At 39.8% G+C, this 288,358-nt stretch overlaps 9 protein-coding genes and 1 non-coding gene across 22 annotated transcripts in view; 6 read left to right on the forward strand and 4 right to left on the reverse strand.

Annotated features, from left to right (window-relative positions):
* The first annotated feature begins 12,261 nt into the window (after window positions 1–12,261).
* map4k3b (mitogen-activated protein kinase kinase kinase kinase 3b) lies at window positions 12,262–131,970 on the forward strand. Of its 9 annotated transcripts, XM_007894389.2 has the most exons (36): window positions 12,262–12,395; window positions 33,260–33,317; window positions 49,975–50,065; window positions 55,833–55,897; window positions 57,827–57,882; window positions 60,268–60,315; window positions 65,847–65,889; window positions 66,924–66,996; window positions 67,838–67,969; window positions 68,760–68,822; window positions 68,909–68,990; window positions 69,074–69,184; window positions 78,841–78,915; window positions 83,848–83,926; window positions 86,707–86,765; window positions 87,452–87,514; window positions 91,547–91,605; window positions 97,401–97,439; window positions 97,724–97,777; window positions 99,767–99,809; window positions 104,967–105,138; window positions 107,296–107,420; window positions 108,686–108,727; window positions 113,654–113,738; window positions 113,826–113,905; window positions 114,720–114,780; window positions 115,450–115,567; window positions 116,519–116,577; window positions 117,495–117,598; window positions 119,736–119,786; window positions 120,214–120,385; window positions 124,694–124,762; window positions 126,818–126,910; window positions 128,056–128,126; window positions 128,573–128,628; window positions 130,147–131,970. In XM_007894389.2, the coding sequence occupies exons 1-36, from the start codon at window positions 12,288–12,290 to the stop codon at window positions 130,232–130,234; spliced, it is 2,847 nt and encodes a 948-aa protein (XP_007892580.1). In that variant the 5' UTR covers window positions 12,262–12,287; the 3' UTR covers window positions 130,235–131,970. The 9 variants fall into 9 exon arrangements, with proteins under 9 accessions (XP_007892580.1, XP_042189711.1, XP_007892581.1 ...); XM_042333777.1 differs by lacking the exon at window positions 119,736–119,786 and having other exon boundaries at window positions 104,967–105,237; XM_007894390.2 differs by lacking the exon at window positions 119,736–119,786.
* A 2,683-nt stretch (window positions 131,971–134,653) lies between these two features.
* LOC103179225 (cyclin-dependent kinase-like 4) lies at window positions 134,654–142,943 on the forward strand. 2 transcript variants are annotated; one of them, XM_007894387.2, is made up of 10 exons: window positions 134,654–134,744; window positions 135,247–135,419; window positions 137,754–137,875; window positions 138,421–138,493; window positions 139,258–139,348; window positions 139,937–140,137; window positions 140,237–140,325; window positions 141,122–141,178; window positions 141,289–141,423; window positions 142,750–142,943. In XM_007894387.2, exons 2-10 carry the CDS (start codon window positions 135,252–135,254, stop codon window positions 142,849–142,851), a joined length of 1,038 nt encoding a protein of 345 aa, XP_007892578.1. In that variant the 5' UTR covers window positions 134,654–134,744; window positions 135,247–135,251; the 3' UTR covers window positions 142,852–142,943. The 2 variants fall into 2 exon arrangements, with proteins under 2 accessions (XP_007892578.1, XP_042189187.1); XM_042333253.1 differs by lacking the exon at window positions 141,122–141,178.
* Window positions 142,944–144,358: 1,415 nt separating this feature from the next.
* LOC121848601 lies at window positions 144,359–144,475 on the reverse strand. The gene has a single exon (XR_006084979.1). It is a non-coding gene; the product is annotated as a U5 spliceosomal RNA (small nuclear RNA).
* A 2,152-nt stretch (window positions 144,476–146,627) lies between these two features.
* On the reverse strand, window positions 146,628–157,444 carry LOC103179224 (retinol dehydrogenase 13). Of its 2 annotated transcripts, none has more exons than XM_007894386.1 (7): window positions 157,419–157,444; window positions 152,339–152,457; window positions 151,425–151,580; window positions 149,787–149,891; window positions 148,442–148,654; window positions 147,765–147,866; window positions 146,628–147,080 (listed from the first exon to the last, which is right to left on the reverse strand). In XM_007894386.1, the coding sequence occupies exons 3-7, from the start codon at window positions 151,564–151,566 to the stop codon at window positions 146,800–146,802; spliced, it is 843 nt and encodes a 280-aa protein (XP_007892577.1). In that variant the 5' UTR covers window positions 151,567–151,580; window positions 152,339–152,457; window positions 157,419–157,444; the 3' UTR covers window positions 146,628–146,799. The 2 variants fall into 2 exon arrangements, with proteins under 2 accessions (XP_007892577.1, XP_007892576.2); XM_007894385.2 differs by having other exon boundaries at window positions 157,295–157,443.
* Window positions 157,445–159,051: 1,607 nt separating this feature from the next.
* LOC103179222 (son of sevenless homolog 1) lies at window positions 159,052–221,816 on the forward strand. The gene is given in 21 exon segments (XM_007894384.2): window positions 159,052–159,200; window positions 187,950–188,075; window positions 189,744–189,875; window positions 191,628–191,792; window positions 194,879–195,088; window positions 196,456–196,599; window positions 196,895–197,005; window positions 197,102–197,200; window positions 200,963–201,090; window positions 202,173–202,828; window positions 210,741–210,822; window positions 211,303–211,425; window positions 212,369–212,472; window positions 212,575–212,797; window positions 213,481–213,600; window positions 214,246–214,408; window positions 216,043–216,160; window positions 217,447–217,619; window positions 218,350–218,466; window positions 221,490–221,670; window positions 221,673–221,816. Coding segments are annotated over 21 exon segments (3,345 nt in total). The 5' UTR covers window positions 159,052–159,113; the 3' UTR covers window positions 221,756–221,816.
* A 9,236-nt stretch (window positions 221,817–231,052) lies between these two features.
* On the forward strand, window positions 231,053–246,267 carry galm (galactose mutarotase). The gene is made up of 6 exons (XM_042333131.1): window positions 231,053–231,076; window positions 231,323–231,529; window positions 234,079–234,160; window positions 244,028–244,169; window positions 244,949–245,123; window positions 245,474–246,267. Exons 1-6 carry the CDS (start codon window positions 231,053–231,055, stop codon window positions 245,549–245,551), a joined length of 708 nt encoding a protein of 235 aa, XP_042189065.1. The 3' UTR covers window positions 245,552–246,267.
* A 3,578-nt stretch (window positions 246,268–249,845) lies between these two features.
* On the reverse strand, window positions 249,846–268,581 carry LOC103179216 (serine/arginine-rich splicing factor 7). The gene is made up of 10 exons (XM_042333132.1): window positions 268,531–268,581; window positions 268,131–268,260; window positions 261,293–261,473; window positions 258,315–258,491; window positions 257,322–257,396; window positions 257,158–257,235; window positions 255,206–255,247; window positions 251,986–252,063; window positions 251,378–251,416; window positions 249,846–250,227 (listed from the first exon to the last, which is right to left on the reverse strand). Exons 1-10 carry the CDS (start codon window positions 268,579–268,581, stop codon window positions 250,173–250,175), a joined length of 906 nt encoding a protein of 301 aa, XP_042189066.1. The 3' UTR covers window positions 249,846–250,172.
* LOC103179218 (ADP-ribosylation factor 6) lies at window positions 268,504–272,260 on the forward strand. Its single transcript, XM_007894371.2, has 2 exons — window positions 268,504–268,704; window positions 270,729–272,260. Exon 2 carries the CDS (start codon window positions 271,261–271,263, stop codon window positions 271,789–271,791), a length of 531 nt encoding a protein of 176 aa, XP_007892562.1. The 5' UTR covers window positions 268,504–268,704; window positions 270,729–271,260; the 3' UTR covers window positions 271,792–272,260.
* Window positions 272,261–273,199: 939 nt separating this feature from the next.
* gemin6 (gem (nuclear organelle) associated protein 6) lies at window positions 273,200–278,685 on the forward strand. 3 transcript variants are annotated; one of them, XM_007894374.1, is made up of 3 exons: window positions 273,200–273,391; window positions 277,354–277,507; window positions 278,271–278,683. In XM_007894374.1, the coding sequence occupies exons 2-3, from the start codon at window positions 277,380–277,382 to the stop codon at window positions 278,653–278,655; spliced, it is 513 nt and encodes a 170-aa protein (XP_007892565.1). In that variant the 5' UTR covers window positions 273,200–273,391; window positions 277,354–277,379; the 3' UTR covers window positions 278,656–278,683.
* A 2,827-nt stretch (window positions 278,686–281,512) lies between these two features.
* The window catches only part of dhx57 (DEAH (Asp-Glu-Ala-Asp/His) box polypeptide 57), a 32,779-nt gene continuing 25,933 nt past the window's right edge, over window positions 281,513–288,358 (reverse strand). The window contains 6 exon segments of the mRNA XM_042332702.1: window positions 281,513–281,934; window positions 282,810–283,010; window positions 283,904–284,038; window positions 285,286–285,360; window positions 287,105–287,242; window positions 288,079–288,162. Coding sequence (XP_042188636.1) covers window positions 281,791–281,934; window positions 282,810–283,010; window positions 283,904–284,038; window positions 285,286–285,360; window positions 287,105–287,242; window positions 288,079–288,162 — 777 coding nt within the window. The 3' untranslated portion in view covers window positions 281,513–281,790.

Genomic DNA, 288,358 nt, shown 5'->3' on the forward strand with positions numbered 1-288,358 from the left:
CTGTAACCTCTGTGATGGGAAGCCAGTGGGTCGGGCAAGAATGGGGGTGATAGGGTCGTGCAACCTGGTGCTGGAGAGGACATGGGCTGCAGACTTCTAGATGATCTGCAGCCCATGGAGACAGGAGTTGAGGAGGCCGACAAGCAGGGAGTTTGAGTAGTCGAACTTGGATGTTATGAATGCGTGTATGCAGGAAATAGTTGGTGAAAAAAATCAATCTGGGTGTAGATTTACTCTATTTATTAGGATTTAGGTGCATCCAGGATTTGGCTAATTCTTAAATGTAGACTTAATTCTGAAGCCATTTTTCTCTAAATCTCTAAACTACAAATCAACTTCAAATGTTACATTGAATACAACAATTTGCCATATTCTGGATAAATTGCTTATTACCTAATGTTTCCAGTTTCTTTTTGCAAATTTTGTAATTACATTACATAGTTGTTTTTTTCTTATAGAAACAAAACTTCTGCCTTATTTGTAATTCAAGTTATTGATATTTTGTTGTAAAAAAAATTGGAGTTGATATTGAAAATTCAACAGAGTTTCTTTGTTTGGATCAAAGTACCTGATGATAATCCTTGTTTGAAGAAACTATAGAAAGGAGCAATAAGATTACTTTGAGATATACCTTTCCATGTTAATTCCACGTTAATTCCATGTTGAGACTGGATTCTCTGCACAATTGCAATGGATTTGACTCTACAAACATCTTTGCAAAGCTGAATATTTTAAAAATTATTTCAAGCAGCTTTCAAGCCACTGAAATGTTGTCATTGACCTGCTTTATAAACTTTATACCCTATCACAAAGTGATCATCATAAGGTGATCCTTTTCATCTCTTTGTTGTTGTGTATCACAAAAGATCACCTCAAATCAAGCTTCATTTTTCTCAAGTTGTTTGTTTTTTGCAAAGAAAGCTTACTCTTTACATTCTCTCTATTAATATGAGTACTGTTATTTATAACTTATTGTCTATTGCTCAGTATATTGTTCAAACCCCCAAGTATCATTCAAACCTTAAATCCAGGTTCTCATCAGCATTGCTATCCCTCACCTCTGCCACTACCTCTGCGAAATGCTGGGCAAGTTTCCTTACTCCACATGCCTCTGTTTACCCAGCAGGAAGTAGGAACCCAGTTGTTAGTCGATTGTCAGATTGCTTTTCCAGTGGTAATAATCACTCCAAACAAAACATTTAGTCGACTGTTTGTGGGACATTGTTGTACGCAATTGGCCCACAAAATATACAGTCAACTTAATTTACAGTATATTCTGTGAAGTGCTTTGAGTCACCTCGAAGACATGATAAGGAGCTATATCAAATGCAAGGATTATTATTATTACCTGTCCCACCAAGCTTTGAGACCCTTACATACGCCTACATCAAGTCTAGGCTCAAACCATTTAAATGAGACTTAGTCTTTCCTTGTGTACAGCTTACAGAAATTCAGTATTCCTTAGATTCTTGGTCTTATAGTTCAGCAGAATTTAACACTCGAATTGAAGTCACAGTTTGTATAGTTGAAGAATCACTGAAGATTTCTCTCGCTTCTTTGGCCAAATCATTTATGTCCGCTTGGTGTGATTTCCCTGATGAAGTTGAAATGATCTGTTGTTTGAATAAGCATCATCACAGAAGGCTCTGAGCTCTTGCGCTGTCACCACAGAGCATTCTAAACTCATGCCCAAACAACCCTTGATCAGACAGTCAGTAGAGGGATTAATCGGATTGATAATCCTGACAGTGGATGGACTAATAACCTTGCCAGAACTGCCCTGAAAACTGTGCTATTAAACCGCTTGCCTAACAACCAGTTCTGTATTCTGAACCAATAGATTACTGAGCAAACATACATCAGTAAATGAAAATACATAGCATTTTCCCTTTTTTAAAATGAAAGCGCTTATTAATTCTATGACAGCAACTTTCCTAATCGTATCATTGCTAGGCTGAATGAGGCAATTGAAGGCAGCAAACTATTTAAGGAAGAACTGTTTTCAGTGTGTTTAGTTGTGTGTGTTTGAACAGTCTGAAGTCTCTCTGTGTAACTATAATCTATAATCAGCATTGTAAATAGCCAGTGTACTCACTGTGATATGTTTTAAGCTAAACACAGTAACATAACCAAAGTTGTAAACAACACGTTTCCCCCAGTGCTAATGGAAAGAAATAAAAACTTACAACTGTACCTGTACAAACATATGAATCTTTCCCCTATAAAGTAATAGAGAGCGTATACTCCCATCTCACATTCCAGAGTAGATGATTTAATTGAATTCTCATGCACTAAATTGTGGTCCTAATTAATATGCACAATTCCAATGTCCTTTTTTGTAAGAGAAAAAACCCCAAACCCATAAAACTGTTAATTAAACCATTTTAACTGATGAGTTACCACTGACCATTAGTTTACTCATTGATTTCCATATTTTTCAACACTTTTAACACTATTGTTTCAAAAATGTGGTTACAAGCTTATTTACAAGTGTTAGACATATCGGTTAAGAATTAAGTACAATTGTGAATAGCCGGTTTTATTTCAAATGTACTGCTGCTCCTCATACATATAAGTTCAAATCTGCAGCTGTAAAATCAATTGTAACTTTTTATCTATTCTTCATGTCATCCAAACAATTAAGCCAATTGAATGTTAATTATTAAAATCTAGCTGTAAAACTACCATATAGTGTGGACCCCTCTTATAATGTGGTGTTTGGGATTTATAAAATGCCGTGCTATCGTGGGTATTGCTGCACATCCACAGTCAGCTAACTCGCTTCCTACATACAGCCCTTGCTCTAAAAAAAATGAAAAATAATTATAACTCCTGATTCATTGGGTTGGCAGCCAATATCATTTCCTGTTTTCTGCGCATACTCAATGCAGGAAGTTAGGTTCCTTCATTGGGTTCCTTCCAAATTTATTACTTGCCTTGCACATGTGCAACAAAGTAGGAGGTAATGTCAGAGGCATCCTATATTAGTCCTGGATGAGAGCTAACTTTCTTCAGTTGAACGTCAACAAGGCCGAGGCCCTCCTGATTGGCTCCTGTCAACACCTCCTCACCTCAGGCGCTGACAGTATCACCATCCGTGGTTGCACACTCCACCTTACTAAGCCAGTCCGGAACTTTGGGGTATTGTTTGACCCTCAACTATCCTTTCTACCCCATATCTGCGCAATGACCCGCTCTGCCTTCCCCCATCTCTGCAATGTTGCACGGCTCTGACACTGTCTCACACTGCAGGGCGCCGAAACCCTCATACACGCCTTCATTACATCGAGACTCGACTATGCAAACTCAATGCTTGTTGGCCTCCCCAACCCTTCCCTCCACAGGCTGCAGATCATCCAGAACTCTGCAGCCCATATCCTCTCCCTCACTAGGCTCCATGACCCTATCACCTCCATCCTTGCCCAACTCCACTGGCTTCCCGTTACACAGAGGATACAGTTCAAGATCCTGGTCCTTACCTTCAAAGCCCTCCATGGTCTTGTCTCCCTACCTCTCCGACCTCCTAACCCCCTACCATCCTGTTTTCTCCCTCCGCTCAGTGGGCTCTTGCCTGCTTCATGTCCCCCGCCTTGCTCGCCCCACTATCGGGGCCATTCTGCCTCCACCCTCTGGAACTCCATCCTGCAGTCTCACCGTCTTGCCCCCTCCCTCGCCACCTTCAAGACCTCACTTCAAGACCCTCCTCTTCGATCGTACTTTTGATCTCCCTGCTTCCCCCTCTGCCTTCTGCCATCCCCCATCCCGACCTTCAGTTCAGGTCTGAAACTCTGTCTGTCCAGCGCCTTGGGACGTCCTCCCGATGTGAAAGGCGCTATACAAATGTAATTTTGTTGTTGTTGTTGTTATTGACTTGGACATTGGACATTTTAACAAAAACCTAGCCAGCTCACAGGAAGCAAGCAGGCCCATTGCATGCGTGCACAATGAACAGAGTCCACAGTCCAACCGTGTTATAAGTCAATATGCACAATAGTGAAGCAAGTTATAACTGAGCTGTGCTGCATATACTTCAGTCTTTCTCTTTGTCACATGTTGATAATTTCTGGTATGTTTTGATTTTTTTTAAAAATTAACCTTGGTATGAATTCTTTTAAAGATGATATGTGAGTTTACATGCTGTTCGAGCATTGAACCAATGTCCCTGCTTCACTAAGTTTTAAGGACCTTTTAGTTATTAGCTTTGAATGCATTCACTTTCCATCTATCACTGTCAGCTATCCTTAGCAGACTAGCTCTCCAGTATTCTTCAGCTGAAAGAGAGGCTTTTAAATAAGGTTGAATACTCCTTTAGGAGTAAATTGACAATTAACAAAAGGGCCAATAAGAAAAAGGTTAGGAAGTACAAAAGGTCGTTGGGAGTGGGTTAAAGCGTGTGGTTTACAGTGGTGGATTTATCAGTAAAGAATTTTATAGACACACCCTTGATTTGGATTGAGTAATATTGCCTTGTCTATACTGTTGACTGTTTTTACAAATGAAAGCCAAAGCTGAAACTTAATTTATATCATTGGGAGTTTGATTTGTACCTTCAAGTCTTCCAACTGACATTCCTCACTTGGTGATAAAGACAGGCATTAATTAGCGTCCAAATCGACAGAAAAAGAATCATTAATGCAAATTGCATGTTGGTACCATTTTGGTATCTTTAACTTTTGCAATACCTCTGCTCATTTGAGTTCCTTATGTTGCACTTGTCTTACTTGCAACAATAATGCATGGATGAACTTTCAAAGTAATACCCTGTGTTTTGTAGCATTGAAAGTAATCTAAGTTTTAGATCTTAATGAATGATGCAATGCTATGTTCTCAGTGAAGCAGGAGTACGTGCCTTTATAGCTTAGAATTCCTGAATAGTGATTTGTTTTGTATTTTAGTGTTATTAATCACGTATTGACTCACGTAATTCCAATGTCTTGACTTCAATTTGTCATAATAGACAATGTCAAAGTTTGGAAGGAGCTGAGCATGTGAGTGCAAAGTCATCCTGCTAAGTTTCTCACAATTTGATCATTTTTAGCTGTCTTCCTCGTTGTGAGATTGGGAGAGGGAAGATTTTCCTTTGTTCTTCCATATATGAATGTTATAGCATAGAGCACACTGGATGGGCACATGAGTCAGCATAAATGAGAAAGTGGCCATAGCTTGCCTCATTTCCTTAACTGAACAAGCCCTTGATATGCTAAAATAGCCAAGGAAAGAAGTGCTTGGCAGGACTGCTTAAGCCACTTCCCTGTGCTGGAACTCCACAGGGCAATTTTGGTGGCTTAAGTAATGTGCTCTTCAGCCCACAACTTTTCTTATCCTCCGAACGTAGCTGAACTTTAATCCAGGAATTTTCCACCATACAACATTCTGTGTTAAAAAGGCAATAGTATACAATACAATCCAAAATTACATTTGTGTAACGCCTTTCATGTCGGGCGTATATCCCGTATTTCTAACCTGGTAAGTAGTATACTATCCTCTTCCTGCATTAACATGGGGGGAAGTGAAGCCATTTACTTTATTTTATGAGAGTCTATTTTAAACCTTGGATATTTGATTTGCCTGATTGTTTTCAAATCTGTTCACAAGATGACTTGGTGTCTTGTCAGACAGTCATTGTTCAACCTTGTTACCTCCTGGGTAATTTTCCATCATTTCGTACTGGCAGCATGAACTGAACCGGTCTAGAAGACCTTACCTTTCAGCTCCCATAATAATTTTTACATTTGATACAGTGCTTTATCACATTGTCAAAGCGCTTCACAGAATTTTACTCCAGTGCAGTGACTTTATAGGCAAACGCAAAAGTCAATTTGGCGCAGCAATGTCCCACAAACAAACATGAAGTGGGTAACTAATTTTTTTTATTTTGGGAGATTGTTGGTCAGGATACTAGGGAAAACTCCCATCTCTTTTTGAGTAGTACCATGGAATCTTTGGCATCCACCTAAACATTTAGATGGTTCCCCAGTTTAATGTCTTGTCTGAATATGCAGTCAGATCATATCTCATGCTCAGATCAATTTAGTGAAAATAATTGTTGGATTCACTGTGGCACCCACTGCATGCTGCATACACTGTCTTCAGCCCACCACCAGCATCATCATTATAATAATAATCCTTGCATTTGATAAAGCACCTTATTACGTTGTCATCACAAACTTCTTCAAGGGTTTACCATAAAGTGGTGCAACTGTGTATTTTATGGACAATAAACTAAGCTGTTAACACTAAACGGAAAACAGTAAAAGTGTTCAAATACACACATGCAAAGGATCTGAAATACAATAATCCAACAGAAGCCTGATTTCTGTAAGCCAAACAAAAATAAACAGTAGCCCTGGATATGCCCTGCTGAGGGTCAGGAAGCCTTCACTCAATCTGTCAGTGCAGGTTGCATTGTTGGAGCACTGAGATATAATTCATATTGGACTTCACAAATGATCGTGTTTACTATCTACGGCGCAACATTTGAATAGGTAAAAGCATGATGAAGATCAAAGAACATTTATTGAGTACATTCAAAATAAAAAGTCAGTATATTGGAATGAAAGTATATTTTTGTGGAAGTTGAAAATATACATCATGCTCTTTCATCAGTATTCAATGCACTTGGTTCAATTTCTACTTAACAACAACAAGAACAAGTTGGATTTATGTAGCGCCCTCCATGCCGGATGGCGTCTCAGAGCGCTTCACAGGAACGGAACCCGGGGCTGAGCCAGAGGGAGGGGGAGGAAGGTGACCAAAGGCGCGGTCGAAAAGAAAGGTCTTCAGCAGAGACCTGAAGATGGGAAGGGAGGGAGCGAGGCGAAGGGAGTGAGGAAGGCAGTTCCAGAGCCTCAGGGCATAATGGCTGAAGGCACGGCCGCCGAGGGTGGAGCGGAGGACTCGGGGGACGAGGAGGAAGCCAGACCCGGAGAAACGAAGGCAACGAGTACTGTTTTGAGGAGAGAGGTCAGAGAGCATAAGCATATTAGTTGAATTCATTTCTCAGATTCTAGTACCATTACTGTGGTATTGGTAAGGCTCACTGTGAATAATGCAACTTGTCTTTGCCTAGCCAATCTGTGATTTAATTTGAACTGGCCTTTCCTTTGAATAGAATCAGAATCCACAGGCTCCACTGAAGCAGGCATCATCCCCATCATCTCCTGTTTAATCCAAACCTAGTCCTGAAATAAAATGGATATTGGCTGGTCAAATGCAGTGAGTACATTGTTTCATACTCAAAGTATATCAGATGGAATGTTCACCTGTTTGTAAATTCCCCACATTGTTTCAACAGTATATTGGACACAATTCTTGGTTTTGGTCAAACGTGAATCATTTTGCATTGTTCATTCAATGTGAAACTGAAGCAAAGCAAACATGTCTGAGCAATCACAAAATCCACTACTTAACCCAATCATTGTGGCACAGATCCGTTCTATTTTAGACTTTGACCAATCATCCATTATAACAACAGCCTTTCCACATGTGTGGAGTTTAAACCAAATAAAACATGGAAAAAGAGCAGTGAAATATTTTGCTCTCATATACAATATGCATTATGCAGCTTCAGCTGGTTAAACCCCCCCTCCCCAACACACACTCTGGGGTCTCTGAGCCTCAAATTGCGGCATCCCCAATTGATTGGTCACTCACTCCACAACTGTTTCTGGGACACTGCTGTGTGCAATTCGTCCACATAATGCACAGTCAATCCATTTTACAGTATTTTTCTGTGAAGCGCTTTGATGTTTCGAAGACGTGATAAGGCACTGTATCAAATGCAAGGATTATTATTATTATTATTGTTATTCATATCTCAGTGAACACAAGAACCACAAGAGACTCCAGGTTATTCCTAAAACTATAAAGTGTGTTATTTTCTGCCATTTGCCTGCATTGATTTCATATTCTGCTTGTGGCTGCCCGTTGAGGGGATATGTTCAGCCATCTCTGCCCCGTCCACAGCCACCCCCACATCACCTCTCCCTCATGACCCACCCCCCACCCATACCCCCCTATACTCCTTCGACCCTATCTCTCCCTCCTCCTTCACCACGACTGTCCGAAAACTCAAACCCACCACCTGCTCCCTCTCCCATCCCCACCTCTCTCCTCATCTCCCAGCTCCACCTTCTGGCCCCTCTCCTGTCCGACGTCATAAACCTCTTCTTGTCCACCGGTTCAGTTCCCACACCCCTTCCCACAGCCTTCATCACCGCCATCTTGAAAAAACCTTCCCTGGACCCATCTCTTCTCTCCAGCTACCACCAGATCTCTAACCTCCCATTCCTCTCCAAGGTCCTGGAACGAGTCGTCGGGTCCCAGCTCTACTCCTTTCTCTCTCGCTATTCCCTCTTTGAACCCCTCCAATCCGGCTTCCACGCTGCCCACAGCACAGAAACAGCCCTGGTGAAAATCACTAATGACATTCTGAACATCTGTGATCAGGGCTCCCTCTGCCTCCTTGACCTCCTTGACTTCTCTGCCGCCTTCGACACTGTCGATCACTCCATCCCCATACACTGCCTCTCTTCTTTACTTAATCTTCGCAGACCTGCCCTTGCCTGGTTCGATTCCTATCTCTCTCACCGTCTCCACTTTGTTGCCTCTAACGGTTTCTCCTCCAGCCTCCGCACTGTCATGTCTGGCGTTTCCCAGGGCTCTGTCCTTGGTCCTCTCCTCCTTAATATCTACATGCTCCCCCTTGGTGACATCATCCACAGACATGGGGTCAACTTCCATATGTACGGATGACACCCAGCTCTTTTTCTGCTTCCACCCTCAACTCCAGGACCACTGCTGTCCTGACAGACTGCTGTCGGACATCAAGTCCTGGATGAGAGCAAATTTCCTACAGTTGAATGTGAACAAGACTGAGGCCCTCCCGATTGGCTCACGCCAGCGCCTCAGCACCTCAGGCTCTGACAGCATCAACCTCCATGGTTGCACACTACAACTCACCGAGCCAGTCAGGAACCTGGGTGTCTTGTTCGACCCTCAACTGTCTTTTCTTCCCCACATCCAAGCCATGACCCGCTCTGCCTTCCCTCACCTCCGTAACATCGCCCGACTCTGCCATTACCTCACCCCTCAGGCCGCTGAAACTTTTGTTCATGCCTTCATCACCTCCAGGCTCGACTATGCAAACGCCCTGCTTGTCAGCCTTCCCAACTCCTCCCTCCACAGGCTGCAGATAATGCAGAACTCTGCAGCCCGTGTCCTCTCCCGCACCAAACTCCGTGACCCCATCTCCCCCATTCTCGCCCGACTCCATTGGCTCCCTATCCTTCAGAGGATCCAGTTCAAGATCCTGGTCTTCACATACAAAGCCCTCCATGGCCTCGCCCCACTCTACCTCTGCGACCTCCTGACCCCCTATCAACCCGCCCACTCCCTCCACTCAGCCGGCTCTGGCCTGCTCCACGTCCCCCGACCCACCCACCTCACCATTGGCGTTAGTGCCTTCAGCCACTCTGCCCCCAACCTCTGGAAATCCATCCCCCAATCACTCCGCCTCACCCCCTCCTTAGCCTCCTTCAAGTCCCGCCTCAAGACCTTCCTCTTTGACCATGCCATCGGGCACCCCGCTTCCCTCTCCTCCCTTCTCTGCCCCTGACCCCTGCTCGGGTCTGAAATGCTGTACACTGTCCAGCACCTTGGGAAGTCCTCCCGACATGAAAGGTGCCATACAAATGTAATCTTGTTGTTATTGTTGTTGTTGGAGAGCACATAATATATTTTTGAACAAGGAGCACACTTCTGAGAATAAAAAAATAATAATCCATATATTTGACAAAGCACTCTTCATGTTCTGGAGATAATTATTAGTATTATTAAAGCCGATATCTTATTTTAGCACATAATCATCAATATGCATGACTGAAAACAGCAAAGGAATGGAGAAATCCCAGATTCTAGAAATCCCAGATCCTAGCATAATGCTGAGATTGGCATAAGCAGATGACATCTACTTTTTTCTGTGGCTCTCATTTGGATTAAGTCCCCCTTAATTTTCAACTAAATTCAAATTAAGATCTGTGAGTTTAGAACTCTGTTTTCTGGAATCATTCTGTTGCTTGTCTCTGACCATCTCCAACACCCAAAACGACACATATATTTCTCGAAATGTAGCCCCGCTAGTGATCTATAAAATAAAATTTCAACTATTAGTTAAATATCCTCCAGACGCAACTTAACTTTGGGGTCAGCAGCTCTACATTAGAAAAATTCACTGAATGATCAATAATCAGAACAATATCCTTCCCTTTCTTTATGTCTGTGACCGGTTATGGCCTCTTGAATTGCAGATGTTAACTGTTTCTATAGAACCATAGAAATTCTACTGCACAGAAGTAGAATTCAGCTGGTTGTGCCTGTTGCACTCTGCATTTCCTTGCATTTGATTACAATAAAATCCATCTGCCACTCCTTGGCCCATCTGTTGAATTGGTCCAGATCTTTCTTACATGCTATTTATCTTCCTTAGATCATTCATCGACTTACTTAGCTTGGTGTCATCAGCAAATTGCTTGAATGGCATAAAAATTGTTGAAATCCTAAAAACATTCCTTCTGTAATTAAGGAATGTTGTCAAAACATGTTTGCAAATACCTCTCACTCACTCTAACTTCTGAACAACAGCAGTGACCAAACTACTGGATGCGTGGAATATTCTAACTTGATGCAATAGTTTGGCAAACAGGCCTTATAAAAGCAGTACCTCAGACAGGCACGGCATATAAAGATAGTAGTAGCAGATTACAAAAAGTGGCTGGTTCTTGAAGTTGTTTAGTACCTGTTATTTAAGTTCTGGATCACAAACTGTGACCTTTCAACACCATTTTACAAGATAAAATGGTTTAGCCAAATTACTAAATTGCTCTGAACACAATGGAACCTCTGGGTGGGAATCCAAGATAGGGACTTGCTCTCATAATTCGGAAGCCATGTGAGGGGAGAGGGCAAGATTTCAGAACACATTTTACATCCATTTCTTAATTAAGCGCCCCTCATGCAGGGTAAAGCCCCATAATAATAATAATAATAATAATGATTTGGTCACTTCAATCCACCACTTTTTTGTGGCACAAGACGGTGCGCAATTGCCTGCCACGTTCCGCCCCACCAAATACACCAGTCAATTCACAAACGCGAGGATTATTGTTCTTCCTGATGGGATTCGTCCGTTACGAAACATCCTATTGCCTCAACCCTGCACCCCACCGCCGGCGGCCGCCGCCGCGGTTGCAATATTAATTGATCGGCAACCGTCCCGTTTTTTCCGGCCCCTCACCACCGGCAGCTATTCGTTCGCGGCGTTATTTATCATGGAACATCCCACGAGTTTGAGAAACAAATTGCCCTGACCACCACCAGCAGCAACGATTGCCCACACTGCAATATTATTTATTGGTAAACATCCTATAGTGGAGTCCTGTAGCTCAGTGGTTAGAGCACTCGCTTTGCAAGCGAGAGACCTGAGTTCAATTCCAGGCAGAGGGCGATACCTTGGGCAAGTTTCCTTACTCCACACAGAGCCTAATAATAATCCCTCCAAAACCAAAAACAATAATAAATTGGTCATTTTCAATCTACGACTGTTTGTGGGACATTGCTGTGCGCAATTGGCTGCCGCGTTCGCCCACAAATATACAGTCAATTCACTTTACAGTGTGTTCTGTGAAGCGCTTTGGGACGTCCTCCCGACGTGAAAAGCGCTATATCAAATGCGAGGATTATTATTATTATTATTATGATTATGTGGCCCTGTTCCTCTCCAGCCCCTCCCCCCCTCCTTATCCCCTCCCCCTTTCTCCTCCTCCTCTCCGCGGAGAGCTCGGGAATGGGCGGCAGTGCGCGTGCGCAGCTCTCAACCCCTCCCCCCCACCACCACCACCAACCGCCACAGCGGAAGCCATGTTTGGTGGTAGTGTCGGGTCGTGATTTTTTTTTTGGACGACGGCGGCGGCGGCGAGAAAAGAAAAAGGAGCGAGAAAAAGAAAGAGAAGGAGAGAGAGAGAGAAGGAGAGAGAGAGAGAAGGAGAGAGACTCCCGTCCGTCTGTCTGTGTGTGTGTGTGGGGGGGGTCTGACTGACCGAAGGGAAGGAGAGAGAGAGAGAGAGGGAAAGGCTGACTGTGTATATGTGTTGTTCGGGGGTTGAGTTGAGTGAGTGAGTGTGAGTGAGTGAGTGAGTGAAGCTTTTGCAGGAAGCTGTCCCCACATCCCCTCCTCCTCCCTCCCCCTCCTCTCCCCCCGCCCCCCTCTCCTCTCCCTCCCTCCCGGGAAGATGACTTCTCACGGCCACGGCAGCTTCGACCTGTCCCGCAGGAACCCGCAGGAGGATTTCGAGCTGATCCAGCGGATAGGAAGCGGCACGTACGGCGATGTGTACAAGGTGGGTGTGTGGGTGGGGGGGTGTGTGTGTGTGGGGTGTGTGTGTGGGGGGGGTGGAGGTGGGGGCTGGGGGTGCAGGCCCGGCCGGGCTTTGGCCTCTGAAAACATCGGATCAGTTATTATTTGTAATTCACCGGCCCTGGAGCAGAGCGATAGGCTTTTATCGTGCGATCTCCTCTCGTGAGTGAGTGAGTGGGTGGGTGGGTGTGTGTGGGGGTGACTTGTTTATCTTTGCTCAGCTCCCATCGTGGGAGAGAGACGTGCACAGGTCTGAGCGCCGCGTCACACACTGGTGGTGGTGGAGCACTGACTGACTGACTGACTGACTGGTGGTGGTGGTTTATCCATATGATTAATAGCTCTTATAGTTATTAATGCCGAGTGCTGCAATAACACCGACCCACTGATCAGACCGCAGTATTGGTGGCACGGTGGCTGGCACAGAGAGGAGGGGAGGGGAGGGGAGGGAGGGTTCGTCATGTTATGGTTTGCCCATGTTATGGCCTAAAGCACATTTCATTGTGTTGTTTTTCTTTCTTTTGGTGTCGCCAGGAGTCCTGCAATCGGTTGTCAATTTGCAACGGTTGTAACTTTTCGAGTGGAATGACATACCTTATGGGTGTGTGTGTGTCTTTTTTTTCCCCCCCAAAAAAAACGTTCCCTTGCACACTTTTTGAGGATTTTTTGTTGTTGTTGTTTTAGGCCAAGGACAACAAAGGCAATTGTTCCGACTTGTTATTTTTGTGCAGTGAAACTTTGTGGAGGAGAATGTACTCCAGCCAGTGGTGGCTATAAAGCCACAAAGGCATTTGGCAGATTCTTGTGGTTCGTTTGCTGGTTTCCTGTGAGCAACGGTACATACGGGATAATGCAGATCAGTTTATCCTAGACAAGTTGCACAATGATCATTCTGTAACTACATAGAATTTTAGGATTAATACTTAAGAGGTTATTTTAGCATTTTGGGACTTCAAAGCTTAGGCTGCAAATTGGTGTGATATGCATCTCGATTTTGTTATCCTCAGGTAATCTTAGATCTTTGCCTTTGATAAGTCTTCATTGCTGTTTTGATTAGGTTTTTTTCCAAGACTTAAACCCATACAAAAAATAGTGTGAAGAGAAGAAGGGGGAGGAAGGTTCATCCTAGTGTTGTGGCACATTTCAACGTGTTGACAGTTTTTCTCTGTCAGGCTTTGTTGACATACAGTATTTGATAATTTAGGAGTGATTATCTGCACAATTGTTCAATAGTTTTCAAAGGATGGCACTATGCACTAGGCTGTAAGAGTGACATTCATGTGACTTGTAAGTTACCTCTTCATTATGATTTTTTTGTATATAAAGAAAAATCACTGATGTCTTTTATTAATAGGAAATACTTCTTTTAATGCATTTTCTAATTGTGAAGGCCATTTTGTGGACCCGAAGGTTATAGGAAAGAATAGTTTGGATCCTAGGTTGTTCTACTGATTTTAACAGGAGTTAACTCTGAATCTAATAGAGAGCCACCTGACTTCCCAATCTACATCTTTGGTAAAGGTTTGGGAGGGGAGTGGAAACCTGAAAAGACTAACTTACATGAAGCTAAACACAAGATATTAAATTGAATATTGTACTTCTAAAAAGGAGAAGATGCAATGGTATTTTATTAGCTGTAGAATGGGAAGAACTTAACCAGTAATGCTTGGCAAGCTATTGCAATTGAATCATAATTTTTAACAGGCAGTGGTGATCAAGTTTATCCAAGTGATACAGGCGAGGAAAGCTTGTTTGTGTATACAGTCTGTAAACTGCAGGGGAAAAGTAAACGGACGTGCAACTGAATTTGAACAAATACAATTAAGTATTCTTGAGTAACAGATAAATAAGTATGGGAATAGGCCATTTTGCCCATCAAAACTTTTCTCTTCCTAGGCCGTGCAAATTGAACTATAATAAGAACTTCATCCATTTTTCTCTTCTATAGAAAAGTTCTACATACATTCTTGCTTATTGAAACCCAAAGATAAGTCTGCACATACACTTCTTGATCTCACAATGTCCAGAATATTCAGTCATCCCACATCTACAGTATTAAAATCGGGCCTCCTTTCCTTCAGCAACATTGTGTCTGATTGAGACATTTATTCATTCAGTTCGGATATTACATATTTTGGATATTACATATTCATATTACATATTACATATTTCTTATGCTGTATCCTCCAATATTGTTTTCAAGCTTAATTTTTTCTTTTGAAGGAGTAATGTACCAACAACTTACATATATCAACTGCTTTCTTCGGGATCTTTTTAGTATATACACTGTTGTTCTGTGTTTTTTGTGGTAGAGAAACCTTCCCATCTCTTGTGGCTTTTTAATTCAGGCAGGCAGACTTTCAGCCCTTCTGCTCCATCTCTCTCTGGAACTCAATCTTGGAAGGCCCTCTGACTTGCTCCCTTCCTCATATTGTTCAAGATCCATCTCATGGTGTGCCACTGGTTCTGGCTTTGATTATTTTCCCCTCCACACCCCGAGTTTGGATAGCAAACCATTTGTTAAGCACTTTGAGATGTCCTCCTGACGTGAAAAGCGCTATATAAATGTTAATCATATTGTATTTTTAATTCAATGCCCTCCAGTCCTGTTCTCATGGTTTTTAAGTCAAATGCTTGCTTTAATTATTTGTACCTTATTTTAAAACCCGGGGTCATTGTCTTTTCCTCCCCACATCTTTTTCCAATGAAGATAGGTTCAGCTATTCAAGCTACACTCATAACTTACAATGCTAAGTCTTGCAATTATCATCATTTCTCTATGTACTGCCTTTACTATTTAATATCAAGCACTCTGGGACGCTGCCCTGCTTGAGGGATGCTATATAAATGCAAGTTGTTGTTGTAGTTCAGTAGGACCCCATTGCAGGTCAAGCTTGAAGCAAATAAAAACTATGTGCAAACAGTCCTTCTTTATGGATCTGAGCTCTGATGGGGGTGGGGGCTTTTCTGGTGCATTTGCAAAGTTCAGAATCAAGTATTGAGGTGGATTTGTATCAAACACGGGAAAAAGTTGAAGGGAGAGAGCTCTCTGGCTTATACTGACCGTTCAGCGCCTTGGGACGTCCTCCCGACGTGAAAGGCGCTCAATAAATGGAATCTTGTTGTTGTTGTTGTAAGCGCTCCCTGGAGACAGAGTTGGTTTCACAGAGGTCACATCTCTTTCCCAGGCCCCTCACATGAGGACCTGTATGAAGCAGCTAGTGCTGAGGAAGCCTGGTATCTGCCATTGGACTTGGACCTTGAGAACGCCAAATGTCGTGAGCTGTCATGTAAAGATTATCCCATCACAGATGACGATGTCCACCTGATAGCTGATGAGGAAACTCTGAGGCTCGGGGTGACAGTTGCTGGAAGGCGTTACCTGGAGCCAAGTTTGTGAACATGCATTTGTATATGTAGTGCTTGGAACCCATCTCTGTTGGTTTGCACAGAGGTAAACAGCTGCTGCTGAAGTTCCCCACCTCCAATTGGTGAAACCATTGCTCAGTGGGGAAGGATGTATGTCCAAGCTGTGGATAGGAAGATGGCGGCAATGTTCTCATGCATTTCATGCTGATCTGTGTTACCCACAGGGGGTCTTATCAGCGCCTTGGGACGTCCTCCCTACGTGAAATGCGCTATACAAATGTAATGTTGTTGTTGTAGTAGTCTAGTTCCTGAGCTTGGCGGGTTCATAGTACTCCAGGGCACTGCTGATGACAGCACAGCCAGGCCGGCTCATTGGCAGGTCTTGGAAAGGCAGGCCAGTTATTAGGAGCAGGTACTATTCACACTCAGCAACCAGTCAGTGCCGGAAATGTACTGCACTTTCAATATAGTGTGAGTCTATAGTAAAGCTGTGCTATAAGGAGACGTGCAAAACCAGGCCAGAATATAATGGGGTTATCCTTAATATGATTAACTTCACATTGCCTGAACATTTCAATGAATGATTAATAGTCTCATCCAAATTCTTTACTTGTGCTACCCCAGCTAATGCCCACGTTTTCATTTTGTACATGTTTGTTGCTTCTTGTTGCAACATTCATAACTTTGCTCTAATCGACAATGACATCCAACTGCCAGAAGTCTCATTTGCATAACTGGTCCACAATTATGCTCTTTCATCTGTATTATTCACCTGCCCCCACGTATCATCAATAAATATTATAATAATGCACGCTAGGGATTATAGGATTAGACGCATTAATTCAAAACAATGGAATTTTTTTTGAGGGATTTGTAACTTTTCCAAAGACAAAAAAGATGTGGGGCATGACTGCATTTAGGAAATTTGGATTCCCGTACCATTCATAGGATCATCAAATTAGTAATGTGAGCCAAAATCCAAAATGTATTATTCTCAATCAGAGTAAAAATTTGTTTGATAATGCTATTGAAATCAAACCAAAACAGAGTCATTATATGACCTTTCAACAAAAAGATAGGATCATGTATGTGATGACAGAATCAGATTAAAGCTATTCCAGAAATAATTAAACTGATAGCATCAACACAGAATTTGTAAGTTTAATGTTTTTGCTATTAGGAATGATATCACTAAACGTGAAATTGTTCAATACTGAATAAATTGCCCAAGAAAAAATGTTTTAACTTTGGTCTGTCAGTTATTTATTTTAATTGAAGATAACAAAAGTCTAGGTTCAAATTTTATCCAAGGTGTTGCCTTGTGACGTGGTGTTGCAGGAGTATAGAGTTCATTCAGCAATTCCACATAATTGTACTAGACTGCATCAGTGTTCGTGTGGAACAAAATTATCTATCCATTTCATATGGAAATGATCTTCTGCTATGGAATGTTTTCAATATTCCAGGTTGCTATATTCCAGGTTGATATAACCTTTGTATCCTAGATGAAGCCTCGCCTCTGAAACTCAGTTTACGAACAGTATTTGAATCCAGAGAACTTTGTTTTACTTTATATTACAACTTTCTGGAATTGTACACTGGAATTTACTCTTACACTGAAAGTCCCTTTTTTGGCTGAGTCGTTTTGATTGTTCTGTTCACTTTTTCTTACAGTAATAATAATAATAATAATCCTTGCATTTGATATAGCGCTTTTCACGTCGGGAGGACGTCCCAAAGCGCTTCACAGAATAGACTGTAAAGTGAATTGACTGTATATTTGTGGGCGAACGCGGCAGCCAATTGCGCACAGCAATGTCCCACAAACAGTAGGTTGCTAGAAGGTCTTTGACATTATTCTTAAAGGATTATTACAAAGCAATTTGTTTACAAGGAAATGTCATAAGCCACTGTAACAGGATACATTGTAACCAGATATATAACAAACAATAGCTGTTACTCAGTGGGATCTGATTTGAGTTTACTAAATACTCAGCCTGACTCTTGAACATTTATTTTTTCAAGTGAAGGTGTCTACTCATGATTTGAATTTTGGAGTTTATATATTAGTATTTTTCTATTAGGTGTTGGATTTTCTGTTACTACATTAAAAACAACAAATTGCATTTATATAGGGCCTTTCAAGTCGGAAGGACTTCCCAAGGGACTGGACAATGAGAGTTTTGCACCCGAGCTGGGATTGAGATCAGAGAGGGGTAGAGTAGGGAAAATGCCTGAAGGCATGGTTGAAAGGAAAGGTCTTGAGATGGGCCTTGAAGGAGGTTGAGAGGCAGAGGGGCTCTGGGATGGAGTTCCATTAGGTGGAGGTAGAAAAGCTGAAGGCCTGACTGCGAACAGTGGAGCAGGCAGGGTGGGGACATGGAACAAGCTGATGCCTGCAGAGCAGACGGTGCAGATAGATTGTTGAAGCTTGAATATGTCACAGCGGTAGGGTGGAGCAAGACCATGGAGGGCTTTAAAGGTGAGAACAAGGATCTTAAACTCGCTCTTCTGGGGAATGGGGAGCCAGTGAAGCCAGGCAAGGACGGGGGTGATCGGCTCACGAAGCTTAGTACTAGCACTGATAATGCCATCTTTTTCAATGCAGCTTTATTAGAAAAAAGTGGTGGTTTGCAATTTTGATCCTAATCCAGAGAGAGAATTGGGACAGGAGTATTTTACTGAAAAAAATACTTAATTTTCCAGAAGTGGAATAGTCTTACATATTTTTAAATCTGAGGGAAGGATTTATAAGAACAGCACACTGTTAGTTTTTGAATGTGCTTGATATGTTGAGTGATTGAAACTCTCAAGACCTTTCTCTTTGACTGTGCCTTTGGCCATCGCTCTCCTCGGCTCCCACCCCCAGCTTAGCTAACAAGGGGTGGTCATGAAGTGATTCTAAACAGTGGTTGTGCACTTGAAATTTAAATAGATCAAAATGGAAGTATAAAATATATAGTGAAGACATGATATGTGATTGCCCGAACATTCATACAAATATTTACCAAACAATTTTCAAATTATCAACACAAATTTAAAAACATTAGTTAACTTTAACTAATATGTTGTTTAATCACAATTGATGTATTAACAATTGCATAACTCTGTTAGTTCTGGTTGTTGATTTTTGAAGCTTACAATTTAATTATGAAATTTAAATTAAGTATGAAAATCTGTTCCTGAAGTTCAATTATCACTCAAAATGTTGTATTATTTAATAGAACAACAGGGCAATAACCCAGGTTTTTATGACTGTTGCCATAATTACATTGTTGATTTCTGTCAGCTCATCTCGAATCCAACAATTTAGCAAAGTGAGGTATGGGCTTAAAGTGTTTTATACGGTTTCTGAGGTTGCTTGTTAAAAGATTTTTTTAACACTATAAACTCCATTTTATTGGATGGCAACATGGTGCAGTTTTATTTGGATGCTCCAGTGGTCTGCACCGGGGTGGAAGGACGTGAAGTATTGCTTGTTTGTCCACATGATGAGTTCACAAATCGTCAACGTGCTACTCAAGAAGTGCAGACCTTGGGTCGGACGAGGGCAATTGTAGAGAATGTTCATGTAAAATTTGTGCATTTTTTTGTGGCAAAAAGATTCATGCTTGCTTCAACAGAAAATATGTGTTCTGGGCAAGGCAGATCATTAATCTAAACAAACAGCTTGGAAAGGGTGTGACAAGAGAGTTGAAAGAGAGAAGCAACCAAAGCCAAATTGTTTAACCTTTTCTTAAGTTTAGATGATGCCAAAGCTGAGTTGCTCTTGTCCATAAATAATGTAAATACAATTAAATATAAAGCCATTGTAAATAAATCGAACTTTCAGTCCAAGGATAAATTTGCTGAGTCATTGGAGGAACTTTTAATATGGGCTACTTGCTACTATTCCAATTAATAAATCGGACCTTGTTGTGAAGGGCAGAGATGATGAGGTCACTTATAACGTCTTTACTGGCATCCCCGGCTCAGATTAATCATCTAAGACCTAAGATGAAACCTGGGTCCTTTTTTTGTTCTTAATTTTGTTTATATAAATTTTGTGTGTTAGGTTATTTTTCTGCTTTTCTCCCTGCTGGCATATGCCTCTCTGCTCCTGATCCTCAGACTCCTTGTTCTGGTATTTCCACCCTAGTGACCAATGTCTATCTGTGAGCTGTGGCAGTGAATGCCATCAGGTTACCTGTCTAGATTACCACACATAAATGCAATTAATAGAGGGTGCTTCAGAGGGACCAGAAGCAGTTTTTCCCTCCCCTAACTCCCTATCCTGGGGAGACTAATTTACCCTCCCTAAGCAACCCGAGCTGAGGTCAGCAAACTCAGCACAGACCAGAAAAATGAACCAGCTAGCTCCTTAAGCAGCAGCTCTCAACTTCAGAACTGTCCCTGGTGTTAAAATGAGCTACGTCTTGTATTCTGGATTTGTCTATCATAGCAGAGTTTCGCGAAAGGGTGGGTTGCCAAAGTTATTGGAATTGACGTTCCTTTGGATCTAGTATATTATGTTTAGGGTGAATGTTCTGAAGTGATCGGCTTTGGTGAAGGAATCTGTTCTGATAGTATTTGTAGCATGGTTATTCCACTTAGAATCCCTTTCTTTTGAACAAAGTATTACTATCTAATAGGGATTTCTGGTTACAGTCTGCCTTCTGCTCTAGCAGCCCTAAATGCTTGTATATTCCAAATATAAAAGTGTATATTTTGAAGTGGCATTGTAGCACATTCTCTGTATCCAGTTTTACCAAACATTAAAAAGTACATGAAGATGACCATGGATAGGATTGCACTTGTACTAGCTACTGTCACATGAAAGCGGGCAGCTTTCCGGTAAATCCGCCTCCGCTAAATCGTCATTCTACACCAAGGACAACCCCAGGCTCCTCTTCTCTATCACCAATCGGCTCCTCCGCCCACCCTCTCATGCCTCGCCCATCCTCACCTCCAGTGCCAACTGCGAGGCAATGCTAGACTTCCTCGAATCCAAAGTCAAGGGGATCCGCTCAACTGACTCTGCCCTTCCGTCTGCTACACCCTCCCCATCTCCTGTCCCACCCCAGCCCCTACCCAACCCTCCCTCCACACCTTCAAATCTGTCTCTCCCTCCTCTGTTATCACCACTATAACCTGCATGAAACCTGCTCCCTCCACCCCATCCCTACCCCTCTCCTTATCTTCCAGCTCCACCTCCTTGCCCCTCTACTCACAGACATCATAAACCTCTCCCTATTCACTGGTACTACTCCTACCCCATTAAAAACTCCTATCCTTAAAAAAACCCTCCCTGGACTCATCTCTACTCTCAAACTACTGCCCCTTTCCTCTCCAATGTCCTGGAATGAGTTGTTGCTTCCCAGCTTTGCTCCTTCCTCTCTCATCACTTTCTTCATGAACCCCTCCAATCGGGTTTCATTGCCGCCCACAGCACAGAAACAGCCCTGGTCAAAGTGACAAATGACATTCTGCCCATCTGATACCAGGGCTCCCTCTGCCTCCTCGTCCTCCTTGACCTCTCTGCTGCTTTCAACACCGTCGACCACTCTATCCTCACCGTCTCTCCTCACCTCAATCTTCACGGCTCTGTCCTTGACTGGTTCAGATCATGCCTCTCACACCGCCTCCACTTCACCTCCACAAATGGTTTCTCCTCAAGACCCCACACCATCTCGTGCGACGTTCCTCAGGGCTCTGTCCTTGATCCCCCTCCTCTTCAATATCTATATGGTCCCTCGTGGTGACATCATCCGCAGTATTAGACATGTCAACAAAAAGAAGTCCTGTAACCCAATTAAAAATATCCAATTAAAAATATCTGCAACACACTCCAAGATCATCTGCATTGCCAATGTCCAACATGTTGTTGATGGAGATTAAAAACGAAATGGGAGACATCAACCTTTCCTCCCTCATCTTGTGAGTTGGATAGGTTTGAAATATTCTTGTGAGTGGAATATTCCCTATTGACCTTACACAAGAACTTTAGTACACATTCTGGAACAAGATCAAGGATTCGACCTTTGGCTTCCAGTTTCTTTAAGAGGACCGCATGAGATTGAAAGCCTTCGTGAAATCCATGAAAGCAGCACAGATTTCCCTTAGGCCTTATGGCATTCTCTGATGTGTAAAGCCACATTTTCCTCTTTTTTTTCTGACCAGACCAAGGGACTCTGTGCATCTTACAGATATGCTGCAGTGACCCTTAAAACCACTTAAATCAATGAGGTTCCTAAGCCATTTTCGATCTCACTGTGGGATCACCATCATCCTCCTTTTGCAAAGATTCTATCCAATGTGATTCTATTAAGGACATTCCCAAGCTTCATTTATTGGGCTAGTTGCATGAAACAAGTACTGAAAAGGGAATGTGTTTCTCCTCCAATGGACTTAATATAAGTCCTTCAGTTGACATGCATTTATTAAGGTTCACATAAACATTCAATTGATGTAATAAATATATCTTAAGTGGAGTTGCCTTGAATAGGTCCTTTGCAAGTAGAGATATTTATTACAACCCTGCATTGTCTTTTTTTTGCAACTTATAGGTTTTCAATGTTGTTGTCATTATTAGAAATAATTCCAGTGGATTTCTTTTTTGTAGCTTTTTTAAAAAAAATCTTTATTGCAGTTCACTTACAATCATTTGTCAGATTTAGATCTGATTCAGAGGGAGTCTTGAAGAGAGCTTGTGGATAACCTTGATGATTGGTTTTAGGGCATGTTGTCCATAATGGTTTCCCACATTACATTCACTTAATTTTGAATATATGCAGGGTGACCAAAAAGTCTTATTTTTTTAGCTACCCAGTATCTAAAAAAATCATCATTTCTTAAGACTTATTAGACATTATAATGGTATCACAACTTTTTTTTGTGTGTGTGCGTATATATAATCTGGTTTTCAGGAAAAAAAATTTACAGAATTGAAATTGCAGCCGGGATAGCAACATAGGAATTAGGAGCAGGAGTAGGACCCTCGAGCCTGCCCCACCATTCAATAAGATCATGGCTGATCTTCTAACCTAACTCCAACTGCCCGCCTTATCCCCACGTCCCTTAATCCCTCTATCCTTTAGAAATTTATCAGTCTCAGTCTTGAATATGTTCAAGGACTAAGCATCTACAGCCTTCTGGAATAGAGAATTCCATAAATTCGTTACCCTCTGAGTGAAGAAGTTTCCTCAACTCTGGATGTACTCTAGCTTAACAATCATTTCTATTATAAGAAAAAATTGAAATGTAAACACTTATTCTGGGCACAGTACTGCATCTACAAGAATAAGCAAACAAGAAATTAATTGTAACACATGTTGGAAGGTTTAGATTTCGTGATGAGTTCCTATTTGCCATTTCCATTATTCCATTGTTAGACTTTGCTGCTATACAATTATTCTATATGGAGTCCTGTAGCTCAGTGATTAGAGCAGTTGCCTCGCAAGCGGGAGACCTGGGTTTGATTCCCGGCAGGGTGAAACGCTGGGCAGGGTTTCTTCCTTACTCCACACACCTTTGTTTATCTAGCAGTAAGTAGGAACCTGGTTGTCAGTTGATTGGCGGATCGCTTTTCCTGGGGTAATAATTCCTTCAAATAATAATAATAAATTGGTCACTCAATCTATGACTTTGTGGCACACTGCTGTACGCAATTGGCTGCTGTATTTCATCCACAAAATATACAGTCAATTCACTTTACAGTATATTCTGTGAAGTGCTTTGAGACGTCTTGAAGACGTGATAAGGCGCTGCATCAAGTGCAATGATTATTATTTATATTTATTACTCATAAAATTTTCCTCTTATGTATTTAGTGCCCTTTTCTTGGAAGTATGAGTTGTTGCTTATGTACTGGTTTCATATTTCATACAGGATGTTGGAAGTACAGTACTGCATTTTTAGACATCATGTTTTTAAGATTTTTTTTAAGATGTGCTGTGATGATTTTCCAACCTCATTTAGAGGAATGTTGGAATGAAATGTTTCACCATAGTTGTTTTTTATGGCTTTGAATAGCAATGTGCTCATTTTCTAGGAGAGTGGGTTTTCTTCCAGCTTTTTATCTTGAATCTTCGTCTTCTGCCCCCATCTTTTAAAGCAAAAGAATTACATCTGAATGCGGTTTTTGTAAGTAGAATATAGATATGGATTATTTACAATTTGTGTGTTTTGATGGGATTTTGCTAAGCTTTGATAAGTAGCTTTTCGCAGTAACCCTTTTTTTGTTGTACTGTGTTTAGTTCTGCAAGCCTGTGGGATTTCATGTGATAATATCGATGGATCTCAGACTAGGAGCCGTTTAATTCATATAGTGACACAGCGTGGAAATAGGCCATTCGGCTCAACTTGTTTACCCATTCCTTTTGTTCCACAAAATACCCTTTTAATATAAAATATATAATATATGTACTATAAATTTTATATATTATATACTTTATATAAAAAAGACTTATAATATATACATATTCTGAAGCTCTTTGAGGCATCCTCCTGAACCAAAAGGCATATATCAAATGTAAGTATTATTATTATTTAATATTATTATTAGTGGCTGTTATTGACCAGATCAGTGATATGGTGCTAATAGTTCTGGGCATGTCCTGACATTTCAGGCTAGGAAGGGGCAAATCAGACCAGATATCAACTGCTGATTGAAGTTCAGTGATATCTGCTTAAAGATGTGGATAACAGATGAGAACAGGATTGGACTTGATTGCATTCACTATATCTATTGAATAGTTTGCACACTGTCCAGGCACACTTGATCAGCCACTTGGAAAATATATTGGAGGTTCCTGGCATCCAACTGTATCATAACATAAGAACACCTGGGCCAGATGCCAGGTAGACTTTATTCAGTCCTTGTCTTAAAAGAGTGCATCCTACTGCATCCATGTAAATGTTTATATTTCCTGCAAATACCATTTTTGTGGCTTTGGGTGCAATTGACAGTATTTGTCAAATTAGGAACTTGTGGGATAAAGTCTGGAAAACAAAAAGCCTGGTATTTTACTTGCAAAACTTTTTTGGCCTTTGCCATATTGGAATTTGTGATTCACAAGCTGAGACATTCATATTCTGCTATGGGAAATAGTTAATGTAATTAATCCTGTTGGTGAATATTGTGTTTTAGATCCTCAATGTACTTTTAATTTCTCAAAACAAATTCACTTATGATTTTACAATATTTGTTTTCATTATTATTGTAATATAATAATATTGGAAGATTGGTTTACATTAACAACCTACATTTATATAGCGCCCCTCACTCAGAGTAGCCCCTCCCAGAGCGTTTAACCACCATTACAAGTGGATGTTCCTTTCTCTTTCAGCTCCCTAACGTCTAATTTAGAAAGTGTGGAAATTAGTCACTCAGCATCAGAAGAGTTCTAATATAAGCAGCAATAGATCTACTGTGTTCTTCCTCTGCATTACCATAATCTCATGCATAGCTCACTGTCATTTGGTGTTGGAGTGCCCTTTTGGAAATCAAAGTCAAATCATAAATCCGAGCTGCTCAGGGTTGCTTATTATTGAGGGAAGTTATGGGGCTGATCACTGTATTTTGATTCCAAGCAATGAAGATTATACTATTACTCCAATTTTAATGTCAATCTGAGGATTAGAGGGCAGAAAATAGTGACTTCCTATACAGGAGTTTGGAAGAGCTGTATTTCCTGCTGTGGAGTATACTGCTGCTGCAAAGTATACGTATTGATTGTGAGGCATAGCTCAGGTGTAGTTTTTCCCATGATTGAATAGCTTGCTGAAACTTACTGCTGACTCTGCTTTATCCAAGATACATTGTGTGAATTGAAAGCCATGTAGATTTATCTCTGCTGCCTGCAATCCTCAAATCAGGAGGAGACCAAGGTAGATGATCTGCTGATTTCCTTTTGGTGCCTGGTTCAGAGTAATGTTTGAGCGTGTTGTCCACTCGCTTTCTCTGATTGGTAATGCTTGGCACGAGTGAAAAGGCAATGGGGTGAGTGGAGCAACATCAAAGATAGTTTGTCTGAATGAGATGGTTGAAATGGTGGTAGCAGCAGAAGCTATCTATTGAATGTATAATTAATGAAACACGCTGCTTAATTATAATTTTTCACAATAAGTATATTTCTGCAGTTGTGCAGTGTATAAATGAGAAATTAAATCAGCTTTATTTAATTATTTATGTGCTTGGCTTCTTGTCTTAAAGAAAACTTCCCCTTCTGGTTAAAGATAGCAATCTGATATCAGATACAAATACACATTTATCGAACCCTTGTCGTTATTGCTTTTGAACAGGTGGAAAAGAACTATAGCAGTTCTTTGAAGACATTCTTGAAATTGGCAACTTGATGGGGTTTATTAAATCTTCAACATACCAGCCTGGCTGTGTGATTGTACTTGCATGCACTTGTTTCCATCAAATGTTTTAAATATCAGCATACCATTTTTAAAGAAAAAAATGTACCAAGGGTATTTGAAGAAGCACAGTCTGCTAATGAGAACAAAAGCTGTTATTTTCAGGTTTGCCATCCTAGGTCAGTAAAACTAGCTTTAAACTGCTGCGGGTGTTGCAACAGAAGGTTGAAATGTCTTATTGGGAAATTGAAAAATTAGGACAGACATAAACACACAGTATACAGGAATGGAGCTTCAAAGATTAATTTATAAGAGAGCTAAAAGGATGGAGCTTGGAAGGTCTGAAACTGAAGTGTTATTGTACAGGGTTACTCCACACCCCTATTGTATGGCAAGCAGCTTGATGCCAGTAATGAAGTCATTAACTCAAGAAAGGAAGCAAATCACTGGGCAGTACGGTGCAGCTGGCCCATCTGTCAGCTTAGTTGTTTGAGGATTCATGCAGTTTACCCTTCTGTGTTTAACAGTTTTTCCAGGCATTGTAGGAAACTGAATTCAAAGATTGCAGTAGTAGGCGGCTCAGTTTAAAGTATGCTGTGTTTATTAATAAAGAAGTGCTTGCGGGATTTTCTGAGATCCTGGTTCTGTAAATTTTGCTGAACAACTGTGCAGCACATTCCACAACTTGAAAAGACATGAATGTGCACAAGCTTGCGCGTGCAAATTTGTTTCAAAGCCAAGTTCAGAGTTACTTTCTGACTGCCAATGCTTTCTTGAGGTCTGGGAAAGCTCTGCACTGGTCAGCCATTGAAAACTTTGTCTTCTCTGGCCACCTGTGAAAGCCTGCTGAAAGCCTGACCACCAATGGTGGGATGGGTAGGGCAGGGAACATGAAGCAGGATGATCCTAGCAAATGAAAATTGTAATTTGAGCATGGGGGATATTTTAGCCATATTAATAATATTTTTGTCCCTCTGCATTTTGTAGTACATGGTTAAAACAGCAAATGTTTACGCACAAGTGAACTATGAATGGCAAATAGAAAATGGATCCTATTTTTTAATATTGTAAATCTTTAGTTCCATAATGTGATTACCACTATTAAGTATCTGATGTTACTGGTTTCAATTTAACTTCATCTTTGAATGTGCTTTCGACCACCCTCCCACCCCCATCAGCCCTTACCCTCCACCCGTCTTGATTCCAACTCCCAGCTCGGGTGCAAATCCTTAACTGTCCAGTGCCTTAGATGTGAAAGGAGCTATATAGATGTAATTTGTTGTTGTTACAATTTGCAATATAAAATGAGTAAATACATCTTCTTTCTGATTGTTTACAAAGCAGTGTATTCTTCTACTATTGCAGTTCAATAGGTGTAACAAGTGTCAAACATTTAATGATACAGTATTTCAAGGTACATGATACATTGTTCTTAGGAGATACTTTGGCAATGTTTGCAGTTTTCTCAAAGTAGAGAAGGTAAATTTGTTTGAGGTTACACAATCAAGTTAGTTTCGCCATAAATGTATTGATGGTAACCCTGAAGATGAAAGTGGTACATATAATAGAAAACTTCAGAAATACTGTATCACAAGTTTTGAACTTATAATACAGTACCTGTTCCAACAATACCCTTTCCTCTTAATCTCTCCCCCTCCCCAAGACAGTTTTCAAACAACTTGGGCAGGAGAGTTAAACTGAACAGCTGAGGAGGTGGTGACATACTGGCATACTGGTTGATGACCAATGTGGTGAGTGGATGACTGAGCCAACTTGCTCTTCCAGCTGTGCCCAGCCAAATTACATAGTGATCCGATTGTCTTGTCACTTTATATTTGGATAAAACCAAACTGTTGATGGATTTCAAGCCTTTTTGAGTGTCCTGAGGTAACTACAGTTGTTAATGCCTTTCTCTTGTGTATGGGTATATAGTGGGGTGATGAAGGGAACAGCACATGTACCCCTTAGCTTATTGTGTTTTCATTTTTAATCCAATTTATTTGAAAGGAAAAGTGAATTCCTAGAGGGAATATTTTCTGAGCAAAGTATTTCCTCAAGATATGGGGAGAAATAAATCAATATAAAATAGTGCTTATAGCAATGATTCCTGGCTTTGATAAAGTACACTGAGAATGTGAGTGTGTTTGGATAGAGAGGATCATGGAAATATTACCAAAAATAGTACTTTGCATAAAGCCTGAGTCCAGCAAAAAGTTCAGAACTGCTGAATGTGTAGATTTTCTAGGGTTAAATATTTCCCAGGTCAGTTGAAAGTCGTGCCCCACAAATTGGAACCAGTCCAAGAATTTGGCTTCTCCCTGTAACAAATATCCCTGGGGTGGGAGGAGTCTGAATTTTTACTATACTTTATCGTAGAAATGCATCATAGCAACATAGGTGAAGAAACCGGAAATTGTAACTGTTAGCTTCAGTGGGTGAGTGAGCTGGCTGTAGTTTATGCTTACTGGGCTGTGAGCCACTTCCTCTACTGTAAGCTCTATAAACTTAAATTCTGAAAGCATAATTGCATGATACTGGGATAACCATTATCTCCAGTAATGGTATTCCTGTTCCCCATTTTCTCTTTGGAGAGCAAGAGCAAGACACTGAGCCACATTGACCCATCTGCCTCCACTTCTTCTCAGCAAATAGTTTCTCCTCCTATCCCCACCCTGTAACCTGCGCGGTACCCCAGAGCTCCAACCTTAGCCCTCTTCTTTTCCTCATCTATATATGCTCCTTCTTGACCATGTCATCCGCAGACACAGGGTAAACTTCCGTATGTATGCGGATGACACACAAATCTACTTTACCAACTCCAGCTCCATTGATTTTCTATCAGCTTATCTGGATGAGTGCAAACTTCCTGCAGCTGAATGTGGACAAGATGGAAGCCATACTCATTGGCTCCCGTCAACGTCTTCACTCCTGCGGATCTGAACTCCTCAATCTCCCTGGGCTCTCCCTCAGACTCACCAAACCAGTGCGCAATCCAGGCATCCGTTCAACCCCCAGCTGTCCTTCCTCCCCCGCATTTGGTCCCTGACCAGGACCGACTTCCTTCACCTCTGCCACATTGCCTACCTCCGATCGTACGTTACCCCAAATGCAGCCGAAACCCTCGTGCATGCATTTGTCACCTCCCGCCTGGATTACTCAAACACACTCCTCGTCGGTCTCCCCAACTCCACCATTCAAAAACATTTGCCCATATACTTACCCGGATCAAACTCCGCACCCTCATCTCACCAGATTTGGCCAGGCTCCACTGGCTCACCATCACCGAATGGATTGACTGCAAGATCCTCACATTCGTGTTCAAAGCCATTCACTCCTGACACCTCCCTACCTCTCTGGCCTCCTCACTCTCCAATCCACTACCCGGCGCTTCCGCTTGACTGGCACCGGCCTCCTATCTGGCCTCCTCTGGACCTCAGGTCAGAGGTTGCGCTTTCAGCCACCACGCTCCGAAACTGTGGAACACTCTCCCTCAATCCCTCCTCCTTGCCCCCTCCACTTTTTCAAGTCCTGCTTGAAAACCTTCTATCTCGACCGTGCTTACTGCCACCTCCCCACCCCCGGTTCGGAGTCAGGCTCTGCCACTGTTAAGTGCTCTGAGATGCTACCCTGCGTGGAGGGTGCTATATAAGTGCAAGTTGTTGTTGAATTCAGGCCATGAATGGAAGCCCAAAGATGAGTGGATCAGTAGATATGCTGAAGGCCACAGGTCTTTAAGCTGTAATAAGACAACAGTTTTCATTACAAATATCGTTGCTTTAAACTCATAAGTGTGGGTGCAACTAAATAAACTCAATGCAATTTAAATATTTTAAAATATTTTTAGAAGTCAGTCATGCAATTTAAATTTTAATGACTTACCTCCAAGAAATCTGTAAAAACAATTCTCTCCGCTAAACTGCCCGTGCAAAATGCTAAATCATGAGCAGTGTGCTCATAGCAAATTAAACAAAGACTGAGTGACTGAATGATCACATGAGGATTCTTCTTGTTTGCTGGAAGCTGACTCATTCCAATATCTTACACTATCAAGATTGTCCACCTGTTTTTGTAACCGCTGTAGTTTTTCACAGTGAAATTATCAAAACTGGGAGGTGTACAAGAACAGCAACAATTTACACTTATATGAGCCTTTCACGTTAATAAAATATCCTTGCATTTTATATAGTGCCTTTCACGTTGGAAGGATACTTCACAGGATTTTACTGTGAAACGGAATGACTGCATTTGTAGGCAAATATGGCAGCCCAATTGTGCATAGCAATGTCCCACAAACAGCCATAAAATGAATGAACAATTTTATTGGGGGGGGGGATTGTTGGCCCGAATACCAGGGAGAAATTTCTTTCTCTTTTCGGATTGTGCCATGGGATCTTTAACATCCACCTGAACAGGCAGCCGGGACCTTGATTTAATATCTCATCTGAGGGACGGCACATTCAACAATGCAACATATTGCAGCATTACATTGTTGTGTCCAGCTTAGATGTTGTGAGTTTAAGTCCTGTCGTGGGGCTTGAACCCACAACCTTCTGACTCATAGATGAGAGAGCTTCCAACTGAGCCAGGCTGACATGCTGGGAGCAGGTGGTTGGTTTCAAAACTTATCTGAGCAGAAGTTCCAAATTGAGACTGAGCTAGGGTGGTAGTGGTGGGGAAGAAATGTTTGAAAGTGCAGTCAAAGAGGAGGTTTGTCAGGTGGGATTAGAAAACTAACAAATTGCATTTATATTGTTCCTTTCCCATCAGGAAAACATCCCAAGACATTGGACAGCTGAAGGTTTGCACCCAAGCTGAGGGTTGGCTTTAGGAGGGTGATGGTCAAGAGGGAGAGGGGGAATATGACTGAAGGTGTAGTCAAAGAGGAAGGTTTTGAGACCAATTTCGAAGGAGGAGAGGGAAGTAGGGAGACAGAGGTACTCTGGGATATAGTTCTTTGGGCCAGATAGGCTGAAGCCTGACCTCTGATGGTGGGGTGGGTAGGGCGGGGACTTGAGGTAGGCCAGTACCTGTGAGCAGCGAGAGTAGGTAGGTTGGTAGGATTTGAGCAGGGAAGGAAGAGGAAAGGCAGAGGGATTTTGAGGGAGAATTCCCGAGCGATGGGGCAAACAAAAAAAAATTACATTTGTATAGCGTCTTTCACGTCGGGAGGAAGTCCCAAGGCGCTGGACACCACGGCGAGTGTTTCAGAACCGAGTTGGAGGTCGGGATTGGGAAGGATGGAATGCAGGGGTGGGGGGAAAGGAGGGGAAACGAAGGCACGGTTGAAGAGGAAGATCTTGAAGGAGGGAAGGGGCAAGGCTGAGGGACTGCGGGATGGAGTTCCTGATGGTGGAGGCAAAGTGGCAGAAGGCCCGTCCACCGATGTTGGGGAGTGAGGTGAGGTGGGGGACTTGAAGCAGGCTGGATCCTACTGAGCGGAGGGAGCGGGCAGATTGGTTGGGGGTTAGGAGGTCGCAGAGGTAGCGCGGAGCAAGGAATGGTGGAGCCGGGCAGTGTTGCGGAGGTGGGGGAAGGCAGAGCAGGTCATGGCACCAATGAGGAGTAGAAAGGATAGTTGAGGGTCAAACAAGATGCCAAGGTTCCTGACTGTCTTAAAAGTACTCGAAGGTTGACAGCCAATGGTGGGGCTGGCCAGGGGACATCAAGTAGCCAGAGTTGGTGGAGTAGAAGGGGGTGGCATTGCAGAGAGAGGGTAGAGATAGATATAGAGCGTTTTAAAGCTGTGAAAGCGTTCTGTTTTTCTCTGTTGCTCTTAGGTTTTAGTTTGAATCCTTGAATAATCCCTTGAATAATCAAAACAAATGATTTTGCAATCAACACTAAAAATTAGCACAGAATTGCAAAAGCCTTTGCAGTAGTTTCAAGTAACGGCACTCATATCCTATAAACAAAAACATTTTTAGTATAAAACTACAGTTATCTAGATTCTTATATGTTAAGGAATGTTAAACCACTCATTTTGATGAATGGATCACTCTCATTGCCTTTATTGTCAACAACTGGATAGGGCAACAAGTATAATATGGGTTAAATGTTGAAGTTTGCTTTGCAACTGTTGAAAATTAATTGAAAGATTATTACCTCCACATAATTTGAATAATCATCTAGAGACCTGGCATTTTGCAGGCTGAAGTAGGATATGCTTGGAGAGGCCTTAAACTTGTGTACTATTCCAATCACTCAGGCCCTCAAAAAATCCCAAATACTGGATACTGATGTGACGTCCCTTTGGTTTTTAAGTACCTAGGTTTTCAGCTGCTGCTTTTAAAATGTTGCTGATCCTTGAGTAATGCAGTAGAATTGTGACCGATTCTCATTAATGTAAATCTGCAGTCTGCAGAATACATAATTTTTTTTCACTCTTGCCAACATAGAATGAAGTCGTAGCAAGTTATGTAGGAAGATGAACTGTATTATTGTGTAAGGCGTTGCGTACTTTGTTAATCTTCATTCCTTGTTCAAATTATTGAGGGTTCTTCTACGTCAATTTTGAAGCAGTAAAGCTGTGTACATTTTAACTTAATCATATTGATAGTGAACCATTACTGGTATGAGGAGAAGCTCCCTTCTCTTTTTGAATAATGTCATGGGATCATCAAGGTCCATCTGAAACAGACAGATGAGTTCTTCATTCAACATCTTATATGAAGGATGGCAATTCAGCGCTTCACCAGTACTGCAATGGAGGCTCAGGCTGGACTGTGAGCTCAAAGTCCTGACATTGGGCTTGAATTCACAACCTTCTGACTCTAGTGCTACCAACTGAGCCAGGCTGATACCAAGTGAATGATATTGCGTTTGAAAATTCAAACATTACATAAACGTCCTTGCTTGTGACATTTTTAAGAGTCATACGGAAGGTACATAAAGGTGTGTGGTTGGTGAAAAGTTGTTTTTAAATTGCCCTCAACAAAGGTTCCCTATTAAGTATGGTTTTCAAGCTAAGACTTGAAGAGAGTGTTACCATATTTCTTTGGGTGGGAGGGGTTGCTGGGGAACACAAGTGAACAATGTGCCAATTACAGAACCTCACTATTGTAATATTGCAACTAGTAGATAATGTTTGTGCAATTGAAAATTCTGAATATTTAAGTTTTCTTTCTCTTTTTGCTGCAGGCTCGAAATGTCAACACTGGTGAGCTGGCAGCTATTAAAGTCATTAAGCTGGAACCTGGTAAGTAATTGTATTAGGTCTAATAAGACTAGTTCTACACAGGATTTGTGTTGCAACATTTAGATTATCTCTAAAGCATGAAATTGATGTTGAAATGTATAAAATTCATTTTTTCCCCAAGGATATAGAAGTTGTATAGTGTTTTAACACTAAGCAAATTCAATTTAAGATTTTTTTTCTTTTTTTTTATCTCCAATGTTGAAATTAACCATACATCCCTTAGTCACAAGGGATCGTTTAAAGTATAAACGTCATCAAAATATCTTCACAGGAATTGAAGGGAAGAAGGATAGGTGTAGAGGTAGATGATCAAATCTGGAATTACTATTGGGATAATAGAAATGTTGTTTGAAGAAGGTAGCTGAATGATGCAATAATGTACACTATAATGTAAATTGGATCAGTAGATCTAATTCAAATCTAATTGGAATTTTTACTCAGTTGCTGAGTGATGTACTGAAAGCATTTCATACCAATAAAACTAAGTGAGTCCAAGTGATGACCGGGCTCAGATTTGTACCACTTTCCTGCTGGGAATCAACCCGAATGCTGCTCAGAAAACTGTTTTGCAGGCATACTGGCCAAGAACTTGGCAATGCCAAAACTTTCAAATCCTATTCATGTCAAATTGGCATCATTTTAATAATAATAATAATAATAATTTGGTCACTTCAATCCACAACTGATTGTGGGACACTGCTATGCGCAATTGGCTGCTCATTTCTCCCACAAAATATATAGTCACTCACGACACTTTACAGTATATTCTGTGAAGTGTTTTGAGACGTCTTGAAGATATGAGGCGCTATATCAAATGCAAGGATTATTATTATAATGTGTTACAAAGAAGAAGGCATTGATAGATTTTAAAGTTGGAAATGAGTAGAAGAAAAACTTAAGCAATAACACAGAGAGAAAATAAAACAGATAGAAAATAAAACAACTTAACGACAGAATGAATGTGGAAGGAGGGAATGGCTGTAGAAAGTGTGAAGATTTTTTAAAAAGTTAAAATATTTTAGTATATTGGGTTTAATATTGCAGTAACAAAGGCATGTTGATGTTTCAGTAGCTTGATTGCTGTTGTACAGTTTGTTTTCACTGCCACTGGATGAGCTAAAATGTACAGAACCTCTTGGCCCAGTGAGATGGGACTTACAAGATCACAAGAAGGTCCTTTGGCCCATTTGATCTCATTCTACCAAAGTATCTAACCAACTGTGTTATTACCATATTGTAGCATCACTGTTAAAAAAAACAGTCGAGCATCCTGGCCTCCTGGCTACCTTTCATGGTAGCCTGTTTCAGTTGTTAATTACCCTCTGAATAAAAAAAAACTTCTGGGCTTTCAACTCAGACCCACAAACAGTCTAGGGTTAAAGTCAAGTTCTTAAACTGTAGTATAATTAGTTATTTATTAGGTACTTTGTTTGGCTTGTGTTGATACTAACGTGTACAAAAACAAATTTTAACAAATAATGAATTTTTGCGTTTGATATAGCGCATTATCACATCTCAAAGTGCTTTACAGGATATACTGAAAAGTAGATTGTGTATTGTGTGGGCGAAACGCAGCAGCTAGTTACTCACAGCAAAAAGCAGACATAAGCCTAATAAAACTTGTTTTTTTTATATGGGCCAGATTATTAATTCAGTTTTCCTTTCTAAATTACTTTTGTGATGAGTGAGGTGGAATTAGTAAACACATCACTGCATGTGAACCCTTTGACAAGTATGGAGGTGTGAGATGACAGGAAATGTTCAACTTCCTTGGGAGAATTTGACTTTTAATTATACTTGTGCTCCCATTATTTTTAACAAGTGTGAAATGTAAGTCCCTTCTGTCAGCACTTCATCGTAAAGACAAAAGTTAATTTTGTACCTGAAAAATACTCTTTTCAAGTGATGATATAAATTAAACCTTTTAGTACTTCTTGTGACTTCCTTAATGAATCTTGCACTGATCCTGTGCTTGCTATAAAATGTTAAATTTACCAAGCTGGAGTGGAGAAAGGCATTATTTCAAGGGAAGTATTGAATGACGGATAGTGAAAATTAAAATTATGGATTCTCAGAAAGATGTGTGCAACGTATGGAGAGACGGCAAGGACTTAAAAAAAAAGTAGACTTTTCATTTTAAAAAGTCAGAGATGGAAAAAACATTATCTGAAGTGTGTAGTCATTTGATTGGATGATGGACGCAAATGACAAAAAACGTACTTAGAAGAAAATGCCAGTAATGCTTCAAAATCAAAATTTTGAACTATTGGATTACCGTACTAAAAAATTAAACTTAATTACATAAGAACAATGAACAGGCTTGATTATTTCAAGAACAAATTAGATAGATTTCTGTTAGAAAATAATCTTGGGATATAGCATATAGTTTTGGACACAACATATCAAGCGACTGCCAGAATGGTGGAAGGTGAAATAGATGGATCTTGGTCTTCTTTCGCTTAGCAAATTCTTTTGTTAACTTAATTTGCTTGAGATTGTAAAAATGGGACATGTGAAGATTAAAATAGGTGAAATAAGATAATAAACTGCAATATTAGCAAGTATTGGTATGATGATAGAATGCAAAGAAATCATTGCAAAATACTAAATCTTGAATACACAGTATAAAGAAAGGGATATTACAAATCAGAAATAAAAATGTGAAAGGCAGAAAAAGGCAGCACCTGAGAGAGAAAACTGGTTAATGGCTATATTCAACAAAGTAGTTTTCATGGAGAGGAGGGCAGTTGTGGGATTTATCAAAGCCCTGAATTGCCTTTGATTTATGAAGTGGAATGAATAACAAAAAAAATTCTGCTCAACTTGACCTTATGTCTCTGTCCAGAATACTGTATGTACAACATTGCAGATTACATATTTGAACAACCAACTCAGGAATTAATTTTAGCATTTTTTCTTAAATAGGCCGTAGAGAGGAGGGAATGCTTTGGATGGTGTTATGTTATTCTTTACTTTTCTGAAGTATAAACATTGCTGTAATAACTGTATGTGAAATCTGTTTAGTACCAGATGGCTTTTGAAGCTGAGTCTTAAAACAGCATTTAAGAGGGAATTGAAGCAGTGTGTGGAGAGCAGAGGCTATGCGTGAAGTGATTAGAGCAGATAGCTTCAGTGGGACAGCTAGCATAGATGTGATGGATTGAAAGGCCTCCTTTGGTGTAAGCATTCCATTAATTTAAAATTGGATAAGCAGAGAGAGCTAGGAGTTGACATACATAAATTTTTAAATAGTGGAAAGGCAGGTGGACAAAGCTGTGAAGAAAGCTCATGGGATCCTAGGTTTCTAAATCGAGGTATGGTGTATAAAACTAAGAGGTGATGTTTACTTAACTGGTCAAAATCATTGCACTACAGTTAGAGCATTTTTACTTTTTTTGAAGAACTCACTTTAGAAAGGATGTAGGTTTCATAAATAGATGCAAACAGCTTATTTGGATCAACTAGTTTGTTCCATTGTTTATCCTCCTCGCGAGCCCTTGTCTCTCTTCTATATGCCTCGAATTTTCAAATTTGCATCCAATTTCCTCTTAAAATACTTGATGCTTTCTTCTACTGAAGTGAATTCCACTTTCACGAGATCACAAGCTCGGTTCGGATGAAGAAAAGATTTACCAGGATGATACATGGGATGTGTGGTTTGAATTACGAACGTGCGGAAGGAACCGGGCCTATTTTCATTGGAACAAAAAGGTTGAGGGGATACAGGTCTTGAAAGTCATAGTTTTTAATAAGTAGAAGGTAGGAAGAAATTATTTCCACTGGTCAGAGATTAGAGAGCATCAATTTAAGAAAATTAGCAAGGGAGTAAAGAGATTTTTGGAGAGTTTTTTTTTACATGGATTTGTGGGGAGGTGGAATACCCTGGAGGTGCAGTGGTCCAGATAAGGTATATACAGTGTTAGCTTTCTAAAGTTCTATGGTACCATAACCCTATGGAAGTTTGGTTGCAGTGCAGTGTGACCCACATGTAAATAGTAATGATACTACATTAACTGTCATTATTTGTTGAGAGAGTTTCCCATTTCCCACTCCTGGCTGCGGCCTCTTGAGATCCATAACATCCCAAGCCATTTTATAATGAACCTGCAATAGCTGGTTCCACTGCTCATGCGCACAGCCAGCCGGCGTGCTCAGTGCACACCCAAGCTGGATTGGGAAAAGGACAGCTTCTGGGTCATCAAGTCGCTGCCAATGTCGCTTCCTGTGTGATGTGCAAAGAGGAAAATGACTGGTGACCCTTATGATCCAAATGTTATCCGGATGAGCAGAAAAAAAGCACTCTGAAAACCCACTCTTATTCACTATGTGTGAAGAACGTTGAAATGACTTCACTTGAACCCAACATTGGATTAAAACCTTGTGATCGGTCCCTGGTTTGTTATTTTATATAATATATATGGTTAGAAATGAAAATGTTCTCTTCTGACTTTCCAGTCAGTGCGACTTCCTCGATGCCGTGCAATACATTGCTCATAGCAGTCTGTCAGACATTCCAGTAAATGCCTAAGTCAGTGATTCTGTTCGTCAGGTGCAGAAGAAAATATTCCTATTGCTTCTGACACGTGCATGCTTAGAATGAGATTAACATGGCAGAAAAACAAATCTGCAATTTTTAAAAATAAACATTTAAAGGGATACTTTCGAATATTGGTTGTATAAGTGTTTTATGTCCCTAACCATTTCTGTGATAAATATTATATTTAATCAACCCCATAATTAAATTTATTTAATTTTAAATAAAGTCTTATATGAGGAGAAAGTTGGTGTTTGGGGAGGGCTTGAGTTGCACCTGGAAGCAGTGGTTTAATACGCAAATTGTCCCTTTTCTGTTCTTGTATACCAGCATTAAGGTGTCAATTTTCCTGTGTAGATTATTTGTGTAGTTAAATATTTTTGCTTTCAGAGAAGGTTTTTTTTGGTGTAAAAATATATAGTTCAAACCTTTTATTCACCTTGTAACCCAGCAATTGAGCTAATCGTGGCGAATGGTCATGAAGTATCACTAAACTTTGGTTTTAGTCTGCAGCTTTCATGTCTTTTTCATAAGCATTAATTGGACAAAGTCAAATTAATTGTCTGTCTGTACAGGTTCTTGGCTTTAAAATTTTGCATTGGCTGCGAGGATCGTTTCACTTGACTTGAAATACTCTTCTGCACTTTCCTTGATTATCTTTCCAACTTCTCATTATGAAACCTGTGCTAAATCAGTAGGAGGTGTTGATGTGGTTTACCAATCTGTTGGCAGGAGAATTGTTCCCAGAATGTTAAAGATGGGGTGGGATACAGTATCCGCAGAAAGGAAAGTTCGATTAATTAATACATTACCCTTTTGTGTAGATACTACACTGAAGCTTCCTGTGACTCGGCAATTATTCTTTGCATTTGAAAGCAAATCCATTACTAAACTAACAAGTTAAGGCACTGCTTCCTGATGGGATTGTAATTCACTTTTCAGTCGACTTGTGAATTGGTTACAAGGCGAATAAATGATACTCTAGGCGAGAGGTCGCAACCTTTTTGCTTGGCCAACAAAATAAATTTTCTTGTTTGAATATTTCTTGAATTTTGCCATAAATCAAGAAATATTGAATTAAGAAACTGGAAACAAAACATTGATTTGAAACAGACTTACCTTGACTTGTGCAAATTTTCGTCAGGCCACTTCCAGCCCACAGACCACGGGTTAGCCACCACTGCTCGAGGCCCTAAATAGCTGTTTGTAACTACCTTGCAAATGAATGAGAGTCCAGGGGTTTATTTGCAAAGCAACTACCAGGCAGCTTTTTCTTGATTTGACTATTCAGGATGATGAGAATTTTGGCACTACATTGCACCACGTTATCGAAACACCATAAATCCCTCTCCAATCTGCATGGTATTTTCAACAGAGACAACTTGGATTTATATAGCGCCCTCCTCGCCGGACGGCGTTTCAGAGCGCTTCACAGTAATGGATCCCATGTAGAGATACAACAAATGGGAAATAAGTTTATATTTATGCTATGTTCATCGTTTGAATTGCTTTGATTTGACGATCTCCCTTTGACCAGAGTAACTGGATCTGGTTGTGTTGCACTTTGCTCCGGCTTCGTGCTGGCTTGTTTGCAATGTCTCAATAATTTGCCTACATCCTACCTATGTGAAAACTGAATTTAAAAAAATAAGGAAACCAATACCGAAAGCAAGTTATTAACATTTTATCTTTAGAAGCAACAAAGCAGTTGAGACTTTTCCAGTTAAGACCATTCACATTATGAATGCTTGTGGGACCTTGCACAAATACTGTGTTCAAAGTGGCTACCTTGTTTTCCTATGAAAAGTTACTTGACAACCATTCACTATGAAGCTCTCTTAAGATATTTTCAGTGTCACATATGCAATATCAAATGCAAAGATAACTACTGTTAACAACATGAGCTTAGAATGTGCAAAAGCCATTGCACCAAGTAGGCTGTCTCCTGGGTAAAGCACTGCACAGCTACTCCCCATTCCCAAAAGGCAGTCAAAAACTTCTGAAAATTCTTCCCCCCCCCCCTTACCAATATCCTCCGCTCAACTGTGGCCTGACAATTGTTCTTGAAAGAAAGTGACTTAACTTGCAGAATTGTGTAGTGCTGCTGTAATCATAAGAGTTCATGCTGGTTTTGCCTCTTGGCTAAAGTGAGTCTGTAAACCTCTTATGACATTTCACATAATCTGTCACTTAATATATATCACGGGGAAAATGAAATTCAAAGATAGTACTTGATGACTTCTTATCTGACTAGTTCAATGAGAATAAAAGGGCTTCAGGGCATTGAACGTAATTGATTTTTGTTTGCTATCAAATACAAGAATGTACAGGCATAAGGGGACTTGAATTCACCTGTTGATGTTTAATACATTTTCACATGCTTGTGTCCATCTTCTGAGAGAAAAATGTGACTTGTTCCAACATTATGAAAAGTTCAGAAACCTGATTTTGAAGTTTTTAGAAGTTCAACCCATCTGTTTGTTGTACTCTCTGCGAGAGATGGGGAAAATTGTTTCCACATTTTTATTGATTTGACTTGTGAGCAGTGTAATATTCTCTGTTGAGTAGACAGCAAATGAAAGTTTTCAAGCACCATGCATGTATGCTACTCAGTGACACTTGTGAGATTGGAATATTATTTTACTATATCTTAAGAATTATAACATTTAATGAATGAGAAAGGCAATACTGAAGCTGCATGTAATGTCCATCATGATTTTCCTCTAATAATAATCCTTATATTTGACATAGCCCCTTATCACATAGTTGAGACATCTCAAAGCGCTTCAAAGGATATACTGTAGAGTGGTGTGTTTGTGTATTTGTGTTGGTGACATGTTCTTTTCAGTGAAATTGATTAAGATGTGTACTCTTGTCAGAAAGCTTGTTATAATTGACAATCTTCTTTCAGCAATACTCCACATGTCATACTGATCGATGGGCAAGACCATTTCAACTACAGATTGTATTAAGTTTGTCAGGAAAGCCTGAATTCAATAACAAATAAAGAACAAAAAATGCATAATTGTAGCTATGTGCTAAAGTAGTTGATTGTGATAAATGTGGGTATATACAGTATATAGCTTTTCTCAGTTTAAGTTCTGTTTGAGATCTAATTTACAGAAACAGTGCTATATAGCAACATATTAAAATGTTAATAGATTTTATCAAAATTGTAGGGCACACAGTGCTATGTATAATGTATGGAGAATAAAAGGCCTGTGTAGAGGATTGTGGCCAAACTGGTTGTCATTGCAAGGATGCCACTCCTCTGTACTATTACCTACCCACTAAGCATATACTTTGAGAAGGTTGTTCACATGTTCTATCTTGTCCTGCCCAATTTTGCACTTCCCTACAGAATGGACTTGCTATACTATTGGCATACTTGCCCATTTAAAATGTATTTAGCAGCTCATACATGTTTTAAAATTTCTGTATATGCACAACATCGCATATTGGATATATTGTATACATTTTAAAAAGTGGAGGGAGAAATCTTTGGATATGATTATTGTTCCACATCTCTTATGTTTACACTAGGGAATAAGAGATTTACAGGCTTACAGGCAAGTCTGAAGTTGTATTGATCTTTTGCTACCAGCTTAAATTGTTATTGACATTTTTTGGGAGAGGTCTACATTTGCCATGTTGCTGGTATTGGTTCAATCTTAAACAAGTTTAAACAAAGTACAAGTGAATCATGGTAATGTTTTGAGGTAAGAAACAGCAGCTTGTTTTTCAATTGTAGGTTGTTGTTTAAATTACTTGTATCCAGTTCTTTATTTCATTAGTGTATCAGTTATCAAAGTGGATCCTACAACATCATACTTTGAAAAATGTCACTGAAAAGTTACCAGATACCTGGTACATAATGAACCTGTTTTGACTGTTGTTTACAGCAACTAACTGTTGAAGAATCAAATGCTAACATGAGTATTTTTGTTACAATTTTGCAAGCAATTGTAACTCCATCATTCAAACATTTTCTCTTCTATATCCTTTTTATGGATTTATCTGTAATGGATTTATTTTAATGTAATCTCTGCTTCCTGCCCCATACATTATACAATTTATTCTTTTGCTTTGTTGCAACACCATCATTATATGTTCTTTTAGCAAATTAGATGATTTTTCTTGCTGAATAGTTTGTTTCTTGTATTAGTTTGCATTTGAGAACTTATCTGTATTGTTCTCGGATGAAATGTAAGCCATTGCTCTTTCCCTTATCTTAAATTCCTGGCCTACATTCTTCCCATAAAATACAACAGTGGATTATGACATTTTTTGGAGTGGATGGATTGATTTTCAAAACATGTGAAATACATTCATTAGGGAAAAGTGTGTTTTAGATCTATATGTATTTGATGTTTGGGTTAAGTCTACAAGGTGTGTACGTATGGTTTAGTGAATGGTAAGCAGAGCAGGCAAGTCTTCGCTGTGCTGCTTTTCGACAGAGACCTCTAGAAGTCAAAACAATTGAAGTTGCACTTCACGAGTAAACACTAAAGAAATGGCAAATGGTAGTGCCAAAGTTGTTTGGGTTTGCGATGAAAATTGCTGCAGCTTCCACAAATTATGTGTTCCTTTTAACTCTTAACTAGACTCTTTAGTGTAGCTGCACTTTTTGTTTCAGTATTATAAAATACTGTGAATGAGGTGCAGCATCTTATTGGTGTGGTGTATTGCAGGTGGTACGAGGGAGGTACACAATCCAATTAGCCACTCCAAGAGCAAGTTCCTACTCGTTCGTCATCAGTCCATCCCTTGCTGGAGCGATGGGAAATTAGTGGGTGACTCAATATAGGCCATACTTGTGGACTGATATTTAAAGGGTGTAAATTGGATGAGTTAAAATGTATTACATTATGTCAAAACCTCATTGGATACACAGTGGTGTCTAAAAGTTAATTTTAGTAATTGTCTGCATTGTGTACAAGACGATAATAAATAATAATAATAATCCTTGCATTTGATATAGCACTTGTCACGTCTTCTAGGCGTCTCAAAGCGCTTCACAGAATATGCTGTAAAGTTTATTGACTGTATATTCGTGGACGCATAGGTAATCCCATTAACACAGTCGATTAGTGACAAAGATGATCACTTTGCCCCTGAGATACATTGCAGCTTGTAACACAAGACAGCTTCAAGCTCTGCATAAAATGTATTGCAGATTTTTTTTGTTGCTGGTGGAAGCATCACAGTCGATTGTGATAGATTTGAACAAACTATCAGGATTTATTATACTGTTGTATATGTTGTGTATACAATAAGAGACAAACCTTTATTTTCAGTGATGTTCTAATTTTAAAGTGCAGTATATGCAAAACCCATAATTAGTGCAACCAAGTATTGTTTGCATGTTTGTATTTTTCATGACATCAATTTCTAAATTGTTCTTGTAACTTTCTCCATTGCCATTTTGTTGGGATAATTGCTTTTTGCATTCCTCATTTTTTNGTGTTTTTATCAATGTCTTTTCAGCTTTGGTACATTTCTGGTGTTGATGATCAAATGAAAAGACACAAATTGGATGCTTGAAAATCGAGGAAAAAAAACAAAAAGGAATAAAGTAAATGAACAGGAAAATATTTAAAAGCCATGCAGAATTTGAATTTGGATATTTTTATTCTGGTCAGCCTAGTGTCTGTCACACGTGGAAACTTATCAGTATCCAAATGAGACTGAGAGTTCCATAGTTTTTTGGCATAGTGGGATATTGGACTAAACAAATATACCCCAATATATAAATATATCTATAAATAAAAACTTCCTAAGAAATTGTGATTAAATCATTTTTGGAATTCATTAAAAATTGTGTTTGTAACAGAGGTCTGCTGTGTTATAGACCTCATAACAGAGCAGAGCAATTCATGTCAATTCAAATTGCGTTTGGGATATGGTTGTGGACATTTCCCAGGTGTTTTTTTATCCTTATATTGGAAGTTTGAACTCCTGTGTCAGAAAACCATGGTTTCTACCTCCAGAGGTAGAGAGAAAACTGAACTTGTTGTTAATAATTAACTAATTAGTTCCCTTGGAAATGGTGCTTCCATTGGTTTGGATTCAGTTCAATGACAGAAACCTAGGCTCTTTTAAAGGAATAGAATTAAAGTTGCGATGGCTTAACGATAAAGCTTGATTAAATGAATTTGATTTATTTATATCACAGGGTTTCTGAAAACATTAAAAATAGCTGCCAGTCTTTTTGTTGAAATTTTGAGACTCATTTCTGAGTCTTCTGGAGCAGAGTAATGTGGTCGGCCAGTGAAATCTCGGTTTCCTGGGTATGGCTAATTCTAACTGGAAAAATGGAGGTATTGAAAGAAATGTGCTAATACCTAACAAGTTAAGCTTTTAACTTGTATGCTACTGTAAGTGTAAATTCCTGTTATTCTAGAGGTTAACAGCTCAACACAAGGTGTTAGATGTTGATATATGGTAGAATAGTATTTTTTGACTATTGGAACTGGTGGCTACAAGCTTTGACAGTGAAGCGTAAAATACAGTCTGGAACATTTCAGTAGTACTTCAATGTTTGTTCCATTATTTTGTTGCTCATGCTATACGTATTAATGGAAGCCTGTATTTAGGAAAACATTCCATCATGTCATGTTCCTTGTATATACTCTACATTTGTACCCCTTGGATTTTGTTTCAATATATCCATATAGGTCCATATATTACACAGATGTACTGTGGACTTGCAGTTTACCAGAAGTACTCTTTCAGCAGCTGACTGTCTGGCTTCTTGCGCATAGCACTCAGGCGCAGAAGGCTTCCAAGTGAGAGTAGGTACTATCGACTGGCCAGTTTTCTGCATGCACGTACAGCTTAATGACGTCTTTGCAAAAATACAATTATAGGCTTTACATTAGGGAGGCTGCCCATCCTTCTTACTTCCCACCTGGAGATGGAGTTCCTGAGCAGGGGCAGAATGTCTGAAATCTCGCTCACCAATGGTGGGGTAGATAAGGTAAAGGTACATGAAGCAGCTTATGTTTGCTGAGTAGAGGGAGTGGCCTTGCGCATAGCATAGAGAGTAGATTGAGTGGCCAGGGCAGTTAGGTTGCAGAAGTTTGGAGAGAACATGGGTGAGGCTCTGGAGGGATTGGAAAATGCGGACGAGGATCTTGAAATTGATCTGCTGGGGATGGATGTTGGAGCCATGTGAGGATGAGGTGAAGGGCTAGTGGAGCCTGGTACAGGAGAGGATGCTGGCTGCAGAATTCTGAATGGTCTGCAGTGGTCAGAGAAGCTGGGAAGTCTGGTGAGCAGGTTGTTGGAATAATTGAGCTTGGATGTAGTGAAGTCCTGGAGGAGCATCCAGCAATCTGGAGAGTAGTTATGGAGGCAGGTGATGGCGCTCCACTTTCAGTGGCCAAGCATTCAATAATCTAAAGACTTTCCGTCTTTAAAAAATTCTTAAAAATACATATTTTTCATTGTGACTTTGGTTCAACATTTTTGTGGTGGAAATCTGTTATTTTACCACTATATTTGTCAGGAATATAAAGCATTCTGTAACAAAAAATGTGCTACATGAACGTAATTTGTTTTGCTGTGATTCCATGGACATGATCCACAGCGACTCCAATCAAGGAAATTGAAGTGCAGAACCTTCTGACTTTGCTTTGGTCAGAGTTGTACTGACTTGACTATGCTGCTGAGCCCCAATTCTTGGTTAAATGCTTTTTTTGTGGAGGATAAACTAAATCCAAATATAATTGGCCATGTTGCTGTCAGATACACTTTTGAGTTCTTGATTTTGTTTTTCCTAAATGTTTTTTCTTTATCCTTTTCATTCTTTCCCTCAGACTCGGTGAGTTATAAGTGGGAAATGTGTTGGACTCCTTGCGGCACATTGCGATGGACTCAATGGCACGTCACAAAGTTCTGTCGATACCAAGCAGAAACATTTACAATCAAATATTGAGCAGTGTTTGTAGTTGGGTTGGTACAGCATTTGATTGTTCTTGAGAAGCTGACCTTTTGTGGTCTGTCTAAGGAATGACTTGGTGCGCTTGATTATGATGATGGTTTGCTCAATGGAAGAGGCCACAGATTTGAACTTTGAAGTGCTGCACCTTGGCTGTCAGTATGAGTAGCATGTTGGGATGTGACGTGAAAGGCGCTATATCAATGCAATTTATTGTTTTTGAGTGGATCAGTACTGACAGACCAAATCAGATGTATGTATGTCATCAAGTCATCATCGGGTTTGGTGGCGCACATTTAATTGGTACCTGTTGCCCATATCAACAGCAGATCCCATTGAAATACTGTGCGGTGAAGTACGTTGGTACTTGTTTAGCTGCAACCATGCGGTTTGCAATAAAAGTTAGCTTTGCTTGGAGTTTTAGCAAGACCGGGATATCAAGACTCTGGAATTGCAATAAAGCTTACACAGAATATTTTACTTACAACTCCAGTATGGGTAATATTCACAGACTATGGCGAGTGCTAGCAGCTACAGCAGTGAGTGCTGCATTGGGTTATCTTTCTGTCCTTGGTGTTCATTTTCGCAAGTGCCTCTCATTATGTAAATGAGTTCCATTTATATAACAAATGTTAGAACCAAAGGCAAAATTTGTTAGCTGTCGCCTGCTTTGAAATCACAACTGATGGAAATAGTTTCTGATATGAAGGCAGAATATGATTTAAAACCAAAACATTTCAAAGGAGAAAATATTGTGGTTTGCCATGAAGTACTCTGAAGTATTTTGATTCAACTGAGTCATAAGTTACCAACAGCAAATGCCATTTTATAAATCCCTATAAAATAATCAGAATGCCGTTTACTATCCTTTCCTCACCTTTACAAAAATAACCTACCAGATTAAAACTACTGCACTATGACCTTACAGCTTTCTGATTAAACTCATTGATGTTTAATTTTTTTTAAAACTTAATTTCTTAAATTAAGCTAAAATTTCAGTGTAAATTTCTTGTCACTTGCACTGAACCGTGCATGCTAGAACTGGCATGATTATTTGGAATCTAAAACTAGTACAAGAAAATGTTACTTTCAGATTTACCTTTATTTGATTGTGGGAATATGGCGATTTAAACCGTTAAATTTTGAAACCAACCTGTAGCTTAAATGATTACAATCCTCCGTTAGTACATTAAAGGCAAAGATGACCTTGGAAATTGAATTTTTTTGTGTTAGTACATTGATAGTAAAGATGACCTTGGAAATTGAATTTTTTGTGGTAGATTTGTGCTGAAATATTAATGTATAAAATTGTGATCCAGGTTTACACTGTTGTGAATTAATTAACCTTAAGAGTATTTGTTTTTCAGATTGATTTAGATTCTGCCTTCAGTGCTGTTAAAATTAAGGTGTATAAAGATAGTTTTTATTATCCTTTAGCTGTAAAGCTAATTATCCCTTTATACTCAAGTGTGCATTGTCCATAAATTACAATTCCTGAAACACAGTTGTCCTTAAGACATGTAAGGCTGGGATAATGGACAGTCATATACAATTCATTGTGCCAAGTCTGTCCTTTTCCATCTTTCCATTTCCAGAGTATTTTCTGCTTACACCGTAAACAGAAGGTACTATTCAAGTGCAGTTGTTACAAGTGAATTTTACTTTAAATCATTGTCAAACTGGAGCCTAAATGAAGTTTTCCCTTCTTAACATGTTAATGTTAACACTTTCCTCTTCTGTTAGGCCTGCTGTGGTAAACTCATTCACGTACCTGATTCTGGGGTGGGTGATATCAGGGGATCTGACAGCAATTTTAAGATGTTAATAACTTCATCTCAGTGCCTGAAGCAGTCTGTGTTTGGGTTTCAATAATGCTAATCTAATTGTCCATTCCAATCTCTTGCTACATAATGTCATTCCTATAATTTATGAAGTTATAGATTGGAATTTTCATGACTGTTTTTATTATAAATGTGACTTATAATAACCGTTGCTTTTGATATAGTGCCTTTCACATCAGGAGGACATATCAAAGCACTTCAAAGGATACACTGTAGTGTAGTGACTATGTATTCTGTAAGCAAATGTGACAGCCAATTTGTGCGTGGGTAATGTCCGCAAGCCATGAAGTGGATGGCAGTTTTATCTGGAGGATTGTTGGCCAGAAACTGGAAGAAACGTATTCATTCTAAAGGTTTTGACTGTTATTTTGAGTGCTTCTGAGTTATGTGTGGTTTTCACCTTGGTTTTTGTTGTGAACTCTGCTGCATGTATAGGGTAACCAAAAAGTTGTGATACCATCACAATGTCTAAGAAGTCTGAAAGAAATTATGATTTTTTTGATGTTAGGGTAGTTATCACGACTTTTTGGTCACCCTGTACATCCAATCTAATTGTCTATCCCACCAATGCATTGGAGAACATGCATTATTAAGCTTTAGATAAATCTGAATGAGAAGTCCTGTAATGTTGAAATTCCCAGATGGCAGGCCCAGTGAAAACAAAGCAGCAATCTTTAATCATGTGAAAACGTTAAGAGTAGTAAGTACATTTTAAAAAAAATCTACTGTTCAATGTATTAAATACTAATTAACAATTAACCATTATCACATGATCAATTTGTTTATTTTTGGTACTGACTATCACATATTTAAAAAGCCCCTTTGGTTTAAACTGTGCAAGCTGTGTACAGCCCTAGACATTAAATGTGCATGCTCATGGATTTTTGGCAGAAACAGTTGCCAAATTCTTAAGCTATCTATGGAATTTATAGTAATGTTGCGATTTGAAGACTGGTCAACTAATTGATTGAACTAACCCTGCGCGAACTTTCAAAGTAGGTAGTAGGCAGATATTTGTCACGCCTTCATGGCAAGTTAGATTTTATTTCAATGCAGTATTTTTATAATCGCATTATGTGATACATTTAATTCCTGTTGCTCCACAATAAGCATGGGAAATAAAACAACATTAGATTTTGAGCCCAGTAAATTCTATCCATATACAGAGGGATAAGGAAGTGGAGGAAACTTATACCAAACAGAACAATGCAGTTTAGCCATAGGTTCTACTTCACTTGATAATGTTAGACAGCTTTCAGAAGAGCTTATTGTCTCTTACCTATAATCTAGACTTTTAAGTTCAGCATACAGACCATCACTGTGATCACTGTTGATTTGAATCTTCTTGTTCATTTCCTAGGTTTTAAGGCGAAGATACTTCTTGATCCTGAAATTTTTTTTACTTTAAATGGCTCCAAAAACTGTTTTTAAAGTGGGAAAAACTCAAGGGAGTACTTTTCTGTGCAAAGTCATCTTTTTTAAATATGAAGGAAATTAAGTTATGCATTTTTACCAGCAGCAAGAATCTTCATTTCTACATTACTTGGGACCAACTACCTCATTCCTAGGCAGATGTTGTCACATTGGACACGGGTCCCATTCAGTTTAATTAAACACAGCTTTGGACTGGGCTAAGCTGCTGTGGAGCTGCAGGACTCTGGAACATTCGTTCAGTCCTGACTGTGTACTGCTGCTTTCTTGTTGGTACTGAATGTTCCAAGGGCAATGAAACTTGTAACCTGTTACAAACTGTAACCTCCATTTAATTGCATAGGACTGCCCTCTGCATAGGACTGCAAAGCTGCAGCTAATCCTCATAATGTACATTGTTGATTGACCCAGTGGAGAAGATGGGACCCTGTAGAGTTAATAAAAAAAGTGATTTCTTCTGAAAATAAACTGCAATTGTATCACTGTTTTCCTCAATATCTTGAAGTATTTGAATGGAGAATATTCCTCCCAGACATTCCTTTTAAATTATAAGTTCTTACCAATCCTATGTGTATTATTCATGGTTTGTGTTCTGGTAAGTGCAGTATGTTTTTAATTCCACAGTGTTTTAATACTTCAGTTTCTGCTATTTAAGCCTGACAGCTGTAATAGATAAGGAAAGCAAGGTTCCAGTCATACAGTAAACCCCTATTAACTTGACCCTGGCTTAACTTGTCATAACTGCTTAAGTCAGAATGTTGTCAATATCCGGGCTGCATTTATTTATGTGTTTATACATATGCGTAACTCACCACTCCGAATAATTTATCACTGAGCTTTCCTGTGGAATGACGAATTGTCAGTTTACTTTTATTCATCATTTAAATCCAATTTTCTTTTCCTCCTAAGGTGAAGACTTTGCAGTTGTACAGCAGGAGATTATTATGATGAAAGACTGTAAGCACTCAAACATCGTTGCATATTTTGGCAGTTATCTCAGGTATGTGTGTTGCTCTACATATTAAATGCTCTCAGTTCTTGACTGCATTTTGTGAACATATTGTGCAGGTTGTAGCACGTTCTCATTTATATTTGCAGCTCATGGAATAGATGTTTGTGAAGCAAATTAAACCCCTTCAGTCAAGAGTATGCCTTATTTGTGGGGGCATGTCTTAATCAGCAGAGGCTTGTTTCCGTGTGTTGACTTTTTTAAAAACGCAAATATATTTGGTATTTTAACATTTTTGCTGTGATTCCATGGACATAATCCACAGCGACTCCAATCAAGGAAACTGAAGTGCAGAATATTCTGACTTTTCTTTGGTCAGAGTTCTACTGATTTGACTGTACACTGCTGAGCCCTAATTCTTGGTTAAATACTTTTTTTTGTGGAAGATAAGCTAAATCCAAATATAATTGGACATGTTGCATTAAAATTTGTATATATTTGTAGTACATTTTATAAATTTGAATTCATGATTTGAGAAAAAAAGTTCCCTTGCTTAATAGAGTACCTTGGTTCGTTACATCCCCATTGCAGAATGACCAAAATTAAATTCAGGATTGAGGAAACAATGTCACGTATTAATGCACCACCTTGTAACACTACATTTTTATTCTCTACAGTGAAAACTAGTTTAAGAATGCAATGAGTTTGCATTTCATCTTATGAGAATAAATATTTTTTCCTAGCCTCTGAATTGGTACTGCTGTATGGTCTATTCAGCTGACATGGTTGTATGGGTTAATTGCTTCTAGGGATTTTTAATATGGCAACAAAAGAGCTGCCGGGGCATAAATAAGGTTTCACATTGTTATAGTAAATTGTTTTGATTGCACCCGTGTTACACAAGAAAAATGCATCTAGTTGTTATTCAAAGTTCTAAAATTATCTCATGGGAATTAATTGATGTAAATTGCTTGAAATAACCTTTTAAGCTTATTTCCATTTTACAAATTAACATACTGCAAAAATGTATGTTGGTATGTCACTGGCATTGATCTCATACCGTTTGTACACTTATACGAATTCAGTGACTCCCACTTCTAATTTGGTTGTGCTCATTTACCCTGATTTCTGTGAACAGTCAATGTCAATTTGCTCATTTAAACTAGCGACCTTTAGAAAGCTGGAGCTTGATTTTGAATCGCTTCGTTTCATATTTTTTACAGTTTTTTTTAATATTCCATTATGTCTGATTCTCACATGAAACAATAAAAAATATATAATTACATTCAGCATGCTACCTTGCAGTGGAACATTTAGTTTCTGTGAAGTGTCATTAATCATCCTTGCATTTGGTGTATAGCACCTTATCACGTCTTCAAGACATCTCAAAACGCTTCACAGAATATTCTGCGAAGTGAATTGACTGTATATTTTGTGAGCGAAATGTCATTGCTAAGTATCATTGCTAAACTTCCAGGACACTAATTTGTACACTCACAGTGTCCTTGGTTTTCTTGACCTACCTAGTTGTCTTGATCTATCAGTTTCTTACATGTCAAAAATAGCTAGGTAATTATACACTTAGGTGGAAGTGTTGAGTTCCTTGGTTTATAAATGGCAAATAAATATATTTTTAAAAAGCTTTAGATCAATGTTTGAAAGGGCAATGAAGGAAAAGACCAGACTTGATTTATTTTCAGCAATGTGTTGATTATTAAACCGTACAGTAAATTACTACATTAATTTAAAGGGTACTGAAGTGTCATTTTCAGTTCAGGTTCTCACCTTGGAGATGGGTAGAGATTTCCGTATTTTCTTTCTCTTTCAGGCTCTTTACTTCCCTCCCTTTCCTGAACAATTGGCACTGTACTGACAGAGCAGGTTGAATCCATCACTTGTGCTATTCTAAACTCGTCAGGTGTATAGAAATGTGCAGTGTGGCATCAGGTTAATAAACTGCTATATTTCATGCATTTTCACTTATTTTCAGCATTCTCCTGTTCTCCTGCAGGATTTTTTGACTTTCAATTATTCGAGTACCTGTTTTAAAATCGTTGAAATTGTTGGCAAGCTTTTCATGTTACTGAAAGCCATAGCTGGCCTTATATGGTTTTCCCTCAGTTTTGACTTAAATTCTCTGAATTCTTTCTGAAATTGGAAAAGATGTTAAAACGTTACCACATGAAACTGAATTTTAAGGAATGTATGTGTGATGGCTAAGTGGTTAGAAACAATTATGGTCAATCAACCAAATGCTTAATTTATCTTTCATTTTCCTCTTGTTGTTAGCCTATTAAGAGGGTTCTAAGAATTTTTAGGACCAGAAAAGGGCATTTGAAACCCAACCAATGCATCACCCTTTCAGTATTTCTCTGCCCTACACACCTGTCTTATCTTGATGTTTCTCAATTGCCTTTTCTTTTCAGCAACTCATCTAGCTCCCTGTTGAACCTGTTTTTCCGATATGCTTCAATGGCTTTCCTTGGCAATTTATTTCACAAGTCTAATACCCTTTATGTTTAAAAATGGTTTCATCTGATTTTTAACTTGTACGTCCTGGTGTTTCAAACCTTCAGTATATTGAATAATTTTAGCCAGATCAGCAGCATAACTTCAGTTCACTAACTTGAAGCATTAGGAGCTTCACCAATGGCTAAACCAAATTATTCATTGAAGAGCAGAGAAATATATAGAGGTCCAGGATTTGATCCCCAATCTGTACTGAGCAAATGGATCTTAGCCTTTAATCAATAGTAGACTCTGCAGTTTTCTTGTTTCATGGAGGGTTCCCTTTCCTGATAACCATTCAGTGATATTTGCTGTACTTGGCAATCTGTTGACACTAGATGAAGTTCAACTGCAGGGCACCCTTTGGTCAAGTAGATCCACTTGTACTCACTGTCAAGGCTTCCACATGAATAATAGCCATTTGGGCAAGGTACTGGAGGTGGAAAAGGGGACCACAGTAAAATGTTCCTTCATGATTATCCTGATTATTCAGGTAATGCTGCTGGAAAGTGTTTGTGCGTGAATGAGGACTTACTTGATCATGCTCAATTTTATTTTCTCAGAGTGTCTTTTTTCTGTGATTAAATGTGTTTACATGTGGACTTGTTTGCAATGGCTATGCTTTGCATTTTACTATCATGGCGATGCAAGCAAATCTCATGTGGCAAGTGACTAATTTCTGGTTATTAGTTGACATTAAAGTTTATCTCTAACTCTAAAAGATAGCTTAAAATTACAAGTTTGCAGTCCATTTACTTAATTGGTCTTTGGACTCTGTTTACACTGACTACAATGAATCATTTGTGTTTAATGACCATCGTTTATAGTGGGAATGAAAACGATTGCTCTAAAATTTACATTTTTTTCTTTGTTAGGCAGAAATATTTTTACATTTATAATTTTTTATAAATTGCCTATTTAAATAAAATTGTCATATTCTTTGCCCAAAAATGTGAACTTGATTGACACCCGAAGCTTTCTTCATTCTGTGCCTCCTAACTCCAATCTATGACTCATTCCTTAGCTTGTCTATCGTACCATTGGTGGCCAAGCATTGTGCTCCCAGTCTCTGGAACCCTGCAAAAATTCCTTCACCTTGGTGTTTCTCTTGCTGCTTTTAAAGTCCTCTTAGCGTATCATAGGGATTGTATATTGCTGAGCATGCTCCTGCTCCTTTTTCAATACAGCTAAAAGCCTTAGAGACCAATCGACTCTTAAGGATGGTCCTACTGTGTATCAGAGTGCACCTTCTACAAATCTAGAAAAATGTGACTGAGCTATAAATTCCTCAAGATTGACTTCAAGCAAGTCAAATACAAGCTTTCATTGAAGCTGCAAAAAGTGACTGGTATGGCTGAATGGAACAAGAATTGTAAATGCTTAAAACAGACCTTCGCAGACATGGGGTAAATTTCCACATGTATGTGAATGACACCCAACTCTACTTCTCTGCCTCCATCCTGAACTCCAGGACTACTCGGGTCCTGCCCGATTGCCTGTCCGACATCAAGTCCTGGACGAGGGCCAACTTTCTCCAACTCAACGTCAGCAAGACCGAGGCCCTCCTGATTGGCTCGCGCCAGTGCCTCCGCACCTCAGGCGCTGGCAGCATCAGCCTCCACGGCTGCACACGCAACCTCACTAAGCCAGTCAGGAACCTGGGTATCTTGTTTGACCCTGAACTGTCCTTTCTCCCCCACATCTGCGCAATGACTGGCATTGCCTACCATCACCTCCGCAACATTGCCAGACTCCGCCACTGCATCACCCCTCAGGCTGCCCAAACCCTCCTCATCGGCCTTCGCAACTCTTCCCTTCACAAGCTGCAGGTCATCCCAAACTCTGCAGCTCGTGTACTCTCACGCACCAGGCTCCACGACCATCACTCCCACCCTCACCCGACTCCACTGGCTCCCCATCCCCCAGAGGATTGAGTTCAAGATCCTCGTCCTCACCTTTAAGGCCATCCATGGCCTTGCTCCCTCCTACCTCTGACCTGTTGACTCCCTACCAACCTGCCCGCTCCCTCCGTTCATCGGGCTCCGATCTGCTCCATGTCTCCCGCCTGACCCGCCCTACCATCGGTGGCCGAGCTTTCAGCCTCTCTGCCCCCACACTCTGGAACTCCATCCCACAGTCCCTTCGCCTCGTTTCCTCCCTCGCATTCTTCAAGGCCGGTCTCAAGACCCTTCTCTTCAACCGTGCCTTTAGTCGCCCTCCCACCTCTCTGCCTTCCCTCACCCCTACACCGCCCCCTCCCCCATGCTCGAGCCCCGACATCTGACTGTTCAGCGCTTTAGGACGTGAAAGGTGCTCTGTAAATGTAATTTTGTTGTTGTTTGGTTGCTTGGCAATCTACTGTAGTCTGCACAGGATGCCAGCAATGAAGTTTGCAACACTTGTCCTAAAAACAGAATTCTCATCTGATGTTGCTCCTGTGGTGCTAATTGTATCGAGAAGATTAGATGCAGAATTGATACAGTAATCAATTCCTGTACCAAGCTCTTGGACATATTGTTCTGACCCAACACAATTTCTAGGTTTGCTCTGTACTCAGTAATCACCAAGGTTACAAATTTGGAGACCTCTGACTTCACAGTTGGATCTGGTTGTTCTATGATATGCTACCACATACGTGGCTTCAATTACAATTTAAAATATTTGGGACTGGAGTCTTGTTTTTTTTAAAACTTAATTTCATGATTGGTTTCAGTCCACTACAGAAAACATGTATCTTGTCTCACTGTCTGAAGAAAAGGAGCTAAAAGTACTCAACAATATTTTGCCAATTGTTGCTGCAATTTTAGGAATGTAGCATCTTTGTTGAAAGTTGAAATGAAAAACTACCATAATTCTCTTTGAACAGAAGCTCTACTTCTCCCCAGTGCTGCTTGTGTGTGCATTATTTGTTTGACAAAGATAAAGAAAGCATTTTGGATAAGATTTTTTTTTTTGTCTGAGCAGGAATATTTCAATGTTCTTTAAAGCAACTCTTGCCTCAGACTCATATATACAAACCTCAACTAAAATTTAAATAATACATTGTTTTAAAGAGATTCATACCTAATTCCTCGCTATTGTAGTATTGTGAATTGATAATTGTATTTGTATGAAAAGTATTTGGAGGTATAAGTTCAACAGATATGTTGTGATGAGCCACTTCTCTGAATACTTTTTGCTGTTCAGAATTTTTTTTTGGAAAATTAGATTAGTGTATGGCAATAGAATTGTGTGGTAGTTGAATTTTCCTTTGGGATATGAATGCTTTTGCAATTGAAATAAATGAAACTACTATTACTTTGTTTTATAGACGTGACAAATTATGGATTTGTATGGAATTTTGTGGAGGTGGGTCATTGCAAGATATTTATCATGGTAAGTATTTTACTTTTTAATGGACTGAGACAAAACCGTTATTGCTTTAAAATATTAGAAATATTTTCTGGTTTCCAAATGTTGCACTCTTCAGTGAATATTTTATTTAATGTTTTATTTTCCTCCTTCGTTCTTTCTCCTATTTTATTTCCTTTTGGGTTTTATTCAGGTTAATTTTTTTCCCCCTTGTTATATAATTTGTCTTACACAGTGTAGTTTTAAAAGTGTTCAATTTTTCTACTACAACATTATCCATCATCAATACATCAAGCTTTTATTTCATAAAATTTGAACTTTTACCCTTAGACCGAAAGGGAAATGACTAATATCTGAAAGAGTTTTAAAATGGTGAATCAGAATTTTCCGTTGAGAGCATCCTAAAATGTAAAATTAGGATGCAATCATCCATGGTGCCTCAAATGCTCCCACAATAGATGACGTGTTTATTGTTAACTTTACAACAATTAACTTGCATTTATATAGCGCCCCTCACCCAGGGTAGCGTCCCACAGCACTTGACAGTGGCGGAGCACAATGCCGAGCTGGGGGGAGGGGGAGGTTTCCGTAAGCACGATTGAAGAGGACAGTCTTCAGGTGCGACCTGAAGATCGGGAAGGAAGGGGCAAGGCGGGGGATAGAGAAAGAATGTTCCAGAGTTTTGGGATGTAGTGGCTGAAAAGGCGGCTGCCAATGGTGGAACAGAGGGTACGAGGGATATGCAGAAGGCCAGAATCAGTTGAGTGGATGCAGTTGGTTGGGGGGTAGAGAGGTGCCAGGGCATGAAGGCATTTGAAAACATGTGTGAGGAGCTTCTAAGTGAAACACCATCATTTTGAGAGCAAGGCCTCCAATTTGTTTAATTGACCTATACCCTGAAATTGTCTCATACTTTTCAGTGAAATCCAGTAAAGGTAACATTGAAGATCCAGGCTTTCAAAATAATATGAATATGTCGTCCACATTTAGGCAGAGCTTTTTCTCCATGTGCCTTGCACTCAAACCCTGGAGGCAGGAATCTGCCTTCACAACTATGACTAAAAGGTTCCAATGAATAGTGGAGAAAAAAGGCAGTCCTGCTAAATCCTTCACCCTAATTTAAAGAAGAGTGAGATAATACTGTTTGACAAATTGTCATTCAATTAAGGAAACTAAGCAAAATAGAATCAAAATTGTTCTCATCTTTGCCCGGTTCTAATGTGTTTGTGCCCACTATATGGAAGAAAGGTACTTTTGTGGTTTTTACTGAGCTGGTCAGTGCATAGAACTAAATTTTGACAACTAATTGTGAAACTATGATTTGATAACGAATCAATTAAAATTAGCTAGCCGTCCTTTGCAATATATGTTTGGTAAGTTTAACTTAAGTCCTGTTGAGGATGATTTTAATTTTTCCAAGTTTGAAGAGCAGACTCCTGTAGTGGGAGGTATTCGAAAGCATTGAAGGCTGCTTTTCTCATAATATTAAAATAGGCAGAAAATGAAATTTGAATGCAAAATTTACTTTTTGGCAAGCCCCAAATATAAAAGCAGTAATTGGGCAATATACTACAATAATAATCCTTGTATTTGATATCGAGCCTTATCACGTCTTTGCGACATCTCAAAGTGCTTCACAGAATATACTGTAAAGCGAATTGACTGCATATTTTGTGGGCGAAACGCGGCAGCCAATTGCGCGCAACAGTGTCCCGCGAAAGTCGTGGATTGAAGTGAATTCAATCACTTCCATTTATTATTTTTTTTGAAGGAATTATTACCCCCGGAAATGCTATTCACCAATTGAGGGCGTTTGTGGTCAGTCACCAACCTGAAATGTATGAATGTGTAGTAGTTAAGGCTTTCTAATTGTTCGACAGGGTGAAAAAATTAAATTGCTGACTTGAACTATAATTATAATTCAGTAACTTAATGCAGATTTTATTCCTTTAGTGACTGGACCTTTATCAGAACTGCAGATAGCATATGTATGCCGAGAGACACTACAAGTATGTAATTTCAATTTCTTACTCAATATTTTTTGAAATAACTGTAGCTACACAGCTTATTTGATGTTTCATTTGGCCTTAAATAATTGTGAGGATAATTTGGAGGGACTCGGTTCTAGGGTGGGTTATACCACTGCATATTCATCCTGTGATTGAATGCTGCCCAATCTATTTAGTTGAAAATTTGCTGGCTGTACAGGTCCGACCTGAAATACATTTGGGCAGTTGCAGCTTAGCCTCTTGTCACTGCTGGACCACGGAAGAAAGTTTCCTATTGGTGATTATACTGGCTACAGAAATGGCTTGTGAAGAAAATTGAAAACTCAGTACAGTGGAGAGTTGATAATACGCATTAACTGGAACTAAGCCATTGCAGATAGGCAGACAATAAAGATAATTGGACGTTGCATAAAATACAGATTGGCTACAGTGCTAACGTATTTCCTGATGGAACAATTTTTTATTTTGTCACTGCAGTACCACAGTGTATCAGCCCTTTTGTCTATTTCCCTCTGACTCTCTTTCTTTTGTTTTGTGTATTCGTGTCTCTCTCTCTCTCTCTCTCTCTCTGACTCTCACTCTTTAAGTCTTAACCTTTTATATCACACGTGTGTGTGTATATTATTTATATCTATATATATTATATATGTGAGTATAGTATACATATATGATATAAAATATATCTATCTCTTGTTTTACATTACATAAAAATAAACTATAGACTGAAAAAAATCCAGTTATGGATTTTAAGCTGGATCGAGAATACGTCTATGTGGAAATCTCATCCAACCTTCTACATGTGCAGAACAGATTTGTTTTTAATAGTTTCACAGTTCTGTTTTCACTTCTGCAGATAATAGATATGCCAATAATCAGTGTGTGCGTAATAGGCATTTCACTGTTATAGAATGGGAAATGCGCCCTCGAAGTTCAGAAAAAAAAACAGATTAAAGCATTTTTTGGGAGAATCTTAAGGAACTTTACACTGTTTGATCCTTCTGTATCTGACATAATAATAATCCTTGCATTTCATATAGTGCCTTATCATGATTTCTGACACGTCTCAAAGACATGGTAGTATTCTGGAATTACCATATGTTGCAATTAATGCTCTTCTTTACATATTAAAATGTCTTTTTTTAATGTACAGCAATGTGAAGATGTGTTTGATGGCTTGTGCATTTCTAACCTGATTTAGGACAGATGAATGGATCTTTATTTGAGGTTTTACTAAGCAATGTAATAATGTGGGCTAAGTTATTGATGCAATTACAGTTGTATTTAATAAGTCTACCAAAAAAAATCAACCTTTTTATATGATGTTAGAGAGTGAAAATTGATTTATCTTTTTCCCAAGTGACTTGTTTTCATAACACAATCAATTTTGCTTTATTGCTGGCCTGTAAGAGACATGCCCAAGGTGATGACTCCTTCAGTTTCCTTTACATGTGGAGAAGCATTTGCTTTGCTTGATTCTGCTTCACAGCAGCAGTGTTGTAATCAGAAAATCAGCTGTTGAAAACATTCTGAGTGAGAATTTCTGCTGTTTAACTTGTTGGCCACAGTACACTGGAATTGCAATTTTTTAAAAAAAAGTTGATAATGTTTCAGGAAGATTCTAGCATAATCTGTTGAACCAAACTCAACAATCTAATAAGATATAAGAAGACCATTCAACCTGGTACCATGAGTCCTTGAACACTTGACTGTTGAGCCTCTGCTTGTATTTCTGTGTAGTACAGATTGATACTAGGGCTTAAAGATTTAAATTTATGAGGACAGGTTGCATAAACTTTGTCTATATTCCCTTGAGGTTAGAAGGTTGAGAGGCGATCCAATTGAGGTTTTTTTTTAAAAAAAGGATTCGATAGGATAAATGCAGAGAAACTATTTCCTCTGGTCGGGGAATCCAGAAGAAGGGGCATAATCTTAATTAAAGCTAGGCCATTTACGAGTGAAATTAGGAGGCAGTTTACACCCAAAGGGAATTGCAAATCTGGAACTCTCTCCCCTCCAAAGGCTGTGGATGCTGGATCCATTCACATTTTCAAGCCTGAGGTGGATGGATATTTATTAGGTCAGGGTATCAAGGGATATGGGGTAAGGGCACGTAATTGGAGTTGAGGTATAGATCAGCCATGATCTTATAGCATGGCGGAACTGGCTTGAGGGGCTGAATTGCCTACTCCTGTTCCTATGTACAGTTAAGATCCTCAAGAATAGGGATTTCAAACCTGGAAATCTGAATCCTAGCATCCTGTATGCTAATTGTGCTCTCAATCATGGGATTCATTGAAGAGATTCTGAAAAAGCACTCAGGAACACTTTCAAGGTAAGTCATTCAGGGGTCAATATACACTTAACCAATTGTTTTTTTTTATATAGGGTTTATATTATCTTCACAGCAAAGGAAAGATGCATAGAGACATAAAGGTAAATATTTTAATTACTCTTTTTCTCAATCTTATTTACCTTATTTTATTCTTTATTATAAAATGTATTGTTCAAGCTATCGGTAACTGTCTTCATTTCAAGCTTTCTTCCTATCGTTAGGAGGGCCAAATAATTGAGGGGGGGATCTGCTGGATCAACATTAATTTAAAATGTCTGACATTAGGAGTTATTCATTAATCATGAGATCCTCCGTTAGCACTTGATATAAATATAACCCTTGCTGTGGCACATTTCCATAGATATTTATCACCTTCCGGTACAATTCCCACGCAGCTGTTCTCAAAGCCTACAGGGCAAGTTTTTAGCAATTATTCTACCATGGGGACATCGCAGTCGTGCGCAAGCCTGGTCTCACCGAGTAGTCACATATTGTCAGTTTCAGTATAAGTCACTAGCTTGGGATCAGCAGCAGGAATCCTCGCTAAAACTGCTGTTTTAGTATCTTCATAGCTGGTAAGCAATCCTGCAACATGACATTACCCGAAGGAGTTGGCCCAGGTTACAAAGTAGATTCAGCAGTTTCGTAAGATTATTCTGGTCCAATCACCTCACCTGATAGTCATCTGGATACTTTGCCATTGTTCTAGGAATCAGGGGGTATTCATAAAAGGAGCCAAGACAAAATGGGTGGGGGGTATTACGTGCGGTGCTTTAGTAGTCTGTACTGGGACCTTTTCTTGTACAGTAGAACACATACATTTTCTATTAATGACTCTATTGATGACCTGGATTTGCAGGCTGATTGCAGGGCAAATCAAGTTACCTTTATGAATGACAATCTGAAGAGGGATTGTGAGATCAAGAGAAGGCAGACAAGATCTTACATAAGAGTATACATTTATGCGATCACTGTTGAGTTATAAAACAGGTAATGCAAGGTACTCCAAAAAGAAGTAAAACAATATGGATTACCATTAAGAGTGGTTGAGACAAGGGTCTTGAAACATTTGAAACAAAGAGATGGTAAGGTTGGCTTTCCTAAATAACATTAAATGGGTTAAAGGGCTTTTTCATCTTAACCTCTCTTGTGAAAGTTTTAAGCAAGGGTCCCAGCCAGTTTGCATCATGCATAATTCTGTGCTGCATATTGCCTTGGATCTGACTTAATGATTGTGGAGTAATTGGGACTGGTTACTGGAACACATATGTTATCATTACTGAGCAATTCTAGTGTGTTGAAATGCTATGACCCCAGTAAAACATAATTGTTCATTTGGCACCATCATTTCTGTTCCAAATCTTAGTACTGTTTATCAACCTTCCTATTATTGGCCGTAAGACTTGAGGACATATGCCTCTCTGTTTCTATCTCGGACATTCAGGACCCCCATCTGCACGTTATCTTTGCAACTTAACGGAAGACATAAATTGGTGTGGAGGAGCTTGTTCCTGTCTTCTACATGATTCTTGGTGCTGAGCTATGTAGCAACATTGAACAGAAACTGATAATGCTTTCATCTACTTCCCTTGCTGCAAGTTTGAGCATTCCCAACATTGACCTTTGTCTAGTCATTCAGGTCATAAACTTTCCTTACACCTGTGACTTATCTGGAAGTATACTTGTTTGCAGCTTCCTTTAGTAGTTGATTTCACAATTCCTAATTCAGGGTCCATGGATTGGTGTTCTGTATCTTTTCCCTCAGTTTTCTTCCCCATCAATAAATCAGAAATAGATGGCGGAAGCAACAAAATGCACCTCACACTTGCTGAATGAGAAAAGCAATGATTCTTGAAAATCTGGTAAATATACACCTTTAAACTGATCTCATTACCATGCTAGAAGGATGTCTCACAACTGGAAAGTCAATTTAATCTTGTGTTACAGATTGCTTAGCTCTTCAGTGTGACAGGATACTTAGCTCATCAGTGTCTACTACCAAAGATATCTAGCAATATTTCCAAACATACAGAGATGCCACTGGGGGAAAAAGGCTTCAAATGTAGGCAGTAATTGAGCTGAATGTTTAATTTAGCTATTGTCTATTTCATGTACATTTAGCAAAAATATTTTTGTGTGAAGTGAATACACTATCTCTTATAAACGTAGAAACAGGAGTAGGCTGTTCAGCCACTCGAGCCTGTTCTGCCATTCATATAAAATCATGGCTGATCTACACCTCAACTCCAATTACCTGCCCTTGCCCCATATCCCTTGATACCCTGACCTAACAAATACCTATCCATCTCAGTCTTGAAAATGTGAATGGATCCAGCATCCACAACAACAACTTGCACTTATATAGCGCCCTCCACGTTAGGTGGCTTGTCAGAGCACTTAGCAATGGCGGAGCCCGAGGCCGAGCCAGGAGCAGGGGGAAGGTGACCGTAGACCCGGACAAAGAGTAAGGTCTTCAGGCATGACCTGAAGATGGGGAAGAAGGGGGTGAGGTGAACAGGTTCAGGGTGGGAATTCCAAAGTTTCTGGGCATAGTGGCTGAAGGCACGGCCGCCGATGGTGGAGTGGAGGATTCGGGGGACGCGGAGGAGGCCGGACCTAGTAGAGCGGAGGTTAGAGAGATTGGGGGGAGCCAAGGAATAGAGAGATTCAAACACTAGAGTGAGGATCTTGAAGTCTGTCCGCTCTGTGACAGGAAGCCAGTGGAGTTTGACAAGGACTGGAGTAATCGGGGTGCGGAGTTTGGTGCGGGTGAGAATGCGGGCAGCGGAGTTTTGAATGAGCTGAATTTTGTGAATAGTGGACAGGAGACCGGCGAGGAGGGCATTAGAGTAGTTCAGCCGAGAGGTGATGAAGGCATGGACAAGGGTTTCGACAGCTTTTGGGGTGAGGTATTGTCGGAAATGGGCAACATGGCGGAGGTGGAAGAAAGCGGTGCTGGTCAGGGATTGGATGCAGGGAGGAAAGATACCTGGGGATTGAACCTGATGCCTAAGTTGCGCATAGGTTCGGAGAGTTTTAAGGACAGGTCGGGTAGGTTGAGAAGGTCGGAACCGTGGGATGGAAAATGTTGATGGGAGCCGAAGAGTATGGCTTCTATCTTGTTGACGTTTAACTGCAGAAAATTTGCGCTCATCCAGCTCCTGATGTCCGACAGACAAGCTGACAGAACATCAGGGGCCTGGGGGTCGCAGCTGGAGGTGGAAAAATAGAATTGAGTGTCATCCGCATACATGTGGAAGTTAACCCCGTGTCTGCGGATGACATCACTGAGAGGGAGCATATAGATAATAATAAGAGAAGGGGGCCAAGGATGGATCCTTTCAGTACTCCGCACATGACCAGGTGGAAGAGAGAAGTAAAGCCATTTGCAGAAATGTAGTGCTGGCGGTTTGAAAGGTAGGACTCGAACCAAGTGAGTGCGATCCCACTGAGGTGGGTGATGAAGGAGAGGTGGTAGAGGAGGATGGTGTGATCGACTGTGTCTAACGCAGCGGAGAGATCCAGAAGGACGAGGAGGCAGAGGAAGCCCCGGTCACAGATAGAGAGGACATTGTTTGTAACCTTCACGAGTGCAGTCTCTGTACTGTGGGCAGGACGGAAACCGGACTGGAGAGGTTCGAGTAGGGTATGGAGGGAGAGGTGTGCACGAAGTTGGTTGGTAACAACGTGTTCCAGAGCTTTGGCAAGAAGGGCAGGTTTAAGGTAGGGCGAGAGTGGCCGAGGTAGGAGGGATCGAGGGTAGATTTTTTAAGGAATGGGGAGATGACCGCGGTTTTATTTCTCACCAACATAAACTGTATAACTTTGTCAGTGTTTCAGCTTTCTAAAGTAAAACACTGCAGTTTTCCTTCGAGAACTATTTCTTCTAAACAATACTTGCAGTAGAAAATATTTCCATGTTAAACATACTATAGCATTATACATAGCAGGAACCAAACCTCTTTGTAAGGCTTCAGTTTCTGACAGATATAACAAAGACTAGTAGAATTATTTTTTTATTATTATTTTATAGTATTATTGTTTGACTGCCTTGGTTATGTCATATAGCCCGTTTGACAACCATGTCGGAACTCATGAATGGAAAAACCCTACACGAGTTGTACACACACCTTCCTAACCCCATTCTGTCCCTTTCAATCAGAGCAATGCAGCATTAACGTAATGTTCATTGGACTGTTTTTTGATCATATTTTTCATCCACCTTATGTTTTTGTTGAGATTTTCTCTGGGAAAAGAATTGAACCATATCCAAAAGGTCATGCTTGTATTACACAATTCAAGGGAAGGTCACGCAAACAGTGTCATGATGCTGGTTCAAATGCATCTTGAAGAGGCGTTGAAGTAATGTTTCTCCTTGGTAGTTAGCTGAACTTGGCCTTAATGGTACATGAAGGATGTTTCCATTCTAAAACTGAAAATGGTACAAGATTGGTATCTTAACGCTAATACCTAAAATATTTCTTTCTTGAATTTGAATTAATTTTCCCCAACCATCTATTTCAGTTACTGGGGACGAATGGTGTACAACTGTATCCATTTCAATTATTTTGAGGGATCAAATTTGCCTTAATAAGGAAGGCATGTGTAGATGATTTAAACGAAGAGCAGTATATAGATGGACCATTCTTGAAGTTGATTCAATGCATCTCTGATCTTTAAAGTGCAAATATGGTTCTAATGTGGTTGCATTGTGAACCCCATTCACCAAGCATGCACACAGCAGCCCACCTGCTTCTCATAGCTTTCAAACTTTCACTCAGACTGACTTCTGGGTCATTGGGGTGACAGTGGTGAGCCGATGACCCTGAAGTTGGCCACTTTAGTTTCTGGCATTTTTATTTTTAAAAGGGCTGACTTCTGGGTCATCAGGTTGCCGGCCTTCATTTCTTCTTTTCAAATGCGTAAGAAATAGGAAGTGATGGGGGCAGTGACCTGATGCTCCAAAAGTTGACTTTTTTTACTGTGGAAATCAACTGGGTACATTTACAATATGCCAGGAATGGGCCAGTTATAAATAGTTCACTTCATGACTGACTGTGGGACATTGCTTTGCACAAGTTGGCTACCATGTTCACAGTCACCAAACTTTACACTATATCCAGTGAAGTGCTTTGATAAGTCTTACTGACACGAAGGTGCTAAATCATATCCAAGGATTCTTTTGCTTGCATTTTTGACAATGTCCTTCTCTTGGAGGTAAAAAAAAATTAATTTTGTCTGGAATTCGTTGTTTACTGTTTATTAAGTTTGTCAGTAGCCTTATCTTAACTTGACAATGTATTGGTGTTACATATAGCAAATGCTTTCATATTTTTTGCATTCATACTGAAACATTCTGCTTTACAAAACCAAAGTTGTTTCAAATAACTTTGATGGAGCTAACTAATAATGACCCAGAATATTTTGGGAATACTTTAAAGTCTTGTGTAATAACTGACTTCCAGAAATAACTATTGAAATTAATATTCTTAGCATTACAAATGTGACCATTTTGACATCCGCAGCTCACAAAGCTGCTAACTTCACTGTAGGTTGAATTAAATGTGTTATATTAGTAAGAAAGTTGTTAAATTATAATCAAGCTGAACTCTTGTTTTTTTTATATTTAAAGGGAGCAAATATTCTTCTAACAGATAATGGCCATGTAAAACTAGGTAAGGAGAACTATCCTTTTCCTCCCATTGCTATTCTGCTGTTTTTATGGTATGTTAACCCGATACCAGTAAACTGATGCTTTACTTGAGTCACTTAAATTGATTTGTAAAATGTTAATGTAAATTGTAGACATTTGCCATGGAAAGTTGAAGACTCAAGAGACGTATCTCAGTGTGTTACTTTTCTCAAATCTTTTCTGATTTTGAATGGAACAGCATCACTGTCGCTTCAGTTGAGTGTTTGCCTCCTCCTGTGGCTACTATTTCTAGAAAGCTATTCTCATCTTGGATCTCTTGTCAATGTCAGCTAGGGGCAGGGAAAAATTTCTGTTGACACTGGCATCTATGATTCCTACATTTGATGGCAGCCCACTAAATTTGCTTTTTGTAAACAAGATTTTAAAGAACGCAAGATATATCAGAACAACGCTGATCCAGTGTTGTCTATGTTAGCATGCATTGTTGGATGTTTTAGTGTTAAAGTACACTTCCCCAAAGCTTAATCTGTTAAAATACTTTGCTTTGTCTTAAGAGTTGTCTAGGCTTTATCAGGATTAATTCTTAAAAATATGTACTGACAATTTTGTTGTACAAATGAAGTGTTGATTGGCAGCATTCAGTTGAGCTTTTCCCCAGAATTCCTGGGCATGGCTGCTGCTTTAACTTGTGAATGGTTGATCTCGTTTTGGACTAATGTAAACAAACCTGTATCAAAGCAAATGTTGTCCATTAACGCTTAAATGTCGTGCTTGCCCAGGCTCCTACGTCCTTAATGACTGGGTGAGGTGACACACATTGTGCAGTGCTTATCTTACACTGACACAGCACTGACATCAGATCAGTGCAGAGCTGGGCTTTTCCTGTTTTAAGATCTAGATCTGGACCAATGAGCCCGTATTGAAGAGTTTTAGAAATCTGTATGAGCTAACAACAGTGCTGTGTATAAAAAATATGTATAACTCTATTGGTATCATTTAATAATAATAATCCTTGCATTTGATACAGTGCCTAATAAAATCCTATTTACATTTCAGCTGACTTTGGAGTTTCTGCACAGATTACTGCTACCATCGCAAAAAGAAAATCGTTTATTGGTACTCCATATTGGTAATATCAACTTTTAAAAATTATCTTGTCTATTTATAGAAGCAATTATGTTTTTGATGCTTCATAATTTAGATGGATAAGCCACATGGATATTAGTGCAGTTCTGTTATAACTGCTTCACTGTAGTACAAATCTTCTGAAAAATTGGCTGCACGGTGCCTCTTGTTCATTTTACATGTATGAGCTGGCTGGCTTTTCTCTTCTAAGTAGCTGCCTTCTGGGTCATTAAGTTGCCTTCAATGTTACTTTCTGCTTTGCTTTGTGTGCATAAAGCTGGAAGTAATGATATAAGGGATCAAATGACCTGGAAGTCGACCATTTCTAGCTTTCCATGCTTTTTTTAAAAAAGACAAACTTCCAGTTCACTGGTTCACTGTCCATGCACTTCCTGCTTTGCATATGCGTAGAAAACAGCAATGATATCTATTGTAACCAGATGAACCCAAAGTCAGCCATCCGCGCGTACATATTTTGAATGTCTCCAGAAATTTAGAGTTTCTGCTCAACCCTGAATCTGTTCAGGACTATTCAGTCTATGGCAGGCTATTCAGGAAATTTTTCAAGAAAGAAAAATGCAATATGTTTTGACTGGCTCAATCAGTTACTCAGTTTTACCAGAAGAAAAACTTGCCACAACACAGTTCTGATTCAACATGTACTTTCACATAGCCATTACTCCATGTCACAGAAAAGGTCTCTGGGTTATACTTGGGGATAGATCAGTACAAAGTCCTTCCCATCAGTCTTTCTTCAGCTTCTGTGCTGTTTATGTAATGCTTATCTATCAATGCAGCCCAGCTACTTGCATAAGTTTACTTTAAATTAACTCTTTGTTCTCAAGGATGGCCCCAGAGGTTGCAGCTGTGGAGAGGAAAGGTGGATATAATCAACTGTGTGACATTTGGGCAGTTGGTATAACTGGCATAGAGTTAGCCGAACTTCAGCCTCCAATGTTTGACTTGCATCCAATGAGGTAAACACTGTCGTAAAAAAAAAACTCTGTTGAAAAAAAATTACATTTGTATAGCACCTTTCACATCGGTAGGACATCCCAAGCACTGTAAGTATGTAAGTTAAATACACCTTGTGTATTAAGTATGTTAAATACACCTTGTATGTTAAATATACCTTGCTCATGTCTCAGAGCTCACAATACATATATTGGAAGTTGTGCAGCATTGTTAATTAATCCAGAGCTGTGAGAAGCTAGTCTGTTTACTCTGGGTGCAGAGTTTTGCTCTTTAAGATGTGACTAGATTGAGGTCACGATTCCCGAAAGTTCTACATTTAACACTACCTTAAAAATATTTGCCACCTGTCCTAGTAGTATATATTGTATTAAAAGTGATGGATGCAACACTTTAGCAATTATTAGCATCTAGCCAATCCCTATTTCAGAAAAAGGTACTGACCATAAAGAAGGGGCCAATATGAATATAAAACAGTGAAAATATCAAGAGACATTATTTGCCGAATCAATTTTTAAAGAAAGTATTCATTGTTCATCTATTCCCGAGCAGTCCCACAAATTCTTCAGAGACAACATTTCCAAGTTGCTTGAAAGAGTAGCTGTTTAGAGATAATCCTGCGTAATGTATGGTTCAGTTTTCTGTCATGGTGTCATTGAGGTAGAAATGGAAAATGGTCAGTCAGTTTCTGAAACCAGGCCCTGACGGGTTGAACAGCCAGATTTACGTATAAGTATATGAACATTTGTGACATTACTGTTCAGTCATGCTCTAAAACTGACTGATTTTATTTAGGGCTTTGTTTTTGATGACAAAAAGCAATTTTCAGCCACCAAAGCTGAAGGACAAGATAAAATGGTAAGAAATATTCATGCATTATTCGAGTTTTTAAAGTTGTTTCAAATGCAAATTGCGATTTCAATATCAAATGTTCTCTTTTTAAGGTCAACTAATTTTCATCACTTTGTAAAACTGGCACTTACGAAAAATCCCAAAAAGAGACCTACTGCTGAGAAGTTATTACAGGCAAGTGTAATACATTTGTATAGTGGTGTTAATGTGTATTAATATTCAAGCAATTACTTTCATGTTTTCTTCTTTTATTTTAGCATCAATTTGTGGCACAGCCATTGAATCGTGCACTTGCCATTGAATTACTTGATAAAGTGAACAACCCAGATCATTCCAGTTTTCATGATTTTGACGATGATGATCCCGAGGTAAAATTTATTTTTTTGATCATGTAATATTTAAGGTTTTACACTGACCATTTGAAATGACCTAAACAATTTGCTTTTCAGTTTTGAATCTAGTTTTTTAAATAAAGTTAAATAATTGTCACAATAGAAAGGAGAATTATAATGGAAGTTTTAAACCGAAGATAATTCTTTTTGTCTAATTCCTGTTTGTGATATTCTCAGTGGACACAGGTCGATTCAGGTATTCATCCAAAAATAATTTGAAGTTAGTGTAAAATATGCCTATATTGAAGAATAGAACTTAGTCTGAAGTAACATTACCTCTGAAATTCGCTCTGTCTATAAAGACATACATCAAAAAATTTAATAGTCTTAAATTTATATACAATGTACTCCACAGATTGTTGGAGGTTGAAATAATATTCAGATGAGACTTTAAACTAAGGCCCCATGTGCCTGTTCAGGTGGATGTTAAAAATCCCATGGCACTTGTCAAAGAGAAGGGAGCTTCTCTCAGTGGCCTGGCCAACAATTCCCCAAATAAAATAAAATTGTCATTCACTCCATGGCTGTCTGTGCGACGAAGCTGCATGCAAACTGGCTGCAGTGGTTTGCCCACAGCGCTTTGGGACATCTTGATGATATGGTAAGGCGCTATAATGAAATGGTTGTTACTTTATGATTATTATTAATATTCAACTTTTACAGTAAAATATGAATACATTTTTCTTAAAAGGCACTACATAGTAAAAATTATTTTGTGTAAAAATAAGTTGTTCTTAGCTTCCAAAATGGCCAATGGAAGCTGGATAAGTAAGGAAGGATAAGTAAGTGAAAGCTTTAATAATAGGAACCTTGGCGGGGGAAGATATTAGACTTGGTCGAAAGATATACCACTTTTTTTTTGAAAAAGTCTTGCAAGTTCCCATTCCACACGAGAATAACTGAATTGGGAGTTTGTCAGTGTTGCAAGGAACAAATTCGATGGTCTGAGCTTTTCTTTGTTTTGTTCCTTGTCTGTCTCAGTCTGGATTGTTTCTGTTATGTGAGCCGAACCATGCTACATACATTTCATACTTGTCAGAAAATTAGCATTCAGCTGAACGACTGTAGGTGGTTAATGACATGCACAAATGAGGAAGTTCTGGGAAGGGTCACTATTCTTCCTACTGCCACTTCAACGTCCTAGTTTCCATTCGGTCTCGCCTTTGCTCGTGCACTTAGGTAATGTTGCCCCGTGGTGGTAGTTTCATGTATGCTACATGAACATTCTATGCTGAAAACAACCGGGCACTGAACAGCAAGACAAAGGCGCTCGGCTTGCCTATTTTGTTGCTGAATTTTAGTAAATTCATTAACTGGTTATGCTGTGGCTGTAATGGAATTTTTTTTCTGTCAAATTGAATATTCTGCATACATGCAGCTGCAACTGTTTTTAAAAATAGAGTATCACAGTTATTAATCTGCAGAAGAACAATATCAGTCATACAAAGATTGGACACAGGAAGTATAAAATGTCTAAACTATATGAAAATTAATAACCAACATAAATGACAATCCTCTGAGTTAGCTCTGAAGAAACAAACTGACCTACTCAGGAAGTGAGTGAGAATGGCTCAAATGAAAAAAATAATTACTAAGAAATCAAAAAACACCAGAGCTGCTTCATGATTGAAGAAGTTGCAGACAATTACAAAATAACAAAAGGAAATTGCTGTTTTATTGAACATTTTTGCCAAAGGTATGACCTACTTTCTATGATTGATGGTGAGAGATACAACAACAACAAAATTACATTTGTGTAGCGCCTTTCATGTCAGGAGGATGTCCCAAGGTGTGGGACAGTGTACAGCATTTCAGGCCCAAGCTGGGGTCAGGGGGGGAGAAGGGAGGCGAGGGGAAGGGGGGCTGACCGATGGCATGGTCGAAGAGGAGGGTTTTGAGGCAGGACTTGAAGGAGGCTAAGGAGGGGGTGAGGCGGAGTGATTGGGGGATGGAGTTCCAGAGGTTGGGGTCAGAATGGCTGAAGGATCTCCCGCCAATGGTGGGGCGGGTGTGTCGGGGGACGTGGAGCAGGCCAGAGCCTGCTGAGCGGAGGGAGGGGGCCGGTTGGTAGGGGGTTAGGAGGTCGCAGAGGTAGGGTGGGGCGAGACCACGGAGGGCTTTGTAGGTGAAGACCAGGATCTTGAACTGGATCCTCTGAAGGATAGGGAGCCAATAGAGTCAGGTGAGAATGGGGGAGATGGGGTCACGGAGTTTGGTGCGGGAGAGGACACGGGCTGCAGAGTTCTGGATTATCTGCAGTCTGTGGAGGGAGGAGTTGGGAAGGCCGACAAGCAGGGCGTTTGCATAGTCGAGCCTGGAGGTGATGAATGCATGAACAAGTGTTTCAGCGGCCTGAGGGGTGAGGTAGTGGCAGAGTCGGGCGATGTTACGGAGGTGAGGGAAGGCAGAGCGGGTCATGGCTTGGATGTGGGGAAGAAAAGACAGTTGAGGGTTGAACAAGACACCCAGGTTCCTGACTGGGTTGGTGAGTTGTAGTGTGCAACCATGGAGGTTGATGCTGCCAGAGCCTGAGGTGCTGAGGCGCTGGTGTGAGCCAATCAGGAGCGCCTCAGTCTTGTTCACATTCAACTGTAGGAAATTTGCCCTCATCCAGGACTTGATGTCTGACAGACAGTCTGTCAGGACAGCAGTGGTCCTGGAGTTGAGTGGAGTTACACAACACAGATTTTCTTTCTGGTACCAGGTTTCGAAATGCAATCAAAGTAGTACAGTGTCAACAAACTACATTGAATGAGTTACACAATAAAATACAAAATTGAGACTTATAAATTTACTCACTGACTAAAAAAAAACATTAAATGAATATTGCTGGTAACTTTATGAATTGTAGCTGAAACCTACAATTGAAACCTGCAGTTAAGAGGGAGTCGGCCTTGCCAGCAAAATCCATTTCTAAATTCAAATGGTTAGCAAGAGTTGCAAAATGTAAATAACATTATTTGTTTTATTTCTATTTTTTGTTTGATCAATGAGTTCTTTAATGACGTATAATTGGACATGTTGGCATTGAAGGAATTGCTGAAGAAACCAACCATGTGAAAGAGTTGTATTAACATGCGTAGTGAGACTGCCGTATATCCCAGGGATACAGAAATCAGGATCATCTGTATGCTCTAATCCCTCACATTTTTTGATGTCTTTCTTTCAAGCCATTTCCATTTATTTATGTTAAAAGGAATCCTAATCTGAACTATTGTGTGAAATGTAAAGTCACTTTACACCATCTTAAAGCTATTGGTGCCCTTTAGTGAGAACAGAGATGAACAAGCAAGGATGATTCTAGATAACCAGAAATCTACGCTGAGGAAGTTGCCTTTTTTTCTTCTCAGAAACAGTAAGACAGACATCCAGGTGACCCAATGGGAAGTTCTCAAGCTAATTAATTAAGGTGAACTTCATCAAGATGAATTTTTCATCTTAGTAAGGGTTCAAATATCAGGCCATATAGTTACCAGGGCTATAATCCTCATAGAATTGTACAGAGGCTTCAAGAGACTAAGAGAAAATTGACAAAATAAACCCACCAACTCCTATTTCTGTCGCATTTTATTTTCCCAGGATACAAAGCATCCTTGTAATGCTAACTAAAAACTGTTATAGCCAATATAATAAATCCAGCTGTCCAGGGATTGAATCTGTTTTATGTGCTTTCAATAAATAATGATTCAGAATTGTTGCCAACCAGAATATGCTACTATACTTTATTTACAAAGGGCTAGCAAATTATACATGTGGTAACAATTACAGTTGGTAGTGCTCTGTTACTTAAGGAAGCGTGGGTGAGAAAACCCGATTTAGCCTCACCCTATCGTGAGGCCCATTCCTTCTGTAGATCATGCAATACTTATATAGTGGACTACACCTAACCACTCTGCTTTCCTCGGGAAATTTTCTGCCCAGATGATTCCCAAGGAGCAAAATGCTAGAATTATCATCTGGCCTCACGTAACCATTATTTAAATGTGACCATCTTCCTTCCAAGATCTTTCCCCAGTCCTAGCAACACAGAAACCATTGTATTCCTTGGAACATTTCTTTGCCTCATTCTTGCATTCCCCCACTATTGTAACAAAGCAGATATGTAACCAGTTCTATTTTGAAAGAGTTATTTGACATAATTGCTTTTGTTCCAAATGTTCACCACTCCTGGAGGAAGGGTAAATTATTCAAATCAGTTTTGCTTAGAGATTTGTCATTTTAAACTTATGCACACTTCTTCTGCTCTTACTACACTTAATCAGCTTATGTCCACTTTAAGCCTCATTGTTTTAAAAGATCTGGATGTAACCCTTCCATATTCTTAAACAATGAAAACAATATTAGATCTGTCTTCTCTTAACTAAGAATTTGCAAATCATCCTTTTGCTTTTATCCAAATCCTCTCCCAACACTTCAATTTCCTTTTGAAGGTAGGGCACCTAAACGTATTTTAATATTCCAAATATTAATCAGTAGTGATTTGTCCAAATTATAATAGATTCTTTGACCAAATGTCCTTGCGATCCAGCCTAATGTTTGATTTCACCTTCCTATTGACTATACAATTTACACTGAAGATAAATCACATCCAAGTCCTTCTCTATCACTGCTAATGGATATACCTTTGTGAGCCGACATTTACAGTTGCTTATTCAATATAGATTTCCTTATATTGAAATGCATTTCCCATTGCTAAGCCTGTTTGTGTGATTGCGCCAGATCTTGTTAAATGCTCTATTATTGGATCTATCCACATAGTTTGGTATCAGCAACACATTTAGTAGCTTTACACAAAGTCCTCGCTTCCATTAATTTTATAAATAAAGTAGATCCCAGTTATAAAACACTTTGTTATAACGCAGGTTTGCTTGTTACCCAGTTGCAGTGTGAATCATGATATCTACATGATATATCCTTTTTGAAGAATTAATTATCCAATTAATTCAAAACTCTGCTGCCTGGATATTCTCCCGCACAAAACTCCGTACCCCCATCACACCAGTCCTTGCCAAGCTCCACTGGCTTCCAATCACTGAACGGATTGACTTCAAGATCCTCTCACTCATTTTCAAATCACTTCATTCCCTCGCATCTCCCTACCCACCACTCACTGCCTCGGCTCGCCTGGCTCCGGCCTCTTATTTGTCCCTTGCCCCCTCTGCTTCATCATCGGTGGCCGTGCCTTTAGTACCATATCTTTGGAACTCTCTCCCTCAATCCCTCCGCCTTGCCCCCTCTCTTCCCATGTTCAAATCCCACATAAAGACCGTTCTTTTTGATTGTGCTTACGGTCACCTCACCCCTCCTCTCCCCTTGGCTCATTATCAGACTCTGCCACTGTGAAGCGCTACCCTGTGTGAAGAGCGCTATATAAATACAAGTTTTTGTTGTTATCTACTTGCTCAGGGCCAACTCCTTTGCCGCTTCAAAACACCAGCCGAGATGGGGAAGCCAAAATGATTGCCTTTTGGGTCAGCAGGCTGCCATCAGCATCCTTTCTTCAACATTCTACCTGCACAGCATGCAGGAAGTAACATCAATGACCAGTTTGGCTTTCTCCAAAATTAGTGAATGCTTCTGCATGCATACGCAGTGAATATAGAAGTACTAACTATCAATTGCATCCTATTATAGCGCTGGTAGGATTTTATGGATCCCAACTACTGCGTTGTCATGGGGCTCCAATGTAATACCAGAACTGAATCTTAACAGACCCTCTCTGAGCTTCACTCGTGCCTACCCGACGAAGAATCCTATTTTCTTTCAACATAACTGCTTGCTTCCTATCACTAATGCTTTTTATGATCCACCCACCTACAATATAACATTATTTTTAATACTCTTCATTATAGTGCTGATGCAGTTATAATTCATTTGAGGTTTGCACTCCCATTTAGTGCGCATGAGCTGCAGGAAGTTACATAGGCAGCGACCTAATCACCATTTTTAGTGTGGGAACCAGCCACCGTGCAAGTGCACGTGCCGAAGGAAACTGCAATCACAATCGTGTTATAAAGCAGTTAGGAATTTATGGACCCCAATGACTACTATAACTAGACTCCACTGTAATTTGCAAATAATTCTATAATCTTAAACCTTCTTTAAGTCTTGTCTGTAAAGATTCAATCAAATTCCATCTGCAAATCTTTCTCATTCACTAGATGAATGATTTACTCAGATTGCAGTAGGTGGATGAGGCATGATGACCTACTGCTCCTCAATCATGTTTACAATATTATGGATGAGAATTGGTAAAATGCCGATAATGTTCTCGAGCATTTTCTCGACTGGAGATATTAAGGCTAGTCTATAATTTCCAGATCATGCCTCACTGCTTTTTACACATGTTAAACTACATAATTTGTCAGTTTGCAAATGTTCTCAAACATACTTTCACACAGCATTATTGTCTTAATGTAGCCATTCCAGATAAGCTAATATGCTGAAATCGTCCAAACTTGCATTTAAATTTAAGTCCTAAAATACTCTACCTCGATTTTCTGCCCTAATTTAATATAGCAGTTTGCATTTCACTGGAATAAGGAAACCTGTTGATTAAGTCCTGTGCTTATTGTTTTTTCATGATGTAAATGAGTATATATGTACATTCATACAAGCTATGGACAAAGAACCCAACATTTTTTCTATTCCTTGCTTTTCATTCTGATCTTTTGCAATGTTACGCTTCCTATTCTTACATATGTTTAATCCTTGTATCACCTTTGTCGCTTTGCTGTCTGGTTTCAAATGAGCTGAGCTGCATTTTGGAAGGAGACCTTGCGGATCCAATGGATGTGGAAGAAGACCATGTAATGACTGCTATGCAGAGCCAAACCATTATGCTTATTTTATACTGGATTTTTTTTATTGTGCAAAAAAAACCTAAAATCTTTTGGGAGTACACTGAAATAGAAATACTGAGACAACCTTAAGGAGGTGGTTTAGAAAGTTCAGAGCAGGCAGTGCAAATCAACCGACCTTATACATTTTTCAGAAATATTTTTAAACTCGGGTTTATTAGATGAGGTTGATTTGTCAAATAATCTTTTGGATAGTGTAGGATATGTTGGCTAAATGGATCAATAGTTAGCTGATCTCTACAGACAGTTGCAAATGTGCAGCCTTCTGTTGACCCTTAGCAAAAGTGATTGAGACCAGAAAAATAGCTAGTATTCATGATATAAATTGCTCTGGTGCTTGAGCAGACATTAATAAGTATTCCATTATTTACAAAATAGACATGTTCATTTTCATGAGAATGTTGTCTACATTCAAAGGATTAGAAAATTTATGGTCGTAGTTTATCTAATTTTGTAACTGTAATAATCCTCTGAGATCCAAGACCTGCTGAAAATATTTTCCATTCATATTCCTGTGCTTAAGTTGAAATGCTGACACCAGAGGGTGACCACATTATAATGAGTGTTTTTGGTCCATAAAATTAGATCCCTCCTTATCATGAGTCAACAAAAACAAAATAGCAACTAAAATATAATAAAAAGGTTGCCCTGTTTTTACGTTGCTCATTGGAAATTTGTAGTAGTAGCAACGGCTCAGTATAGCAACATGATTGCAATGGCCAGAAATTGACTGAATGACAGAACTGCTATCATTTCTGTGAATATGCCCACAATTTCCCCCCGCCCCCAACAATAAATGAAACACTTATGTATACATTATTCAGCAAGAATGACAGATGCTGAACGTACCAAGCTTTAATATTGTTGAATTTAGAAGTCTTAAAAGCTGATTTTGTTTTCCTTCCAAAAATATTTTATGTATCCAGACATAACTAGATTTATGTGAGTAACATAGCCATGCTGTTTGAATTTGTTTAGGTCTTTTTGATGCTACTCTTGTTAACAAGGGTCAATTATAAATGTTCTGGAATCCTAAAATAACCTGTGCAAAACATGCTTTGTCTAATATGCACACCTAAGAACATGTAAGCACTTTTTCTAATGAAGTTCTTTTGCTCCCTATATGTTTTAAAAATCTGAGCTCCATGAGTGTATGTTAACTTTCTGTAATTCTCCACAGAAATTCAGCGTCACTCAACCAGTGAAATGTTGTATTTGTATTGGACGTTTATGATTATTAATTACTATCAACATTTTAATTGGTCTAGTACTGACATGAAGGTAGTTGATGATGGAAAGGAAGAAGGAAAGGGGATTGCAGAGAGCAGCATTAAAGTAATAGTCATGTGTGCCCAAAAGGATTTTTATACACCTGTAATTTGACTGACCATCTACCAGTCTAGTTTTATTTTGTTTGTTTTATCAAAATATTTTTTTCTTAACTACAGTATTCAGTTTAACAGAGATGGTGGCTTAATGTTTATCTCCCTGCAATAAAGTCTTAGTTAGATTAGTCCCACTGGACCAGCGGAATTGCATCTAGGCGAGGGAGCTGAGGCACCTGAACCCAACAGAGCTTTGTTTATTTCTTGTCTCATTGCCCTGTAGTGGTCCTAATTCAGAGTTAAGCTAAGTACATCAATTCTTGATGTACAGAGCTCTTTCTCTAATTTGAAGGAGCAAACCCTTAAGTGCTAAAACTGTTTGGGATTTTTGAAGCTATTTAAATTAGATCTCGAAAATAGAAACGCACGGAGCGCCATTGAAGTCCTCTATCTTTACATTTGTTTGAAGATGATGTGACTCACCCGTTATATCTGCTTGAAGACTCAAGTCTATAGGTGGACACCCTGTCACCTAATTTTTTTCTTCCTCGATTTCTATACAAGTCATTTTCGCCTAAGAGATTTTCCACAAATTATTTAATGCACTCTACAATGTCTTTGTAAATCAAAATGCTCATGTTTAGATGTACATGTTTATATAAGTTGGAGGAGGCAGTAGGATTTCACTTACAGACTTACCCTATTTTTTAAAATGAGTCTGATCATTTACAAGACTCTTTTGTGTATAAGTATTTCGTTTTCCCAGAAAAGTTAATTGTGAGTTGTATGGAGCTTTCATTAAGGCTACATTGTGGGGAAAAAATTAATTGAAAATGTAGCATATAATCTGAAATACATATAACTAAACTATTTGCACCAATTACAAAATAGTTGAAACTGTTTGTGAGCATTTTTTTAACATTAAGAGCTGGTTATATTTGGCATGTGCATATATCATGTGGAAAGCACCTGACTTTTTGTACCTTATTCTAAATAGTCTATGTGGTGTAAATTTTACATCAGAAGTCATTATTTGTTTATAAATCTTTGAAAACCTTTTTCATAAAATAGCCTGAAACACATTGAAGATTTTAACCTTTGTTGAAAGGAAATGTGTTACGCAATTGTTTTAATAAAAAAAATAAGCTATTTGAAAAACGATTCCATCACCTTGGGATGTCTTCCTGACGTGAAAAGCAATATATAAATGCAATTTGTTGTTGTATTCAATGACAATGGCCTGATCAGGCTAATCATTTAAATACTTTATAAATGATTGTATATACTTAACATTTTATACTTCAGTAATTTGAAACTTTTTTTTATTGTAAATGATTTTAAGTACAACAGCATCTTTCATTTTTTTTGTCATTTATTTTACCGTATGTGAATTCACATCCTCTTTTTATTGTGGTTTTCCTATTTTTCCCCGATTCCTCCAACTCAGCTTAAATTTCTGGGGATCTTTTCTCCTGCTTCTCCTCTTGCACGTCGAGCCCTACGTTTTGCTGCTCATCCTAAGGTACTTTGTTGTTATCCAGCAAAGCATCCCATTAACCATAGCTGTATGTCTGCTTTTTGAATAATGTTGCAGCTGCCTTTGTCTGCCGATATACAGCTAATAGAAATTCATCCTTCTAATCAATTCATGTAATAGTTTATCTAGACAATACAGTTATGTTGTACAATATAACCATGCTTTAATGACTCAGTTGCACTAAATGTCTCTTCATATTATCCGCAAAAGCTTGGTATTGATGATACTAATGCAAGTTTAATGCTTCATTTAAAAAAAACTGTTGAAATCGTAAGAAATACTCATTCAGTCAAACCTTATTACAAACATGGAGACCAAATGGAGACAAACATAACAGTTCCTGATCAGGAGTTTGTTTGAACTTTCACTGCTTTGTTTGTTCACAATGACCGATTCATAATAAAGTTTGTAACAATGGTGTCCTGCTGCATATAATTAATTTGTGATAAAGGTGCAACTGTTTTTGCAAGAATCGTGCTTGGATTAGGAATTGTGTTATGAGATTAGAACTTGTGTATCTGGGTTAGAATTGTTCAGATCTGGGTACAGCTTGTTCTGACCTCAGTAATATTTAATTGTGTGTAAAACCTGTCCATACTAATCAAACAAATTAGATGAAAAGTCAGCCTTTAGCAAGATCGCTGTTAAGATGTGATGCATTCAGGGTAAATATGTTGGTGATATTGTAATTTCCATTTACACATAAATATGTTTACATGCAGTGTGCCATGCGGCAAATTGTCAGGAACGGAACCAGGTTAAATTATACTGATTCCCATTGCATTCATTATATTTGGAAAGAGAAGGGAATTTGGTTACAAAATAATTACTATTTCACTTCATTTTTCCAAGTGCTCAAAGGCTGAAGTTCTATCATTTACAATAAAATTCCAGACACCTATCCGACATTCCATTCATTTTATACTGCATTAAAACTGAGATTTTTGTACTGTATTGAAAAAACTACAGATGGTTTGTTGGCAGAATCTGCTTTATGCACGTGATGTTGCTTGTGCAGAACAAATTGGCATATGTCTGCAGTCTTTGTTTAAATCAACCATACTTGTATGAAATCAGTGAAATGACTGTGTTGATGTCGAAATATTAAGTCATTCTTGTTTAGAAGAACACTTCAGACTGAATCACATATTTTAAAAGCACTTTGTTAATATGTATTTATTGCATTTACAGAGGAGCTAATCCGGAAATGTGGAGGGTATTATTCTTAGGTATATATTATGCAATATGAGGTAATGTTAGATGAAAACTGGCAATCATTTTCTTGCCCATCCTTATTTTGTCTAATAGACCATAGCAATACAATTAGCAATAAAATTGTTCACATTTTATTCAATTTGGCATGTACAATATGACTGCTCTTGGTATCTAGTACAATCAACAAAATTAATTTCAGTGCCCTGGTCTCTTGAGTCAGAAGTATGCAAGTTCAAGCTCCACATGGGGATTTTGAGCTCATCGTCTTGACTTATAGTTCAATTCAATGTTGGGTGAGTGCTTGTTGAAGATGCTATCTTCAGATGAGATGTTAAATCAATATCCCATCTGCTTGTTCAGATGGACATTGAAGATCACACCGCTCTCTTTGACTAGAGAAGAGAGTTTCTCCTAGTGTATTGGGCAATGATCCACCAAATTGAAAAAAAAATGTTCTCACTTAATAGATGTTTGTGGGATTTTGGCTGCCAAATTTGCCTGCAAATACACAGTCACTGCACTTTACAGAAAAACTTTATAAAGCATTTTGAGATGTTTGGATCCGATAAGGGTGCTAGATCAAATGCAAGAATTATTTTAATAACGTCTAATTGCCTAATACTTTTGATTGAAAAATATAACATTTGTATGGGATTTAAATTACTCCATAAGCATGGTTTAATTTACATGGATTAACATAGATTTATATAGACTGTACAGCATGGAAACATACCATACAGCCTATCCTGTCCTTGTCTGTGTTTATACCCCACATGAGTCATTTCACCCCACATTCACCCATTTCTTACTCCCGCCATACCCTTCTATTCCCCGCCCCCTCAAGTGAAGGTCTTAGATGTAATTTTTGCCACACTAATTTTGTGTTTCTAGGTTTACATTCACCTCCCCGTTAAGTATTGTATATATCCTAAGATCCTCTTTGAGAGTTTTTTTAAATAGTAGTTTTCGAAGCTTATCCCTCTCATCCTGGGATAGGTCAGTCTCATTTCTGTCTTCACTACCTCTCGAGCCTGGGTGCCATCCTTATCTTGAAGCAACCAGAACAGCTGTCTATCCCTTATATAATCAGCCCACAGAAACTCAACATATTTCTGAGATGTACAAAGCACCAAATTTGCACATTTGTAAGCCTACACAATACAGTTTTGGTCAAAACTACTTCATCACCATCAGTGTACCTAACACCTGCTTATATTGCCAGATAAGCTTCTGCAAACTAAACTAGGTCAAATTATAGTTGGTTTCTACTTCCAGCTCTCGCTTTGACAGTAAAGAAAGGCTTCTCGAGTTCTGTATTTATTTATGAGCCTATATCATCCTTCACTAAACTAATTTAAGAAGGCTTCTAAAATGTAGTTAAAGGATATTTAATCCAGTTTCATGCATAATACTTCAGTACTAACCTCTGTGGTATGAGGGGATTATTAAACTATTACCGTCTCTATATTTCCTATTGATGTTTCACTCACTCAGGGGCACTTCTGATAGTTCATGAGGAAGTGGTGATTATGTCATTTAAATTAAAAATAGACGTGATTCCGATCTGAGACGAGAAAGCATTGTCACTGTTTAAATGACTAAGTAAATTGTTACAAACTGTAAACAGGACATCACAGGGGCATTTCTGGAGTAGGTGGTGTCAACTGAGGAATGATGCAGTGAGCTAGGAATGAAATAAATGTATGCTCAACTTAATGGAATTGAATAAAATTGCACAAGCACAGAATTACATGTATTAACATGCAATGGGTGGATGTCAACTGGAACAAGTTCAAGCTTTTAAATTAAATATATTCTTATTCTGTGTATTTGGTAGATCTTTCTACATAAGAGAGCGTTGGTGTTTATTGAAGTGTGCAGTGAAACTCAATAACTTATTAAAACTATAAGACCACTTTAAGCACCTGTACTTCAGTGTACAGTAGATGAATTTCTCATGCTTTAACATTCATTTTCATGACTGAATGAACTATTCCTCTTTGTATAAAAGTATCAGGATATTTACTTTTCCCTCCTCAGATAAATGGTTCTGGGATTATAAGTGTTATGCATAAATTATTTCCATCATAGAATTATGTGGAATAATACTGCATGCAAACATGTCATTTGGCGACCTGTGTTGGTGTTTATACTCCAATGCAATCCTAATCCCTTCTCTATTCCCTTCTCCCCCATTTAATCATCAAGTTTCTTAAACATGTTGATATTTTTTGTTTTAACCACACCTTCCAGAGTGAGTTCCAAATTCTCATCACTTTTGTGAAATGAAATTCCTCCTAGATTTCCTTTCAGATCTGCTACTGGCTGTCTTACATTTATGCACCTTGGCACGTCCTACTGACGTGAAAGCCACAATATAAATACAAGTTGTTGTTGATGTATTCCCCCGTTATTTTGGAAAAGTCTGGTAACATTCCCCTAACCAAATCCTTTCATAATCTTAATCATCAGATCTCCTCCCAATTATCTCATCCCCAGAAGGAAAAAGCTCCAACCTGCCCAATCATTATAATAACCTTATACATCTTCACTGTATTCTCTCCAATTCTACAATAACCTTCCTGTCAGGTTGACGAGCAGTTCTCCAAATATGGTCTAAGCATGGTTTAATATAAATTTAAAATTACTCCTCTTCATTATTTACCACACATCCCCATTTTGGTGGCTACTGCAAATTTCAACACCATACCTCCTATATCTGAGCACAAATCATTTACAATCATTTATTTATCAAGACTCTTGTATTAACGTATGGTCTTAAATGTGCATAACCATAAATAAATAGTAAATTGGTGTGTTATACACTGAAAAATCCTCTTTGAACTATGTTATTCAGTGAAATAACAATTTGACATGGCATTTATTCAATGTTGCTTGTATTCGACAATATGCTAATAGTTTGCTACTTGCAGTGTGGTTCCCATTTTGAGAGCTGTTCAAAGCTTCAGTACAGTCTGAATAGCTTCTCGCACTTGACATGTTGTTGATTTCTGAGTTGCAGCCTATTTCTGACAATGGCTTTGAAGTAGATCATTTCTACTCAGATTACCACAATATATACTTGGTCCTATAATTTGAATTTATAAATGTATGCATACAATCCAATATTGTTTAACTGCTATACATTTGAATCATTAGCAAGTTGTTTTGGTGGTAATGGGTATTGTTTTCTGACTCAATTTGACCCATTAAAATCCTGTTCTACAGATTTATGACGATGAATACTGAAAGTAATTTTTAGTCATATTGTGTGTTCCCTGGCTTTGCAACAAACTGAATTACTCTTTTATTAAAGCATTCATTAAATGGAGAGCTATTTTCCTTGGATAATGATGAAAAAAACTGAAATGCAATAGAAAAGCAAGCTCCTGAATGAAATTATGTAAAATTTGGGCTAAGTGCTGAGAGAAACATCTTTGGAAACCATGTGACCCAGAATTAGTTGACTACATTCCCTGCATGCCTAACTTTGTGTTCTGCAATAACTAACTGCATGTTTTTATTAGGAAAACTTGCTTTGATCGAAAATTGGTGTGATAACTAGGCATAATCATTCTGTTTAGTGTACATTGTACCAGCATTCAAAAAAGTTTTCATTGCAAAAAATTGTAAAGCAGTATTGTGATCCAAATGACTCCTGCAAAGCTGCAAATTCAACCTTTTTTTCTTTTCTCTCTTCAGCCTCCAATATCTGTTCCTCAACGAATTCAATCTACCAGCAGGAATGTCAGGGAAGAAAGGACAAGGTCAGAGATTAATTGTGAGTTTGAATTTTTTGATTGACTATTAAACTTAACGATGTTTAAAGATCGTCCCCGATGCCGACCCCCAGCTCGGGTCCAAAACACGGATCATCCAGGGCCTTGGTTCGTCCTCCTGACGTGAAAGCTGCTTTACAAGTGTAATTTTGCTGTTGTTGTTAACACATTGACTACATTTATCTGTATTTGTGGTGTGTGCATTTTCATCTATGGTTTTTGTTTTATGCAATAACTAACAAATAAAACAGATAAATTGTTTTATTAATTTGTGACATGCTTTTCATACTGAAGCTGTCAAAATTGACCTTCAAAAGACCAGCTCTTCTACCACCAGCTCTTGCTTTCAATGGAGAACTTGTGCAATTGGATCTATCAACCAGAACAATATAGTTAATAGCTGATACAATTTGTAACTTTATTTGCTTCTTAAATTATCACATTGTGTTCTATCTATTAAACAGCTGATTGAAACCATTGTTCTGTAGTTAACTAAATATTGTAAAAGAGAAACAATAGTTTGGGACCCATCTGAGCCCACATCAAAGGTTTAACAATAGTGTCAACTCTGAAAATTGCACAAGAATATAAATACAGAAAATCAGCCATAATATGACAATGTCTTTACCACTGCAACATGCTATTAAATTTTATTAATAGCATAGTTATATAGCGTACAGGCATAATATGTTGGAACTTCCAAACTAGAGAAATGAGTGCTGGATGTTTCCAAATGACCAATGCCTTTCGATCACAATGCTTTTCGATCATTGTGTCATGGACAGTGTTCCATCATTTCCAGAATTGTGTTGCCTACTCCAAGATAAGAAGCAGGGCCTATTGTTTGTATTTGACTGACTTTAAAGAAATCACACAGACAAAAATATCTTGCCTTATTTGTCCATGAAAGCAAATGTCAAGTTCCAGCTCTGAAAGAAAATTGAGTACAAGTCTGCTCTCAGGATCACACCAGAAATTTCCATAGACTTGACTGACTGGGTCTACTAGCGGTGCTAAAGAAGTAGATGGAACTCAAAGAGGACAAGTCATGATGGTCTGATAATAATAATCTTTGCATTTGATATAGCGCTTTTCACGTCGGGAGGACATCCCAAAGCGCTTCACAGAACACACTGTAAAGTGAATTGACTGTATATTTGTGGGCAAACGCGGCAGCCAATTGCGCACAGCAATGTCCCACAAACAGTCGTAGATTGAAAATGACCAATTTATTATTGTTTTGGGTTTTTGGAGGGATTATTATTAGGCTCTGTGTGGAGTAAGGAAACTTGCCCAAGGTTTCGCCCTCTGCCTGGAATTGAACTCAGGTCTCTCGCTTGCAAAGCGAGTGCTCTAACCACTGAGCTACAGGACTCCACATCTGAGAATGTTGAGGGAATTTGTGGAGGGAGTGATAGATGCTCTGACTACAGTTTTTCAAACATCCTTGGATTCAAATGTTGTGCCAGGAGACTGGAGGGTAACTAACAAACACCAATGGAAATGGAATCAGCCGAGTAATTATAGACCGTTAGTCTAACATCTGTAGTGGGCAAACTTTTAGAGGCTATAATACAAGATAATATTAATAAGCACTTGGAAAGACATGGGTTGATTAAGATGGTCAGCATAGATTAGTTACAGGCAAGTCTTGCCTCACAACTATATTTTGGGTGGTACAATACTAAAAGGAGTGAAAGAACAAAGGTACTTGGTAAATATACATAAATCCTTAAAAGGTGGGAAGGCAGGTGGTCAAAGCTGACAAATCTAATGAAATCTTAAGTTTTATAAATGGGGGTATAGAATATAAAAGCAAAAAGGAAATGCTAAACTGATATAAATCATCAGTGAGACCGAAGTTAGAATACTGTATCCAGTATTGGTCACTGCACTTTAAGAAGGACATCAAGGCGATTGAAGTGGTGGAGAGGAGATTTATTACCATGATACTGGGGGTGCATGGTTTGGCCTATGGCCAGAGACTGGAGGAAACTGGGACTTTTTCCACTTGGAGCAGTGGTTGAGACAGAATCTATGTGAGCCTTCAAGAGAGAACTGGACAAATACTTTAAAAAGTGTTGGCTATAGGTATGTGGGGAAAGGATGTTGAATGAGACTGAAAGGATTGCTCATTAGGGAGCCGGCATAGACAAGATGGGCCGAATGGCCTTCTGTGCTGTTAATTTATATGGATCTGATATGACTTAACCCTTACACATGTAAATTACTGGGTGAATCAAGTGGGCTCAATAGCCTTTTCTGTTATCTGCATCTTTAAGGGCTTCATTGTGACCTAAATCAATTTGACTGATTTTTATGGTCACTGTTTTAATTTACATTACATTTAAGATTTAAACATAGTCTTTCAGTTACTGTACCATTGGCTTATTTTTGTAGTATTATCTTCTCCATGCTGATAATCATTTAGAGTATCAGAATTCTATTAATTAGACGATCTTAAGGTTATTGTGAAATTGTTATGAAGAATGTGCAGATTTGTTGAATGATGCAATAAAGGATTTTCTTTGAAGCTGAGATGCAAAACTATAGGATTATTGAAACTCTAGTGTGTACATATTATTTTGCTTACTGCTGCAAATGCTGAAATTATCTCTTTAATCTCTCTTGAGATTTTGGTGCAGGATTTCAGAGAAAGCATGTGTAACCACAAAGTCCCCTATTTTGCAAAAGTTTCCAACTAAACTCTAATAGTTGGTCCTTTTTGACTTTCATCAGAATGTACTTGTTAAATAATGGTCTTAATGTGCTTTATCTGCAGTTGGGCAAATAAAATTTGATCCACCAATGAGGAAAGAAACTGAGCCACATCATGAACTTGTAAGTGAGATAGTTTTGTTTTGACAGTGTTTAAATCTTATTATACCAACTAAATATCCTGGACAATGGCAAGCTTCCAAGAATTGCAAATAAGCTACGCCTCAAATGGTTGAAATGAAACACATTACAGATCATACTTAACTGATGTAAACAACTCGGAATTCTTTCAAATGTCCTGGGGGAGGTGGGAGGAGGTGGGGGTGTGATTTAGTTACTAGTTTAAGTAGCTTGTAAACAGTCCTTAACTTTCTGTATGCATATGTATCTAGCTGAACAAATTTGCACAAAGTCTGACACTTGTTTTGTACTACAGGTTTACTTTTAAGGTGTTAAAAAATGAAATGGAGGTTACACTGTTCTTTTGATTAAGATTTTCTGATATATTGTTCTAAGTCATAAAGTAATTTCTAGCCTAGAATATTGCAGTTATGCACCAAAATGATCTTGTGTAATATTTGCAAAATTGAAACAAATGTGAGTTTGAGAGCTTTGACTTATTTCCCCAAAATAGAAATGGTAAATTGGTAAAGAGGAAGCCAGTTTTAAACATCAGAGTTGTATGTGTTGGGTAGTTTTGTACAAGACTCCCTAGTATATTTTTTAAAAAATGCTTTCACTCTGTTTGTTTCTTGAGGGATTCTGGGCTTGATCCAAGTAACTTGGGTTTTTTGGTCTTTGCTGAACAGCCCTTCAGTGATGATTTTTTGGACCTTTCAGAAGAGATATACTACACAGCAAGATCTAATCTGGTATTTTTCACGTTTCTGGGTTTCTTTATCTGTCATTTCCAGGTGTTTCTATTTCCTGTTTATCATTGCCTCATAAATTTTGACGCTGTCTTTTATATTTCTTGCACAGATTATGCAAAGCAAAAAAAATCTGTTTAATTCCCATCATGTGTAGTGTGAGATTTGATTGTGAAACTGCTGGTATAGTGAAGTCTGGAACTTTAGAATTTGCATTTTGGGGCCTTGACTGTTCACTACCATGCCTATTTGTGGTTCAATTTCAATGACGCCATTGTTTTAAATTACTATATACAGGCAAAACACTTTACAATGTTGGCATCGTACAGAAAACTCTTAGTTCTAGCAATGGCCATGTCTAGCTTCAGTTTGATTGATTTCGCCATTTAAAAAAAAATGGTCAACAGGAAATTCATGCTCTTTTTGTTATTGTTGGTTGACAAATTTTTCAAAAAACAATGATCAAATAGCAAATGCATAAACCTTATTCTTGCTGTGCTTTGCCTTCTCCTCGTTAGAATTTCTTTACATCTTTTTGGCATCAAATCAATCTGCAGTCTGTCCTGTCTAACATCTTATGAAATTTTTGTACTGGCCAGAAATGTCCAATCCAATAATGTTTGTCGCAAGTTTTGTGAACTGGCTTCCCCTGATGTTCTCATAGGCAAATACCAGGTTATGTGCAGTACTGAGACACTGAGAAAGTTGCAGATTTATGTATCACTCTGTACTGAGTTATAGTTGATCTCATTTGGAGCAGAAATGTGAGAAAAAATTGTTTCCACTTCCCCTAAATTGCAGAGAAGATGAAAGGTTTCCATACTTGATACCTGTCCAATGCCCTTATCAGAAAATTTGCCCCTGGGTGTTGGGTTAGGGAAGGATTAACTGTGTTGGAACCAAGGTCATCAATAATTGCTGCTTTCCCAATAGTTATTAACTGATCTCTCACTGGAAGAATGGGGTTAAAGTACTGGAGATTAATTGTGAGTCAATGTCATCTTTGACTGGCTTGTAGCTTGCATAACTTGTATAAAAATCTGTGAAAATGGTTTTGGATATACCAAGCAGAAAACATGAAGCTGTCATTTTGGATGAGAGAATATATTAACTTTGACAAAGTGTGCTTCAAAGAAATAATTGTGGATAGAGTTTTAAAATCTAGTTTCAAACGTTGGACATGATTGGCAGGAGGGATTTATTTGTCCACCAGAGATCAGTAGAAATCTGGTACAGCGGATATGTGAGGAAGAATTATATCTAGCAAGGTGACTTCTAATAATTACTCCGTGACTATTTTTGCTTATGCGTAGAACAGGGCAGCCATATATGTGAGAATTCAGATGAGGATGCTGTGAAGCAGCTTATTGTCTTATAATTAATATTAACTCATAATATCTAACGTATTACACATAAGTAAATTGGCAACTGGGAAACCTTGTCAAATGTATACAGTTTTGTAGTAGTAGGTTTCCATCTAATTGAGGCATGATTTGAACGAATGAGGTTTAGCAGATACCAAGGTATAGCAGACTGTTCCTAAAATTGTCAGATTACGATTCACCCAGCCATGCGAATAGTTCACTCAAGGATGCGAAAGGTCACCTTTTTTTTAATATCTTGTACCTGTTAGTGAATGGGAATACAATGGATGCCGGTTAAGCCGGACAATTTGTTTGACTTAAGAGGTGCCCGAGGTTTTCCGAAATACGATTCCTGCCCAGCAGAGAAGCTGCGGCGGCTCGGTATACACTCTTTAAAGCACCATGGGCCCTTTAATACCCTTAATATTTACTTAGAAAGACAGATAGGACCTCGGATTAAAGTCTCTCCCAAAGAACAGGGAGAAACCCCTCTTCTCCCCCCCCCCCACCCCGCCCCAGAACTGTATTGAATAGTCAGTCTAGACTGTGGAAGTTCAAGTTCCGACACGGGGCTCAAACCCACAATCTTATAACTTGGAAGCAAAACGCTTCCAACTGAGCCAACATAACCTATGTTATGGCTAAAGGACATTGGGATTAAAAGATCTGTCAGGTCTGATAAACTAATGCCAAGATCTAACAAACAGGCTTAGTGTGTTGAATGGCCGCCTACTGTTACTTTTTTGTCCTATATTTCTATGAGCTAGATAAGAAATTACATTGTAGTCTCTTAAGTATATCATAATTTACTATTTAACAATTAGTCTCTATGTTACATTCTGACTGTTTCTCAGCTATAATAATGTGCTTTCAGTTCCTGGCTTCATATTGTGCCTTTAGAATTTCAGCAAATTCACTGAATGGCTAAGTGATTACCTTGTTTTTCAGGTTTGACAGTGTTTCCTTATAGGGCTAACATTCTTAAGCAAGTATAGATAGCTTCATCAATTGCTGTATAGAAATGTTTTGAGAAATGAACTGTATGCTGCAGAAAATACTTCATAATATACATTACTAACATTGTAGAGGACATGTTTCTCTTAAGAGAAGAATCCTTCTGATATGATTGCTTCCATCTAGTTAATATTTTCAAAAAGTAAAATTACCAGAGGAAGTTAACAATAGCCTACTGATGTATGCAGCCCATGCTGTTTTAGCTGGATGAGAAATTCGGATGAAAGCATCACAGATATTCAGTTAGTAGGAGAAAGAAATCAGAGGAAGCCTTCTTCAATATTCAATCCATTTGATCTTTTTAAAGGAAAAGGACCATTTTTAAGTTATCATTCCTCTAAAATACTAACTGTTCTGTTAGTAAATAAGCGTGGTACAAGAAACACAATACTAAAGCAAAGCTTGCAACACTAGAACAGTCTGGAGAGGTTTATTGTCCTAAAAGTTATCAGTAGTGAGTCGCATATGTCCCACAGCTCAATGTGATTTCATGATTTCAGTTTTTATTTAAAGAAGAAGGAAGCATACCATGCTTCTTTTAAAGACAAAATGAACACTAATATACTCCATGGTTTGTTAACCGTTCAGTAAAAGATCACTGAATTGCAGTATAAGCATATTTTTCAATATTTAAATCTTAAAATTATAACTAAGATTTGATAATCACAGAGGAAATAAAATGTTTCTTTATGAGAGTGATTGAATGTTGAATTCTGTACCACAAACTATTGTTGAGGCAGAGGCCATAAATTATTTTACAAAGAAATTAGATGCTTGAAAAAGAAGATTGGAAGAAAGTGCAATTAGATGGTTCATGTGGGTGGGGGAGGGGGCGGGAGTCCAGAATTGATCATCTGAATGTGCTGTTTAAGTCCTGTAATATTCCATGATGCTAAGATGAAGATTCTAAGATGAATTGTTAGTTTATTTTGTAGTATTATATCTATAATCTGCCTAGAGAACACATATTATCCATAAAATCTTGAATTTTGAGCCATTTTAAATCTCAAAAACAATATTAATAATAAAATCTACTCGTGACTATATTTTACAATGCAGATTTTAACATGAAATGAGATTTATTTAGTATCTGGTCACCTTCATATTCCTGTCCCATTTGCAGCATTGGACTTTTAATATGTTTCTGCTTCTTTCTGTCCCCTTAAAATAAGTGCTAATCAAGTGGCAGGCTTGTGTGCTCATTTGTGTCTATTGCATAGGTTAAATATGATCTTGATTAACAGACCTTCATGATGATGTGGAATGTGGTTCATGGCTTAGCCTCTCAGGTGCAGTTGAATGCTGCATCTTGAATCATCACTGGAATATAGTGCTCAATGTTAACCTTTTACAGAAATTTCTGGGAAACAATTTGAAGTATGTTGATGATTGCAGAAAATGTTCTTAGCAGATATTGGAGCTAATGGAATTTTTTTGCATACGTATAATAGCTGCAATGTCTTGGACACGTGAAAAATTTTAGATTCTGTGCTTCAAACAAAACACCTTGTACATCTATCCTTTCTAACACTGAATCATCACTGTTCCATTAATTTCATATCTTTGCTGAAGCACTAATGTGACACTGTTTTGTATTTCAGTTATAAATTGTGAATTATTTTTATGTCACCTGTTTGTTTCTCCTTTTGATCTGCAGGATCTACAGCTAGAATATGGCCATGGACACCAGAGCAGTTATTTATTAGGCGGAAATAAGTAAGCATTTGAGAACTGTGTCTATTTATTTATATTCTATTTATATTATCGAGCATTAATCATGCTTGTCAAAATAGAAATAGATATTGTTTTATAAATTAGTTTACGTGTAGTGAAGAGTAATGATTGTGTAAACTTTTCTTTATTTCGTATTCCAAAGAGTTTATATGTCTGAAATTCAATATTTATATTATAATGAAGATCCAGCAGTAGGAAAATAGAACATAATCACCTGCACTTCAGTGGCATCTGTGGCATAATGAAGTTCTCTCATTCCTGGTACCATTCTTGTAAATCTCCTCTGCACCCTTTCCAATGCCTTAAAATCTTTCCTATAATGTGGTGCCCAGAACTGGGCCCAGTATTCTAACTAAGGTCTTACCAGTGTTTTATATAGGTTAATCATAATCTCCTGACTCTTGTACTCTATGCCCCTATTTATAAAGCCTAGTATCCCATATGCCCTTTTTACAGTTTTTTCTACCTGTGCTGCCACCTTCAAGGATTCACTTGCCTGAACCCCCAGATCTCTCTGTTCTTTCACCCTCTCTTAAGATTGTATTTTGGGCCAGTTTGCTAAAATGAATGAAGGCATTCTATCGTATCTACAGCTATCCTAGCCTATATTGCCTCCCCTCATTCTTTCTACCAAAATGCGATACCTCGCATTTCTCCACATTGAAATTCACCTGCCATGTGTCTGCCTATTTTACCATTCTGTCTATGTCTTCCTGCAGTTGGCTACTATCCTTCTCACTGTTTACCACCCTACCTAACTTTGTGTCGTACGCACACTTGGAAATGGTACTTGCTATACCCAACTCCAGATCATTTATGTATATTAAGAAGAGCAGTGGTCCTAATACCGATCCCTGGGGGACCCCACTGTACACTTCCCTCCAGTCAGAAAAGTAGCCGTTCACCAAAACTCTCTGCTTTCTGTTTCTCAGCCAGTTCTGGATCCATGCTGCCACTGTCCCTTTTATACCATGGGCTTCTATCTTTCTTGCAAGTCTTTCATGTGGCACTTTGTCAAATGCCTTTTGAAAGTCCATATAAACTACATCAACTGCACTACCTTTATCCACCCTCTCCATTACCTCATCGAAAAATTCCATTAGATTTGTTAGACAAGATTTGCCTTTAACAAATTTGTGTTGGCTGTCCCTAATAATATTCTTCTAAATGAAGACTTACTCTGTCCCGGATTATAGTTTCCAGGAGTTTCCCCACTACTGATGTTAGGCTGACTGGCCTGTAGTTCCCAGGTTTGTCCTTCTGTCCTTTTTTGTACAGGGGAGTCACATTAGCCACTCTCCAGTCCTCTGGCACCACCCCTGTGTCCAACGAAGATTGAAAAATTGTAGCCGAAGCCTCCGCTATCTGCACCCTTGCCTCCCATAGTATCCTTGGCTGCATCCCGTCCGGACCGGGCGACTTATCTATCTTCAGCCCAGTCAACCTTTTCAGTACTTCCTCTCTGTTTATACTATCCTCTAACCTCTCTGATACTGCGGCATTTGGTGCATCCACTTCTTTTGTGAAGACAGATGCAAAGTACTCATTCAGTACATCAGCCATGCCCTCTGCCTCCACAATAAGATTTCTGCCTTGATCCTTAATTGGCCCCACCCTACCTTTGACTAACCTTTTTTTCTTGTTATGTTTGTAAAATAAGTAGATACAATTAGTTAATAAAAATATTTTTCTCCTAATTTTTTTAAAAAAGTCCTGTAATTTCTAGTACCAACCAATAACTCCACAAAGAGTCATTCGATTTCAGCTTCAGATTCCAACATGTCAATCCTTAAACTAGCCTTTCGATTCAAGATTGGGGCCCAGTGAAATCTCTGACTACTGTATATCACCTGCTAACATTCTTTGAAATCATTTTTCATTTACTTCAGCGTACCATGTTCATAACTGAGGTTGTACTAACATTCTGGGATGCATGTTCAAATTTTAAAAGTTCACTCTGCCACGTGTGTTCCCTTTCTTGACACTAAAATCTACAAATCAAATTTGATTCCATTTACAAATGATTCATATTAACGTTTTTTTTTACCACTAATGATCACTTGCATGCCTTGTAATGAAGTATAAATGCCTCAAAAACATATAGTTTAAAAGTGACTGTTTTGTTTGTGTTTGAGCTTGGTACAAGTAACACATGTAGCACGGTTGGATAAGCAGAGAAAATGGCAATGGGATTTGTAGATATCTTATACTAGCCAGTGTAGCCCCAAAACAGTGCAGGTCTGAAGTTATTCAGTCACTCTGGCAAGCGATTATATTTATTAAAAAAAAATTGAACTGGAAACTTTTTTAAATAAGGAGTGGCCGTGCCAGGCAGCAATGAGTCTCTGAACAGATCCTCCTCACATTATCTCATTTATCTGTGACATGATTTTGCTCAAAAGAGTTAATATTTTAATTTGATTGAAGTTAAAAAAAATTGAGAAAAATGTGATTTAACTTGTTTAAAATAGCTTTAAATTGTTCTATTAAATTAAAATACTTTAAAAAGCTTACATTTCAGCTTGACTAATTGGAATCATGCCACTGTTGGGATTTTCCTGTGGCTTCATGTTCACAGAGGAAGTTGTATGTTGTGAAACAGTAGTTTGAGGGAACCAACTGCCAAATGTCACTGGTTGCTTAACTTCAAATTAATTACAACTGGCTACAGAACAAATACTGTTGTTTTATTCTCCATAAACTGATGGTTGGTTTTAAGGAGATCATGTTTCTACCTTGTGTTTGAGAAATTTGGTATATCTTAGTTGTGGATTTAGGGAGAGGTCGGAGTAAAATGTGGTGGTATTATGAAATGATCCAATATTCTACAGGTAAATCAACTTAACAAAATAGGGTTTTTATCATAGGGCATTGAGTTTTGTAGACCAGGATAAGCAAGCAAATCAGATAATTCAGCATCATGCAAATTAAAATTGGCTATGTGCTGACTAAACAACTGTCTCATCAGGAGCTATATTATCATTATAGCTCCCCCATTATTCCAGTCCTTCTCTCTTTACTCTCTCTCTCTGAATCTCTCGCTATATTTTTCTGTCTCAAGTCCAATTTTCTGTCAGTTTGTATGACATTTTCTATCTCTGTCTCTCTACATCTCTAAGCGGGGTCTCCTTGGAGCTGAAATGCCTGGCAATAGTATATCGGAATGGAGCCAACCTCTGTGGCAGTCTCGTTATCCCAATTCCTGAGCCAGGCAGGTCTGCAGTATTCCTGATGACAGCATAGCCAGCCTGGCTCAACGGCAGGACCTGGAAGGGCAGACCAGTCACTGGGGGCAGGGAGTCACCCCACTCAGCTCCTGTTAACTCTGCAAACCAGTGCCCGAAGGGATAGGGTAATCCTGGCTGGTCAAGTAGCGGGAAAGCTTGCCAGACAGCACTATCAATGCCAAGCTATGCGGTTTAGCTGGTTAGGCTCCAGCTGTACCTAAAAGTTTGCTCGGGTTCCCAAGCCATGGCTCTTGCCAACCTGCCCCTAATACTTTCCAGAACTAGGTAAGCAGGATGTGTCCCTCCAGGAAGAGAGTGAGCATTCCATTCCAACAATCTATCTGGGATTTCCATGTGTAAGTTTGGATGTTCAGTATAAAATAAACCGTAAGGTTGATCTTATCACAATACTCCAAGAGTTAACATGGACTGTGCCATTTGTTTTCTTTTCATAATTGTAGGGCTTCAATACAGTAAAGTTCATTTGTTCCATTTATATTAAATCTGCGCCATTGCAGGTTTCTTTCTGTCCAGTTGGGAGTTATAAAAACAAGAGTTTAAAATCGAGGTCAGACAGTCTGGCACTATGATATCACAGCTGAAGTCTTCCTCTGTCAAGGGGGGCCCCATTGTATCTGGTATAGACAGGCAATGTTGAAACAATATCCTTGCTTTTCAGATACATCGAACTGCACTACGCAGAATTAGTTGAGATAAAGATGTCAATTTGATGGAATTCTAATAGTAAACCTATACAAAGCAAATAAATCATTTTATTTTGATCTGTCCTTGACTAATTTAGAACTGTCCCCTTTAAAGCTCCAGGTAGTGTTGCTGACATCTAATTTGTGGTCTACATCTCAAGATTCCTAAAGTATCAAATATGAATTACGCAGATGTTCTGGGGAATTCTTCTCTCTTTCCCTTCACCCCCACTCCCCTGGCCCATACACAAACACTAAGGCTGGGAATGGGGGTACATTATTTGTTTTCTACGAATAACCGTGTTTGACTGTTCGTAAGTGGGATTGCAGCTTTGCTGAAACTTCAGAATAAAGCCATGATTCCACTAATTAGCAGTCGAAAGCAACAAGCAGAAGATGAATATTAATTGTTTTTGATGTCCTGTGATGAGAAGCTAATCTTTTAATTCCTTTTTTTATGGGAAATTCTATCATTCAATAAACAATGATCCACATAGTAAAAATACTTTGCTACAAAGACACTCTAAAAGGTCAGCATTTTTAAACTAGTCTTTGTCCTTAGCTCTCATCTCTTAGCATTGCTATGGACTAGTTTAGTCATCTGGACATACTTTAGATCAGTCTCTCAGTACCCTTGTTTCTTGGCTGTCAAAAACACAGGAGATTAACCTTGATATGTTATATTGTCCTGGCCATATCATACACACACATTCTTTGCTCTTCTGTCTTTTTGCTCAAAACTCATCCATAGTTGCTTTTTGGCCAATAAAAAAAATTGCACCTACTTCCAACACAGAGAAGGAGCCGAGAAGAGGATAAATATAAAAGCAGATAAGCAAAGAGTTTTAAAAAGTATATTTTTTAAAAGGAGAAATGAGATACAGAAAATATTAAAATTGAAAATTGTAAAAGTTGAAGGCAAAGACAGAAAAATAGGTTAAAGATTGTGGTGGGGAGAGAATGGGAATGGGGAAGAATTGGTGTTTGTTTAAATTGTATTGAATTAATATTACAGTAATAAAGCTACCTCTAATATTTGAATAGCTATTTCCTTCAACAATTTTCAGTATTAAAGAATGTGAGCTGAAAACAAACAGTTGGGCTAGTCCAGGGAAATCCCACTTTAAATTTTCCTATTCACTAAACTGCAGTCATTGTATGAATATGATGATATACAGTATTGCAAATCAAATTGTCAACACTTGGTTCACCCAGTGCTCTGATCGATCAAAACTGAATTAAAACACACATGAATTGCTCATAAGATGCCTTCAGCATATTTTCAAATTGCTCTCCTGTAGATTTACTAACTCAATCAGAAATATTAAGTGGCAGAAAATAGTTGATGTACCCCCATTCCCATTCTACCCCCACCCCAACAACAAAACTATTTTTGGTTCTAGACATTGCTTAAGTAAATCAGGTAATGAGAAATGCAGTTAAGTCATTGCTTTCTTCTGTAAATATAAATTGATCTAAAGAAGACTGCCCCTTAAGTAAAAGGCTGTAACCAATTTATTTGACTGAACTAGTGAACAATTTGTGGCCAAATCCATTATCTGTTAATGGATATGGTTTAAAATATTTTTCTCAAGATTTAATATATTTTAAATTTAAATTGTTCTTATATTTACTAAGACTTATGTATTTAATGAATTTTAGATGGTTTCTGAACAACAATGTTAAATTAAGTCCAACTGAGTAGAATTTTGTAATGGAAGCCATAATCATTATTTTGTTTTCTCTTTTGTTAAGTTTGGTATAAGTATTCAAAAATGCGTATTTGCTATACTGTTTGTTGTTTGTAGGTTCAATAAACTATTCTTTCCTGTTCTTAAATTTAAAGGAGCCTTCTAAAATCAGTCGAAGAAGAACTGCATCAGCGGTAATTTCTTTTTTTTCTTATTAGTAAAATAAAATCTCCTTTTGATGCTTTGTTATATATTACAGTCGAAAGATGTCTGTTTGCCCCATTGCTTGTCAAATTGATTTTGTGCAAGTCTAATTTGCTTGGACTGGAGCTACCTTTCGAAGAATAAAGCATAGAATACAATGATGAACTCCATATAGAACAAGCCCTTAAGGTAGTGCATGCCAGAATTCTTTTAGCCTCGCTGAAATGATTCCACTGAAATCCACTGAGCCATAGTACCTTGTTCATCTCCTTAGGGGACACGTGGCACATTTAGATGATGATGATGGTGATGATGATGAATCTGAACAGTAAGTCTTTTCTTGTTTTAGTTTAGCTATACTTGGTTTTATTTCCATTTCACAAAAGAGATTCTTTCAGAATAATTCCCATTAAATTCTGCATGACATCCTAAAATCATTTTGCAGCACTGTACACTCAATGTAGCTAAACTAAAGTGATATTTTATGGTTCATATCCATTGTGCCTGGCTACCTTTTATTTTCTGTAGCGGTGTCTTATCCACTTACTGTATTGCCACCAAAAGCAAATCATTCAGAAAATTCTTGTCTTGCTGTGTAAGCTTGTTCCTTTTGTTGCTGTATTGCTTCATATAACCATTGTAGCTTCTGTACCCTCTCGAAAGCTAACTTAAGTAGATATTTTTCATTTAATCAATCCCAAGTTGATTTCCCAAAAATTCTTCAGATGTCTGGATTTCCGTGCATTGTATAAATTGCCAATATTGTTATTTGAAAGAGTTTGAAAGAGAAAGCTCGTACAGTAGTTATTTTGGCGACCTGGTTGGATCTTATCCAGTACCAGCTAGACAATGCAAGCTCTAACTAAAGAGTAATTAGATACTGGTACAAAATGTTTGCCAAGGTTTTGCTACGTCAAACACAAAATGGCCTTTAACCCTCATTGAGAAAATGAAATGCCAGCCTGCAGTACGTATTTGCATAATTTTGAGGCCTTCTCTCTTTCGCTTCAAAATATCAAAATGTACAAATATTATAAGTGTAATTCACTTAGTACAATACCAAGATTCCTAATTTTAATGCAAGGAGTAGAGTAGGATTAGCTTGGTTTCTTTGTGAAAATGTGATCTGGGGGCATGGGAGGTACAATCAGCTACTTCCTTAATTTGTCATATGATTTCTCTTTGCTTAATGCTTTCATCTGCTGTGATTATTACATTCATATGGAGGACTAGCAATTGGAAAATAGGTTAAAGATCTGCGGTCAATTTTGACACAATGCGTCGAATGCTGCCTTCTGTGCTCTACATTTCTAACTGGATGAAATGTCATTGTTTAGGTGGGATGCATGGAATTCTCAGCTTGGTTTGGATACTCTTAAGCATGGTGGTTGGGTTTCCGTCTGCCTCCCCAAAAAATGGAATATCATTAAACTATTTAGGTTTGACTGTGGGTTCAAGCTTGACAAGCTCAGGGGCTTGTTAATGCAGGTTTTCTGTTCTGTGATTATTGTACGTTCCAGGTGATCCATAACTGTTCAAATCTAGTTCTCAGTTGATGATGTTTTAGATTCAGCAATTCATAGTCCTCATCTGGAGAAACCCATGACTGGAGCAGAGGATGTACAGGAGGAGATTATATTACACTGTACCCAGCCTTGGAATGGTTGTGTTGGTATACGTTACGAAGAGGAATTCAGTTCCCTAGACATCTCATCACACAAAACAAATTGCACACTTGATTGATTTGATTCGTGAAATAAAACATTAGGTTTATACATTGAAAGCTTAGCATCACTTATGAGCTATGACAAATTGCTAAATTTATCAGAAATTAAAGTAAATGGATAACTCACAAATCATCAATTCAACACTGCATGATTGGTCTCAGTGCAAGTGAAAAAGAGCATTTTCTATAATGGATTTTCAGTATCTAATATGATTGGTGTGTTTATATCCAAAATGGACACTTGACAACTTTTTAGAACTATGATCATTTTATTTTTGTTTATGAAAGAACACGTAGGCATTGTAGACTAGGCATTTTGTGAATTTAGTCTATACTTGGTCAGAGAAAGGTTAGGTAATGGCTGCATTCAGGGCAGGATGTGCAAATGTAAGTCAGAATTTAATTATCTTCTTATTGTCTAACGACAGTCACTTTCTCTTTGAAACAGATATGATTCTTCTGGGAGTAGAGTGTGGAATCATATGCTTACCCACATGAAACCTGCCAATATTATTATGGCCATTTTGAGTGTGATAAGTATTCTATCTACACCTATTGGGTGTCACTAATGGTTTTTATTTGAATTTTTAGCTCCACGTTAAAACCCAGAATTCCACCGCCTCTTCCTCCCAAGGTATGTGACTACTGATCCTATAAGCGTATATCTCCATAAAATAAAGTCTAGCTGTTTTGGTTCTAGAGGCATCCCCATTGTAACTTCACCATTTGTATCCACTTGTGGTTTGTCCTACATTGATATAAACTGGGTCAGAACTGCAGTCATTTTAGTGGCCTTGTAAACAAATCTATAGAAGAGGGCTAAAAGTGTCTGGATGTACACTGCATTGACATGGCAATCACCTCATCTGTTTCCTTCTCCATTTGTACTTGAATTTCACAGGCACTTTGGTATCACAGTTGATCAGCCCTAAAATTAGATCAGTTTCCCATTGAATAATATAATATTTTTTAGTCTTGTTTTACCAGTACATCCTTGCTTGTGCAAACACTTTGCCCTAGCCTTTAATGTTTACCCAGTCCGTCAGCCAGATTGACTTGTACTAATCATCAGTTGGACAGTAAATATACCTTAAGGCACTTCATGAGATCCTAGGAGAAAATTTGGGAAGCTCTACTATCTCGGGACAAGTTTCCTTGCTATACTTTTCTATTATTTTTACAAAAGAAAAGCGACACAATTGCCATTTATCTATGAGCTAGCTTGTTCTATACTTCCCTTACAGTGCTGGTGGAATGTCCTCCTGACGTGAAAGGCGCTATACAAATGTAATTTGTTGTTGGTGGTGGTGGCACTCCTGCAGAGATTTATTTTGCTATTCAATTATCACGTTTTCAAGTTCTAAGTCTGCAAGGTTTTCATTTTTTTTCTCTAAGGCCTTTGTTTATTCATGGGCTATTTTTTCCACACGTATTGTGCATCTATATATTGTGTGCATTGCGCATAATGTACAGATGGAAATTTTTTTTTTGTTCTTCTCCAAATGTGTGCATCAGGTTGGATCAGTTAGTTTTATTCTCACCTCTGAGTTTGAAGGTTGTGAGTTCAAGCCTGCCACTCAAAATGAACTCACAGTCTGTTCTGACAGTACTGTCCACACGTTTTTAAGTGGAAATGTTTTATATAATAATAATCCTAGCATTTGATATAGCGTCTCATCACATCTTCAAGACGTCTCAAAGCACTTCACAGAATATACTGTAAAGTATATGGTGGTGTAAAGGATGGTGATGCGCTGACAGCATTACCATCCAAGAATGCACATTCCACCTTACTAAATGTACCCAAAGTTACTAAGCCAGTCCAAACCTTGGTGTCTTGTTTGACCCTCAACTATCCTTTCTACCCCACATCTGTGCCATGACCTGCTCTGCCTTCCCCCACCTCCGCAACATTGCCCGACTCCACCACTGTCTCACACCACAGGCCGCCAAAACCCTCATACACGCTTTCATTACATCGAGGATTAACTATGCAAGCTCCCTGCTTGTCAGCCTCCCCAACTCCTCCCTCCATAGTCTGCAGATCATCCAGAACTCTGCAGCCTGTGTCTTCTCCCGCACCAGGCTCCGTGACCTTATCAATCCCATCTTCGCACGACTCCACTGGCTTCCCCTCACACAGAGGATACTGTTCAAGATCCTGGTCCTTACCTTTAAAGCCCTCTATGGTCTTGCTCCCCCCTACCTCTGCAACCATCTACCTCCCTACCATCCTGCCCGCTCCGCTCAGCAGGCTGTGGCCTGCTAAACGTCCCCGCCTCGCTCGCCCCACCGTTGGCGAGTGAGCCTTCTGGCTCTCTGCTCCTTTCCCATAGTCCCATCGCCTCGCCCCCTCCCTTGCCTCCTTCAAGACTCATCTCGAGACCCTCTTTGACCGTGCTTTCGACTACCCTGCTTTCCCCCCTGCCCTCCACCTTCTCCGATCCCGACCCCCAGCTCGGGTCCGAAACTCTGACTGTCCAGCGCCTTGGGACATCCTCTCGATGTGAAAAGCGCTATACAAATGTAATTTTGTTGTTGTTAAAGTGAATTGACTGCATATTTTGTGGGCGAAATCCGGCAGCCAATTGTGCACAGCAGTGCCTCACAAACAGTTGTGGATTCATTGATCAATTTGTTATTTTGTTTAAGGAATTATTACCTCTGGAAAAGCGATCCATCAATCCACTAACCACCGGGTTCCTACTTACTGCTAGGTAAACAGAGGCATGTGGAGTAAGGAAACTTGCCCAAAGTTTCGCCCCGCCGGGAATCGAACCCAGGTCTCTTGCTTGCGAGGCGAGTGCTCTAACCACTGAGCTAAAGGACTCCATAAATAGGGACTTCATATACTGCTGAGACTGTTATTATAAGTCAGTAGCAACATAATAAATGCTTATACTCTACAGGGATTGGGTAGCCTAAAGCAATGTGTCTGAAACAATTTCATTTAGTGTTCTCAGTGGGAGCTTGCACATTCCAGTACAGAGGGTTCCTAATTAATGGCTTGAAATATGTTATATAATGGTGTGCAGCAGAAATGCTCAATTCAGGAGTGCATGAAAGGATTGTAATTTGGATTATGTAACCTCTCTGAAGACAACTTGCTAAAAATTATAATTGCTACAAAGAAATAATAAATGTCAACAGCGTTTTCTGAATTAATGAGAAGGCAAAAAAGGCTGGATACAATAAATCTTGTTTCATTTTAATAAGTAAGAAGAGCCTAACCCTAATGTGCTTGATCCTCATTTGGAGCATTGACATACTCATGTGCGCAGTCATTTACTTCTGAGACCTGTCGTAAAAACTGCTTTTGACTATTGGTGTTTTAATATATAGATATGAACTAGGGTGCTTGTTTTCTATTTATTTGACTTAGTAGCAGAAGAATGCAAGCGATCTTTGCTCTAGCTATTACCTCAGATTAAATTCATAATTAAAACCTGCAACAACAACTTGCATTTATATAGCGCCCTTCATGCAGGGTAGTGTCCCAGAGCACTTCTCAGTGGTGGAGCACGACCCGAGCCGGGGGGAGATGGGAGGTGACCGTAGGCACGGTCGAATTGGAAGGTCTTCCAGCGCGACCTGAAGATGTGGAAGGAAGGGGCAAGGAGGAGGGATAGAGGAAGAGTGTTCCAGAGTTTGGGGGCGTAGTGGTTAAAAGCTTGGCCAGAGGGACACGCAGGAGGGAAATGATGAGAGAAATAACATCACATACACATGTTTTCTCATGCTTTGTTTGAAAACTATTTTATAAGCTTATTCAAGTGATTAATAAATATACAAATCCTTGCATTTAATTTAATGCCTTATCATGTCATCGAAATATCTTAAAGTGCTTCATGGGATTTACTGTAAAGTGTAGTGACTATTTGTAGGCAAACAACTTTAGTGAAGTACTGATGATGCTTTATTACAGTTTGCTAAAGGTGCACAGGTTTAAAATCCAGGTTGCAAAGAAAATATTTAAATTTTGAGGTGTTCAAATTGCGAAAGCTGAACATGTGGACTTGGGGAAAGTGCAAATAAAAATGGAAACACAGTAATGCTAAGTACTCCAGCTAACAATGACCTACTCATTGGAATACACCGCACAGCTGTATTGAATATTGCCCACGCTTATTGTAAATCTAAATACTGTCCAAGCAGTTTTTATAAAGTAAAAATGCGAAGTTGCTTGTCTTTGTTTCCCTCCCCTTGTGTTTTGCTTTATTCTGTGTGTATTTCAACTAAACAGTTAGTTATGCTGCCATCTACTGGTGCATTTTGTAAACTTCATTTCTAGACTTAAATTACTTAAAATATTAAAAGATTAAAATTATATTGTGTTGCTGTAAGAGGACAAGAAATACATTTTGAATCTCTGGAATAAACATTCTTAGCTGCTATTAAGAAGGACAATTAGTTGTAAGGAATCACATTGCTGAATATATGATGTAAGCAGTTTTTTCTATTTTTAATTTTCTTTTATATCCAGACAAATGATTTTTGCTGAACATAAAAATAGGATGCCTATTTTGTACTCATGATAGTATTTCAAGAAAAAAAAACACTCTTGATTGATGCTTGGCCACTCCAATTAGAAGTGTGTTCTCAGATAAGATTAAAAGGTTGTGGAGTCTCAACCAGTTTTCTTCCACAGTGGAAAATGTCAGATGTACGAATTCGGAAAGAGTGTATAGATATTTCCACATGAACAATAGAAATAAAACAATTTAAAAAAAATAGAAATATCAAACATTATATTTGAATCGCATTTACTGCAATATACTGAATTGGACAGGTAAAAACTGGTTAAGAAAAGTCAGCATTGGATTTGTAAAGTTTTTTTTAAGAGATCACTAAATTGGTTGGTATGGGAGGTTCAACAGATGATTTGTAGTGTCGAGAGCCTAAATCACGATGAAAGGATGGAAAAACTTAGATTGTGTTCTCAAGTTCAGGTGGTTGAGGGGGTGATCTGATTGAGGTATATTGAAATATCTAAAATTATAAAGGGATTCGATTGGTTGAAAAGTGAGCAGCTGTTTCCTCCAGCAAGAGAATTGAAGACTAGAGGCCATAGTCTTGAACTCAAAGTTAAACCATTTAGAAGTGAAATAAGGAAACATTTTTTTACGCAGCGGGTGGTGGGAGTCTGGAATTCACATCCCCAGAGGGCAATGGAAGCAGTCAATTGAAGATTTTAAAAGGCAAATAGATAAATGCTTGATAGACAGAGGTATCAACAGAATTTGGAAAGAGGGTGGGGAGGTGGAATTGAGTTGTGGATCAGCCATGCTCTTGAAAGTGGAAGAACGGGCTCAATGGACCAAATGGCCTACTCCTGAGCCTATGTTTTCTTTGATCTTTAGAAGCTCATCTTGTTTTTGAGCTCAAGCCTCTCAAGTGGATTTTGCTTTTTAAAGCATATTTTTCATTCCATCTCGAGTCATAAGCTCATGATTTCACAACAGTTCTTAGTATTGAAGCAAGTTAACTGCTTTGATCACGTTAGTGAAGTGGCAGATCACTTGCTTGAAAATTCTTTGGTATTGATGCACTTGGCTGCAGTAGCATCTTGCAGTACTACAATAATAGACTTTTTACTCTGGTTTTGTTTATCTAATATTGCCCACCTCCACATTTCATCAACCAAGAGAGCAAACACAGTAAATTTATATAAGAAGGATATAATTGTAGTCTGGTTTATTTACTTTTACAATCTTGGGATCAATCTGAAAACTATCACATACTCCTGAGGTATTTTTATAATTTTCATAATGTTTTTCTTTTTAATATTCAGCCAAAGTCAATCTACATACCACAAGAAACCTATTGCCCTGAAGAAGAAAATCAAGGAACGATCAAGAGATGTCCATCTGACAACCCCGGACGGCCCACCTCACAAGTTCCACCAAGACCTCCCCCTCCCCGGTTACCCCCTAACAGCAGTTACGTCAAGAGCAGTGCTGTAGGTAATGACAGTGAGAGCTCCAGTGACACTGAAGAGTGTGCAGAAACCTTTAAACAGTTCAAGAAGTGGCTGGAAGACTCGCGTGACAGGGCAAATGAGAGTAAGGCATTTCCAGTTATTGGCTCCCCTGCAAAGCGGGGAGAATCAAGGCAGCTATTCATTTCCCTAAAAACATCTTTGTGCTTTTTAACCCTGTATAACCAACCCAGATGCAGCTGAAATATTTTATTTTAACCTTGGCTTGCATCTTCCTCCCTATCACATCAGGAACCTTTTTATTTTATTTTGCCATAGTCTTGTACACCTCACAATTATTGGTAACACCAATGTACACCTTCCCACATTGTGTTTCTATATTCAATTATGATAGTCTGTGAGCACCATACTATGGATTTCACAATTTCTGTATCAATGGAATAATTGTTTTTATTGAGATTTTTAATCAAAGAGAGGTTTGTCATCATTCTGGGGATACTTTTCAAAAATATTGTGATTGGTCCAACATTTAGTATGCACTGACATTTGTTGTTTGTGAAATCCACTTGATGTTTAAAATTTTAGTCGATCCTAGCAGGAATGTCATTAATTTGTCATTTTTAAGTATCTAATTTATGTTGCGATGTAAGCAATTACCCTACCAGTAATGCCAATATAGCCCCCCCCCCCCATACCCAGGTTTGATTATATGTTTTATATAGGTCAACAGCAACTGTCTTTAGTGTAGTTTCTAAAAACAGAAACAACAAACTGTTGGTTCTATAAATTGTCCTGGCGAGTTTGGGAGTGTGTGCGAGTCATGTAAGTTTTAAAATATAATCATTAAAACCAAACTGACCTGTTTTCCTTCAACATATTAGAACAGAAATATGTGTGAAGTGGTAGTCTTGACTTCTCCTGGCCTTTTAAATTAATATAAACGGACAACAGTGTGCTGTGATTTTGAATTTATAGCAATTTCTTAATTTTGCAGCGTTTTATTCAATATTGATTCTCAGAGCCAGCAGGTTGGGCTTTTTTTCTTAATTGAAGAAATTGGTGTTGGGAACATGGTATTACAACTTGTGCTTCCAGTCATTCTGCTTTGCTCTTCCTTTGCTAATGAAAGTATGCAGAAGCTGGTGAGAGCACTTTGCGCCTGATATTGTTTTGTTGTTGTCCATGATATTCCCTTTCCTTGTGTGCTATGAAAATTATTTTCATTATTTTTACCAAAAATTCTCCTGAAGCTTGCATTGTTTAAACTAGATGTTCAGAGTGTCATGCAGAACTGAAATGTTGGTTCATATCCTTGACTTTCATTCAAACCTAAGAATAAATTGATTCAGTTATATGATTCAATCATAGGGATTTTTTTACCACTGGAAAAAGCTAGGAGCCCCAACATTCTCATTCCTTTTGATTGATCCCTGATGCTCACGTTTGCAAAAACATTTGACCCCTTTTCTCCAATTGCTTCTTTAATCTATTTGTGCTATTTGCTTCCCTAATTTCCCTAGTTTATTCTGCAAGGCCCTTATTATAGAAAAAATAGTGGTGGCATACTCAATTCGTACCTGAATTCCTGCAAGGAAATATAAAACGGATATTCCTGTGAGTATTTTATTCCATTAGTTTTGTGACATCTACTGTACACTACTATGTGCAGTTTTGGCAGTCTCAGCACGTAGTTTTCCTGAAGATTCCTAAAAACCAAGTCATAAAGAAGATCCAGATTTCAATATCTCTGATCGTATTGATAAATTTGGCTTCAACACCCCTGGCATGGGTAGGGGTAAATAGATGAGAGTTCCAACTTTTTTATTGCTATTTTGTGACCTTTGTGCCTGAGGAAATTGTCTTATCATTCGCCTATACTCAAACGTGAAGAATGGTTACTTGAGTGAGATAGCAGAAGATGTTGCACATGTGGAATGGTACCTCACCTGAGTTATCAAGAATTCGAAAGAAAGGAGAAAATTGGAAAAGGTGAAACAAAATAAAAATTATTAGGTTTATAATTCATCTTGAATTTTTGGTTTTTATAATGCAAATTCAGTTCTCTGCATGAGTTAATGTTTACAGCCTTCTGCGAAATGGATTTTTGGAATAATATATAAACTTCATATCACAATGACGCTTCTGTCACCATATTTACCAAAAATGTATCTATTCTGTTCAGGCAATGGAGTGAATTCTGCACAGGTAAATGGTGAAAAAGACAGTACCCAGTCTCAGCAACAGCACGAAAACAAAAGTAGTAATCCTCCTGGGGTTCCACCAAGGAAAGATAGAAAGGACATTCCCGTGAGTATTTTGTTCTATTAGCTTTGTGACATCTTCTACAGAGTCTACATTCATTAAGTGAACCTTTGCAAATAGATGTTTTATTTTAATTACAGCATGCCCTTGCTCAGGTTACTATTATCAACAAGTATAAAAGCAATAAATGCATTTGGGCAGGGTGACCTGTGGACTATTTCTTCTATTACATTAAATTGGGAAGAAATTCTCTAATATCTTGTCCAAAAAAGACAGTATTTGTATTATGTTCTGTTCTTTTTTTAATTTAGTGTTTTGGAGCAGAAATTATGAAAGCCACATAATTTAGTTGAAAATATTCTATCTTATTAGACCCCTTTTATGCATACCATGTCACTTTTTTTTAGATATTCACTCTCCTTACCACAGGAGTTGCACTTCAACTAGTTCTGTATTTGACTGACAATGAGTATTTTTTTCAGAATACGCCAGTGCTGTTTCTCACAATGAAGAGGGCAGCATTCTGCTTGTTGTAAAATACCACCATGTGAGAAATGTGTTTGTCTGTAAGCGAAACAACTTACAGAAGATGGAAATTGGGATATTAATCAAAGCTGGGGTTCAAATAGAAGCTAGGATGGATTGGAATGCATTATTGTATTGATAGAGTAATACAATATTGCAGGTCAGTTCTCCACTGGTTCAGTTGGTTAGATAACTTTTGTCGATATGAACAATACATTATGAAGATGAATCCTGGTGCTTGCTAATTTAGCTGGGGCAGCAGTGAGAGGACTGCAATTAGCCTCAACTCTGTATTGTGTTGGGGAAATATCAGCCGGGGTTCCCACTTCTAAAGGTATCCAGTATTTCTTTTTGAAAAGTGTTCATCATGGATTATTGGATCAGGACACCAGGAGAGACTCCCTTATCTTTTCAAATAGTGCCATGGGACTTTTTATATCCACTTGTACAGGCAGATGGGACCTTGTTGTAACGTCTCATCTGAAGAACAGCACTTCCAGCAATGTAGGGCACTCCTACCACTGTTTTGGAATGTAAGCCAAGCCTATGAATTCAAAATGGAGTGGAGTCCTGTAGCTCAGTGGTTAGAGCACTCGCATTGCAAGCGAGACACCTGAGTTCAATTCCAGGCAGAGCGAAACCTTGGGCAAGTTTCCTTACTCCACCTATGCCAGGCTGACAGCTTCAGCAAGGCTGACACCTTGCAGTACTACTGATTGCCATCCAAAATGATTAATAGAGTTAGGTGTATGAATTTGGATTTACAATTTGTTTTTTCCCTGCAGAAACCCATGAGCAATGGTCTTCCTCCAACACCAAAAGTGCATGTAAGTATCTCATCTTAATTTTTTGAAAAAAAACAAATCAGCTATCATAGCTTTTTCTGAACTGAACTTTAATTGGAAAGTACACTAAATCCTCTTTCTGTTGATGTAGATTCCATTAGTTATATGTTATAGATAAACTTTTTTTTTAAAAACTCCCCAAAGTAAACTTTCAACATTAATTCAATCCACTGATTTATTTATTTACTATTTGCTGAATACCTGAAATTTCTATTGCTTTTCATAAAATTCCTCTAAAAACAAAAAATTCTAAAACAATGAATTCTCAACTTGATTTAGATAGCTGTGAATAATGTTTATTTTACGATAAGTTATATTGCACCCTTCACTGATGATAAGGTTTCGACGCACCTCACAGGTACAGTATCATATCCCAAACAGGGGAGGTGATGGTAGGTACAGTCCAAGTTCTTCAGCAGGATTTAAGGGACAGATAGAGAGGTGGTGAGGTGGAGGGATACAGGATGGAAGTTCCAAAGGGTAGAGGCATAGTTCTTTTAGCCTTTCTGGCCCCACTCTCTGAACTCCATCCCTAAATCCCTTAGCCTTGACCCTTCCCTCGCCTCCTTCAAGTTCCATCTCAGGACCTTCCTCTTTGACTGTACCTTTGGTCATCTTCCCGCCCCCATCCCTCTTGGACCCCACCCCTCTTGTATTCAACCTCCAGCCTGGGCGCAAACCCTTGATTGACCAATGCTTTGGGATGTCATCTTGACATGAAAGGTGCTACTTAAATGTAATTTGTTGTTATAGTTGCTATAGGCTCAGCCACCAATGATGGGGTTGGGCCTTGCAGCAGCCCCGAGCTTGCTGAACAGGTTCGGGAGGTGGCGGGGAGAAAAAGCAGAAATTTCAAGTGCCTAAAAGTGCTTAATCACTTCCCTAAACGTACAGAGTGCAAAGTATAACTGCGAACTTCTAAATATAACATTTTCAGTTTGAAAATCTCACAAGAAGTTTTTAACATTATTAAATATGGCAAAATAATAATATTTTTTAAAAAAGCAGCATCTAACTAGATAAATGAGGTTTCAGGTTCGGAACAGTGCATAGCTGAGAGTATTAAATGCATGTTGAATTGATACTTGCAGTGTAGAATCAGGTGGATTCTTCAGGTGGATGCTAAAAATCCTGTGGCACGACTTGAAAACAAAATGGTATTCTGGTTAACCATCCTCCAGATTAATTCATTTTTTCTGTTTGCTGAACTTTGCTGTGTGGAAAAATGGCTGCCACATTTGCCTGCAAAACAGCTACACTTAGCAGTAATTAGTGAAAGGTACTACAAAAAGGCAAGGTCTTCTATTACCATTTTTCATTTTATATTATACCTTGCATATCTGTCAAATAGATATTCTAGGAGTTGACCTATGGATTGATTATTAACTGTTGACCTAGATTTGCCACTTCAGTGATCTGAGAGTGTTTAAAGAATTGCAGCTTCTAATGTCGAGTTATTCCACCGTTTGTAAACATGCAAATACTAACTGACTAACTCAGTCATCTAACTATACAGCACATCTCTTGCACACCGTAACAACACTGGGTAATCCTGTCTTTTCAATGGGATTCTGTGTAATGATCACAGGATTCAGACACTTATCCAGAATTAATTGCGATCCATCCAGACTCCATGGGTTGCATTGTTTCAATGTAGTTTCCATATCAAACTGGTATAAAACCCGTTGTAGGGTGTTAATATAATTTCAGGATGGAATTAATACAATTGAGTGGCTGTACCATAAACTGTGTTTCACTGCAGTCAAGTTCAGTGTAATAAATGTTAAGTTTAACATTTAAGTACTGAAACTGTAACATACATTTAAAAGTAAATGTTCACGAAACAGAATGCACTATCACTATCCGACATCAGCAACTATTTGCATACTTAAGGTTCATATATTCTCTCAGTTTTTATCAGTTTTCAGCCTTTATTAATTAGCGTTAGTTACCAAAGCTTGAAAGAACCATGCAGGTCCTTATCTGTGGTCTGTTAATTGGTCAGCTCCTTTTTAAGTTGTGTAGTGGCGGAACTTGCATGATGTTTTCTGTTGTCTTCATTCTTTGACTCTTGAAATGACTATACTAGAATGAGGAACTCATCTTTCTCTGTCTAAATTATCTTCTATGGGTGCTAACTTATTACCTTATCTCCTCCTTTCCCTTCCACTAATTTCACTGGATTGTAGTTGGTTTCCATGGGCACACCAACCAAGTACAGTCGTTCATTTGTGAGCATGAAGCCTTCAGCCTTTCTAGGAACTCCATCCTGGAATCCCTTCGCCTCGCCCCTTCCCTTGCCGTCTTTAAGGTCTGTCTTAAGACCTTCTCTTTGACCGCTCCTTTGGTTTTCTTCCCGTCCCCACCCTCTTGAATCCAACCCTCAGCTCGGGTGCAAACCTGCGAGTATCCAGTGTCTTACATTAGACTTACATTAGAATATACAGCACAGAAACAGGCCATTCAGCCCAAGTGGTCTATGCCGGTGTTTATGCTCAACATGAGCCTCCTTCTGCCCTTCCTCAACTAAGCTTTCAAGCATAACCTTCTATTCCTTTCTCCCTCATGTACCTATCTAGCTTTCCCTTACAAATACATGTATGCTATTTGCCTCAACAACTCCTTGTGGTAGCATGTTCCTCATTCCCACTAGTCTCTGTATGAGGAAATGTCTTCTAATTTCTCTATTTGTGACTATTTTATATTGGTTTGGACATCCCTGGTTTTGGTCTCCCCCACAAGTGGAAACATCTTCCCTGTGTCTACCCTATTAAAACCTTTCATACTTTTACCTCTATCAGGTCAGCCCTTGCCCTCCTCTTTTCAAGAGAAAAGAGTCCAAGCATGTTCAGCCTTTCCTGATAGGTATAACCTCTCAGTTCTGGGATCTTCCTTGTGAATCTTCTCCAGTGCCTCTACGTCCCTTCTATAATGTGAGGACCAGAACTGCACACAGTATTCTAACTGTGGTCTAACCATTGTTCTATAAAAGTTTACCATAACTTCCCTGCTTTTCATTACTATCCCTTTAGAAATGAATCCCAATGCCTGGTTTGCTTTTTATGACCTTATTAACCTGCGTTGCTACTTTTAGTGAATTGTGTATGTGTACCCCCAGATCCTTTTGCTCCTCTACCCCGTTCAGGTTTTTATTTTTCAGGATGTATGTGACTTCCTTATTCCTTCTAACAAAATGTACCATCTCACACTTTTCTACATTGAAATGCATTTGCTATTTAAATGCCCATTCAGCAAGTTTATTAATGTTTTGCTGTAATTTGTTGCAGTCCTCCTCTGTATTAACTACTCCCCCCAATTTGGTGTTGTCCGCAAATTTTTAAATTGCACTGCTGTTTCCCGAATCCAAATCATTAATGTATATTGTGAACAACAGTGGTCCCAAAACCAATCCTTGTAGAATACCCCTGCCAGTCTTGAGTAGCTACCCTTTACCCCTATTCTCTGTCTTAGGACATCCTCCCGCCATGAATAGTGCTGTACAAATGCAATTTGTTGTTGATCAAGAACAACCAACACTGACTGATTATTTACCCACTCTAACCAGATTGAGCCCTCACCACCGCTTCACCCAAACTCAGCTAACTCAGCACAAATAGTCTTCTACCTCCTTGATGTACATGATTTATTACAACACCTCATAGTGCATTTAACAACTGCAGTTGGGAAAGGCTTTGCTCTGAAGTGCTTATTTCTCATACAAAGTTGTTTGTCCTATATATAATGCATCTTCAAACATAGGCAACCTTATTGCATGGACAATATGCAAGGAAAGAAAACCTCATTCAACAAAAATAAATGTAGTAATTTGACACTTTCGTTCAGTGTTCTGGTCGAATTTGATTTTAGTTAGCATCAATGTTTTTTTTGATAGATTTGTGTTAAAAATGTTATTTCAGAGTTTATTTGTATCAGCCATAGATATTTCCAACATTGATTCCACGAAGGTTTAATTTTGATATCTTCGAAATACGTCCAGTTTATTCAAAACACCATTTATTTCATCCATTTGTGGCCTTGTCAATGATTCTGGAGGCAATTTACTTAGGGTATAGCTCAAGAGGTGATAGTATGCTGATGTGCACATTAAAAATAAAGCCTAACCTAAAATCAAATACAAAATCTGACTTGCATCATGGGTGAATTAAATACTATTATTATTTTGTTCCTTTTTCTAGGTGGTAATACCACATTTTGAAATAAATTTGCAGACAAAACAGGTAAAACCTGGAAATAGGTATTGTAGGAAAACCAAATACAAAACTAGACCATTTAACTTTATTAACCAATAATTTGATGTGACACACGGTCACTGGCATGCTGGGTGAGAATTAAATGACACTAATTGCAATGAACACTTTGTTGTGGCTGCAGTTTTTTTAATCCTATTTCCTGTATTGTTTCCCGAGGAGGTTGTGTACTAATTGCATAAATCAAACTTTTGTGTGGTTGTCATTTCAGAAACCCACCTATTTCTCTAGCATTGTTCTTGTGATTTGAAATATAACAGTGAATATGAAAAATGAATTTATGATGCACTGAGTTGGGAGGTGCCCTCATTACTTACAAGGCCTGAAAATTCTCAGTGTTAACTTTAAGGTCAGGCTTAAAATTTAAAATAGTGCAGAATTTGGGGATGAAAAATTAATTCAGTCTTAATTTGGAGGCTAGTTTTGTATTTTTTTTAAAAAAGGAGAAAAAATTCTAAAATTCTGCTGTCTTAAATTTTAAGACCGTGTTCTTAATGCTAAGATATGAGACATTTTAGTTCCTGGATGTTTTAAAGAATGTACTACAGTATAGGAATCAGACACCGCTCCATGCAGAAAATAACCACCACAGTCACATCAGTTCAAGTTACAATAAACTTTCTATTCAAATCTTTTTCAGATGGGTGCTTGTTTCTCTAAGGTTTTCAACGGTTGTCCTTTAAAAATTAATTGTGCCGCAACATGGATTAATCCAGACACAAGAGGTACTTGTCATTTTCGTCCCAAAGTATTCAACAATTGGATTCTTGATTCCTGCTCATCAATTTTTTAATCTTGTTTGATTTTTGTAGATCAGTATCTCATATTTGGTGCCGAAGAAGGTATTTATACTCTGAACCTTAATGAATTACACGAAACGTCAATGGAGCAGGTAATTAGTCTGTTTGTTACATTAACTGAGGAATTAAACGGCTAAACACCCAAAGGCACTATTCTTCACCATCCACTCACCTGTACTAATCTCCATACCCCCATCACACCAATTCTAGCTACGTTCCATTGGCTCCCTATCGCCGAACGGATCGATTTCAACATGCTCACACGAGTTTTCAAATCCCTTCGTACTTTGGCACCTCTCCGACTTGCGTAACCCACAACCTGCTGCATCCACTCGACTGGCTCCGGCCTTCTGCATATCTCTCGTGCCCTCCGTTCCACCATTGGCATGTACGCTTTCATCCACTACCCTCCGAAGCTCTTGAGCACTCTTCCTCTATCCCTCCACCTTGCCCCTTCCTTCCTCACCTTCAGGTTGTGCCTGAATTCATTCCTCTTCGACCATGGCCACAGTCACCTCCCCCTGGATCAGCCTTGTGCTCTGCCACTGTCAAGCACTCTGGACGCTACCCTGGGTGAGGGGCGCTGTATAAATGCAAGTTGTTGTGAACGTCAGTCAGCATATGACATTTATTGTATTGCTGAAACCAATCGAGAGAGCCTCTTTCTACAACAACAAATTACATTTATATAGTGCCCTTCACATCAGGAGGAGTCCCAAGACATTGCTGGGAGGATGTTAGAATACAATCTTATTTGAGAATCATTAAATATTTGAACTGAAATATATTTGTTTTATTGAAAAAATTTAATATAATGTGCAATTTTACTTGGTGAAATGTTACCTGAAGTTGCTGGTAATGCTGAAATTGTTTCACATCTCAGATTGTTCTGTATTTTTGTTGAAGCTCATCCCAAGAAGATGCTCGTGGTTGTATGTAATGAACAATGCATTACTGTCAATATCTGGTATGTTTCTTATCTCATTTTAGTGTATCATAAATTCAATAACTCACTTTAAAGTGTTTTGTGTTTCAAATGTATGAGGATGTTTTGATGGTATATAGTTGTCTATATACTGCTTCACAAAGCTCCTAGTTAGTGAAATTTAGCTTGAAGATTGAGGTATTCGTACTTGAAGGGGTGTTTTTATATATTGCATATACTCTGTGCATACATAAACTTTCACGAGATGCATTGCTTGAATTGCTTGTAGTTGTATCCCACTGTACAAGTGAAATACCTTTGCAAAGCTTTCTGAATAAAATATGGACTTTATTCATATCACATAGTGAAAGGAATTTAGTTCCCTTTAAGAGATTTTTGGTTTGTGTTGCCTATTTCTGAATTTGTGGGCTTGCATGTATATTTAGATGTCACAGAAATTCTAAGCTTTCTTGGCTTGCTGTTAAATTTTACCTCATCTAAAAGAACTGCTCTGTGTACTATTACACTGCAGTAACTCCAGTCTCTCCAACTGTGATTTTCTTTGTGCTTGTGCAACCTTCCTTTCCCTCTTTCATTCATCCAAGTATATATATATAAAAAATTATCAAGAATCCCTCAAAACGTGTAAGTGTAGATAACATTTCTTGGTCTTGAAGTGGTTAATTACCTAATATGTATTCCTGTTTTTAGGAAAAGCTTCCCAACTATATTCTCATAATTTGTTGGGCCTTTTTGAGTACGCTAGACAAATGCAAAAATTGCCTGTCGCTATTCCTGCACACAAGCTTCCAGACCGAATACTACCTAGGTAAATGGAGATTCATTTTTATTTGTTATCAATATTATAAGTTACAACTACAAAGTAATCATTTCTATTATTATTATTAGAAACTAGGTAAAAGTAAACAGAAAAAATAAGGAAAATTAAGTGTGAAAATGTTTTAGCATCTAGTTACCACAAGGCAAATTCACAATACAGTGCAATCTTGGTTTAAAGCTGCTTTATAGCACACACTCAGTTGTAATGCAGTTGCAGTATGAACCCCGTTCACTACACATGCACAACAAACACCAAAGTGACTTTGTGGTGTCCTGATGACCACACAAGCTCAGCCTTTTTTAAAGCTTAAGAACTGGACAGCACAAAGGAAGCTGGTTATCATACCTTATTATTGCATGGGTTGGGATTTTATGGATCGCCACTAAAACCACTACTGTTATGAGGCTCCATTATAACTCCATTGCTATCACCAACTGGAGATCAGACTCTTCACTGTAGCAAAAGAGGGAAATAATAAGGGTTGCTCTAACTGGCTCCATGGCAGCACTGGCAGATGCAGGAGAGTATGTTACTTACCTGAGTACACAACGAAAATGAGAGCAAAGTTTTAATATTCTATAATAAAATGCTCAACACGTCCAAACAAAGGAAGCCTTAATGTGAAAGCTCTTAAACTCACAATTCTTTCAAAATTATTACATGTTTTTATGTTGATGTTGGTAATTGGGGAAAAAAGTATTATAGTTTATGTTCTACCAATGTTGGCTTCTGGTTGTTCAAACCTAATATTAGTATCAAATATTTTAATTTCATATCGTGTTGAAAATCTCAATTTCCCTCAAATGTAATTGCTAAGTGTATATTTGTTGGCAAATGGAGCATCCCCTGACTAACTGCAATCGCTTGTAACTAACATGAGAAGTCATGTTTTCATAGATTCTACACATTGAGAACTAAACATATCAACTTATTTTGCAGAAAATTTGCAGTATCCACCAAAATTCCAGATACAAAAGGCTGCCAAAAATGTTGTGTTGGTAAGAAACTGCTGTTAATTTCTTAAATATTTTGTTTTAATGCTAATGATATATTCTTAAATGCAGAATAAATGATGGAAAGCAATAAAACATCAAGGGTTTGAGATGACTTTCTAAATAGTATTACATGGAACTTGGGCGGCACATCACTGTCATCCCAACGCCGAGATATTTTATGTTCTTAATTCCTATCAATGTTCTGTTAGATATCTGGGGGTGACCTTTTTATTTTGATTCACCTATTTCTCTTCCCTGCTAAGAGAATGGTTCCAGATGATGAGCTGTCAATGACTGAACAGCATAATTTTAACTAAGGGCTTGAAAATACATAATAATTGCTATGCTGGAGTGGATGTGTTTAGTAGCTTGAAATGGTGAAATATTTATAATATAAATTCACCTTAATTTTTTCCCATTTTGTATAAAATGAAAATAAGAAAAGTTGTTCAGGATTTAAAATGAAATCTGGCTTCCACATGACTGAGTGGATTTGAAGGGCCCTCTGGATCTTTTTCTGCTTTTTCTGTAATTACAACTAGCAATAATGACCATAAGGCTCAAATCGTCAGTGCAATTTAGAGATTTTTCTACATGAAAATCATGTTCTTGTATGTATTACAAGATTGTAATATAATTAAAAGATTTGGATCACTTCATAAGCCAAGCAGTTTCACATTTTGAGTTGTATTCAATTGCTGTCCCGATTATGGCCACTAAATGTTATTGGAGAATGTATGATTGCAAATGTCAAACAAAACAGCATTTCAAGAGACTTTACATCAGTGTGTCAGCCTGCTCAGTTGGAAATACTGAGTCAGAAATTGTGGGTTCAAACTCCACATTGGAACTTTAAACTCATAACCCAACACCAGATTGCATAGCGATTAAGAATATAAGTTGATTTTTTTTTATTACAGTAAGGAATCCTTACACCGGACACAAATACCTATGTGGTGCTTTGCAGTCCAGCATCGTGTTGTTAGAATGGGTTGAACAAATGCAGAAGTTTATGTTGATCAAAGTAAGTTAAACTATGCAACTATGTGACGTTCCATCAAAGTGGCATAATATGAGTTTGCTTTTTCTTGTAAAATACAAATGAAAATTGAACAGATGATGCACGACATACAGAGAAACCTCATTATATAGTGGTTGGCTGGGCCCAAAGTCTCAGTGGCTGAGTTATAAGTGAGATGCCAAAATTTTCTGGGTCCTTATGTTGCTGTTGTTACTTCCTGTGAATATGTGCACTGCTGAAGTTTGTTCCTTCACAAACTAATTAGTGTAGAGGAGATGATGTAATCTGTGATCTGACTATCCGAAAAATTACTATTGTTTAGCAGACTGGTAATTGGCTTGTCAGGACTGAACGCAGGGTTTGTCCGCAGTGTTGACTGTACATTGTACCGGATAATTAATGATTTATGATCTGCTATGGTTTCCGACAAGTAGCCATTTTAAACGTTAGATAGAGGAAAGGAATTTCCAATTTCCAACTTTCATTCTCAATTCATTTAAATTGAACTGATTCTGAAATACATCTTAATGATAATTTAGGTGTGTTTTGTCGGCGTTTTGTTCGACCCTGAGCTGTCCTTTCTCCCTCACATCCGCACCACAACTGGCACCGCCTTCCATCACCTCCGGAACATCGCCAGACTACGGCATTACCTCACCCCTCACGCTGCTGAAACCCTGGTTCACGCCTTTGTCACCTCAAGGCTGGACTATGGGAACTCTCTCCTCGCCGGCCTTCCCGGCACCTCCCTCCACAAGCTGCAGGTCATTCAGAACTCTGCAGCTCGTGTACTGTCCCACACCAGGCTTCGGGACCACATCACTCCCACCCTCGCTCGCCTCCACTGGCTCCCCATCCCCCAGAGGATTGATTTCAAGATCCTCATCCTCACCTACAAGGCCATTCACGGCCTTGCTCCCTCCTACCTCTCCAACCTACTATCCCCCTACCTACCTGCCCGTACCCTCCGTTCCTCTGGCTCTGGTCTGCTCCACGTCCCCCGCCCCAACCGCCCTACCATCGGTGGTCGGGCCTTCAGCCTCTCAGCCCCCAGGCTCTGGAACTCCATCCCCCAGTGCCTTCGCCGCCTCCTCCCTTTCCTCCTTCAAGGCCGGTCTCAAGACCTTTCTCTTTGACCGAGCCTTCAGCTCCCCTCTCGACTCTCTTCCCCCTCCTCGCTCTCTCCCTTCCCTCCCCTCACCCTGACCATTTCCCCCTCCTTGCTCCCTCCCTTCACCCTGACCATTTCCCCCCTCCTCGCTCTCTCCCCTCCCCTGACCATTTCCCCCCTGCTCGGGTCATGACCCAACTGTGCAGCGCCTTGGGACGTCCTCCTGACGTGAAAGGCGCTTTATAAATGGAATCTTGTTGTTGTTGTTGTTGTTACTCACCTGTAATTTCCTTTGTCTGTCACACCATATGTTCTCTCTGGTCAAGTCCAAGCATAAAGTGATCCTCAAGCAGTTCTTTGGAATATGTAGATTAATACTTAGTTAATATATTCTAGTTGAGCAGTTCTTCCTTCTTGGATCAGCACCAACAGAGCTTTCTATTAAAATACAAATGAAAATTGAACAGATAATGCATGACATACAAGGAAGCTTCATTATATAGTGGTTGGCTGGGCCCAAAGTCTCAGTGGCTGAGTTATATGGAAAGCATTTTAACAATTGGACATTTATTCATTGCAAAACATTTTGGAGCATATTTTTAGAGGTAAACTCACCTCCTTTTAAGAACTGGTATGTGGAAATGAATAAACCAATTAAAAAAAAAGCCTAACTTGGTCAGGAGTTTTTTATTTCTAAATATGTGAAGAATGCTTCTATTTTAACACCCAACTGACTGACTTTGTTCTATCTAATCTAGGCGTTGAAAGGGACATTATCAAACAATACAAGTTTGCTAATTTATGTTTGTTGCCTTATGTAATTATATGTATCGGCACATCCGAGCAGTTTGAATTATGTGTAACATTGAGATGTAATCTGACCAAGTGATATCAATGCATTTTGAATGCTCTTTTGAGCTAACATTTCCCCATTGATAATTTAGTCAGTTTAGTAGATAAACTTAATCTGTTGATGAAGTCAATGTGTAAGTAATCAGTAAACCAAAACCTATTTACATTTGAATACAGCCACTAGATGCAGCAGAAAAGGCAGACCTCCACAAATGTACAAAAATGAGGGTAAGGAGACCCTTTCTTTATTATAATATTCATTTGATGAGTTTATAGTTTGTTGCTCAGAGAGCCCATTTCATCTGTCATTCAGTTTGACTTTGTCCAATAAATTGTGGGTCAGTACCCATTTAGCAGAGGAGTGCAGCTTCTAGAGGCTGTATTCATATGTTAATGGGTTTTCATTTCTCAATCTATTAGTCTAGTGAAATCACTTCATCTGACATGGTTTATTTAGCTGATAATATATTGTAGAGTATAATTACATATTTAATTTAAATATATGGATTATTTTATATATACACATTGAAAATATTAGCTTCTGCTGTCTGCTTCGCCAGGACTCAGAAAATACAGGTACATTTGTTAAGGTTTCAGTTGATTATATTTTGTGCAAAAATTTAATCTAAGTATAAAATCTTTATTCTTACTCTAGCACATTGACTTTCCTCTGCCAAATCCATTGAAAGTCTTTGAAATGCTGGTGGTTCCAGAACAGGAGTACCCACTTTTATGTGTTGCTGTCAGTAAAGGAACAGAATTTAATCAGGTGGTACGGTTTGAGACTGTAAACCCAAATTCTACTTCATCTTGGTTTACTGAAACAGGTATGCTACTACTGTACTTCTCCCAGATTAACGTGAATGAGAAAAGTAACAGGTATAATCTTCTGTGTACAGAATGTATCCATTAATTGTGATTTAAAAAGTGAAATGAACTTCGCTTGATGACAACAATTAGTTTTGTTCAGTTTCTAACACTGCGGATTATGTTTTGTGCTATTCAACATTTTTCTCCCCCAGAGACATAAGGTGATTTTCCTTCTCCAGAAGAGTGGGTTATTTTTAGTCTAACTCCATATTCTTATTATTATTATAGAACTGGACTTGATTAGTTTATACATAGTTGTATGCAGCTTTACAAATTCTGAGCAATAAGTGTACTCAGTGAGGTTATCCCTTCAAAGAAAAATAAATTAGAAAATAATAAAAATGTTGTCACTCAATCAACGACTGTTTGTGGGACACTGCTGTGTGCAATTGGCTGCCGCATTTCGCACACCAAGTAAACAGTTGCTACACTTTACAATATATTCTGTGAAGTGCTTTGAGACGTCTTGAAGACGTGATAAGGAGCTATATCAAATGCAAATATTATTAATGGTAAATATTTTTCTTTTACACTGTTTTAATTGAACTGGAAATTAGTAATATTGTTCCACCATGAGGAATGTTTTGTCTGTTTTGTGAAAAACATTTTAAGATTCCACCCAGCAGCTCAGATAATTCCCCAAACTCGTTGAGAATGTTCTAAGCAGCTTTTGTTTAAAAGAGCTTTTTGTTGGTGAGCGAGGTAAGCTAAATTTAACTGAAATGCATTTCCCAAGGGAACAAGGATTGTCCCTGCAATGCTTAGGTCGAACCCCACGCCCCCAATTCTCTGGGCTCCAATTTGTCAAAGCACGATGCAGGCCTGATACCTGTCTTCACAGCCATTCAAAGAAGACAACAACAATAACAAGTTGGATTTATATAGCCCCCTCCACGCCGGACAGCATCTCAGAGCGCTTCATAGTAACGGATCCCAGGGATGAGCCAGGGGGAGGTGGAGGAAGGTGGCCAAAGACAGGTGACTTCATCGCCTCTCTGGCTGGGCAAGCCTGGCCTGTGCCAAATGACCAACTGCTCAAGCTAGTTCCATATTTCAGTGTCTCCGCTTCCTCTTTGTGAGGCGAACAAACTCCTCAGACCGGAGGTACTGCAATACCAATCCCAGCCAACAGCGGGCCGAAGGCATAGCTTCTGCCAGATGCATTATAGAGAGGTTTAGTCCTCTGACTGACTTCTTCCCCATAGATAGTCCCCAAAGTGACTTCGCCACTTATTCCAGCTGAACCCTTTTCTCTGCTGTTTATTTACATCCCTCACAGTTAATCTAGATGTTAATCTGGATATTTCAATCTTTATCTTTTTCAGTTTGTTTAGAATGCTAGCACCAAAGACATCAAAAATATATTTGTAACCGTCTTCTGTTGTGTATGCTAATAAAAGTCGTCTGCGCTCTGGCTCATGGTCCGACACATTCTAATGCATTTATTGACCAGTTGTATTCAGTAAAAGTTGATGCAGTCTTGACATGATCCATTATCCTGCATTGATTTGACACAATGATTGCTACCGTTGAACAAATGTATCATCAATGCACTGTTGAGCTCTCTTAACACAAAAATGAAAAATTATTAAATGTGCATTTTCTTTACTCAGTTTCTGCTGAGACCCTGGTTATACGTCACATTTGATGAACACAGACTGGTTATACTGCACATTTAAGTCCTCTGACCCTATTGTATTTGAAGTAATACATTAAGTATTTTATATTCTTCAATGATGATGCCCTTCTCACTAGATTGTAAACCTGAGGATCTAATGTCTCTTCAAAGGTCATGCTCTGTCTGTGAACTTTTTCTGCTGTTCTAGCTAAATATCCTCAACTGTCATGAAAATCATTGATTCACAGATGATAGTGAAACAGTTAACAGGATGTTTTTTTTTAAAAAACACAGATCTCGGAACAACCAAAAACATTGTAGTTATTAAAAAATGGAAATCTCAAATTAGCAAGGGGACAGAATCTGTTCACAAAAAGAAAATTAACTTTATTTGCCTCCCCCCAGATTCCTGAGTTGCTGCTCTAATTCAGTACCATTCATTTTATCTCAGCCTATTTTTTATCATAAGTAAATTTCACCAGGTTCCAGTTGGTCTATGTAGCCAGGTCGTTTAGGTAGATGAAAAACAATTAAGGTCAAGCATTACTCTTTCTCTTTTTTATCATGAATATTGTCTTTCCTTTTTTAACCTCCACCCTTGATTCCAGGACCACTGTTGTTCTGACCGATTGCCTATACAAATTTACATTTATATAGTGCCTTCCAGATTGGGAGGACATACAGAAATGAAACTTAACAAGTTAGAGGCTCTCCTAGTAGGCTCCCATCAGTATTTTCTCACCTCAAGATGCTAACAGCATCAACCTATATGGATGCACATTTCACCTTGCAGAGCAAGTGTGGAACCGCAGTGTTTGGTTTGACTCCCAACTTTTCTTTAAACCTCACATCTATGCATTAACCCACACAGGTTTCCCCCACCTCTGCCACTATCTCTCCCCTCAGGCTGCTGAGACCCAAATTCATCAAGTACAGACTAGACTATGCCACCTCTTTGCTCACCAGACTGCCCAGCTCTTCACAAGCTGCAGACTATCCAGAACTCTTCAGCTCATGTCCTTCCCACACTAAACTGTGAGCCTTTCGCCCCCATCCTTGCTTGGCTCCACTGACTCCCCATCCCCCAAACAATTGCGTTCAAGATAATCTTTCTAACCTCTAAATCCCTCCACGGTCTTTCCGCACTCTACCTCTGCGATCTTCTCAAACTGTACACCACCTTTGCAACATTGCCTAGCTCTGCCACTGTCTCTTAGTGCAGGCCGCCGAGACCCGCATCCATGCATTCGTCACATCCAGCTCGACTACGCAAACACCCTAACTCCTCCCTCCACAGGCTGCAGATCATCCAGAACTCTGCAGCCCAAGTCCTCTCCCGCACCAGGCTCCGCTACTATATCACCCCTATCTTCGCCCGGCTCCACTGGTTTCCCATCACACAGAGGATAAAGTTCAAGATCCTGGTCCTCACCTTCAAAGCCCTCCATGGCCTTGCTCCTCCCTTCCTGTCCGACCTCCTAACCCCCTACCAACCTGTCCGCTCCCTTCGTTCAGCGGACTCCAACCTGCTTCACATTTCCCGCCTTGCCAGCTCTGTTCCCCGCCTTCAGCCACTCTGCCCCCACTGCTTGGAGCTCCGTTCCACAGCCCCTCCATCTCGCCCCCATCCTTGCCTTCTTCAAGATCCATCTCAAGACCTTCCTTTTCAGCTGTGCCTTTGGTCACCCTCCAATCCCTACCCTCCCCACTCTATCTCCACCCCTCCTGATCACAACCACTAGCTCGGGTGCGGATCCCTGACTGTCCAAGACCTGACGTGAAAGGTGCCACACAAATTGAATTTGTTGTTGCTATACAAACCCAGTAGCTCTGTTGAGCAGGCACTGGCATGCTTTGTCCCCATCCTACCATCAGCAGTTATGCTTTCAGCCTCCCTACCCCCACTCGCTGCAACTCCATCTCAGAGTTCCCACAAATTGCCCCTTTTGTCTCCTTTAAGTTCCATCTTAATGCCTTCTCATTTGTACTGCGTCTTTGGTCGTCTTCCCCCCCCCGGCCCCTCCACCACCCTCAACTACCACCCCCAGCTCGGGAGCAAACCCTGGACTATCCAGTGCCTTGGGGCATCCTCCTGATGTGAAAAGCACAATGTAAATGTTAATTTATTGTTGTTAACCATTTTTTAAATCTAGCCTCATGTACTGCCTCAGATTCCTATGATTCAGAGGCAAGACTGCTGCAACCTGAGCTCGGCTGACACCTGGACATGTTCATCCATTTCATACAATATTTACCATTTTTTGAGTTATAGACTTAGCACTACTGTTAGGTGTTCTGTTTCTACTTCATTGTGATATTGTTCAGTAATGTTTTTACAGTTAATGCGGTCTTGTAAACATCAAATCTACCAAAATTCTTTGAAATCTTAGTAAGGACTCCTTCCAATTACCCCAAGTAATACCGACCCATGGGAATTCCATTCTGAAAGTAGATCACATAGAATGGAGTTCCCGCAGGTTAAAGTATTTCTAATTTCCTTTTTATGGAATCTGTTAAGAATTACTACAAATTAAATCTTAATATTTCCCAGAAAAGACTGGTTACTCAAAAAGGCTTCACTATCTTGTGGGTGTGTTTCATAAGAAACAAAATAAAGAAAATATGTTTGGTAATATTTGTTTTACAGATATTCCACAGGCAAATGTCATCCATGTGACCCAGCTTGAGAGAGACACAATACTCGTCTGTATGGATCGTAAGTTTCCAAAACAAATTTTAATTTTATAGTTTAAACAAGTACCACAAGAGGAAACTACATACTGTTCATCTCTCAAATGTTAATAGTTTTTTAAAATGTAAGTTATATATTTGCATAAAATATTGTTAAAAAAGAGAGCAGGTGAGCAAAGGAAATACATAACATGTAGGAGCAGGAGTAGGCCATTCGGCCCTTCGAGCTTGCCCCGCCATTCAATCATGGCTGATCTTCTAATCTAACTCCAGCTAATAACCTGACCCTGCCTTATCCCCATATCCCTTAATCCCTTTTGCAATACGATTTTTATTTTAACAAATAACTACTTGTAGGTGTTACTTGCTACAGGGACACAAAATCTATCAATTTATTTTCATTTTGACTAGTTAATTTGTCTGTCTTAAGATGGTGAGTAGACTCTTGTCAAATGAAAGGAGACAAATGTTCCATTATCTTAAATTAAGGCCCCGATATGATCAACAATTCTGACATTTGGTATTGCGCCTTTCACGTCAGGAGAACATCTCAAAATGCTTCACTGTAAGGTGATTGTGTATTTGTAGGCGCATGCACCAGCTCATTTGCCCACAGATACATATTATAATAATAATACTTGTCTTTGATACAGTGCCTTATGTCTTTGAGACATCTCAAAGCTCTTCACAAAATATACTGTAAAGTGAATTGACTATATATTTTGTGGGTGAAATATACAATCGTATATCCCAGCAACAGTGCCATGAAGTGAATGTCCAATTTTATTTGGGGGATTGTTGGCTAGGACATCAGAAGAAACTCATTTCTCTTTTTGAATGGAACTAACGGGTCTTTAACATCCACCTGAAAAGGTGCCCAGGACCTCAGTATAGCTCCTCATTATCCTTGCTCACAGTTATAATCAGGTCACCAGGCATGGACCTGAAATTAGAAGACAGAGAAAACTTTACTTTATTGACAGGTGGCACAAAGATTCTGAGATCAGTTAGTTAAATTTTTCAAGTAAATTAAGATGGGTGGATGGCTGCTGTCCTTTAAAAGCAAATTTGGTATTTCAAGTGCTACATTCAGTGCTTTACAGGATTTTAAATGATGATTATTATATTAGCACTCGACTACCCTGCTCATCTTATATTTTCTTACATTTTTACTCTGAATGAAGAAACAATCGTAGAAATATACTTACTGCTGTCTTCTTGTAATGGTCTCATGTTCTATGAGAGCAGATGAAATCCTGAATGTCTTTCTCTGAACATTTAGATTTTTTTATGGACATTTCCTCTTGGCTTGCTACTATCGTGGGTATCTATGTACAGAATAGTAATGTGTATAATTAAAAAATTGAGTATTGAGATTCAAAAAGTGTTTAAAAAAAAAAATGATTGTTTAGAAAATGCATTTCCTGCAGTAATTCCCACCTACGTTGCTCTGACTTGCACCAAGAATTCTGTTCCAATGCGCCACATGGTACAAAGTCTATGCAGGTTGCCATTATAGGCAGCAGGAACCATGTTTTACATCATGAGATTTTTTTCCTGTACTTTTTCAACCCCATTTTGGTCAAAAGTACATATCTTTGTTACATGTTTAATACATTTACGTATAAATGGGGGAACTATGTTAGAATGTGCATTGGTTGAGTCAGGTTCATTTTTAGGGTCTACTGTAGACAAGAAACTCTGCACATTCAGTTTCCAGGGTTGACAAAAATATGGTCACCTTCTGAGTTGTCAAAGACATTGGGTCTGTAGCGATCTGATGACCTAGAAGCTGCCACTTTTTTGGGCTTCATTTTAATTGGGGTGTCAGATACTAGACACAGATCACTGCATTATAATACAATTAGCCTGCATTTTAACTAAGAAAAGTATCACCTTTTTTACAAGTAGATTTGTTTTCATGACACAGGTGGTTTCATTTTGCTTGTAACTTGGGCTCTTCAACAAAGTATCTTTTATTAATAGATCTTTATTAAATAAATCCCCATTGAAACAAAATAACCTACATATCGGAATAATAAACTACCTGCTTTAACATACTATTCTTTCTACACTTCAGGATGTTTAAAAATAGTAAATCTTCAAGGGCGATTGAAATCGAGCAGAAAATTGTCATCAGAGCTAACATTCAGTTTTCAAATTGAATCAATAGGTAAGTCTGTGTTTTCGTTTGTAGTTATTTGTTTTTAAACTGATTTTATTTCATTTACAAATACAGAAAACAAACAACAACAACTTAGATTTATATAGCGCCCTCCACGACGGACGGCGTCGCAGAGCTCTTACAGTAGCCAGGGGCCGAGCCAGGGGGAGGGGGAGGAAGATGACCAAAGGCGCGGTCGAAAAGAAAGGTCTTCAGCAGGGACCTGAAAATAGGAAGAGAGGGGGCGAGGCGAAGGGAGTGAGGAAGGGAATTCCTCGGGAATTAACAATTAACAAATTAATAAAACACTTAACAATGGATCACTATTATAAGATGCATTTCCTTTAATAGGTATCAGGAATTTTTCGTTGGGAGTAGTACAAAGGTTGCATACCCGTCGAAACAAATTTGTCATTTAAATTCATAATGCAATTAAACAGAACTCTGGCTGTCACATTTGCCTTCAAAATAGTCACTACACTAAAATACAATAGCTCCTGTGAAGCATTTGAGACATCCTCGTGAAGAGAAAAGTGCTAAATAAAATGGAGGAATGTTATATAATAAGTTGTCCATAAGAAAAAAATGAACAGGCTCACTAACATACGAGGGGTTATACCTTTCAACTTGCTGTTCGCAAATTGGTTATCCGTTTGCCCACAAAAAATAATTACTGTACTTTATAGTACATCCTGTGAAGCCCTCTAGGACGTCCTCTTAACGTGAAAGGCACTAACCAAATTTAAGGATAATTATTATACTGCATTCCAACCCACGAATGAGAACCTATTTATCAGTGGAAACCCCTCACGCTTCTTGATGAAGGTCTAAGCCTTTCAATCACCATGGATAATAACCTTGCATCAATATTTAACTGTCAACCGTATCTCTGGATAACTAACTCCTTTTATTTATGTGGAAATTGAACTATAATTTGATATTTTCATGGTCACATCACATAAATGGTTTAGCAAAAGCCGCATATTTTGATTTTCCATAAAACACTGCTTACCATTCATTGTGCATTCTAAATGCATTGTATTGTCTTTTAAAACCAAAATTTTTTGGAGTTATTATTTGAGCTTATTTAAGTAATTGATCCTGTCATCTGACTGCATTGAGACAAATTTACATTTTTTGTTTTTTCTCTTTAGTTTGTTTACAAGACAGTGTGCTTGCTTTCTGGAAACATGGAATGCAGGGAAGAAGTTTTAAGTCCAATGAGGTAAATTAACATAATGTAATAGATTTTATCTTCGACTTATTGTATATTATTATTATTATTGTGTTAATATTTTGATGGAATGTGGCATTACGAACCTGAAATGGAGTATTTTAATTTTGTGGATAACTAATTACCAGCATTGCAAATAGTGAATCATCCAATAAATTTCTATTAGCTTCTTTGTATGGTAAGCATTGAAATAATGCTTATAGTAAAGATAATAGCACTTGCCCTTTAACTGGATCACCTTGGATCATGATGTTTTCCAGTGCAAAGCACTTGTAATTTGTCCCATATTTCATCTGAGAACAAATTTATCCTTTTGGGCTGAAATAGAAGTTTCTTTTAATGAACAATATAATTAAATATTATATGCAAACATTTTTGTGAAGCTCAATGAAGGAGTAAAATTATTAACCATGAATGTGTTATTGAAACCTATTCAGATTACGCAAGAAATTTGCGATAATTCAAGAATCTTCAGACTTTTAGGCTCTGACAGGTGAGTAGACCTTGATGTTGTACGATCATAATTCTATTGAACTTGCAAAGCTATTTTGAGGGCTACTTGTGACTGAATAATGTCAAAAAAGTTAAGTACAATACAATTTATATCGCGCTTTTGACATGCCGGCTGGGCAACCAAGCTGCGGTGGGAGCCGAAGAAGGTAGAGAAAGGAAAGATGATTGAAAGCACGGTCAAAGAGGTATATCTTGAGACCAGCCTTGAAACGAGGGAAGCGAGAGAAAGAGTCAGAGGGACTCTATGATGGAGTTCCAGAGTGCTGGAGCAAAATGGCTGAATGGCTGCCCACTGATGATGGGGCAGATGGTGTTTGGAACATGCAGTAGGTTGGTGTTTGCTGAGCGGCTGGGTCGGTAGGTTTGAGAGGTGGCGGAAGTAGGGTGGAGCAAGACTGTGGACGGATTTCCAAGGTGAGAGGATCTTGAATTCAATCTACGGGGGATGGGAGAGCCAATGGAGCTCAGCAAGCATGAGGGATAATAAGCTTGCAGAGCTTAGTGCGTGAGAGGACACAAGCTGCAGAATTCTGGATAGTCTTGAACCTGGGGAGTGTGGCCAGCAGAGTGTTAGTGCAGTCAAGCCTAGACGTGATGAAAGAGTGGATTTCATCTCAGCAGCCCAGGGAGTGGTAGTGGAGAACGCAGCCAATGGTTACAGAGATTGTTTCAAAAGTAATTTATTTGTGTTGCCTTGCAGTCCGTTACAACATTATGTAAAATGTACACCATAGTTTAAGATTATTGTTGAACCATTCCAAACACTTTTTCCCTGGAGAGAGAATATTGTATTGACGTTCTTTAGCGGTCTTGATTGCCAGATTTTCCTTCTACTCTAGCAATAAAGGCTTAAAGGCACATAAATTAGATTAGGTTTGACATTCTCACTTTTGCTGTTCGATAGACACAATAGAACAATGCACTATCTCCAAAGGCTTAGCGGTTAGACACTGCATAGTGAGCACTATTTCATACAAACCAGATGCGGGTTCAAATCTCAGGCTTATTGATTTAGCTGGTGTCAGCTTGGCTCAGTTGGTAGCAATCTCACCTCTTGAGTCAACAGGCTGTGGATTCAAGCCCCAAGTCAGAGCTTTGAACTCGAATTTGAGGCTGATACAGCAGTGCAGGGGGAATACTGCATTGTTAGAGTTATCTTCCTTCAGATGAGATATTCAACTGAAGCTGCATCTGCCTTTTATAGATCCCCTGGCACTATTCAAAACGAGAAGGGAGCTTCTTCAGGTATCACAGCCAACAGTCCCCAAAATAAAATTGGCTATTCACTGCATGGGTATTTGTGGAACATTGCTGTTTGCAGGGCATTGCTGTGTACAAATTGGCTGCTGCATTTGCCTACAATTAGTCACTACATTTCACAGTAAAATCCTGAAAAGCGCTTAGAGTCACCTCAACAACATAATACATTGCTATATTAAATGCAAGTATTATATCAAATGAAACTATTATTAAATACAGAATTGTTTTTGTCTTGTAGGGTGGTGGTACTGGAGAGTAGGCCAACAGACAACCCTACAGCCAACAGCAACTTGTACATCCTGGCAGGCCATGAAAATAGCTACTAATTGCTATCAAAGGTTGCATGAAAGTGACCATAGACTGCATAATTAGCAAATACACTACTGCTTTCTTCTGGTTTGAAGAATGTTTGAGATTGTTCAGAAGCCACAGTACAGTCCATATGTTTATTGTGGCATGAAACACATGTGGATGACATTTTAAGTGCCACATCCGCTTAATTTCAAAATGCTACACAAGTGCTTGGTTTACCATATGTAATCTGTACATAAATGTGCAGTATTTTTTGAGTGCATACTTATTGTTGAAGTCACACTACTATTCTAATGTAGATAGAAATGCATACGATGTACAGGTAGGTATATTTACTGTACAGTTGTGTAAAGGTTTGCATGATGCAAAACTTAATTTGGGTACTGCATCTAAGAAATTATTTGGGCTTATTTTATTCAGTTGAGATTAGTATATATTTTGCAGCAAGAAATAAGCAGTATGCCCACATATTCGTATGACTAACACTGTTGTATCTTAATGTGTAATTTAGTAATGCAGATATAAATTAGAATAACCTTGATCGGTTGTAATCTAAGCCTTCATTTGTATACTTGGTGGTTTTTAACAGTTTGTTGCAAATACACTGGTATTAAGTTTGCACAATAACACTGATAAATGTGATGTATTTTACTCACGTGGATAAGTGGTGAACATTAGGATTTAACTGTCCTGTTTTCAAACATAGCAGAAAACTGCTGCATTTTAGTAGCTGTTGTCTTTTATATGCGATGTTTTAAACAAGAAATTTGGGTTGGACACAATTTTATCATTCAGGATTTTATTTGCTATAAGATAAATAACAGAAGCCTTTTGCTGCTGTCATTAAATCATACTACCCGTGTTAGTAAAACTCCAAAAATAAATACAATTGTTTTTTGTATATGGAGAATGAAAGCACTGTAAAAAGCTTAAACTATGGTATCAAGATGCATTTCAACATTTCAAGATGTCTGTGTATACACAATTTTTGATATAACACAATGTTATATCACTCACTAGCACATTTTAAGATGTACTTTTGTAACCATAGTAAAAATTACTTTTTTTTAATGGGGGGAGGGGGGTTGTTTGAAACATCCATTTTGATTATCATTGAAATATTTCTATGTAAGCCTCATTATGCCAAATTTGCATACCTATTTAAACATTTCTCCTTAAACTGTTGTATGCTTCTTTACACAAAGTTAGTTAAGTGTTTCTACCTCATGTAGATACTATTTTTGTGGGAAACACTCAGCACAAGAGCATTATTGGTATTTGATTTTTGTTTCTTTTGCTGCCTCAGTCAAATTGCAGTACCTAATATTTGTATAAAGTATAAACATAATTGCACATATGGGCTTGTTACTTTTATACATTTTCCATGTTTTCATTTGTTTGTGGTCATTGGGAACAAAATATTTTGATTTGTGTTGATTAGCCAAAATAATGATATGATGATCCTTTCAAATGTCTTTTGTTTTGTATATACTGTAAAATAAATTTGAAAGGTTACTTTTTTTAGTTAATATGCTGGTCTGAAATAATTGTGCATTAACTTCATTGCTACTAATGATACTTGTATTTTCCCCTAAAACTTTGTCTTCAACTCTATAGGAAAGAAGTGGACCACTAAAACCAAATGGTCTCACCTTTTCTGTGCCACCTGTTTTAACCATTGGCCAAAAAAAGAAATACAGTTCTGAACCTTCTTAAAAATATTATTTCTTAAAAATCTTTTTAAAAGATCTACATTGATTATTTAAGAATTTTCCACAATTCTGCGTAGTCTTAAATTATAAAAACAAAATTGTTCTATAGATTGGGATTGGTTTAAAGTGTTTGCCCGGGTGGTATGAAATGTAAAATTTGCAAAGCAAATGCATTACATTGTATCAGTTAAACGAAGGAATACAACAACAATAAATGAATGTACATTTATACAGGACCTTTCACATTGGCAGAACGTCCCAAGATGCTGGACAGTTAAGGATTTGATCGCATAAGATTTTCAAGAATGAGAACTATGCAATTTAATGACTGTTTGTGGGGCATTGTTAGGGGGAAATTGGCTGCCACATTAGCTTATAAATATACAGAAATATGTGTATATCCACATATATGCAGACTTCACAGAGTTTTTTGTGGAGGGCTTTGAGATTTCTTGAAGTCAAAGGCGTTACATTAAATGCAATTATTATTACAAACAGTGAATTTTTTCCTCATCGTATTTTCTTGATTCCTATTTTCAGTCTACATAAATCTTAATCCTAATCTTTTCTGCCTACTCTTAACTATTTTTCTCCAACATTTTTAATATTAAAACTTGGGAAATGTCTTTCTTTTCCCAACTTGGTGTTAGTATCTGACTGACTGAAAACCTAATTTTATTCACTCAACCAGCCATATGATTTTATCGGGTACCTGTTTTTTGGGTTTTTTTTTAAATCGTATTCATCAGTTCTAGGACGGAAAAAGTTCAATATCTGCAAACTTTTCAGATGCCTCCGGAGGAGAGCATCATCCATCCTCTCGCATTTTCATGGGTGTACTCTACACCTCACGGAGCCAGTACCGAATCTGGGTGTCCTGTTCGACCTTCAACTGTCCTTCACACCCCACATCTGTGCCATGACCTGCTCCGCCTTCCCCCACCCCCACAACATCGCCTGGAACCGCCACTGTCTCACACCGCAGACCGCCGAGACCCTCCTACACACATTCATCACATCCAGGCTCGACTGCAAACTCATTGCGAGCCCCGAGCCCTCCCTCCACAGAACTCTGCATCCCGTGCCCTCTCCCGCACCAGCTCCATCACCCCGTCACCCCCACCCTCACCCGACTCCACCGCTTCCCGTCACACAGAGGATACAGTTCAAGATCCTGGCCCTCACCTTCAAACCCCTCCACGGTCTTGCTCCCCCCTAACTCTCCGACCTCCTAACCCCCCACCGCCCTGTTCGCTCCCTCCGCTCAGCGGGCTCCGGCTGCTTCACGTCCCCCGCCTCGCTCGCCCCACCGTCGGGCAGGCCTTCCGCCGCTCTGCCCCCGTCCCGCAGACCCTGCGCCTCGCCACCACCCGCCATCCCTCGCCCCCGCCCCCACCCGCCATCCCTCGCCCCCACCCGCCATCCCTCGCCCCCACCCGCAGTCCCTCGCCCCACCCGCCGTCCCTCGCCCCGCCCCCACCCGCCGTCCCTCGCCCCCACCCGCCATCCCTCGCCCCCGCCCCCACCCGCAGTCCCTCGCCCCCGCCCCCACCCGCCATCCCTCGCCCCCGCCCCCACCCGCAGTCCCTCGCCCCCACCCGCAGTCCCTCGCCCCCACCCGCCATCCCTCGCCCCCACCCCCAATCGCCATCCCTCGCCCCCAATCGCCGTCCCTCGCCCCCGCCCCCAATCGCCGTCCCTCGCCACATTCAAGACCCATCTCAAGACCCTCCTCTTCGGCTGTGCTTTTGATCCTCCCCCCCCCCCCCCCCCCCCCCGTCCCGACCCCAATCCCCAGCTCGGGTGCGGGTCCCTGACTGGCCAGCGCCTTGGGATGGGAAAGGCGCTTTCCAAATGTAGTTAGTTGTTGGCATTGGAAGGTCCTGTGACACCCGACAGACAGACAGACAGACAGAGTGACAGACAGACAGGGTTGGCCAAGCAATTAAAATATGTTCGTAGCCAAACCTCCGCCAGACAATAGCCCAAAGAGTGGTCCCCGCTGTAATGGACCGCCCTCTGGGCGTCGCGGCAGAGTGGTCGGTTTAGGTTTTCATTGCTTTTGAAACCGTAAGAAAACAACTTCACAAAGGGCAAGCGGGACGTTTTTTTCAGGTTATATTTTATTTTTTTCCCCCCAAAAAAAACCCGCAGCGCCCGCCCACGGCTGTTCTTCCCGCGCGTTGTTCAACCGCCAACCCGCCCGAATTGGGCGCGAAACCCACCCAATCCGGCCCCATCGGTAGCCCAACCAGCGGCCGTCGTCGTCGCCCCCCCCCCCCCCCCCCCCCACGCGTGCGCGCTGCTGCGCGCGACGCCCCAACGGCCCGACCCGGCACGCGGCGAACCCAACGGTCTCTCCCTCCGCGTGCCGCGCGTCGCCATTTTGACGTCGCTCGGCAGAGCTGCTCGCACCGCCCCGGGTGGGGAGGTGGTGGTGGGGGGGGGAGTGTGGGGGAGAAAAGACTGTGTCCCCATGGAAACCGCTGGCAGCCGGGGCGGGGGCGGTTAACCCCACCGCTTCAAAAGCGTTTTCGCCGCCCCTTTTGTTCGCCGTAACTGCTTCACAGCGGCGTTGTGGTAACGGTTCTCTCGACGTCCGGAGAAGAGAAAGTCTGTCGGATTATTTCCCGCTCTCTGACCACCCCCCCCCCCCACCCTCTCCGTCTCCCTCCCGCCCCCCACCCTCCGCCGCTCCTTTTCCCCAAACCGTAAGGTTGGCATTCCCGGTGGGTGTGAGGGGGGGGGTATCCCGCAGTGAGCGGCGGGGTCTGCACATTAATCGGTTGGTTGGATTCATCCCGGCTTTCAGGTACTGCCGTTCGTTCCCCGATGAATTTAGATAATAGCTTGTGCCGTCCCGGTACGTGTCTTCGTCCAACAACAACAACAACAACAACAAAAAAAAGAGTTGGCGACGATCCCTCTCAGAAGACCTTCTCCCGCGGAGGAAAACCCCTGGTTTTGGCTCGGGTGTGACCACCCGGGATTCCGGGACAAGTCCCCCTCTCTCTCTCTCGTGCGGACCGACGGCAGACACGGAATTCCCACATCCCACCGAGCGCTCGGTTCCGTCGGGTCGGTGTCGTTTCACGCGCGTTTCCCTTTCAAGTTTAACCGCCCTCTTCCAAAAACCCATCCCGACCTCTTTCCTCCAGGAAGGGCAGAGGTGTTAACCTTCCTGTCCCGGTGGCCTCATTTTGTAAATTTTCGTACAAGTTCCTTCTCTCGCCCTGTTAACCCGCTCGGCGTTTATAACACCGTAAATGTGTATATATATATATATATGTATATATATGCATGTGCATTATTAGGAGCAATGGAAAAATATGAAAAGCTTGAAAAAATTGGCGAGGGATCCTACGGCGTGGTGTTCAAAAGCAGAAACAAGGAAACGGGACAAATTGTCGCCATCAAGAAATTTGTAGAGTCCGAGGATGATCCGTTGATCAAGAAAATAGCCATGAGAGAGATCCGGATGTTAAAGGTAGGACTCGAGGATCGCACCCTTCAGTGTCGTCGGGAGGCGGTTGTTTGATTGGAGCATTTTGGGCTTATATTTGAGGTTTAACAGAATGATCTTTATTTCAGCCATCGGGTGTGTGAAATCATAACATCAGATAAAACAGGACGTTTATTATCCCGATATGTGGGATACTTTGTTTCAACGGGGATTCATTTCATTACAGTCATATTAATAAAAGATACTTTGTTGAAGAGCCCAGGTTATTAGCAAAAAAAAACTACCTGTTTCGTTTAAAAAAAACCTGCTTGTAAGAAATAGGTAGGTGATATGTTTCTCGGCTAAAATGCAGGCTAATTCTATTATAATGCCCTAAGAGCTTCATAATTATGGATTTAAATGATACATTTGTTTTAACTGGGTCTGCAACTTTTGTACTACTCCCAACATATAATTCCTGATACCTATTAAAGGAAATGCATCTTATAATAGTGACCCGTTGTTGACATTGTTTTGTTTCTTTGTTTTCTGTATTTGTACATGAAATAAAATCAGTTTAAAAACAAATAACTACAAACGAAAACAAACCTATCGATTCAATTTGAAAACTGAATGGTAGCTCCGATGACAATTTTCTGCTCTATTTCAATCGACCTTGAAAATGTACTATTTTTAAACATCCTGGCATGTAGAAAGAATAGTGTGTTAAAGCAGGTAGTTTATTATTCCGATATGTAAGATATTTTGTTTCAACAGGGATTTATTTAATAAAGATCTATTAATAAAAGATACTTTGTTGAAGAGCCCAAGTTACAAGAAAAATGAAACCACCTGTGTCATGAAAACAAATCTGTTTGTAAGAAATAGGAAGGTGGTACTTTTCTTAGTTAAAATGCAGGCTAACTGTATTATAATGCAGTGATCTGTGTCTAGTATCTGACACCTCACCATTAAAATGAAGCCCCCAAAAAGGGCCAGCTTCTAGTCTTCAGATCGCTACAGACCCAACGTCTTTGTGACCTGACAACTCAGAAGACGGCCATAGTTTTTTTTTTAGGAAGCCAGCTCGTCAATCCTGGAAAATGAATGTACGGAGTATGTATTAAACATGTAACAAAGATATGTATTTAATTTATCTATTATTTATTAGGACATTTAAACTTGTAAGAGCTGCTAGGGGAGTTTTAAGCTATGAGAGAGCAATTTATTGCCTTTACATTCATATAGATTCCTGAAGAGGGTGCTGGATATCTGGTCAAGCAGGTGAAAGACAGGGTAGTTAGTATTCTGCAATGCAAAAATCAGACGTAATACACACTTTCAAGGTTTATTGCTTTCCAGATGGAGTTAGAGTTTAATCAGGAACAGATTGAAATCTATTCTTTTGTGGCGTGTGTAAGGAAAGTTGTGGCTTTTTATTAAGTCATAAAACGTCCAAAGGCTTTGAGGAAACTCATTTGCATTGTTCTCATTAGATTTTTGACCTGGTATCTCTTGAAGCCATCATGGAGAAACTGGAATCTATGAAAGTACATGACCAAATCTTGTAAGATTATTCCCACTGGTATCAATTAGTTGTTAATGAATTGACACTGGAATTACAAAATAGAAACTTACAGTGCAGAAGTCTATTCGGCCCATTGAGTCTGCATCGGCTCTCAGCAATTTGCAGCTTCAATCCCAGTGCCCTGCCCTACCCTCAATCTTTTCTTTTCAATCTCCATATACCTACTTCCCTATTGAATCCCACAATGAACAGGTGATCTTTCCAACTTCTGCGGTTCTGCCACTTTTTAAGTGGGTTGGTCTACCGTGTTAATTTACAGATCATTATCCTTTTTGAGTTGTTAATTTAAGTCCCATCTTCTTCATAATTCAAGTGGACATTAAGGCACCATGTCTCTTCCCATTACTATTTTAAAGAAACATGGAAGTCTTTCTTGCCCATTGGTCTGCCCTATATCCATATTCACCCCAATTCAAATGAATTAGTTACTCATCCTACTGTTGTTTGCAGGACAGTGCTGATGATAATAGCTCCCACATATCCCTACATTATATTCACTTAATTTATAATTCATCTAATTTTCGTACAGCTTTTCCTTTCCAGGATTTTTTATGTGAAAAGTACTAAGTATGTTTTTGTTTGCCATAATTTGTTTATGAAAATGGCTCAGGTTGACTAGCTCTTTTCTTTCCTGCCTTTTATGTTTGGGGTGTTCCCATGCAAGAATCAGTAAATACAGAAGAAAATTGGCAAAATAAAATACTACAATGTGATGTGCAATATTCAAGTTTTAAATCTGAAGAACAATGTTGATCATAAAGAATTTAAATCAAACCATATTTTTGCTGCAGCAACTGAAGCATAGCAACCTAGTGAATCTTCTAGAAGTATTCCGAAGAAAACGAAAACTGCATTTGGTCTTTGAATACTGTGATCACACAGTACTAAATGAACTGGAACGGTATCCAAGAGGGTAAGATCACTTGAACTTATGTGTCTGAAATAAAACATTGAGCGTACATCAGACTGAGCCAAATGTACGAGTAATAATGTTCAGATGAATTTGGATCTTGAGAATGAAACCACACCTAACAATTAAAAAAAATCAGTATCTGATGGGGTTAACCTTAATGTCATAATTTGGAAAATTCTTTTAATTGTTCAAGAGGGTAAGAGTGCTAGAACTTATCTGTTTAAATTAAAAACTTTGAGACCACACCGAAGTGAGCCAGTTTTACATGAAATAAGGTTGTTGATTAATTTGGATCTGTAGAATGAAACCAACCAGGAGTTTAAAAAATATGTATTGGGGTTAGCTTTAATGTGCAGAATTTCGGAACATGTTTACTTTGTTTTAAAATGGGTGAGGGGTTCAATTTCATCTGGAAGGGAGTTTCGCCAATAATTACAGAAAAGTCTTAAATGAACCAAGAAATTATGAGAAAAGAAGATAAAATTGCCATACAACCTGGGGAATATTGTCATTAGCACTGAAAGTAATGACTGTTTCTGATTTAGGTTACCTGAACCAATGGTTAGAAACATAATGTGGCAAACACTTCAGGCTGTTAACTTTTGTCACAAACACAATGTAAGTACAAGGAGATTCAGTCTTGTATAATTATTTTCTCATAAAATTAATTTGCAGTTTTATGCAGTAGGTTGTATTTCATTCCCATTGTAAATCTTAGATTTTTTTAATATAGTTTCTTTACTTTATTTTCTTTAGTTTCTTTATTACAAACATCCAAAAAAATATGCATACTAGACTTACCATTAAGTACGGAACTGAGCTGGAAATGCATCCCTATGAAATACATTATGTATGAACAATAAAGATATGTGATGTGTGTTAAAAAAAATCAATGTTTCAACCATAATTCAACATGAGATAAAAGAACTATGCACACTTTTATTCACAATAACTAGATGTTAACACAATACCTTTTTTTTCACCATAGAGGTCTGTGGGCCCTTACAGACCATGAAATGGTAGTAAATTATTTCCCTTCTCTTTCCCTTCCCCTCCCCACCCGGCAAACCCAAAATATCAAGCAACCACTCCACCGAGTTGAAAACTAAGATTCCCCACCCCCTAGAGACCACCCGTTCTGATTCTATTGCTTTGTGTAATTGATGTACACTTACGTGACTGTTATCCTCTAAGTCCATAGACTTAACAAAACACATACTGTGACCAACATTCTGAGTGCTGATTGTGGTGTTATTTTATAGCCTGCAAATATTGCTTAATTTTGTGTACTTCTAATGTTTTCATGCAAGATAATAAATGGAGCATTTAAAGTTACAGACCAACATAACTAATCAGATTTTGTTTGTTCTTTCACTCTACAGTGTATTCATAGGGATGTCAAACCGGAAAACATTCTAATCACAAAACAAGGGATTATCAAACTATGTGATTTTGGATTTGCTAGGATGCTAAGTATGTATTTTATACTTTGAACATTGTAGGCAGCTGGAACACTTTTACTATTATGTGGTTTTACAGAATTTTGCATGAGCATTGTTCAATATATCCAGTGTCTAGTAATTGATATCTATCAATTTGTATTCATTTCTATTTTTACATTCCCCTATTTCTTCTCATGTTCTCCCTTCCTCTATTTTTCCTTCCGAGTATCCTGGTTATCCCAAGTTCATGTGTGAATTTTGACAGTGAGTGTCGTTCATTTGCTGTTTCAGCTGCCTGTCTGATTCAGGAGACAAAGAGAAAGAAGAAAGGCGTAACCATCCAAAAAATACTCAAGAAAACTTACACATAATGTTGAGTTGACTGATGGATAAGAATTAGACTTATAGTGCTGAATCTGACAATCTGTTCTCTGTTTACTTGTGAACATCTGTCTTCTAAATTACAAGTGAATTTCTAAGAATTATCCCAAATTCTACAGTATCTTAATTGTCAAGACAGTGTTTTAAGGTTAAAACCCTAAGGTAGAAAATAAACAGTTTTTAAATGGTATGGACAGACGTTTTGTGTAAAGTGATGTAAATTCCTTTTTCCCAATAGCAGGCCCAGAAGACGACTACACAGATTATGTAGCAACTCGGTGGTACCGAGCCCCTGAATTGCTGGTTGGTGACAACCAGTATGGTGCTGCAGTAGATATCTGGGCCATAGGATGCATCTTTGCAGAGCTGCTGTCTGGACAGGCCTTATGGCCTGGAAAATCAGATGTGGACCAACTCTATCTGATTATAAGAACTCTAGGTAAGTTAGCCTGTCACCTTCTCATTACTTTTTCTTAGCAAAATGCACTCTGTGCTTTGTTTATTGCAGGGGCTAGATCTGCTCTGTTCTTTGTTTCAGACAAACTTATTCCAAGACATGAACATATATTCCTGAACAATCAATTTTTCCAGGGGGTTAGCATACCTGAACCTGATCCTGAGGATATGGTAATGTGATAAAGAAGACAGCACAACTAGTAATAACTCTATACAGTGCAAATTAACTTGTTAAATATATTAAAGAAATGTTACCATTTTAAAGTTATGGGGAAGAGGAATCCCACACCTGAACCCCAATCAGATTGGGCTCTGATGCTCAATTGACTATAATGCTAAATTTATAATTTTAACTTGTTTTTGACTTCAGGGAGAAGAACATCTTTGCCCATTTATTTTTCATTTGTAGAAAAAAATATTTTCTACTTGAATATTTTACTAAAATATAACATTAAGAACACAGCAAATAGGAACACAAGAAGACCAACCCTCTATTCAACCCTCTAAGCTGGTTCCACAAGTTTATTCGATCTTGGTAAATCTTTTAATCCTAATGTCCTACCCTTTTGTTGTACCCCTTAAAAGCTCTACTTCCCAAGAATCTGTCCATCTCTTGTTTAAACGGCCTTTTGATTCTGTTTCTACACCTTTCTGGAGCAGAGCATTCCATATCTTTAAGAAATTTTGAGAAGTTAACAAATGGGCCAGGAGTTTGAAAGCATGAAGAACTGTTTGGAAATGCAGTATGTTTTAACCACTACAATCTTAACCAGCCAGAGGCTAATGTAGCCTACAACAATAACAAAAACAAGTTGCATTTATATAGGCTTTATAAGAATGTTGATATATTTACTAGAAAAGGACCATTTATGTTTTTTAAAAAAAGAAAATTTACGTTTTCATAGTATATAATGAATTTCAAACCGCCTATACATAGTACCAAGAAAACTCTTATTTGCTGTTTTAGGAACCTTTGGAGGAGAAGTTTCCAAACATAAACCCTCATGCTCTGACCTTTATGAAGGTGACAGCTTCCTCGTGTAAAGTTGTTAACTTATACATTTTACTTATTTATTATTATTATTTAAAAGGTGTGTTCTGTTAGTAAATAATTGGTTATTTTCTCTACTGTAGAGCTGTTTGAGGATGGATCCAGAGAACAGATGCACATGTGAGGAACTGCTTGAAAATCCTTACTTTGATTTGTATCGAGATGAGAATGAAAAATCGAAGCAACGACAGGATGGCCGAAATCGAAGAAAACAGCAGGTACTACTGCTGGTTACCTCAGAGTTGTAATGTGGTGGGATTCCTGTTGCTGTACCAAGATAGAGAGATACACGATAGGCAATGGCATTCCTCCCCGAGAAAGCTGGTAAAAGAATCTTAGAGAATATGTGAAGCCAACTGAAAGAGGAGTAGAATTACATTCTCTAGCAGACTTTGTTAAAGCTTTATTTTAAAAAACACTCCAGTATATTTTTATTGAGCTGTCAGGGGCTGTATGCAAAATCCAGAAAATTAAAAATGTGAAAATGCCTTTCACCTTAAACTATTTTTCTATTTTCTCCCCAGTCTTCTCCCTTGCTGCCCTGAAAGCAGAGATTCTGTGTTTCTACAGGCATCGTCTGCCGCCCATTACCTCATGCAGGTAATGGGAGGCAGAGGTTATTCTTCATCAGGGAACCCTAGATAGTGAATTTTACCAACCCATCCATATTCCAAATATTGGGTGGTGGGGGGGGATTTCCCCCCTCTATTCCAGGAGTATTAATCCATCCAAACTTCCCCATGATTTATTTGTCGGGGCGGAGCTACTGCCAGGAATGCTTTGCGTTTGTCCCCCTGTTGGCTGGGATCAAGAAAGCAGGGGACCCTCTGAAGAGTTTGATCAGCCCTCACAGAGAGGAAAGTGGAGAAACTAGAATATGGAGCTACCTCGAACTTGCCTGAGAGTCAACCTAAGTCCCTGGTTGTGGAACAAGATTTAGTTTAATTCCACTTAATGGGGGTAAGTGGGTGGAAACCACACTCACCAAAAAAATTGTTAATTGAAGTGGTCCAACTGCTACCTGGTTGAGGTCAGCTAACTTATTACAAACTATCAAACCTGGGTCATCGCATTAGTTTAAAAGCTGGAGGAATAATTAGTAGGTTTCACTGTTGCAATGGGCAATCTTCCAGCACATCTTCCTCTAGAGGATGAGAGTGAATGTTATTAAAATAGGATTCAACAAGTAATTTAATTTATACCAAATGTATATTCCAGCATGAATCATACTCAAGAATATTTATTATTAGAAAATAATAGTCATTTTAAGAATTAATGCTTTTGGACACACGTTAGTGGCTCAGCAAATGTAATTATTCATTTTGTTGACTATATAATTTAGTATATCTACTTGACTTATAAACTGCTTAAAGTAATGCAACATATATTTTCTGAATAAAACTATTCATTGTTTAATTGTCATGGACTGACAAAGAACAAACGTTCTGTTTAAATGGCAGTAAATTCAGATCCAAGGTTGTGAAACACTTAACTATTAGCCAATATTTTAAACTTTAGTTGCATAATTATTTTGATATTTTCAGAATCAGCTTTTGCCTCAGTTGCCTGGCAATAATGTGTCTCCTGCACCAGATTCCAAAAAGCAAATTCGTCAGCAACGATTTGATCACCTACCCACGATCTAAAGATTTTAACTGAATCTAAACATTAGCCTGAAGCAGCAATTTCTGGACATAGTGTATTCAATAACGATTCGGTATATAATTGAAATATTGACGTGGATATTATTTTGTCTTGCTTTACTTTGTGTAAATATTATTCGTGTATACAATAGTTAAAAAATAAATGGTGCTTTGCATTTTTTTTGTTTTGAAACAATAGTCAAGTTTTTTTTTTAAGCACCCTGATGTCTATAAATATAGTATGCATGCCCTTGCTCTTTAGCTCTCCAACGAGTCAGGCTGTTGGAAATTCACGGCATAGAACCAACAACAAAAACAACAATTCTATAGCGCTTTTCACGTTGGGAGGGCATTCCAAGGCGCTGGACAGTGAAGGGTTTGCACCCGAGCTGGGGGTTGGACTCGAGGGGTGGAGGTGAAAGGGAGGTGGGGTGCAAGGATGACCAAAAGCATGGTCAAAGAGGAAGGTCCTTGAAGGAGGCAAGGAAGGAGGTGAAGTGAAGGGTCTCCGGGATGGATTTCCAGAGGGTGGGGCCTGAAAGGCTGAGGCCTTTTCACAGGATGATGCAATGGGGAGTCTGTACTTAATGTAATGATAAAAGATTGACATTTCTGGGGCCCGATTTGCTTATAGGTATACCGATGAGACATTGGAAACAGGGTCCCAGTATACTAATTAAGTGCGCTTTTATCAACAACAACTTGCATTCATATCGTGCCCTTTATGCACAGTAACGTCTTGGAACATTTAACGGTGACGGAGCTAGACCAAACAATTGCAATGATATACCAAACTCTGTACCCCCATCTCACCAGTTGTGGCCAGGCTACACTGGCTCCCCATCACCAAACAGATCAACTTCAAGATCCTCACACTCGTGTTCAAATCTCTTCACTCCCTAGCTCTACAAACTCCTCACTCCCCAATCCACCACCCAGCGCCTCCGCTCAACTGGCACCGGCCTCCTGTTTGTCCCTCACGCCTTCTGCTCCACCATTGGAGATCGTGCATTCAGTCACTACGCTCCAAACCTCTGGAACACTCTCCCTCAATCCCTCTGCTTTACCCCTCTCTCCCCTTTTTCAAGTCCTGCCTAAAAGCCTTCCTTTTCGACCATGCTTATGCTCACCCCTTCCTCCCCACCGGCTCGGAGTCAAGCTCCGCTACTGTTAAGTCCTCTGAGAAATGCTACCCTGGAGGACACTATATAAGTGCAAGTTGGTGTCGATGCCAAGGCAGGGAAAGGGGCTAGTTGATGGTAAGCATGGTCAAAGAGGAATGTCTGTAGGTGAGATCTAAAGATGGGAAAGGCGGCGGGATTGAGGCAAGAGTTCCCTAGTTTAGGGCATTGTGGCTGAAAGCACTACCGCCAATAGTGGACAGGGGCATAAAGGCCATAGCCAGCTGAGCAAAAGCAGTGGGAAGGTGTAAGCAGGTTGGAGAGGTAAGGAGGTACTTGAACATGAGGTTCAAGTGTTTAAAGTAAATTGTTTATTATTTTGAAAAGGAAGCCCCACCAAAAATCAGGACTATCAAAAATTACTACAAACTCAGAAATGTTCCTCTCCACAGAAATCTTCAGTAAAAGGCAAAAAATGTATGCAATTTGAAGAAATACGTGAGTCTAGCTAAAAGTACTCGGCATCTCCCGTCCAACCAGTGGAGTGTCTCTTTAAAGTTCTGCTGAGTTACCAATGACGCATTGCTGCAGTTAATGTGGAGAGGAAATATATTGGCACAGATTTAAATTGAGTGATATAAATAGATACAAACTCCAATTTTAAATAAAATGTACAGTCGTCGCTTTTCACTGCATTTATGGGTATGGAAGTGAGTGCCCCTGAGCTGCTGAGTCACCAGATCTATTCATGAAACAAAGCTTTTTCTGTGTTTCAGGCTCAGCCTTACAATATACAGTTAATTCACTTTACAGCATATTCTGTGAAGCGCTTTGAGACATCTAGAAGATGTGAAAAGCGCTATATCAAATGCAAGGATTATTATATTATATTTTGAGTGTTTTTTTCATAAGCTTTGCATGGATTAGATGAATGTTTGGATCAGTTAGGAGAGTGATGAGAATGAGATGCACATTTTGGTGTGAGTAGTGCATTATGGTGTTTGTAGTTTAGACTTGTAACCTTGGCTGAAGTGTGGCTTTTTATCGACCATCTTCTAAATCCAGGAGAAATCATGGCTGGACTAATACAGCTTGTGCTAAATAAAACAAACCGCTTACATTCATACCACCAACAACAATGAGGAAAGTAGGAAAGCTGACAGTACACAGCCCAGAAATATTTATTTTATTATCTGCTGACATTTGCTGGAAATCAGGGGAGGCTCATGACTGGAAGTAAGTCACGAGTCATTGGAAGCAATTGTGCATGTTGCCAACCAATGCTTTTGGATTCAGCTGCAAAGTAAATTGGACTCTGGAGTCTTAGGCGAGTTCAAAACTAGTTTTCTGCTTCTCTGCTCTCTTGAGGGTGGCTACTCGTTCCCCTATGTACTATTTGAAAGTAGTTCATGCAACTATTTGAACTTCTGCTCCATTACATCCATTTAATTACTGTTAAGCTGCCACATAGGAATTGAATCAACGAAAAATAAGCAGACTTGCAAAGTTGGTTTCTGATAAGTTGTGGCCAGTCACTGTAAATAAATCTCCCATGTTAAAACTGCAGGATTTTAGACAGAGATATTTGGAGCGTCCACATGTGCTCTGCTCTACATACAATGAAGTGGATGGTACTATCGTATTCCAGCTGCTATCTTCTTTTTCATTTACTGTTGCACTTTGTCCCCTAACTTGCATTTACAGAAAGAACCGGCTTTTTTTTCTGACAAAAAAAATTGAAAGCTTGAATTTGTTTTGCATTTTTCATGTTGAATAAAGTCTCAAAGCACTTTCAAAGAGTTGGAGTTTCAGCAGACTGGGAGAAAGGGGACACTAGGCTCCACATACTGATACATTCTTTTACCTTTACTGCTGATATTGGCTGTGAACAAAATAAGAGGAAAGGGCAGAAAAGAGTACATTAATGAATGGATACAGAAGATCAGTGTTTCTTTAGAATTCTGGGGTTTCATCCAAATATCAGATGAAAAATTAATATGTCATGCAGCTTGCTTGTTACTAATGCACTAATGAGTGCATTAATAGACATTATTCCCAATGGGAGCATGAAAGCATTCTTTTGGAGTTAGATCGTGCTGTAACATGTGCTGTTGTGCATTTTCAAATGACTCATCTGTGGTATTCTGCAACTTCTGAATTTCAGAAATATTTGGCATTTCACACAGGCCATAGTCTGTTTTATGAGCTGCATGAAGGTTTGGGATATAAAGAAGTAGCAATTTTAAATACAAGAATTTTCTTAAATGGAGCGTCATTTCAGTAACATCAGTTACTGCAACAGTTTATCCAGTAAATTGACAAATTCACTTCAACACTGTTAAAAGTGTTCTACTGTTGCAATTTGTATGTTTGATTTTGAAGAAACCTAGTTAACTGCTTTGTACGATTAATTCCATATTTCAGGCCCATTCTCTGACTGGGAGGGCAGGTGGTCAGGTGCATTCAGGCCTCTACTAGAAAAGTGCTCAAAGCAACCAGAAGGAAATCATCCTTCTACAGCGACCACCCACCCAACAGCACAGGGGCTATAGAGAAATTACACAATAGAAAAACCCTGCATCCTACTATGTTACAACATTTTTTCTTTTAATGTAAAACAACATCATTAATAATGTATTGAAAAAATACACAGATGACTTGGCTTAAACAATTTTAATAAAATCGTTTACTGTACAGGGAAAGGACGGCGAGTTATCAAAAGGTGCCTTCAGTATAGCATGGCCAAACAACTTGTGTTCCAAACGAAATCACTGAATAATTCACAATATTTTGAAGACTATTATTTACATGCAAGAGTAAACATTTCCTATCAGTGCTCCATTAAACTCTTACTGTTTGGTTTGACATTGTCGAAAGGAACATTTTTGAGTTGTGGAGTAGGTTTCTCATTTTCTAGTTTTACTAACTTGGCACTGATTTCCCACAGCCGTCTGGCTGTCTCATCGTCCAGTGCCTGTGGGGCAGGATCCTTTTGTTTCATGACATCAAAGTATTTACCGGATACTCCTTCCAGCTCTTCTGCCACAGCCAAATATACATAGGATTGTGCTCCTAGGATTGGGGATTTTACAAGCATCAAGAAGAAAGGCCCTAAAATGGGTAAAAAAAAANTCCAAATTCTTTGTTCATACAGCAGTTCACAAAACAACTAAAAATATATTAGTGACACTCACAAAATTCCTCCATGCATGATGTCCTACTGCTAGAAACATGGAGATTTTCGGCCCAAGAGGCCGTCATTTAATAATCCTTGCATTTGATATAGCGCTTTATCACGTCGTTGAGACGTCTCAAAGCGCTTCACAGAATATATTGTAAAGTGGATTTACTGTTTATTTTGTGGGCAGCCAATTGTGCACAGCAATGTCCACAAACAGTTGTGGATTGAGTGAATTTTTTTAAACTTGCCTAAAGTTTAGCTCCAGCTAAGAATGAAACCCGGATACTCTTACATGCTTTGCGAGTGCGTTAACCACTATGCTACAGACCCACGTGTCTGTTTTTTACCTTTATTTTTAAAAATTGCTCTTTTATGTAGAAATAGACAGTATGACATAGCATTATAAAACACTGAGGGTTTTTTACATTAAGTATTGTCAACACTAAATTCTTCAATGTATTAAATATTTATTATTCAAATGGTACCAAATGGTGCTGTAACCTTATAATAATTATGAATCTTGAAAATGATATTTCTACTCCAATCCACAATCCTGCCATTCAGTGGTTCTTCACAACTAGGACGTTTCAGAAGCGTCTTCTGTCTTTACTTACCCAACATTGTACTAGAAAAATTGGAATTATGCATTCCTGTGTGCCTGCCAAGTTCTGTGTTAGTCACCCCAGGGTGCACAGCATTTGTTGTAACTCCACTTCCTTTACAAAAAAANGACAATTTATAATAATGCAAACATATACCATACACATGTGGAATTCTCAATAGTTTTACTGTCAGTCTGGCTCCACTCTCGCCTCTGAGTGAAATGTAATGATTGACCATTTTTATCAACAAACAGGGCAGCAATTTTGTGCATAGGATATCCCACAAACAGCCATGGAGTCAATAAGCCAGCTTATTTTTGCTGTGCCAAATAACAAGACTTGTAAACAAAATAATTCCAAGAGTAATAAATGTTAACTCAATCCTAAAGTTAGAACTTGAATTAAGTTGTACAACTTGTAGAGATGACCCTTGACAGCTTACAACTTAATTCAAGTTCTAACTTCAGAACAGTACAATCAATTCAAGATATAATATAATTCATGGAACAACAACAAATTACATTTATATAGCGCTTTTCACTTTAGGAGGAAGTCCCAAGGCACTAGACAGTCAGGGATTTGGCCCTGGGGTGGAGGGTAGCGGTAGGAGGATGACCGAAGGAGCAGTCAAAGAGGAATAGTTTGTTGAGAGCAAGACCTACTGATTTTTTTTATTTTGACCTACTCACCTTGAAGTTTTTTTGCCAACTCTCGAGTGAACAGCACATTTGCAAGTTTACTTTGACAGTACGCTGCTTTTGTGTCATACTTTTTCCTTTCCCAGTTGAGGTCATTGAAATCAATTCTCCCCACAATATGAGCCAGCGAGGACACGTTAATGATACGACTATTTCCAGACTTCTTCAGCTTCTCAAGCAAAAGATTGGTCAACAAAAAATGACCTGCATGGAAACACAAATCCAATGTCAGCAAGCTTCAAGTACAGGGAAATTAAAGTGCCAGCTCCTCCGTTTTCATTTTTTCAACATCATAATATATAAGATAAATAAAATATTGGGAAACTGAAGATTTCCCAATACAAAATAATAATAATTCTGTCCACATTGTGTCGACCTATGACCAGGGCTCCTTCTGTCCCCTCAACCTCTCTGCTGCCTTTGACACAGTGGACCACTCTATCCTCCTCCACTGCCTCTCCTCTCACTTTAACCTTCAAGGTTTTGTCCTTGAATGGTTCCACTTTGTCTCCACAAATAGCTTCTCCACCAGTCCCCGCACCATCTCATGTGGTGTTCCTCAGGACTCTGTCCTCGATCCTCTCCTCTTGGTGACATCATCCGCACACGTGGTCAATTTCTACATGTATGCAGATGACACCCAACTCTATCTCTCTGCCTCCACCCTTGATCCCACGACCACTGATGTCCTGACAGAATGTAAGTCAGACATCAAGTCCTGGATGAGAGCCAACTTTCTACAGTTGAACGTCAGCAAGACTGAGGCTCTCCTGATTGGCTCATGCCAGCGTCTCCACACCTCAGGCACTGGCAGCATCAGCATCCAAGAATGCACACTCACCCAGTCAGTCAGGAACTTAGGCATCTTGTTCAGCCCTCAACTATCCTTTGTCCCCCACATCCATGCCATGACCTGCTCTGCCTTTCCCCACCTCCACAACATTGCTCGACTTCGCTACTGCCTCAGGCTGCCAAAACCCTCATACGTGTATTATGACTAAAATATATGCTGTATAATTGATCCCAACATCACTGTCCACCCACCCACCCGGGTCCTAATCCCAGACGTTCAGCACCTTGGGTCATCCTTCCGATGTGAAAGGCGATTTACAAATGTAATTTTGTATTGCATTGTATAATTCTTGCATTTGATATAGCTCCTTATCACGTCATTGAGACGTCTCAAAGCACTTCACAGAATATACTGTAAAGTGCAGTGACTGTATTTTAAACCTGAAATCCCTGTGAATGATTTTCTCTGCTCAGCCAATTCTTAATGAGTAATGTGAAAAACAATCTCCAGCTGCAAAGCTTCAAAAGAGCAAACAGAACTTACCAAGATGATTGACACCCAGCTGCATTTCAAAACCATCTTCAGTTTCCCAGTGTGGACATCTCATTACAGCAGCGTTGTTTATTAAGACATCTAACCGTTCCTCCTCTAGACAAATAAAAAATGCAATCACATTAATTAGCTGAAAGCTGAAATGAAGAGTAGGTTTCACCATTTTAGCCAGTCTTCCTCAAGGATAATGCAAACTATATGCATTCTTTAATGAAACTATCATAGAACTTCATTTCAGATTGAGTTATGGCTGAAATTCTGCAATCATTATAGGACCTTAAAACTAACTTGAGTAGATTTACAAGTTTGTTTAATTCTATTTGCTTGTGTTCATTCTCTTTTTCCCCTATTCTTATGAAAGTGGTGGCTCGTTCTGGGTTACATGGGCACCAGACACTTTCTGGTACCTTGCCTAAGTGATCTTTCTTCATGTCAAACTAGACAATGTTGATAATTTTTTTTCCCCCTTTCAGATCCCAATTGCCACTACTAATTGCACATTTTAATATGCTTACAGTCCAAAATAGTCAAGTTTATGAAACTTACCAAAATAATATTGTCTCAGACTTCACTCATGCTCCACCATTTATTTTTAGAATGCTTGTTTTATTTGCAAAGCAATAAACTTATTCATAGGCAATGTTATGCCCAAATGCATCGATTGTGAACTGATCATCTTGGAACCATTTGCAATTTGATTAACACCACAATCCATGCTTGCCCAGACTAGTACTTTCTCCAAGTTGCTTTTCCTTAGCTGCAAGCGTAATAAATGAGCGGTGAGCACAATTTACCTGCAGATAATGTCACAGCTCAGCCTGATTCTGTTATTGCCTTACATCACCATGGCAACTTTGCAATAGAAGTTATTGAGAGTGGGAACCTGGCTGTTCAAATGTGCAATCTTCTGCTCTGTGTGGCTCAATGGTACACCAAGCAATGCCTTTGCCCAAAAGAACATCAGGGAACCCAACCTGACAACTTTTTTTTAATATAAAAGCTGCTAGAGACTCCTGGAGAAAAGAAAGTGAGTCAACATATCGGGCCCATGACTCTTCATCAGAACTGGGGGATGTTGGGAGTGAGAGGTTTTAAATTCTTTCAGAGAGGGGAGACAGGGCAAGAAAGACAGAAGAGAAAATGAGTGGAGGACAGGGGATGATGTCCTCATTAACACCAGAGGTGTTAATGATGCAAAACAAAGGAGGACACCACCCCATTTCTCCTTTGTCTTTCTTGCCCCGCCTTCCCTCTCTATTAGTCTTTAAAACTTCTCCCTCCCAACATCCCCCAGTTCTGACGAAGTTCATGGACTTGAAACTTTTCACGCATTTTCCTTTCTCCATAGATGCTGCCTGAGCTGCTGAGTGGTCCCAGCAATCTCTGTTTTTGTTTCAGATTTCCAGCATCTGCAGTATTTTGTGTTTTATTTTTTGCTAGATTCCTTTTGGCTTTGCTTTTAACTTGGATTGAGCCAGTGACAAGCAATGAAACTTAACGATTTATGTTAACTGCGTCAGGTATTTAATTTGGTAAGACTGATAAAGCAACACAACATAACTCAAGTATCCATGGAAATGGATTGTGAAACTGCAGTATTATGGAAGGGAAAGTGGATTTTATTTTTACCTTTGTTGAATTTGCTGACAAAGTGTCTGACAGACTGAAGTGAGGCCAGGTCAAGGTGCCTGGCATACACATGATGATTCAGAGATTCTCCTCGAATTTCCCGAGCTGCTGCTTCACATTTCTCCATATCTCGACATCCCATGATTATTCTTGCCCCTGCGAGAAAATAATTTTAATTGCCTATTTTTAAAATGTTGTTTCTACATTTCCAGTATTTTTTCAATTCTTTCTGAACTCATGCTCATACTATCAAGAAGGCAGACAGTCACTTCTAGACCAATGCTAAAACTCTTTTGGCCTGTGATCAGAAAGTGACAATGGCAGCCAGAGAGAACGTCTGTCTCTATTCAGTTGTCTGTCAGCTTGACTCAGTTGATAGCACTCACATCTGGGACAGAAGTTGTGGGTCGAGATGGGACAAGAACTCATGGTCAAATCTCCAGTAATGGAGGTGGGCTAAATTTCAGAGGTCCCATCCTTCTGATGAGACTTTGAATTCATGTCCTATTTACCTGTTCAGGTGGATTTTACAGATCCGATGACACCATTCAAAAGAGAAACTGTTATTCCCAGACAAGTTATCCTCAACATAAATTGATCATGTTATTTGTGAACCTTACTATGTGCAAAATTGCTGCAGATATCAACTAGAATTTTTTTTGGTTCTACTTGATCAAAATCACGTTAATGTTCTCAGAGACCGTCAAGTGATAAGGTGCTAATAAAATGAAAGCTCTTCTGGATTCCTCACCTTTTGTGCCCATTATACCTGGGAGCTCCCCCACTCAGTGCAGCTCACCTCAGAGTTACACAGAAATCGACTTGTCTGAATTTTTTTATTTTAATAATAAATTGCATTTAGCAGTGATTCAAGCAAAACAGTGTGATTTTCCCACTCCAGTACTGTGGCTTACCTCTTCCAGCTAATTCTCTAGCAGCTGCTTTTCCAATACCAGTGTTTGCTCCAGTAATGATAATAGTTTTTCCCGAGACAGTTGCTTTGCTCGGACAGGTTCCACCAGTTACATAGTCCCTGAAGAGTAAATAAATACAAAGTCATTAGCTGGAATGGCTAAAGATGCTTCAAGTAAAGCAACACTAGCATTAGTACAGCTGTTGTTTGAGAAAACGTAGGTGAAGCCTTAAAGGATACTATATCAAATGTGAGCTTGATTTCCTGTATTTCTGATATTTTTTAGTTCATACTTTACTTTTTTTTAAAAAAAAGCTTGCTGTTAACAGCCCAGGGTTGCAACATCAGACTCTTGACTAATACCAAGTTCAAATACTGACTTACACCTGTATTAACTTTCACTACTCCAGATAACATTACCCCAGTCTCAGCTGAGTTGCCATCTCAAGAATATTATCTCAGGCTCCCCAATGGCCTGCTGGTTTAGCACTAAGCTACACAAACAGAAGATTGCGGGCTAAATTCCTGGTCTGTTTGATTTAGATGTCAGAAGCAGTTGGGGAGTTGCAATTGGCTTTATTTTTCCAAGGTTAAGTAGAGGGAAAGTCAGGCAGCATCGCTCTGCAGTGACCTCTGATAGAAAGTGCACATGCCTAGACATCGGCTACGAAGCTCTCCAGAGTTGAATACTCAGATGCCAATGGAAATCAGTCACTGACAAAGACATAGTTCTGAGAAGTATTTTAGGATTGCTCTGGAAAATGTGAGAGTTTGTTCAGGCCCTGACAATTCTTACCAAGATATTGAAATGTAAGTATTCTGTATTTACTTTTTTTTGTGGGGGAGAGTTGGGAAAGGGAACTCTGGGGGTTTTCTTCTCCCTTTGTGCACTTAAAAAATAAACTCTTGCATATTCTGAGGCCAAAAGGTCAGGAAGCAATCCAAGTACCAGTTCCATTTCAATAAGTACACTGACCGTCTACCTACCAACGATCTTCATACCAGACCAGCTTCCAAATTCAAGTATAGAAACTATCCTTTGACATTGCCGTGCACAAATTGGCTGCTATGTTCGCTTACCAAATCCAGTCACTACACTTTACAGTAAATCCTGTTAAGCGCTTTAAGACATCTTCTCGATATGAACACACTATATCAAATGAAAGAATTATTATTTATTATTATACTTAATCTTAGCTAAAAGGTCAAGACTAAATTAATATGGAATACTTGGCAAGAGTACACTGGAGACAACATTAAAAATATTGAATTAAGAGTTTACTGCCCTCTTCTTGTATAATAAACTGATACTGACAATACACTGATTAGTTTAAGTACCACACAATTTTTGGGGGGTTAGCCGGATGTCTGACACATGCAGAAACCCATCACCATGCTTAAGAGTATCCCACCTACATATGGAAATCCCAGAGATAAATTGTTGGAATGGAATGCACACTCTCTCACTGGAGGGATGTATCCTTCTTACTTAATTCCAGAAAGTAATAGGCGCAAGAGGCACGGCTTGGGGACCCCAGAGTGTGCATTGGGGTACTGCTGGACTCGAACCAGCTAAACCGCATAGTTTGCCTTTGATATCGCTGTCTGGCCAGCTTTTCCATTGCTTGTCCAGCGAGGACCACTCTACCTGTTTGGGCTTTGGCTTGCAGGGTTAACAGGAGCTGAGTGGGATGACTCCCTGCCCCCAGTGACTGTTCTGCCCTTTCAGGTTCTGATGCTGTGCTGTCATCAGCAGTGCCCTGGAATACTGCAGACCCGCCTGGCTCAGGAACGGGACTACCGCGACCGCCACAGAGGGCTGGCTCGATTCCGACATTCAATTGGCAGCCATGTCACCTTGGAGCTAATTCAGCTCCAAAGAGATCCCACTTAATTAATTAACAGGTATAGACTATCTATTTGTTAGTGGTTGATTTCCATTGGCATCTGAGTATTCAACTCTGGAGAGCTTCGTAGCCGATGTCGAGGTTTGTGCGCTTTCTATCAGAGGTCACTAATTAACAGGTATAGACTGCTAACAGATTTTTTTTTGTTACCCAGGTGAGTGACGAATACAGAAATCCATTGCCATACAAACCAAAACTACTGAGATTTTCACATTTGCATGGGAATTTCCCAAGACAGAATTTATCCTAAGGACTCTATTTTTATGTACGGTAGCTTTGCACTATGAACCTTTCACCCATTAATAGTTCACAGGTTGCATTCTTCTTGGTAGCAATCACCAGATGGAAAAAACAAAACTCCAAATTTAGAGTGCATCAATTATGTTTCTGCATCTAACATTTCAGGGAAATGCTGAAAGACATCATTGAAAGGAAGCCACAAACCCAGCAAATTTGTTGGATATTCTGAATATTTTGACACAAACAAGCTTCAATTCTAGAGCATACAATGTAACTTGCAAAATTTAATAGGTTTAACTGTAAACCCATTACATAAACAATGAGTTTATATCTTGCAAGGCCATTGCCAGGTATAATACCATTGCAAGATATAGTTTAGCTTAAAAATAACAATTAAAAACTGGTTCTATAATAGGTGCAATTCTTTGGCTGAGATTTCATTTGAATCATTTAGTGGTCTCAGAACCAGTTTGTTCACTAAAGATGTATTTATTCTTTCCATACATATTAATTGTTGTGCTGGAGGGTGGCCAGGCAGCACAGACTTCAGCTGAAGCATCAAATTTAAACCACCACCCATTGTTACATTTCGCAAGGTGTTTTTTGTCATGTGATTTTCAGTACAAATCCACTGAAGTTTGACCAAGCACAGTTTGTACCTTTTCCTTCAGTACATGTTGAAATCAGGCAAGTTATTTATTAATTATAAATAATTGTTATTTATTTATTTATTATTTAAGTGTCAAAAATTATCCAGCTGGACAATAGCAGTGTGGGATGCAAAAGGTCATTATTCGATCAAGCTATTGTTAACTTTCCAATACAAGAGCACTTGTGCATGCAATTTATTCAATTTCTATTCCTAGCAATAGCTTACATGTAAATGTTAATCTCGATTTTAGAAAATATGTTTTAAGAACTACTATATAACACTGATATTCTTTTTAGTAGACTTTTTTGACATTTATTACATAAGCAAATCAAGAAGACAATGTTTGGGATTGAATGTTATTTCTAGTCTGCAATTTACCGTTCGCCCACAAATATACAGTCAACTCACTTTACAGTATATTCTGTGAAGCGCTTTGGGACGTCCTCCCGACGTGAAAAGCGCTATATCAAATGCAAGGATTATTATTATTACCAGCAAATTACAAACTTAGAGAGAGAACTTGATTTCAAAGGGAGATTTTTATATGGTACATGCATGATGTTGAATAACCCCAATATACTTCAGCCCATTGCTTGATTCCAGTAGTTACCAAAAGAAAAGGAATAAACCATGCCTGTTTATAATAATCCTTGCATTTGATATAGTGCTTTTCACGTTTTCTCGACATCTCAAAGCGCTTTACAGAATATATTGTAAAGCGAATTGACCGTATATTTGTGGGCGAAACGCGGCAGTCAATTGCGCAAAGCAGTGTCCCACAAACAGTCGTGGATTGAGAATGACCAATTTATTATTGTTTTGGAGGGATTATTATTAGGCGTGTGGAGTAAGGAAACTTGCCCAAGGTTTCGCCCTGCCTGGAATTTAACCCAGGTGTCTCGCTTGCAAGTGCTCTAACCACTGAGTTACAGGACTTCAGTTAACTTAACTGGAGTTAACTGTTAACTTACCCAGAAGATTCCAGCAGTAAAAAATTAGGTTAGTCTCAGATGTAAGACGGACAACATTTTTAGAGAATGACCATTAAACATTAGTTTATTTAACAAATTTTTTTTTAGTAAAGCTGCTTTGGAAATATGTAAACATACAATTCAGAACTAAGACATGAAGCAAATAAAATTGCAACTAGAAACTTTGTACAGCAGCCAAAATCAAATACCAAATATTCAGTATTTTCAATGTTTGAATGTGAATAGAAAAGCATGTGCCAAAGAACACCTTGTGAAATGGAGCAATGGGTGATCATTTACATTAATAATCTTTGCTTATAGAGACTTAGCACATTGTTGAAATGTTTCAAAGTGCTTCACATAATTTCTTACTGTTGTGATTGTGTATTTCTAAGCAAACAAAGCAGCCAATTTACACATAACAATCGCTACAAATAGTCACGAAGCCATAAATGACCTATTTTAATTAGAGGATTGTTGGCCGGGACACCAAGAGAAACTCATTTCTCTTGTCAAATAGTGCCAGGAGCTCTTTTAACATCTACATGCAGGATCTACACGGCAGGGCAAAACGTTGGGCAAGTTTCCTTACTCCACGCATCTCTGTTTACGTAGCAGTAAGTCGGAACCTGGTTGTTAGTCGATTGGAGATCACTTTTCCAGGAGTAATAATTCCTTTCAAAAAAATAATTGGTCACTCAATCCATGAGTGTTAGTGGGGAACTGCTGTGCACAATTGGCTGCCACGTTTCACCCACAAAATATACAGTCAATTCACTTTACAGTGTGTTCTGTGAAGCGCTTTGGGACGTCCTCCCGACGTGAAAAGCGCTATATCAAATGCAAGGATTATTATTATTATTATAGTCAATTCACTTTACAGTATATTCTGTGAAGCGCTTTGCCACCTCCCAAAGACACGATAAGGCGCTCTAATCAAATGCAAGGATTATTATTATTATCTCCTCCAGCGCTGCAGTCGGAGTGTCAGGCGAGGGGTTACGCCGACACTCCCAATGCAGAAAGGCTTTAAATCGGACGCTTCGGTTCAAGTCGACCCCAGTGCTCGATTCGGCACATCCACATTGCAAGACGAAGCCGCTCGCGTGGAAGCGCTGCCCTTGGGCTGTCCTCGAGGAGGTGAATGTGCAACCGAAAGAGGCCCCGAGTGCACTCGAGCTACTCACTTGATCAAAACCGCCCCACCAATAACACTGGCCATGAAGGAGGCCGGCACTATATACTTATTCATTCTCTCCGCGACAGTAACTCTTGCAGCCCAGTAAAACCTCAGGACACACACACACACACCTCTTCCCTTCTCTCCTCCTCCCCCTCCTCCTCCTTTCCTCATTGCAGCAGCTCCCCCTCCCCCCCTCCCCGCCCTACAATTGCCACCAACCACGTGGTTTCTCCGACGATTGACGTGTAAATAAGGACGAGTCAGGCGCAGGCGCGCCGGGAGCACCAATCAGCGCCCCCGGGGCCGGCCGGCCGCGCGGAGCATTGTGGGAATTATAGTGCCGTTCCCGCTGCTCACGTGACTACACACACACACACATACACATTGTGCAACGCGCCTTCCCCTCCCCCCGCCCCGGTCTGGACCCCGCAGTCGATTTGCGACGACGGGACGCGGTGCGGTCCCGGTAACGGGGAGCGCGCACTCACTGCGGGCTATTGTGTGGGGGTAAAGTCGCAACGGGTGTGAGGTGGGCGCCGACTTGGCACTGTTGCGCGATTCCGCGGAGAGGCTGAGGATACACGGAAGCCACAGGCTGTGTGTGTGTGTGTGTGCGCAGTCTCCGCTGTGCTCTGCCCCTTCCCCCCTCCCGACCTCTGAACAAAACGTTCAGAGAATTGTTTTTTGCAGTAAAAGTGACCATTTTCTCTCCTTATTTACAGACGCACATACACACATATATAGAGAGAGAGACATATACATACATAGAGACACATATACACATATAGAGAGACACACACACACATAGAGACACACAAACACACATATATATAGAGACACACATATACATATATAGAGAGAGAGACACACACACACATAGAGAGAGACACACAAACACACACACATATATAGAGAGAGACACACACATATATATATAGAGAGAGAGAGAGCGAGAGAGAGACACACAACACACACGGAAACAAAAGTAATTTCTTTCGACACCAGGAATAACATGGGGCTGGTTGGTTGAGGTTTCGATATGTAAAGCCGCGGGCGTTCCCACCGATCGAAAAAGGGGGTGGGGATAGAGAGAGGGAGAGGGGGAGCGAGAGAGAGAGGGAGAGAGAGAGTGAAAAACTCTTCAGATTGGTGTTCGGCTCTGAGGTCAGTTGGGCGACTTTCTCCCTCCCCTCCTCCCTCCTCCCTCCCTCCCTCCCCTCCTCCCTCCCTCCCGCCCCTCGTCGGGAGGCCGTCGACTTTCTCTCTGCCGTTGCGCAGCTCCGCTCGCGCCTCTCGAGCCGTTGGGCCGCCGAGCAAACCGCCGCCGCTCGTGACTATGTTCGCGCCGCCGACCAGCGGCGGCCCCGCTGTGTGAGAAGGGGCGCCACAGGCGGGAGGCGGTGGGAGAAAAAGGAGCGGGTGGGAAGAGGACGGAGTCGGGTATTTTTTTTAAAAAAAAACTTTCGGGGAGCGGAGGGGAAGGGAGGGGAGAGGGGGGGCAGAGGGGAGGGCAGAGAAGGGGTGGGGGGGGGGATGGAGCTGTGAAGCAGAATGAGAAGCGGGGCCCTGTGAAACGCTCTCGAGGAGGAAGAGAACACCCGAACGGAGCCCTTTGAAACGACTCTCCCGCGAGGCGCTTTTTTGAGAGGAGACCGAAGAGAAAAGCCCGAAGCGGACTCTTGCTGCTGTACTGCCCTCTTTCTCCCCACACACCCACACACCCCACACCCACCCCCTCCCTCCCTCCCTTCTTCTCGCTGGGTTTTGCGGGTGAGGAGGCTGGCAGTGTCGCGGCGACCGTCCGGACCCCCGCGGGCGGCACCATGCAGCAGCCGCAGCAGCAGTACGATTTCTTCAGCGAGGACAATCCACCCAAATGGCGCGGTCTACTGGTGATGGCTCTGAAGAAGGTGAGCCAGTCCTGTCTGTGCTGTCTGTCTGTCTGTCTGTCTGTGTCTTGTCTATGTGTGTCTGTCTGTCTGTCTGTGTGTGTGTGTGTGTGTGTGTGTCTGTGTCTCTTCCGAGACATTGCATAATGTGCTGAGCAATGTGTGGCAGCGATCTTTGCGGCACCGTAACGGGATTGTCCCGCTCTTTTTTTTAATATTTTTATTTTTTTAAATATAAAAAAAAACCTAACGCGGGTCTCGGCATCCCCTGCCCAACGCTGGCATTTTGGCTGCAAGATGGTACCGCCGGCCAGGAGTCCTTTTATTTTAAGAGGAGGGGGACGTAGGGAAGTCGCCTGGTCGTTTGGGAAAACCAAGAGCCGGTTTGAAATGACACTGTTTTTTTTTTGTGTGTGTGTGTGTGTGTGGTGCATTTGGATCGAGATCGTTCTGCTCATTCGTAGCCCAATCTCCTCTGGACGAGAACTTTTGTGTGTGTGTGTGTGTGTGTTGTGTTGTGTGCGCGCCCATCCGATGACTTGGCAACACCCACTGTTCGCCTTCATTCATTTGAGGTTTTTTTGATCCGCACCTCCTCGAGTCGTCTTACCAGAGGCGCTATTCCCGTCTGTTTGGGGGCCCTTTTGCTCGTACAAATATCATTGTGCTGGCTCTTCGCGGTCGTTAACTTGTCGATCTTTGCTTGTGTGTGTGTGTGTCTGTGTGTTGGGGGGGTTGGGTGGGGGTGGTGGTGGGGGGGTTTGCTTCAGAGCTCGTTCTGTCACGCAATGTGCACGTTTATCATCTTTGTGGCTTTGTTCGGGGGTTTCTGGGCAGTGAACAGCGCGGTCTGGAATGCGAGCTGTGGATTTTACTCTATCCAAACGGCGTCTCCTTTTCAAGAAAACCGCATCGAGCAACAGATAAACAAGAATGTGTCGGGATGCGACGGAATAGCCTATTTTGTTTGTTCTTGAAAGTTGCCCAAGAATGAGACATGGGGGTTGGGGGGAGAGAGAGAAATGGAGGTACGTTTTACTTGCATTGGTAGCAACGAGAAGTTAACGTTCACAATCATTCACTTTTTTTTGCCAAAGCTCAGTTTTGGAATGCCACTTGGCTATACGATAAAAATTGGGTACAGAGCCAAAAAATCTAAAAATAGATCATGGAGTGCATAATTCAGTGGTTTATTTAATTAACCCACATTATATCCAAACATTGTTGAAGGTGAAAGTTCATTTCACCAGTAGGTGAGTAAGCATTAAGATGGATTTTTTTAGTGAACTGTTGCGAATAACACCGTATTTCCTCACCTCTACTCTTGATTCCACGTCCACAAATGTTCTGTCTCCATGTCTGTCAGACATCAAGGCCTGGATGAGCCTCAATTTCTTGCAGTTTAACGTGTGTAAGAGGGAAGAGGATCATGTCAACAGCTCACTTTTAGCTCTAGTTTCTCTCTGACCTACAAAAGACAGTGGTCAACCTTGATGTTCAATTATCCTCCGCTTTTCTTCCTTCCTCATGTTCAGTCCCTGACCAAGACCGCTTTTGTTTTCCTTTGCTACATTGCCCCTCTTCCGCCTCTTATCTCATACCAAATACCACTGAAACCCTCATTCATACTTTTTCAGTCTTCTTTCTCAACTTCTCAAATGTACTTGATAATCTCCCCATTTCCACCATCCAAAAGCACCAGCTGATTCAAAATAACATCCTTTCCTGCATTAAACCCTGCATGTCCATCACCCCAATCCTCACTTGTCTCCCAATGAATTTACTTTTATACTCTAGCACCTTTCTATCTCTCTGATGTTTATAGTTATCTCCACCTAAAAACCTACCTCTTTGATAATGCCAACAATCACTTCCTTGCATGGCATTCAATTCTATCCATGTTGAGCATTCAGAAACGTTATTCTATATCAAGCGTGCTATATAAATGCAAATTTTATTGAAATGTTAGGTTTTTATTTAAGAAAAGATACATGTATGCTATTTTAAAATGTAAAGTCCAACCAATTGCTATGCTAATTTTTGCTTTTCGGTCTGGATAGTAATATGCGTTTAGCCACTATGCCCCAAATGTGTGGAACTCCTTCCATCTCAGTCCTTTCATCTTGCCCCATCTTCAAATCACACCTGAAGACTTTCCTCTTCAACTATGCTTTCAGTTACCTCCCCACCCATTTCTGGTTTAGGTTCAAGTCATGTTGCTGTTATTGTCAGTGATAAGATGGTCCAATAGAAAAGTGCAGAAATATTTGCCCCAAATTGTGGAGCAGTAGCTGAATTTTGTGAGAAATTGCTGAGAACTTTGGTACATTTTGCGCGAAATTGCAGAGGATTGGTTGGTGCTATTGAGAGATGCATTTTGTGAAATAACCTGGATTAAAACTATAGGCACATTTCCTGAATATGGAGTTATGTTCAACATACTATAAATGTTAATAAATATTAGTGCAGTACTTACCAATAATTGTTCGCAGGAGCTCACTTTAGGCCCAATTTAGTTCACTTTTCTATTGGCCCAGGTGATAACTTGCAGTTAAAGAGTTGTGTCTTGAGATGGACCTTGAATGAGGTGAGGGAGGGAGCAGGTTGGTTGGACTCTGGGATGAAGTTCAGCAATAACTTGACCTTTTTCATAGTTTGTTAGCCTCATCAGAACCTGTTTTGTTACCAGTTGTGCTACAGCCATAAAATTTATTCCCACCCTAAGGGGTTAAGTTACAGGGAAAGGCTACATAAACTTGGATTGTATTCCCTTGGATGTAGAAGGCTGAGGGGTGATTTGATTGAGCTATTTAAGATGATAAAGGGATTTGTTAGGGTAAATGTAGAGATATAGAGAAGCTATTTCCTCTGGTGGGGGAATCCAAAACAAGGCGCCATAGTCTTAAAATTAGAACCAGGCCATTGAAGAGTGAAATCAAGAAGCATTTTTTCACTCAAAGGGTAGTAGAAATCTGGAATTCTCTTCCCCAAAAGGCTGTGGATGCTGGAATCATCCACATCTTCCAAGAGTGAGGTTGATAGATTTTTGGTAGGTCAGGTATTAAGGGATATACCTGGAGTCCTGTAGCTCAGTGGTTAGAGCACTCGCTTTGCAAGTGAGAGACCTGAGTTCAATTCCAGGCAGGGCGAAACCTTGGGCAAGTTTCCTTACTCCACACACCTAATAATAATCCCTCCAAAACCCAAAAACAATAATTAAATTGGTCATTTTCAATCTACGACTGTTTGTGGGACATTGCTGTGCGCAATTGGCTGCCGCGTTCGCCCACAAATATACAGTCAATTCACTTTACAGTGTGTTCTGTGAAGCGCTTTGGGACGTCCTCCCGACGTGAAAAGCGCTATATCAAATGCAAGGATTATTATTATAGGATTATTATTATTATATGGGGAAAAGCGGGAAATTGGGATGGAAAGGTTTAGTTGAGGTACAGATCAGCCAATGTTGACATCTATGAACAGGTGTCTAGGGACTTCTGTAGATAGGCAACCGAGATCAGACTAGATATGGATCAGTAAAAGTCTAAACACAGTGAAGTCATTAGTGGTTACATTCTGCAATGTACTCATCCAGTCTTGTTTTTTCAATCAGCATCTTGCCAGGTTGTGTAATGGATTTCAGAGTCTGGGCACCCAGGATTGAAGGTAGACACACAATGTTATGTCTCAGGGTTGACATACAACACAAGTACAGTGTAGCTTTGGTTCCATTGGTTCTCCGCTGATGATAGAGATAAACTGCACTTTTTAACTAGTAATTTTGGAAGTATGTTGGTGTCAGCCGGGCTCAATTTGTGCCTCCAAGTCAGAAGGTTGTGGTTCAAGCCCTTCTCCTGGACTTTGAACTCTCATAATCTAGGTTGACACTCCAATGGTGTGCGCTGCATTGTTGGAGGTACCATCCTTCAGATGAGATGCTTAACCAAGGTCCTGTTTCTGTTCAGGTGTATGTGAATGGGGAGGGGGGAGGAGGAGAACGGGGGGCCAGGGGGGAAGAGGGGGGCCGGTGCGGGGGGGAAGAAGATTGACAGAGAGGATGGGGATGTGGTAGAAATCCTTTACCTGGTACTCTACAAAGAATGACTGCAGCTTCTCTTAATTGCATGATATGATAGTGAACTTCTGGTAACTCAGCACACCAAGGGAAAAAGACTCAATGGCAAGTTATCTGGACTGGCAATTTAGGCATATGTATAAATAAATACATAAATGCAATCAGCGAATGACACCCAACTCTATCTCTCTACCTCCACCCTCGACTCCAGGATCACTGCTGTCCTGACAGAATGTCTGTCAGACATCTCGTCCTGGATGAGAGCTAACTTTCTACAGTTGGCACGTCAACAAGACCGAGGCTCTCCTGATTGGCTCCGGTCAGCCCCTCCACACCTCAGCCACTGACAGCATTACCATCCGTGGTTGCACACTCCCCCTTACTAAGCCAGTCCGGAACCTTGGGGCCTTGTTTGACCCTCAACTATCCTTCCTATCCCACACCCTTGCCATGACCCGCACTGCCTTACCCCACCTCCACAACATCGCCCCAGCTCCACCACTGTCACACACTGCAGGCCTCAGAGACCCTCATAAACTTGTCAGCCTCCCCAACTCCTCCCTCCATAGGCTGCAGATCGTCCAAAACTCTGCAGCCCATGTCCTCTCCCTCACCAGGCTCCACGACCCTATCACCCCCACCCTCGCCCGTCTCCACTGGCTTCCCATCACACAGAGGATACCGTTCCTGATTCTGGTCCTCGCCTTCAAAGCCCTCCATGGCATTGCTCCCCCCTACCTCTGCGACCTTCTAACGCCCTCCCAACCTACCTGCTCCCTCCATTCAGCAGGCTCCAATCTGCTTCACGTGCCTGCCTCGCCTGCCTCACCATTGGCGGGCAGGCCTTTTGCCACTCTGCCCCCACCCTCTGGAACACCATCCCGCAGTCCCTCCATTTCACCCCCTCCCTTGCCTCCTTCAAAACCCTCTTTGACCGTGCCTTTGGTCACCTTTCTTCCCCCTGTTCTCCACCCTTCCCAATCCCGACCCCCAGCTCAGGTCCGAAACACCCTCCTGACGTGAAAGACGCTATACAAATGTAATTTTGTTGTTGCTGTGTTAAATTTATTTTTTAAATGGAGTTTGTTTAAAAAAAGAGGCACATCTCCACACTATTGCAAGGTTGGTCGAAAAATATTTTCCATTTTGAGGTCTACTTTAAAATGTGGAGTTCCTTATGGCCTCCAAAGGGTGGTTTGATAGCTCCAAGTTAATAGGAATTTGCTGTGTGTGCTGTCTGTAGAATCATGTGATTTGTAGAAGGATATTGCAACCTCTTGTGGCACTATTACAATGTCGCAGTGGAGGGAGTGTGGTTGTTTTTTTCATTGTTGATCAATGTACAATTAAGCATAGTTAAACATGTAATTGAGTATCTGGCATTATCCCAAGATACCTATGTTAATCAGTATACATCATTGTCCTTGTGTGGTGTGGTTAATCCAATATTTGCATGAAAGATTCTTGGTATTGGGTGAATTATACTATTAAAAACAAAAATCAAGCAGTAGAGATTCATATCTGCACAGGGAACTAACCTGAAAATTTGCTTCACAGTTGATTTTATTTTTTGACGCTTAGAATTAGAATTTTATTGACGTTCAGAATTTATCACCTTTCTATCGGGCTTTCTACAATATTTAATGTAATGCAATTTATGGGTAAGTGCAAGAATTTGTAACTTGTTGCATCAGGAAAAAACTGTTCTAAAAATCACAACACTAAGAACTTCTGATTTGTGGCAGGGTGCAAGTGGAAGCCAAACAACTCACACAGAGAAATGGATCTTCATTCCCAACCCTTTGTTTGCTTTAGAGCAATGTAGGCAAAGTGAAAAATAATTGCCTTCAAAAAATGTTATAAAAATCAAGAACCGCACATTCATATTTGGAAGTAAAGAATCACTGCAGTTTCAGCAATTTGAATTTTTTAGTCAGGCAGGTGATTGACGCATGCAGAAACCAATCGCCATGCTTGAAGAGTAAACCAAGCTGAGAAGTCCATGCATCCTACACATGGAAAGGAAGGAATGGAATGCACACACTCCCTAGAGGAATGCATCTCGCTTACCTTAAGAACTTCATGTTGGGGGAACTTAATCTGTGTTTTACTAAATTCTGCGCGCACATAAATATATCGAGTCTTGTGTTTAACATCATTAGCCTATAAAAAAAATCAGGAGAATTTATGAAATTAGCAATTTTTTTTTCTTATCCACTTTCTCAGTTCTTATTAGCTGGAAGAACAGGATTGTGAAAGTTGGACATTTTATCCCTAACAACAATCACTTTCTGAACTCTGCTTTCCAAGAGAAGAGAAGTTTCTCAAGGAAGACAAATTCGATTCCTCAATTTTGTTTATTTTCCCTGTATAGAAATTCAAATTTCGCTACAATGTCAAAATAAGAAGCTTTTGCCAACAAACTGTGTGTATCCTGTGGGGGGTGGGGGATATAGCAGGTAGTTCTGAAATTATTATCCCAGTATGTTTGTCTTAACTTAGTTAAAATATTTATGTTGTATACATTTGAATTTTTCCCTGTGTATTATAAACATTACGTGGAGAGAATAGGTGGAAGGTGTTTTATTAATTTGTTTACATTTAGTTAAAGGTGTGGTTATCATCATGCAATGAGTTTTTAAGAGCCCAGAACTATTTGCTCTAAATAAGGAAAAGGTTTCTTTATTATAATAATTTGGTCATTCAATCCACGATTGTTTGTGGAACACTGCTGTGCGCTATTGGCTGCCGCGTTTCACCTACAAAATATACAGTCAATTCACTTTACAGTATATTCTGTGAAGCACTTTGAAAGTCGTGATAAGGAGCTATCTCAAAGGATTATTATTATTCCAATGCAACTTTTTGAAATTGCACTTTTCTGAAAACAAATGTGGATCTTACTATGTCATCGTTTTTAGAATTCTGACATCCAATCAATAGAACTAAAGATGTACATATAGTCGAATTTTGGTAGTAAACTAGGGCTAAGTTCATCAGGAAGTAACATATTACTGTTTGGTTGTGGAAAGTCTTCATTAAAAACTGGCAGGTCAACAGCCTCCAGATAATTTGAAAGCTTTAACATTCAACTTTTGTTGGCTTGTAGATTGATTTTAAGAGTGTGTTCAGATTAAATTTATAACGTGGCCCTACAGAGTCATTTTTCACACCTTTACTGAACTTAATTATTGAGTCGAGTCTTCCGATAAAGATCCTTTTCATGGCTTCCTTCGGCACAACATAGGTGGTATTCACTCATTAAAAACTAGGAAGCTTTCAGTTTGAAACTTATCTGTAATGAAATACTTTCATCCACAAAACATAATCAATTCACTTTACATTATATTCAGTGAAGCGCATTGAGTTGTCTTGAACATATGATAGGGTGCTATATCAAATGCAAGGATTATTAAACTCAAGGGCTGTTGCGATTGCGTGTTTTGCTTTTATTAGTGAGGTGTCCTCATTATTGAGATGGGTTTTGGTTACCATCTCTTAAATAATCCCTCAAAAGCAAAACAATAATAAATTGGTCATTTTCAATCTACGACTGTGGGACACTGCTGTGCGCAATTGGCTGCCGCGTTTCGACCACAAATATATGGTCAATTCACTTTACGGTCTATTCTGTGAAGTGCTTTGAGAAGTTGAGAAGATGAGAAAAGTGCTATATCAAATGCAAGATTATTATAAATAGGAGAGAAACACGGACTGACAAAGTGAATTGACTAGTGAATTTCCCTCACTGCTGAGGTGCCCACTAGTGAGGTTTAGTTGTAGTTAATTTTAGCTGGGGCAATGGGAGCATTTCAGTTGGTTTCAGTTTCTTTTGGGTTTGGGAAGAGAAAAAATAGACAAGGTCGCATTTCTGAACACTAACTGTGACTTCTGCTGAAAAATGCCTGTGGTACAACATTGGGCTTGACTGATGTCTTCTGCGCAATTGACACTTCTCCGGACTCTCATTTAGGTACCAGAGTGCTTCTGGCACTCATCAAACTCTATACTAGCATTAGTTAGCATTTTTAGGAGAAAAGGGAAGAAAGTGAAGTGGATGGGGATTTTTTTACCAAATCGTTTTGTAAGATAGACCTCAAAAACAAATTGGTAGTTTTTTTATTTACGTGTAGAACTGAAAAATGCAGAAGAATACTTCTTCCTCATTCTCTTCCTGTGTACTGCAGTGGTACTTTAAAAAAAGTGGGCCGCAACCTTCAGTATTTTTTTTCCTATCATTGATCAGGAAACGCCTTACCTGTTGCTGAGTTTGAATAGTTCTGCCAAACACTTGCACATGTAGACTTTTTCAAGCTTTATTTTTTTATCCAAAATCTCATCTGTATTATTCAAAGCGCATGCTTCTGTTATTATATTCAAAAGGAGCCATTTCTATTTGAACCAAGCCTTGTTTTACAAGCTTGAATGTTGCATCTTACCTACCTGAATGGCAAAGAGATACGCATTTATTTTTTTCCCCCAGTTCAAATGCCTTCTCATGTTACCACCTAGTCTAGGTGTGGGTTAAGTGCCTACAGCTCCCTGTCCCCAGGACAAAATCAATGCAAGCTGGGTTTTTCCTGCATATATACTTATAGAGGGCTTTCTGGGTTTAGCTGTTTTGAATCCATCCCTGGGCTTGTCTCAAGCATGAGCTCCCATTGAAATCAATGAACGTGTTTCAGTGGATCGATAGACTGTCACTATAAACTGGTTACCAGAGCAGCTGGACAGGATAGCAGAGAACCAAAATGACATGTCGCCACATTGTGGTACGTAAATATCCTGTAAAATGAAGATAATGGACACTCTTTTTTGCCCCTGTGCAGCCACAATTCACACTCAGCTGAGTATTAACTTCTTTGTATAATTTACTTGTGCGCTCATTGTTTTTTTAACAAAACGAGAATAATGCCAAAGGATGTTTGCAAAGAAATACTCTTCCCTAACCCTTTGCTTCTCCTTCCATTGGGAGGTTGAGGCTGAATCATTGTGTTAGGTACTTGTATCAAGATTTTACCATCCAATGCTTCTAATTGGTTGTACCAACAGAAAGAGAAATTACATCATTGTGATATTCATGTTGATCCAATGCATATGGGATGGAGGTGACTTTACATATGTGGCTGTGTGGAATTACACCGAAATCAATAATGATAAAAAGCCTGCAGCTAAATTATTTGAAAAGGACAAAAAAACATAGAACAGTGTTCTAATATTCAGGAACACTTCTTACTCCTACTATGCTATTTAGTCCACCTAATTCCAACTCCCAGCTCGGGGGCACAGGCTTAATTGTGCAGAGCTTTGGGACGTCTTTCTGACATGAAAGGAGCTATATAAATGTAATTTATTCTTGTTAGTTGCATTCCCAGTTTGATTTAAGGTATGAGATGCACAACGTCATCACAGGGTCTTCATGTCAGCTTATATGGCACATTATTATAACAATAATACTTAAATTGACATAGCGTTTTTCATATCAGAAGGACATCTCTGAGATTTCACCCTGCATGAATGGTGCTATATAAATGCAAGTTGTTTCAAAGCACTTCACAGCATAAGCTTTAAAGTGTGATGATTTGTTCATAGGCAAAAGTGACATCCAATTTGCACACAGCAATGCCCAACAAACAGCCATGAAATGAATAACCAATTTTATTTGGAGGATTATTGGCCAGGACATTGGAGAAAGTCCCTTTTCTATTCGAATGGGGCCTTGGTTTCACATCTCTTCTGAAAGACATCATCTCCATCAATCAATAAACCCTGAGCACCACATTGGAGTGTCATTTGCTTGATCCCACAACCTTCTGACTCAGTGACGAGAGTGCTACCACTGAGCCAGGCTGACACACTGATATTCAAGGTCTGCAGTGTATTGGAAGAAGAGAAAGAGTTTGCTCCAGTATAATTAAAATAACATTGCTTGCATTTAATATTGTGGCTTTCACGTATAGAAGGCATCCCGTAATGCTTCACAGGATCCACTCTGTGTAGTGACTGTGCGTTTTGTCGGTGAATGAATAATAAAAAACTGGTAGAGAAAGGGATGGAGAAACTGAGGCATAACGTGGAATAGTTGCTACTTATTCTACAACCCGCATACATAACATTTGTTGGTGTAAGTACTGCCTCTTGTTACTTAATTGGAAAATAGGAACAGGAGTAGGTCATTTGGCCTATTAAGCCTGTCTCGCCACTTTCCAAGATCACAGCTGATCCTCAATTCATTTCCACCTCCCCATCCTCTCTCCATATCCCTCGATACCCCTGTCTATCAAATATTTATCAATTTTTCTTTTAAATACTTCAATTGACTACTCCACTGCGCTCTGCGGGAGTGAATCCCACCCTTGCATCAGTTGTTGGATGAAACCATTTTTCCTTATTTGAATTTTTAAACTGTTTCGCCATGAGTTTTAGACTGTAGTCTCTTGTCCTCAATTCTCAGCGGAGAAAACATTTGCTCACAAGTCAGCCTTTCAAATCCCTTTATAATTTTATACACCTTGATCAGATCAGCCTACTCCTGTGTTCAGCCAGTGAGTGCACCAATGAGAGTGTTGTGCAAGCAGAGTTGCTGTTCTTACTAACAGACACTTAATTTTGAAGATTTGGTTCTACACCTGCTTGAGAGAAGGTAGTTTCTTCTGGTGTCAAGGCCAACAATCCCCCAAATAATAAAAAAAATGGTTATTTGTTTCATGGCTGTTTGTGGGACATTGCTGTGCACAAATTAGTTGCCGCTAACGCCCACAAATACACAGTCGTCATGCAAAGATTATTATCTGTAGCTGCTTCTCCGGAATGTCGCCAGACTACGGCACTACCTCACCCCTCACGCTGCTGAAACTCTGGTCCACGCCTTTATCACCTCAAGGCTGGACTATGGGAACTCTCTCCTCGCCGGCCTTCCCGCCACCTGCCTCCACACGCTGCAGGTCATTCAAAACTGCAGCTCGTGTACTGTCCCGCACCAGGCTTCAGGACCACATCACTCCCACCCTCGCTCACCTCCACTGGCTCCCCATCCCCCAGAGGATTGAATTCAAGATCCTCATCCTCACCTACAAGGCCATTCACGGCCTTGCTCCCTCCTACCTCTCTGACCTACTATCCCCCTACCTACCCGCCCGTACCCTCCATTCCTCTGACTCCGGTCTGCTCCACATCCCCCGCCCCAACCGCCCTACCATCGGTGGCCGGGCCTTCAGCCTCTCAGCCCCAAAGCTCTGGAACTCTATCCCCCAGTGCCTTCGCCACTTCCTCCCTTTCCTCCTTCAAGGCCGGTCTCAAGACCTTTCTCTTTGACCGAGCCTTCAGCTCCCCTCTCGACTCTCTACCCCATCCTCGCTCCCTCCCTTCCCTCCCCTCACTCTGGCCATTTCCCCCCTGCTCAGGTCCTGACCCAACTGTACAGCGCCTTGGGACGTCCTCCCAACGTGAAAGGCGCTCAATAAATGGAATCTTGTTGTTGTTGTTTATGCTGCATTTATATTGCAGGGTACTGTGGAGTCATTTCTATTTGAACCAACTCTGCAATACCATTAGGCTACTGGTGCAGTAGATTACGCTGGAGGTCGGAATCCACATCTCCAGTGAAACACAGAAACTGCGGTGCTTGCACAAACTTGTGCATGTGCTGTTGGCTCCAAAGTTGTGAATTAGAACCCTTTGCTACTTCAGTTTGTGAGGGAGTCTGTAGAAACCAGTGATACAAGCACTTTGCACAGCCTGATGATTTTGTCTCGCACTGTTGAAGGCAGTGGCAACAACGACAACAAAATTTTACATTTGTAAAGCGGGGAGGACGTCGCCAGGCGCTGAACATTCGGGGATCAGGACCCGAGCGTGTGGGGGGATGGGAGAGGGTTAGGATGACGGAGGACAGAGAGGTAAGAGAGAAGCTGAAGGCACGGTCGAAAAGGAGGGACTTGAGTTGTGCCTTGAAGGAGACAAGGGAGGGAGCAAGGCGAAGAGATTGTGGGGGGTAGAGTTCCAAAGGGTGGGGGCAGAGAGGCTGAAAGCCCAGCCACCGATGGTAGGGTGGGTTGGATGGGAGACATGGAGCAGGCTAGCGCCTGCTGAACGGAATGAGTGGTCAGGTTGATAGGGGTCAGCAGGTCAAAGAGGTAGGAGGGGACAAGGCCGTGGAGGGCCTTGAAAGTGAGGACAAGGATTTTGAATTCTATCCTCTGAGGGATGGAGAGTCAGTGTAGCTGGATGAGTGTGGGGGTGATGGGGTCAAAGAGCCTGGTGCGGGAGAGGACACAAGCTGCAGAGTTCTAGATGATCTGCAGTTTGTGGAGGGAAGAGTTGGGGAGGCCGACCAGGAGGGAATTTCCATAGTTGAGCCTTGAGGTGACGAATGCGTGTATGAGGGTTTTGGCGGCCTGAGGGGTGAGGCAGTGGCGGAGTCGGGCAATGTTGTGGAGGTGGGGGAAGGCAGAGTGGGTCATGGCACGGATATGGGGGAGAAAGGAGTGTTGAGGATCGAACAAGATGCCAAAGTTCCTGACTGGCTTGGTGAGGTGGAATGTGCGTCCATGGATGCTGTTGCTGCCGGTGCCTGAGGTGCAGAGGGCCTCGGTCTTGCTGACATTCAGCTGTATAAAGTTGGCTCTCATCCAGGAATTGATATCTGACAGACAGTCTGTAAGGACGTCAGTTGTCCTGGAATCGAGGGTGGAGGCAGAGAGAGTTGGGTGTCATCTGCGTACATGTGGAAGTTGACTCCATATCAGCGGACGGTGTCACCCAGGGGGAGCATGTAGAGGTTGAAGAGGAGGGGATGGGTCCAGGGAAGGTTTTTTCAGGATCGGGTGATTATTAGCTGTTTTTAGGGGAATGAGAACAGTGCCAGATAATAGGAAGCGATTGATGGTGTCCGATAGTAAGGGAATGAGCCAGAGTAGTAAGGGGAAAGAACAAGTGAGGACCTGGAGATTGGCACAAATTGGCCTGTCGCGTTTCGCCTGCAAAATATACACCGCAACATCACTTTACAGTATATTCTGTGACGTGCTTTGAGAACTTCTTGACAGTATAATACACACTATCAAAAACAAGTATTTTTGTATTATGCATGAGCTATTATGAACTGTGTATTAGCAGTAGAGAAGTCGAGGTAATGTTTCATCATTTGACAAATGTAAAAATATGTAACGAGGAGATTAAGCAATACATTTGTGATAGAGGCGTTCATCTTTTCCTCATCCTTGCAGATTTGTATTGCCCTATCAGATTATCATTTATGGTCTGGATAGCTTCCGGCGAGTGATTTTTTTTATTTCTGCAATACTGACAAATCTGTTACAATCTTTCTGGAATGTGGAGGATATAATAATCCTTGCATTTAATATATCATCTTATCACATTGTCATATCTCAAAGTGCTTCAGAATTTTCTGTAAAGTGTAATGATTGTATGTTATGTATCAAGTAAAACTACTTTATAGTCAAGATTTGTCGCAGTTTAGCAGATTTCATAAAGATTGAATCAGATGGCTGAGTGCTTGAAATTTTAAAAGATCAGTTTTAGTGTATGAAAAACTAACAAACACTTTAAAAATAACTGCTCAAAGATTTAAAGATTTCTCTGTGATAAAGCAGAAAGTTAGACAACCTTTGGTCTTCCTAATTTGTTTTTTTATAAAAAAGTATTCTTCAAGTCCATTACTCATAAAGTTCCTTGCACTCAAAGGTCTACCTCTGATTTCTTATGAACAGCATTCAGTGCTGTGTATCTATTTGATATGCAGTCCTACAGATTGTGTCCTATGGCCTGGTTTGTGGCATCAGTGCTGATACAGAATGGGAAAAGAGGGGTCATGTGACACTAGAGTTGCACAAAAATCTCTTAAAACCACACTTTCCCTTTTTTTTTGCATTTTCTTTTTACCATCATTTGAAGATGTACTTAGAGGTTAACATTTAAAGATTAGGGATCAGCATACCTAATGTTTTACTTTTGAGCTTCATTTATTGCTATACTGTTCAGATGGATAGACTTGAAAACTGTTCAGTATTTGCGATTTATTTCTTGTTTGTATTGACATCTTTAGGATTATCTATGGATTTTTGTTTTGCGGGGAATATATTTTGATTAAAGAATGCTTTATTTTGCAAATTCATCCATGAGAACTGAAAAAAAGTAGACCCTACCAATAGAAAGGCCTATTTTTTTACTCTGCTTTTGGCCACCTTCCTTTAAACTCCATTTTTTCAGTCACTTTCCCTCAGAGTATTCAATCATGTGAGAGTTTGTACCCTTTAAAATGAATAATGGCAGTAGTAAATTTTAGAAACCATGCAGGCTGATCAAAGGCATGAAACATTTTGTTTGGTTTAATGTGAAGGTTTCATTTTTAACAGGTGCAGAATTACTTTCATACTGACTTGTGGCATTATAAATCTACTGTTTGTGCAGTAGATGTACAAAATTCACCTGACATCTTTAGGATGTAATGTTAAACTGAGGTCTGTCGGCCTACTCGGGTGGATGTTAAAGATCCCCAGGCATAAGTCGAAAAGAGAAGGGAGTTTCTCCTGGTATCCAGGCCAACAATCCACATTCCAACATTTTAGGTTTCCACGTAAAACGAGATTTTTTTCTAAACTTAAGTTTTTATTATCTCAGTTCACTTTACAGTATATTTTGTGAAGGGCTTTGAGACGTCTCGAAGACATGATAAGGCGCTATATCAAATGCAAGGATTGTTATCTCTTAGTAGATTAGGTAGCAGCTTGGCTCTGTTGGTAACGCTCTTGCCTTATGAGTCAAAAGATTGTGGGTTTAAGCCTCATGTCAGTACTTTGAGTTCATAATACTAATCGTTGCCTTCTTCACGTTTTCTAGAAGTCTCAAAGCGCTTCACAGAATATACTGTAAAGTGAATTGACTGTATATTTGTGGGTGAAATGCGGCAGCCAAATTGTACTCAGCAGTGTCCCACAAACAGTTGTGGATTGAAGCGACCAATTTATTATTGGGTTTTTTCTTGAGAGATTATTATCAGGCGTGTGGAGTAAGGAAACTTGCCCAAGGTTTCACTCTGTCGGGAATCGAACCCAGGTCTCATGCTTGAGAGGCGAGCGCTCTAACCACTGAGCTACAGTACTCCACAAATGGAGTACTGGTTGACATTTCTGATGCCAATATTGGGGACTGCTGTTAGAGGTGCTGCCCTAAGATCCCTAAGAAACTGCCCTGAGATCTAAAACCAAACCCTGTCTGCCTGTTCAGGTGGATTTTAAATATTCATGGCACTGTTTGAAAAGTGAAGGATGTTTCTCTTTGTGTTCTGGCCAACAATCTCCCAGATAAAATTAGTTATTCACTTTACAGCTGTTTGTGGGATATTGTAGGTAACTGTGGCAGCCAATTTGCACACAGCAAATAGTTACTGTACTTTACAGTAAATCATGTGAATTGATTTGAGAGGTTGAGAAAATGTGGTGAAGTGCTATATTAATGCAAGGATTATTGTATCATCATGTCAGCTCATAATTGATTTGATCGCATTACTTCCTGTACTGGTTAAGGACAAGTTTGTAGGGCTATGGGAGAGAGATGGGGAGTGGGATTGATTTGGATAGCGCTTTTCAAAGAGCCGGCACAGACACGATGGGCTGAATAACCTCCTTCTGTGCTGTATATTTCTATGGTTCTATGGTACTCTTGCTAACAATGTAAGTATTTATTGAGTCTCCATATTATAAAAGCCTGAAAAGGTTTAAGTTTTAACAGATGCGTGTTACTTTTTAACAGTGTTTACATCTCCCTCTTGTGAAGCTACATGCTTTTTGTGATTGAATAATGCTTTTACTGTTTGTGAAATTGAAAGAGTATTAGAAAAACAAAAGCTAGTAAATTGTGTGCAAGGGAAGACTGAAGAAAGTGAGGAGTTCCATGATTGTGGAGCTCTGGGGAAAATTGAATTAGGCCTAGATTTAGTGAGACTCCAAAGAGGTTTGATTTCAACACAGTAAGAACACAAAGAGGAGGAAGCTTGATAGATGCAAAAGAAAATGAAGAGCAGCAGTGACCATAGTACTTAATATGGATTGTCAAGAGTATGGCAAGGAGGGAGGTCAGAGGTGATGGAAGGGTTACCTTTCATATAACAAACCTATTTTATATCCTATCCAGGAGTACTAGAGAATATTGGGTGAGTTTCTCCAAATATGGAAGCAGTATTCAAATCTTGGATGAACTTGAGCTTTAGAACAAGCTTAAACATGTTGAGTAAATAAGTGTTTGGCACAAAAGGTAATACTGAACTTCTTGGAACTTGCTTCAGCAATGGATATGTTAAAATCCACTTCAGGTCAAAGATGATAGTGAGACCTGGAATATCAATAGATTGATGATTAAGAGCGAACAATCAAAGCTGAACCATGACAGTTGCTGGTTCAACTGCAAGAAACCTGACAAGAGTGAAGAATGAGGATTGCCCTCTTAGGGCATGGAGATCGAGATGTAGTTATTGGATTGTGAGAGAAAGGGCTTGATGGGCTTATGATTAGAAGGAAGTTAATTAATTAATGAAAGCAGAAATGGTTGGTTGGTGAGTAGAGGAATTCATTGCTAAGGAGAAGAGGGAACTGTGGGAAGAGAGCACAGATCCATGAGTATCCTCAAAGTTTATCTAAAAAACAGTCCAAAGTCAATTCCAGTGCACACAAAGTGATTTTGAGAGGAAAGTAGGTCGCTGAGATGGTAAAAAGAAATGCTCAGTACCATATCTACAGGACCTGGTACTTGGAAATGACCATTCAGTCAAATTGTTCAGATTCATGCGTGCCTACAGTTCCAATGGGGTGGAGGGGGGGAAGGGTCATTGTATCTTGTCGCCAAAAATGTTCCTCTTCGGACAGTGAGCACAAGCTGGCTAATTGAATGGGTGTCTGTTCGATGTTGAGTAGCATTATGCAGTAGGAATACTGGCTGATTTATCTTCTTCCCCGCTCCCTCCCCAACTGACCCAACTGATACAAGCTGTTGTGAAGTACTGATAAATAGTTACGTATGAAATGGCATATGTAGAGATGAGGTTTATTGTCTGTTCAAATCTGCTTGGCCGAAGCCAAAAATGTTTTTCTTGACGTCAATTTTTGACCTATTAGATCCTGAAGACTAAAGAATTGTCACTTTAGAACTGTCTGAATCTGATCCCTCCAAATGATCCTTTGAGTATTTTCATGACTAAAAAGCAAATATTCGGGTTTCAGCCTCTAAAGGACACCGTGTCTGTTTTTAAATATACCCATTTTGTTGTTATACTTCCCTTTCTCAGATTTCATGAAGTACCTAGTTACTATTGCATTAGTGAAGCCAGCTCTCTCCACTTTTACATCACCAAAGTTTGAATAGTGTTTAGACATTGAAATATGAAGTGGCAGAAGATTCAGTACAGCTGTGCAGTGATTTACTGATGTCTGAGCCCTCATTGCAGATTTACTTAAAATTGACCTACCTTCAAGCCAGCATCAAAATGTTCTCGTTTTGGGGTTGTGGGGGTGGGTCAGCTGGGTCACCATGCTTAAGAGTAGCTAAAACAAACAATTCCATCCAATCCACCTATAATGCACAGCCTCAATTGGGAATAGTTGTAGCTTAGTATGAGATCGCAGAACATCGTAAGGCTGAGGAAAATCCCACCTATTTCCCATCTTGAATGCTGAGCTAACTGGTGGAATTGGTGGTGAATGTCCCCAAGTCTAATCATCGTTCTGCATGACTCAAGAGAAGATATTGAGGGAATTGATTGGAAGATACAAGGGGCACCTATCCCAATTCTTGATTCTTATCAGTACCTTGGGGTCATGGTGGACACCAGAATTTGCCTGGATACTGTCCTGTAGACACAGGAGAGTACACTGAGACAGGGCAAAGGGAACTTCGGTCGTGCTAGTCTGTTTTCAAAGGCAGCAGGGTCCCAATGCAGGTTAAGCTTGTGGCATACAAGACCTGTGGGGAAACAGTCCTCCTTGAAATGTCCTCCTCATATGCAGGTCACTAATAATAATTATCCTTTGTATTTGGTATAGAACCTTAACACATCAGAAAGACCGCTCCAAGAGCTTCACAGGATTTATTGTGAAATGGACTGTGTATTTGTAGGCATATGAGGCAGCTCAATTATGCACAGTAATGTCCCACAAACAGCCATGGAATGAATGAACCTTTTTTATTTGGGGAGATTGTTGGCCAGGATACAATGAGAAATTCTTCTCTTTTTGAATAGTGCCATGGGATCTTTAACGTCCAGGCAGATGTTATATTGTACTGTATGTACAAGCTACAAATGAAGTCTTCACAACTGACCTCTAACTATATTGTCTTCATCTAGCAGGAATATGTGACTGTTCTTTGTATTTATGTGAGACCAGTAGATATAGGCATGCATGACTGTTGCTATATGTGGTCTTCGGTTTCAAGCTTAGCTGTTGAACTTGAAACTAAATGTTTGGAGAGATCCTTATTGCTGTGGTATTACTTATTTCAAATTGAGAAGATTGTGGATATAGAATGCAGTGGAATAATCTGACCTACGAGAATGGGTGCTCGCCAAAAAGCTGTCTCCATATGCTTTTCTACTGTCCTGAAATATAATTGGGCTTGGCAAGTGGATGCAACTTGCAGCTTACTTGAAAGTAACCAAATGCTCAACTGGAAGTTATCCAGATGAACAATAAATATTGAAGTTTGACTAAATTAGGGAACAAAATGCCTGGATTCAACACAGCCAATTTCTAAAATGTAAGCTGTTAATTGTAAAAGATGTACCTTATTTTTCACTTTGCTCATTTTTAGCACAAAAAGACTTTTTTGTTCATAGACTTTAGTAGTCATTAAGCATCTCCTGCCTTGGATAATCGCTATCTGGATTCCACCAGGGAATTTGTTTCATGCCTTTTGGGTTTTATTCTGCAGAATGATGTGCAGGCCTACACTGGCAAATTTGCATTTCAAGAGCAAATTCCGAGCATTTCTTTGGCTTCCTTTGTGCTGTACACCCCCAATCCCCAAGCAGCAAGGCCACAAGCCATGGTGGGCCTGTGTTGGTACTGTACATTAGTTTGGCAAGTTACTTTGTTTGACTGTAAATGTTATTGCTAGTGCCAACTGCCTAATGATATAAGCTTGTTTCAAGAGTGTATTGATGCATTCCTTTGATCGTGTTCCAAATGCTTCAAAATGAAGAACCCCTTTGTATATTTAGACATGCCTACTTTTCTTCAGTTTTTTTATTAACACTTTCCTTTTTTGGTTCCCCTTTAATTTTATTCTCCCCACTGCTAGAAGGCATTGATTCTTGTTGGGTTGCTGGTATAGTTCGAAGAGTACCAAGAGTCCTCCATGATCTTACTTGAGTAGCTAATTTTCTCATAAGCTATTCAACCATAAGGAGCATTCCAACCAAGCCAACCCTATTCTCATCTGGAATGAGAATTCTGGACGACATTGGCATCCCACAAAATATCACCAAGTCCATTTGTTTGGGCGTTGCAATGCTTCATTATTTGAGTTGTATTTCCTTATACAAAACATGTCAGAACATCTCAAAGTGTTTCACAAGACTTCTGCTGTAAAGTGTGATCATTATGTGTAGCCTAATGTGGGTGTCATTGTGCACAGAATTTCTCAAACAGTCATGAACATGGGCCAAATGAGAAACAGTTTTCCAAAGAAATTCTATGCAATGGAATTCTATGCAATAGAATTTCTTTGGAAAAACTGTTTCTCATTTGGTCATGATGAGTAAATTAATATCTTTATAAATGTATGCTGTATTTATTATATGTTGTCTCAAGAGCGATATTTAACTAGTAGGACATTAGACCTTTACTTGGTTCATTCACTCTGCCAATAACTTGCACCGAGAAATGAAATTTGAATGATAATAATCCTTTTGGTTGTTATTGCACTATTTCAGAGTAGCTCTGTGTTGAAATGAAACTGTTCTCCTGTTTGTTCAGTTCTGCAAATTTCCTGGAACCTGATGACACAATATTACTATACTTTTGTGTATTCATACAGCTGCATGTTTGTTACATTATATTGTATTTTCAGTTTTCATTCTTCCTAAAGGCAGCATTTTATTTTCAATTATTGATTCTGGCAGTTGCATTAGAGTGAATTTATAAAGAAGATTGTTGGCATAGCTGGTCTGTTTCAAAGTTTGAATTGCCTACTCCTGAGTGGTTTAATGGTCAAATGGAAAAATGTTCAGTAAAAATACAAGAGGTGGTTTGCTCTGCTTTGAACTTTAGTGCAGACTTGATGGGTCGAATGGCCTCCTTCTGTACTCTACATTTCAATGATTCTTAAAGTACTTAAAGTATTCAAAGAATTGTAACAATTAGGAATAACAGCACAAAAAATGTTAACCACACAAATGCTAAAGTTCTGAAGGCTTGTTTCAAGGAAATGAGAAGTTCGGTTATAGCAGAAGCAGTTCTGGGTAAAATGAAGAAAAGTTTTAAGTAAGGATAGATATTTTTAACATGAGTTGCCCCTGTGATTCTTTTCTGGAAGGACAATACTGTAAAATTCCAGATGAATTTTCCAGAAACCAGTGTTTAGCAGGATTTGCAGTGACTGGTTGCAGCCAATAAAATAGTTAAATCCTGTGGTTTGAGTCGCGGCTTGTATGAACTGTTTCCAGTGATACTGAGACAAATGCATTTTGAAAGACAAAGTGCATTTAAAGATCCTTTCACGTATGCTGTACGTGCCTTGGTGAGATCACATCTGGAGCCCTGCATGCAAATAGGCACAGTTGTTGGAAGAGGAGTGGAGAGTTGCCAATTTAATCCTAGAATTTAGGGTTCAAGCAATGAGGAAAGGTTACCAACCAAAGAATTTATAATTAATAAAAGGCATGATGGAAATATTTGTTTATGAAGAGTTTGAAAAATTTGGATTCAAATGCATTTTTATACATGTTCAAACTACATGACCAAAGGGGTTATGCCTTCAAAATGTGGACAGTAATAGTAATCCTTGCATTTGATATTGTGCCTAATCACATTGTATGACTCAAAGCACTTAATAGGATTTACTGTAGAGTGTAGTGATTGTATTTTGTAGGTGCCATCCAATTTGTGCACAGCAGTGTCCCACAAAGTGCCACAAAGTGAATAACCAATTTTATCTGGGGAATGCTGGCCAGCACACTAGGAGAAACTTCTTTCTCTTTTCAAATAGTGCCATAGGATCTTTATCAAACACCTGAACAGGCAGACTGCACCTCGGTTTAAAATCTTATCCGAAAGATGGTGCTTCCAACAATGCAGGCTTCCCCAAGGATTGTAATGTAGTGTCAGCCTAGAGCCTGTGAGTTCAAATTCTCGACGTGAGGTTGAACCCACAACCTTCAGAATCAGAGGTGAGTGCTTTTAACTGGGAAATGTATGAGAATTTTTTAAAGACAACAATGATGTGTATGTGAACAAGCTACTTGTAAAAATGGTGGAACAAGAAACGACAAAGGATTTGAAAACTAGACAAATTTCCGCCCACAAAAAGAATTCAGGGTTGTTGGATTTAGAGATGGTTATATACAGTAAAAGGAAATGTCTTCACGATCCTTCAATTTGGGTAAGCAATCATCTTCTGCTTTACTGCCTGAAATTATTTCGTAAAATTGATAATCTCTTAATTGTATTCAGTCATTCCTCCTAAAGAAGACGCCATTTCTTTTTCTTTTTTCTCATAAGAGAATAATTTTATCTAGCTTACCCATTTTATCTACCTCGAAAGATGGAAAGGACCCATTAGGCTTCAAGCCAAATATCTTCCAGTCCTAAGTCCAGTGCTCAATTATCGAGCTATGTGGGATGTCCAGTATATAGAAGTTAAGTTAGAATAGCAATGTTATTTTCAATACAGTGAAAGAAGAATGTAAAGGAAGGTGCATTTGAACCTGGGTTGTGGAACGTGCAGAGGAGTAGTGATAATTACCAGTAACAATGAAGCTGCAATGCAAATCAATTTTTAGCCACATTTGAATCTTTCAAATCATTACCAACGCATGCACCATCACAAGGTTAACTCCAAGGTCATACCTAGAATAAATATCCCCCTATGGCACATGTTTGTAAAAGTACAAAATTATTGTAGGGTTTGGAAAGAGTTAAATAAGATAAAAGGCCTAAAACATTGGAAGTTGAAATTCCACTGGACAATGAAGTTACTGACCTTGCCAGCGTGGATGTAATGTAGAGAAATATGAGCCCTGTAAAACGGATTCTTCTGTTCTGCCTCAGATCGAGCAAATTATGGTATTCCTCCATTTGATGATTGTGACCACGAATTATCTCAATACTCGTCTACAGAAAAAAGAAAAAAATGAGGTTCCCCTTAAAGAAAACTACATTGGTTCTCCATTTTAGGAAGTCCAGTGAGAAAGACAACCATGATGAATCAATTGTTAAATTGCCTTGCCTTTCAGGATATTTTTTTTTGGTCAGCTGGGTGTCTGTGACATATGAAGAAACCCACTTCACCATGCTTGAGAGTATAATAATATAAGTATAATAATCCTTGCATTTATTTGGTATAGCGTGTTTTCGAAACATCTCAAAACGCTTCACAGAATATTCTGTAAAGTGAATTGACTATATTTTGTGGGCGAAACGCGGCAACTGCTATTTTGCAAATAGCAGTGTCCCAGATAAAGTGACCAGATTATTATTAGTAGTAGTAGTATCCAAACCAAGCTGAGATTTCCATGCATCCCACCTCACATGGAAATTCCAGATTTAGATTGTTGGAATGGAATGCACATTTCATAATATTCTCTCCCTGGAGGAATGCTTCCTGCTTACCTAATTCTGGAGAGTATTCAGCACAGGTTTGAAGAGCCAAGGCTTGGGGACCCCAGTATGTTTGTTGGGGACGACTGGAGTCTAACCAGCTAATGCTGTATAGCTTGCCATTGATATTGCTGACCGGCAAGCTTTCCCGCTGCTTGTCCAGCTTGGACCACCCTACCTGTTAGGGCTGCTCCAGTATAATAAAATAGCATTGCTTGCATTTGATTTTGTGGCTTTCACATCAAGAAGACGTCTCACAATGAATCACTAAAGTGTAGGTGCAACAATTTTGAGCTATATTGTTTTACCGCTCTTAATAAGAATAATTTTGTTTAATCTTAATTATTTTCAGACTCTATTGAAAAGGCTAATGTGAGCGGCAGTGAATGGGCTTCTCCTAATAAGTATGTTACTAACGGGAAAGAGTGATACAAGAGCACTGGTTTGATGTTGGTGATGCCATGATGACCTCGTCAATCCTATGACAGTTCCACTATATGAAAGATTTGTTCCTTCATGTCATGCCAGTTCTTCTCTTATGTTCCAGGCCAAAACCACTTCACCTTTCTATATCTGTTAAAATATCCTTTGCGATTTATCCAAACAAATTTTGTTCACTCTGATCAACAAAAAATAATTCTCTTATTATCTGAGAAATGTTTAGGGTGGTGCTTTCTGTTTCAAATATTGCCCCCCAGAAATAATATACAGGAGACAAATCTATTATAATGGGATCATCTGGATCCCAAATAGCTTTGTTAAGAAAAATAGCAGACTTTTGGGTTGCCAGTTCACCGCTGATGTTGTTGCTTGCTTTGCACAAGATGTGTCACAGAAATCACTTTCTGTGTGTTATGCATGCGCAAAAAATACTGTGAACATCATATCCACTACGATTCTTACATATAGCGCACACATGCAGAAAGTGACTTCATTGGCACCTGACTACCTGGAAATTGACCACTTTGTAAAGCGGAAAGCAGGCCAATCGGCGCTGGAAGCTAGAGGTGCAAGCATGGGTCCATTATAGACCCTCTAAGTGAACCCGAGATCAAAATGGGAATGTTTCAACGGAGCAGCCCTTCAGTTAGAAAAAAATGTGCTGTATATATTTTAAAGAGAAATCCTTGTATTTTGAGGATCATTCAAACTTGAGCTAATATGAGCTCTCTACGTGAGAGAGAAATTTTAACAGGCTTCTTGAAAATTTTCAACTCTTGTTTCTTAAAAAATATTAATCTGAAAAAATATTAATCTAAAGAGAATTACAGATGTGATGACTGAATGCAAGTAGTCCCAAAACTATCTATTTTTCAAACTTAGTAAATGTTGTTATTTTGGGAGGAATTATTTAACAAGGTAGTTTAAATCTTCATCTTATGAGTGGCTTACGTTTTGTTCTACTCCTATCCAAACAGTGGAAGCATGAAAGCCAAAGTTGTACGCCCAACAATATGCACACTTACCACTGTTAAACAGTTGAATGTGATGTGTTCCAATGCAATTACCTGTCCCCACTTAGCCAAGAAATATATGAATTACAAACACAATGTATCTGAGAAAAGTTGAGAATACAAAGGAAAGTGAGAAAGGCAGTGCCTAGGCAAAGGCACACCGAATGCCTAAAAAGCAGGCCTGAACTTGGTGGTTTATGAAACACGTAATCTTGTTGTATCTTGTTTTTACCACTCAGCAGATTTTATGAGTTTGGTGTATTTTAAAGTGAGATAGCAAAATATGGGGATTTATGGATTCGTTTAGCCAAAGAATAAAGAGTTATAACTGGTAGATAATGTTGATATGGCAATGAGAGATTAAAAAGTGATTTTCATTGGATATTGATGTGTGATGATCTATCATGAGATGTGCAATGCATTTTTTTAAGTTGAATGCTTCAAGAAATGAACAATACAAATCAGTACAAATGTTTAATGCATACATCATTATCATTGATCAGTGAATGAACGTACATTTTCAACTTGTAACTGCTTGAGTGATACATCAGAAATACAGTATTTTAAAAATTCTAGATAATTGACTCCATTCTGGAAATCGAATTGTCTGATGTCTACCAACTAAAACAGTAGAAATTGTTCAACTAAAGCTAACTAAACTGATAAAAACATCTTTATCTGGACCCAAATGTGGGTTTGGAGGGGCGCAACAAATGTTTAGTATTGTGATTGTGTTCTAGGAAGGATATGTGCAGTATCTTACAAATTTATTGCATATTTCATCCTGTTTTTGTAAACAGATATTTCATATACTGTTGTGCTGAAACTCTGGTCCACACCTTAATCCCCTCAAGGCTGGACTATGGGAACTCTCTCCTCGCCGGCCTTCCCGGCACCTCCCTCCACAAGCTGCAGGTCATTCAGAACTCTGCAGCTCGTGTACTGTCCCGCACCAGGCTTCGGGACCACATCACTCCCACCCTCGCTCGCCTCCACTGGCTCCCCATCCCCCAGAGGATCGAATTCAAGATCCTCATCCTCACCTACAAGGCCATTCACGGCCTTGCTCCCTCCTACCTCTCCGACCTACTATCCCCCTACCTACCTCCCCGTACCCTCCGTTCCTCCGGCTCCGGTCTGCTCCACATCCCCCGCCCCAACCGCCCTACCATCGGTGGCCGGGTCTTCAGCCTCTCAGCCCCCAGGCTCTGGAACTCCATCCCCCAGTGCCTTCGCCGCCTCCTCCCTTTCCTCCTTCAAGGCCGATCTCAAGACCTTTCTCTTTGACCGTGCCTTCAGCTCCCCTCTCGACTTTCTACCCCCTCCTCACCCCCTCCCTTCCCTCCCCTCACCCTGACCATTTCCCCCCAATGCTCGAGTCCTGACCCAACTGTACAGCGCCTTGGGACGTCCTCCCGACGTGAAAGGCGCTCTATAAATGGAATCTTGTTGTTGTTGTTGAAATTGGGCTTGGAAATAGAAAATTATGGACATTGTGTCTGTCTATTATGAGTTAAAACAGAGTTAAAGCTCTTTCTATTCTGCGCCAAAATATATATGTATAAAATCTGTCTTTCAGAAGCATCCCTTTGTGTTCTTTCTTCTTCCCACACTGGGCATCCATGTGGCATCATTGACATTGCAATCCGTTGCCTGTTTTGTGCTACAAGTCTGTGCTTTCTGTCTTGTGAATTCATTCTTTCAGGCTACGATTGCACACGTTTTTCATGCGGAATCCTACAGCAGCAAAAGAGGAAATTTTATCGGTCTGTTCTAGGTTAAAAAGTTGCAACTTGTTTTAAGCTGGTCGAGCTAATGACACTAAACAAATGTATAAATCCAATATTAGACTCCTCTTTCTTCATTGGTCCTTGGGACACCAAATGTTTTGTTATGCAAGTTTTAAATATCAAAGTTATTTTATACTGTACTTGTACGTTTGTTACTTTTTCTATATTGAGAGATCTATGATGTACCTGGGGTTATGTTTTCTTAAAAGAAAACTCTACAAATGTTATTTTGGAAAATTTGGACAAGGTGATGAAATTGACTTCAGTTTTTCTTCCTTTTGTGTATAAATATCAGCAGATATTGTTGTCTCTGATTGTTATCTTCATTTCTGATGCAATGTATCTACCTAATGTTTGAGAACCCTCATCCTGTTTGCATCAAAACATTTTTTTTCAATTTGTTGAAAGTAAGTTTTAACCCCTTTTTTCATTTCCATTTGTAAACAAAGCTTGAATGTGCCTTTATCTACAGATCTAAATTTCCAAATGGCAAGTATGTTTACAAATATACTAGTAATGAAAAAATGTTGAATTCAAGCACTGTATGACACATGACTAGATTCTACTTCATGCTTTTAACTGTGTGAATTGCACGGCAGAGCAGTATAAGGTTGATATTCTGCAAAGATGAGAACAAATGAGTCCAAACCCCTCTTGTGATCTTGTTGCCATAAAGCCTAAAAATACACTTTTGTGTGTGATGCAATCACAACAATGTCACCAGTTTTATGCAGGAAAGGATGTAGCTACTAAGTCAAATGTAGCATGTCACATGTCAATATTGATTGGTTTGATTCTATTTGTCATTGGCTACAATATTTAACAAACTGAATACTTTTTCACACAATGTACTTATACATCTAGTATACCAGAAATCGTTTTCTTTCATTCGGTGTAATATATATGGTAGTTAGCTATTATCATTCGAACTGTGTGTAACAAAAAGAGACAACAGTAAACTGACATTTGACAGTTATCAGTTTCTGAAATAGCTAAAATCTTTTCTCCCCTATCAGTTTGTCAATATTAACTTTCATTCATTTTAAAAACTGCAATTCTTTTAAAATGTACATTTTACTCCTGGCCTAAACAAGTCATGCCATTAACATAACAATATTAAATTTGTTTTCTTCGAGTTTTAGTTACTTAAGAAAAAAAGAAAAACTATTTAGAACTTAATATGTGAAGTTCAAGTTACCTTTGTGTTTGAGTTATCTTAAAGCCAAAATGTCAACCAGAATTTCCACAAATAATGACTTTGAAAAATGTACATCTGAAGGTGACCACTGGGATCAAAATGTGTTTGGCATTTGTAATATAAGTGTTTGTGGCATTTTATCGTTCAGCTTCAGAAAATTCCTGATTGTGCTAACCAGATATATACTGCATATACATGTATACTGCATATACAGAAAGAAGGATAATAATAATACTTGCATTTGATATAACGCCTTATCATGTCTTCTAGATGTTCCAAAGCGCTTCACAGAATATATTGTAAAGTGAATTGACTGTATATTTTGTGGGTGAAACGCAGCAGCCAATTGAAGGAACTATTTATTAATATTAAGCTATGATAGTTTAACAAGGAGGTTATTATTGTGCAACATAAATTACTGCACTGTCTATGCTTTCTTTAAAAAGAGGTAATGTATTACCTGGTGAGATATTTACTGATTTGCTTAGTTAGTACTGACTATTCTTGGCTTGTTGCCTACTCGTCTCCGTCCAGGCTGTAAAATACCTAGATTTTATGTCCAGATTCGTACTATCTGAAGGGAGTAAAAGTAAGGATATAATTCCAGATGATAGGAACATTTTAATATTTGCATTATGTAATTTTGCCCATTGAGAAACATCAATGTATTGCTGTCTACGTGTAACAGTGATACTAACTAAGCGACATAAGAAAGTCTCTTTGTGGAAAGCTCTATCCATACAACAGAAAAAAGATGGTTGACACAAGTGATGACTGGCTTTTCCCAATAGTCTGTGGTTCGTTTGCTTAGAACTTTTTCTGATCCTCAGAAGTATCCCTTAAACTCCTTAGCATTTTGGGAAGAGTCTGCAGAATTTAAGCTTATTCCCAACAGAAGCACAATGGTACATTTATATTGCCATATATTCATGCTTTGAAAACTTAAATAACACGTTTAGCACATGCGGAAATGTACCTGAGATTTTCAAGAATAAAGGCTGGACAAAGAACTATATTCACCTCTCATCACCTCCCCTTGAACATCTCTCACAGCAACAGAATGCCGCGCATATCCCCACTTTAAATGAACCTTTGTAAAGGCATCTGTGCTCTGCTTTCCTGCACTATATTTTGGCTGCAATCACAATGCTTCTCCTGATGCAACACTAGTTTTACTTGGCTCCTTAGAATTCCATTCTATGAAAAATATATAATGAACATTTTATTGTTATCCTGTTTTTGTGTGTTCATAGTTATAAGGTATTTTGTTAGTTTTGTTTCCTGCAGATCTAAAATGTAAGATTTTAAAATGTCATAAAAACACATTATTATTGAGGTGTCAGATATTGTCATAACATAATGAATTAGAGCTGGCTAGGTCTTTTTTTCCACAAGCAGTAATTGGATTCATGTTTCCTGCTGATAGGTGCAGCAACAAGTTCATCCTCAACTTAAAGCTAATGATCTTGCAATGAAGTATATTGAAGAGCTAATTCTACAGCTACTAAGCATGCTCTGTCTAGCCCAGCCTCGTAGTGTCCAAGATGTGGAGGTAGGCTGTGGTTAATCAGTTACAAATATCTGCACTGTATAACAAGATTCTCCTGTATTTTGTTTATAAAATCTGTACATTGCAGTTATGATGTATTAACCAAAGTTAATTTTGAAAATAAGATACCTTATAAGGGTTCAAGTTGTAGAATACACTTTGTAATGTTTATCTGATATGCTTTGCTTCTGATGTTCACTGAAAAAATCGTCATAAAATATCAACAGGATAGAAACTTGCCTCTTGTACATGATGGCTCTACAGTTAAAATCCCATGCTTTTGGCCATCCCACCTGACTTAAATAAATTTGTACTGTGCATGTCAATCTGATAATCATATTGAAATTTTAAAATCTTATAAACTTGTGACTTCCAATTTTATTTCAGATACTGTTAATGTTGTATTGCTGCACAAAACTAAGATTTTGAAGTGTTTAAAGTCATACTTTATAAAGGTGTCATAAACACCTGGACTTGCTAACAATAAAGATTGCATGTGTGATATTGGAGGCCATAGCATGACATGTATTTTTTGGTAGAGCAGAACTAAAGTAGCTTTTACTACGCTCACTCAGGGTTTGCATTTGTAGTAATTGTTGTTAACCCAAGAAAATGTTTAATTGCTAAATAGAAGTATTTAAGATTATTTACTTTAACATAAAAAAGAGACCTCTGCTGGGCAAAGTGTATAATTGTTTTTGGACACTTTCCAAAAGGATTTCATTAAAACATGCTTAATCAGCATTAGATTCAGTTGGGCTGTGCTTTAGAGCTATTGTTTTTAATAGAATTCAGCACAAGTCACCGGTCAGTTTTTAGAATAGTGTGTAATAATGGGAAAGTCTGTGTTAATCCTTCCACTGGCCAGGCCTGGTTTTCCAAATGCTTTCAAAATACAGTCAAACCTGTTAAAGCACCCACCTTTGTTCAGCAACAGTCTGCTGTCAACAACCACCCCGGAACAGTCCTAACCAATTTGCATAATAAACCACCTCAATTCAAAAACCACCTGCCTAACGCAAATAGTGGCCACTTTTTTTTAGTACTGGCAGTGTTTTGGCACACCCTTTGCAGCCGCCAGATTTGGTGCAGTGGGCTGCTCAGCGTGATGATGGCGCGCACGAGGAGTTAAACGCTCTTTGGAACTTCATCCCAGACTCTCTGACCCAACCCCCTCCACCTTTAAGCCCTGCCTTAAGATTCTCTTCCACACTTTATCTCCCCACTCCTGCCCCCTCCACCCTCCCCAAAAAAGCTTTGTTACCCAATTAGCTATGTGAACCACTTTGAAACATCCTCCCTGATGAGAAAGATGCAATGTAAACTGTTGTGTCCAGAATTTGGCAAACTGTTGAATTCAGTTTTTTCTCTCGTTCTTATATTTCCAGATAACTGTCTTCAAAATTTAAGCTGTATTTGAGAATTTGCCAAATCTTGAATGCTCTAAACTGTTATGTTAATAGAGTAATCCAAGTCCCAGGTGACATTTCTCTCCATAGATTTTGCAGTTAAAAGCCTAATTGAAAATGTGTTAAAATCCACAATTCAGAATTATTAGTACTTCAAAGCATTTTCTCCTCGCCCTCAATGGTGTTCCAATTGAAATATGGGGAAAAAAGCTATGGCATTCATTTCACGGAAAGTTTGAGCAGCTCTTTGTCTGTCCTTCAGGAACGTGTGCAGAAAACATTCCCTCACCCAATAGACAAATGGGCCATAGCAGATGCACAATCTGCCATAGAAAAACGGAAGCGTAGAAATCCCCTTTTATTACCCGTTGACAAGATTCATCCTCTTCTAAAGGTAAGTCTTGCATAACTTTGAAAAAGTTTTCTTTGTCATGAGAAAGCTTTAGCAGTATAATGCATATAATTAAATGCTTTCATATCATCCTCCAATGCTTTTTAGAACTAGAAAGTTGGACATAAATGTTTGAGTCACATTGTTATACTTTGTACTGTTTATACTTTTATTTCTGATATGAGTGATGCAGACTACACCATGGTGACCTATTATTCAGATCAGGGTCCAAACTGTTATGATCATGATTTATGGAAGTCAATGAATCTGTAATACATGTTATACAAAGCTTATCATGTTGGAACCACATATTGTAGTTCAGTGTGACACTCCAGTGGGGGATCATTGCTTTCAGAGGTGCCATCTTTTGGGCAAGTCTGCTTGATCAGGTAGCCATAAAGAATCGCATAACCCAATTTTAAAAAAGAAGGGAGTTTTTCCATGGTGATCTGGCCAATAATCCTCCAGATAAAAATAATCTTTGATTGAAGAAAATCTTTAGATTAAAGAGTCATTTGCTTAATGGCTATTTGTTAGACCCATGTGCATAAATTGGCTGCTACGTCACTTCCAAATTTAAAATCCCTCCAGTTGACCTGTGAAGTACATGAGACATTTAAGTATTATTGGTGCTAAATCAAAATGCAACCATTTGATTCCCAATGGAAACTATAACCTCCAATGGCTTTCTTTTCCATGGCCAAAAGTTCACCTCTGGTGTGTTTTGTTACTCTCCTATTTATCATCCATGTGTTGCCCCATGGCAGCACTACCTGCAAGCGTAGGATCAGCTTATGTTTATCCATTGACTCGATTCTACCTCTGCCATTACCCTTGAGTCCAGGACTTGCTGTTCTGACTGACTTTCTGACAGTAAGCACTGGATGAACCGCAGGGTTTTTTTTACAGCTGAATGTCAACAAGACTGAATCTTGTTTTTCTTGTCATCACACTTCTGGCTGCATATTCGGAGTGAACAAGGTGGTGGTTGCCTGCCGGACTGAATTTTAAGCATCATGTCCTGTTCATAACCAAGACTATTTGGAACATTGTCTGCTTATGCCCTTACCTTAACCACACTGCTGGATTTCTTATTCATGCATTCATCATCTTGAGGGTAGATTTTTGTCAGTTCTCTCCTAGGTGGATTTCCAGCTTAACTTTTCTACAAGGTTTAATAAATCCAGAATTTTCAAGAGTTCTCTGTACTTCAGCAAGATCACAGTACCTAAGCATACTTAGCGTACTATGTTTGACATTATTGTCCTAGACTCCATTTATAATCTTGCCCTACCCTGCTTTTGCAATTTTTTGTATTCTGTACCCTCTGCTTTTGTCTAACTGATACAATTGTTCTTCATGCTTTGAATTTGAAGCATCCGTCATACACCAAATTCCCACCCTTAATGCCCCAACAATCATTCTAATTGTTTTTCTCCATTGAAATCGATTGCCTCTTGTTCTTGGCTGAGAATTGAATTGATGAGGTTAGCTCATAAGGTGTTTTCATACCATATGGGAAAGACAACCACATATTTGAAAACATCTTCAAGTGATGGTTTGCCTTGTTATTTTCTTCCCTTCTCCTATTAGTATTATGTAGAGAATGAAGAAAGCTTTATCAGGTAGAATCAAGTGCTCTGAGAAGCTGCTCACATGAAGGGAGCTATATAAATCCAAGTTGTGTTTTTGTTGTTGAATCTATGCTTTCCTCAATCCAAGACTCAACTATTACTGTTTTTCATCTACTTTCAGGAGGTTCTTGGTTATAAAGTCGACCACCAAGTTTCTGTTTACATTGTAGCAGTGTTGGAATACATCTCTGCTGACATCCTTAAACTAGCAGGAAATTATGTACGAAACATACGGCACTTTGAAATTACTCAACAAGACATTAAAGTGGCAATGTGTGCTGATAAGGTAGGAAAACTTCTAAACATACATTTTTAAAGAAAAACTTAAATGTTGTACTGGTTCGATTTACTCAAATGATTATATATTTTCGGCCCCTTATAACAACGCCTCCCCCCACCCCCTTGAAATTCCATTCAATTGTTTTTAAGGGTAGAGAGGTAAGGTTTAAGGACCAGGGATTGAATGGCTTGCTTTCTAGATGGTGTCTTCTGTGGATCTGTTATTTATTAAAATGCCTTACACGGGTTCCTATGTTTGATGAAACCTATTAGCATTGTTTGAGGATTGAGCACTTTTGAGATCCCATTTTAATTAAGACTCCAGATAGTATCTGAACTCTGTCAGTTTCAAGTTGAAGCTCAATAGTCTTTTGTTCCTCTTCTGATAATCTGAAGAAAAGCTTGGAGTGCCATAGCCAGAGTATCACAGATATCTTATGAAATTAAGATGCTGAGTTTCTTTTCTTGTCTGAATAGTGGTAAAATAATTGTTGTAATTAGCCTGTTATCAATTGGCATTAAAAAAAAGTTCATTCTACCTTATTTTATTGGGAAACCTCAAAAGCAATAGATTTTAAAATATTTTCTATTCTGCTATGTAGAATAGTCTCCGTGCATTTTAGCCAATTATTGTTTAGAATTTTTTGCTTTGGAAGAATGTTTTTTTGTCAAATCTGCCCTAATGCAGATAGTAAAAATCACCCCAAAGGTCCACTATTCTTTGCAGGCAGTACTGCTCAGCTGCGATCCTAGGAGATAGTACTAAAAAGGTAAGTTACTTGCTTATTATGGTTTCATTATTATTCAATTGGAAATTGTCTTCTGTATTTATGCCCCTATCCCATTTTACCTTGATAGTTAATTCATGTTCTTCAAAATTAATTTAATGATCCTTGCATTTGGTATAGCCTATTATCACATCATCTCATAGTGCTTCACAGGATACATGTAAAGTGTATTGACTGTATTTTATGGGGAAAAACCACAAAAAACGTAAAGTACCTTTCATGTCAGTAGGACGTCCCAAGGCGCTGAACAGTCAGAAATCAGAACCCGAGCGTGGGGGGCAGTGTTGGGATGAGGGAGGACAGAGGGGGTAGGAGGGCGGCTGAAGGCATGGTCAGAAAGAAGGGTCTTGAGTTGTGCCTTGAAGGAGGCAAGAGAAGGAGCATGGAGAAGGGATTGTGGGATGGAGGTCCAAAGAGTGGGGGCAGAGAGGCTGAAAGCCTGGTCGCCAATAGTAGTGCGGGTCTCCAGGAGACCTGGAACAGGTCGGAGCATGCTGATCGGAGGGAGTGGAGGTTGATAGGGAGTTAGCAGGTCAGAGATGTAGGAAGGGGCAAGGCCGTGGAGGACAAGGATTTTTAATTCTATCCTGGGTATCGAGTGCATGGGGAACCAGTGGAGCCGGGCGAGGGTGGGGTCATGGAGCCTGGTTTAGCCTCATGGGAGAGGACATGAGCTGCAAAGTTCTGGATGATCTGCAGCTTGTGGAGGGAAGAGTTGTGGAAACCGACAAGGAGGGAATTTCCGTAGTCAAGCCTTGAGGTGGGGAATGCAATGTATGAGGGTTTTGGAGGCCTGAGGGTTGAGGCAGTAGTGGAGTTGGGCAATGTTGCGGAGGTAAGGGAAGACAGAACGGCAAAGATATGGGGGAGAAAGGAGAGTTGAGGGGTGAACAAGACGCCCAGGTTCCTAACTGGTTTGGTGAGGTGGATTGTGCAACCTTGGATGCTGATGTTGCCAGTGCCTGAGGTGCTGAGGCGCTGGCGTGAGCTAATCAGGAGCACCTCGGTCTTGCTGACATTCAGCTGTAGAAAGTTGTCTCTCATCCAGGACTTGATGTTGAACAGACAAGTCTGTCATGACGTCAGTTGTCCTGGAATCGAGGATGGAGGCAGAGAGATAGAGTTGGGTGTCATCTGTGTACATGTGGAAGTTGACCCCATGTCTGTGGATGATATCACCAATAATAATAATAATAATAATCCTTGCATTTGATATAGCGCTTTTCACGTCGGGAGGACGTCCCAAAGCGCTTCACAGAACACACTGTAAAGTGAATTGACTGTATATTTGTGGGCGAACGCGGCAGCCAATTGCGCACAGCAATGTCCCACAAACAGTCGTAGATTGAAAATGACCAATTTTTTTTTATTATTGTTTTTGGTTTTTGAAGGGATTATTATTAGGCTCTGTGTGGAGTAAGGAAACTTGCCCAAGGTTTCGCCCTGCCGGGAATTGAACTCAGATCTCTCGCTTGCAAAGCGAGTGCTCTAACCACTGAGCTACAGGACTCCACACCAAGGGGGAGCATGTAGAGGTTGAACCTTGTTAGTTATTGGCACCTAATATTTTCTATTGTCGGAGAGAGAACCAAATGATTTCTGGAAGGGGCAAGTCCAGTAGCCAAGCATAGTTGTGAGTCCAAGTAATTTAACCTAGTCAGCTTCATGTTGTATCTTGCATTTTAAGAAGGTGGAGAAGGGTTGTTTCTGTGGGCCTTTGCCAAAAACCCAACAATGTACTCCATATCTCCTCTATGCTGGCTGGAGCTGTTCTTCTGCTCGAGTCCTGTTGATGGCCTGTTTGCAATTATTGAAAGTGTCTCTCAGTTCTTGATTGTGGGGAAGTCCCATTGTTCTGAGCATTATGAGATGTCACACAAGTAATTGGGAAGGGGAAGAAAGGAAACTGCCTCAACCACCATGGATAAGAACAGCCAATATGGGAATATAACATCAGTAAATGTGAAGTGGGTTGCATGAGGAAACTAGACATTGGCAGAATCAACATGCTTTTCATCCGAGAGATGATGGGGATCATTCAAAGTGGTTCCACAGGTCCAGCACATGGCAAGGATCCCAATGTAGCCATTAACGCCCAAGGGACTCCAAACATTTTGAAGGAAAGTCTTAATCTGCTCATGATTATTCTTTTTATTGCCTCTAACAAAAAGACTACAGCATCCATAAATATGATTTCATTGGTTTGTCGTTCAGCCATTTTGAAGAGGTGTATTAATTTTCTATCCAAATTCCATCTGCAATGTTACAAATGTTAAGACAGAATTTTGGGCCTTATATTTTCTAGGTTCTAATGGATATGTTCCATCAAGATGAGGAAGATATAAGCTTGTGGTCCCTGACTGAGGAGGAACCCTCTACCTCTGGCGAGCAAAACTACTATGACTTAGTGAAGATGTATATGTCTGAGATTCGACAGTATCTAAGAGAACTGAATCTCATCATCAAAGTCTTCAGAGAGCCCTTTGTATCTAATGCGAAGCTGTTTTCTTCAAATGTATGTTTTAAGTTTTCTATCTACTTAATTTTAAGATCCTTCAATTTTCCCTGCATACAACAACAACAAGATTCCATTTATAGAGTGCCTTTCACGTCGGGAGGACGTCCCAAGGTCATATACACTGACTCAACCAAGTTTATGGTTTCATGAATTCTTCATGTATGCTCAGACAGTGAGTGGCAAATCAACAGATTATTTGACGAAGGGAGCTGAATCCATTCCTATCCTATAACCACTCTGATGATCACAACTCTCACTTTCTCTCACCACCCCACTATGTCATTGTAGCCATTCCTCTTAGTCATACCTCACATATCACATGTGCTAAATCCAAGAGCAGCCTATCTCCAGACAATCACTAGTGCAACGACTAAGCAACTCCCCTTGGGAAGTGTGGACAAAGCGCGGTCTGGTTGCAACGCCCCATATTTTAGCTTAGTTCCTGGCAGTGTTGTTTAGATCTAGAATCTTGTGCCAAGGAAAACTAGCTTTTCACTAAATCAGCCATTAATAATCAAACTGTACTGAACTCTAAATCGTATTTACTTTGTTTTTTTAAAAAATCTTTGAAGTGTTTGATGTTAGATTTCAAAATACTGGAAATTTTAGGTTTCCATTGGCAAGAGTGTTTGTGAATCACTGGTATACTGTAATAAGCTAGACATTTTACAACTAATCTGCACATTTACAGAACATGAAGTAAAATGTGCGAGTTTCTGAAAAGTATTACATGAACAAAACTTCTATTTGGAATTATGCATTCTTCAAGAAGCTCAACTAAATAAATAAAAAAAACTTTTTTGGAAAGGTGTTTGTTTTGGTAAACTATATTTTTAAAAAATCCTGTTCAAGTATTCATGCATCATATGTACTATTAATTCCCTATATATGACATGCACAACCAATATTTAGCACTAGATGGCAATACATTTACAAAAGTTGAAAACAAAACTCAAAAAATGTAATTAATTTATTTTCTATATTGAAATAGTTTTATGTGGAATCCAATCTAAAAATTTTTTTTTAAAGTTAAGATTAGATAGTAGAAATTCATGAAATGTAGCACCGCTATTTAATCCTGGGATTCTTGATTAGTTAATATCAAAAATCTTTAAAGAAGTATTTTGTATCTTAGTAGTCCTAATAGTCCATATCTTGGAGTGTACTTCATAGGAAATGACTGCTACTTAACCCTGATCAAGAACCTTGGCCACACAATTTGTCCCGCAAGCTTGAAAGCTGTGGAATATTGGTGATGAATCTCCAAACATAATTACTGATCCCGTTTTCTTTGTTGATAGCTTTCTCTGTTTATAGCTTTATTTATAAAGTTTTGTTTTTAAAATGGTATTCTACTCTTGTAGGATGTGGAAAGCATATTTAGTCGTATTGTGGATATCCATGAGTTGACTGTGAAGCTATTGGGCCTCATTGAAGATACTGTGGAAATGACAGACGAAGGAAGTCCCCACCCATTAGTGGGAAGCTGTTTTGAAGATTTAGCGGAGGTAAGCTGCAAAATCTTAGGAGCCAGAAACAAAAATGAGTATTGTCAAAGCCACACACACCCAACTTAAATTCTGGTATGCAGTGGACCCTCAATGCAGGGGTTGGAATCCATAAAGTACCAAACCATTTTATTATGAGGCACAATATCTGGTTTCAGCGTGCATATGTGTAGCTTGCTTCCTGCATGCTGCATAAAATAATCTATTTATTAAAATCTGCGGAGAACACTGCCTTTCTTAAAAAAAAGCTGTGAAAATAATTCAGATATGTCTTATTTTCTCTGTTGTTTTCCAGGAATTAGCATTTGATCCATATGAGAACTATGCACAAGACATTCTACGGTCTGGCTGTCACGATCATTTTCTTGGTCTTCTTTCAAAGCCAGGAGCTGCCTTCTATTTACAGGTAGGATAACTAAAACTTTCAATAACTTAGAATTGACCCTTACAAAATCACCTCAAATTTATCTTCATTCTCAAACTAATGAATGTTTAATTTCAGTCTATAGGTGAGGGTTTCAAAGAAGCTGTCCAGTATGTTCTTCCTAGGCTGTTGTTAACACCTGTATACCATTGCCTCCACTATTTTGAACTTCTGAAGGTAAGGACTGAGTTGCTTAACAGAATTTAAATCAAAATATAGTGCACTTCATATTTTTCAAACACTCATCTGTCAAAGTGGATGGCAGGTTGATAAAGGTTTAATAAATGGGGGTATGGCATATAAAAGTAGAGGGCCAATGCTGAGCTTGTATACATTTTTAATTAGATTGCAGTTGGGGTATTGAGACAAGGGCTAGAGACAAGAAATGGGAGGCAGAAATACACAGAGGCAGAAGAAAAGAATCCCTTCTCAAACAAAGTACTTAATGCCAGCTACCAGTAGCTCGCTCCTGCAAACCTTCATTCCCGCATAAGTCTTCCTTATATGATTCAACTGTCATCATTTAATGTTGCGTCTAAAAATCACAAATATTGCTTAGCAGTAGAGGCTGCAGATGAAAGTATAGAAACGTTTGCCAATACTTTTACACACAATAAAGCCAGGTATTTTTACAGATGTGTAGCAGAGAGGGTACTTGTAACGGAGGATGATGTTTGTAGCGGGTTCTGTGGGGAAATTTGGGGTCACACTTTTCCATTGGCCTAGGTTATAATCTGTTCATTGCACTAAATGACCACTAGATGTCGCTCATTTATTTCCTCTGAGGCCTTTCACCAAAGTTTTTCTTCTTCATTTTGAGACCAGAGCTCTCTGTGCCTCTCTACTTGACCTTTCTGATGTCTTCTAGACTGTTGACCACTCCATCCTCCTTGATAGCCGCAACTCTCTCATCCACCTTTGTGGAACCACATTCTGGTTCCAATTCTGCCTAACTCACTGCCTGCACTTCATTTCCTCCGATGGCTGTTCCTCCTTCCCCACAGTCATCTCCAGTTTACCTCGGGGTTTATCCTGGATCCGCTCCTTTTCCTCATCTACTTGGTCCTTCTTGGTGACATCGTCTGCAAACATGGGTAATTTCTATGTGCGTGCTGACTATACTCAAATCTATCACTCTACCTCCACGCTTGATTCCAGGTGGACAAATATTCTGACCGCTTACCTGTCACATCAACTCCTGGATCCAGCTCAACGTAAACAAAATGGAAGTTGTTCTTCTCAGATCCCTCCATTGCCTCCTCTAGTGGCTGCGATTACCTCAGTTTTCCTGCCTGCTCTCTTCATTTTGTTGAGCCTGTGGCATTCTATTTTGACCTTCAGGTCTTGACCAAGACAACTTTTCTTCATCATCACGTCACCCATCTCTATCCCTATCTCACCCCCAATGTGCAGGCTTAAATCTTTATCCATACAATCGTCAACTCCTGATTGGGTTCCTCCAATGGCCTCACTTCTCTCCCCAGTTCTACTATCCACAAGCTCTAGTTCATCCAAAATTCAGGGGATGGGAAGATTACTGAAGGTGCAGTCAAAGAGGAAGATCTTGTGATAAGTCTTGAAGGGGCATCCGGAAGGACGGGATGAAGTTTCAGAGAGGGGGAGATAGAAAGTCTGAAGGTTTGACATCCGGTGCAGGTTGGGCAGGTCGTGGGATGTGAAGCAGGCCAGCGCCTGCCAAGTGGAGGGAGCAGGCGGATTGATAGTTTTAGAAAATCACAGAGGTGGGTGGAGCAAGACCATGGAGAGCTTTAAAAGTGAGGAGGGGGGTCTTCAGCTCGACCTTCTGGGGATGGGGATGCTGTAGCGTATTGGTTGGAGCACTCGCCTCGCAAGTTTCCTTACTCTACATGTCTCTTGTTTACCTAGCAGTAAGTAGGATCCCGGCTGTTAGTTGATTGGCGGATCACTTTTCCGGGGGTAATAATCCTTCAAAAAGAATAAAATAAATCCACAACTATTTGTGGGACACTGCTGTGTGCAATTGGCTGCCGTGTTTTGCCCACAAAAATATATAGTCGATTTATTTTACAAAATATTCTGTGATAATGTGCTACATCAAATGCAAGGATTATTGTTATTAACCAGACAAGGTTGGGGGTGATAGGCTCACAGAGCATGGTGTGGGAGAAGACATGAGCTGCACAATTCTGAATGGTCTGAACAAGATGCCGAGATTCTGCACTGGCTTGGTGAGGTAGAATGTGCATTCATGTATAGTGATGCAGTAGGCAACTGAGTTTCATTATTTTAACATTGTTTTGAACCTAATTTCTTTCAAGAAGCACCTGAGAGTTTCACCACCACTATTTTACTGAATTCTATCCAGTGGAACAGGTCTTGTAATTAAGTGCCTTGTGAATAAGGCAAAGCACCTCTCACATTGTAGAGAATAAAGCAGCTTTGCTCACTAAGGTTATCAAAAAAAAATCTTTTGGACATCGTACGGGTTTGCAGAGGACTGTTTTTCAGCCAATGAAGATGTCATCGACTGAGCATTGACCTGATCATGTCTATGATGCAACCAGTTTAAACTTTTACGTGAAAAAAAAATTGGCAAACTTGAAAAGGCTGATAGAAGACAACCAAGCACACTGATAAGCCCCCAAAGTCCCCAAACCTTTACAGAATAAGCTGTTTAAAGCGTAAAGTTTGCAGAATAAACTCAGAAAGTTTACAGAGGCTTGACATTAAAGATTGAGACCTTTGGAAAACATAACATTTTATTTTTAATCTTTTGGGTTGAATATACAATCAATTCCTGTCTTTTTCAAACATTTTTTCAAATCAACTTAATAATAGCTATAGGAATAAAGAGTGATGCAGCAGTGGTTATTATATCTTTGTACTGTATTTTTGAAATGGGAGTCAAGATACAAAAGATTTTTGTTTTCTGTTATATATGTCAGGTGTAAATTATGCCCGCTTGTAGTCTTCTTGTTCATTTTTTATTTCTGTATTCACATTTCTATAAAGAAACTCATGTTTCTACATTTTTTATGCACAAATATTTGTTATGGACATGAAGGCAATATTCATACTTATTTATATCAAATTGATTTTACTAAATATACTTTCATCGTGAAAATGTTTTAAAGATTTTTTTTACTAATGGTCACAATAGAAGAGGTTTAATTTTTAATGCAATTTCATTTCCAATATATTTTAAACTGGTTTCAGGGAGAACATTTGGTATTCCTTTGCATAGGATCATATTTCAACATCTCTAACTTCCTAATATCATTCAGTATTTTGAAATGTACTCCTTTTTATTTAAATAAACTTATAAAAGAAACTGAACAAATACATTTTCTCTCCAGTGCCAGAATACAGACAGCAAAATAGACTTTGCTACATAATTAAGTATGCTGGGTTTTCTGAGCACTTAACCAGAACAATCAGTTGTCATGTCACACTGGAACTGAGTAGGTGTTTGCCTGTAGGTCTCATCTACATATTAGCTGCTAATCATGTTGTCCTAGCAATAATACCCAGCGTTCTGATGTGAATTCCCTGAAGCATTATCATGTTGCGGTGGCTTATTACAAAAAGCCAGTTGCATATTACAAAAAACAAATCTGATAGCTTCAAGGAACAGCAAAGCCAACATCACACTGTATGTCAGGTCCTAATATCTGGGGTACCTCATTCTACCTCAACTATTATTGTGACCAAGGTAAACCGAGAATAAGTCATTAATACCAATTTCTTTAAAATTCTTTAATTATTTTGAAAGCAAAAACTTGTAGCATTGCGAATCTTTTAGCAGTAAAGATTATTTGATGGATTTAAAAATATTTAGTGAAAGTGATATCCTTGGTAAATATTAGATTTTTTTCATCAGGAATATTTTTTCTGTTTTATTTGTACGTATCCAATATGATTAGAATTTTCCTTTAATTTCCCCCATTATTACATCAGCAATTGGAAGAGAAGAGCGAAGATGAAGAGGACAAAGAATGCTTAAAACAAGCCATAACAGCCCTGCTTAACCTTCAAAGCAGCATCGAAAGGATTTGTTCAAAAAGCCTTGCGAAAAGAAGGCTGAGGTAAGCGCATTTCCATTCATTCCTGCACTTCTCTTGATTGGCCACATCTGTAAGTTCCCTTTGTCCTGGTTTCCTCTTGGTGTTAGCAAAACCCAACAATAGTAGGTTTGGTGGTAGGCCTGATTTTTTCATATGGGAAGTGACATCAAGAACAAAAAGCTTGTTTTTATTCAAAGAGTTTTGTGCGTCTTAAGTTGCCTGTATAACTGGAGCTAAAATCCAGCGGCATCCTGAATATGAAATGACTTCTTTGCTGAGCATCAAGCGGTAAGCAGTGAAGCACTTTGAGAGGAACAAGTTAAAACAGTCATTTTTTAAAAGTAACGAATGAAACTTACCAAGTTTGTTTGAAATGCCTTCAGACAGTCCTAAATTTGTTTTAAAAGTATTGATTGAAAATGATGAGTCTGTGAAAGTGCTGTAGTCCCCCAAAAAAGGTTTATGTATGTATTTTTCCTTTTGTTGAATTATCTTGTCTGTGTTTTCCTTTGTTTTGAAGGTGTTGTATACTGAGACGTGAATTGCAGTCTTTTCAAATAAGGCAAAGTGAACGTACAGCTTTTTGAACTGTACAGTCTTTTACGTCTGCTCTGATCCGAGGGAAGATACTATTTAAGTGGGAAAAACATTGGATAACCTGGTAGTTCTCGCCACTGAATGATTGCACCCTTAATCAGAGAGTTAGAGTATAAATTTTTGGCTTGGTTAACATTAAATTAACCAACCTGTTCTGCATGAATTTGTGGTTTCGCCCACAAAATATACAGTCAATTCACTTCACAGTATATTCTGTGAAGCGCTTTGAAGTGTCTCGAAGATGTTATAAGGTGCTGTATCAAAGCAAGGATTATTATTGATTGCTAAGCAGAATTGATTTGTGTAACTGTACAGAGTGCTCAATTGGAGCAGACTAAGGACCTAAAAAGAAAGAAGCAATAAAGAATATAATCAAGAAAATAGTATTTCATAGATTGTTACAGAGCTAATTGGTGTCAAAATTAGCACTAATGCACACCAACTAGCTTAAACATTCAGCAGTATTCCAGTAATTTTCTAATTGAATCATTATTTGTTTCTTGCAGTGAGTCTGCATGTCGCTTTTATAATCATCAAATGAAAAGCAAGCATCTGGCAATTAAGAAAATGAATGAAATTCAGAAGAACATTGACGGCTGGGAGGGCAAAGACATCGGACAGTGCTGCAATGAATTTATAATGGAAGGGACACTCACACGTGTGGGTGCCAAACATGAAAGACACATATTCCTATTTGACGGCTTGATGATTTGCTGTAAATCAAATCATGGTCAGCCAAGAATGCCTGGTGGTAGCAATGCAGAATATCGTCTCAAAGAGAAATTGTTCATGCGTAAGGTACAGATCAATGACAAAGATGACACTAATGAGTACAAGCATGCTTTTGAAATTATCTTGAAGGATGAAAACAGCGTGATTTTTGCTGCCAAATCAGCAGAGGAAAAGCATAACTGGATGGCAGCTTTAATTTCTTTACAGTATCGTAGTACACTGGAGAGAATGTTAGATGCCACTATGTTACAAGAGGAAAAAGAGGAGCCACTTAGGCTTCCAAGTCCTAGTGTATACAGGTTTTCTGAGCCAGATTCTGAGGAGAACATTGTGTTTGAGGAGAATGTACAATCAAAATCAGGAATTCCTATTATCAAAGCAGGCACTGTTGTAAAACTGATTGAACGGCTTACTTACCACATGTATGCAGGTAAGTCTACTCTTTTCATTGCAAGCTGTCTCTATTCAGCTGTAGTTTAATCATGTACTTGAAGAAAGCAAAATATTTCCTGTTCCTCATACATGGGAAGAACATGATATTTTTCATTTATAGAGTTCCATATCGTTGCACAGTTTTTGAAGACCTTTAACTTTCCTATAGGTAGCAGAAATGTTACCAACAGAGATTTAACCAGAAAGGCCTACACTAATGTGACTTAAGAACCTAAAATGCTGCTTGTATGTGTGGGCTTGTAATTCAGATGGATAGCAAATACCTTATCCATGAGAGAGTGCAACAAAGGAACATTTCACGAGCTAACGTTTTTGTTTGAACTATTTCTATGTTTAAAACAAATTGGTAAAAGTACCTACAGTCACTGCACTTTACAATATATCCTGTGAAGGGCTTTGAGATGTCCTCCAGACATGAAAGGCACTATACTGGAATGTAAGGATTTTTATACTTTTTTATTTCAACAGTTGCTAAAGCTAAATTCAGAGTAAAAGCAATGGCAATGTTACACGAACTTCAAAGACTGGTAATAGTCCAATTATGTGTTTTAAATGTTTCAAAATACTAATTTTTGTATCTCCTCTGATTGGTTGTTTTCTTGCAATAAGTTGTATTTGCAATCTAAACTGGGAGCTCATAGTCTCAGCTGGCACTCCAGTGCAGTCCTGGGCGAGGATTTCTCCCACTATCCTGACCAACAATCCTCCTACATATATAATGTATATATGCTCCATCTGGGCGATGTCATACGCAGACACAGGGTAAACTTCCATATGTATGCAGATGACACACAAATCTACTTTGCCTCCTCCAATACCAACTCCAGCTCTGCCAATTTTCTCTCAGCTTGTCTGGCAGACATCGGGGCCTGGATAAGGTTAAACGTCCTGCAGCTGAATGTGGACAAGACGGAAGCCATACTCCTTGGCTCTCGTCAACATCTTCACTCCTGCGGATCTGAACTCCTCAACCTCCCTGGGCTATTCCCCAGACTCACCGAACCAGTGCGCAATCCAGGTGTCCCATTCAACCCCCAGCTGTCCTTCCACCCCACCTCCGACCGTATCTTACACCAAATGCAGCCAAAACCATCATACATAAGTTTGTCACCTCCCGCCTGGATTATTCAAACACACTCCTCACCAGTCTCCCCAGCTCCACTATTCAAAAGATCCAGCTCATTCAGAACTCTGCCGCCCGCATACTGACCTGGAACAAATTCCTATTGCGCTATATAAGTGCAAGTAGGTGTTTTACTGTTTGCTGCTAAACCTCTAAGGTGGCTTTTCACCATTTAACTTCATTTTTGCCTTCATAAAGCAACACTGTTGAGTCAGGCTAATTAATTTTCTACACTGGATTTTTGAATTATAATATAGGTTGGGACTTAAAAATATAGTTTTATCCCACAAGTAATCAGAAACATTCAATTTACTGTTTGCACCATTCTGCTAATATTAACTATCCTGACTACCTCTCAAAGAAGGATGACAATTTAATGCCCAATCTGGTCAGTTTTGTGCTCCAGGCCCTATCCACAGTTGGAGCGTGTTGAAAAAACATACAAAGCAACACTTTTTCATGTCTTCGTCTGGCCTAGATTCATCAATGAATCTGAAATTTTAAGATGGCAAACGTTTATCCCAGATTTAAATGTATGGAAATTTAAAGAAATCCTGCAGTAGCGCTGATTATTGTTAGCGGTACATTGGAAAAGGATCTTAAAAACTTCCAATGTGATCAATATGGTAAATTTGTTTCCATACTACATTAAGAGGATCAAAATTAGCAAATTATATTGATATGATTTTTTATTAATTTCTATTTCTTTTCTGTAATTGTTTTTAATGTTCAAATCTATGATTAAGAAGTCAATGGTGTATAAATGGAGCTGTTAATAAATTTCCTTCCTATTGTAAAATATATACTCCTAAAATATACACAACATTCATTGTACAGATTTGGGAATATATACTCCAATTATATTTTGATTTTTTGACTAATGCAGTATCCTCGGTCTTGCAAACGTACCCATGTTTAGGGAGATTTGGAGAGTTTCCTTTTAAAGGAAATCACTCCCTGGAATTGGGACATTTATACTACAGTATATCTCTGTTAACATCAAATTCCTTTTGATGTAGCTTTTTTGTATGATTTATTATTTAAGGTTTGTTTTGCTTCAGATCCAGGTTTATCTTAGAAAGGCAGTTATTATTGCAAATGTGAAGTAGATATACTGCCTCAATTGTGGCAAGATTATAATTGAGGCATGTTACGATAATGTTGTTTCAAAGTTTTCAAAACAGATGATATTGTTGAATCTTTAAATATGAAATCAAGATTCTGTTTGTATGTTGATTCTACATGCATGGTTTCCAACTTGCTTGTGTCAAATTTGATTTTTTACATAAATGCGAAGAAACTTCCATGTGGGAAGTGAATCGTGAAGATATTTTAATTAGTGGAGAAAAAGGTGCTTCCTGTTCATTACATCTCTCATGTTTGAATCATTCAAAATAACCTCTATCTTCTGTTTGTAAAACTAAATATATTACTTTATTGAATTGCCAAAAAGATATTTTGCTTTTTTTAGCCTTTTAAGAATAAACTGAACAAGTAAGCACAAGGTTGGCAGAGTGCAGACTCTGTCAACATTTTCCCAGTGTGAATATGTATATTGCTGCAGCCTGTTCTATTTTTAAGTTGTTCTGATGCTTTAGTGCACTGATGTGCGTCAGCAGTGCGTCCGTTTCCTTTCTTGTGGAATGCAGGGATGATTGTTTGCAAAGAGGCTCATTGTTCATTCTTGCTTCAGAATTGTTTGTGGTGGGGGGAAGGTATCGTTTGGGTGCTTAGTGTTATCAAGGAAAATAAACTTCCTGGAAAAGAGAAAATGGGACTCTCAGGCTTTCCAGCTACTAATGTGCAAGAAGGATTACTCGTATATTGTAGTAATGAGCTTGATTGCTTTTATTTTATGAGGATAAGGATGCTTATCGTTTAATATTAGATGCTATCCATAAAGCTTTAATATTTTTTTGTTCATGGATGAAGGGGGAAGGGTAGTTTGGATCCAAAATGTGGGAAGTGAGGTGACATTTGATATTCTGAAAGCTCACAACGTGTATTCTTTGCTCTCTAAAATTTTAAGAAGGCTGCACTGCTTATAGCAAATGGTCTGTAATTATAGTATTTATAACTATGCTGCGTAACCAGTTAGCAACTCACTAGTCTAAGTGAGATCTTGTGCAAAAATAGAACCATAATTCTGTACAATATCTAGTGGAATCCATATAACATTTTCTAGAAGATCAGATCTTCATATTGACTGAAGAAATGCAAGCAGAGAGAGAAAAATCTATTTTGAAGAGTCTGATGAATTCAGAGAGAGAAATTAGAAACCCTTATCCATGCCTTCATTATCTCCCAACTGCAATTTTTTAACACCGCCTTAGCTCCACCATTCATAAACTTCAACTCATCCAAAATTCCAACACCTGCATTCTCAACCAGACCAAACTCTACGTCCATCACCCCAGTCCTCACCAGCACCCTTTTGCTCAGCAGACTGATGTCAAGGTCGTTGGCCTCACCTACAAATCCCTTCGTGCCCTAACCCCTGCATCTCTCTAATCTCCTCAAGTCCACTCCTCTGCTTCCCCCACTTCTGTTCGGCCAACTTGAACTTGTTGCGCACGCCTACCCACGCTGCCATCGGTGGTTGAGCTTTTCAATTTTACATCCCTAATCTCTGGAACACCCTCCCTTCTCTTGCCCTCTTTACACCGGTCTTCAATTCCTGTCTTAAAATCTACCTCTGCTGTCTCCTCACAGCATCCCATCCCCACCACCGCTTCTCATATGTGTGTAATGTGGCCATAGTAACCCTACGTGACTCCAAAAGCAGCTTAGCTCACAACTGTTGTTCTGAGGATATTTTGTCAAAGGAACAGTATCCATATTCTTACATTTCTCTCATTTGGAGAGATCTCTAAATATGGTGATCTATCTCCCAAAGTAGTCAAGCTATTATTACAAATATAATGACATTAAACTCGGAACAAATTCCATGTGATAGAGCTGATACTTTGATTCAGTGGCAGAAGCCAAATTAGTCGTGAAGAATTTTACATGTATGTGGTTCTTGCTGAGTATATGGAACAGTAACACGTAACAGCAGTTAGTGCTGGTTTAATTAACTGAACCCAAAAGGAGATAGATAAATATATATTATTGGCGATTCAGAACAGGATTGGGGGTAATGGGGACAAGTGTAAACTGAGAAAATCAAATACAGTACTCCATGAGACACAATGATTTATGTGCTGTTGAGGGTGATGAAAGAAGATAAATTAAGATGGATATTTGGAAGCTTCACTTGATTGCCTTTTGGGGGAGAAGTATTTATACAGATTTTTTTCCTGAAATGATAAAAAGGTGGGCAATAGTTGATAACCTGTATAGATTGTGGAAAGGGTGAGGTTGATGGACAAGATGTTGTTTTCTGGTTTGATGCTTTCTGATCTTAAATCCACTTTCGTATGACTGTAGCAAAAATCCTCTTCCATTAATTAATCATAAGTGTATCTAAAATATTGACATTATCATAAATCAACTGTTGTAAAATTTATTTTAGCTTATAATGTACATTCCAAAACAGTACATAGGCTGTGTTTTAAAGTTTATCATGGAACTGTTACAGAAGTTTTATTGCAAACTGAATCACTGCAAAATATAACTACTTACAGTTTTGTTCTCCTCCACATAACATGCGTAATGGCACGCAAGTTCTTAGGCAAAGTTTTCAGGACACCTGTACATTTAAAAGACCATTCACCAAATCATCTCCATGCTCTGTCCATTGTTTTCTCCATTTCCACATCAGTTGCACTCACTATTGTGAGAATGTGGAATTTTCTGTGCACACATTTTTGCTTTCGCTATCACATCTATTAAGTTCTTTATTGTTTTGATAGTGACTGTGAAAGTTTTTATATTAAAAAAAATCCTGGCCTGACTTTAAAATCTGCAAACAGGACGTTCAAGATCTTCTACAAACTCCTGACTTTGTGTCATGAATTTGGAACTAAGAATATAATCTTTTTAATATTCACTTGGAGTGACTGAAACTAACCTGTATACTAGTGATGGGGTAAATATTGACCAGGGTCCTTCTTCAATTCTTTTAATCTAGTGTCTAGAAAAAACGTGTGTGTAAAAGAGGTTGAGTGCCAGATGCCCCAATGGTTCCATGCCCTACTGACAGACATGAAGAATGGTATTAGAAGTTGGGGACCCTTGTCATTTTTAAGGCAGAGATCCAGGGGACAACAATACTCAAAGAATGCAAATCACTACAGATGAATGATGAAAATAAAAGATTATTATGAAGTAATATTTTTCTTACTTCCCCAAATTCAGGAATATTTTGATATTGTGCTTTGAAATTTACTCCTGCTAGCTTTCTTAGAGTCAAGCCCTTCTGTGCTCACTGGTCTGATTCACCTCAAAAAGAAAACTTAAAAGGGTTAAAAACCTTTCCAGAATATCCCATTTTATGGATTCTCGAATTCAGTCTATTCCAATATTTACGTTGCTGCTAGAAATTGCAGTTTGTAGACTTTCAGAAGTTAGTACGTTAGACTAGGGTTCTGGTTCACTTCCTTGGAGATGGTCGCGGGTGTGTTTTTTATAAAACAAGAGGTTCTGAAAGAAAGAACTTTCTTGCTTTCTGAACAAAACTTCGCATACACCTCCAATCTGAACCTGTTCACCCCTTTTCATGAAATAATCTCAAAACCTATAAGCAAGTATAGAGTAAACAAAGTACCAGTCATATGTAATGAAGTTTCCAAGAGACGAATGTCTAACGCGTAAAATTTCTGCACGAGATTACATTCCAAAATCAAAAAGGCTCCAATATCACATCTTTCCTGCTATGACAACTGTGAATAATATATCTTTAAACCATTTAACTCAGGAAAGCACCATACCATGCAATGTAATTTATTTCCTGTTGCATGTAATTCTGATCGATTTTAAACTAAATGTTAACTTAGTTGTTTGGTTTCCATTTTGCATAAAAAGCCTGCTCACATATAGCAGATAGACTTTCACTTTTGCAGGCTTAAGATTTAGATTGAGAACTTTTAAAGTTAAAATACTTTAAATAAAATGCAGTTTCTTAGTTTGGGTTTCAGAGTCAGTTGGTCAGTTCAGTTTTCTTCACCAGTCAGCTCAAACTACCCTCAAGGTGTTTACTCAGACTTTCAGGCGCTTTGATCCAAGATGGCTACTCAAGAATGTCCACGGCCATGTTTCAATGTGGACATTGCAGAGTGTCCGGCACCACAAATTAAAAGTTCAGCGGGCAGCATTAAAACAATTTAAAAAACAAAAATAAACAAGTGTTTATGAAAACGTGTATCTGCTGTTTTGATTTGCAGAATTCGGCGGGTGGTTCGGTAGTTTCTGGTGCCGCTCGGGTCAAACTACCATAGACACGAGACGTGAGCCAAGATGTCCTCTGTGCTCTCACTATACAAATCAGACGTCCACTTTGTGCTGCTGCTGCAGGAAGTCAGGCAGGCCGGCAGCCCCGAGAACTCAAAGGTAGGCGTTAAGCAGCAGTCACATCTTGTGAGGAGAAAGTGATAGCAGAGAACATCAATTAGGAAGGGAACAATAATATCTAAAGCCATAACTGAAACAGCATTTCCCAGCATCTTTTTCTCACATTCACATTTAAGCAACTGGTGCTTAAATTGTACTGCACAATTCCCAATTCTTCAAATATTTTTGTTTTTTGGAAAATATTGGACAGATCAAATAGAAAACAATACAGTTTACCATTTTAAGTGATAGGCTCAGTCAAATAGCAATCACCAGGTCGGCAACCAAATGTGTCTTTAAAGGATTCTAATAAATATTTGTTTGCAGCAGGCAGGTTTAATGATAGCTTGATAATTAGTGGATCAGATTCTGCAGTTCTGTCAGGTAGAGAAATCCCAGTAAGTTGAAGGGCCATTCTACATCAAGAGGAGAGAAATACTGTTCTTATTTGGTTCCTAGATAAATATACTATTTTGACCAATGTCAAAAATAATGTATTGGAATGCTGTTAAGGAAAAGGAAGGTCAGTTGTTGTAATGCTCTATTAAAAGGACAAGTGCCATGAAACTTTTCCATGTAGGCTTTGCTGTCTTTGGCTAGTGACCATGGTATGTGGAGGAGAACATTAGAGGCTGAAAACTACTGTAACTTACTGGTGATAAGATGTTGTACAAAATTAATGCTTTATATTTTAAGAATTTGGTTTAACTGTGTATAGATTTGTATTGCGCTTGTAAGTTGTAGTTTATCATCGATACATAAATCAATAATATCGGTATTTCCTGGTAGATTTGTTCCATTGAAGAAGTGTTTTCAGCAGTTAAAGCTACACCCCTTCCTTCCTCCCTTCCTTCCCCACTCCACCCCCATATTGTTTCTTGTAAAATTCAATACTGGAAACAATTTATGGGGTGAGAAAAATCTTAATCTGTTCAGTTTTGAAATCTATTAACTGAACTCATAGTTTAGGAATGGTGCATTACAAACAGTTAAAATGTTTTCTAGAAAAGGCAGCATTTTCTTTTGTGTTAAGGGATGTACATCAATGGACTGATAACATGGTATTTTTTCCACTCTTGAAATTGACAAATCTTTTGAGGCATTAACTTATGGAAATAATAGACTAGAACATTTGGAAATGTTCCCTACTTCACTAATTAATAATGCACCCTTTTGTTTACTTTCAGGAAAAGAAAGCGGTAAAATATGTTTAGAACAAGTACCAATTCTTACCATATAAAGAAAATGATACTTAAAATACTTTGTATTTCTCTAGACCCAAACTTTGTTAGGACATTCCTTACAACGTATCGGTCATTCTGCAAGCCTCAGGAGTTGCTCAGCCTTTTAATTGAAAGGTACGTAAATAAAATATACAAGCACCTAAATTGTTTTTCAGAATAATTTGACCATTTAATTTTAGTACATCATTTTATAGAATAGCTAAAAATTATTTCCTTTATATAATTGCATAAAAATTAACTGTATTTAATAGGAAACGTTGCTAAATTCATAACAGAAAAATGCACCGTTAAGTTACTTTTGTATCCTGGAGGTTTATTAATTAAAGATTTCAACTAATTAACAGTGCTACTGAAGAACGCAGACTAAAGAGCAAATAAAAATTCAATACAGATACCGCAAAAATTTTAAATCAAATTATTACTGATCAAATTTGATTACCGTTTCATTTGCTCTTTTTAGCGAGTTTACTGTCTGGGTAAGATGCAGTTCCAATCTCCTGTTCAAGTCATTAACTAAATTGTAAATTACTAGGATTTTTGAGTCACAGTATGTTTTAGTTTTGTATTATTTATGTATATTGTATTTAATGTCAGATTTGAGATTCTTGAGCCAGCACCAACAGATGCTGATCGGAAAGTCATGGATCATGGTGATCAGCCTCTTAGTTCAGAATTGAAACGTTTTCGAAAAGAATACGTTCAGCCTGTACAACTTCGGTAAGTATTATCTCAGAATAGTATAGGAACCACATGTGGTATCCAATATAACAAGTCTGACACATGCAGATCATCACCATGCTTAACAGTATCCAAACCAGACTGAGTTCCATGCATACCACCTACAAGTGGAAATTCCCATGTCAAGAATGGAAAGGGCTCTCTCTCCAGAGGGGCGCATCCTATTTACCTAATTCCAGAGAAGATTAGGCAGAGGTTGGCAAGACCTAAGACGTGGGGACCGTAAATATGTATTAAAGTTCTGCTCGAGTTTAACCAGCTAAAACCACATAGCTTGGAGTTGAAAGCACTTTCTGGCAAGCTTCCTGCTGCTTATCCAGCTGGAACTATCCTATTTTAGAGCTTTAGCTTGCAGTGTTACCAAAAGCTGAATTGGAAGAATCCTTGTCCTACCGATGAACCTGGTTATCTGATCTGTCATCCGCAGTGCCTGGAGCACTACGGAACCATTTGGCAGACCAGACTAGTCTGATTTCTGGATAAGCAGCAGGAAGCTTGCCAAACATGCTTTCCCCACATCAGAAAGTCCCCATTTTAAGACCTTGAGGATTAACTCAAATCTGACATTGTCTTGCTATTTCACCTTGGAGCCAATTCAGTTCCAAGAAGACTTCACATGTAAGCATATTTTCTGATTATTTAATGTTGGGGAATCACTGCTGAAGTAGCTCCCTTGAACCCATTTTTGATGTCCAAATACTTTGAAGGTGTTTATGTGGCTTTCCCTTCCTGCGCTGTACAATAGTATGTCACCTGGTAGATGTTATGGTTCTTTCCATTGATATAGTAGAGTAGATGTGTTGTCACTGTTCTGTAGGTATTTGGACTATATTGAGAGTGTGTTCAACATCACAATGCATTTTCAAATTTCTTTCCTTTTGAGCATGAGATTTAAATATGTTTTTATTCTGTTGTCTAAAAGAGTTCTGAATGTATGTCGGCATTGGGTGGAACATCATTTCTATGACTTTGAAAGAGACGCAGAACTATTAAGTCGTCTAGAAAATTTCATTGGAAAAGTAAGAGGTAAGGGGCCATGATTTGGTATCAGTACATGCAACTTTAAAAATACATTGACTGTAAAAGCAGCATGATTATCAATATGATTCCTTCTATTTTCTGATGCAGGTAAAGCCATGAAGAAATGGGTTGAATCTATTACTAAAATCATCCAGAGGAAAAAACAAGCACAAGCAAATGGACCAGGCCATGCTATTACATTTGAAACATTGCCACCTCCTATAGAATGGCATATAAGTAGGCCTGGTCAAATTGAATTATTTGATCTGCTAACTTTGCATCCAATAGAAATTGCACGGCAGCTAACATTATTAGAATCAGACCTTTATAGGTAAACCATTTTATTTTTATTGCTTTTGGTCTATATATGTTATCATATATGTTACACAGTAGAACAAGAGAATTTGTGATCCTCTGTATAAAACAATTATGTTTATTTTTTTAATAAAAATAATTTCTGGAATTGAAATTACAAATACCCATTTTTGTTCAAAAGTTTTAATTTGACTCGCTAATATGTTTTAGATTATTTATGGATTATGAATTTAAAGATTAATTGCAATCATTTTCTAATTTGTTTTCTCAATCACTTGAAGACTGTTTTACTTTTGCTTAAGAACATTGACTCGATTTTTTTTCTGGGCAAGCAGTGTTCAGGAAATTATTTATGGTTTCATATTACTAATTTTAGTTGAAACTGTTCAATAAGTTTTTTTTCAAAAATTTCTCCATGTGCCCCAGCTGACCAGTCTTACTGATTAATTGATCATTTGCTTCATGGCTATTTGCGAAACATTAATGAGTGCAACATAGCTACTTTGCTTGCTCACAAAAACTGTATTCGTGACTATAATTACTGTGAAACTCTTTGAGATCCTATGGGACATTTATCAAGTGCAATGTAAATTAAAAAANTATTAAATGAACTGATCATTTCTAAATTACTGCCCATTCAATAGAGTTACTTTGGTCCATTTAAACAAACATAGTTAATGCTCTGTTTCTGAATATTAGAGCTGTACAGCCTTCTGAACTAGTAGGAAGTGTTTGGACAAAGGATGACAAGGAAATAAATTCTCCAAACCTTCTCAAGATGATCAGGCACACTACTAATCTCACTTTGTGGTTTGAGAAGTAAGTAATAAGTTTGTATAAACATTGTTTTATATATGTATTCTGTATTGGCGGCAATGTTTTGGTTACCTTAAAATAATTTTGTTATTGAAGGTGCCTAGGCAATCTACAATTTGAATTTGGGAAAGAATTACTGGGAATTTTGCCAACAAAAATATTTTCCTTTGGTAATTGAGAATCTTGACTATATTCAGTATGCGGGATATACCCTCTACATGGTACCTTACTGAAGGTGCTTTTGTAGCTATTCTATAGGACAGAAATCTTCACAACTTTAGTCTGGAATTTTTTTTAAATTCTTGGAGTTCAACTGGCTTTGAGAAGATGGGCTTTGCAAAGCCAGGTAAGTTTGCAGTAATAAAGGCACGGTTGATGATTGCCCAGCCTGTCTGTTTTACCAATCAGACTCGGAGGTGTTTACATGTTCTCAATCCTGCCAGCCTAAGCCCCAACTGGCAGGGAAAGCAGTCCTAACTGAGGAAGTACTGGATGTTATGTAGTTACAGTTGTATACTGTAGGCATAGTTAATTAAACGTTAAAAAAGATAAGTTATTTTTAACTGCAGTTTTATCATTTATTAATATAACTTATAGCATATTGTATATGTTTAAGTCATTAAAAGAAGGGTGTGTATTTTTCTTCAGATGTATTGTAGAAACTGAAAACTTGGAAGAAAGAGTCACAGTTATCAGTCGAATAATTGAAATCCTGCAAGTTTTTCAGGAAGTAAACAACTTTAATGGAGTGCTGGAAGTGGTCAGCGCTATGAATTCATCTCCAGTTTATAGGCTGGATCACACCTTTGAGGTATGCTCAAAGCGCCTTGGGACGTCCTCCCGACGTGAAAGGGCTATACAAGTGTAATGTTGTTGTTGTATGCTGCTCAAACAAGTGTAAAATGTATGATGAGATGCCAAGGAATATTTGAATGAGCAGAATGCAAAACTTCATACAAAATATAAATACCACGTTCTGATGAAGGATTTGAACTTTAATGGTAATTCTTCAGATGTAACCAATTTGGTGAATCACAGCATTATGCTTGATATTTGATGTCTAAACTTGCAGAAACATTTTGATATGCACTTGATAACCTAGCTAAATTGACAGATAAGGCTGGTATATCCTGCCTAAGATTGGGTTCCCAAAACTGAACACAGTGCTCCAAATGAGGTCTGACAAGCACTATGTAACTGGAGAAGATTTTTCTTTCATATGTTGTGCTACCTCTAACTGGACAGCTGTGACCAAAGTACAAAATTACAGAATCAGCCCTGAAATCTATTATTTTTCCTAATATTTTAAAAGATGAATGTATTCAGCGCTCGAAAACATTCCCACGTGAAGGGCATTAAATAAATGCAGGTTGTTGTTGAATTAAAATTAAATAAGATTTGTGGTCAAATAAGAGAATTCTGGAGATTCAGAAGCTGATCAGATGAATCACAAATGGCATTTAATATTGAGAAATGTTGTAAATATTGATATTAAAAATGGAGAATGGGTTCAATCAATAACGTTCTCTTGAAAGCTAGTTATCTTTCCTCAAATAAGTAACCATACTTGTAAACATACTGTATTTGAGGAAATATGTATTTCCTCAAAGTGTATTTTGAGAGGACAGCAATTTGATATGGTGTTTTTAGTCAAGATGAAGGTTTCTGGAAAGCAAATAACTATTGAAGTTCATTCTCTCTTTTCTAATTCGGATTCATTGCTTTCAAATATCTAAGGGAATAGTTGAGGTGGGTTTAGGAATATGTATTGTTGATGTAAGAACCAAAGGACAAGGAAGCCACAAAGTATAATAAAATCCTTACTTTTGATATAGCGCATCACCATGTCAAATTGGAAACACTTCAGAGAGTTTTCCTGTAAAGTGTAGTGACTGTATTTGTAGGTGGACATGATAGCCTTTTTGCACCCAGCAGTGTCCCACGAGCAGTCGTAAAGTGAACAATCATTTTTTTTTCACCTGGGAAATTGTTAGTGTTTATACCAAAAGAACAACTCTTCAAATAATGCTATAGGCTCTTAAAGTCACCAGAACAGGTAATTTGGACCTCAGTTTGCTGTCTCATCCAAACGATAGAGCCTCTGACAATACAGCATTGAATTGGAATGTCAGACAAAACTACGTGCTCAAAGTGGGTCTTGAACTTACAACGTTCAGAAGCAAGAGTACTAACAACACATTGGCATGTAGAATAACTTTGTCAGATTCAAACTTAAAATCAAGCACATCCTTTTATATTCGTGACTACTTCAGAAAGTAGAGACAATTAAAACATTCATAAGTGAATTGGGTCCAGTTTAGATTCAGAAAGCATTACAGGGATACGTTTTGATTAGAAAAATGACCTAAATACTAAATTGGACAATTGGACTTCCCTCTTTTCTGCATTCTGCATTCTTATGTTGTTTACTCCTTATGTTCACAGCAAATACCAAGTCGACAGAAGAAGATTTTAGAGGAAGCTCATGAACTGAGTGAGGATCACTATAAAAAGTACTTGGCCAAACTCAGGTCCATCAACCCTCCATGTGTACCTTTCTTTGGTGAGCTTTATTCCTTTACTCTCTATGTTCAACCCATCCCAGTTAACACAATTACTGACTTTGGTTACATTGGCATCCCAATATGTTTCCCTCTCTGATAACAATAATAATCTTTACAATCCTTACAATCCTTGCATTTGATATAGTGGCTTGTGACATTTTCAAGATGTCACAAAGTACTTCATAAGATATACTGTGAAGTGGTGTGGCTATGTGTATTTTGTGAGTGAACATGACAACCAATTTTTGCACAGCAATATCCCCAATTAATTGTGAAGTGAGTGATTGATTGACCAATTTATATTTGGGGAATTGTTAGCAAGGACACAGGGAGAAACTCCTTTCTCTTTAATGTTCACCGGGCAGACAAGACCTCTGTTTAATGTCCAATCGATGGACGACACCTCCAACAATGCAGCACACCCCAGCATTGCATTGGAATGTCAGCTTAAACCATATGGGTGACAAGTCCCGTCATTAGACGTGAATCCACAACATTGTGACTCATGAGGCGAGAGTGCTACCAACTGAGCCAGGCTGATACTGGGATGGGTTCCATACTAGATTTAATACTTAGCAGTCCACGAGAACTGATTGGTAGTTTAGAAGTAGGTGAACACTTGGTTTCTGATAATTACAATGTTATTAGATTTAGTATTCTAGAAAAGCTGCAAGAATAATGACTCAGGCCGGGGAGAAGAGGTGTCAGAAGTATATTGGAAGTGGAATAACTATTTTAGGAATGTAGGATAGAACATTTTCTCAACATGAATCATTTATTCTGGGGATTTCCATTTCAAAACCATTTGGGTACAACCCAAAACAAGTTACTTTAACTTGGGACCCATTAAATCAGTAAGGCTACATTTGAAATTACTGTATGCATTTTTGGACAATGATTTTATGATGATAATATAATAATCCTTCCATTTAATATAGCACATTATCACACTGTTGAGATGTCTCTAAGCACTTCACAGAATATACTGCAAAGTAAATTGACTGGATAATTTGTGGGAAAGTTCTGATGAATAGGAAGAGGACTTGAGGCTTATTTATGTAACCGTTCTAGAATGGTTAATTTTATCAGCCTTGGTGTGTGGAGCTAGGGAAGATCTAAAGCAAAGGAACATTATTCTAACAAATAATGGTGGAAAAATTATTTAATGACGTTTATTCATTGAACATTCATGTGAAGATCTACATAGATTGTTTTGAATGTCTATTTGATTATACATATATGAAAACTGATTAATTCAAGTAATTGAGCTTATTTCATGTATTAGGAATATATTTGACTAACATTTTGAAGACCGAGGAAGGTAACCCCGATTTCTTGAAAAGACATGGTAAAGAATTGATAAATTTCAGTAAGAGAAGGAAAGTGGCAGAAATAACGGGAGAAATCCAACAGTACCAAAACCAGCCGTATTGCTTACGAGTGGAACAGGACATCAAGGTGAGCTATTGTCAATTATAGTGCTTGCATTTGATATAGCGCCCTGTGTCGTTGAGATGTCTTGTAGTTAAGTGGTGTGCCTGTGTATTTTGTTGGCAACCGTAGCAGCCAATTTGCACACAGCAATGCACCAAGGGAAGTGGAAGAAAAAAGAATACATTTTGTGCTGCAGCAGATCAATAAAAAAATCAAAATTATAGAAATAATTGTTGTGTGGTAGAGAGGGGAATTAAAAGCCACAATTATTTCCTTTTTTTGCTAACTTGCTAGCATTGGAGCACTTGTATCAGTCAAATTTGTGAGGTGAGATTGCATAAAACCATTGCAAGTTCCAGCATTTGTTGTTCGTGTTTACTGTTTTTCCTGAAGGCGAACACCCTTTCCCATGAGAGAAAAATTTCCCGGGTGGAGTCCAGAATGGACAAAGCTGCTCAGTTGAGATGAGGAACCAACAGATAGCTGTGTTCAGCACTGTAATCCTGTTTATAAATGTTTAATTATAAGTGAAGGCTTGATACTAGATACTAGTTATATATATGAAGTAAATATTATAAATATAATGGGTGACAAACATGTTTTTTTAATGTTCTCCCACCCATTCTCTTGCAAAGTACTGGTTTGATTTTTTTTCTTTTTCCACTCACTAGCCAATGCTTGTTTAAACTTCATTTCAGCCAGTTGCAAAATTTATTTTCAATACTCTTCTTGAATGAGTGTCTTTGTTTTACAGAAATTTTTTGAAAACTTAAATCCAATGGGAAGCAGTTTGGAGAAAGAATTTACAGATTACTTGTTCAATAAGTCATTGGAAATAGAACCTCGAAATGCCAAGACGTTACCTAGATTTGTAAGTATTATTTCTTTAAAAAAAGTACGAGCTGAGCATTTTTTCTCATTCATTGTAGCTATGCTGGTGAATAAATTATCTACATGGGAGAAAAGCACATATAAACTGTTTTGTTAAATTTGGAGCCATTCAGGTTGTTCTGGAAGCATACTTTTGCTTCCATTCTCAGCAGCATTCAATCCTGTTGTCACCATAGCTCCTTAATGATCATCCAGCCCTAACGATTCTTTTTCTCATTTCATTCTGCTGTTATCAGTACCCTTCAGATTGCATTCCCCTTTGGTGTCAGTAGCCTTCATTCCCCTTGCTGCAATAGTTAAATCAATAAGTTTTGATTTCTTCAACTGAGCAATGAAAACCTTGTTTTTCAATTCTTTGAAGACCCATCTTTGTACTACAATAACAAGATTACATTTGTATAGCGCCTTTCACGTCGGGAGGACGTCCCAAGGCGCTGGACAGTGTACAACATTTCAGAGCCAAGCTGGGGTCGGGGAAGAGGGGAAGGGAAGGGGGGTGGCCGATGGCATGGTCAAAGAGGAGGGTCTTGAGGCGGGACTTGAAGGAGGCTAAGGAGGGGGTGCGGCGGAGTGATAGGGGGATGGAATTCCAGAGGTTTGGGGTAGAGTGGCTGAAGGCTCTCCCGCCAATGGTGGGGCAGGTGGGTGGGGAGACGTGGAGCAGGCCAGAGCCGGCTGAGCGGAGGGAGCAGGCGGGTTGGTAGAGGATTAGAAGGTCGAGAGTTAGGGTGGGGCGACGCCATGGAGGGTTTTGTAGGTGAGGACCAGGATCTTGAACTGGATCCTCTGAAGGATAGGGAGCCAATGGAGTCGGGCGAGAATGGGGGAGATGGGGTCACGGAGTTTGATGCGACAGAGGACACGGGCTGCAGAGTTCTGGATTATCTGCAGCCTGTGGAGGGAGGAGTTGGGAAGGCCGACAAGCAGGGCGTTTGCATAGTCGAGCCTGGAGGTGATGAAGGCATGAACAAGAGTTTCAGTGGCCTGAGGACCTTCTGCTAGTCCAACCAAACGTTATTGTCGCTCATCTTTAATAGTTGTACTAGTGTTGGGTGTTCATTTATTGATCGCAATAACTTTGGTTAAACCTTTTATGTAAAACACTTCTATTTCACTTGATGACACTCAACTCTATAAGTGTGTTTAAGACTTGAATAATACTCTCATTTGGAGAGGATCTGCTAGTATCTCCATAACACTCCTGTACAAGATAAAAGGACAACCTTGTTATCTAATAGCTCACCTCCAGCATCCAACCTTTAATAAAATAATGCTTGCATTTAATATCGTGCCTCATCACTTTGAAGCATCTCAGCACGTCACACAATGAATTACAACAACAACTTGCATTTATATAGCGCCCTCCACGCTGGGCAACGTCCCAGAGCACTTAACAATGGTGGAGCCTGATGCCAAGCCAGTGGGAGGGGGAAGGTGACCATAGGCGCGGTCGAAGAGGAAGGTCTTCCGGCACAACCTGAAAATGGGGAAAGAGGGGACAAGGTGAAGGGATTGAGGGAGGGAGTTCCATAGCATAGTGATTGAAGGCACAGCCACTGATGGTGGAGCATAGGATTTGAAGGACAAGGAGGAGGCCAGAGCCAGTAGAGCGGAGGCAGCGGGTAGTGCTGTGCAGGAAAAGAATAGGTTGGAAAGATAGGGGGATGTCAAGGCATGGAGGGATTTAAACACTGGAGTGAGGATCTTGAAGTCAATCTGCTCTGACAGGGAGCCAGTGGAGTTTGGCAAGTACTGGGGTAATTGGGGTACGGAGTTTAGTGCGGGCGGCGTTGAATAGTGGGGGAGGGGAGACCAGTGAGCAGGACATTTGAGCAGTTCAGCCGAGAGGTGATAAAGGCGCGGACAAGGATTTGGGCAGTTTGTGGAGTGAGGTATTGCTGGAGTCAGGCAATATGGCGGAGGTGGAAGAAACCAGTTCTGGTCAGGGACCAGATGTGGGGAAAGAAGGATAACTAATTATTTTGAAGTGTAGTGACTGTTGTCAATTCCTATTATTAGATTTATTAATTAATTAGCCATAGACAGTAATGAGGTGAGTTCACTTGAACTTAATCTCATTTTGATGAATTTGAATCAAGCAGGAATATTAGCCAGTAATTCCCTGCTTTATTTTGATATTGTGCTACAGGATATTATTGCCCAACTGAACCACAGAACAAGACTTGGGTTTAATGTCCCATTGAAAGAATGGCACTTTAACAATTCAATACTCCTTCGATATTGAAGCTTCTTTTGTCTTTATATTAAGGTCATTACTTCTCTGAGCTTGTTGTTCCTCATGAGCTCCATGCGTACCATCTTATACCATACATAAGTATTAGAAAGAAATTTAATGTTTATTTTAAGCATATATTAAGATAATGAAGTCCTGTAGCTCAGTGGTTAGAGCACTCGCCTTGCAACTAAGAAACCTGGGTTCAATTCCCGGCAGGGCGAAACCTTGGGCAAGTTTCCTTACTCCACACGCCTGATAATAATCCCTCAAGAAAAAAAAACAATAATAAATTGGTCACATCAATCCACGACTGTTTGTGGGACACTGCTGTGTGCAATTGGCTGCTGCATTTCGCCCACAAGTGTACAGTCAATTCACTTTACAGTATATTCTGTGAAGCGCTTTGAGACGTCTAGAAGACGTGAAAAGCGCCATATCAAATGCGAGGATTATTATTATAATGCACATCTCCATTGTTTTCTCTCTTCTCCCACTGCAGCTTTACACTGACATTTTTTAATAAGCAATTTATAAACTCCAATATATTGATTGCACACTGAATGATTTGCTCCTAATTCTGTTTTACATTGTGTATTAGACATTTTTAAAAATTTATATGTTTTAATACCCATTAAACCTAGAAGTGTGTTTAGGATTCCACCCACACTTGTTTTTAGGAGTGATGTTTTGTTTGCCATAGCTCCATTGGCTGTATGTTTACCATGTACTTCATTCTAATTTACCTCCACAACTCTAATGTTTTACAGCCAAAGAAGTTTAGTTATTCACTGAAGTCTCCTGGTGTCCGACCATCTAACCCGAAACATCCAGCATCAAGCAATCCCCGTGTACATCCTACACCACTACAGCAGGAACCACGAAAAATTAGTTATAGCCGAATCACGGACAATGAGACCGAAAGTATAGCTTCAGCACCCAATTCTCCACGTACACCCCTGACGCCACCCCCTGCTTCTACAGCATCAAGCTCCACAGACATCTGCAGCGTGTTTGGCGATTCCGACCCAGCTAGTCCATTCTACTCAAGTACGTCACTTACCGGGAACTTTTAGAACCGTTTGGCCTCAGAAAATCAAAACCAGATTTGCAACTAAACATCAGATGTGCAAATGGTTGACTTTCTGTGGCATTTAAGGAACTTAACCATTTCTCTATAAATATGTTATTAAATAAGTATTTATTTGTTAATCTATCATCAAAAAATCCCCAAGAAATCCAGCAGAATCATCCCTTCAGCATGAATATTTTCTTGTTTCGACATAACGAATGCACTATATTTGATCTTCTGTGTGGAGCATTCCTGTTTGTAGCTTTTTCCTTCATTTCTAATATTCCCCATACTACATCGAATTAGGTCCACCTCAATTCAAACTTTTGGGGATTTCCATATGCAACTTAATAACTGATCATAAATCTTGGTATTGGGCTGCAAATGTGTATTGAGGCTCATGTTCTTCATAGTCTGGTGTGAGTGATACTCAAGAATATCAATCACATGATGTTTAGTTCAGCAATTGTATTCTAATCTGAACTGAACCTTTTTAATGCTGAAGATAGCTTGGTTTAAAAAAAAAGTCTCCAAAGTGGATGCTCTACTTTTAGTCAGTGGATCCTGATGGGAAATAGATTTGTAATGCAAAATATTTAGCACAAGTTTAAAATGATCTTTTAAAAATGATTGTTTCTCAACAATCAACGTATCCTTTCAAAAATTTAATTGAAGATGTTTTTGTACAGACTTTGCTTTTCCAGGAGACCTGCAACAAGCTGATTCTTGCAGTATGATGCATTTAAAAATATAATCAATCTTCAGTTATAAAATTGAAGGTGTGCTGGGGTCTAGTCTGCAAAAAATGATATACTATATTAGGGCTTTCAAAAGTTGAAGTTGATCATTACATTTTTATAAAATCGTAATTTTAATATATTTTTATAAAGATATAAATGAAAATACAGCATGTTTACTTTTAATGCATCATATCTGATTTATATATTTTTCTGGGGTACAGTAATGTTTCAATCCAATTTATATGAATTTGAATATGAGTAGAACAATGAATACTGACACTTATTTTTATTCTTAAATTTGAAACGTATTTCTAGAGATTACTTAAAAATGAACTCTTAAATATCTGCTTTGTTTTTAAACCTATTCTTTCTCCAAAATGTAATCATTTAGCTGCTTAATCTTTCAGCTGCATAGGACGAAGTCTTAAGATCAAAGTTCCTTAGCCAGAAAAATCTAACATTTTCTTGCCTACCACAAGATTTGCAGTAAAATTAATATTGCACCTTATGTGAAAGCATCTCAAAACCCTCAGAAATTACTGCTAAATGTAGTAAAATTAATATTGCACCTTATTATACAAAATTACATTTGTATAGCACCTTTTATGTCGGAAAGACGTCCAAAGGTGCTGGACAGTCAGATTGGGACCTGAGTGGTGGGGGTGGGGGGTGGGGGGGATCAGGGAGTGTAGACATAGGCACAGTTACAAATGTAATTTTGTTGTTGTTATATGGTGTAATGCACAATGTAATATAATCAATCCATTTTGATCCCTTAAATTGTATTCCAGCTTTCTTTGTACTAGACCTTGGGTTACCTGCTTCTTCACGCAGAACTATAAAAAGTCTAGGACAAAGGAAAGGTTAGCTGCAGCTTTAAAATTAATGAGCTGGTGTAATTTATCAAGACACTCGAAACTACTGTTGAGCTTGTCTCATCCATTGGAATAATTTCTGGATTTGCATATCTTCATGTTTGTACCTTTATGTTTAAGAGAGCTGGTATTTACTTCCAGATAATATGATATGCTTAGTTCATTCTGCATTTTTTGTGTCAATAAAACTCCGGGGGAGATTTGATGACACAAACAGGGTGAATTGATGCCCAAAACATCATATAAATTCAGCAGCATACAATAGCAGCTATTGGTGTTGGAGTGGTTTTGCTGGGACATCGATTTGCACTTTTCCATTTTAAATGCCGGTAGAATGAATCAATTCAGTATCCACACAAAAATAATCCTTTAAAAGTTCCAAAGGACTGCTTACAATGGGCTGAGGTTAAGTTCTGAGATAAGAATCGTATCGAGTCGATAGCTAATAGCTGTTTATTATTTCGTCTCACAAGCAAAAGACCTGGGTTTGATTCCCAGCAGGCAAAACCTTGGGCAAGTTTCAATACTCCACACGCCTGATAATAATCCCTCAAGAAAAAAAAAATAATTTGGTCACTCAATCCACGACTGTTTGTGCCGTGTTTCGCCCACAAAATAACAAGTCAATTCACTTTACAATATATTTTGTGAAGCACTTTGAGATGTCTAGAAGACGTGATAAGGCGCTATATCAAATGCAAGGATTATTATTACCCAGCAGCCGTGGAATCGAATTTCAGTAGTAAGGAACAAAACATTAAATACTTAGATGGTGAATGAAAGTTTTGGCTAAAAAAAGCTGAGACAGCATTTACTGGGGTTATTATTAGTATTATTATTTATAAAAATAATTTGTGACAGTGTACTAATATCCTCAAAGAAGGCAATAATATGCAATAACAATAACAACTTGCATTTATATATGGCCCTTCACGTGGGGTAGCGTCCCAGAACGTGTATACCGTGCATAAATGCTAAAGAGAGAGAGAGATATCAGGGGATGGGGAAAAAACTAAGAGGCTGAAGGTCAAAAGCTCAGCCCCATGTTGACCACATTCTGTAATGGCCAAGGAGACTGGATCCCAAGATGAGCTTTGCACCTGAGAGGAGAGAAGAGTTAGGATAAAAACTCAGTCAAATGCTTTCTGGAAATCCTTCTTCAAGTCCCTTCAATTTGCCCCCTCTGTCTTTAAAACTCGCTTTAAGACCTCTCTCCAACTGCTCTTTCAGCCGCTTCCACCCCCCAAAAAACATCTTGGATTCCCAGTCAGTTATGTAAGGCACTTTGCAACATTCTCCTGACATTTAAAAAAAAAAGATTTTGTGCAAATGTATATTGTTGTTGCTGTGTAATGCAGCCCATCACTAATAACTAATACCAAGGAGCGATCTCAGAGACAGCCCTTTAGGCTCTTTATTGCATTGAAAAATAACAAAGGTAGTATATAGTACACTGCTGGTCAGTTGTGCTTAGCAACTGACCAGTTGTGCATGAACGAAGCTTACTCCAGCTGTCCAATGTGATTTTGGAGTGGAAATATAAAGCTGACTTGTGTTTCCTACTCACTTGGCTGCTGAAAGTAATAATGAATCATTTCAGTTATAAACTGGGTAATGACTTCAATACCCATTCCAATACAAATTCCACTGAATGTACAAAAGGCTCCTTCAGTAGGTAGTCGCATGATTTTAATAATAATCCTTGCATTTGATATAGCGCCTTGTCGTTGTCGATGCTTCAATGCACTTCACAGGATATTCTGTAAAGTACAGACTGTATTTTTAATTTAGAGTCAAAATATTTTTATAATTGAGTTGGTATGAATAATTCCCCTTCCTCGTTCCTAACAGTAACTGCTGATATTGGTATTTTGGAATGCCCATCCAAATAGTAGCAGATTTCATGTGTAAAATATTCATCTTTACCATTTTTCTGGTAGAAATAATAAGAGCTGCTTCTTCCTTTTTCCCATATAAGGCATCCTCTTTTTAAAATGTGTCTTTCTCATCTTCCCCATTTTAATTTGTGTATTTCTCTACCACACACAATCCAAGAAGTACATAGGCCCTTCAGTCTGTTACCATTATTACAGACTCTTATGAGGGTCAAAAATAAACCTGTCTTTACCTTTCCGGTCCTGTTTGACTCACTGTACATCTCCAGTCTTTTCTATTCTTTAAAGTGTCAGACTGGCTTAGTAGCAGTGGTTGTGGCTCAGAAGGTTGTGGGTTCAAACCCCATTTCAGGACTTTGAAATCATAGTCTAAGCTGACACTCCAGTGCAGTGTGCTCGTCATGTGTTGGATTTTTGGAGGTTCTGTCCTTCAGATGAGGAGAGAAACCGAGGTCCCAAAGTCTCCTTAGCACTATTTGAAAAGAGAAGGGAGTTTCTCAAAGCCACCAAATCTAATCTAATTTTTCAAGTCTATCACTTCATGGCTTTTTGCAGGACATTGATGTGCGCAAACTGACTGTCGGGTTCGCCCACAAAGTACACACTACTGTAAATCTTGTGAAGAGCTTTGAGACATCTTCCTGATGTGAAAGATGGTATATCAAATGCAAGGATTATTTTCAGTAGTAGTATTATTGTATAGTGTATTTCATGTAAAGGAAATATCTGAGTTAAACAGAATTAAATTAATCAGAAACAGTGTCTCTGCAATTAATGTGCACCAGCAATGTCCTAAAGACAACAGTAAGGTGATTAACAATTTGCATTTATGTAGAGCCTTTCACATCGGGGACAATAATAATAATAATAATAATCCTTGCATTTGATATAGCGCTTTTCACGTCGGGAGGACGTCCCACAGCGCTTCACAGAATATACTGTAAAGTGAATTGACTGTATATTTGTGGGCGAACGCGGCAGCCAATTGCGCACAGCAATGTCCCACAAACAGTCGTAGATTGAAAATGACCAATTTATTATTGTTTTTGGTTTTGGAGGGATTATTATTAGGCGTGTGGAGTAAGGAAACTTTCGCAAGGTTTCGCCCTCTGCCTGGAATTGAACTCAGGTCTCTCACTTGCAAAGCGAGTGCTCTAACCACTGAGCTACAGGACTCCACGATATCCCAAGGCGCTGGACAGTCGAGGGTTTGTACCTGAGCTGGGTTTGGATTCAGTAAAGGTGGGGGCCAGGGAAGCTGACAGAAGCAGAGTTCAAAGAGGTAGGTCTTGAGATAGACTTTGAAAGAGTTGAGGGAAGAAGCGAGGTGAAGAGACTTTGGGATAAAGTCCCAGAGAGTGGGAGCAGTTAGACTGAAAGCCCACTGCTAATAGTCCGGTGGCAGGGCAAGGGACGTACAGCAGGCCAGTACCTGCTGAGTGGGTGGTTTGCAGGGTTTAAGAAGGTCGCAGAAGTAGGGTGGGGCAAGACTTAAAATGAGGGATTTAAAAGTGAGGATCTTGAATTCAATGAAAAATTTATTTAGAATTGTTTGGGCTGAATTGAAGGAGGCGGGAATGCAAATCAAGTAATCGCAAGTATAACTCCAGTTTTCTTTGAACTGATGTCTCTTTTCTATTTTGATTTCAAAACATCTGAATATGAGTCACCAGAAAGTAACTGCATCAGGTTACAGGACATTTCGCCCACAAATATACAGTCAATTCACTTTACAGTCTATTCTGTGAAGTGCTTTGAGACATCGAGAAGACGTGAAAAGCACTATATCAAATTCAAGGATTATTATTATTACTTCATATGCTCTAATAACCATTGCTGACTATTTTTCAGTTTACATCAACTTGCTGTCGAGGGGAAAATAGACTTGAACATTTACAATTTATTTCCGTTATTTGAACCGCTTGCTGCCTTTTCCAGCAGGGTCTTATAGTTGCACTGAACAATTCCACTAGTGCACAAAAACCATTAATTGAATGTCTTATTGGCAGATCTAATGAACCAAATAATGTGTGAGGCTTTGCACCATCTGCAGTGTTAGTCACCCTTGGAAGTTTTTTGATATGGATGACAGTCTTGTGCATTGAATCTAACATCAGCTTTTATTTTTTAGACTATCTAACGTAAAGCGAGTGTATTATGCTGGAATGATGCAAGCTGTTTCTTCACATAACAATATTAATCTGTTCTGCAAAACATGACCATTCTCTCTTGGCAATGTCATCCTCAGACACAGGGTAAACTTCCATATGTATGCAGATGCACACAAATCTACTTTGCCTCCTCCAGTACCAACTACAGGTCGCCAATGTTCTCTCAGCTTGTCTGGCAGACATCGGGGTCTGGATAAGGTTAAACTTCCTGCAGCTGAATGTGGACAAGACGGAAGCCATACTCCTTGGCTCCCGTCAACATCTTCACTCCTGTGGATCTAAACTCCTCAACTTCCCTGGGCTTTCCGTCAGACTCACCGAACTAGTGTGCAACCTAGGCATCCGTTTCGACCCCCAGCTGTCCTTCCTCCCCCACATCCGGTCCCTGACCAGGATGGCCTTCTTCCACCTCCGCCACATTGCCCGCCTCCAACAGTACCTTTCCCCAAATGCAGCCGAAACCCTAGTGCATGCGTTTGTCACCTCCGACTTGGAATACTCAAACACACTCCTCTCCGGTCTCCCCAGCTCCACTATTCAAAAATCCAGCTCATTCAGAACTCTGCCGCCCGCATACTGACCTGAACCAAACTCCGTACCCACATCTCACCAGTTCTGGCCAGGTTCCACTGGCTCCCCATCACCGAACGGATCAACTTCAAGATCCTCACTCTCGTATTCAAATCCAATCACTCTCTGGCACCTCCCTACTTCTCCGACCTCTTCATTCCCCAATCCAGCACAGCACCTCTGCTCGACTGACACACCGGCCACCTGCTCGTCCCTTGCACCCTCTTCTCCACCATCGGAGGTCGGGCTTTCAGCCACTATGTCCCAAAACTTTGGAACACTCTCCCTCAATCCCTCCACCTTGCTCACTCTTTCCCCTTTTTTAAGTCCCACCTTAAAATCTTTCTATTTGACCGTGCTTACGGCTACCCCCTCAGCTCGGAGCCAGACTCCTCCATTGTTAAGTGCTCTGAGATGCTTACCTTGTGTGGAGGGCACTATTATAATAATAATAATCCTTGCATTTGATATAGGGCTTTTCACGTCATCTCGATGTCTCAAAGCGCTTCACAGAGTATACTGTAAAGTGAATTGACTGTATATTTGTGGGCAAAACGCGGCAGCCAATTACACACAGCAGTGTCCCACAAACAGTCGTGGATTGAAAATGATCAATTTATTATTGTTTTGGAGGGTTTATTATTAGGCGTGTGGAGTAAGGAAACTTGCCCAAGGTTTCGCCCTGCCTGGAATTGAACCCAGGTGTCTCACTTGCAAGGCGAGTGCTCTAACCACTGAACTACAGGACTCCCGTACAGGGCGCTATATATGTGCAAGTTGCTGTTGTTGTTTATACAGTGTTTCAGATTCACCCATTTGTGTTATTGCAGTCTTATAGTCACAGATGGAGAATTTGCATCTTTATAGTAATTTGTGACATTGAACTATCTCCAAGTGTTTTGCAAGTTAAAACTCCTCAAAGCATTCACAAACATCACAGTAAAGGGTATTGTCTATCTGTAGGCAAATGGAAAGAAATTTGAGAGGAAAACGCTTTTAAATGTTTATTAAAAAAAAGTGGATTTCCAGGTATTTCCTCTGAACAAGGTAAAAAACTATCAGGAATGTTTTGTAGTAAACTCGTGTTCAACAGGTACCAGTTGATGAACAGATTGGTAACTTTCCAGAATACAGCAGCCACAACAACAGAAATAGCTGCAAGTATTTTGCAGACATTTTCAGATGTATCATTATACTTAAAATCCTACCTCTTGGACAACGGCTTTGCACTATCTGTCTCCCCCACCCTTTTTCATTGTCCAACGTTTTCTCTGTGATGCATTACTCTAAAAGGTTGCTGCAAATGCAAGTTACTTTATTGTTGCTTTACCCCTCGCTCTTTGCTCGGCCTACAATCCCATTACCAAAACATTCTGAGATGTTGTGCTGTGTCGAGGGCTCTATATGAATACAAGTTATTGTTGTGTTGCCTTTGATGTTAAGCAGAAAAACAAACTTTGATGNAAAAAAATACAAACCTACACCTACATTAGCTTGAGAGAGTGCGCTTTCTGAAAACCAGACATCAAAAGTTTAGAAACTGGGCCAGAATCAGTATTTTTTGTTACAAGATTGTCTACCAATGACAAGATTGCGCAATTAGTGGCCAAATAAAATAGAAAAATCTGTTGAAATTATAGTGAGGATCAATGCAGGCACAGTAGAGCCTATTTTATAATTTAGCTAATGTGTTCCTTTATCTTGTACAATGCGCACGTTTCTGTGCGTTTAGAATTGATGTCATCATCTGAGCAGAAGTTGGTGTTATTTCCCTTAGCTGTTGGTGTGAACCCAGTCTTCAGTTACAAAGATAGCATCCGTAGCCACAGCAATTGCACAATATTCTACAAAAAGTTTGTCTGATGCGGTGCTAAGATAAGCATGCACCTTCCACGCTCCGGAATAAACTTTTTTTTACTTCTTTGAACATTTCTTGTAGATAGTTTTGCGCAGCGTTGCAAGGTGCAATTTAATTTATATCTTGCAAATCAACTGATGTCGTAACCATCCCAAACACATTTTGCTATTAAATGTGGGGTTACTTGTAATTTAAAAAAATGTGGAATAATCTTAATCTTGGCTAATTTTCACTCAACAATGTCCCACAAATAGCCATGGAGTGTCTGACCAATCTTATTTGAGAGATTGGCGGCAAGGATGCTGAGAGAAACTCTCTTCTCATTTTGAATAGTGTCATGGGATCTTTAGTGACCACCTGAACAGGCAGATGAGACGTTGGTTTAACGCCTCAACTGAAAAATGACACCTCTAATGCAGTACACCCACAGCCTGCAGTGGTCTGCCATTTTAGATGATATGAATTCTAAGGCCTGACCTGTAGCTTGAATCCACAACCTTCTGACTCGGGAGAGTGCCACCAACTGAGTTAGGCTGACACACAGATAGTAATCTGGCACTAAATTCAGATCAGTGCGTCATAATATGTTAAGAGGTGGGAATGTTTAATTCACCAAATATTCAAATAAATAATTGCTCTATTTTGTATCTGATAAAGTGGAGTTATTTGAACTGGACCTTAATGGGGCTAAAGTACAGGTAAACTCATTCGCAGTGTTGATATTCCCCAGGTCAAAATTGTGTTTCTGTTGGAATGAGTGCCGAGATAAACAGTGGTGCACTGTCCTGAATCTGAAATAAAAGGAAAGTTCTTCTATACCAGTGTCAATTATAAACGTATCAATGGTTAAAGACAACAGTACCAGATGTAACACTGAACTATAGACTTGGAGATCCCTTGTTCCATTCCTGAACTCAGTGCCGAGTTATACTGAGTCTAGTAGCTGTCGAGAATTCATTATTGATTCTGAAAAGTCATTTTTCTACGAAGCCAGGTGTTAGTAAGGCATTGTTTTAGATGGTAAGGGTCAGTCTATGTAAATTGTATGTTATACAAAAAACAGAAAGGTTGGGGAGGGGGAATCAACCATTGTCAATCACGATCGAGAAATCCTCTGCTGCAAATTCTAGTGTCTATATATTGGTTGTATACATGAGGGTGAAGGAAGTAGAGCGGGTAAGGAAGAGGAGATTAGCATGGGTGGAGGCACATGTTAAGTGTAAACACACTGGAATGTAATATTTGGCTGAATAGCCTGTTTTCATGCTGTGCAGTCCATGTAATTCTGTATAACAAGATCAGGCTTGGCTATGATACCCCCAGATGGTCGAAGAGTCTGCCAACATTCTTCAGCTCAAGTTCTCTCTTGAAGACTGGCCACTTGAGCAAGAGTTTAAATGTATTGTTTTATTTGTGTTGTAGGCTTTGTGGACACCTGAAGTGCTACCAAATGGAGTGAAGTTTTCACTGATGAGCTCTGATGGCGAGGAGGGATTCCCTGGAGAAGTGAAAGTCCAGGTGACCTACACCCTGGTCGGAGGAGAATTGACTATTAACTACTGGGCCCAGACTACAAAGACCACTCCCATAAACCTTACCAATCATTCTTATTTCAATCTGGCAGGACATGTAAGATCTCTCTTTGTTTTACAGTTTTGACTGGTTGCATCTATCTAATATCTCTTATTTTAATAATAATAATCCTTGCATTTAATATTGTACCTTATCATGTCATTGATACATCTCAAAGTGGTTCACAGAATATATTGAAAAGTGGATTGACTATATATTTTGTAGGCAGAATTATCTGTTGTAGAGGCTGGAATTCAGTGGATAATTGGTACTTAGCTAAGGTTTTCTTGGGCCTGAGCAAAAAAATTTGAGTGTTCCTGATGACACATTAATATTGATCTGTTTGGACAGTCCTGAATCTCTATTTGGCTCTTGCACGTAACCTGAAATGTCATTTTATAGGGCTATTCACTGAGTCCGGCATGAAGGGTGCTGTATAAATATAAGTTGTTGTTTTATATTGGTTCTGTGGGACAAGTTTACAGGCACTTTGTGCCCATTAACTATTATAATCCATGACCATGCGTGGGACACTGCTGTGTGCAATTGGCTGCCATGTTTCGTCCACAAAATACACAGTCCACTTTACAGTATATTCTGTGAAGTGCTTTGAGACATATCAAAGACGTGATAAAGCTCTATGTCAAATGCAAGGACTATTATTATGAATGTGAATCCACAGTGTACAATGCAGCTTCATTATAACATGCTTTTTCACAGCACAAGTTCGATTGCACTGTGGTCCTTTGCACTGCATGCGCATGCAGCCCTAGACTCACTTCACACATCCCGGCTAGCTATTGCTGTACAAGGTTGATATCTAGGTTATTAGGTAGTTGCAGACGTCAATTCATCCTTGTTCTCCCTTCCTTCCCCATCTTCAGATCGCACCTAAAAGACATTCCTCTTTGACGGTGGTCACCCCTCCCTTCCCCCGGCTCAGCTTTGTGCTCCGCCACTGTCAAGCGCTTTAGGCTGCTACCCTGCATCGGGGTGCTATATAAATGCATCTTGTTGTTGTTTTGCCAAGAAGTTGCAGTGCATTGGATGTAAAATGGGGCAACGTATTAATAAACAACAAAGGAGTTCTTGCGTCTGCTTTTCAGAGTAAAATTAAATCCTTATATTTGATAAAGCACCTTATCACATTGACAATATGTCTCTTCATAGGATTTTACTTTCAAGTGTAGCAACTTTGTACGTGTATGTGAACATGGCAGTCAATTTGCACACAACAATATCCCAGAAACAGTATGAAGTGATTGACCAGCTTTATCCGGGGGATTGTTGGCCAGGACACCAGGAGAAACTCCCTTCTCTTTTCTAATGGAGCAACAAGATCTTTAACATTCACTTGAACAGGCAGACAAAACCTCAGTTTAAACATAAAAATATAGAAACAGGAGTAGGCCATTCAGCCCTTCGAGCCTGTTCCGTTATTCTATAAGAACATGGCTGATCTGTAGCTCAAGTCCAATTACCTGTCCTTGCCGCGTATCCCTTAATACCCTAACCTAACAAATATATATGCACCGCAATCTTGAAAATGTGAATGGATCCAGCATCCACAGCCTTTTGCGGGACCGAATTCCAGATTTCCACTACCTTTGGGTGAAAAACTGCCTCCTAATTTCACTCCTAAATGGCCCAGCTCTAATTTTAAGATTATGCCCCCTTGTTCTCGATTTCCCCACCAGAGAAAATAATTTCTCTGTATCTAGCCTATCGAATCCCTTTATTATTTTAACAACCTCAATTGGATCGCCTTTCAACCTTCTAAACTCAAGGGTGTAGACCAAGTTTATGCAACCTGCCCTCACAAATTAACTCTTTAAGCCTTGGTATCATTCTGTGAATCTGCAGTGAGTTTAACATTTCATGTGAAGGACGGCAACTCAGACGTTCTCTCAGCACTACAGCAGGGTGTCAACCCGTAGTTCCAATGCCAGAAATAACCTAATTCAAACCACTAGCGTTTCAAAAGCCAAGTACAGTAAATTAAAATCATTGCTATTTCCCAAGCTGTAAAATGAAAACAAATACCACTTTAGTTCAGTTTGTGTGATATTGTAGTATTTCAGTTTAAGTTATATAATTTGAACTTCTATGCTTTGCTGTCAGCTAAAGTTTTCTGTTGTTTCCACCCATGGAGAATTAGGATGAGTGGCTGACTCAGTTGGTAGCACCCTCGCTTGTGAGTCAGAAGGTTATCGGTTCAAGTCCCATGACAGGACTTGGAACTCATATAGTCTAAGCTGATACTTCAGTGAGGTACTGAGGGAGTCTCTGCTGCATTGTTTGAAGGGCTGTCCGTCGGATGAGACACGAAAACATGAAACCCAAGGTCCTGTCTGCGCCTAATTACATCCTAGCTCGGTAGAAGCTAGGATTCAAAGAGAAAAACTCAAATGTATCCAAACATTCATGCTGGATAGCATCACCATCAGTTAAACTGTCTGTTTCTATTCCAGCTACTGTGCTTTAAACATTTTATAATTCTGCTCCAAGTTGCATGTTTCTAAGCTATCTGACCTTGAGTCTATCACAAATGGGAAAGATGTTGTAATAATTCTCTTCTTTATTCTCTCTTCCTCTCCCACATTTAGGGAAGCCCCAATATCTATGACCATGAGGTTTCAGTAGAAGCAACAAGATACCTGCCAGTGGACGATGTAATGATTCCAACCGGTAGGATCGTACACAAATTATTATTTTTTTTCCAGGTTTGTGATAAGTGAGGGGAGTTTCTCTGGTGTCCTGGTCAAACCCCCCCTCCCAACCCCACCAAATAAAATTGGTCATTCACTTCATAACCATTGTGGGACATTGCTGTGTGCAACATTCAGTCATAAAGTACTCAGGATGTATTTGCAGTATATCCTGTGAGGCACTTTGATACGTCCACCTGAAACGAAAGGCACAGTATCAAATGTGAATAATTTTATTATTTGTGCTTAGAATGGTCAGTGGGGAGTGGGAATAGAGGAGATGATTTGATGAATGAAACTGGGGAGATATAACCCACCAGCTCAAAGTAGTTTGTTTGTCTCCACATACTTTTGTTTAATGAGCAAACTTCCTTCAACTAAATGTTGACAAGACTGAAGCCACACTCATCATCTTCTATCCCATGGCTCTGTCCCTCAACAACAACAACAAGATTCCATTTATTGAGCGCCTTTCACGTCGGGAGGACGTCCCAAGGCGCTGTACAGTTGGGTCAGGACCCGAGCATTGGGGGGAAATGGTAAGGGTGAGGGGAGGGAAGGGAGGGAGCGAGGAGGGGGTAGAGAGTCGAGAGGGGAGCTGAAGGCACGGTCAAAGAGAAGATGGTCATGCCCTCTGCTCCACGATCGGTGGCCGTGCTTTCATCCACTACGCCCTGGAACTCTGGAACACTCTTCCTCTATCCCTCTGGCTTGCCCCTGCATTCCCTATCTTCAGGTCGTGCCTGAAGACCTACCTATTTCTCCATGCCTATGGTCATTTCCCCCTCCCCCTGGCTCGGCTTGGCATTGTGCTCAGTGACTGTCAAGCGCTCTGAATGCTACCCTTTGTGAAGTGCGTTATATAAATGCAACTTGTTGTTGAGACAGGGAACGGCGCCAGGACAGCGCGGGGAGGAGCTGGGCCTACCTCTCAGGTATTTAACTCGACGCGGGGAGGGAGTGCAGCCAGACAGGGTGTGCGGGGTGTGCAGCGTGTGGGGCTGAGGAGGGAACGGGTGGGGGCGGAGCGGGGGAACCGCTGACGTCATAGTTGTAGTTTTCAGAAGTGTGCGCGCGCAACAACAAAAAAAAAAATTCCTCTGCGCCCCCCCCCCCCACCCCCAGGGCTCAGAGCCCACCATGGTCCTGTTAAGTTGGCTGCCCCAGCCCATGGGATAATGTGTCCATCCACCTGACCGCTCGTTCCCGGTCCCCGTGTGCGCAATATGGCTGCCGCTATGACCCGAGCCCCCTCACCCCCTCCCTCCTCTCTACCCCCAAACCCTCCCCCCTCTGCATCTCTCCCGCTCTCTCCTCTCTCTCTGTCCCTCTCGCCTTCTTTCCCTACTTGACCCTCCCACAACCTCCCTCTGTTCCAGCCTGGGAATCCTCCGCCGGGCTCACCGTGGCACTCTGCGTTGGCTGTCCAGCAGCAGCCACACCGACTGCCCCATTCCTCACCACTCTTGCCACCCACCCCGGACACAGACCCGGGGAGCCAACCTCTCCTCCCTTACCCCCATTCCCCCCACCCCTGCCTCACAACCGGGATCCCCCTCCCTCCCCACACACCCGTCTGTCAACCGCTCCATCCACATCGGACTACAAAATGTCCGCTCCCTCTGTAACAAGGCCCTGATCATCAACAATCTCATCCTTGATGAGAACGTTGATATCATGGCCTTAACGGAAACCTGGCTCACCCCAGGCGACACCTTCCCCCTCACGGAGGCCACACCACCCGGCTACACCTCCCACCACATCCCTCGCCCCAACCGCCGTGGCGGTGGTGTTGCCCTTATCTCAATAATAATAATAATAATAATAATAATCCTTGCATTTGATATAGCGCTTTTCACATCGGGAGGACGTCCCAAAGCGCTTCACAGAATATACTGTAAAGTGAATTGACTGTATATTTGTGGGCGAACGCGGCAGCCAATTGCGCACAGCAATGTCCCACAAACAGTTGTAGATTGAAAATGACCAATTTATTATTGTTTTTGGTTTTGGAGGGATCATTATTAGGCTCTGTGTGGAGTAAGGAAACTTGCCCAAGGTTTCGCCCTGTCTGGAATTGAACTCAGGTCTCTCGCTTGCAAAGCGAGTGCTCTAACCACTGAGCTACAGGACTCCACGACTCCTCAAGGACACCACTTGCCCTATCCCCCTACTCCTCTGGCTCTTTCCCCTCTTTTGAGCACCTCACCCTCTCCCACCCCTCCTTCCTCTCACTTAAAATCCTCCTCCTCTACCGGCCCCCTAAAACCTCTCCCACCTTTATCTCTGATGTCTCAACACTGCTCACATCTCTCTGCCTCTGCTCTGATCGCCTCATCATCCTGGGCGACTTTAACCTGCACTTCACCCCCTCCTGCTCAATCTCCTCAGATGTCTCTTCCCTACTCTCCTCACTCAACCTCTCCCTCCACATCAACTCCCCACTCACAGTCACGGCCACCCACTCGACTTGGTGATCACCCGGGGCCTCAGTGTCTCGGATGTCACCATCACCGACAAGGCCATCTCCGACCACCACTTCATCTCCTTCACCACCTCCACCCCACTCCCCACCTCCACCAGACCCACCACCATCTTCTACCGCCCCTGGAAGAAGTTACCCTCTCAATCCCTAACCGCTGCCTTGGAGTCCTCTGAACTCCTCTCCCTCTGGCCTTCAACCCTCACCGACCCCTCTTCTGCTCTCACCCTCCTCCACAACACCCTCTCCTCCACACTTGACACTCTTGCCCTATCACCTCCCGTACTGTCTCCTACTCTCGTTCCTCCCCCTGGTTCACCACCCACCTCCGCTCACTGAAGAGCCAGGTGCGGGCCGCTGAACGCACCTGGGTCAAATCTGGCCTAACGGTCCACCGACAAATCTGGCTGGACCTCCTCAAAATCTACCGCTCCACTCTAGCCTCGGCCAAATCGTCCTTCTACTCCAGGATAATCCTGGAGGCGAAGGACAACCCCAGGCTACTGTTCTCTACCACATCCCAACTCCTCCGTCCCCCCGCCACCCCGCGCAGGTCATCTCCTCCAACCTTCACTGCGAGGAGATGCTGGATTTCCTTGAATCCAAGATCAAGGGAATCCGCTCCGCGGTCACTTCCCCTCCAACATCCACCCACCACCCACCCCTTCCCTCCCACACTCCGACTCCTACCCATCCTCCCCTACACACCTTCGTACCCGTTTCCCCATCCTCTGTCACCAAACTCATCCTCTCCCTGAAACCTACCACCTGCTCCCTTGACCCCATCCCCACTCCACTCCTTATCTCCCAGCTCCACCTCCTTGCCCCACATATCACAGACATCGTCAACCTGTCCCTCTCCTCTGGCTCTATTCCCATTCCCTTAAAAACTGCCACCATCACTCCCACCTTAAAAAAAAACCTCCCTTGATGCGTCGCAGCTATCAAGCTACCGGCCCATCTCCAACCTCCCCTTCTCAGCGCCTTGGGACGTCCTCCTGACGTGAAAGGCGCTCTATAAATGGAATCTTGTTGTTGTTGTTGTTGTTCCTATCTAAGGTCCTGGGACGAGTTGTCGCCTCCCAACTGCGCTCTTTCCTCTCCAACCATTCACTATTCGAACCCCTTCAATCGGGTTTCCGTGCTGCCCATAGCACAGAAACTGCCCTGGTCAAGGTCACCAATGACATCCTGACCATCTGTGACCAGGTTTCTCCCTTTCTCCCTCTGCCTCCTCGTCCTCCTTGACCTATCGGCAGCATTCGATACGGTCGACCATGCTATCCTCCTCCACCGCTTGTCCTCCCACCTAAACCTTCAAGGCCCTGTCCTTGAGTGGTTTAGGTCGTACCTCTCCCACCGTCTTCACTTTGTCTCCACAAATGGTTTTTCCTCCGGCCCCCGCACTGTCTCGTGCGGTGTCCCTCAAGGCTCTGTCCTCGGTCCCCTCCTCTTCACCCTCTATATGCTCCCCCTTGGTGACATCATCCGCAGACATGGGGTTAACTTCCACATGTATGCGGATGACACCCAACTCTACCTTTCCTCCTCTACCCTCAACTCCACGACCACCGATGTCCTGACAGCTGCCTGTCCGACATCGAGTCCTGGACGAGAGATAACTTTCTCCAGCTCAACGTGTGCAAAACTGAGGCCCTCCTGATTGGCTCGCGTCAGCGCCTCCGCACCTCAGGCGCTGACAGCATCAGCATCCAAGGCTGCACTCTCCACCTCTCAAAGCCAGTCAGGAACCTCGGGGTTCTGTTCGACCCTGAGCTGTCCTTTCTCCCTCATATCCGCGCCACAACTGGCACCGCCTTCCATCACCTCCGGAATGTCGCCAGACTACGGCACTACCTCACCCCTCACGCTGCTGAAACTCTGGTCCACGCCTTTATCACCTCTCTGCAGCTCGTGTACTGTCCCGCACCAGGCTTCGGGACCACATCACTCCCACCCTCGCTCGCCTCCACTGGCTCCCCATCCCCCAGAGGATCGAATTCAAGATCCTCACCCTCACCTACAAGGCCATTCACGGCCTTGCTCCCTCCTACCTCTCCGACCTACTATCCCCCTACCTACCTGCCCGTACCCTCCGTTCCTCTGGCTCCGGTCTGCTCCACATCCCCCGCCCCAACCGCCCTACCATCGGTGGCCGGGCCTTCAGCCTCTCAGCCCCGAGGCTCTGGAACTCTATCCCCCAGTGCCTTCGCCTTGTTTCCTCCCTTTCCTCCTTCAAGGCCGGTCTCAAGACCTTTCTCTTTGACCGAGCCTTCAGCTCCCCTCTCGACTCTCTTCCCCCTCCTCGCTCCCTCCCTTCCCTCCCCTCACCCTGACCATTTCCCCCCTGCTCGGGTCCTGACCCAACTGTACAGCGCCTTGGGACGTCCTCCCGACGTGAAAGGCGCTCAATAAATGGAATCTTGTTGTTGTTGTTGAGCACATATTTATCCAGCAAATATTCCCCAGCTTTGCTTAAAATAGTCACAGCTACATTCTGTTACCTCCAGAGGGAATTGTGAGGTCAATAATATATTTAAGTAGCCAGTGAACGCCTTATCACTACAGGTAATACTGTATGTTACTTTCTAGTTTATTGCTGAAGGTATTTATCTTCCAACACAGGGGGTGCAAACTCAAGTTTTCTCCCCAGTGTATTTTCAGCTACTGCTAGGTCCTGTGCCTCTGTTTCTTGAAGGAAGGGAGAGGAGTAAAGTGATGGCCAACTATTCAGTCAGAGCTCCACCGATTACCCCCCACTTCTTGCCAGATATCCGTGATTGTGAGATGGATCTCTTTTTACTTCTCAACCCCTCGCTTTCCCCCTCGCAGTTTACAGTGTGGATTAGGTTCACGCCTTCCTCCCCATCCTACTCCTCCCTTGTCCACCCCAGTTTGCTTCCTACTTCACTCACTGCTATCAGTTTGTCTTTGCAAATGTTTTCTCCTCTGGCCCCACTTGGTCACCTGCAGTGTACCGTACGACTCTATGCTCTACCTCCTCCTTTTGCTTATTCATATACTCTCTCTTGGTGACATCATCCACAGACATGGGGTCAATGTCTGCATGTAGGTGAATGACACCCAAATCTACTCTTCCGCCCACTTGGTTGTTTAGTAGGATGTGGTTACTGAGAGCAAATTAAATTTGCAACTTTCCCAGCCCATGTTAACTTCACTTTATCGTATATTCTGTGAAGATGACTGTGGACATTCTTTGAGATGTCTTGAAGACGTGATAAGGCGCTATGTCAAATGCCAGGATTATTATTACTATTATTATTATTATCAATATTTCTGATCTGAAATATTTTTTTAAATCTTTCTGCCTTTCAGTTGCGAAACATGGCATTATTCTCAGCACTGCCCTCCGATGGCCAAGTAATTGGGTTGCAACTGAAACCATTCCTGATTCTAATTCTATGGCCATAACATACATAGATATCATTGGGCGCATTGTCAAAGTCAGAGCACTGGAAATTCTTCCTCTTGATCGTCATGAGCCTGTTCTGTACCTCAGTATAATTTCCACCGTTGCCTTTGCTTCACAAAACAACTGTTTTGTTTCAGGGCTGAAAGAGTTGCAGAAAACCTAAGTGCTCCTCAGCTTAAAATTTAAATTCTTGACACTTTTGCTTTTCAAATTAATTTGCAATTATGGAAGAAAAGCTATTTGAGGTTTTTCTGGCGTGACAACCAAATTACTCATCTCTCGTATGGGGAAGTATTGGTTTGTAACTCATCATGAGGCTGACATAATGATGTACTGTAATGGATCCAGGAAGATGTGCAAAACCACATGGCTGTTAAAGGGGAGCACTGCATATAAGCAATACTGGGGATGTAAACTGGAAGCCACAGTACTTCCACAAAGTCACATTAATGTTTTTCAGCAGGCTATTTGACCTTGGGGAGACTTCACTGCCAGGCTTGATCTTGTTCTTGTTATCACCTGTCCAGCAGAGATATCCGAGAGAACTCTGCCTGATTTTTCCTGTTCCTAATCTGGGGGGGCTGAGGCCAATTGTAATACTCCAGCAGCTAACTCAGTGTAGACAGAGAAACCAAACTGATTTATATGGCTGTTTCAAACCAAGCAAAATGTTTTCTGCTTGCTCAAACGGATGTTAAGTACAATATAATGCCTTTTATGTTGGGAGGAAGTGTCAAAAAACTTCACAATGCCGGGTGGGAGCTGAGGGGGTGGGGAACATAAAGATTCTGATTCCACCGCACTATTCAAAAAGAGAAGAGAGTTTCTCCTGGTATCCTGGCCAATAACATATATGCATGAGGTGGAATGTGCATCCTTGGATGCTGATGCTGCCAGTGCCTGAGGTGCTGAGGCGCTGGCGTGAGTTAATCAGGAGCACCTCGGTCTTGCTGACATTCAGCTGTAGAAAGTTGTCTCTCATCCAGGACTTGATGTTGAACAGACAAGTCTGTCATGACGTCAGTTGTCCTGGAATCGAGGGTGGAGGCAGAGAGATAGAGTTGGGTGTCATCCACGTACATGTGGAAGTTGACCCCAATCTCTGCGGATGATGTCACCAAGCGGGAGAATGTACAGATTGAAGAGGAGGGGGCCGAGGACAGAGCCCTGAGGAACACCGCACAAGACTGTGCGGGGGCTGGAAGAAAAACCATTGTCGGAGACAAATTGGAGACGGTGTGACAGATAAGACCTGAACCATTCAAGGACAGAACCTTGAAGGTTGAGGGTGAGCGGAGAGTCGGTGGAGAAGGATGGAGTGATCTGAAGGCAGAGGGAGCCCTGGTCACAGATGGACAGGATGTCGTATGTGACCTTGACCAGGAGCAGTTTGGAAACCCGATTGGAGGGGCTTGTGAAGTGAGTGGGAGGAGAGGAATGAGCGAAGCTGGGAAGCAATGACTCTTTCAAGGATTTTGGAAAGAAAAGGGAGGTTGGAGATGGGCTGGTAGTTAGATAGCAGGGATGGGTCCAGGAAAGGTTTTTTCAAGATGGGGTGATTATAGCTGTTTTTAGGGGGATGGTAACGGTCCAGACAACGCTTTGAGATAATTGTTTGAGGTGAAGCCGGTAAACCAAATGAAATAATAATTATTTTTTAAGCTGTGGCTTTACCAACTGAGCCTTCAGATTACTTAAGATTATAATTTGGTAAGAATTAGTGTTGTGGTTGGTTTTACTTACATTCACTAAAATAATAGAGAAAATATAAAATGAAACATTTTACCCGTGTAATGATTTTCAATTATGTTGTGCAACGCTTGGGAAGTTTATTTTTAACTGAAAAGCACGACATAATTGCAAGGTGTTATTATCTTAATGATAAATAATGATCAATAATGATCACATTTGATGAAAGCTTCCATTTCAAAAAGCTGCCTGAACTGTCAGAGCAGTGCATTCAATATAATCATCTTATCCTGCAGCTACTGCAGTGAACAAAGGGACATTTTAAAATCTCTGCCAGTTTTCTCTGACATCTGACTTCTGTTACCTTCTGCTGGGGTAAGGTTCCATGGGGTTCTCTAGTATCTCCCCTTAAGTGGCCATTATTCATGTATGAGCCTCGAGAATGTGTGTCGGAAAGCTATTCAACTGTGCTTTGCAGCCGAGTCCCCTCCTTACCCAATGTTCACTTGCAGTGAAGCATAAACTCTGAATCTACGTAACAGAGAGGCAATGAGGTTTCTGCTAGAGATGTTCGAAGGGGTCTACTGTCTCTCTACCTTTACCAAACTAAGGAGCAGCAAACAAAGATAAACCACTGCACATGCCCTACCACCTGTCCCCTCCTCAATATTTGCCTCTTTATGGTGGTGGTGATAAATGAACCCTATCTTGGGCAAATGTCCAAGGCATCTCCTAACTGCAGCAACAGAGATACAACCCAGCTCATCCAAGCACCTGGGGATCTAGGCCCTATGAAAGGGTGCCCAGCTGAGAAGAAAATAATCATGTTCATCGGGGGGCTGAAGTTCAAGTCTAACTCAAAGTCCATGTTCCTACTGCCAACAAGCACCCAGATAAGCGGAATACTGGAGTGGAAAGGCACATGGTTCTTCCAGTGGGCAGAGGTCCAAAAGGTTCATTACTTTAATTGTGCATTTCATTCATTCAAACCAAATGTTAATTAAAAAGCAGAGTGAAACAAACAAGCATTTATGTGGGAAGAAAAACCTCTCCTGCGCTTTCCTTACTCTTTGGTTTACATGTCCATGGTCATGTGGAAAAGGAACTGATTATACAGTATGTGGACTTTATTATTTTTATTTGAAAAAAATATTTTCTTGAAGGGGTTCATCTTCACTCATGTAAAGTTTAGGATAAGTATAAAAATGCAACACAACCTTACCATTTGCCCATAAAATACACAAGTTGCACGACTTGATAGTATTATACTGTGAAGCACTTTGAGACCTCTATAAAGTGTTATACCTAATGCAAGGATTATTATGTGTGTTTTGTAAAGGCTTCCCTCTCTCACCCTCCAGCTTGGGTGCCCAGCCAGGTGTGTGAAGCTGTTTGAAATACCTTCCTGTTGTGAAAGGAACTATTTAAATGTAAATTGTATTCTATTTGCAGCATTGATTGTACAGACTGATTGTTGCCTTTTCCGCAGCAGGCTCTCACAGACAACTGAGGTGAACAACCAATTAATTTGAAATATCGTTCGTCAGGAAACCAGTAGAAATTCTATCTTCTTTGTGATTAAAGCCAAAGGTTCTTTACCATCTACCTGATCAGGCAGACAGGACCTCAGTTTAACATTTCATCCAAAACACAGCAGCTCTGACAATGCAGTGCACTGCATTGGAGTGCCACCAGACTATGAGCTCAGAGTCCTGACATGGGACTTGAATTATTTAAATTTGGATACTTATTTCACACGATAGTCTTGAAAAATATTAAAAAAAGAAAAGGTTTTGCTGTTCAGCACTTTTGGAAATGTAACCTGGATGTTGGGAAATATATTCCATTGCATAGGAGGAGTTCATTTTATCAAGCTTTCAAAATAAGTTGAACATTCGATGCCAAGAGGTGGGATCATATGTTTGAACCCCATTGGCATGGTTTGCACTGATGAAATGACTAACTAATACATATCATTGATGTGCTGTGGAATAGGCTTCATGGGGTGAATAGCTTCCTCCTGTTCATGCTTGTCTGGGGAACTGTGAGCCTAGACAATGAAATGTTTTGAAGTGTTTTAGAACTAGATGTTTTATTTTTACTTTTATTCACATAAAAATAATGTCTGCAGCACAATACGATTGGCACATCCTCTTGATGCGAGAGGCACTAAATAAATGCAATTTGTTGTTTGTGTGTGTGTGCAGTTGTGTTGTATGTAAAATATTGTTTTATTTATGCAGGAGAAATTGCATCAGTAGAGAACACACCCTTCGATTTGAGGAACCCAGTTCTACTTGGAAGCCACATACAGAACAAGTTAAAAGCAGGTTTTGATCACAACTTCTGCTTACAGGAATCAAAGGAGCGATTTCCTTGTGCAAGGTATCAGCATTAATCACATCAAGTTTTAGATTGTAAATGTCTTGAGTGTTGAAAGTATGGATTCAAAAATCTGAATTAATTTGAAGAAATTAATCTTTGCCCTGAGTACACCTTTTGTTCAGTTATTATCCTAATATGGGAGAGTTCTCACCATCTCTTGCTGCAAGACCAAAAAACAAACTAAGCAATGAACATTCACTTGCAGTAGTTTAATGGAAACTAGCTGTTATCTTAATGATGGTTTACCATGTTCTTTGGGCTTGTTTTGCTGTGGTCATTTCGTTTTGCAGAACAGTGGAAGGCTGGTACAAATGTTGAATCTGGACTTGGCATAGTGTTAGCCATGAACTTTGAACTCCAAAGCAATTAAACTCTCGAGTCCACCATTGGGGAAAAACACAAGTATCATAGAAACAAAAAATTACATTTGGGGGTGGGAGATGGGAAGGAAAGGATTGCTGAAAACATGGTTTAAGTAAGACATGGCAGGGCTTTGAAAGTGAGTTAGAGTGACTCTGGGATGGAGTTCCAATGTGTGTGGGCAGAATGACTGAAAGTCTGCTGATGGTGAGGCAGGTAGGGTGGGACATGAAGGAGGCTGGTATTCACTGAGTGAAGCAATGACTGGGTTGGAGGAAGTTGTAGAATACAAGTTTTTTCTTCTTCTTACTCTCTTGGGTGATACGGGGTCTAGGAGAATAAGGGGGAGTAAGATTAAAGTGTGACTATCCTCAAAATGAATTGATAGTGGAAACCAATCTGTTAATTTTTGTCTGTAGAGTTTATCATCGCCCAAGTGGCAGGCTACTACAGGTTGAAACTACCCAGCCAGGGGTGCAGTTGTACACCGCTAACTTTCTTGATGGGAGCCTGAAGGGCAAAGGAGGAGCTGTGTACCCAAAACACTCAGCATTTTGTCTGGAGACTCAGAATTGGCCTGATGCTGTCAACAAGGTTTGTAGCAAAATAAACTCTTTAACTTCGAGTGTGTGCACAAATGGAATGATGAGATTTCAGTGTTGCTGAGAATCTGCACTAAAAGGGGACCTAGAGTATCACCAATTTGATCGGCATAAACTGCACTGCAATTTGCAACCAATTTATGACCCATTTTGTCACCGCAGGATGTTGTGCAACCCACCATTTCAAGTATTGTTGCTGAAATTCTGAGGGGTTGGGGGGGAATGGTTGTTTGGAAGTTAGCAATTTTATACCAAGTTGACACTTTTTGTTATTCAGAAATATAACTCCTCTTTTGGAAATGTGAGGCTCGTTAATTTGATTTTAAACCTTGTTTATTGCAGACAAACTTCCCAAATGCTCTGCTGCGACCTGGCGAGGAATACAACCACACCACGTGGTTTACGTTTTCTGTACTTTGAGAGCTGTACTTCATGTGAACAACTGAGTGTCATTCAAATCAAAATGGTTATATTTACATCAATTATATATTAGCAAGATCAGACACAAATCAATAGGGTGGGAATGGTTGGTTGATGCAGGGGGAAGAGAAAGATTATCGCAAAATTAACACTTGAACAACTTTATTTTTCAGCTGTTCAAAAGTAGGTCAGACCCATGTGAGGAGGGCATGATCATAGAAACCAGTGAGTTGAGCATCACAAGATGAGTCGCAGTATACCTAGATCCTATCCCAACTTGTATCATTCTGCTCTGAAATTACCACTGAGCTTAAATAAATGTTGGTGCAGTTAGTTATTCTGTCAGTGTTTTTTGTTTTCATCTGTTTTGGGAGTATGTGGAAGGGAAACATTCTAAAAGCTGGATATTGGATATTTGCTAACCCCAAAAAGGTCTGAATTAGCAAAGAATATTTCACCATTTCTTATCCCGGCCGTGGTTACATAGAAATATGCTTTTTGCTTGAACACAGCTTCTGGCAGTAACTTGAAAGGCGCTATACAAATGTAATTTTGGTGGTGGTGTTATCTCTCTTGTGAAGCAGTTCCTTCTAAACTCTCTGTTAGATCCAGTAGTACCTATCTTATATTTGTGCGCTCTTGTTCTGGACTAACCAACAAGTTGAACCAGCATATCGTGGAGTCCTGTAGCTCAGTGGTTAGAGCACTCGCTTTGCAAGTGAGAGACCTGAGTTCAATTCCAGGCAGGGCAAAACCTTGGGCAAGTTTCCTTACTCCACACAGAGCCTAATAATAATCCCTCCAAAAAAACAAAACAATAATAAATTGGTCATTTTCAATCTACGACTGTTTGTGGGACACTGCTGTGTGCAATTGGCTGCCGCGTTCGCCCACAAATATACAGTCAATTCACTTTACAGTGTGTTCTGTGAAGCGCTTTGGGACGTCCTCCCGACGTGAAAAGCGCTATATCAAATGCAAGGATTATTATTATTATTATATTAATGTCCAACTAATCAAATTATTTCATAATGTTGAATATATAACTTTCCTATTCTTCCTCCGATGCATTAACACTAAAATACATAACCTTACACTTCATTAAATTTCCGATTAAATGTGCCAATCAACCCTCGTTTATTGGCATTTTTCATCGACAAAAAAAAGGCAGTAAAGGCTTTGCAATTACACTTAGCTGGAAATTCTGGCTCACCAAACCACATCTCCAGCTCTTACCCACCGCCCCAATTAATCTGGCTAGCTGGGGTTTAGTGTATTTAATATTATTAGACAAACTTAAATACAACACATTTGTCCTCAAAAAGTAGAGAAAGTTGACAGCAATTTTTGTGCTGAGGTTTGAGAAGCCCTCACCCAAATTCCTTTGCGTTCCATTACCAGAGCCTTTTCTATGAGTATTAATTGACAGAATTCTCAAACAAACAAGTATTTTGTTTTGGATGAATCATCAAAGGAAGTCAACTAGTCATTTCAGATGTTGTGATTAATACTTCTGTTTTGCCTACACTATTAGTTAGTGTGCGAACGACATTATATAAAAGCTGTTGTATATAGATTACCTTGGGTTTTCTAGCAAGTGGCAAATTGAGTCCCACTAGCGGTTGTGGACCCACTACATGAGCTGGGCGTGTGATCCTCTGTAGTTGCTGTATTTTCATGAAGCAATAATGAGCTTTGGGGAAATTAGGATACCCCCCCACACCCTGATCCCATTGGCATTTACTTACCTTCTACAAGTGAGAATATGGGATATCAGTGACCTTGAAAACTGCTGAGGTTTTCTTAAATTGTTAGAAGTTTCCTAAGCCTGTATCTATGTGAAAACAGAACACTATATATGTACTGCAACTTTTCAAGGCTACTTTTTTGAAACAATTAAGTTAGCAATTTATCTTCAGTAATCACTGGCTTACAAGCAATGTTTCATTTCTCCCTTGTGGTCAGTCAGTACCTTTTTCAGTGCACTGTTATTATTTTCATTTATCTCTTTGACTATTCATTTGTGTGTGTGTGAAAACAGATCAAGATAGAGTATGGGGAAAATAAAACAAACAATACTTATTTGAAGATTTTGGTGTTTTCCTTTTCATGCCAACTTACGATACGTTTTTCCGTAAGATCGAGGAATCTCTAGTCGCTGGAGGGTTTACACAGAGCGTAAAATTACATGGTGGAAGATCAGGGAGTCAACAATCAAGCAGAAAAAATACTTGCTCGCCCACAAAGATCGTTAAACTGGTTGGAGAATAAATCTCCAGATTTTGCAGTTTATTATAGGACATAGAATTGAAAGTATTAAGAGTTGCTCATTGCCACATTTTAGCTAGGTGCACATTAATAGTGAAATATTTTCAGATTTTGCTAAATTATTCAATCATTGGGTACTGTTGTCTCCTCCCCCACACCCTCTGTTCTCCCCAAACATGTGGCATTGCTGCTTGTTGCTTTGAAGATTACATAATCTTCCATTATTTACAATGTGTTCGCTTTTAAAAATGTCACCTCCAAGTTCATGGAGGATGTTGCTGCTACAGTGGAACTCTGATAACTTGCCCCTGGGATAAATAAATCTCACATAACTCCTCACTCACTTAATATCCTGGCTAACTCCCATAAGACATGTTAATCATGACCGTCTGAGTCACCTTGAATATTTCATAGGTCATCAGGTTTTTGCAATTTTAATTTTGAGATGGTCTTTCGTGGCATTTGGTTAATGGTCTTCCTCCTAACCTCAGCCAGCCACATGGTTGTGTAAGTAAAATTATTCCCTTCCCTTTGACCTCACCTTTGTGGCTATGGTAATTTTTGTTATGTGTTGTGTTATCAGCTTGATTGCAGCTTAAATATACCATTCATTTATTTGCAATTGTGTATGACCTACTGTAAATATCTTAAAACTTATGCAAGCATTTCAAATGAAATTTTTTTTTTGGCACTTCTTTCCCATTCTGATTTGAGCACTTTGTATTTTTGCGGTGCTGTACTCTGATAAATAGACATTTGAGCTATTTCCCTTATGGTGATGAGTTATCAAGAGTTTCTTTATGACAGTTTGTAATTCAGTTAAGTGTCAACTTGGCTTGGTTGGTAGCTGATGCAGTGTTGGAGATGCTGCGATTGAGTTGTTACAATAAGGTTCCTTCTGCCTGTTCAGGTGGACATCAAAGATGCCATTGCACTATTTAGAAAAAAAAGTTTCTTTTGGTGTCCTGGCCAGCAAATTTGTGTTTATCTCATGACTTATTGTGGAACATTGCTGTGTGCAATTTGGATGCCACATTTGCCTACAAAATACTGTTGCTAACCTCTATCCTATGAAGTGCTTTGAGATGTCCTTGAATGAATAGTACTCTATTAGATGCAAGGATTGTTGTTGTAGTTCATGTGATATAAGGAATGCTTAAAAATCCTGAGGTCTGTCATTTATAAAGTTGTATAGAAAAATACAATTTCAGTTAATGAAAAGCAATTTGCAAAACACCAATCTCTGTGAAAGGCTTGGTGGCCCTCTATTGAGCTAAATACATAGTGCAATCGAATACTGTACTTTTTTTCAGTCTCATTCACCCATACACCCATGTCAAGCAGGAACTAACTTCTTACCAAACTTCAACCAAAAGCAGTCAAAGATATGTTTTGAGCATGATTTAAACATGGAAATTCCAGAGGTATTTATTGGAATGCATACTCTCTGCCTGCAGAGATGCAGCAAGCTTACCTAATTTTGGTGCAGATTAGCTAAAAACAAAGCTTGAGGACCCCAGTGTACACCGAGGTACTGCTGGAGTCTTAACCAGCTAAAAGAACATAGCTTGCATTGAAAGAAAGCACAGTTTTATAAGTTTTCCCACTTATTGTTCAGTTAAGACCATGCTATCCATTAGAACTTTTGCTTGCTGGGTTAACAGCAGCTGAGTGGGAAGAATCCCTACCTCTGATGACTGGTCTGCTGCTCTAAATCCTACTGATAAACCAGGCTGGATGGGCTGTCATTAGCAATGTGCTGGAGTACTGCAGACTCAGTTGGCTCTGGAACCAGACAACTGAGACTGCCACAGAGACTGTGATTCTGACATTCCATTGCCAAGTAGGTCACCGTAGAACCAGTTCACTTACCTGCAGTCCATCCTCACCTCAGCCGCTGACGTTATCACTTGTCACGGCTGCACTCTTCACCCTGACTGTCCAGTGCCCTGGGACGTCTTTCCCACATGAAGGGTGCTATACAAGTGTAATTTGTCGTCGTTCACAAATGGTTGGACAACGCAAGTAGGACGACTCATTTATTTCTATTTCCAGATACAAAAAAAGCAATACATTTCAACTTGGATGAGTGGGATATTAAAACGAGGGAAAAAATGCAGGTTACTGGATTTAGTTGTCTACACTTAGATGTGTTCTTTCAAATTGGTCTAGATATCTGTCCTACCCGTGCCATGTTTTTTCCACAAGCGGAAAAGAAAGTTTGATGGGAACAAATTTAGAAACAAGCCCTTACATTTAAATCAAAACAAGAAATCGCACACAAAAAAAATCCCTTACAACTTTAAAGAATGTAAACAAAAACTATTATTTCTAAAGATTCGCTTTTCAATCTTTAGTCATTTCTGTCAGGACTTGCACTTCTGCGAGGGCTCCCAGATGGTGAGTGACTGAGGAGAAGAATAAATAGATATATTGAATACAAAGTATTTTTGTGCAAAAAAAGTACATTTCACATTCGGTGATTACACTCAAGAAATATTTCCTGACCATGAATGTTGGCAGGTACCTTGCTCAAAGGTCCACTGGCAATAACCACTGCTTGGAGGTGATATTTCACAAGGAAACTGGCAGTGAATTTGTTAACTCTTTTTTTAAAAAAAGCAGACATTAGAATACACAGCACATAAACAGGCCATTCGGCCCAACTGGTCTATGCCGGTGTTTATGCTCCACATGAGACTCCTCCTGCCCTTCCTCAACTAAGCCTTCAAGCATAACCTTTATTCCCTTCTTTCTCATGTACCTGTCTAGCTTCCCCTTAAACACATCTGCTATTTGCCTCAACAACTCCTTGTGTTAGCATGTTCCACATTCCCACTACTCTGTGTGAAGAAATTTCTTCTAACTTCCCTACTACATTTGATCTATTTGTGACTATTTTATATTGATGGCCCCTGGTTTTGGTCTCCCCCACAAGTGGAAACATCTTCCCTATGTCTACCCTATCAAAACCTTTCATCATTTTAAAGACTTCTATCAGGTCACCGCTTTACCCACCTCTTTTCAAGAGAAGATTCCCCTGAGTGGGGAGTCATTGTGCCACATAATGAGATCAGTATTTCACAAATGACAAAGGTTAGCAATAGGATACCATTTATATCCCGTGACTTGTGGTTTATCCTGTTCATACCAATTATTACACTGAAATTAGGTTATGTAAAAACTGATGTGCAGCTTGCAGTGACACCAGAGATTACTTACTCCTTTCAGTATGTGTCGTTTTTCCCTGGAAGGTGAAAAATATTTTGTGGAAATATGAGATGGCAGAAAATATATATAAGGGCAAGAGTGGGTCAATTTCACAAATAAGGATTAGTTTACCCTCCAGTAAAATAAATCTTACTCAAATTAAGAAGGTGGTCAATCAAAATAGAAAACGAAAGGAATGGGATTAAGTTCTCAAATCTGAAATTGCCAGAAACCCAAATAATTCACACATTATACAACATACTTTAATAATAATCCTTGCATTTGAATAATCCTTTAGCAAGTATGAATGGTAAAGACAAAAAGTGGAACAATGATAAAATTCCTTACCTTCGCTTTGGTGAAAGTGATCTGGATTTCGATCGGCTGCTTTTAAGAAAAAGCCCAAATTAGACATCAAAAATAAATAAATGTCTTAGAAACATTTGTACTCAAGAGAAGGAATGTCAGTTCTGAAGGAATTATATTAGCAGCAGACACCAAGTCAGAGGTAAAGCTCCCTCTCAGTCCCTTAAATACTAGCTCAAAGGAATGTTTTTTTGCCTTGGGACTCACACCACTGGATTGAAATGGCTACCAAACTAATTTCACAGGTGACAGAAGGTTTTGTCACACTAAGTAAGATGCAAAATAAGATGAGTGATAATAAATAATAATAAACAATGCACTAAACCTACTCCATCAAATAGTCTCAGACAACCCACCAATGTGTTTTTGCTCACAATTCCCTCTCCTACCAGTAAATTATGTCATCTGTGCTGCTGTTCACTGTTGGGAGCACCAACTGAGACAAAAGTAAGCAGACGGTAGGTAATCAATCAATCTGTACTATTCATTCCCACTTGGTAGTCCAACAAGAGAGACATTAACAGATGACACAGCACAATTCTTGAACTCGAGGAAAAACTGACAATTTAAAAATAATATTTTCCTCATACCTTCTTATTGGAGATTTAGACTTGGATCTTCTTACAGGGGATCTTCGTACAGGGGATCTTCTTACAGGGGATAGAGACCTAAGATATAAAACAATACTAAATTGTGATTTACTGAAATTGAAATTTCTCATATGTAAAACCTGCATTCAGCAGGTGAAAAGTATTGCATTCACATCACAAGCATGGTATAGTTGTATAGCTTGCCATCACACATTCAAATAGAAACCAGCGTTTCTCCTAGTGCCCTGACCAATAGTCCTCTTGGCAAATTGATCATTCACCTAATGGCCATTTGTGGAACTTTGATATTCATAAAACACCTGCTGCATTTATCTATAACTACTGTAAAGCACTTTATGTTTATACTTTAATGCAGACATTTTGGGCATTATAATGGACGCCCCATTGGGTGGTACCAACAGATATGTATGGACACAGGTAAGGAGGGAAAAATCCAAAGGAGTTCCGAGGCCACTCAAGCATATCCTTGCTCTGCATTGCTAGAGGCCTGGAAGTAAATCACCGACCCATCAATCACAGATGACATATCCAGAGGAGTGAGATTTCATGCCTTTTTATAAACCGATAAGAGATTCTCTCACAAGCCAGTCGATAAAGGTATTGATTGACGAACAGCATAAACCTTCATAAAATGCAGTTTGTTCTGAGTAATTTCAGCTAGTTCAACGGTGTAAGGTGCCAGCTCGGTTCAGTTGGTAGTATTCCTGGCACTGAGTTAGAATGTTGTGGGTTCAAGTCTCACACTGGATTTCAGTCTATTCTGATGCTCCACTATAGCACTGGGTGAGTGCTGTATTCTTGGAGGTGTTGTTAAATTGAGATCCCATCTGCCTGCTCTTCAAGTGGATATTATAGATGCCACTACACATTTGAATAGCAACAGGAGTTTCTCCTAGTGTCCTGACCAGTAGTCCTCTCGGTAAATTATTGATCATTCATCTAATGGCCATTTGTGGAACTTTGCTGTGCATAAAACAACTGGCACATTTGTCTATAATGATTACTGTAAAACACTTTGAGACATTTTGACAAAGGGCATGGTAAAATAAGCTGCTTTCAAACGTGCCTCAGATTCCTGGGGTAGAGGGGAGAAAAGGAAGAAAAATGTCTGCAAGTATTTTTGCCTGATCACCATCTAATGCCTCCATTGAAAGCATGCCAGTTTATACATCAGATGCAGGGATTAAATAGCCTAACAATTGTGATCCCAGATCAGACATGAAAAATAGAAATTTACTGGTGCTACTATTGTGTATGGAATTGTATCCAAGCACAATTGGTGCCTTCAGGGAAGGCACAAGATGAAGAGGAAAATTAGAAGAAAAACTAAAAGATAACCTACCTGAAAGGTCATTCTTATTCTTCAAATGACAACATCCTCCACACTGCTGAGTTCCAGCACCAAAAAGTACTTACTGCTGGGAACTTACAGAAACTTAAGTGATGCCCCTTTCAGATGTTGACATCAAACCATCATGAAACATCACTACATGATTCCTCCCATTGCTGCACCCTAGAAGCACCACCCACCCAATAGCAGTCAAAGTTGTTTTATTCCTTGACCGTCAATAGGAGATAACATGCCATTCATCCAGGACCAAAGGAGGTGGAAGGATGGGAACACGTGGAGGATGCAGTCATTCAAAGACAATGTTACAAATCTTTTTTCCATTCAGCATTCTCCACACACCACTGGAGACTGACCAAGTTGTCATCCTTGCAAAGAGGAATGAGGAATTTGTGAATGCAGACTGTAGCTACATGTCATTTAACCAAAGATATCACTAATCTATAAAATGCTTGCGGTGCACAATGAGGGCACGGGAGAATGAAGGCAGAAAACATGACTAATGAAATGGGTAAGGATCACTCATATAACACAGAAAGATTCACAGTTCAGAGCTTGGAGGAAGCTACCCCTAGAATGACTAAGAATGAGCTTTTAAAGCACCTTATTGAGTCAAAACATCTCAAAGTGCTTCACAAGTAATCTTGTCAAGTCATTACTTGTAAAGTACATCCAAAGATGGCTCTTAGGCATCTATGCACCATCCAGTCCTAAATGAGCTCAATTTCTTTTGACCCTTGACTTCTCATTGCTGACTGGGAAATGAAGGTACCTGCTACACTAGAAAGCCACCTTAACCCAATCAGCTCTTGGAAGAGAAGCACAGCTGTAAGTGCTGGCTGGCCCTAGCATCAGCACCAGTTGAGGATGATATGCCCTGGACCCTTTCCAGAATCCACAGTGAAGACTGCAACTGGTGCTAATCTGTCATGTTGGGCAGTGTGGGGCTGGCAGATACCTTCGGTGACAGAACTGCAGGTCTCTTGTTCCCATCTTTTTCCTTCAGATGTTATAAATGTTTGGAGTGTTGCTTCGAAGAGAGACATCATAGACAGTGATCATGTCTGTCTGCAATAATGAACGCTCTAGTATGCTTTACGCAGCGCTTAAAACAGGCTTGGGTTGATAGCATCAGTGTTGGTCAGTGCCGTAACAGCTGTGGAGATTCAAACGGAAAACCATTACGGTACCAAAAGGTGTGAAGAGATGAACTGTTGCAGTGCAGAGCAATGCAAATGAGGAATTGTGAAAAAATTAAAGCAAAACTGAATATGCAAGATCAATGAATGGCAAAAAGTAGGATTGAAGCAGTTGGAAACAAAAGCTGTGGGGTAAAATGACAAATTGTAAAAGATGGAGTTTAGGCAGTAGCATGGGGGAGCAGCAGTGTCTTCTCCAGTAACAGGGTAAAACTGACTGTCGTTGGGTGGTGGAGTGCTTATACAAAGTGCAGGGACAGGAAGAATCACAATATCTGACATGAAGAAATCACAAAGTCTTCCAAGGATGCCACTCTATAAGTACTTACCTAGTCCCAGAACCCAGTGTTGTGTGGAGGTTGCTGAATTAAGAATGAAAATATGACATCCTGTGCAAAATGGGCTTCACCTTGCTCCAGGCATTTGGCAACCCCATTGCAAGTCTCTAGATAGGAACTTAATTTAAAGAACTAGGGCCAAATGGTCAGCATGATTATCCAGCTTGCTAATATAACACAACTAGCAGAAATACTTCATATACGTTTGCATATGTTATTGCAGGAAAGGCATTTAATTTATAAAATTAAAAAGGTCTCTGGAAAGAAAATATTGACCATGAGGGTGAAGATAGTAGGGATGAAATTAAACTAACCTGCTTCTTTGCCTTGAGAGAGATCTGGATCTTGATCTAGACCTATAACAAAGTAAAATTTGCACATGAAATTTAATACACTACAATTTGCAGGATTAAGTAATAAACTGGCATAACCACTGAACTCTTAAGTAAATGTTACTTTTTCAGATAGAAAAAGTTGTCAAATTTTTGCTGATTTTGCTACAACACAAAGTAGCTGCTGCATTTGCCTATAAATACATTTCCTACACTTACAGGAATTGTGAAGCACTTTGAGATACTGAATGTTATAGGCACTATATCAAGTTCAAGGATTATTTATTGATCTTTCCACAGCCAGATGTTACAAAGAGCAAGAAACCATACAATGGTTAAAACGGATAAGGCTAAGTCTATGGAGCCCACCTGTCACTCAGTCTATTTGACAATCTATTTGGTCTCTTCTAAGATGAGAAGTTTAAAAGGGACTGCGCTAAAAATAAAGGCATTGCATATTTTCTATCCTTTTTTAAAAACAATATTATTCCTTTTTTTGAATCTAGATATCCAATCACTACTACTTTATAATCAGTACAAGTGTTCGGAAATGTCGAAATGTATCGGTTAAAAATGCAGGTAAGTGAGGCAACATTTAAACAATAATATCTGTGCTATAAATCAAAATCTTGAATTAAACTGGGAAGATAAACCACATATGGATACTTTCCATTAATATTAATTGTAATATTTTAACCCAATTGTTCTTGTTGGTCAACTGACAAAGTATGCTTGCATAGGCAACACATTTGACCGACCAAAATTATCTTGTGGTGGTGGATTGGGGAGTGAAGAGGTTGGAGAGGTAAAGAGGTGCCAGGGAGTGAAGCAATTTGAACACAAGTGTGAAGATCTTGAAGTTGATCCATTCGGTGATGGGGAGCCAGTGGAACCTGGCAAGAACTGGTGGGATTGGGGGTATGGAGTTTGATCCCTGTAAGTATGTGGTGGCAGAGTTCTGAATGAACTGGATTTTTTGAATAGTGGGGGGACCAACGAGGAGTGTGTTTTGAGTAATCCAGGCGGGAGGTGACAAACGCTTGCACAAGAGCTTTGGCTGCAATTGGGTTAAGGGACGGTCAAAGGCGGGCAATGTGGCAGAGGTGGAGGAAGGCGGTCCTGGTCAGGGACCGGAGGTGGGGCTGAAAGGACAGCTGGGGGTTGAACCGAACGCTTAGACTGCGCAGTGGTTCGGTGAGTGTGAGGGAGAGCTCAGGGAGGATGAGGAGTTTAGATCTGCAGGAGTGAAGATGTTCACAGGAGCCAAAGAGTATGGCTTCTGTACAGCTGCAGGAAATTTGCACTCATTCAGTCCCTGATGTCTGCCGGACAAGCTGATAGAACATTGGCGGACCTGGAGTCAATACTGGAGGAGTAGATTTGTGTGTCATCCACATACATGTGGAAATTTACCCTGTGTCTGTAGATGACATTGCCGAGAGCTTATCGATTAGGAAAAAAAGCGGGCCAAGGATTGAGCCCTGGGTACCCTGTAGGTAACCTGGCGGGGGGAGAAACCATTTGCTGAGATGAAATGGAGGCGGTTGGTTAAGTAGGATCGAACCATGCAAGTGCTGTCCCATTAAGGTGGATGAGGGAGGAGAGGCGGTGAAGGTCGACTGAGTCAAACGCGGCAGAGAGATCCGGGAGGACGAGGAAGCCCTTGTTAGAGATAGAGAAAACGTTGTTTGGGACTTTGACAAGCGCGCTCTGTGCTGTGGGCAGAGCAAAAAACAAGACTGCAGGGGCTTGAGGAGGTTGGTGTGACCGAAGTTGACCTGCAACAATGCATTCCAGGACTTTAGCTAGGAAGGGTAGGTTTGAAATGGGACGGTAGTGTGAGAGATTAGAGGGATCAAGGGTGTTGTTTTTTTTTAGAGAGGTGTAACAATAGGAAAAAAGAAAGAGTAAAAGCACAGAAAATGCTCACTCACCTTGACTTTTTCGGAGTGAATGACCGAGATCTTCTTGGAGAATACGACCGGGACCTCCGAGGAGAAAAAGATCTGGACCTGGATGAAACAATATTTTTGAATTGAAAGCATTCAAAAACCAGAATCCAATTAATTCCAAAACTTGATCACATGAATGAACTCACCGTCTGCCACGGCTACGGCTGTTTGAACGGGTGTACCTTCTTCCACGCGAGGGTGAACAAGACCTAGATCTGGACCTAGTTTAACAAAAGAAAGCCTGGTCAAATAATGCCATTTCAGCATGCTGTCATTGGAATACCTCTGCTGGAATCAAAACAAGGTTGCTACAATACATTTGTGTCTGTCAGTTTGAAGATAACTTGGGACCCTGTATATATTTTTTTTGTTTTTAGATTAAATCTACTTAATGTAGATTCCATTAAAATTACACATTTTAGTATTTCGTGCATCAAAAAAAAACACTTGTAAGTGGTACATAAAGTAAACCTTGCAAGTTTGCAGGTCAGTCCACCCTCTTTGGACCAAGGTCTAGCAGATCTAGGCGATCTAGAAGTATCTATCAGACCATCGCAGCATCTAGATGTTCTTCAATCTAACGACGATCAAACTGACAGCCAAATGAGCCAAAGTGAGGCTTGATTGACGCAGGAAGTTTGTCTATGAGGGAATGCAGTCAATCTGGCGTTCCTCTAGAAAGGGGCCCAATTGAAAGCCAATTTACAGCATATCGGCGATCACCTTGTCTCATTCTCAAACTTTTTCTGCCCTCAAAAGAATCTTAAGGTGAAGCTAGTTGTAGCAGGTTCTCGAGGGGATCTGGCCTCATGCCAATCACCGTATGCTCTAGATGCATCATAACTGTTGGATTTGCTAGATGCCTCAGCCTGAAATCATGAGGCTCACGACATTCTGAATCACGGTGACTGACTCAAACGAAGAAACCTGAAAGGTTTGGACCAGGTGGATCATTAATATTCGAAACATTCACATTGAAACTCAAAAGTTAAAACAAAAATTGCCGAAAGACTTGTTTAGCACTTAAATGATAGCAATGATAAAGCACTGAATTTCTTTAATATATAGATTAAAAATGCTAGAAATTACTTATTTAAATATTTAAAACAAAAAAGTAATTAAGATTTAGCAAAATATACCTGCTCCTTCTGCGTCGGCTATAACGGTGACAGTCATAAGCATAATGACCTTTTTCCCCGCACTCATAGCATCGATCATTTGGATCAAAGGGGCGGCGTGCTGGGGGCCGCTCAAAGCGAGAACGGCGTGGCATTCCAGTAGACAATTCCGCTCGAACACGTGAGCCACAAATTACCCTTAAGTTAAAGAAATTAGTCTTTACACAAAGCCAAAGACTTTGATACAAAAACACACTCACAAATGTACAACTACATCATGCCTATGGCTACAAAATCACTCATCCCATTCAAGCTTGGATATATTGACCTTCAATTTACATTTTCAATGCTCCCACACTTTTATTTTTGTTTACATAGAATGAAACCTTTCAGTTAGTTAAGCTTCTACCCTTAACGCTTAGATAGCTGCTCGCACAATATGTTCAATACAATAAATCAGGCTTGAAAATGAAGGAACAATGGGTTCTGTTCATATACTCCTTTTTTATTGCTGTAATACAAATACATTAGATATTACACCCCCAATGCAATAAGACAAGTACAACGATGGATTTATAAAACAGTTTATTGAGGCTGCTTGTCAGGGTTTTGTTGGATACAGTGTGTATCATGAGGGACCTGCTAGAGTTATATCAAAAGGGAAATAGAATATTTGATTGAAGAATCCAGGAAGACAAAGTCTTAGTAACTCACAAAGAAACAAAATACATCTGCCATCATAATGAACCAAAATCACCTTAATACAGGCAAGTTCATATTCATCAAGCTGAACTGAAAGACACTGCAGTACACCTAAAAAAATAAAAAATCTTGTATTTTTGTAACGTTGATCGCATTGAAATATCTCCAAATAATTACAAGTGCAACGGCTGGTTTGGTAGCTAAACGCCATAGTCATTTGAACCAATAAAGTCATACAACCAGCCATGAGGTGAATACGCAATGGGAGAAAAACCCACCTTCCCGTTTCAAACAGTACCATGCTAGTTTCAACATCTATCTACCCTCCAATGGTGAGCGATGAAAAAGACGAATTAAAATATACAAGACAGAATCAAAAATATACTAAAGGGCACAAATTATGAGGATCAGTAAGGCAAAAGGAAATGTACTGAGTGGGTTGCAAAATTCTTTGAAATTGATGAAAATGAAATGCCAAAAGCTTGACCAAGAAGTAGTAGTACGGTTCATTGAAGAGATAATTAATCAGTTTTTCAAACGGTCAAATTATGGGACTCAAAAGGGACCCAACATGTTTGTTGTAGTTTACCCATGGCAAATTGCTTAATGACAGATATAGGACAGCAGAGAGGTTCCCCAGGATTTAGTCAGGGTTGTGAAGGGTGACAGACTGGAGAAACAAGGAGGGAAATCATTGCAAAGCAACAATAGAAACAAAGGCCAGGAGAGAAGTGTTTGCATAGAAGGAAGAAGAGAACACAAATCAGAACTGTGGTTTAAGAGATTTAAACTAATTTAATTTGCCTATTAGAACAGCTGATGAAATGGTACAGTGGAAGATACGAAATACAAACAGTCCATAAAAGCATAGCCTATAACTCAAGTGGAAGATTACAGATCTCATCCATGCAATCCTCAGATGACATCCTCATACACCCCATTTTGTTATGAATTACCTCTCTCCGGAGACTACTGGCCACCATAGTAACATTTAAAAACTTTCCTGTATGGAAAGTGTTTAAAATTTACAGGAACATTTTTGTTACAGATCCTAGGTTCTCCATTATTTACAGCAACATCTTTGCCACAGATCCTACGTACTTCAATAGTGAGCCATACAGTAAGAAAGAATAACAGTTCTGTGACTCGTATGTATGAACTTTTTTTTAAAAAAGGGAGTGCGGAGTAAGTGTGATAGTAAAGACAAGTTCAAATCCACAGTTCACCTACACAGCAGGTTCCTGACCTCTGCCATGAAGTCAGGGGAAAAACAACTGAAGGCCTGTTCTTCCCCACAGTGATGGAGGAAAAGAATCCAAGCAAAGTCACTCCAAAACACCATCTACAATGCATTGTCACACGTTTACTGCCTGCTGGCTGCTGAAGTGGAACATAGAAACATGGAAAGTTTGTTAGCTAGAAAGCTCCCTCTTTTGAGTCCCTTTGCAAAATTAAGTTATTAGACCACTCAACCTGGGCTTCTTCCTCACCATACCGTAATATTCATAGAACAGGACAAATCCAAAGGGGGAAAAAATTATATTACTTAGTGTTGCTCTACCGATTATATGCAATAAATACAGCACTACTGTTGGAAAGGCATTGAATATGGCAGAAGAGCAGTTGTGCGCATTCTCAGTTACTGGACAGGCTTTCTGGTGAGAAAAATAGTGCCGATATGCTGGATGACATGACAGCTGCGGAAATTGTTTTCAATTTCCACAGTTGCCAGACCACATGAATGTTTTATAAAGGTTTGGTTACAGTAATGGCAGCTGTCACATGTCTCATCCATACATTATTGCATTTATTCCAATAAATAAAAAGTGTATGGATACCAAACACACCTGTCACACCCTCATATACAACAGCCTTGTACACTTCACACTTGACAACTGCCCATAATTTAAAGAGGACCTAAATCCAAATAGTAAAGTCACTTGTTCCATTAACATTCTTCGCCATTTAATTACAGCGAATGATCCTTAACTGTTTTGTAGTCATCTAATCAGAGCACACTATGTTCACAACTGGGCTATCTAGGTTCCCATAGATATCTATCTGTTCCTGCTAACTTTGGACATGCATTCTCATTTAATTATTGAAAATGTTGATGGGGGAGAAATGGACGAAAGACAAGATGCACTCACTCCAGGAGGTCTAAACAAGTGTGCTCTGATCAGACATTATAAAATAACAGCCAAAAGCATTCACAATAACTAAAACGAACTGTGAATAATGATATTACAACAATGACTTCACCATTGGGGTTCAGTTCCTCTTTAAAGTTTACTTACTTGCCATCCAAACCACGAACAGCATCTTCAGCATCTCGAGGCTCCTCAAATTCCACAAAAGCAAAACCAGGGGGATTCCGTGCTATCCAGACAGTTCTCAGTAGTCCGTAGTAGCTGAATGCACGCTCTAGTTCCCCTTTACCGGCACCTGTTCCCAAGTTACCTACATAGACCTTGGTTTCTGTTGAGATGTACATCAGACATCATTAGCGTCTACAAAAGAAAACACTAAGACCTCTTTAAATAACAAGACATGGAAGCTATAGGGATTCCATGTGTAGTAGAAACACACACATAGGCCTCATTGTGCAGTTTCAAAATAAATTCAGGTGTGGGAGGGAAGAGTAACCATGAACACAAATGTCAGCATGCAAGTAGATCTTGATGCTACAAAGGACAATGACATGATTTTTATTTCAACATCTGTGTTGATGCACTAACTCACTAGCAAAAGTTATTTATGATACTCATTTCAAAACAAAATTTCTGAATCGACTCATTATGAAGATATTACAATTTTCCACATGGACAAATGAACACCAACAATATCACTTTGAGATGTCGATGCTCAATCTCTACCAGCGGGAGTTTCAGTTGGAGCAGGAAACTGAAGGAACATGCAAGAAAGTGAACAGGCTGGAAACCTGATATTATGGAGTGGATATGTATTCTGGATGACGGAAAATAGAGGTATAAGAAATATATATATATTTTTTTGAATGGTAGGTTGGGGGTGATTTGGAATCATCTGCTGGTGAGCAGCAATATTTTGAAAATAAACTTACAAAACAGGAATCAGTACCGAGCATGAGGTGGAAGCTATAATAATAATAATCTTTGCATTTGATATAGCGCTTTTCACGTCGGGAGGACGTCCCAAAGCGCTTCACAGAACACACTGTAAAGTGAATTGACTGTATATTTGTGGGGGAACGCGGCAGCCAATTGCGCAACGCAATGTCCCACAAACAGTCGTAGATTGAAAATGACCAATTTATTATTGTTTTTGGTTTTGGAGGGATTATTATTAGGCTCTGTGTGGAGTAAGGAAACTTGCCCAAGGTTTCGTCTTCTGCCTGGAATTGAACTCAGGTCTCTCACTTGCAAAGCGAGTGCTCTAACCACTGAGCTACAAGACTCCAGGACTCCAGTACTTGTAAGGATACATAAATATAGCAGATACTTTCATTAAAAAAAACACTAACTGCATTAGGAAATACACAGCGAACTGTTGCAAAGCTCTATTTTAGGACCTAGATTGGGTGATATTAAAAGAAGGGAAAGTGTTTATGTACAGCATCCATAGTCTCTCTAGAAAATGCTGATGTGACATTATGATGTGATATTATGCTGAAGTGAAAGTTCCCAAAAATTTAAATTTGGCAAGGTTTCATTTAGTGAACCAATCAGAAGTGTACATTATGCAGATGCACACAAGGTAGAGTGGTTATCAGTTATGCAAAATAAATTAGCACATAGGTGGGTTGCATAGCTTATTATTGGAACATGAGCATCCCTGCAATTTCCTGATCCTGCCGATCACTGATGCTTTATTTCCTTTTATTTATTTGTTTTTTTAAAAAATTATTTTATTATTTTTATTTCCTGATTCTGCTGATTCCTTACCCCACCCCCCCGGACCTCCACCCTCAACAATCCCGACCCTCAGCTGGGGTCCGAAACACTGATTGCCCACCGCCTTGGGACGTATTCCTGACCTGTATACCTGACCTATACAAATGTCATTTTGTTGTTGTTACCTGAAAGAAATTGCTTTTGCTCCACCAACTGCCCCCCCCCCCACCCCCAAAAAAATTGCAATAATACTATTGCAGACCCCACACTAACCAATTCAGGAAGCCAAAAGCAACATACTAGAGATTTGCTTTTGAAAAACTACAATTATGAATACAATCTCTTTCCTGGCAATAGCAGTTGGAAGACTTCCTTTGGCCTTCAGCAACATACAGCGAGTGATAAAGTCGACTGGTGTCTCACCACATTGTTCGTGCTTCAACACTGCACCACTTGAAAAATTAGGTCAGAAACTGTCATACCCATATGCAATTTCTATTCATTCTGTTTTAAACGCTCAGTGATGTTACCTAGCATGAAGGGAGCTATATAAAAGCAAGTTCTTGTTGTTTGTATGCAGAACTGTCAATTAACTTAATATGGTTTAAAACCCATTTTGACCCAACTCGCTCCGAAATGTAAACAGCCCAACCTTTTAAATTGTTTTGTGACCTGCCTCACTCTATGCAATCATAAATCTTGCTTCCAACATTTCCTCATTGTGAAGTGCTCTGGTGTTATCACCTTCTTTCCAGGTGGTAATACAAAGTGCCAAGATCAGCAGTAGCCACAAGCCAAGTTAGTAGGCCTGGTAACAGCAAGTAGAAAACAAAAACTAGTTTAAAGTGCTTTGAGATGTACTCATAATTGAAAGGTACTATATAAAAATGCAATCTGTTGTAGGTTTATCTCCTGATACACAAAAATAATAAATTAGTGGGAAGCAAAAACCCAATCTGCAGAATTTGCCTGCAGTCTGGAAGATATGCTAAATCATCAAAATACTCCCATTCTCAGACCACAACCATAACCATACAGCACAGCCAAATGGAGATTCTCCATTATCCAAATAATTTCTATTGAGCTCCTTCCACAGATTATTTAAGGAATTGGACAATCAAACTTATATCCACACGTAAACTCATCAATGTGGAAATCCACAACAAAGCCTACTTTTTTAAAATAAAGATGGAACTATAAACACCATCAGTCAGCAGTTTTAGGAGATGAATAGAAACATATTAAGGAAAAAAATACTTTGGGCTTCTGAAAAAACGTCCATGCCCGGGAAATTTAAAAAAAATATCAGCAATGAATTTCAAAAGAGGGTTCCTCAATCATACAGACCTAAATAATCAGGCACGTACTGACACAAATATGTAAAATTCACCTATACTATTTATAGTTTCTTTCCTTATCTCCTAAAGGCATGCAGCTCTCACTGAACTGGAGTGCAGGTGCACAGGTGCCAATCCACTCAATAATTTTTAAATGAATGTGCCTCATCAAGAAATGTCAGCACTTTTTTTTAACAGGGAATGAATAAAAATAAAATAATCCTTACATTACAATCCAACAGCTTGGGACATTCTCCGAATGAGAAAGGCTCTATATAAATGTAAATTTGTACTGTATTTTATATAGCACCTTTCACATTGGGAGAACCCCTCAAAGCCCTTCACAGGACATATTGTAAAGTGTAGTGACTGTGTTTTGTCGGCAAATTTGTTGCCAATTTGTGTATAGCAATGTCTCACAAACAGCCATGTTGAATGATCAGTTTTGTTTGGGGGGATTGTTGGCCAGCGACACTGGGAGAAACTCCCTTTTTTTTTCCCAAATAGTTCCATGAAATCTTTAACTTCACCTGAGCAGACAGAGGAGGCTTCAGTTTAACATTTCACCAGAAGGATAGTAACTCCAATAATACCAGTCATGAAGACGTGATAAGGCACTATATCAAATGCAAGGATTATTATTATTATCATCATCACCCCTGATGCATTCTATGTCCCAACATGAGATTTGAACCCACAACCATCAGACTCGAAGGCAAGAGTGCCTCTGAGTCTGGCTGGCAAATGAAATGAAATACAAATCAGATCAATTCCATGATATCCATGCCACTCCAGCAGGGGGCTCTGGATATTAACCAGGAAAAGGAACTTTGGTTGATTTTTTTCCCATCAGATCCAGGGTGCTAATGTCTATTGTAGCACCCCAACTGCCACTTACAGTTAACTCTGCACAGCCCAGGAATCAATCTTTATCCTATCCTTTGTTTCAATTTTCCCTTCTGAAATTGGTCATTGACTTCCCACAGCAGAGATCAGGAACATGGGTGCAAGTTTAAACACAGGTACATTTTAATGCCGATCTTGATTTTTATTTCACACATCAGCGTGGCTCAGGGGGAGCACTCTTGCCTCCGAGTCCGAAGGTTGTGGGTCAAATCCCATGTCAGAACACGGAATTCATCCTAAACTGATGCTCCTGTACAGTGCTTGAAGTGTGCTGCATTATTGGAGTTGCCATCCTTCGATGAGAGATACACAAAGGACCAGATTCCAAAAAGCAGCTTAGTACAACAACCATCAGCCAAGGGCAATGAATACTACTGATTTTTGTATAACCAATTTCTTATCCTGATGATAAGCATGCTGAAACATTCATAATTAACTTCAAGACAAAGGAAAAACTGGTTCTTGTAATATGGAATTGGGTGAACCATTCGCTCCCATTATCAATTTTTTTAAAAAGTTATCTTTGAACATTAAAGTAGCATAGTTTCTCCCAAAATATATAACAGAAACTTTTTGCTACGATTTTGCAATCATGCAACAGCATCACATATATTGCTCTTCACCGATTTCCTCAAGACAGTGTTTCAATCGGAAAATAATCTTATTCGCAGTACTGTAAAGGCAACAATGAATTCTGAATCCTGAATTTTTCACTAAAATTGCCCTTGCCAATCACCAAATAAGCAATAACGTTCCAACATATTTACATTTCAAAAATAAATGAAATCTAAAAAAGTTACTTTAACTGCATTATGAGCATTATTAAGAATCCTGATGGCCACATGAATAGCATGAGCTATGCAATTAGAGTTTATTATGCAATCAGAAGTTTAACATACTCCAATTAAGATACGTTGGGAACCAACCAAGTTAAATAAATTAGTGGATGGGTGGACAATTGTTTATACTGTATTTCATTGAAAACAGTCACTCAAACACTCACATAAAATAATGGCAATTCTGTTACGAAGCAGTTTACATTTGTCACATCAAAACTGTAAGACTGCAGGAAATTCAAGTAGTCACTGAGAAATAAAATTGTTGTTATAAAGAAACTGATATGTATGAAATAAATACAAGCCTATAGTCTAATTGCAGGCTTCAGGTGACAACTTGAGCAAATTTATCCTTTGTTTTGACAATTGAACCCATGAATTAGAAAACCACTTTATAAATCACTGAGCATTCTTTACGCCATAAAACAATCTTATTACGCAAGAAAAAAAGGGTCTATATTCTTCATCTATCATGGTAATCTTAAGTTTTTTTTAAAAATAGAAACTGTCCCATTATATGACCTGAAGCGACACACCAAAACTAAAAATGGCGATAGTCCTACAAAACTGTCAATGGTAAAGTACAAAACAATCTTTTTTGGGTGCATCCGGGTACCTGACACATGAAGAAACCATCACCATACTTAAGAGTACCCAAATCAGACGGTGTGCCACATATGCATGCCACCTAAGCATGGAAATTTCCCCATGCCTGGAACCAAATGCTTTCTCTTTCTCCAGAGGGATGCACCCTGCTTACTTAATTCTGGAAAGTATTAAGTACAGGTGGCCAAGAGCAAAGGCTTCGGGTTCCCAGTGATAAACTAGCCAAAACCGCATAGTTTGTTATACGGAGAGCACTGTTTGGGATACTTCCCACTGCTTCCTCCACTAGGGCTTTAGCTTGCAGGGTTGACAGGATCTGAGCCCCAGTGATAAACCAGGATGAATGGGCTAACAGCAGTGGGTGCATTTGGCTCAGGAACCAGACTTCGGAGATTGCCCGAGAGAGTGACTGAATTCTGACATTGTCAATCGCAGCAACTTGGGAGCCAGCTCAGGGCTCAGGGCCTAGGAGAGCCCACTTACCTCCGCAAAACAGAGGATAGTCGCCGGTGGGTCGTAAAGTTATCATGGGCGAGAAGATTAAAACATTTCTTGAAAGAAAAATCAAAGGATTGTGACTTAATAGTAAAACAAAAACCGTCAAGAACACTGAACGACTCGGGCACAAGAGTCCTAAACTTTGCGATTATCTTTAAAGACAAATTCCCAATCACCTTTTTAACATCCGCACGAATTACTCTCCAGCACTAAATCTGGTTATTCTGAAAAAAGGACAGAGACTTACTCACAAGTAGGTGAAGCAAAACTGAACCCCTCTTGCACGATCCTCCCCCTCCCTCCCTCCCTCCCCTCCCTCCGACCGACCGGTCCGTGAAGAGACTCGCTGCCCTGGATTTTCCCGCCCGATTTCAGATCCACCGCGAAGCCCCTGAACAACGCGTGCGGCGGGGGTTAAGGGGAAGGAGCGCATGACTGCACCGACTCCCAGCCGCAACCCCGGGGTCTAAACGCCGCTCAGCTCCTCCAGAAGCGAGGAGCCGCACCTTGTCTGGCGGCACCGCAGCCCCCACTGCAAAGAGTCCGCGCTCAAACGCTCAGGCCCACCCCACCCCCCACCCAGAGAGAAAAAAAAACAAGTCGCCGCACGCCCGAGACGGGCAATAATACAGCTTAACTCGTTTAAAATGGCGGCGCTTGGCCTCACCGAGGACAGCGCAGAGGGTTGTGGATGGGGTCATGGGGATGGGGGGCGGGGGGGGGGGGAGAGAGAGAGAGAGGAGGCAAAAAAAAAGGGGGGTTACTGCGTGCCGCCCCTTCCTCTCCGCAAGCATCTGCTACAGGAACAAGCGCCCGCCATTACGCAGCGCCGAGCCTGCCATTGCTGTGCCGCCGCCGCCGCTTCCGCACTCCCCGGCGCTTCAACACACGCCGAGAGCGCCCGCCATCCCTCCTCCTCCTCCCCCTCCTCCTCCTCCACGCTCACTCCCCCAACCAGGACAGGACGAGAGCCTCGGGACTTCTCTTTCCGTGTTTCTCTCTCTCTCTCTCTCGCTCGCTCTCTCTCTCTTCAGCGCTACACTGCAGTAAAAGGGGGCAAAATCCTCACCTCCACCGTACCGGTTGTATCGAGACATAGTAACACACTCACTCTCCCCTCCGCTCCTCGTCCACCATTAACTGACAGCAACAGACCGCCTCTTCCCCCGTCCCGCCGCCACTGCGCGCATGCGCGTCTTGGCCAGCGCCGCTGTGACGGTGGCGGGGGGGGGGGGGGGCTTTTCTGGCGCCAACGTTACCAGATTGGGCGGTTTCACGCCTAATCGGGGCGTGTTTTATCTCGCATTGCGCGGGTGGGAAAAACAAACCCGACTTTGGGCGGGAGCCTATTTTTTTTAAAAAATATATATAATTTTTTTTTAAAAAAAATCGGAACCCTTTTCTTGATGTGGGTTTTTTTTTATTAAAAGCACTAACTGACCTAAAAGCGGCCACTCCGCTTCCCGCACCGTTGGGCTACTTTGGGGGCTACAGTTATCCGATGGACTTCGGGCGACAAACGCGCTTCCATTTCCCGATAAACCCGAGTGACGGGCGCGGGGGCGCGCGAGGAGGAGGAGGACAATGGAAGGCTCTCGGTGGTTAACGGCTGCTCCGCGTGAGAGCGCTCGCGCCAACCCGCCCTTCGCGTGACGTGCGTCGTTTTTATTTCGTTTAAAAAACACATAGAAACCTTCGTGGATTTTTTTTTACGCACACACAACACAACACGCGCACGCGCACACGCACAGGCTGTAACGCCCGTTACCAGTGCTGGCAGTCAAGTCCAGTCCAGTCAGTCAGTCAGTCAGTCAGTCCCTGTGGAAGCGTCACCTCCTTTGCAGCTTAACCTGCGCTTTTTTTTACGGCGGAGCAGATGGGCGCCAACGCCTTTCAAGCGTGACATCTGGAAAGCCACACACACATCACATCACACACATCACACACGCAGGTGACTGGCGTCTGACTTCATTTGCTGCCATCAAAGTGATAACGATTTTTGACCAACTTAACAGGACACCCCTTATAAATGATACATCCTTGCATTCAACCCAGGTTATTTTCACCGTTAGGTCTTTTGGTATGTAGGTGTACACACACACACACACACACACGGGCGCACACACATGTATATTAACAATATGTATAACATATATATATAATACATGTAATGTATATATAATATATATTAAAGCTATTTCTATTAGTGTTGGACGGCCCGCTTCACGGTACAGCCCTTTGGAACGCAAACGTTCAAAAAAAAAAAAATGTCACGGAATCGCAACTCTCCGGACAAGGGCGATGGGGTTCAAAACCGGAGCCTGACCCGCCGAGCGTCCCCTGCCACTCGCTGCCGAGTGCTCGCGTGCCAAGCTCGGCTCAGGCGGCCAAGAGTTAGGAGGAGCTTCCCAGGTTGGGCGCTCCACTCCCCACGCCGCGCAAGGAAACGCCGGGCTGTTGGGGAGGTGCTCACGCCAGTCCGGTGAAACGTTAAACCAAGTCTCCTCTGTCAGTTCAGGCGGATGGCAAAGATCGTGTGTCACTTCCCAAAAAAAAAAGAGTGAAAATTATGTGAAAATTAAATATCAGACATGAAAGCAAAATGTAACTTCAACTTTTTTGTTTAGACTTCGAGATGAAATGCATTGACCGGTGAAAAGTGTTGTTCCTTTATGCTGTTAAAACATCTTTAAACGGGGCACGTAGTTTCCAGCCTTATGTCTTCAACACTGTTTGCAGCCAAACAGAAGTTGTCTCTTTGGTATTGTTGCGTGAGGCTCATTAACCTCCCAGTCATATATTTTGGCATTTTGCTGTGAGTGCACCTGAAAATGTATGTGAAACGTATAATAGTCTTAGAATGTGAATTGAATGCATGCAACACCAAAAGTTATTCGGCCCATCGCATCCCTGTTGGTCCTGGCTCCTCCAATTGCCCCATTCTAGTCCAACCCTGTTCTTTCTCCAAACAACATTCACTAACATTTGTTATTCAGTTTGAACAGTGCAATGACGGGTAATAATATTGTACTTTGAGGGAGTTTTACAGAGAAATGTCCAAATTATGAATCAAATTACTACCTTTGTTGGAAGTCAAACGAGGTCAGTTTATCCACAGAGCATGTCTTCCCAAGTATCCAGATGTTAGCACATATTGCAAGTTTCAGTCACAGAAGCCATATTTATCTTCTGGGCCTACCTCTTGATTCAAGTGGCATCAGTCTGTCTGAACTGGTGGCACTTCCTCTTCTAAATCAGACGTTTGGGGGTTCAAGCCCCACGAAAGAACTGACATGATCTTGGCTGATAATCCAGTGAAGTGCTAGGAGAACAACTGAATTGTTGGAGCTGCCGTCCTTCGCATGAGATGTTAACCTGAGGTCCCATCTGCTTTTTTAGGTGGACATTAAAGATCCTGTGGGATTATTCAAAGATAAAATTTGTCATTCCCTGTATGGCTGTTTCTGGGATACGTCCATGGGCAAATTGGCTGCCATGTTCAACTACAATTACCCAGTCACTACACTTTACAGTACATCCCGTGAAGTACTGTGAGCCATTTCAACTATGTGATAAAGTGCTATAACAAATGATGGCATTATTACTGTTATAATTCACGGTATATTAAGTGGTACCAGCACTGAGAAAAGGGATATAGTTTTCCATCTTCTCCAGCAGGTGGAGTCTGTAGGCCTGAGCAAAGCCTCAAGGCGATCAAGTAGAAGAGAGCTAAAGATACGGTTCACATCAGTTAGACTTTACTTTTATTCAACTAAACAAGGTAATTTGGTCACATCACCTTATTAACTCTTACTAAGGATCTTAATTAACCACTTTAGCTGAGAGATTTTCTAAGGTTTAGAACCTTATCTTCAACTGCAGAGATGAGAATAGATTAACTACTATAATTTGAGTTGTCAGACGAGGGGGAATTGTTTCTGGAGTCTTTGCTGAAAAAAAGAAAGTGAGAAGAAAAGTGAATGCAACCCATCTTTCAGGCCTGGCCATTTTAAATTTTGGCAGGGCTGGCCATTTTAAATTTAAGGATTGCTGGAGCAGTGAAAAACTTCTACTAGAAGATTGATCAGTACCTAACCTGCAGTTTGTTTTAATGGACTGGGTGGGACAGGAGTGGCACCGCAGTTCTATCAAGGTTTGCGTAGCTTTAGCCTAACTGTTGCTGGGAATATACTTTTTACTGAGTGAAGAAATGGGCATGCTGGTCACAAAGATTTTTGGAAACAAAGAAATGCGGATCCTGATGCTTGGCCTGGATGCAGCTGGGAAGACCACAGTACTTTATAAGATCAAACTGGGACTGCCAGTCACCACAATCCCAACTGTTGGGTTTAATGTGGAGACAATGACATACAGGAACATGCGTTTTAATATTTGGGATGTAGGAGGTCAAGACAAGATTCGACCCCTTTGGAGGAACTATTACACAGGGACACAGGGACTGATCTTTGTCGTGGACAGCACCGACAGGGATCGCATTGATGAAGCCAGGAAAGAGCTTTACCGTGTTATCAATGACAGGGAAATGCGGAACGCCATCATCCTGGTCTTTGCAAACAAGCAGGATATGCCCCATGCAATGAAACCTCACGAGATCCAGGAGAAGCTGGGATTGACTAGGATACAAGATCGCAGCTGGTACGTGCAGCCATCCTCTGCAACTACTGGAGATGGGCTCTATGAAGGATTGACCTGGCTACGTTCTAACTACAAGTCACTTTGAAGACAGAGTTCAGCTTCTTCAAACACAGAATCCATACTGAATGCATTCCAGATCATCCCCTTGTATTATTGTAATTTAAGTCTAAACCATCTTGCAAGGTGGACGTGAAAAGTCTTCGCCCTCCCCGCTGCTATTTCAAAGAAAATCTGAGTATTTCTCCTAGTTATCTGGGGCTATACAAAACTAAAACCAAATAAATTGGCTGTTATTATTTATTATTATTCATTATTGCTTTTAGGATGCAGGAGGAGAAAATTAGCTGCTGTGTTTGCCTCAATAACATTAACTTCTATTTTATCTCATTTTGTAATGCACTTCGCAATGCTTGCTTTGCAATATACTGTATATACAGTATGTTTTTAAACGACAAGTGTTTCTGAACTGTTAACCTTTGGGTTGCAACAGTAGAATTGTGACAGTGTTAAAAAGAGGCTTATAACAATGTAACAGAAATTGATATTCCTATGCCAAGGACATAATGTGACTTGGTAAATATGGTCTATCTGTATGTGAACTTTGAATGGATTTTAAAGGTTCCTTTTTCACTGTTAATACTAACAGCTACAGTTTTGTTATATGTTTATACATTAAGCATTATATAATATTAGGTTCAGTTTAGAAATGCAAAAGTTATCCAGGTATTTTAGAAATATGTCTGCTAATTATTTTGACGTTCATTAACATTCTTTAATCAAATCTTTATTCAAAAGAAGTTGTAGGTCTACTAGGCCTGAATAATCTTTCTAAAAAGTGAAATGCTGGGAACTATATGTATGACTGAGTATTCGGCTAAACAGTAATATTCAATACAGTTTGCATTTAGTTTTATACTACTGTTATCATCTCATACACATAATATATTGTATATATTCTAATATTTATAATAGTTTATATGTAATTCACACTGATGGTTAACCCAAGTACCTCATACTTTGTAAATAAAAGTTAATCCTGACTACTAAATTATAAATGTTTTGTTGGTGAGATGCATTGTTAAGTATATTGAATATTTCTGATTAATATTGGCTGGCTTCATTAGTAGCATGCTCACCTAAGAGTCAGAAGGTTATGGGTTCAAACCCTACGTTAGGACTTTGAACTCACAGTCGAGGCTGAGCCAAGTGGGTCCGCAGGGCTGATGACAGACCAGCTAGATTGGCTCATCAGCAAGACTTGGAGGGTCGGACCAGTCACTAAGAGCAGGGATTCTTCCCACACAGCTCCTATCAACCCTGCAAGTCAAAGCGTTAACGGTTAGGGTGGTCCTAGCTTGACATGCAATGGGAAGCTTGTCAGAAAATGCTCTCAATAACCTTGTGGTTTTTACTGGTTAAATTTCTGCAATACCCAACACACACTATGGGGACCCCGAGTCTAACCCCAACTCTGATTTGCTTTTCATATACAGTATTCTTTTCTACCTGCACTCTCACCTCAAAAGATGTATGGATCTGCGCCGCCTGATTTTTGAAGGCAAGAAGATATGATGCAAAGGGATTTTGGAAAGAATTACAGAAAGTGTGGGCACATCGGTTGGAGACTCATCTGTTGATAGTGGGACAGAGAAAGTGAGAAACAAACTGTATCCGAAGAGTGGAAGGTAGGAAGAGAATTAGCCTGGAGTAGATGGTATAGGTAAGAAGGGAGGGTGGGGCCATAAAGGAATTGAAGGTCAGGGCAAAAGTCTTGAAGTTCATCTGCTGGGGTAAAGCTAACCCAGTGGAGTTGGCCAAGAATGGAGATAATATTCTTTAAGATGTTATTCCTATGTGAAAGGTGCTATAAAAGAGCACGTGTGTGTGTAGCCTAGGGCAGGAAAGTGTACCTTGGCACTTCACTCTGCAGTGCAGTAAACTGCATCTCACCTACCTGCCGCCTTCACTAAATGGTCTCTATCCTCCTGAATTATGATGTGTTCATCCTCAGTGTGCCACATCCCCCTGATTTGATGCCGTAAGTAAAGCAAGGCATTGTCTCTTCTATGTTTATTTCTAAATATACATGTACATATCGACCACAAAACACACAGCCACTACACTTTACAGGGTATTCTGTGAAGGACTTTGAGACGTCTCAACAATGTGATGAGGAGCTATATCAAATGCAAGGATTATTATTTTCCCCATTTTCAGGTTGCGCCTGAAGACCTTCCTCTTTGACCGTGCCTGCGGTCACCTTTCCCCTCCCTCTGGCTCGGCATCGGGCATTGTTATATAAATGCAAGTTGTCGTTATTATTCAAGTGTCAAGGGAGGGTGGGGAGTGAGAGCTTTAACTTGGGAGAAATCCACCAGGGTGGGGGAAGACGTCGGGCAGTGCTTTATTTGACGACATGAGACTACACATATATTTGTAGTATCTGGCAAACCTGGGAACGCTGCTCTGCTCTGCATCAAATGCGAGCATTATTATCGTTAAAGAATTATTATTATTTGAACCAACGCTGCATCGGCAACCCGCGTGCCCAGCTTGTGGCAATCGGCACCCGGGGCTCTTGGCTTCAGTGTCACCGGATTGGGGCGGCATCACGCCCGATCGGGGTGCGTTTTTGTTGGAATTGCGCGTGGAAACGAGGGCGTTAGGCTGGGTGGCTAAGTTTTAATAATAAATATTTATTTATTAAAACATGCAAAACATGCCCCCCCCACCCCCCCCCGCCACCCCTGCTTTGAAGACCTTTTCAAAAGCACTAGACCTAGAGGGGCCACTCTGCGAGCTATATCAGACCAGGTATATATTACACCGGGCTATGTTTTGAGCAAGGCTTTGGTGGACTTTGGGCTACAAATGGACTTGTGATTGATGGCATCCCATGGAGTCCTGTAGCTCAGTCGCTTTGCAAACGAGAGACCCGAGTTCAATTCCAGGCCGAGGGCGAAACCTTGGGCAAGTTTCCTTACTCCACACACAGCCTAATAATAATCCCTCCAAAAAACAAAAACAATAATAAATTGGTCATTTTCAATCTACGACTGTTTGTGGGACATTGCTGTGCGCAATTGGCTGCCGCGTTCGCCCACAAATATACAGTCAATTCACTTTACAGTGTGTTCTGTGAAGCGCTTTGGGACGTCCTCCCGACGTGAAAAGCGCTATATCAAATGCAAGGATTATTATTATTATTATTATTATTATTATTATTATCCCTTGGAGACCTGACGTGACGTAACGCGACGTGACGTGGCCCAGGCCGGGCGCGCGGCTCCATTCAAACGGCGACGGCGGTTGCTGTGACGTCGGTTGGAAGCGGCGCGCGGGAGGGTGACGCCACCCGAGGAGGAGCGGGAGGTGAGAGCCGCGAGCTCAGTGCCGGTGAGGGACCGGGGCGGGAAAGGCGCGCCCGCCCGCCCGCCCGCCCCTGTGTGGGATTGTCACGCCGGCGGTTGCTCGGTGTTCACGGCGCCCTCCCTGTTGGGGAGGCCGCGCTCCGGCTGGAGGGCCGGGCCGGGCCGGGCGGGGCGGGTAGGTGGCTGCTCTCCTCACTGGGTGGGGACCGCAGCACCGGGGAGAACCCCCGCGCGGCCAAACCAGGCCGCCGTGCACCACCGACACGTGGGAGCGCATCTCCTCGGGGTCTGCGATGGAAATGCACACGGGAGGGCCACCTCCGCTGGAGGGCCACCGCCTGCTCGCCTGAGGGTGGAAACTATTAAAAGCGCAGGTTGGCGACAGCCACGCCCTTGGGGGGGGGGTGTCGGTGTCTCCCCAGAGTGTGTGTTGGGGGCTACTGGAGTCATGACCAGCCCGAACCGCATAATAATAATAATAATAATAATCCTTGCGCTTGATGTGGCGCCTTATCACGTCTTCGAGACGCATCAAAAGCCCTTCGCGGAATGAATATACTGTGAAGTGCAGAGGTGGTGTATTTTGTGGGCGAAATGGGGCAGCCAGTCGTGTCCAGGTATCGCTGCTTGGCAAGCGTTCCCTCTGCTTGTCCAACTAGGGCCACCCTGCCTGCTGGGGCTTTGGCCTGCAGGGTGACCAGGATTCCCTGTCCCCAGTGACTGATCTGCCCTGCCAAGTCCTCCCGATGAGCCAGGTTTGGCTGTGCTGTCATCCGCAGTGCCCTGGAGTACCCGCCTGCTGGAGGAACTGGTCTTCCAAAGTCGGAGCTTGCCATTTATGTGACTGCCGGTTAATGGGATACCAACTCATTAGCTTTTTGTGTAGTTAAAAAGCCTGCGTCGCACTAATCGGCAATCAGATGTCGTGAGGCTGAAGCCACAACCTGTCAAGACACGTTCTATCCTCCACCCCTCTTGATTCCAACCCTCAGCTCGAGTGCACACCCTTGACTGTCCAGTGCCTTGGGACGTCCTTCCGATGTGAAACCACTATATAAATGTAATTTTTTGCTGTTCTATGCATTAAAAGTCCTATAATATCGTCAGTAAGTGGAACAACTATCTGTCTCTATTCTACCCTAACCCGGGCTTGTACCTTCAAGTTAACGTAAAAGGTTTGATGCACTAAAGATTACATTTGATTAGAAATTAAATGGATATTGTACAGGCAAAAGCAGCAAGTCATTGTACCAACAGCAACCACAAACGCAATAAGACAAGTAGCCAATTAATAAGAATTTGGGGGGTAAATTTGGATAATGGAATATACAGTAAGCCTACATCCAGATCTTCCTCAAATCAGTTCAGTGGATGATATGCTTATTTCTATCGTGGAGTCCTGTAGCTCAGTGGTTAGAGCACTCGCTTTGCAAGTGAGAGACCTGAGTTCAATTCCAGGCATTCTTGGGCAAGTTTCCTTACTCCACACAGAGCCTAATAATAATCCCTCCAAAAACAAAACAATAATAAATTGGTCATTTTCAATCCACGACTGTTTGTGGGACATTGCTGTGCGCAATTGGCTGCCGCGTTCGCCCATAAATATACAGTCAATTCACTTACAGTATATTCTGTGAAGCGCTTTGGGACGTCCTCCCGACGTGAAAAGCGCTATATCAAATGCAAGGATTATTATTATTATCACTGTTGCATTATTTACTGCTTAATTGAGATTGGATTTACGATGTTTCTAAATAGTTTCTTTCTACTACGCTATTTTGTGTTTTTGATCATTAATTACACTGAAGATTCCCTCCTGAAACCAGCTTGGGGTGTTAATAATAATATTAATAATCCTTGCATTTGAATTTTCCTTATCACATTGTCAACATCTCACAAAGTGCTTCACAGTATTTACTGCAGAGTGTAGACATTACACTGAATGTGCACACAGTTGTCCCACAAACAAACATGAAGAGAATGTCTTAACTTTATCCAGATTGTTGTCAGGGACATTGGAAGAAATTCCCTTCTCTTTTTGTATCAGGCAATAACAACAACAAATCTACTTATATAGCGGCCTCCATGCTGGAGCTTCCTGTCATGAAAGATAGCACCTCTGTCAATGGCTCCCCCAACTCTGCACAAGAGTTTATATATTTTTCACTTCATTTTTAATCGTAAAGTGTTTCAAGAATTATTTTTCACATGAACCGCGCTTATGGTAAAGATATGAGTTGTATCTTCTTATGATTTCTATATTTTTCTTGTGATAGATTAAGAACGTGACTGCCTACTGAACATGAATGAATGGATTACAAAGAAACCTTTGGAATGGCAAGAATACGTGAACAAAGAAGTAAAAGTCACGGCGGACGAAAAAAATACATTCCAAGGATGGGTCTTCACAGTTGATCCAGTCTCAGCAAGGTACACTTGTATATTTTTATAAACATTCAATTTATTGAAAAAGTGCCCCTATGTAATTATCCTTATTCTTTTCTCTTCCCTTTACCAAGCAGTTTTTAACTGGAGTGGAGTCCTGTAGCTCAGTGGAGTCCTGTAGCTCAGTGGTTAGAGCACTCGCTTTGCAAGCGAGAGACCTGGGTTCAATCCCAGGCAGAGGGCGAAGCCTTGGGCAAGTTTCCTTACTCCACACAGAACCTAATAATAATCCCTCCAAAACCCAAAACAATAATAAATTGGTCATTTTCAATCTACGACTGTATGTGGGACATTGCTGTGCGGAATTGGCTGCCGCGTTCGCCCACAAATATACAGTCAATTCACTTTACAGTGTGTTCTGTGAAGCGCTTTGGGACGTCCTCCCGGTGAAAAGCGCTATATTAAATGCAAGGATTATTATTATTATTTAGTTACATTGTAGGTAGAATCTTCATTCTCAGAATTTCAATAGGCGGCAAATGGCCTGTTTCCGTATCATTGTATTAAACCTACCTACAATCACTTCCCCCTCTCTTCCCATCCTTGCTCCCAAGCCCGTCACTGTAAAGTACTCAGACGTAATCCTACATAAGACGGTGCTAAATAAATCCAAGTTATTGTAGTAGCATAAGTTGGTGATGGTGGCCAAGCATCACTCTAACATAGTTCGCCTTTGAAGCTTGGAATTTTAGACTAACCTTTGTGGCGTTATTTAGTTGCTCATATGTGATTTGTAAACTTCTTGCAGCATTGTCCTAGTGAACTTCCTGGATGCTGGCAAGGTGTCTGTTGTGACTGTTATGGGACACGCAATCCAATCGGTGGAAGTGATGAATGAAGACGGAAACCATACAGCTGAGAGACTCTCTGCTTTATTCAAGCCTGCAAACGCCAGAAGCTACAGTAAAGATGAGCTTGAACAACGGAAATCCAGCCTTAAATCTTGGCTGGAGAAGAACCTTATTCCAGTCACAGAACAGGGGAGTCAGCGGGATGTGCTGTGTGTGGCTGGAGTATTGACAATTTCTCCACCATACTGTCCTGAAGACTGTAATAGTTCAAATGAAATTATTTTATCAAGGGTTCAGAGTCTTATTAAGTGTAACCCAACTTGTGAACATCATAAAAATTAATGAGAATAAAGTTTTACTATTAAATTTACGTAATATCATTTCGGTCCATTCATTATTATTGAATTCCCTCATCAATTATAGTTCCTTGACCGAGGGACATAGACTTGTGCCTTTATTGCAGTTTTTGTATTGTAAATGTAAGATGTGGGACCACATTGAAAGTTATTTTATTATTCCAAATATATGCACTATTTGTAGATTAAAGCTCAGAACATAGTGTTCTACTTTTTTAAAAAAAGTTTTGAGGTTAGCCATCATGCCTGCAAGCTTTCATTTGTGTCACTGTAGCTGAGTAAAATAGACAGTAAAAAAAGGTCTATTGGTTAAATAACTTTGGTTACATTCTGGGTGTATATATTGTACTTATATTCAATTGGTGATGAGGCTTAAATATCAAAATTGCTTTGAGACAACTTGCATTATGAAAATAACATTTAGCAGTTTGTCTATTAATTCACAAAATGGTGCTAAAGGATTGTATACAAAAAATGATCAATTGCCAACTACAGCAGTATTAATTAGCTAAACACCGTTGTAAACTGACCAGTTTTGTCTTCCTGTTTGAAAAAAATGTGGAGAAGGCTGAATACCTGTCCATCCTTTCTGAAGGAAACTTACTGGCTAGTTGTATATGGGCTGCAGCACAATGCATAATAGAGAGAATTGAAGGCTCCACGTGAGCGCAAAAGGTATAACTTATAGATAGTTATAAATTATTAAAGAGATACACTATTTACATGTATCAGTTACCATAGTGCAACAGGAGATCTACGGAACATGGTATTGCTGCAATACACATTTTCATTTCAGGTAAACGGCGATAGAAGCACAGGAGATCCCATAACAACGGTAAGACCACCTAATATCAAGCAGCTCTTCTGGCTCCAGTCGTATTAGATCTGTCTGTCCTTTCAAACAGATACTGAGCTGGGGGAACTTAGAAGTTTAGATAAGATATCTTACACATTGGAGGTCTGAGCCCAGTTAGTGATGCATTAAGGGTTTCTCTGATGGTAAATATAATGCATGTTATTTCACGTTGCTTTCACGCTGTAGCTCAGAAAAGTCCCAGGTTTGCTGAATTAACGGACCTCAGATGCACAGTGATATGACTAATGACTTCATTATTATTACACAATCAACTGATACCTTCCTCATCCAACAACCAAGCAATGGTCACTGTTCAAACAAGTAACTGCAAGGTTGCTATAACCATGGAACTTTATTCCAGCGCAAATCATCACATCCAAGAGAGGAGAAAGTTCAGGAGGAGTTTAAATTTGCTAACAATTTCCAATTTGTTAAATATGAAATTTAAACAAGCTTGGGTTATTCAAAGAACTCAAGCAAATAAAATATACTACAAAGTCCATAGGGGTAAACTCAGTCGCTAATTAAAGGAATATATTTTCGTGAAATGTTGAAGATAAATTCTCAGTTATCACAATGATAGTCATATTTTTGAAATGGCACACTTCAATACTGGCCTTAATGTTGGCACTGACCTCCACTTTGATTTGATATAATTTACTTTCATCAATAACCATCTTCCTTGCTTGTTCATTTCAAAATACTTTCTTACTGTAACTTTTATATATTAAGTGATGGGTCTAAATTGTCATTTCATGTTTGTAAATCACAAAACATTTGTAAAAGCAGAGATTCTCCACTATTGAGCACGTTTTATCTTCCTATGGCAGTCATTTTAATTCACCCTATTCATTATTCTTTACTCACCTACAATAAACTTCTTGACTCCTCTCAAATTTAAACAAATTTAAATACATTTTGAGTATTTGCCCATTGCATTAAGTCCAGGGATTCTTCTCAAACCAAAAACAATTTGCTGTAAATATTCCAGAAGGCAATTAAGGCATTTACTAGACTTTTGTAATAAACAACACACAGTGAAATACCTTTAAGAGTGGAGTGGCACTTAATCTTAATCCTTTCAAAAAGCATCTTATCGCATTGTTGAGATGCCTCAAAGCACTTTACTGTTAAGGTTAGTGACTATGTATGTTGTTAGCAAACACAGCAGCCAGTTTGTGCACAAATTATCCCACAACCAATTATGAACCAATGATCAATTTTATTTGGGAATTGTTAGCAGGATACTGGGAGAACCTTCTTTAACGTCCACTTGAACAGGCAGACAGGATTGCAATTTAACATCTTATATTAAATACAAAAGTAAATTGCATCCTCTGAAGACTATAGTCAATATTGTTCTGTATTAAGAAAGCCTGGCTTTATGGTACAGTTTCTAATGGGCTACCAAGTCTTACGTTGTCACCTTCATACAACCCATTTATTATTATTATTATTATTTATTATTATTAGTCTGTAGATCATTTCCTACCCACTCCTTTCATTTTTTCTCCTTTTGATTCACAACTCTATAAATGTCATAAACAGCTCTCTTAGCTGCAGCAAGACAATGTGATATAAGGAGATTCCCTGCTGCTAATACTGTATTACTCTTTTGATGCTGAATTGCAAGATCAGGAATTCACTATCCTAAGTTAGTAACTGTTTGTCTTTTTATTCCCCCATTTAACTTTTAAAAAAATATTATTCATACAATATTTTTATGTGTAGAATGGACATGGGCACAGCGCTCTCTAACTGTTCATAGTAACCCAAGTCTCAAACTGGAAATAGCAGCAACCAACATGGCACAATTTGTTCACCATAAACTTTTCTGTGAGAAGAAAAACATCCTATTGGAGTGGAATATAGTTATTGTCACATTATGGCAATACACTTCTAGTTGACAAATTTACAGCAATGAAATTCACTGGATTGCAAATTTCTGTGTATCCAGATTATGAAATACAGCTGCATGTTAAAACAGTAAATGTTCAATTTCCATTTTAATTTTAGTAAAATGTTGGTCACGTCTTTACTAACAGTCTCAGTATTACTTTACTGCTTCATGCTTCAGATGTTCATACACATTTTATCTGGTTTGGGACAGTCGATCAGTCATTTCGAGCTACTGTTCCACCCAAAGTGCTCAGAAGGATCCTCAGATGTGAATGTTGGAAAGCAAAGGGCCTACAAGTTGTGTAGGCAAGTGCTGAAGCCTAGAATTGTTCTACTGTACCCCGACAGTCCTCTCCAGACTGGTTCTCACTGAGTTGTTATAAGTTTCACAATCATGTTGATAATGAGTGATCCTCGTGGACAACTGCACAGGTCCATAGTGGGGTTCTTGATTTTATCCTCCAAAAGCTGGTCCAGTTCCCAGCGCAGCTCTTTCACCAGCTCAGCGACCTGCACAGTGTGCAAGAATAGGAAAAACAATTGATTTCATTTCTGGTGAAGTGAAAGTTATTTAAAAATAACATAATGTTTCACCTCCCAGCTACTGAAACATTACAGTGCAGTGTTCCTTTCACTCTCATCATTGAAATCAAGTATTTAGACAAGATAATGTCATAGTGAATCCTACTTGCTTTATTTTTTAAGGCTGAAGCAATCCCAGACTCTTGTTCTCTTGGAATTGTGATAGTTTCATTAGCCAGATAGGCTGAATAAACTGGACTTTGCAAAATTCTGACAAATTTGCTTTCTAAGTTATACAAAGTTGCACAAAAGCTGAAAAATTCTGTACCCTAATGATTAATATGTATTATATTTAAAGATGTAATGCAGCTTATGGTGCAATACACTGCAGTAGGAAGTGGGCTTGGACCTGTAATTCCCAAGATACTACTGTATTATTATTACAGGGAGGCATCCAATGGGTGAGGCATTTCTCTCTTGGTAAGAGCAGACTTAGTCAGACCAGCCTTCTAATGTGGAGCAGCAATGGCTCACGCCCCATTTGGTAATCTCCTGCACTCTGCTTTTTTAGATGGGGGTGATGGGCTGGAGAGAACAGAAACCCAATTAGTATGAAAAATACATTACAAAATGAACTGCAAGAAGCATTTATTTCTTCTGTTTACTTTTGCTCGTATAACTTGCTGTTCAAGATTCAGTTTTAAGATACTGTGATAAATAATTTAAATTTAAAAATCAGTCCTTCTGGGATTAATATACTATGGTAGGTTTTTGACTGAAGGATTGCCTGAAGCATTTTCATGGAGCAAATGTTTTTCAATTCAGTTGATTTTCTTGAAGGACGAAAAGAAAGGTTCTCTCACCTGGTGGGAAGCAGCAGCAAACCGAATCCACCCTTCATCCAGAGAAATTATGAACTGCCCCCGCTCCAGTTGTACATTGACCTGGCCACCTCCAAATAAGACTAACGGGTACACGGATACCATGCTGCAGTCTCGCAGAAACACTCTGCTGGTTTTCACCTTTTCGTGGTACACCAAGTATGGGCTTTCGAAGTGTCGCACCTACAATTCCAATTGGAAGTGTTAAATATTACATTCTGATTTCTTCAGCAGAGTGCTTTTCATGGATTGAATTATTTGCAAAAGACAAAAGGTTGATCGTGAATGAACTGTCCAGGTTCATTTTAAGAAAGATTTCAATGGCACAGAGGCAATGCAGCATACTGCAGCATCAGTTGATCATTTTACAATACACTTTACACTTAGATAGTTTTAAGGAGTGTTGGAATACATGTTGAATCTTCCCCTCCACTCTCATGGAGGTACCAAAGACACTGTCTACTAGGAAACCAGCAATTTTTTTTTAATACTTGTCAATTTTTCCCCTGCTCTACTGAAAGCATTGGAGTCCTTTTCATGGTTTCTCAAACCTTAGTTGCGTTCTCATACCTTGTCAAAGTGGCAATAATTTACACACTAACAGTGAGTGTCCGGGATCTATTTGACTTCAGGACCACCACAGCTGAGGCCAATTGTAACCACTGTTCTGATGTGATACAAGGCAGAAGCCAGACTCTTTCCCAACAGACAACGAAGGTCAGTGGCTGTGCACATTTAGTAATGGATTTCAGAGCAGCGCTGATCTGGGAGCAGGGTCAGCCTTGTCAGACGTGCACAGCACGCAAGAAAAGGTAAAGAAGAAAACACCTTAAAAGCAAAAGGGCAACTCAAATAAAAGTTTACTGGCTTTGATTCATGCAGCACCGTATTATTTTACCAATATCGCCATCCTGATACAGGGTGACATGATGCAAGAATCAGTGAACACAGCGAGACATTAAAACAGTGAACCAGCCTTAGAATGAGTAGTCCACATCAACAGAACAGTATGACCCTGCTTGCAAGTGGTTGCATATTTATACAAATCCTTCATCAGATAAATACTATAAGCTCACCTGATAGTTCACAGAAGAGGGGTGGATATGGACATTTCCATCATTCTTTGTGACAAAGCGCAATTCTTCTGCTTTTGGTGGCATTTTTATTGCCCCACTACTGGTGTGCTGATACTTGCCCTGTGGAACAGTCACCTGTGGATGAATAAAGATTTTTTGTTAGTTCCTCTGAATGCCCAGTGGGTAGAGTACTGGCCACACAAAACAAGAAGGTAGAAGGTTTGAATCCCCATCTGCATTAAGTTAATTAATCCAAGCTCAAGGCATTAAAATGTCCTCAACACCATTAGGTTAGAAATTCCCATTCTTGACTGTTACTAGAGACCCCAACTGAAAGATTCAAGCGTGTGGACATTTTGTGAAAACAGGATGAGGCTTGGCTGCTGAACAACATTCAGTCAAGCTCTACATAGGAATAGTGGTCACTTGGGTAAAGTAAAGGAAGACTAAATGGTTCCCTTGGAATCATAGCATTCTTTTAAGGAGAAAGCAGTTCAACAGAGGAATAGAAGGGACAGACTAATTTCTCCTCACCTCAAGGCACCAACTTAACCTAGTTTAGAAAATATATCTTCAATATCAGATGTAAAGTATAGTAATGTTAACTATATGTTTATTGCTGAAAATATAAAACTAGTATTTAAGAGCTCTTTTTATGAGTCTGTTTTGTTTTTAAAAAGAGCTTCTCTGTTTCTATGGCTCACAGCTGGACACTGGCTGGCAATAAATCAGTGCATAAACTGTGCGACAGGAAAGTCAGATGCTAAGTCTGCAGGCCCTGGGGTACCAGTTTCCTCCAGAACTTCTTCACCCAAGTAGTCATGATTCGGTACTTCAACAGTAACTGGAGAAAACAGCAAGTAAGATTGGTGACTCAAATGGGATTTCTTAACTAAAGGTTTGAAATGCATTGAGTCCCAATAGCCCCGTGGAGTTGTTTTGTGTCAGTCCTCTGTGTTACAAACTGGGATGTCCCTTTTGGAAAAGCTAAGCACTTCATACATTTATATCTACAAAACCACAACTATAAGTAATGGGGAAAGAGCAGTGAATGGAAATACGCTAGATCACTACAGTGAATGAGCTATGACCTGCAAATACATTGTGGGCTGTAAACTTTCCATGATTCTAAGGGACAATCCCAGAGAAATTATGACGTGGAGATGGGTTTGAAAGATCTGCCATTATCTAACAAACTGAGGGTAGTAGAATGGCTTGTTGGGCCAAATAGCCTGTTTCTGTGCTATACAGTCTATGTAATTCTTTTTTTAAAAAATAATATTTCTCTTTCTCTCTTTCCCCTGAAAAAAAACACAATATATATTCCACTTAAAGACATAAGTAAATCACAACATCACAAATCAAACATGTTCTGAACTTACTTGGACTACATTAGGGTAGAGCGCAGCACACAGAATCGCTGAGACCAGTTTCATATTTTCTGCATTGGAATTGGCCTAGGACAAAAAAATCAAGAGATGATTGTTAAAAAAAACAACATAACTGTAGACATTAAAATACAATATTTTACTCTTTGGAAATATTTCTACAAAATACTTCTGGTGTGTGATTCTGCATTTGAAATTAATTCTCTTTCTTTGCAATACATTGACTTCTTCCTAATGTTTCTTTGTCACTACTGATCTGAAACATCATCAGATGCACAAGATCAACTCGTTGAGGAAAACATATAGTCTCTGCTTGGTAACTCCTCATAATGACATTGCTGAGATGGGCAACACAATACCTGGAGGATTCTGAGTGGAAATCCATTTTAATGACAATGATTAATGACATTCTGAACATCTGTGATCAGGGCTCCCTCTGCCTCCTTATCCTCCTAGACCTCTCTGCCGTCTTCGACACTGTCGACCACTCCATCCTCATACACTGCCTCTCCTCTTTACTTAATCTTCACGGACCCGCTCTTGCCTGGATTGAATCCTATCTCTCTCACCGTCTCCACTTTGTTGCCTCTAACGGTTTCTCTTCCAGCCCCTGCACTGTCACGTCTGGTGTCCCCCAGGGCTCTGTCCTTGGCCCTCTCCGCCTTAATATCTACATGCTCCCCCATCCGCAAACATGGGGTCAACTTCCACATGTATAAGGATGACACCCAACTCTATCTTTCTGCCTCTACCCTCAACTCCAGGACCACTGCTGTCCTGACAGACTGTCTGTCGGACATCAAGTCCTGGATGAGGGCAAATTTCCTACAGTTGAATGTGAACAAGACTGAGGTCCTCCTGATTGGCTCGCGCCAGCGCCTCAGCCTCTGGCAGCATCAACCTCCATGGTTGCACACTACAACTCACCGAGCCAGTCAGGAACCTGGGTGTCTTGTTCGACTCTCAACTGTCTTTTCTTCCCCACATCCAAGCCATGACCCGCTCTGCCTTCCCTCACCTCCGTAACATCGCCCGACTACGCCACTACCTCACCCCTCAGGCCGCTGAAACTCTTGTTCATGGCTTCATCACCTCCAGGCTCGACCTGCTTGTCGGCCTTCCCAACTCCTCCCTCCACAGGCTGCAGATAATCCAGAACTCTGCAGCCCGTGTCCTCTCCCGCACCAAACTCCGTGACCCCATCTCCCCCACTCTCGCCCGACTCCATTGGCTCTCTATCCTTCAGAGGATCCAGTTCAAGATCCTGGTCTTCACCTACAAAGCCCTCCGTGGCTTCGCCCCACCCTACCTCTGTGACCTCCTAACCCCCTACCAACTCGCCCGTTCCCTCCGCTCAGCCGGCTCTGGCCTACTCCACGTCCCCCGACCCATCTACCCCACTATTGGCGGGAGAGCCTTCAGCCACTCTGCCCCCAACCTCTGGAATTCCATCCTCCAATTACTCCGCCTTGCCCCATCCTTAGCCTCCTTCAGTTCCGCCCCAAAACCCTATTCTTCAACCATGCCATCGATCATCCCCCTTCCCCTCCCCTCCCTTCTCCCTCCCTGACCCCAGTTCGGGTCTGAAATGCTGTACACTGTCCAGCGCCTTGGGACGTCCTCCCGAAGTGAAAGGCGCTATACAAATGTAATCTTGTTGTTGTTTAACGGGGACACCCATGAACCTAACTTGACTGTAGAATTATCCCTGAAATTCCTTTCATACAAGACTCATTTGGATGAATGCATTCTGCACATTGAAATGTTGTACCAGAACAACTTTGGCACTGAAAGGTAATAATTATATCTTAACCTCTTGTCCAGTGGCTTCCACGATTCCATCTCCTCCCTGTGAGGACATCTTATCAATATATCTGGCTTTCAGTCCTTCTTTTACAAATCCAATGTCAGACAATAGCTCTGCAAACTGTCTCTTCATGCTGGCAATCTCCTATAAGAGGTCAGAACATAACAGAGAACAAATATTACTCTAGTCCAGTCCACCGTATGCTTTACGATTGGCATAATGTGTAATCTATAGGAATACAAGGAGGCCATTCAGCCCATTGAGCATATTTCACCTTTTTATTAGATTTGATCTCACTATAGAACCATAAAACTTTACAGCCCACAATATCTGTGTTACTTCTTTGAGACATCAATCATTTCAATCCCATTTGCTTTTAGCCCTGTAAATGACTAATTTTTACACATCTATCTTTCCTTCTTAATCTGGATTCTACCTCTACCACTGCAGCCGTCAGGACTTTACATATACTAGCAACTCTCCCCTTTAAAAAATTATCCTGTTCTCCCCTTTGCTCCTTCAGTAATCAACTTAAATTGATGTCCTCTAGTCATCGACCCGATGAAATTATTTCACCTTATCTGCTCTATCAAAACCTGTACCAGGTTTCACCTCAACAATTTCCCTGAAAATATGCCTAGTGCCTCCAGTCTCAGTTCATAAATCCTGGTATCATCGTAGTACATCTCCGCCCCCACCCTTTGGAACTCCATTTCACATTCCCTTCGCCTCGCTCCCTCGCTTGCTTTTTTCAAGGCACTTCTCAAGATCCTCCTCTTTGGCCACCCTCCTATCCTCCCTTTACCCAAACCCCCACCCCACTAGCTCAGGTCCAGAATCCCTGACTGTCCAGCGCCTTGGGCGTCCTCCCGAAATGAAAGGCGCTAGACAAATGTAATTTTGTGTTGTATATATTCATTAGGTTCTGCCCTGTGGGATCTTTTTAGTCAGAAAAACTAAAAGTTGAAGGTGTTACTTACTTGTAGGACTCTTCCAGATAGGAAGTTTTCCTTACAGTAGCTGTACCCTGAATGACAATTCTCTTTTAGTGCAGCTGTCCAGCACTAGGGTAGTAATAGAGGAGTATTAAAACACAGAAAACATAAAACCATACATGATTGCATCTGGAACATACATCAAGATAGTTCAATTCAAATTACACGCATCATGTTCTCACACTGTAATCACAGAAAAACCCACAAAAACTGCAAACAATCATTTTTTTAAAAGATGAAACCATCTACTATTTTAGAATTCAAT

This window comes from Callorhinchus milii, unplaced genomic scaffold (assembly GCF_018977255.1).
Source record: "Callorhinchus milii isolate IMCB2004 unplaced genomic scaffold, IMCB_Cmil_1.0 Scaffold3, whole genome shotgun sequence".
In the NCBI taxonomy this organism is placed as follows: Eukaryota; Metazoa; Chordata; class Chondrichthyes; order Chimaeriformes; family Callorhinchidae; genus Callorhinchus; species Callorhinchus milii.

Coding starts and splice junctions, on each gene's coding strand:
- map4k3b (XM_042333777.1), top strand. CDS start 12,288: ATGACTTCTCACGGCCACGGCAGCTTCGACCTGTCCCGCAGGAACCCG. Junction 99,810..104,966: donor CACCGCCTCTTCCTCCCAAG/GTATGTGACTAC, acceptor TTTAATATTCAG/CCAAAGTCAATCTACATACC. Junction 126,911..128,055: donor TTTTCAAATTGAATCAATAG/GTAAGTCTGTGT, acceptor TTTTCTCTTTAG/TTTGTTTACAAGACAGTGTG.
- LOC103179225 (XM_007894387.2), top strand. CDS start 135,252: ATGGAAAAATATGAAAAGCTTGAAAAAATTGGCGAGGGATCCTACGGC. Junction 139,349..139,936: donor TGGATTTGCTAGGATGCTAA/GTATGTATTTTA, acceptor TTTTCCCAATAG/CAGGCCCAGAAGACGACTAC. Junction 141,424..142,749: donor GAAATCGAAGAAAACAGCAG/GTACTACTGCTG, acceptor TGATATTTTCAG/AATCAGCTTTTGCCTCAGTT.
- LOC103179224 (XM_007894385.2), bottom strand. CDS start 157,359: ATGAATAAGTATATAGTGCCGGCCTCCTTCATGGCCAGTGTTATTGGT. Junction 151,581..152,338: donor TAGAGAATTAGCTGGAAGAG/GTAAGCCACAGT, acceptor ATTTTCTCGCAG/GGGCAAGAATAATCATGGGA. Junction 148,655..149,786: donor GCTGGGTGTCAATCATCTTG/GTAAGTTCTGTT, acceptor GTTTCCATGCAG/GTCATTTTTTGTTGACCAAT.
- galm (XM_042333131.1), top strand. CDS start 231,053: ATGAGGGTGAAGGAAGTAGAGCGG. Junction 231,077..231,322: donor GGGTGAAGGAAGTAGAGCGG/GTAAGGAAGAGG, acceptor TTTGTGTTGTAG/GCTTTGTGGACACCTGAAGT. Junction 244,170..244,948: donor GAGCGATTTCCTTGTGCAAG/GTATCAGCATTA, acceptor TTTTGTCTGTAG/AGTTTATCATCGCCCAAGTG.
- LOC103179216 (XM_042333132.1), bottom strand. CDS start 268,581: ATGGAAGCGCGTTTGTCGCCCGAAGTCCATCGGATAACTGTAGCCCCC. Junction 258,492..261,292: donor GTTCGTGGTTTGGATGGCAA/GTAAGTAAACTT, acceptor CTTTAACTTAAG/GGTAATTTGTGGCTCACGTG. Junction 252,064..255,205: donor CTCTCAAGGCAAAGAAGCAG/GTTAGTTTAATT, acceptor TTTATATCTTAG/GTCTCTATCCCCTGTAAGAA.
- LOC103179218 (XM_007894371.2), top strand. CDS start 271,261: ATGGGCATGCTGGTCACAAAGATTTTTGGAAACAAAGAAATGCGGATC.
- gemin6 (XM_007894374.1), top strand. CDS start 277,380: ATGAATGAATGGATTACAAAGAAACCTTTGGAATGGCAAGAATACGTG. Junction 277,508..278,270: donor GTTGATCCAGTCTCAGCAAG/GTACACTTGTAT, acceptor AACTTCTTGCAG/CATTGTCCTAGTGAACTTCC.